The sequence below is a fragment of the Giraffa tippelskirchi genome, chromosome 13 (assembly GCF_054371585.1).
Source record: "Giraffa tippelskirchi isolate mGirTip1 chromosome 13, T2T-mGirTip1v1.2.pri, whole genome shotgun sequence".
In the NCBI taxonomy this organism is placed as follows: domain Eukaryota; kingdom Metazoa; phylum Chordata; class Mammalia; order Artiodactyla; family Giraffidae; genus Giraffa; species Giraffa tippelskirchi.
Genome location: NC_137287.1, coordinates 31,181,438 through 31,429,156, shown reverse-complemented (window position 1 = coordinate 31,429,156; position 247,719 = coordinate 31,181,438). Strand labels below are relative to the sequence as shown.

General features: G+C 48.0%; 2 protein-coding genes, 1 long non-coding RNA gene and 1 other non-coding gene across 4 annotated transcripts; 2 read left to right on the top strand and 2 right to left on the bottom strand.

Annotated features, from left to right (window-relative positions):
• The first annotated feature begins 32,930 nt into the window (after positions 1-32,930).
• RMI2 (RecQ mediated genome instability 2) lies at positions 32,931-38,256 on the top strand. Its single transcript, XM_081560395.1, has 2 exons — positions 32,931-33,250; positions 37,119-38,256. The coding sequence occupies exons 1-2, from the start codon at positions 32,953-32,955 to the stop codon at positions 37,265-37,267; spliced, it is 447 nt and encodes a 148-aa protein (XP_081416521.1). The 5' UTR covers positions 32,931-32,952; the 3' UTR covers positions 37,268-38,256.
• Positions 38,257-51,875: 13,619 nt separating this feature from the next.
• LOC145533301 (uncharacterized) lies at positions 51,876-69,513 on the top strand. The gene is made up of 2 exons (XR_014073986.1): positions 51,876-51,936; positions 69,079-69,513. It is a non-coding gene; the product is annotated as an uncharacterized LOC145533301 (long non-coding RNA).
• On the bottom strand, positions 68,865-237,765 carry APOLTP (apolipoprotein lipid transfer particle homolog). The gene is made up of 68 exons (XM_081560372.1): positions 237,699-237,765; positions 233,072-233,125; positions 231,593-231,753; positions 227,106-227,176; positions 224,799-224,964; positions 224,556-224,693; positions 223,826-224,006; positions 222,029-222,174; positions 215,353-215,453; positions 212,463-212,628; positions 210,197-210,382; positions 209,917-210,069; positions 207,575-207,719; positions 204,862-205,020; positions 203,946-204,070; positions 201,277-201,471; positions 193,415-193,570; positions 192,654-192,838; positions 191,562-191,744; positions 190,423-190,514; positions 188,325-188,488; positions 185,476-185,635; positions 185,152-185,231; positions 179,945-180,131; positions 178,890-179,045; positions 178,138-178,271; positions 176,789-176,947; positions 167,629-167,809; positions 162,311-162,522; positions 160,231-160,419; positions 159,667-159,806; positions 158,398-158,560; positions 158,210-158,296; positions 153,250-153,387; positions 153,035-153,154; positions 151,834-151,926; positions 147,104-147,321; positions 145,038-145,231; positions 130,453-130,761; positions 129,370-129,599; positions 128,173-128,230; positions 122,337-122,342; positions 118,383-118,396; positions 116,129-116,336; positions 112,960-113,126; positions 111,456-111,568; positions 110,322-110,403; positions 106,477-106,614; positions 105,688-105,862; positions 103,393-103,514; positions 102,710-102,850; positions 101,115-101,228; positions 100,881-101,009; positions 100,089-100,250; positions 98,266-98,430; positions 94,046-94,214; positions 93,453-93,637; positions 93,150-93,242; positions 92,787-92,991; positions 90,982-91,166; positions 90,803-90,900; positions 88,288-88,472; positions 84,505-84,710; positions 84,215-84,392; positions 83,194-83,303; positions 82,825-82,941; positions 82,539-82,680; positions 68,865-68,980 (listed from the first exon to the last, which is right to left on the bottom strand). Exons 1-68 carry the CDS (start codon positions 237,763-237,765, stop codon positions 68,967-68,969), a joined length of 9,825 nt encoding a protein of 3,274 aa, XP_081416498.1. The 3' UTR covers positions 68,865-68,966.
• TRNAR-GCG (transfer RNA arginine (anticodon GCG)) lies at positions 119,342-119,415 on the bottom strand. The gene has a single exon. It is a non-coding gene; the product is annotated as a tRNA-Arg (tRNA).
• Positions 237,766-247,719: the final 9,954 nt, after the last annotated feature.

Sequence of the window (247,719 nt, the reverse complement as noted above, 5' to 3'; positions counted from 1 at the left end):
GGTGCCCTGTGATGACCTAGAGAGGTCGGATTGGGGGTGAGGGGTGGGAGGGAGGCTCAAGAGGGAGGGGATATGTGCTTACTTACGGCTGGTTCACGGTGTTGTCCGGCAGAAACCAGCACAACATTGTAAAGCAATTATCCTCCAATGAAAAATAAAAAGTTAAATAAAAAAATAAAGTAATCCTTGGAAGATTACAAAAACTCAGCCATAAAAAAGAAACAAAATTTTGGCGTTGGCAGCAACACGGATGGACTTGGAGGGCATTATGCCAAGCGAAATGAGTCAGACAAAGACAAATACTATATGATACCATTTATATGTGAAATCTAAGAAACACAACAAACTAGTGAATAGGACCAAAAAAAAAGAAGCAGACTCACATATATAGAGAACAAGTTCATGGTTACCAGTGGGGAAAGGAAAAGGGGGAGGGGTAGGTAGGAATACAGGAGTAAGAGGTACAAAATATTAGTATAAAATAAGTTAAAAGCAAATATTGTACAACACAGAGTATATAGCCTGTGATCTGTAATAACTACAAATGGAGCATAGCCTTTAAAAATTATGAATTACTGTGTTGTACATCTGTAATTTATTTAATGTTATACATCAACTATACTTCAACTTTAAAAAAAAAAAAAAAAACCAGGGAATTCCCTGGCAGTCCAGCAGTTAGGACTCTGTGCTCTCACTGTTGAGGGTCCGTGTTTGATCCCTGGTTGGGGAACTAAAATCCCACAAGCATGCCCCACCCACCAAAAAGAAAGCCTAGAAGAAGGGAACCCGAACGAATTATGTCCAAATATGTTTGTCTGGGAAGAGTGGAATTTGTGCTCCACCGAACTATTACCTTTGTTTTTCCCTGAAGATTGGAGTAAAGAAAGAAGAGACAATGGACCCTTCAACAGAGCTGCCTTGTTCTAGGTGACAGGATCCCTCACTTGGGGTGGTAGTTTTGTGGTTTAAAAAACAAACCAAAAAAAGCCAATAAAGTGAGAGAGAGCTTTGAGAGTACTTTGAGAGCTATTTACAGCTGTCCCCAGGCCCTCTGAGTCTGTTAAAATGCAGGAGCCTGTAGGCGTCATCCAGTGAGGGTGTCAAGGAAGACTCCAGGAGGAACCCTCAGGGTTGGTGTCCTCAGCCCCTGTTTAAAGACAAGGAAGCCGATGCTGGCCCACACTGGCGCGCTCATCCCCAAAGCCCCTCTTGGAAGCCTCCATTTTACAGATGGATTGACTGAGGCTGAAGGGGATGAACTGACTTATCCAAGGTGACAGCCACTGGGAGAACTGAGGTCTGAGGTTCTTTTCCTCCCCGCTGGGGGAGCCTGGTGCAAGGGAAGGCGTGGCCGTCTTCTCGCCCCAGACCCTTCCCTCTCGTCCTGCAGCCTGGGGAGGCCTGGCCTGAAATGCAGATGGTGGCCCTTTGGCTCTCAGGATGATGGTGAGGCACAGCAGCCAGCCCTGCCCCTGCACCCGTGGCTGGCGGGAGGTCCTCCCCCGTTTTCCTGCCAGGATAGGGGCCAAGGGTTCGCCTGCTCTGGGTGGGCAGGATGCCAGGTAAACGCCAGCGCTCTGCTGCCTGGACAGGTCCTGCCAGTCTCCACTCCCAGGCTTCAGGTCCAAAGGACACCGCAGAGGGTTAGAGAAGGGAAGCCACTGATGGACTCAGGTGGAAATGGGACAGGCATGTATAGCCCTCTGAACCTCGGTTTCCTCATCTGGAAATGGCTGGTAAGATCAACCTTATCGGGGACTTCCCTGGTGGTCCAGTGGTTGAGAGTCTGCCTGCCAGTGTAAGGGACACAGGTTCAAGCCCTGGTCCAGGAACCAAGATCCTACGTGCTGTGGGAAAACTGCTTATCCCAAGCACCACAACTACTGAAGCCCACGCACCCTAGAGCCTGTGCTTCTCGACGAGAGAAGCCACCACAGTGAGAAGCCCACACACCACAACTAGAGAAAGCCCTTATGCAGCAGTGAAGCCTCAATGCAGCCAAAAAAACAAGATCAACTTTGAAGGGTTAGCAACCCCACCAGAGCAGGGCCTGGCACGGGTGTGGAAGGCAGTAGAAGGTGGTGGTTAGAGCCAGGGTTCTGGAGCAGGCCTCATTGTGTGCCTGCTCACTCATGTCCAACTCTTTCTGACCCTTCGGATTGTAGCTCGCCGGGCTTCTTGTCCATGGGATTTCCCAGGCAAGAATATGGGAGTGGGTTGCCATTTCCTCCTCCAGGGGATCTTCCCGACCTAGAGATCGATCCTAAGTCTCCTGCATTGGCAGGTGGATTCTCTACCACTGTGCCAACCTGGGAGCAGGACTACTTAGGTTCAAATCCCAGCTCTCCAGATGTACAAGCTGGGTTTAGAAAAGGCAGAGGAACCAGAGATCAAATTGCCAACACCCGGGTAACTTTACAACCCCAGATGGCACCTCCAGCAATGAAGAAGGTTACTTCCACCTCGGGTTTTTTTCCTTGCTCCTTGAAGCCATCGGCTTGTGAATGACATCCAGCCAGAATGACATCCATCCAAGCGAGAAACCAGTTAAGTCGCCATGGAAACAACTGTGCAAAGGTAGCCTGAGCCGGCGAGGGACGGAGTGGTTTTCTGGACTCTGTTTTTCTGATAAAGGAACCCTGAGGACTGATCAGCTCTTGCAGGTCTAAAACCATGGCTGGTGGACCAATAACATTCAAGAATGTGGTCATCGAGTTCTTTCCACACAAGTGGGAATTTCTTGGCCCTCTTCAGAAGAAATTGTGCCGTGATGTGGTGATGGAGAACTATAGTAACTTGGTCTCACTGGGACATTTCATTTCTAAGCCAGACATAATTGTGTTATTGGAGCAAGGAAAAGGTCCCTGGGTGGTTGTGAGGGAAGAAATAGGAAGCTGGAATACAGGAGCAGACAGCCAGGACTTCAAGATGGCATCAGCTGTACCACTGAAGGAGCAGGAACTCCTGGATGGCAGATTAAGGGAGCTTCCAGGCTGGATACTGATGTGAGATTTCACCTCTAAAGGCGTTGCTGGAGCATTTCGAAGAGGTTGCTGCCAGTATTACAACAGGTATTTCAACATGAAGAACGGGAGTGTCACTGAGCTTTCTATGGTGCTGACAGCTTATGTGTTTTTCAGCTGTTGCCGTTCTTACAGAGAACTTAAATAAGAGCAGTCCAGCGAGTGCCACTGAAGAGGGCACACTGCATCCTGACCATGACCTTTGCCGGGCCCCGCTGAATCCTTTCATATCCTAATGGAGAATTAACGCCCAATAAAAGATGACTGGTTTAAAAAAAAAAATTGCCAACATCCGTTGGATCATAGAAAAAGCAAGAGAGTTTCAAAAAAAAAAAATCCAATTCTGCTTCATTGACTACGCTAAAGCCTTTGATTGTGTGGATCACCACAAACTGTGAAAGATTCTTAAAGAGATGAGAATACCAGACCACCTTACTTGTCTCCTGAGAAACCTGCATGCACGTCAAGAAGTAATAGTTAGAACTGGAAATGGAACAACGGACTAGTTCCAAATTGGGAAAGGAGTATCTCAAGGTTGAATATTGTCACCCTGCTTATTTAACTTACATGCAGAGTACATTGTGTGAAATGCCGGGCTGGATGGAACACAAGCTAGAATCAAGATTGCTCGGAAAAATATCAACAACCTCAGAAATGCAGATGATACAACTCTAATGGCAGAAAACAGAAAGGAACTAAAGAGCATCTTGATGAAGGTGAAAGAGCAGAGTGAAAAAGCTGGCTTAAGACTGAACATTCAAAAAACTAAGACCATGGCATCCAGTCCCATCACCTCATGGCAAATAGTTGGGGAAATAACAGAAACAGTGACAGACTTTATTTTCTTGGGCTCCAAAATCACTGCAGATGATGACTGCAACCATGAAATTAAAAGACGCTTGCTCGGTGGAACAAAAGCTATGACAAACATAGATAGCATATTAAAAAGCAGAGACATCACTTTGCCGACAAAAGTCCGTCTAGTCAAAGCTATGGTTTTTCCAATAGTCATGTATGGATGTGAGAGTTGGACCATCAAGAAGGCTGAGCACCAAAGAATTAATGCTTTCAAATTGTGGTGCTGGATAAGACTCTTGAGAGTCCCTTGTACAGCAGGGAGATCAAACCAGTCAATCCTAAAGGAAATCAGTCCTGAATATTCATTGGAAGGACTGATGCCAAAGCTGAAACTCCAATACTTTGTCCACATGCAAAGACCCTGATGCCGGGAAAGATTGAGGGCTTGAGGAGAAGGGGGCGACAGAGGATGAGACGGTTGGATGGCATCACTGACTACGGAGACGGTGAAGGACAGGGAAGCCTGGTGTACTGCAGTCCATGGGGTTGCCGAGTTGGACACTACTGAGCGACTGAACAACAGCACAGTTCTGGAGACCAGAAATCTGAAACCAAGGCTCCACAGAGTTGGTTTTCTCTGGAGGCTCTGGGAGAGAATCCCCAGGCCCCTCTCCCCACTTCTGGAGGCCGCCAAAAAGCTTTGGCGTCCCTTGGGTTGTAGGTATGTCATTCCAAGCTCTACCTGCATTGTCACATGGGCTTCTTGTCTCTGGAGTTAGGGCCCACCCTCCTCCAGGATGAGCTCATCTTGAGAGCCTTATTATTATTATTATTATTTATTTATTTATTTGGCCATGCTTGGTCTTAGTTACAACACTCAGGATCTTTGATCTTGGTTGCAGTATGAGGGATCTCTAGTTTCGACATGTGGGGATCTAGTCCCCTGACCAGGGGTCAAACCTGGGCCCTTGAAAGGACTCCAAGGAAGCTGCCTGAAAACAACAAGGATCATAGTGAATCCGCCTGCAGTGCAGGAGACACAGGAGACTCAGGCTCGATCCCTGGGTTGGGAAGATCCCCTGGAGAAGGAAATGGCAACCCACTCCAGTATTCTTGCCTGGGAAATCACATGGGCAGAGGAGCCTGGCAGGCCACAGTCCGTGGGGTGGCAAGAGTCAGATAACGACTGAGCACACAGACAGATTCTGCTATTCAACCCACAATATCCATCTATAGCCCAGTGCCAGGCACATCGTGGGTGCGCAAAAATAAAAATGTTCCCATTTATTTACGTATATAAAATGTTCTGGCTCAGAGAAAGCATGTGGGTGCTCTGGTTTTGCCCGTTTAGAAGTTTTAGCAAACGCCAGCCTGTTTGACCAGAGCTACGACCCCTTCTCTCGTGACTGTGTTGAAAGCACTTTTAGTCTCATTTTGCACTTGGGAAACAGCCACTATTCCAGCTTCAGCTCTGCTCCTGCCTGCCTGCACACAGTGCCCCGGCCCTCAACCTCAACCTCCCGGCTCTTGAGATGTGTTTTGTAAAAGTGCTGGCTTTGTCCACTGCCATGTCCTCTTGCCTAGAAAATAGCCAGACACAGACATTGGTCCACTGAGTACCTGAGACCTCTCCCCCTGCCCGCCCCCCACAACCCCGCACCTCTCTGACCCTGGCCCCCACCCGCCTCCTCACCCATTATGTATGGCCCCTCTCAATTCCTGGAATTGCAATCCTGTTCCTGCCTCAGGGCTTTTGCCAGGCTGTTCCCTAGCCCTGGAATGCCCTTCTTATCATCAGATCTCAGCAAAATGTCCCAGGCCTGCCCTGCCCTCCCAGGCACAGGGGAGCCTTTCCCAACGTGCTCATGTTCTCTGCCCTCCACACACCTGGATGGTTCTGCCTCCTTATTTGTTTGCCACCTGCCACCCTGCACCAGATCACAGTCCCCTTGAGAGTAAGGACATGCCCCAGCTCACGACTGCAGCCCCAGCGATGACAGGCGAATCAGAGATGCTCAGAGTAGAGTGTGTTCGATGTACGGTTGCATTGTAACTGTGAACCAGAGGGCTTCAGAGGATGGAGAATGCCCCATAATTATAGGCAAAATGTGGTCACCATGAAAGCATTCCCCAGTAAGTCCATCAGGTTCTCTGTGGCGTGAGCACACCCCAAAGACTGAGAAGTGTCACTTGGTTTATAACACCAAAAAACACATCCCCTGCCCTCATGTTCACTCTGCTCTGCCTTCCTTTGCTCATTCCATTCTGCCGCTGCTGCTGCTGCTGTTTAGTTGGCAACACCATGGACTGTAGCCCACGAGGCTCCTCTGACCATGGGATTCTCCGGGCAGGAATACTTGAGTGGGTTGCCATGCTCTCCTCCAAGGATTGAACTAGCTTCTCTTGCATTGGCAGGCAGATTCTTTACCACTGCCCCACCTGGGAAGCCCCATTCCATTCTCAGTTCAGTTCAGTTCAGTCACTCAGTCGTGTCTGACTCTCTGTGACCCCACGGACTACAGCACACCAGGCCTCCCTGTCCATCACCAACTTCTGAAGTTTACCCAAACTCATGTCCATTGAGTCAGTGATGCCATCCAACCATCTCATCCTCTGTCGTCTCCTTCTCCTCCTGCCCTCAATCTCTCCCAGCATCAGGGTCTTTTCAAATGAGTCAGCTCTTCGTATCAGGTGGCCAAAGTATTGGAGCTTTAGCTTCAACATCAGTCCTTCCAATGAACACTCAGGACTGATCTCCTTTAGAATGGACTGGTTGGATCTCCTTGCAGTCCAAGGGACTCTCAAGAGTCTTCTCCAACACCCCAGTTCAACAGCATCAATTCTTTGGCACTCATTCCATTCTACTCATGGTTAAACAGAGACTGGGCTTTCTGTGTGGGTGAACACTAAATAACATGAAGGAATGCCTTGGTCACTGAATCATTTGGTTATGATACCAGGCATACAGTTGGTGCATCATTAACATTGACCAACAGATCCACTTCAGCAGTTCTGTCTTCAGGACCCTGGGCTGGTGATGCAATCCCCTCTCTGAGCCCTGACTTCCTAGTCTCTGAAATGGGGCTCGTTCAACCTACCCGGAATCCTTTTGTTATTTTTTTTTAACTTATTTTTTTTATTGAGGTAACATTGGCTTATAGCATATTTCATGTCTACAACATTATATTTCTACTTCTGTATACACTACAGTATGCTTACTATGAAGAATTTAGTTTCTCTCTCTCACAATTGACTCTCTATCCACCTTGCCCCCTTCCCTTCCTCTTTGGTAGCCATCAGTCTGTTCTTTGTATCTAATTGTCTGTTCTTGCTTAATTTGTTCATTTATTTTGTGTGTTTTTTACAGTTGTTTATTTTAATATTTATTTGTATCTATTCATTTGGCTCTGCTGGGTCTTAGTTGCAGCATGTGAGATCTAGTTCCCTGACCAGGGATTGAACCCAGGCCCCCTGCTTTGGGAGTGTGAAGTCTTAGCCACCGGACCACCAGGGAAGTCCCTGTTGTTTTTTTGTATTCTGCATATGAGTGAAATCATACAGTATTTGTCTTTCTCTGTCTGGCATTTCACTTAGTATAAGTGCCTCAAGGGGTCTTATTTGTGATCCACCTTGTCACACACAGCAAGGTTTTATCTTTCTTACAGTTTGGAATTTTGAAGGAGTGATAGCAGGGATTCTCATCCCAGGCAGCAGGTAGTCTGTCCTGTAAAAGTCACTCAGTCGTGTCCGACTCTTTGTGACCCCACGGACTATATAGTCCATGGAATTCTCCAGGCCAGAATACTGGAGTGGGTAGCCTTTCCCTTCTCCAGGGGATCTTCCCAACCCAGGGATCGAACCCAGGTCTCCCGCATTGCAGGCGGATTCTTTACCAGCTGAGCCACAAGGGAACCTGGTCCTGTCCCCAACCCTCTAACTTTAATTGAATCAGTCTGGGGTGGGGCGGCCACATTGGTATGTTTGAAAAGGTCCTTAGTATATGACAGAATCTCGTTTGGCGATAAAAGTGAAGTTCTGACCCATGCAACACCACGGAGCAACCTTGAAAACACGCCACATGAAGAGAGCCAGACACGCGAGACCTCATTCTGTATGATTCCATTTGTAGGAAACGTTTAAATACGAATCCGTAGAGGCAGAAAGTAGATTAGTGGCTGCCTAGGGCTGACGGGAGGGGCAGCAGGGAGGGATCATGAATGGGTACAGGGTGTCTTTTGGGGGCAATGAGAACATTCTGAAATTGACTGTGGTGATGGTTGTACAACTCCGTGAATGCCCTAGAAACCACTTGAAATGAGTGAAGCATAGGGTTAGCATAGGGTTTGTGGGTTGTATCTTAACAGAAGTGCTATTTTAAAATTTTCTAGAAGAGGAAAACATCTTTCTCACCCTGCCCAAGAACCACAGAGCTGGGACAGGTAAGCACAGAGGAGGACCCAGCGCCCACGGGCTGCCAGCAGCAGAGGAGGCTGAGGGCAAGGTGGGTGCTGTGTAGTTCCCCGCACAGACTGTGGCCTCTCCTGCAGATTTGTTAAAATGCAGCCCCCGCCCCCCGCATCCTATGCTGTAGAGAAATGGGGCTGGAATGTGGATTTTAGCACGCTTCCATGGGAGAGGACTAAACCCTCTGGTTTAAGAAAACTGTGTACATGAGAGGCCCAGCTACCCAAGCACCAGGACCCTCTGCCCAGAAACTGCATGCTGCCGAGATCTCAGGGGCTCCAGGACCCCTGGGCCCTGGGGACATAGGACACACCCGCGAGCATCTTGTACTCGTGTGCACTTTGGTGTGGTGGCCGCCAGACTGAGACAGAGAACCAGCTGCTCCCAAGAGCCCAGCACAGCCAATACCGCCCCTCCCCTGGGTCCCGGGGTCATCAGACTCTGTCGCCAGAGTCCCTCCCCTGTCCCCTGTCCCCCTGTCCCACGGACATGCAGTCCCGCAGTGTGTCCTCTTCTGTGTCTGAACCCTGAGTCCAGGTTCCTCCCTGTGTGGACGTGTGTGCTTACCTTCACTTATTCTCATCGCTGTATGGTATTCCGGTGTATGAACAGACCACAGTTTCTCTATCTGCCCTATGGTCCATGAGTTCTGCATTCCCAGTCTGATCTGAACACCCTTGTCTGTCTGTCTGTGAACACGCAGCTGGGTCTGTGTGAGTCTTGCAGCGACTCAGAGGTGGGCTTACGAGGTCATAGGCCGAGCTTGTGGCCAGCCTGAGTCAAAGCTGCCAAACAGCTGTCTGCGGTGTTGGAGCAACTTCATTCCTGCAGCAAGCAGCGGCTCCCCCTCTTCACGGGCTCTCTTTCTCGTGTTGCACCTTCTGGTGGGTGTGTCCTGAGTGGCTCCTTATTTGGGATCGGGGTCACTAGTGAAGCCCAGGCCATAGGCTGTGGGGTGGAAACGGGTACACATGAGACCTTTGGTGAAAGATCCCTGGTCTGATGGCCCTGATGACCAACTCATACCTATGGAACTCAGGGTGGGGCCCAGCACAGTGTGTTTTAATAAGCCACCCTACCCTGGGGGTGCTGCTGGGGCTCACCCACCTATGAGAGCCACAGCCCACAGCTTAATGATGAGGACATGGACTCCCCCTCAATAGCTGTGTCACTTTGATGCAGTTCATAGCCTGTCAGGCATCAGTTTCTTCATCTGTAAAATGGGCATAATAACCAGGCCTACCTCATAGTATGTTTTCAAGGATGAAATGAATTAACATCTACATGGTCATTGGAACTTGAAGTGAATGTTGCTGCCTAGCTAGCACTCAACAAATAGCTGTAAAAGTAAAAGATGGGGCTCAGCCTGGCCCAAGGGAGGTTGGCGCCAGCGGGGCCTTGCTCATCAGTACCTATGACTGTCAATGAAGTGAACACACAGGAAATCTTCTGCGGCCTTCCAGGCCCTGGTCCCAGGCGAAGCTCAAGTCTGAGAGTCTTGGAGACTTGTGAGTGGGGTGGGCGTGTGACAGAACTGTCCCCTGAGATCAGGGAAAGAGAGGCTCCAGACCCTTATCTCTGGAGAAGGCAACAGCCAGGTCCCTCTCGCCTAACAAGCTGCTCCCACCTTCTTCTGGTTCTGTTTTCAGTTTCCTGGAAAATACCTTCCCTCCCCTGGGCCCCTCCCCCAACCCCCACCCAGGATCTGGGCACCAGAGGCGCCAGGCATCTTGAGCCCTGTCCAAGGCTGGCAGATAAGAAATGCCCCTTGTATCTGCCAGGGCTGAAATCACACACACCCAGGGCTGGGCGGTTCCGCCTCTGGGTGGCATCGTACAGAAATGCTCATAGACGCTCGAAAGAAGTGCAAGCAGCCTTGGCACAGCCATGCTGTGGTCATAAGAGACTGGAGGCAACTGAGTGCCCGGCAGTCTGGTGGTGGCCAAGTGGATTACCACACAGCCACACCATAACCCGGGTTTTATATGCTGATAGGGAGACCAAGTGCAGGGCGATAAAAGCAAGAGGCAGGTCTGGATGTATCAGGCGCTCAGTCGTGTCCGACTCTGCCACCCCATGGACTGCAGCACGCCAGGCTGCTCTGTACTCCACTATCTCCCAGAGTTTGCTCAAACCCATGTCCATTGAGTCAGTGATGCCATCCAACCATCTCATCCTCTGTCATCCCCTTCTCCTCCTGCCCTCAATCTTTCCCAGCATCAGGGTCTTTTCCCATGAATCGGCTCTTTGCATCAGGTGGCCAAAATATTGGAGCTTCAGCTTCAGTCCTTCCAATGAATATCAGGATTGATTTCCTTTGGAATTGACTGGTTTGATCTTCTTGCTCTCCAAGAGACTCTCAAGAGTCTTATCCAGCACCACAATTCAAAAGCATCGATTCTTCAGCGTTCAGCCTTCTTTATGGTCCAACTCTCAGATCCATACACCAGTTCAGTTCAGTCACTCAGTTCTGTCCAACTCTTTGTGACCCCATGGACTGCAGCATGCCAGGCTTCCCTGTCCATCCCCAACTCCTGGAGCTTGCTCAAACTCATGTCCATTGAGTCAGTGATGCCACCCAACCATCTCATCCTCTGTTGTCCCCTTCTCCTCCTGCCCTCAATCTTTCCCAGCATCAGGGTCTTTGCCAAGGAGTCAGTTCTTCGCATCAGTTTGTCAAAGGATTGGCATTTCAGCTTCAACATCAGTCCTTCCAATGAACATTCAGGACTGATTTCCTTTAGGGTGGACTGGTTTGATCTCCTTGTTGTCCCAGGGACTCTGAAGAGTCTTTTCCAACACCACAGTTCAAAAGCATCAATTCTTCGGCGCTCAGCTTTCTTTATATTCCAACTCTCACATCGATACATGACTATTGGAAAAACTATAGCTTTGACTAGACAGACTTTTGTTGGCAAAGTAATGTAATGTCTCTGCTTTTTAATATGCTGTCTAGCTTGGTCATAGCTTTTCTTCTAAGGAGCAAGCGTCTTTTAATTTTATGGCTGTGGTCACCATCTACAGTGATTTTGGAGCCCCCTCAAAATAAGGTCTGTCACTGTTTCCATTGTTTCCCCATCTATCTGCCATGAAGTGATGGGACTGGATGCCATGGTCTTAGTTTTCTGAAGGTTGAGGGGGTTTTTTTTGAATGTTGAGTTTAAAGCCAAGTTTTTCACTTTCCTCTTTCTCTTTCATCAAGAGGCTCTTTAGTTCTTCACTTTCTGCCATAAGGGTGGTGTCATTTGCATATCTGAGGTTACTGATGTTTCTCCCATACATATCAATACATGTAGTCATGTACATAAGATCCATACATGACTACTGTAAAAATCATAGCTCTGAACACACACACACACACATGCACACATGCAGGAGACACAGGTTTGATCTCTGGGTTGGGAAGATCTCCTGGAGAAGGAAGTGGCAACCCACTCCAGTATTCTTGCCCGAAAAATCCCATGGACAGAGGAGCCTGGCGGGCTACAGTCCAAAGGGTCGCAAAGAGTTGGACACGACTGAGCAACTAAGCACACACACACACATATATTTGAGTATAAGCTCCCATTTGTACACATGAGGAAATACAGTACAGATTTCCATGTACTGGTCCATACAGAGCATCTTTGAAAAGGGCCACAAGAAATTGATCATGGGGACTGCCTCCGGGAGGACAGGGGGAGGCTGGGGATGGCGTGGGAGGGAAGCTGACTTTCTCCCCAACAGCCTTTGGCTGTTTGGAATTTTTCTTTACATCACGTGCATGCATTATTATTGTGATTGGCTTTCTCGGCTTGTTTTTGCTTTTTCCGGAAGGAAGAAAGATGTTTTCTTTGTTTAGCCCGCTGGAGGGACATCTGCTGTTGTTCCCTGTGTGAGAGACTCAGGATAAAATCAGGTGGGGCTCTGGATTCAGACAGAATGGGTTCAGATCTTGGCTGCACCGCTTGATTGCTGTCTCGGGAAAGTTGTCTAACCTCTCCAAGCCTTGGTTTTCTCCCCTGTAACATGGCTCATTATTGATATGATATACTCATAGTGATATGTGGGTATGTCCATTAGTTAAGATTCCCCTCTCCCAGTGCAGGTGGCGTGGGTTCAATCCCTGGTCAGGGAACTAAGATTTTGAATGCCCCGTGGTGTGCCCCACCCCTGAAAAAGTTCTTTTTATTTCCTTCTAACCAATTAATCCTAAAGGAAATCAACCCTGAATATTTGGTGGAAGGACTGATGCTGAAGCTGAAGTTCCAATACTTTAGCCACATGATGTGAAGAGCCAACTCATTGGAAAAGATCCTGATGCTGGGAAAGATCGAAGGCAGGTGGAAAAGGGGGCAAAAGAGATGAGATGGTTGGATAGCGTCACTGACTCAATGGACATGAGTTTGAGCAAACTCTGGGAGATATTGAGGGACAGAGGAGCCTGGCGTGCTGCCGTCCATGGGGTCGAAGAGTGACTGAACAACAACGGCAAAGCTTGTTCGCTTAAGTGAGGCTGTGCACAGACATGCCTGAGAAGGTGCCAGGTGGGCACAAGTCCCCAGTGTTACAAGGGTTCCCACTGCTGTGGGAGACGGTTGGGCAGAGATCTTTATGCCTATTTGCAGATGGGTAAGTTGAGGCACAAAGTAGCAGTGTCCAGGGCAAAAGGTCTGACTGGGGGCAACTGGCGCCCTGCACCCATCAGTCACCTGCTCTGTGACCCCTTTTCCTCCTTAGTGGTTCAGGGTGGGGGCAGTTAGAAAGGCTCCCTGGGCCGTTGTGAGATGCTGTGCCTAGTGAGAGCATGGGTTCAGGCCCTGCTGAGCCTGCTTCCGGGGGTGGGACATGATCCCCTGGGGTTTTGTTCAGTGGAAGCAGATTCTGACCCATGAGATGTTGCTGGGTGCTGCAGCTCTGCATCCCAAGAGCTCCCTGGAGAGGTTGGTGCTGCTGGCCTAAGGAGCACGCTTAGAGGACCCAGGGCTCGACTCTTGATCTGGGTCATGGCTTACGTGTGTGCACATAGGAGTAAAACTTCAAGCCGTACACTTTATGTAGGTTGTAGATTTTTTCATTTTGTTGTTTAGTTGCTAAGTTGTGTCCAATTCTGTGGCAGCCCGCCGGGCCCCTCTGTCCGTGGGCTTTCCCAGGCAAGAATACTGGAGTGGGTTGCCATGTCTTTCTCCAGGGGATGTTCCTGACCCAGGAATCGAACCCGTGTCTCCCGCACCACAGGCAGATTCTTTAACCCTGAGCCACCGTATACCTCGATGAAAAAGATCTCTCTCTTACACATACACTCACTCACACACATACACATGATTTTGGGTGCTGCCAGGACAGGGAATTAAACGGCGTTAAATAACATTCAGAAAAAAAAAAAAATCCAGCCCTAGAATGGTCTCAAGAGGAACTCAGAACAGTTAATGAAGCCCTGCCTGGCCCTGGCCACCCACAGTGCCCCTCTGCCCTCCAGCTTCCATACCCCCCAGGTACCTCACTCACCACCCCCTCCTATCCACCCTTCCCCCCAGGTGCTGTGGGGAGGGGAACGCCTCACACCAGCAGCCTTGCCTTTCTCAGGAAATGCGTGTGGTCCCTGGGCTGGGAGACAAAGCCACCCTCTTAGTAGCTTAGCCCCCAGGAGGAGGAAGGGGAGAATTTCCTTCAGAGAGTTTCCAAGAAGTGGGATTATGTATTGCTGCGAAGGCAAAGCACAGTTAAGCCGTCTGATAACTGCAGTGCCGCCTTCCGGAAGGGACCAGACACGCCCTCCTTAGCTAAGTGAGGCCCCGGAGGGGGGTGAGTCTGCAGGGTGGGGGGAGGGTCCCCCCTCCCTAGGGCCTTCTGCCCACCAGCCCTTGGCTGCCCTAGCTGTGTTCTGCCTCTCTGCCTCACTCTATTCTTTATTTTTTCACTGAGTTTCTGGTCTCCCAAGACCATAGATTTGAGTGGTACCAAGTGTGGTTCTGGAACCAACCAGTATGGGAGGTCAAAATGCCACACTGACCTGCTGTGTGACCCTGGAACACTTCTGTGCCTTGGTGTTCTTGCCTGTAAAAACTGACCTCATGGGGTCATGTGTGACGATGAAATGTGCAAATGAAGCTGGAGCCCTTAGGGGACTTCCCTGGTGGTCCAGTGGCTCAGACTCTGTGCTCCTATTGAAAGGGGCCCAGGTTCAATCCCTGGGCAGAGAGCTGGATCCCACATGCCACAACCAAGAGTTCGAATACTGCAACAAAGATCAAAGATCCCTCATGGAGCAACTGAGACCCAGCGCAGCCAAATAAATACGTAAAATGATCGATTATTTTTTAAAATAATTAAGCTGAATGTATTTTTTAAACAAATGTGAGCCCTTAAAACTCTCAACACACAGTAAGTGCTCAACAACCACCCACCTGGGGCCCGCATGGTCAGGTCATCTGCTCCTCTGAGGTTTGGCCACTCCCCCATCCCTCCTCTGGGCTGGGGAGCCAAACTCGCCCCAGCACCCCCTCCTAGTGGTCCCTGCTCCCTTTCTGTCTGCAGAGGCCAGCAGCTGGTTGACAAGGATTCACTGTTCCTGGAACATGCCTGGCTGAGTTTTGGAGCTTCCCTGCCTGTCCCTGGATCTCCGGGGACCACAGGCAGAGACCAGAAGACAATGGAATGGGTATTGCTTTTTTTGGAGCTTACTAGAATTCCGAGACTCCCAGATCGAGAATGTAAAAATCAGGGCTGGAACATGGGGAGGGCTCAGCCTGGTACTGACCCGGGCTTATCGGGTGTAGGGGTTTAAATAGTGGCCCCTCAAAAGATAGATCTGTGTCCTAAACCCCAGAACCTGTGAATGTGCCCTTATTTGAGGGAAAAAAAGCAGGGGGCTTCCCCGGTGGTCCAGTGGTTAAGAATCTGCCTTGCAATGCAGGGGACACAGGTTTGATCCCTGTTTGGAGAACTAAGATCCCACATGCCGAGGAGCAGCTAAGCCAGGGCCTCGAAACTAAGACTCATCACTAAATAAAAAAGAGAAAAAATAAATACATAAGAAAAAATTTTTTAATGTCTTCGCAGATATAATTAATTAAGGATCTGAAAATGAGACCATCCCTGGATGTAGGGTGGAGAAGGAAATGGCAACCCACTCCAGTATTCTTGCCTGGGAAATCTCATGGACAGAGGAGCCTGGCGGGCTACATGGGGTCGCAGGGAGCTGGACATGACTGAGCGACTTCAGTTTCAGTTCCTGGATGTAGGGTGGTCCCTAAATCCAGTGAATGGTGTCCTTATAAGAGAAAGGCAGAGGGAGATTTAATTCACACAGACATGGGGATGGGGGGAAAGCGTTGAGGGGGGCAGGGGCCATGTGAAGATAGGGGCAGAGACTGGAATCATGCAGCCACCTTGATTTCAGAGACTTCCGGTCTCCAGAACCGAAAGAGAATCCATTTCTATGGTTTTAAGCCATTAAGTCCATTTGTTAAAGTAGCCCTAGGAAACGGATATGCTGAGTGACCCTGGGCAAGTCCCCTCCCCTCTCTGGGCCCCTCTGTCCTCTTTTCAGCCCCCACGGTGCACCTGCCAGGTCCCCGGCTCACTGGCCTCTGACTCCAGCTGCCCAGGGACCCCTTGGGGACCTGTGGGGAGTGTGGTGGGCCGTGGAGCCTCCCTGGGACTGCGCTGGGCGGGCCCCAGTGGATTTGTTCCTAAGACCTGCCTGCCTGCAGACATACGAGGCTGGGGTCAGGAGATGTGGTCTCCGCTGCTGACCTTGGTGACTCGGACAAGACAGTGTCACCCCCAGGGCCTCAGTGTCCTCTTCTGTGACATGAGAGCCCTCTGGCCTCCTGGGGTTGCTGGGGCTTGATCACAAGGCTCCTCCTGTAAACACGGCTGGCCCGCCCTCATCTACCACCAGTGTTGTTCTCATTCCTTTAATGAGCTCTTACCGAGCACCCACTGCCTGCTTGGCTGGCCACGCGACCCCTCTCCAGAACGAGGGTTCTTGTTATGATTGCAATGATCTCAGCTTTAGTGATGAGGGAGACTGAGGTCCAAAAAGGGTAAACCCTTTGTGGAAGGCGCCAAGCTAGCAGAGACAGAGCCAGGAGGGCAGCCCTGGTCTCCTCCGCTTCTGAGCAGTGATGATGGCTAGAGGAGGGGGTGCTTCTTGGTGAGTGGGGCTGGTGACCCACTTGGATTGACCGCTTGGATCGGTGGTGGTTTGTAGGGAGAGGAGCCTGTGACCAACTGTGCATGTGCCTGTATGGGAGAGGTGCACACACACACATATATGTGCACACACATGTATGTCCCTCCCTGTGTGTGTGTGTGTGTCTATGTCTATGAGTTTTGCTTTCACATTCAGTGCTGCTCAGAGGCTCCGATTCCTGTAAACCTTCTGGTCTGGTTTCCAGCAGACACCGTGCATCAGTGGTGGTGGACACCGAGGCCTCAACTTGGTCTGATCTGTGGCTTCCTATGCTTGTTCCTCTGGCTGCAGCAGGCGGAGGGGATGTAAATGAGGGTAGGACATCTGTCCACACTGCCAGCTGCAGGCCTCGCCGGGTGTGGCATCTGTGTTCATGAAGCCAACTGTAAGAGCCCAAGGGAAGTCACACACACCCCGGGGTGGCGAGGGCATGGCTGCCTCAGGAAATGAGGGTGCATCTTAGGGACCCATTGTGGGGGTCACTCAGGCCCAATTGGCCAGAGAGAAAGACTAGTGAAGAAATACACCTGTCAGGACTTCCATGGTGATTCAGTGGCTAAGACTCCGTGTTCCCAATGCAGGGGGCCAAGTTCAATCCCTGATTGGGGAACTAGATTCCTCATGCCATACCTAAAGATCCTGCATGTCGCAACTAAGGCCTTATGAATCGAAAGGAAGAAAGAGAGAGGGAGGGAGGGAGGAAAAAGGAAGAAAGGAAGAAAGACCTAGGCATGGCCCTTGGTCTCAGTTTCCTCTCCTGCAAAAGGGCGGTAGTAAGTCTTCCGTGCAGGGGAGCATGCAATCACTCATGCATCCATCGGTGAGACCTTTGAGACTGAGCCATGAGTGGGACAGTTCTCATGGGCGCTTGGCTCTTCTGCACCCACACATGCTTCCCCTAGTGAGCATAAAGGGGATTAAAGAGCACCTACTTCCCTACTAAAAAGTGGTTACTTCCCTAAAACTCAGCATTTAGAAAACTAAGATCATGGCATCCAGTCCCATCACTTCATGGCAAATAGATGGGGAAGCAATGAAAACAGTGACAGACTTTATTTTGTGTTGCTCCAAAATCACTGCAGATGATGACTGCAGCCATGAAATTAAAAGATGCTTGCTCCTTGGAAGAAAAGCTATGACCAACCTAGACAGCATATTAAAAAGCAGAGACATTACGTTGCCGACAAAGGTCTGTTTAGTCAAAGCTATGGTTTTTCCAGTAGTCATGTGTGGATGTGAGAGTTGGACTATTAAGAAAGCTGAGCACCGAAGAATTGATGCTTTTGAACTGTGGTGTTGGAGAAGACTCTTGAGAGTCCCTTGAACTGCAAGGAGATCCAACCAGTCCATCCTAAAGGAAATCAGTCCTGAATATTCATTGGAAGGACTGATGTTGAAGCTGAAACTCCAATACTTTGGCCACCTGATGCAAAGAGCTGACTCATTTGAAAAGACCCTGATGCTGGAAAAGATTGAAGGTAGGAGGAGAAGGGGACGACAGAGGATGAGATGGTTGGATGGCATCACCGACTCAATGGACATGAGTTTGAGCAAGCTCCAGGAGTTGGGGATGGACAGGGAAGCCTGGCATGCTGCAGTCCATGGGGTCGCAGAGTCAGACACAACCCAGCGACTGAACTGATTGACTTCCCTATGACACTTCTGCTCCACCCAGAAATAACACTGACTACCCCTAGTTATGTTCCAGGGGCCAGATGAGTGCACAGTTCTGTTAATCCTGCCTCTACCCCCGTATGGTGGGTACTTGTATTTTCAACCCATTTTGCAGATGAAGAAATTGGATCCCTTAAGGAAATCGCTCAGGATCAGGCGCTAGGAGGTGGCCCCGCGGGAATGCCAGTCAAGTAGGGGCTGGCTTCAGAGCAGCTACTCAGGAGAGCCCTTCAGAGGCCTCCGAGGCGAGAATGGGGCATCCACTGGGCCCCAGGAGAAGGGAGGGCCCTCAGGCAGGAGGAAGGGCTGGAGGAAAGGAGAAAGCAAAGATGAGGCGGTGGGACTGAGTGCGAGCATGAGGGTCAAGGGAAGAGCGCCTTGGGGAGCAGCGTGAGGTTAGGATGAGGATGGAGAGACCAGAGGAAGTTGGAGCGCAGTGGTCCTCGAATCCGGCTCTGAGCATGATGGGCTTTTCCGGGGTGGGGGGTGGGGTGTGTGGGATGGGGTGGAGGGGAGGGGTGGCGCTGACTGGGTGAAGGGAGTCACTGGGGAAGGGCGGATAGTCAGTTCCTGGCTGGGTGACTTGTTCACTTCGCCCTTGTCTCAGTCAGCCAGTTGCTCAGTCTCCAAACCAGGGCATCATCCTCAACTCCTCTCTGCCACCACTTATCGGGCCATCAGGGGGTTGAGCTGAAACTAGCCACACCCACTGTCTCTTTGTACCTCCTGCTCAAACCTCAGCATCTCCTGTCACTGCAGCTGCAGCCTCCTGGCTGGTCTGCCCGAGCCTCTGCCCACTCCTTGCCTTCATCACCCTCCCGTGCTGGCCTCGCTGTTCCTCTCACTTCGGGTCATTCCCACCTCAGGGCCTTTACACCTGCCCTTCCCTCTGCCAGGAGTGCCCTTCCCTGAATCACTGGTTCTTTCTCATCTTTCTGGTCTCAGACAACTGCAGTTGTTGTTATTGTTCAGTCACTAAGTCGTGTCTAACTCTTTGTGACCTGATGGACTGCAGCACTCCAGGCTTCCCTGTCCATCGCTATCGCTCTGAGTTTGCTCAAACTCATATGCATTGAGTCAGTGATGCCGTCCAACCATCTCATCCTTTGTCGTCCCCTTCTCCTCCCACCTTCAGTCTTTACCAGCATCAGGGTCTTTTCTAATGAGTCAGGTCTTCGCATCAGGTGGCCAAAGGATTGGAGCTTCAGCATCAGTCCTTCCAATGAATATTCAGGGTTGATTTCCTTTAGGGTTGACTGGTTGGATCTCCTTGCAGTCCAAGGGACTCTCAAGAGTCTTCTCTAGCACCACAATTTGGAAGCATCAATTCTTCTGCACTCAGCCTTTTTTGTAGTCCAACTCTCACATCACTTCCAAATAAAGAGCCTCTCCATGGCCCCTGCATACACATCACCCAAAACAGCCTCTGTCTCCTCATCCTTAATGAAGCTCTAAAGTTCATGAAATCAGTTTTTGTTTACTCCTGCATCCCACTGCCTGGCATATTGCAGGGCATTTGGTGAATGCTTGTTGAATGGAGAAATGAGTAAAGAGATCAGACTCAGTCTGTCGCTCTGTAAAATGGGGGCAATTCAGACCCCTTGGCAGGGAGGTGTGGCTCAGAGGTAATGCTTACACACAGCTGGAGTTCTTCTCCCTCATCCAAGGGCTCCCTGAAAGGAAGGGCTGTCCTACAAGCTCCTGGACTGACACTGCCCAGCCCCTGTGCAGCCGGCCCTCTGCCCACAGGTCCCTGAGGATGGCCTGGGGCTTGGCCCCCAGGGCCCAGTGGCTCTGAGCCCAGTGTCTCCAAGCCCAGTGGCTCCAGCACCCTAATACAGCCTTTTTAAAAGAAACTTTGGGAGTTGACTCACACTTCCTTTGTCTCCAGCTGGGTTCACTCAAGAGTGCTGCTATTTTGCAAGGCTGAGGTTTGGGGCTGCCTCAGTGACCCTGTCAGGCGGGTCGTGCCCCTCCTCCCAAACCTCAGTCTCAAGACAGTTGAGAAACAACTCTTTCAGGCACTCGGGGCATTCCACTTTGGAGAAACCGCTTTTGAGGTTTAGGCGGGCAGTCATCACGTCCATCTCTCTGCCTCCCAGCCTAAGCCCTCCTGAAACCCACCAGAAAGAGACACCTGCTACCCTTGTGGGGAGGGGCATTTCAACATCTCACATACCCCAGTTTTCCTTTCTACTCCACGAAATAAAGCATTCCTTTTCCCTGCCTTGCTCAGAAGTTTTGAAGTGTGTGTGTGTTTTTTTTTTCTTTCTGTGCAAATGTGCATGGTGACACTCAGCCTCTATTTTCTAGAATAGTTCCACTTTCACAGAATTGTGATCCTTTTGGGAAAGGAATTCATTACAGTACAATATATTGGCCCAGGTTTCTTGTTTACAACCCTGGAAGACTTTTCATGTAAATCAGGTCACACCATTCAGAGGGGAAGGGATCCTGGCCTGGACTCTGTGTCCCTAGTTTCTGTTTGAAAAATATGTTCTCTGAAGTCACGCGTATACTGATCAGAGGTCGTCCTCTGCAAAGGAGACAAGGTCAGCTAGAGCTTCTAGGTAATAACCAGTCGCTTTTGGGGGTAATATTTAACTCATTTAATCACATCTGCCCATGGAAAGGACTCAAGCTTTGAAGGCAGACTGACTCAGGGTCAGCCTCCTACTGGCTGTGTGGCCTTGGGCAAGTTACTTAACCTCTCTGAGGCCTGGTTTCTTTGGGATAGATTTAGGTAATGGTTATCCCTGGACTTCCTGTCCATCACCAACTCCCGGAGTCTACCCAAACCCATGTCCATCGAGTCGGTGATGCCATCCAGCCATCTCATCCTCTGTCGTCCCCTTCTCCTCCTGCCCCCAATCCTTCCCAGCAACAGGGTCTTTTCCAATGAGTCAACTCTTCGCATGAGGTGGCCAAAGTATTGGAGTTTCAACTTCAACATCAGTCCGTCCAATGAACACCCAGGACTGATCTCCTTTAGGTTGGACTGGTTGGATCTCCTTGTAGTCCAAGGGACTCTCAAGAGTCTTCTCCAACACCACAGTTTAAAAGCACCAATTCTTCGGCGCTCAGCTTTCTTAATAGTCCAACTCTCACATCCATACATGACCACTGGAAAAACCATAGCCTTGACTAGACGGACCTTTGTTGGCAAAGTAATGTCTCTGCTTTTAAATACGCTATCTAGGTTGGTCATAACTTTCCTTCCAAGGAGTAAGGGTCTTTTAATTTCATGGCTGCAGTCACCATCTGCAGTGATTTTGGAGCCCAGAAAAATAAAGTCTGACACTGTTTCCACTGTTTCCCCATCTATCTGCCACGAAATGATGGGACCGGATGCCATGATCTTAGTTTTCTGATGTATTTAGTACTTTCACAATATTGTACAATCACCACTTTCATCTGTTCCAAAACATTTTCAGCAGCTCCAAAGGAGACACTCTACCCATTAGCAGCCACCCCACTGCCATCTCCTTAAGCATTCATTTGCATACTTCTGAACTTTCCTGAGTTTCCTACGCTTAGTCCCTTGGAGAAGAAATGGTGTTTCCCACTTGGGCCATGGCCAGTGACAGTAGGCAACCTGTTGTCAGTATCATGTAGTTACCTACCCTGGGGCTGCTCTGAGTGTGTGTGTGTGTGTGTGTGCATGAACAGCTCTGTGAATTTTTTTTTTCTTTTTTTTTTTTTTATAAATTTATTTATTTTAGTTGGGGGCTAATTACTTTACAATATTGTAATAGTTTTTGCCATACATTGACATGAATCAGCCATGGGTTTACATGTGTTCCCCTTCCTGGACCCCCCACCCACCTCCCTCCCCATCCCATCCTTCTGGATCATCCCATTGCCCCGGCCCTGAGCCCTTGTCACATGCATCGAACATGGAATGGTGTTCTGTTTCACATATGATAATATACATGTTTCAATGCTATTCTCCCAGAATGTCCCACCCTCACCTTCTCCCTCAGAGTCCATAAAATTGTTCCATGCATCTGTGTCTCTTATTCTGTCTCGCATATAGGGTTATCGTTACCAGCTCTGTGAATTTTTAAAAAATGTAATTGATTTATATTTTGACTTAGCAGGGTCTTCATCGCTGTGCACAGGCTTCTCTTGTTGCACAGCATGGGCTCTAGAGAGATTAGGCTCCGTAGTCATGGCACCTGCCCTGCAGCAGGTGGGATCTTCCCAGACCAGGGATCGAACGCGTGTCCCCTGCATTGGCAGGCAAACTCTCAACCACTGGACCACCAGGGATGTCCAGTGCTGGGAGTTTTAACACAGGTAGAGACTGTGTGGTATAACTACCACCACAACCAGCACACAAAATAATCCCAGTACCCCAAAAGTTCTCTCCTGATGCCCCTTTGTAGTCATCCCCTCCATCTCCCTCAGCCCCTGGCAACCATTCATCATTTGTTTTCTGTCCCTATAGTTTTAGCCTTTGGAGAATGTCATATAAATGAAATCTTATACAATATGTCAACTGTTTAAAAGCGAGCTCATATTTTTTTAAATTAATTAATATTGTTTATTTTTGGCTTTGCTGGGTCTTGGTTGCTGACCACAGGCTTGCTGCCCACAGTTGCAGTGAGCAGAGACTACTTTTCATTGTGGTGCTTGGGCTTCTCTTGTTGCAGAGCATAGGCTCTAGGCACATGGGCTCAGTAGCTGCAGCACATGGACCTAGTTGCCACATGGCATGTGGAATCTTTCCGGACCAGAGATAGAACCCAAGCCCCTGCAGAGGTCGGCAGATTCTTAACCGCTGGACTACCAGGGAAGCTCCAGTGTGTCAACATTTTTTTTTAGAGCGAGCTCATTTTTTAAATAATTAATTGATTAATTAATTTGTTTATTTTTGGCTGCACTGGATCTTTAGCGCTGTGTTCAGGCTTTCTCTAGTTGCGGTGAGTGGGGGCTACTCTACACTGTGGTGTGAGGGCTTCTCATTGTGGTGGCTTCTCTTGTTGCAGAGCCTGGGCTCTAGGGAGGGTGGACTCAGTAGTTGTGGTTCACGGGTCGAGTTGCCCCGTGGCATGTGGAATATTCCCGGATTAGGGATCAAACCCATGTCCCCTGCATTGGAAGGTGGATTCTTAACTACTGGACGGCTAGGGAAGCCCCAGTATGTCAACTTCAGTATGTCAACTTTTGAGTCTGACTTCCTTTGCCCAACGTAATGGATTTCAGATTTGTCCAGGTTGCTGTGTGTCTCAGTTGTCCATTCCTGGTTATGGCCGAGTAGTATTTCGTGGTGTCTGTGTACTGCACTTTGCTTCCCCATTCACCTGTTGAATGACATCTGGGTTGTCTTTAGCTTTGGGTGATAATGAATAGACTGTCATCAACATCTGTATTTTTGTGTGCACCCAAGTTTTCATTTCTCTGGTCTAGACACTCAAGAATGGAAACACTGGGTTGTAAGGTGAGTGTGCATGACTTTTCTCCATTTGACCTTGAATAAGTTAAACCGCACTGGGCCTCAGTTTCCTACATCTGTAAAATGGGTGTAATAACACTGCTGCCTCGTGAGGATGAAGCGAGATGACATATGTAAGGCATAAAGCAAATGTTCAATAACTGTTACCTCTAGCTCTTAAGGGGGAAGGGTCGTTCATGTTTTCACCTGCAGTGGGGGGGGTTACCAGCCAGGGTTGTCATGAGAGGCGAGGTGTGAGGATCTCCTTGCCTTGGACCAGAGGATTTCCTTTCTGAGGCCAGAGGTTGACGTCCTGGGGAGGTCATTATCAAGTTGGGCTGCCGATGACAGAGGTCCTGTCGGCAGGGGAGCTGTGAGTTAGGATGATCTAGCTCCTTAATTTCCCAGAAGGGGAAACTGAAGCTCAGAAACTGTTTAATGGATGTTGTTCAGGTGTTCAGATTTCACAGAGACCAACTCATCTCCCAGCCCCACTTTTGGCCAGTCCCATCTCTCACGCCTCAGCCAGGAGATCTGATTCTGCTTTAGCAACCTGGACTGGCCTATAGAGGTCCTTAGAGGGTGTGGGCTCATGTCGGAGGAGTAAGAAGTAGACCCGGGATGGTCAGCTCTTTGGAGTCAGTCAGCATGAGTGCGTGCTCAGTCATGTCAGTCGTGTCTGACTCTTTGCAACCTTATGGACCATAGTCCGCCATGCTCCTCTGTCTGTGGCATTCTCCAGGCAAGAATACTGACAGTGCTTTTTTTCATTCCCCTAATAACTCATGACATTGAGCATCTATCTATTCATGTGCTTACCAGCCATTTGTATACCTTCTTTGGAGAAAATTCTTTTCAAGTCCTTTGGCCATTTTTAAATCGAGTCGCCTTTTTGTTACTGAGTTGCAAATATTCTTTAATGTATTCTGGATACTGGACTTTCATCAGATTTATGATTTATAAATATTTCCTCCCATTCTGTAGATTGTTTTTTCTTTGTTTATACTGTCCTTTGTCGTGCCAACATTTTTCATTTTGATGAAGTCCAATTTGTTTTTTTTGCTTTTGTTGCTTGTGTTTTTGATGTCATTTCCAAGAATTCATTGCCATATACAAAATCATCTATATGTCTTTGATCCATGTTGTATGTGGTATGAGGTAGAGGGGAGTCCAATGGGCTCCCCAGGTGGCTGTAGTGTTAGAAAACCTGCCTGTTAATGCAGGAGACATAAAAGACGCAGGTTCAATCCCTGAGTTGGGAAGATTCTCTGAAAAAGGGCACATGGCAACCCACTCCATTGGGTATTCTTACCTGGAGAATCCCATGGACAGAGGAGCCTGGCAGGCTACAGTCCACAGGGTCGCAAAGAGTCAGACACAACTGAAGTGATTTAGACGCACACAGGGGTCCACAACTTTCATCTTTTGCATGTTGTTTCAGAATCATTCATCCAACAGACTGTTTTTTCCTCACTGACTGGTCTTGTCTACCCTTATCAAAAAACAACTAGCCCTTGACATATGAGTTTATGTCTGGACCCTCAGTTCCATTCCACTGATGTATTTGCCTCTCCTGTGTCAGTGCCACATGGGTTTGATTGCTTTCATTTCTTTTTTGTTTCCTCCTCTGTAAAGTGGAGGTGGAGTTAGGTCCCTGGCAGAGGTTTGTGGATGAAATGAGCTGATATAGATATAGCAGCTGGCACCATGCCTAGCTTCTACTGGTCATGGCAGGAGCAGTTGCTCTTATCATTAGCCTGGAAGTATGGATCTTACTTCTAAAATGTGGGTTATGAAGGACTTCCCTGATGATCCAGTGGTTAAGATTCCCCTTCCACTGCAGGATAGCTTCCCTGGTAGCTCAGTTGGTAAAGAATCTGCCTGCAATGCAGGAGACCCCGGTTGGATTCCTGGGTCGGGAAGATCCGCTGGAGAAGGGATAGGCTACCCACTCCAGTATTCTTGGACTTCCCTTGTGGCTCAGCTGGTAAAAAATCCACCTGCAATGCAGGAGACCTGGGTTCGATCCCTGGGTTGGGATGATCCCCTGGAGAAGGGAAAGGGTACCCACTCCAGTATTCTGGCCTAGAGAATTCCATGCACAGTCCATGGAGTGGCAAACAGTCAGACATGACTAAGCAACTTTCACTTCCACTGCAGGGGGCACAGATTCAATCCCTGGTCGCGAAACTAAGACCCACTTGCTGCACAGTGAGGCCAAAAAATAAAAACAAGAAGCAAAAAAAAAAAAAAAAACCACCAAATCAAAATGTGGGCAGTGCTTCAGGGCTCCTCCAAGAAGCTGCAAAAAGGCCAGCCACCTTGAGTGTGTAGTGGAGAACAGGCATCACCATTGGTGCAAGGGTCCCGGGACTGCTGGCCATCATGCATGAAGGCATGACACTCTGCTTCTTCCTCCTGATCTCTGAGCCCACCCCAGAGCTGGCTGCACTGTGGCTTCCATGGCTGGGGCCTGTAGCAAGAAGAACACCATGCTCTGGCGTGGAATCATGGAAAAGGCGCTCCAGAGACCAAGAAGCGACAGTCTGTCCAGTGGCCTTCTGGTGATATTCTGTGATGAAGGCATAGGAAACATGCTTGTCACTGGGAGGGGGCTGGATGTTGGCTGAGCTTCAGAGTCATTCTGGGGTCCTGTTCCCCAAGATTCTGACATAGGAAGGCTGTGGGGTGGCCCTGGAACCTAGAATTATCCCCCTTCTCTGTACTTTTGAAAGAATTGTCCAGTGGGTCCCATGCATCTGCCTCTGAGATTCTACAATGAAATTTATCTTATTGCAGCTCTGGTCTCCTGTCCTTCCCTCTCTCCATCCATCAATCTACCTTATCTTTTCTTTAATAAGTTTTTAAAAAAATTAATTAGTGTATAGTTTGGTTGCTCTGGGTCTTCGTTGCTGCTTTCCTCTAGTTGCAATAAGCAGAGGCTGCTCTTCATTTCTGTGCAAGGGCTTCTCATCGCTGTGGCTCCTCTTGTTGCGGAGCATGGGCTCTAGGAGCGTGGGCTTCAGTACTTGTGGCACACGGGCTTAGTTGCTCCATGGCAAGTAGGATCTTCCTGGACCAGGGATCGAACCCTTGTCCCCTGAATTGGCAGGCAGATTCTTAACCACTGGACCACCAAGGAAGCCCTCTACCTCTTTTTTTAGTTTAAATATTTACCTGTAGTTTATTTTGGTTTTTCTAAATAGACAATCACAGCTGGAAACAATAGGATTTTGTTTCAGGCCCAACCCTCAAGTCGTTACAACTTTTTGTTCTCACATATTGGCTAGAAATGTCGTTGTCGTTTAGTCACTAAGTTGTGTCCGACTCTTTGCGACCCGATGGACCATAGCCCGCCAGGCTCTTCTGTCCATGAGATTTCCCAGGAAAGAATATTGGAATGGGTAGCCATTTCCTTCTCCAGAGGATCTTCCCAACCCAGGGATCGAACCTGGGTCTCCTGCACTGCAGGCGAATTCTTTACTGTCTGAGCCACCAGGGAAGCCCCTTTTTGACAGAACCTGTGTTTAAGAAAATTTCCCTGAGGAATTAACCTTGGTGACGGCCCAGGATAGTGGGTAAGAGCCCACCTTCTCTGGGGTCCTGATTATGGAAAGATATGGGAGAGGGACCCTTTGTCCAGGTCCCTAGCCCTGGAATCCCTAGCCCTACATCTTACCAGCTGTGTGATTTTGGTCACATCACCTGTCCATACCTCAGTTTCCCCATCTATAAAATGGGCTTAAGAAAAGCACTTATAGACTTCTTTGGTGGTACAGTGGATAAGAATCCATCTACCAATGCTGGGGACACAGGTTCAATACCTGCTCCAGGAAGATCCCACATGCCTCGAGCCACAACTACTGAGCCCGAGCTCTAGAGCCTGCGAGCTGCAGCTACTGAAGCCTAAGTGCCTAGAACCCCTGGTCCACAACAAGAGAAGCCACACAATGAGAAACCTGGGCACCACAACTAGAGAGTAACCGCTGCTTGCCACGACTAAAGAAAGCCCATGCACAGCAACAAAGACCCAGCGCAACCAAAAGTAAATAAATAAAATAAATTTTTAAAAAAGAGCAGTTACATCTTAGGGTTGTTCTGAGGAATTACAGACTGCACATGAAACACATGGCATGGTGCTTAGTACATAGTAAGTGCTCGGCTAATGACAGCTTTTGCCATTTTGTAGATGTTCAGTTCAGTTGCTCAGTCATGTCCAACTCTTTGCGACCCCATGGACTGAAACACACCAGGCTTCCCTGTCCATCACCAACTCCCAGAGCTTGCTCAAACTCATGTCCATTGAGTCAGTGATGCCATCCAACCATCTCATCCTCTGTCACCCCCTTCTTCTCCTGCCTTCAATCTTTCCCAGCATCAGGGTCTTTTCCAATGAGTCAGTTCTTCGCATCACGTGGCTGAAGTATTGGAGCTTCAGTGTCGGTCCTTCCAATGAATATTTAGGGTTGATTTCCTTTCAAGTGGGGCGGTTTGATCTCCTTGTTACTGTATGGATGATCTTCCAGAGCAAACTCTTTTCCTTGGGCATTTAGGGTTTGGTTTGGTTCCTGGCAATCAGAAGCATTTTTTATTTGATCTGGTGAATGAGTGGGTTGAATATGAGGCCAAGGTACAAAAATTCCCCTTGTCTTACCTTTGTCCTCATGGCAGGAAACTCCCTTCCAGGAGTCTGTGATCTCATTGGGAAGCTGGGGCCTGGGAAGGCCCTCCACAAGGGTGGCTCCAGGCCCCAGGTTAGGGTGGCAGGTGGGGAGGGAGATAGCCCTCCACGGAGGGAGGGCTCACCCAGCATGTGTTGGCAGACCCCAGCTGTCTACTCATGACAATAATTCAAGACACCCATTTTGCAAGTCCTAGAACTGGTGAAACACTCGGCTCAGCTCTCTGGATATTTTGCAGGAGGTACCAAGGAACTTTCCATAAATGAATATGCAAGCTGCTCAGTGCCAGGACCAGAGTTCACCTTCTAGGGGCCTCACTTGCAGACTGGCTGCCCTTGGGCCAGGATGACCCACAGGCAGTGTTCAGGACCACAGAGTCTTTGTATGTTTGTCTGTCTGTTTTAGAGGTTTCCCAGGTGGTGCAGTGGTAAAAAAAAAAAAAAAATCCACCTGCCAATGCAGGAAATGCAAGAGACACAGGTTTGATCCCTGAGTCAGGAAGATCCCCTTGGGGTAGAAATGGGAACCCACTGCAGTATTCTTGCCTGGGAAATCCCATGGACAGAGGAGCGTGGTGGGCTACAGTCCATGGGATTGCAGAGTCAGACTCAAGCATTTATGGTTCAAGATAGAACATGGTGAGTCTGCAGATGAGGGCAGTGGCTCTCAGCAGGGGTGATTTCACCTTCCAGGGGACACTGGTGATACCCAAAGCCACTTTTCGTTGCCACCTTGAGGACAGTGCTACCAGCATCTAGAGGTGAAGGCCAAGGATGTGGCTCAACATCCCAGAAGGCACATCGGACAGCTCCCTCAACACTGGGTTACCCAGCCCCAAGTGTCACTGGGGCTGAGGCTGAAAAACCCTGGATTGGGGTGTCAGCTGCCTGGTCCACAAGGTAGGTGTTGACTTCAGTTGTGGGCTCAAGAAGGGCTCCCTAAAGAGAAGCGGTGCTGGTGGTGCCAGGCACGTGGTGACTGAGCCAGCTGGGAGAGACTGGGAGAAGGCGTGTCAGGCAGAGAGAAGCATGAGCAGAGAGATCCGGAGACATCTTTGGTGGCGAGGTGGGATGCAGGTGTGGTCCAAGGAGCATGAAGTTTGGGATCAGATGGACTTGGATTGAATTCTGGCTCTACTCCTTGCCATCTGTGTGGCCTTAGGCTTGTCATTGGCCTGAACCTCAGTTTCATCATCTGTTAAAATGGGGATGAGGAATGAGGTTATTATGTAAGTACAACCTCCTTTATTCCCACTCCTCTGTTTGCACTCTGTCTCAGCTGTTCTAAAATCCTAGCCGTTTGTTCAGTGCTTCCTTCTCTCTCTCCTTTCTGGGCCCTCCTGGTGCATTTCACTCTGCCTGGAATGCGCATATTCCAGGTGTAGGAATGACACCATCAGGAGGTTATAAACTGAGCACTGATATGTTCAGGCTTGTGTGTGTGTGTTTTGAATATTATTTATTTATTTGGTTGCTCCAGGTCTTAGTGGCAGCACCCAGAATCTGCGATCTTTGTTGCAGCACGCGGGATCTTTCATTGTGGTGTGTGAACTCTGAGTTGCAGCATTCAGGATCTATTTTCCTGACCAGGGATCAAACCTGGACCTTCTGCATTGGGAGCTTGGAGTCTTAGCCACTGAACCACTAGGAAGGTCCCCAGACTTGTGGGGTTGTTTTGTTTTTCAGCTTCAGCACAGGTATTTAATCTCAAAATCATGATCCAGGTCAGTTCTAAGGAAAAAAACACAGACCTCTCAGTCACACTACCTAGTTACTGGTTGTCAAGATAAGCAGTCACATGGTAAAGGAAACTGAATAATTTAAACTGAAGGAAGAGGAAAAGTCATAAAGCAGAGTAGGTCAACTCTATCCAAGGTTATAGCAGCCTCTACATGGGTGAGGGAATGCTGATGTTAGGTCGTGCTCAACATTGTAGGTTAGAGCTCTTTTATGGCCAAAGCAATGAAGCCCACACTCTGTTTTTAAGCCTAGAAGTTGATCTGATCTCAGAAAATCTCAAAGAAAGATGATCTGAAGGGCTAAGTTCCCAAGCAGAAGAAACCCTACCGAAGCAGGACATAGTGGGTGTGGCGAATGCAAGATGATCAAGATATTGTGATCCCTCCTGAAGCTTAAAAACCAAATGGGACCCAAATCAAAGTCTCAGGTACCAGTCATTTGGTTCAGGCTGTATTTTTGTCCCAATTTCTCCTTTTTTCCTTCCATGTCCCTCGCCCATTCTCAGGCGACCTGTTCCAACTCAGTTCCGGGTTGCCCCTTCCCTCTGTCCAAGTTCCCCCTTCCCTGTCCTCTTCATCCCTCGCACCTAAGATGCTTTTCCCTTCTGGGAGGAGCCTCCCTGGTGGCTCAGATGGTAAAGCGTCTGCCCGCAACGCGGGAGACCCGGGTTCAATCCCTGGGTCAGGAAGATCCCCTGGAGAAGGAAATGGCAACCCACTCCAGTACTCTTGCCTGGAAGATTCCGTGGACTGAGGAGCCTGGTAGGCTACAGTCCATGGGGTCACAAAGAGTCAGACACGACTGAACGACTTCACCTTCACCTTCTGGGAGGACTTGCTGCCACTGCACCCAGGACCACCTTCGCACCTACCTCGGAGCAGCCCCCAGGTGGGACCCACAGTGCGCCCACTCCACTTGGGCGGGAGCCTCCCAGACTTGTGTTTTGAAGGCCAAGAGAACAATGGGAAATTCCCATCTTTACTCCCTTCCCCGTCACTTTCCTGGCCTTCCTTGGGTAAGGCCAGTAGGGACCCATCAGGCTAGAAGAGGTGAGACTCTCTCTTGGTTAAAATCCCCACTTCCTTCCAAGTTAGGAACCTAGTTACTCTACAGCTTAGGGTTGAGGTATAGAGCCCAGGACCTTACAGAGGCTACTTCCAGGGAGGCTGTAGGCAAGCCACCTAGCTTCTGTGAACCTCAGTTTCTTCACCTTTGTAGTACAGTCTCCCTACAAAGCTCTAAGGACAGAGCCTTGTTCAGTATGTCTTGTTGTTGTTCATTCACTAAGTTGTGTCTGACTCTTTATGACCCCATGGATCCCAAGCAGCACGCCAGGCTTCCCTGTCCTTCACTATCTCCCCGAGTTTGGGCAGATTTATGTCCATTGAGTCAATGATGCCATCCAACCATTTCATCCTCTGTCACCCCCTTCTCCTCTTGCCCTCAATCTTTCCCAGCATCAGGGTCTTTTCTAATACATCTTAGCTGCTTTATAAAAATTGAGCTCTTGATGAATACTCTAAGCCTGGTATTGCACTAGGTCCCAAGAGGACAAAGTCTCCTGACCACTGGTCTTGACTTAAAGGATTGGTTGGTTTAGGATTTGACTGATTGAGGACATGCAAGTTTTAGGGAGCATTTGGGCTTCCCTTGCGCCTCAGCCAGGAAAGAATCTGCCTGCAGTGCAGGAGACCTGGGTTCAATCCCTGAGTTGGGAAGATCCTCTGGAGAAGGAAAGGCTACCCACTCCAGAATTCTGATCTGAAGAATTCCATGGACTGTTCATGGGGTTACAAAGAGTCAGACACAACTGAGCGACTTTCACTCCATTTCTAGAAATTTATCTGAAACATGAACAAAAATTTAGTTCTAAGTAGGTTCACTGTAAGGTTCACTGTAACGATTTATAAAGTGAAAAACTGGAAATAGCCTATGTCCTCCTCTAGGATATTGGTTATGTAGGTGATGAGACAAATAGAATCTTATACAGTCACTCAAGAGGAAGCAGAGGGATATTTGTTGATATGGAAAGATATTTATTATTAACTGAAAGCAATATACAAAACAATATTTGTGTGTATATATTTTGAAACCTGGATGCTAATACACCAACAGTAGGTGGATATCTCTGAATGATTTCTACAATTTTTTTCTTATCCTAGATTTCCTTTCCTGAATTTTCTATAATGAAGTCCTTTTGTGAAAAATATAGTAATATATCTTATTAAATTATTTTATAATGTTATTAAAGTATAATAAATAAACATAGTAATAAAAGAATGGGCAATTTTACTAGCTGTACGTGTCCCTCTCTCCAGCCTTATCTCTTCACTCAATTCTTGATAACTGACAAGAAACATAGCCTCATCATTACTACTGTTCATTTCAGTATTTGCTAGACTTCCCTGGTGGCTCAGACTGTAAAGTGTCTGCATACAATGTGGGAGACCCGGGGTCGGGAAGATCCTCTGGAGAAGGAAATGGCAACCCACTCCAGTACTCTTGCCTGGAAAATCCCATGGACGGAGGAGCCTGGTAGTCTACAATCCATGGGGTCGCAAAGAGTCGGACACGACTGAGAGATTAAACTTTCTAACTTTCTATTAGCCTCGGAGAACCGTACTGGGCAAGGCGATGTAAAGATGAATTCTTACATTCTTCAAATGATTTGCGTGCACACCAAATTTTGAGGTGCGTGGAGACAAGGAGTTCTTTACTTCCCTCCTTCATTTATTTTTTCTTTTAATTCATATCGTCCATTCATTCCTAACTTGGGCAGGGCGTTTATTTACTTCACGTACGCATGCGCACTCCTTTGCTGGGGGGGGCCGCCCGGCGTGGCGGCCCCGCCTCCCGGACCCGACCATTGGCCGGCCCCGCCAGCGCGCCCCTGATTGGTAGCCGCGGACCTGGCCTCCCGCTCATCAAGTTGGCGGGAACGCGAAGGCGGGGCAGAATGGCGGCGCCCACAGACTCGTTGCCCGGCAGCGGCCCCACGGCCGTGAGGCTGCCTCGGTCGCCGCCGCTCAAGATGCTGGCGGAGCAGCTGCGGCGCGACGCGGAGGGCGGCCCGGGCTCGTGGCGGTTGTCGCGGGCGGCGGCGGGCCGCGAGCCGCTGGAGCTGACGGCCGTGTGGATGCAGGGCACTGTGGTGGAGGCCGGCGGCGGCGAGGCGCGGCTGCGGGACCCAAGCGGGCCCTTCTCGGTTCGCGGCCTAGAGCGGGTGCCGCGCGGGCGGCCCTGCCTCGTCCCAGGTAACAGCCAGATTCGAACCCTCGGCTGGCTCTCGGTTTGTACCGCCCGAAGGCGGGGCCAGGCCGTCCCAGACCCAGGTGTTTTTGCAGTGCTGCCATGCTGGTCACCAGCCTCCATACCTTTCCTTCCTGCCCCGTCCCAGCCAGGCGCCAGCCAAGCCGTTCTGATGATAAGCATCACCCGCAGCCCATTTAAAAAATACAAGTTCCTAGGATTGCACCAGCCTTTCCAGTTGGAATCTCCGGGAGAGGGACCGCTTCCCTCGCCCCCCGCCCTAGCATCAGTTACAAAGCCTCCTCCACAGGGGTGATTCCCCTCCCTCCCTTCCACCCCCATCAAGTTTTGGAAAATACCCTATTGGGGAACTTCTGTTCATCCCTAATGACTGGACTAAAGGGTACCTTCCTTAGGGAAGTTCTCCCCGGTTCCCAGGAGTGGGGGGGCCCTGCTGTACCCCTGTCTCATGGGACTGTCAGGCTGTAGTCACTACTGTTTCCTTTTAAACTAGTGGTGTGCACATTTGAGTGTGCATCAGACTTACCCTGAGGGCTTGTTAAAACTGCTGGCACCATCCTCAGAGTTGGTCTGGGTGGGGCTGAGAACTTTCTAAGTAGCTCCCAGGTGCTGCTGGCCTGGGGGCCACACTTTGAGAACCACTGGGCCAGACTACCTGCAGGGTGAGGTCTGTGTCTTTCTGACAACTATTCTCAGCGTTAGGTTGAACTGGCTCGGGCCCTTTTCAGATGTTCTCCCTGGAGAATTGTTCTTAATCTTTCTGGACCACCTTTCAAAGAGACTAATAGTTACTGCCTGTTGTATGCATTCAGTACATTAAAAAAATGGCCTTAACACAGCTCCTAGGTCATATTGAGGGTTGTGACCATTGTTTTTTATGATGTGATGCTCCTGCACGCTTCTGGCCCCACCCCAGCCCCATCCTTCTGCCTCCCTTTCTGTCTGCCCTCCATTGCAGTGTTTCTCTAGACATGGTCTGCAAACCTCAGGGTGCCACCTCTTTTTGCTGGGCCTACAAGCTAAGAGTGATTTTTCCGTTTTCAAATGGTTGAGAAAAAACGAAAGATTTCATGACACATGAAAAGTATATGAAATTCAAATGTCCGGGTTCATAAATAAAGTCTTCACGGAACACAATCATTTAGATATTGTCTGGGGCTGTTCTGTCATGACAGCTACAGACTTGAATAGTTGCAATAGAGACCTTGTGACCTTCAAAGCCTGAAATATTTAGTATTCGACCCTTTACAGAAAATGTTTTCCAGCCGTTGGTATAGCATGTAGCCTGAGCTGTTTGGTGTCTTGGTCCCTAGGCAATGCTCTTTGAAGGCAAGCTGGGACTGTCTCCCATGGCTCCAGCCCTGGCATAAAGTTGGTACCAGTTGGTACCTGAGTGGGCTTCCCTGGTGGCTCAGACAATAAAGAATCTGCCTGCAATACAGGAGACCGGGGTTTGATCCCTGTTTTGGGAAAATCCCCTGGAGGAGGGCATGGGCTGCACAGGTACCTGAGTGGTCATTACACGTTGACGAACCCATCTGACTTACCCACTGGCCTGAATGCCTGCATGCCTGGGCCTTGCCATTTCTTCTTGCTAATTAATACCAAGGTTTGATTGACAAGTTGGTAACTACTTTCAGACAGGGAGCCTGAAGAGCAAGCAGGCCATTAAAACACAAAGTGATGTGTCATAGGCATGAGCTTGAGTGCAAGGTGCCGTGGGTGCTGAAGAGGGACAACTGATCCAAGCCTGTGAGGTCATGGAATGAAGGCCAGATGGAAGGGAGTGAGTGGGGAAGGGAGGGGCACAGTGGGGAAGGAGAGACAGTGGAGAGAGACTCATCGGGGGAAAGGGTGTGGGTAGAATGAACCAGACTAAGTAACCGGGTTGACTGATCGCAAAAGGCAAGAACAACCCAGTCCTTCGGGTTTATCTGTCTATTTGTTATACGCCTCGGTGAGTGCAGATTTCCTGGGTCTGGATTACCTCTCCTGTTGGGATCTCTGTAGGTTTGCTCTTCCTTTCCAGGGTCTTCAGTCATTTTCCAAGGGTTCCACCTCCCCCAGTATTTCAGGCCTATTCAGAGGGGTATGTCAAGTGTAGTTTTATAATGAGCCTCCATCACTGAGGAGCCCAGAGTCACTTGCTCAGGTCGAAAGTAGAGATGGGTTCAGGGAAACCTCAGTATGTAGTACCAGGGGCTGATGCCCAGAGGGTAAGGTATCAACTCTCCTGGCTTCTTTCCGTCAGAGCCCCAGGGCCCCGGGTGCAAACCCAGCCCTGATGTTGGAAGCAGTATGATTAAAGCGGCCTTGCAGGGGCACGCAGTGGAAGCTGGCCATGTGCCTGCTTTTCCTGCTGTGTTTGGGTTTTTTTTTTTTTTTACACAATTGAGTTTTGTGTGGTTAAGACTGGCCAAGTTTTGCTTTCAAGGAGAGCCACTTCCCCAAGGGAATGGGAAGAAGGTCGCGGTTAATATGTCATGAGATCATTGAGTGGCAGCCTGCCCTCTCGATGACTTGCTGCGTGTGCCCAGCTGACGGCCGGAGGCGGTGGAGATTGGTCCCAGGCAGCTGGAACGATAGGATGTTTTGGGGGGGTGCCGCCCCTGCTGAAACAGGAGGGAAGGGGGCAAGGCACAACTTTTGAAAGAATGACACAGCCCAAGGACACAACATGAACCAGTTAGAATCAGATGGGTCCAAGATGGCAGGCAAGTCAACTTCGACTAGACCTTGATCCTCAATAGCAAGCTAAAGGATACACCCAGAGGCACCATGACAGTTCCAAGGTCGACCATCAAAGAGCAAAAAGTAGGCCATGGCCTAACCCCTGGAAATCCCCGCCCCTTCCCCAAAATAGTTGGAATAATTCTCCCACTCATTAGCCTATGAAATTACCCAGCCCATAAAAGCTAGCCATGCCACATTTTGAGGCTGTTGCACTCGCCCTCTGCAATGGCCCACACTCTTGTCTGTGGAGTGTGTTTCTCTCTGAATCCATCCACTTCTTACCTATCCCTTTGTCTCTCACTGAGTTCTTTCTGCGATAAGACATCAAGAACCTGAACTTCATTAGGTCCTGAAACCAGTTCTGTGATCTCAGTTGGAAGACCATGGGTTTTGGCTAGGTTCATAGTCCCAATCTGAGGTAAACGGTTTCACTGCCCAGTTCTTGTGGCATCATGAAGGGAAACTGAGTTTTTGCTCTGAGGCTGTCAGAGTTGTTGTTCAGTTTCTCAGTCATGTCCCATTCTTTGCGACTCCATGGACTGCAGCATGCCAGGCTTCCCTGTCCTTCACCATCTCCCGGAGTTTGCTCAAACTCATGTCCATTGAGTTGGTGATGCCATCCAACCATCCTCTGTCAGGAGTAGTCTGTGCAGAAAGAGGACCAGTCTTGTGCACGGAGACCAGTCACAGGCTCTTCTATTGAGCAAGAACAGGGAGAAGGGAAAAGCTCAGGGTTTTCTGGCCCTGCCTTAGAGCAGACTGTCTAATTACAACTCATTCTCTGGTATAAGCATCTCTTTCATTTCTTGGGCAGGATAGCTTTATGCAGTGTGCTCTGATTTTAACATTTGAAAATCAGAAGCCAAAGAAGATACGGATGTCATTCTCCAGGTTAAATGTGGAATTTACTATCATTCTCCATGTTAAATGTGGAATTTACTATCCATATGAGTATTTTGATCACCTTGGCATTTTGGTATTTACTGTCTGCTTTTTTTTTTTTTGGTCTCCAGTTTGCCTCCCTGATAAAGTTAAACCCTCTCAAGGACTCCTGTCTGTGTTTTGTTTGTATTTTCTCTATCAGTGTGGACTTTTACCACCCAGCTTTTCTTCTTCCAGGAAAGTATGTGATGGTGATGGGAGTGGTTCAGGCCTGCAGCCCTGAGCCCTGCCTGCAGGCTGTGAAGATGACAGATCTTTCAGATAATCCCCTCCACGAAAGCTTGTGGGAGCTGGAAGTGGAAGATTTACACAGGCATATTCCTTAGATGATGTTGGAACTGGTGATAAAAAAAAACAACTGAAGTTCTGGAACAACTTGCATTCTCACCGTGTGGATTTCGTGGACATCACTCAATATATATTTCTCAAAGGTTTATCTGAAAGCTTTGCTCCAAGGAGTCCAGATGCAGGACCTCTAAATGTTGGGCCACTCCAGTGAACTCAGCCCCTGCTGCCCTTTGCTTTGACTGTTTGCTGATGAAAAGCAGATGTTTTGTTCTCTTTTTATTTTTTCGCTCTCTCTGTGTTAATTCTCTCTCCCCGAAGCACACAGAAACCTCATGCTGCATTTTCCAAGTTTTACAAGTGATGATGCTTTTTCCATTACCACCGCGGCCCTGTTTTATGAGGCTGAATTTGAACCTCAGTCACGGCCCGCGGAGATGAAAAGCGTGGTTATGGGCAGGAAAAGAGGCTGCGTAAAAAAGGAATGACCTCATGGCTTTGCGTCTCCTCCATCCACAGCTTCCATATCCAGCTTGCAAGTCAAATGGCATTTTCTGACTGCAGGCTCTGGGGCCTCTCAGAGAGACACAGCCCTCTTTCTGCCTCAGATGCCACTCAGCCCTAAATGTGAGGTCCCTTCTCTGCAGAGCTGGAAGTGGATGCCTGCCCATCTTCCTTCCCTTGGAGATGTTGAAACACCCTCAGAACTTCTTGTTGAAATGAAAATCAAGATGAAGAATGACTTGCAGGCATGAACTAAACTCCTGCCTCATAACTTTTGATGAGACGCCGCGAGGGGCAGCCTGCTGGTTAGATAAGAGTCTTCACAGTGTTCTCTGTAGGGAATGGAGTTTGGTTGTGATTGTATTGAATGTCGGGTGGCTGTTCTCTGCTTCTTACCCAACCTTCACTTTTCCTTAGACTATAAATATCAAGGGAGGGAGGGGGTCAGGTTTTGTTCCCCATTGCTGTAGACTTGCTGGAGTTGATTTCTACCACCAATAAATTGTTTCCTGTGTTGTATTCTTATTAATAGATTTTATTTTTTAGGCATCTTAGATTTCTAGGGGGAAAAAAACAGCAGAACCTATAGTGAGGTACTTTACATGTCCTCCATTTTTTCCTTTATTAACATCTTGCATTGGTGTGATACCTTTGTTAAAGTCAGCGAGGCAGCGTTGATATATTATTATTAACTCAAGTCCGTCATTGACATCAAGAGTCAGTCTTTGTGACATACAGTAGACATAATATCATGTATCTACTGTTACAGCATTGTAGGGAATAGCTTTGTTACCCTGAGAGTCCTCTGTGCTCCGACTGTTCATCCTTCCCTGCCCTGTAACCCCTGGCAACCACTGATTTTCCTGCTGTCTCCATAGTTCATAGTTGGCCTTTTCCAGAACGTCAGATAGTTGGAATTGCACAGTCTGTAGCCTTTTCAGAATGGCTTCTTTCAAGTTAGCAATATGCATTTAAGGTTCCTCCATGTAGTTTTGTAACTCAATAGCTCATTCCTTTTTACTCTGACTAATCCCCCATTGGATGGATGTACCATGGTTTGTTTATCCATTCACTTATTGAAGGACATCTGTTTGACTCCAATTTTTGGCAGTTATTAATAGGACTGTTGTAAACATTCATGTGCAGGTTTTGTATGGATATGTTTTCAACACACCAGGGTAAATGCCTGGGAGCCCAGTTAGTGTTTATATGGTCAGCCTATGTCTTAGCCTTGTAAGAAACTGCCAGACTGTCTCAGTCTGCTATAACAAAGCCCCATAGGCTGCGGGGTGGGGGCGGGGGGGTGCTCAAAAACATCAGAAATTTACTTTTTCCAGTTCTGGAGGCCAAAGTCAACGTGCTCGCAGATTCAAGGCCTCTTCCCTGTGTCCTCATGTGATGGCAGACGTTGAGGTTCTCCCAGGGGCCTTCTATAAGGGCACTGATCCCATCCCGTTCACTCCCCAAAGGCCCCATCTCCATAAACCATCACAATGGGGGCTAGGTTTCAACTTATGAATTTGGGGCGGGGTCCTTTGGAGGGGACAATGTATTCAGTCTGTAGCACTGTTTTCCAAAGCAGCTACAGCATTTTGCTTTCCCATCGGCAGTGTACGGAGTTCCTGTTCTACAGCCTCACCAGCATGTGGTATTGTCTATGTTTTGCATGTGCTATATACACACACACACACACATACATATATATACATAAACACACATATATATCTCTGTGTGTGTGTGTGTGTGGTGCTCATTGTGTCCAACTCTTTTGTGACCCCATGAACTGCAGCCTGCCAGGTTCCTCTGTCCATGGGATTTTCCAGGCAAGAATACTAGAGTGGGTTGCCATTTCCTTCTCCAGGTGATCTTCCCGAGCCAGGGATCAAACCCAGGGCTCCTGCATTGGCAAGCAGATTTTTTATCACTGAGCCACCTGGGAAGCCCGATACATATATATATTTACATAAGTATACATATATATGCATATGCATAAATATATATGTAACCACACACACACATATATATATTTGGCTGTGCGAGCTCTTCGTTGCAGACTGAGGACTTTCTCTAGTTGCAGTGTGCAGGCTCCTTAGTTGTTGCACATGGGCTTAGTTGCCCCACAGCATGCGGAATCTTAGTTCCCCAACCACGGATCAAACCCACGTCCCTGCACTGGAAGGCAGATTCTTAACCACTGGACTACCAGGGAAGTCCCTGGATATGCTATATTTTTTAAACTCGAGCATTTTCTCTTAAAGGTGGGGAAACTGGAAAATGCATATTGTTTTTCTTACCAGTCTGGGTTTTTTTGCCTGCCTGAAGCTTGTTTCGAGTCAGTTTATGTTCAGAGTTTGGTCAATGTTGCTGAGCTTCATCAGGACCTCTGCAGCCCTGTAGACCTGAATATGAGCCCTTCATCTGTCCCATCTACTGGGTGCTTTAGTTTCCTCATCTATAAAACGCAGATTATACTGAGCTCACAGCACTGGTGTGAGGAATAAGTGAGGAAGTGTGTAAATCACTTTTACATGTGCCCGGCACTCTGTAGGCCCCAAATGATTGTTGCTGGGAGGAGTAATAAGTTCATACTCATATCCTTCAGTTGCCTCTTTAAAAGATATATATATGTATGTATATATATATAAGAATCGTTTTAGGCCCACAGAAAAATTGCAAAGACAGTACAAAGAGTTCCCATTTACCTGCACCCAGTTTCCCTTATTATTAACATCTTAACACGAATATGACACATTAGTTACAATTAGTGAACCAACACTGAGATATTATTAACCAAATTCTACCCTTTATTCAGATTTCCTTAGTGTTTTTTTCCAGTGTCCTCTTTCTGTTCTTGGAGCCCGTCCAGGACACCGTATGACAGAGAGTCAGCATGTCTCCTTAGGCTCACCCTGGCTGGGGGAGAGAGTTGACCATTTGCTTTTGATTACACTGACATTGCATTCTGATGTTGTCCGCATCATCTCTGTCATAGGATTCTTGGGCCAACCATTTATTCCACAATTAGCCTGGAAGCCTGGATTTCCCGATAGTAACCCTGGAGCTGGTTGTACGGTAGCCTCCCTAAGCCCTTAAACCGAAGTCCGCCCTGCTGAGGTTCCTTTATCTGAAGCCGGCTCTTCTGCTTGAAGACCAACCCAGGCTGCCGAGAACCATATCCTGCCCTCTCCATCCTCACCTAACTTCTGGTAACAAATGCCTGAATGAAAAATCACTGATTGGGCCGATAGGGCCGCCTGGCAGTGAACTACCTCAGGAGCGTGGGAGGTGGGGAAACGAGGGTGCCCGTGTCTTTCCGACAAGTCCCCACAGACGCCGATGGCTCCCCAGGGGCTCGGAGCTGGCCCTGTGCCCTCCCGGTGTCTTAGCTGTTAGCTGAGCTCTTGCGGTCTGCCTGCCGGAATATTAAGAACTCTCACTGTTTCGCCTCGCGTTCCCTCCTTGACATCCCCAGATGAAAACGCATCTCAGGCGGGGGTTTTAGTTTTCTGATGCCAAATCAAAGTTGGTTTATCAGCAAGCTCCCCTCACCAGACAAGGGCAGGCTGTGTGCTCCGGCTGCAAAGCTTCCCTTTTGAAATTGGCTCTTTTCTAAGAACTGAAAATAAGCACCCTGGGCCATGACTTCACTTTTCTTGGAACTGCTTTACATTAGAAGAAAAAAAGAAGAGAGAGAGAGAAGAAGAAAAAAAAACCCAACTCATTTAGCTGGTTTTGGATCACTGAGTTCCCTAAATCTTTCTGTTGCATATTCTTGTAAAGCTGTAGTTTTACCACAAAATTCTTATGCATCAGGTGAAGCAGGAAGAAGGAAAGACCACATGAAAAAAGTCAAGCATTTTGTCTCCTGGCCTGTTGTGTGTGATTTAATGGTGAGGAGGGAAAGAATCCGGAGGACACACCGTGGACAGAATCGCCTCCCAACTTCAGGGATCCAGCCGTGACTGCGAGGCCCCAAGAAATGTTGGTCACCAAATGGACTAGGACCCAGAGTCACTAAGCCTCGGGCCACAGGCCAGGCTCACTCAGCAGCTGCCCCCCTGTGTCACATCGAGAGGGAAACACGCATCTTCAGCCATAGTGACCTACATTTAGCAGACATCTTGGAGCCAGTGCAAAGGACCACTTTTGGGTGTCCCTGCCTGCTGAGAGAGAGGGGGGCTTAGCCACACCTGGGCAGTCCCGGTCCTGCCCTCACATGTCTGACTTTGGGCTTGGAGACCAGTCTGTAGAGTGGATGAGACTCAAGAAGATCATGGGAACCCGAATAGAACCCCCTTCCCTGCACAGATCTACAGACAGGTACATAAATTGCTCCCAAAGGTCTGTTAGTATCTCTGTCCCCATCGAAGGGGTCTCCGGTGATGTGACTGTCTTACATATCCGTCTGTCCATGCACAACACACACGGGCAGTCAGTGTGTGTTCCATGAAAGGCTGGGTTTTCAGGTAGGAAGACGGAGGAAACAGACATGCAAAGGCACAGTGTTCCTGAATTAACACTCAGCCCTCAAGAGCTCTCCACATGCAAGGAGCCCCTCGCAAGACTGCCTCTTGAATCAAGCCTCTCTCAGATAGTTTATAATCAGCCCGAGGGCACCCACCAGAACGTTGGAGAGCCTTCTGAAGTACAAATAGGGAAGACTTGGTGAAAACATGAAAGGCTGGAGGAAAAGGAGAGAGACAGCTGAGTCAAAGTAAGATTCATGTGGTTTGGGCAGAATCTGAAATGATAGTCCGGCGAGAACCATTAAACATCTCCTGATAAAGAATGCAAATTTAAGCAAGGATTAGGAGCCAGGGAGCTTTCCCCTCCCCTATTGTTATTTCATTTCACCGTGTCAGTGGCTCGGGGAGGGGCTTCCTCCCGCCACCTCCTCTGGGAAAACTGCTGCCAAGGAGATGGAGCTCTCTGCCCAAGGACATGTGGCCAGCAGGCTGTGGCCGAGACGGCCAGTTGGGTGTCCGTGTCTCTCTGTGGGGGAGGGGACCAGGACCTCCATTCTGAGAAAATCAGACCCTCTGGGACCGCTGGGTCTTTACACTTGGGTGCTGGCGCCCCCTGCTGGTCTGTCCCCGGCAGAACTGCCCTGTTCCATCAGAAACGGGCTGCCAGCCAGCGACCAGGATGGAAAGCTACGGAAGGAAGCAAAGGAACGAACGGGGCCATGAGAAGCTTCGCGGCTTTCCACCTCGGGGAGTTTCGCCCACTAGGGCCAAGCCCTAATAGCGGCGGGAGATGGGGGCGGCGTCGGGTTTGGCAACCAGATGGGTTCCCGCAGTCCTGCTTCTGAATCTCAGCCCTGCTCTTTATTTACTGGGTGACCTTAAGTGAGTCGTTTCACCTCTCTGAGCCTTGTTTCTGTCATCTGTAGAAAAGGAGTGTTTGGGGTCAGAGAGGTGAAGCCACTTGTCTACGTGGCCGTTAGAGAATCCAGGTGCTCAAAAAAATTTTCGCCTCACTGGTCTGTCACCAAGCGCTTCCTGAGAAGGTCCAGGCTCCAGGGACGTGAAAAGTCATGTGGTTGTCTCTCCCTCCCCCTCATTGCTCCTTCTTACCGCCCAAGAAATTTCCCGGCTCTTAAGGACTCCCGTGACTAGATTAGGCTCACTAGGTAATCTCTCTCCGTTTCTAATCACATCTACAAAGTCTCCTTTGCCGTGTAAGGTAACATATTTACAGGTTCCAGGGACTAGGATGTGGACACCTCTGGTGCAAGGCCTTCAGTCCATCCAGAGCTCTCTGCCCCTGAGAGATGCAGGTCCCTCCCAAATGCAAAATATGCTCACCTGGTTCCAAGGCCCCTGAAGTTCTCATCCCATTTACGTGCGTGCGGGATAAGTCATTTCAGTAATGTCTGACTCTTTGCGACCCTATGGACTGTAGTCCATCAGACTCCTCTGTCCATGGGATTCTCCATGGAAGAATACTGGAATGGGTTGCCATGCCCTCCTCCAGGGGATCTTCCCGACCCAGGGATCGAACTTTCATCTCTTGTGTCTCCTACATTGGCAGGCAGGTTCTTTACCACTGGCACCACCTGGGAAGCCCCATCCCTTATATGGCACAACCCAGTCTTACATCTCAGCTAAATGTCATTATCTAAATCATCTGGGTCTGGTTCGTGGGGCGGGTCTGGGTGGAATTCATCCTGAGAGCAATTCCTCTCGGTCTGTGAGCCCATAGATCCCAACAAACAAGTTAATCTTCCCCAAATACAATGGGTGCAACCCAGAAGGGAGGCAGTCTAGCTCTGGGCCTGATCCCAGGGACCAGAGATGTGATATGCAAGAAAGATACAGGAGAAGAAAGAAGGTAACAATGAGGCTCTAGCACCCGGAAGTAAAATACTAAGCTTCCCACCCACAAGAAGGTAAGAGGAAAAGGAGTTCCTTGGAAGGGTCTGTGAGCACCTGGTTCTGTGTCCACTGAGGAAAATGCAGAGCCAGAACTTTGCATCAGACAGGTAGTGCCCTGCCCTGGGGTCTTCAGGGCTTACTCTCCCAGAGAGCTGCCCAGCCTGGGCCTCGTGCATGGCAGCCTCAGGAGACTGTCTGAAATGGCTGATGATCAGCCCCAGGGGACTGCTTTTAACTTCCTCTCTGCCCGCATCATCATGGTTCATTTATTTACTTAATCGAAGTATAGTTGCTTTACATGTTCTGTTAATTTCTGCTATACAGCAAAGTGACTCAGTTATACACAAATATAATCTTTTCCATCAGGTTTATCACAGGATATTGAATCTAGCTCTGTGTATACAGCAGGACCTGGTTGGTGATTCATTCTACATCTTATAGTTTGCCTCTGCTTATCCCCAACTCCCAATCCATCCATCCCCTACTCTCCTCTTGGCAACCACAAGTCTCTTATCTATGTCTTATCTGTCTGTTTCGAAGATAGGTTCATATTTTAGATTCCACATGTAAGTGATGTCATCTGATATTTTTCTTTCTCTTCCTGACTTCACTTAGCATGATCATCTCTAGGTTTACCCATGTTGCTGCAAATGGCATTATTTCATTCTTTCTTATGGCTGAGTTATATATATATATGATATCTTTTTCCATTCATCTGTCAATGGACTTTTAGTTTGCTTCCATTATCTTGGCTATTATAAATAGTGCTGCTGTGAATATTGGTCTACTCACATCTTTAATTTGAATCCACGTGGTCATGGCTCGGGAAAATAGAAGCTTTAGAAAACTCTCCAGGTGAGTCTTGTAACCAACCAGGTGCAGCAGCTGCAGATCTCCAGCTTCCAGGCCTGGAGGTACCTGGCAGAAGTCAGAGCTACCCCGGCACTGGTTGACCACTGGGCCCTTTGCCTCCTTGGATGGGTATCCTGACGTCCAGAGAAATTGGGCCTTGGCCAGAGGAAGGCCAAGTGAAGAACTCCGAAGCTCACAGGACCAGAGCCAAGGGGGCCACTCACCCTCCTGCTTCCCTGAGGAGGAGGAAAAACAGAAGATGAAAAAAACCAACAGGGAGAAACCGGGCTGGACCACCTCCAGGTGTTCTTGGATGTCCTGGGCTGCCACTAACGGAATCTTAGGGTACTGATATCCGGTTTCCTTTTTAAAAAAATTTTTTTTTTTTATTTTTGGCTGTGCTGGGTCTTCATTGCAGCACAATGCAGGCTCTTCTCTAGTTGCAGCGAGCAGGGGCTTCTCATTGCAGTGGCTTCTCTTGTTGCAGAGCACAGGCTCTAGCATACAGTTCAGTAGTTGCCACAAGCGGTCTCTGGAGCATCCATCGTTTTTTTTGAAGTGAGCTTATTTAAAGGAAAATGTTAAGTGAACAGTAGTGGGAGTGGTATGTGAAGGACCTGTGTTTGGACAGCCTGCATACTTTGACTCAATCTGTCTGCTGTGGTAGCCACTAGCCCCCAGTAGCTGTGGAACACTTGACATGTCCTGGGTACCACGGATAGGGCTGCCAAATTTAATAAATAAAAGTTCAGGAGGCCTCCCACTCCTCAAGCATGGGCGGTGCGTGGTGACTCCACTCCAGAAAGGACACCATGGAAAAGGGGGAGGGTATAGAAGGTTGGAGAAACCTGACAAACACATCTCAACCAGGGACCTGGTCAAGCTCAACATCAGCTGTGGTAAGTCACGTTGAAAGCATGTGCTCTTTGGGACTTCCCATACAGTCCAGTGGTTAGGATTCTGTGCTTCCACTGCAGGGGGCATGGGTTCGATCGCTGGTTGGGGAACTAAGATTCCCACACACTGCGAGATGCACCCCCCCGCCACAAAAAACCCCCAAAGCACATGCCCTTGCTTTGTGTTGAGCTCTGCACTTAACGTCTGTGACCATCCTCCCCTAAACCTATAACCCGTAGTATAACTCATGAGAAAAACATCAGACATATCCCAATTGAGGGACATTCTACAAAGCGTTTTTCAAAACTGTTCAGGTCATCAAAAAAACAAGCTTGAGAAATCGTCATGGCCAGGACAAGCAACACCACGTGTGGCTATTTAAATCCAGGGAGAGCCTAAGGAGGCGTGATGACTCAGCATAACAGGGGTCATGGGATTGTGGAACAATAAAAAAAGACGCTTGGGAAAAACTAAGGAGGTCTGAACAGACTATGCACTTTAGTTAATAATAACATTAACAGTGGTGCACTAATTGCAATAAATGTAGCATATAAATGTAAGAGGTGGTAAGGAAGGGAACTGGCTGTGAAGTATGTGGGAACTCTGCCCTGTTGTCATGATTTTGCTGTAGATCTAAAACTTCTGACATAATTTAAAAAAAGAATAGGCTGCCCAATTAAATTTGAATGAGAAACAGAAACTTCTTTCAGTGTAAGTATATTCCATGCAGTATTTGGGGCTCAGTTATACTAAAAAATGATGTATTTGACATTCAAATTTAACTGGGCAGCCTGTATTTTTATCCGGCAAGCCAACTCACCCGACTGAATTTTTAATTCTACTCAATTTTTCATGCATTTGAATTTAAACAGCCGTCTGTGGCTAATGGCTACAGTCGGTCTTGGGCGGCACAGGTGTAGGCTGTCTGTCTTGCTCTGAGGTCAGCAGTTAAAGCAGGTGAGGCCCCCGAGAGGCTCAAGACTTGCACAGCATCTTCTAGTTTCAAGGGCAGCCCTCTTCTCACCCCACTTACCTGGTTCTGGCTGAGAAGAACGGTGCTCTAAGGGCCCGTGGAAGCTGGAAGGGGCAGCTCAGAGGCCCTGAAAGGCACTGAGGACATGGAGTCTTTGGCAGCTATGGCAGCTGGGACTGGTGCTCAGACCACGGGGCAAGGACTGTAGTGGCTCCTAAGAAACTCAGCAGCTTGTCTGACTCGTCAAGGTTGGTTTTCTGCCCAAGGCTGCATTGGCTGAAGTCAGGATGTTGGCTGGCTAAGGTCCTTTTTTTTTTTTTTTTTAATATTTATTTATTTATTTGGCTCGGAGAAGGCAATGGCACCCCACTCCAGTACTCTTGCCTGGAAAATCCCATGGACAGAGGAGCCTGGTAGGCTACAGTCCATGGGGTCGCTAAGAGTCGGACACGACTGAGCGACTTCACTTTCCCTTTTCCCTTTCATGCACTGGAGAAGGAAATGGCAATCCACTCTAGTATTCTTGCCTGGAGAATCCCAGGGACGGCGGAGCCTGATGGGCTGCCGTCTATGGGGTCGCACAGAGTCAGACACGACTGAAGCGACTTAGCAGCAGCAGCAGCAGCATTTATTTGGCTATGCTGAGTACCAAGTCAGCCCATCCATCTCATGGTCAATTGATTTGAGACTTTCATTACCTCTCCAGATTCCCTTCACAGCCACACCTAGATTAGCATTGGATTGGATGACTGGGAGAAGATGTGTGCACACCAAGGGTGGGATTCTTGGGATTGGGCATCTTTAGAATTCTGTCCATCACAAGGACCCTCCAGGTGTGACAGCTTAAAGGCTAAAGCAGGTTCTAAATACAGACAACATGGTTTTTTGGCAGGAAGGGGGACCCCCTTCCAGGGCCTGAGAGTGGGTTCTTCTCTAACCCTTGGGAATGAATTGTCTGAGGAGACACATGTGCTGGCAAAGCAAGAGACTTTATTGGGGAGGGGCGCCCCAGGAGGAGAGCAGGAGGGTCAGGGAACCCAGGAGAACTGCTCTGCCACATTGCTCGCAGTCTTTTGTTTTATGGTAATTGGGTTTCCAGGTTGTCTCTGGCCAATCACTCTGACTCAAGGTCCTTCCTGGTGGCACGTGCTTCACACAGCCGAGGATTCTGGGAGGTTGGCAGGACATATGGACTTGCATCTCCTCTCTCCTTGTGACCTTTCTCGAATTCTTCTGGCTGGTGGTAGCTTGTTAGTTCTGCATTCCTTACCAGGACCTCCTGTCTAAGATAGCTCACGCCCGTGGTCACTAGGGGGCCTGGCCAGGGCAGGCAGTTTCAGTCAGTGGTTCCCCCATATGGTTTCAGAGCCCAGCTCCACCACCGCTCAAGGTGTGTGTGGCCTGGGACCCTCAACCTCTCCTAGCCTCTGTTTCCTCACCTGCAAAACGGGAGTCAGACTGACCTTGTCAGCTCATATCTGATGGATATGCCCATATCTGACACTGACACTCTGGCCCTGATCACACACATTTCCCGCTGTTCTCACTTCCTGCTCTCAGAGCTGCCCTGCCCATTGCGAGACCCACTTTGTAGGCGTGAGAATGGCGTTTCCCCTGCTTTCCCCACATTCCCTGCCTTTCCAACAAGGCCCTTTAAGGAGAATGAGGTCATGGCTTGGGATCTTGGTCTCCTCTCCTTGGCAGGCTAGACCAGACTTGGCAGGGGGTGAGAAATGTCAGCCGGGGAAATCTTCAAAAACGTATGTGTGTAGTAAAATGTATATCCAAATCTAAAACAAAGGTAATTGCACACACTGGAGAGTGTTACTTGCCCGAGGTGGGGAACGCTTGTAGGTAGAGGTTAATTTCCATCTCTTCCCTCCTTGCCCAGCTCACGGAAGATGGGACTTTGCGCCTTGGTATTCTGGTGTAGGCATTTTGCCATGAGCATCCTGTCTATTTCATGGTTATGGGCCTTGAGTACCAAATCAGCTTAAAAATCTTGTGAACATACTAATGAGAAAGAAAGAAGAAGGTAGATATCTTGGATAATGTGGAAGCGAGTGGCCGGTTTTGCAAATGTGCCAACATGGGTGGTTTATAACTAATTGGAAAAACATGCCTCTTCTCTGTTGCCATAATCCTTTCTGTAGTGCTCAGGCTGTAAGTGTTCCCAGAAGGTTTAAGCATGGAGTAATTGGCTCCCAGGGTGGTCATCATGGTGACAAAGGAGGCAAAGGGCTCATGCTAGCGTCTGAGGGTCCTGCAGCTATTGCCAGCTTGGTCTAGGGGACAAGAGAGCCAGTGGGTGAGCAGCGTTCCAGGCAGGCTCCAAGAGACAGGTGTCAGGCATAGCAGAGAGTAGTGGTTCATTCTGGCTTTAAAGTTAGCCTTTGGGTTTCCCCAGTGGCTTGGTCGGTAAAGGGTCTGCCTGTAATGCGGAAGACCCCCTGGAGAAGGACATGGCAACTCACTCCAGTCTTCTTGCCTGGAGAATCCCATGGACAGAGGAGCCTGGTGGGCTACAGTCCATGGGGTCACAAAGAGTCGGACACGACTGAGTGACTAACACTTTGGAAATTCTGGAGGCAGAGTTTGGGACCCAAACAGGAAAAGGAAACTGCCAACTGTTAAGTCATCTCTGAGCTGAGAAGCCCCTGAGCCTTTTTGATTGTAAGTGCAGAGCTTGGCTTTTTAGAGATGCAGAAGGCGATGGTCCCACGGTCACTTCCCCGTTGGGTTTCTGTGTAAGAGAAGGTTCCCAGGGACTGATGCTCTGGCTCTGCCCTGGCTCCACCGGTGTCCTTGAGAGGGGAGCCTCTGTCAGCAGAGTGACCTACAACCCAGATGGGCACCACGGCCCCTCTGGTCCAAGCGCTGCAGAAACAAACGACTGGCCTCGGGTCAGAGAGACCCAGTGTGTCCCTGTCCTGGCTTTGCCGACCTCTCTCAGTGCCTGGGCCTCGTCTTGCAGAGCCGCTATGGTGTTGCTTATAAGATGGGAGAATGACACCCTCCCCTCCCTGGGGGGGTGTTTCAGGATGAAATGTAGCAGGTGGAGCCCCCCGCCCCAACCGCCCCAGCGTGTCCCCAGGAGAGGGCCGTGGACCAAAAGGTCACGCTGCTATTAGAGTTATAAAGGTTTGTGGTTTCCTCTTTCTGTCTTCACTTCCTTCCCGAAACCCCAGAAGAGGCTTCGCGGGAAGGGAAGGGCCTTTCAGATCCCGGCGCACAGCAGGGAATGGCCGGAGCCCAGGGTGGTGACTGGGCTGGGTTGTGGGGTTGAGCCACCAGGGCTACTGAGGCATAGCTGGCCAGCTGCCGGGCACTGCCGGTCACCCTGCGAACACCGCCTCTGTACACCCCGGGGGGTGCCCCATCACTGTGAAGGGGGTTGGTCAGGTCTTGTTCTGTTCAGGACAGACCCCTCCGAGTAACACAGTAAGGGCAGACTGGGTCCTGTGTGCCCAGGAAGTTTTAACACAGAACACGTACCACAGGTCCTGGTCCTTTGGCACTGGCCCCTCTTGTTTTACTTTATTTTTTGGATGCACCACGCGGCCTTGCAAAATCCTAGTTCCCAGACCAGGGAGGGAACCCATGCCCTCTGCAGTGGGAGCACAGTCATAACCCCTGGACAAACAGGGAAGTCCCTTGTTTTTCCCCGCCTCTTGTTACTGTTAATGCCACAGTTATGTGAAACAGATCTGCTCTTGCAGAAGTGGGCTGTCAATCTCAAAATAGTCTTGGGGGGGTCGTTACCCAGCTGTTTAAGGCTCCAGTAGGAGGGGGCTCCGAGTCAGTTGAATCTAGAGGCAGGGATGGGTCTCCTTGCTGGGAGGGGCTCCATGGCTGGCCAGCTCCTTGTTTTATGTTAACTCTGACCTGTGCCAGTCACCCAAGCATCTGCATTAAAGGACTCTCTAGCAGGACCTGCTTCATAAAGTGGGGGTCCCAATATAAAATGAAAACGCAGGGCCCCTCATTCAAAAATTAAGATTCAAGACGGCGACACAGAGCACGCAGGAAAGTGTAGGTGGTGGGCGTCTGAGCACAGGGCCCTGGCTGTGTGCTTTGCTTACTCATGAAGCTGGCCCTAGTCTGGAGAGAGCAAGCACAAGGCAGGCAGCTGGTCCACAGCACATGAATGAATTTGGTCACTCGGCACTAGGGGGCTTCCCAGGTGGTGCTAGTGGTAAGGAACCCACCTACCAATGCAAGAGACATAAGAGACACAGGTTCAATCCCTGTATCGGGAAGATCCCCTGGAGGAGGGCACGGCAACCCACTCCAATATTCCTGCCTGGAGAATCCCGTGGCCAGAGGTGTCTGGTGGGCTACAAAAGAGTCAGACATGACTTAGTGACGGAACACGAGCACACACACCCTTTGGGAGCGTGACCACAGCTCCTCTGTCAGTTGGGGAAACCTGGTGAGATGAGCAGAGCTGAGAGGTGGGCTGTGTGTGCCACGCGGTGACAAAGAGGGGCCAGGGCTCCAGACAGCATCTTTTCTCTAGAAAGGAAGGTCCCTGGTCTGATCATCTGCCATGGGGTTCAAAGTAAAATCAGAGAGCGATGCGTTACAGTTGTTGCTTCCCAAGTCAACGTTTTCCAAAAGCATTTTTTCCTCCTAATTTGTCCTGTCCGTGATTTTGGATTGTGTGTTTTGGTTTTTTGGTGTTTCTTCGTTGTTGTTTTTTTTTTTTATTTTATTTTACTGCTATCAGACGCCAAATTGATGAACTTTGAAGGCAAATCCATCACTGTCAGAACTCACAATGGGCAAGGAAGGATAAACTAAAACATTTCTTCTCGTTTCCTTGGCCTTCAGCCCTCAGCCCTGGGCATTCCTGCTGATGCTTTGCCCATTTGTGAAAACCCCAACTTTTCTGTTTTAAGTGAGATTTCATGATAAACTTAGATTGTCCGGAAAAGAACAGTCCAACTGGAGAGAATTTGTGTCTGAAGAGAATGGGTCAGAGGTTGCTAAGGAAACGATTGTTTGCAAAGGTTGGCTTATATAAATTATTGGCGGAAAAAAGAAAAGCGCCGTTTTATTTTTTCTCCCAGATGATAAACAGGAAGGAAGGCTGTTACTTGGTTAAGTGAGTCATGGAGTGTGGGAGGCTCAGATCCCAGGGGGGCTATGGGACGCCTCTCCTTTTACTTGGGGCCCATTTCTGATTTACCTGCCAGGCTCCAAAGCTCCAAATTAAAAGGCAGACACAGGCCTTTTACTGGGTGGAAACAGACACAAAATTCTCAGGGTGGATGGATGAGGAGACGAAGGAAGTGTGCAGAAACTGAAAGAGATTTCTTTTCCTTGTCTTTCTTTTTTTTTTTTTTGAAAATCCCTTGTTTTATTATGAAACCAAAATATAATTTTCAGTGCTTCCCTTCTCCTACTAGTCTTTCTACAAGAATTGAGATATAATTCACAGACTATGAAGTTTAAAGTGTACAATCCAGTGGCGTTTGGTGTATTCACAAGGTGGTACAACCATCACCACTGATTCAGAACACTTTCATCACCTCTGAAAGAAACTCCATACCCATCACCCCCCACCCACCTCCCGCCAATCCCGCCATCCTTCTCATGTCCTGACAACCACGAGTCTCCTTTCTATCCCTTTCAGTTGATCTATTCTGGACATTTCATGTATGTAGAATTATATAACATGTGGCACTTTGCGTCTGGCTTCTATTGCCCTAAAACAATAAAACAGCCAATTATTTTTACCAGGAAGATCGGTTTATTTGGGAATAGCAAAGAATGGCAATTCAGGACATGCCATCTATGACAAACTACAGGCAAATATATGGAACAAAAGAGAGGTAGGTTCTTTGAAAGAGGAGAAAGGAGAGTTGAGAGAAGGTGTTATAAACAGAGAGTCCATTGCAGGAAACTACAAGTTTGAAGTATAGTGGCTTTTCATTGGCTGAATTGTGACAGTCTCTCATTGGCTGGGCAGTTGCTAGGTGAGGAGAAATTCTTCCTTCCTCCAGCTAGGGTAGCAAATAGTACCATGGAGATGCAAGGTACATCTCCTCCTTGTGTCTCGAATTGACATTGTCGTGGGACAGAAGAACTCCCCTTCTGGCCTCCTGACTCCATTTTAAATGAAGTTTCTGTTTTAATTTTTACGCTTCTTTCACTTAGCATAATGTTTTCATAGCCCATCAATGTTATAGCATGTTTCAGTGTTTCATCCCTTTTTATTGATTGAATTATATTCCATTGCGTGGAGAAGACCGTATTTTGTTTCTCTAATCTTCAGTCAATGGGCAGTTTGTTGTTTCCAGACTGGGGGAAAAGGGACTCCTAAAACCTAATGAAACTGCAAGAATCTCAGAATTGGGCCTGGCTCCTAGGAAATAGAAACATTTACCTGGAAGTTGAGGAAAAGATAGTATAGTATTTGGTATTCCTCATTTTTTTGAAAAGGCCTAGTTCTTAGTTTTTAATTATTCCATCCAAAAGTACTGAAAATGTTACTCACTCAGTCGTGCCTGAGTCTTTTCGACCCCATGGACTGTATCCCGCCAGGCTCCTCTGTTCATGGAATTCTCCAGGCAAGAATATTGGAATGGGTTGCCGTTCCCTTCTCCAGGGGATCTTCCCAACCCAGGGATCTAACCGGGGTCTCCTACATTGCAGGCAGAGTCTTTATCATCTGAGCCCCCAGGGAAGCCCCCAAAGTAGTGAAGGGTAACAGAATATGCCACCCCGAAATAATGTTTCTTTGACATAAGATTATTTTGAGATAATGGCAAATACATGAGAAGCTTTAAAAACAGAGCAGAAGTTACTCGTTTGTAAGGGGAATTTGCATTTTTAAAGGAAATCTCTATTTGTAAAGATGTTTCCCTCTCTTCCCCTTGTTAATTATGCCGGTAACCTCCCCACAACTGATTTCATCACATCTTTCTTTTGTCTTTAGTTGAGAATAGTATTTAAGCTCTTGACTCAAGCCTCTTTGAGTGTTAACTCATTCCCCTCCTGAATATCTCCCAAGTTTACATGAGGTGGATATGTTAATAAATGTCTATTCATTTTTCTGTTGTTAATCTGTCTTTTAAAAAAAATATTTATTTATTTGGCTGCATTGGATCTTAGTTGCAGCACTTGGGCTTAGTTGCCCTAAGGCATGTGGGATCTTAGTTCCTGAACCTGGGATCAAACGGGCATCTACATTGCAAGACAGATTCTTAACCACTGGACCACCAAGGAAATGCCTCTGCCTTTTATTACAGAGGTCTCAGCCGAGAACTCAGAAGGATGGGGGTGGGGAATTATAGTTTTCTCCCCTTCAGTTCCTGATGACTCAGATGGGACCCTCTGGGATGCTCTACTTGCCCTGGAGCCTGAAGATGGGATCCTGAGTAAACTGGCAGAAGCCAGTGGAGGATAAAAATTCTTACCAGAGTCCACTCTCCCAGATCTCTCTGTAGTACCCAGTTGAGAGAAGAGGGTAAAAAATTCTCATCCTTTCCTTTCCCAGTTCAGATGAGTGGGAGAAAAACATTTGTAAAAATTGGTTCTTTGGATTGTTTCTCATTCTATTCTGCAGATTTGGGTTTCCACATAGGATCATTTTTCTTTAGGTGTGAACAACTTTTTTTTTTTTAGCTTTTAAAAAATTTATTTATTTATTTGGCTGTACCAGGTCTCAGTTGCAGCACGAGGGATCTTCATTGTGCCATGCGAACTTCTTAGTTGCGGTATGTGACCTAGTTCCCTGACCAGGGATCTAACCTGGACCCCTGCATTGGGAACATGGAGTCTTAACCACTGAACCACGAGGGAAGTCCCTGAACAACTTCTTTTAATATCTCTTGCACCAAGGATGTGATGGTGACAAATTCTCTCATCTTTCCATGGAATTTTCTTTATTTTGCCTTCATTTTGACAGATGTTGGATATAAAATAGTCAATTGATAGTGTCATTCCATTTTCTTTTGGCTTTTACTGTTCCTAATGAATTCATCTGTCACTATTGCTGTTATTCCCATGAATGTAATTTATCATCCTTTAGCTGCTTTTGAGATTTTCTCTTTTTCTTTAATTTCCATTAGTTTCATGTGCCTAGGTGTGGTCTCCTTTGTATTAATCCTGTTTGGGGTTTGCTAAACTTCTTGAATCTGTTTTGAGATCTTTAGTCAACTTTAATAAATTACGGTCTGTTGCCTCTTACTGTTTGAGCTACCCGAGAAGCACCAAAATATTGGAGTGAGTAGCCATTTCCTTCTCTAGGGGATCTTCCAGACCCAGTGATTGAACCTGGGTCTCCTGCATTGCAGGCAAATTCATTACCGTCTGAGCCAACAGGGAAGCCTGGTGGTTGGCATCACTGACTTAATGGACATGAGTTTGAGCAAGCTCCAGGAGATGGTGAAAGACGGGGAAGCCTGGCATGCTGCAGTCCATGGGGTGGCAAAGGGTCAGACACGACTGAGTGACTGAACAACACCACTCTCTCTTAAGATATTCTTCTGCCCTATTTTCTCTCTCTCTGCTCCTTTTAGGGCTCCAATTACATTTCTTAGAATCCATTCTTTCTTTCTTTCTCTTTTCTCTTGTGATTTTTATTTTTAATTCTTGTTTATTTCTGTGCTTTCATTTGGATAATTACTACTGACCAGTCTTTAGTCACTGATTTTTTCTTGGGTTGTGTCCAGTCTGCTATTAAATCCATTCAGTGGATTTTTCATTTCCAATATTTTTATCTTTCAGTTCTAAAACTTTTATTTGGTTCTTTGAATTTCCATTTTCTCTTTTTTAATTTTCACCCATTGTCTTGTTTTATCTTTAGATTCTTTAACATATTTTAAAGTCTTGTTTTACCTCTAGATTCTTAAACACACTTTAAAATCCTAGCTGCTAAGTCGCTGCAGTCGTGTCCGACTCTGTGCGACCCTAGAGAGGGCAGCCCTCCAGGCTCCCCCGTCCCTGGGATTCTCCAGGCAAGAACACTGGAGTAGGTTGCCATTTCCTTCTCCAATGCATGAAAGTGAAAAGTGAAAGTGAAGTCGCTCAGTCTTGCCGACTCTTAGTGACCCCATGGACCGCAGCCCACCAGGCTCCTCCATCCATGGGACCCTCCAGGCAAGAGTACTGGAGTGGGGTGCCATTGCCTTCTCTGAAAATCCTAGCACACCTGTGTATATCTGCTAAGTCCAACATCTGGGTCATGCATGGATCTACTTTTATTAACAGTGTGCTCCTGTTTCACAGAGCTAGTAATTTGAATTGTATGCTGAGCTTTGTGGATAACATGTAAAAATTCCAGATATATTATTTCTCTAAAGAATATTGAGTTTTATTCTTACAGACAGTTAAATCACTGGCTGGCTGATCACCTTTGGTCCTATCAAGGCTTGATTTTCAGCTTTGTTAGAATGGGTTTTCCATTACACCTCATAGTCTCATTGTGTGCCAGCACAGTTTAGGATTTGGCCAAGGATCTAAGGATCCTCCTTGCAGATTTCTGTGTGACTCCTTCCCTTCCTGTGTCTTGTCGTACAAGTCCAAAATACCCTAGCATCCTTGAACTCTGATCTCCCTTTCCTCCAGTTAGCAAGACTGCTGCTTTCTATGTTATCTATACATCCTCACTCAACAGTTTGAAAAGTGCTCCTTTCCAAAGAAAGCTGTGGTGAGATTCCATCTCAAGAACTTCCCTTCTCTCAAAGATTGCAGCTCTGTGCTGCACTGCCCAGTTCCTACAAGCAATTGTTTTGTATATTCTGCTTAGTTTTAGAGTTGTCTATAACAGGGGGAGGGCTTCCCAGGAGGCTGAGTGGGTAAAGAATCTTCCTACAATACAGGAGATGGAAGAGACATGGGTTCAATATCTGGGTTGGGACGATCCCCTGGAGGAGGGCATGGCAACCCACTCCAGTATTCTCGCCTGGAGAATCCCAGAGACAGAGGAGCCTGGAGGGCTACAGTCCATGGGGTCACAGAGTCAGACACAGCTGAGCACACACGCACATGACAGGGGAGGATAACCCTTTGGGGCTGGCCCTGCAGACTTTTAAACTTTTTTATTAGATTGTGTATAAATGGGATTTCTGGGTTTTGCGTCATGCTTAAAAAGGACTTTCCTAACAAGAGATGGTTTAAAATTTTTCTTCTAGTACTTTTACTATTTAACTTTTTATGTTTAAATCTTCTATTCAGATTTCATTTTGGTGGAAGGAATAACATAGAGGGTTCTAACAACTTTCTCCCCATATGCTATCCAGTTGTTCTAATACAAATAACTACAGAGTGCCCACCCCACGTCTGGCTTTGAAGTCTTTAGTTGTATAATAAATTCGTGAATGTATTATGTGTATTTGGTGTTTTCTTCTGTGCCATTGATTTGTTATACATATGTATAAATATACATCCATGTATATTTGGTATGAAATTATTTTAATTATTGCAGTATAATCTGATTTAATATCTATTAGGGTTAATTTTTCTTCATTGTTCTTTTCAGAAAATTTCTGGTTATTGTTTAAAATTTCATCAGCTTTAGAATCAGCTTGTCTAGTTTTAAAAATATGCACAAACACATACACAGACATGTACTTATATCCCTGTCGGATATTTTTATTGAGATCATGTTATTCTATGTTAAATTTATGAAGTTAATTTTTTCTTCAATTCTTCTTTTTTTGGAGAAGTTACTTTTTAATGGCTTTTTTATTTTTTAAATTTGTTTGTTTATTTTTGGCTGTGCTGAATCTTTGCTGCTGCACACAGGCTTTCTCTAGTTGTAGTGAGTGGGGGCTACTCTTTATGTGCCAGGGCTTCTCACTGCAGTGGCTTCTCTTTGTTGCAGAGCACAGCCTCTAGGCTCTCGGCTTGGTAGTTGCTGCCCATGGGTTCAGTAGTTGTGGTACACAGGCTTCGTTGCTCTGCAGCATGTAGAATCTTCCCTGACCAGGGACTGAACCCATGTCCCTTTCATCGGCAGGCAGATTCTTATCCACTGTACCAACCAGGGAAGTCTTAATGGCTTTATTTTTTTATACAATAAAAATCACTCATTTTAAGTGTACATTACAATGACGTCTAGTGAATTTAGAGTTGTGCCGCCATCTTTATGTATTTGAGAAACTTCCCATCACCCAGGAAGATTTCTCTGTGCCCATCTGCAGCCACTTCCTGTTCCTCCCTCCAGGTCCAGGCAGCAGCCAACCGGCGTTCTCTTCCTGTCTAGTCTCCTTTTCTGGACATTTCATAAGAATGGAATCATACAATATGTGGTCTTTTGCATCTGTCTTTCCCTGAGCATAATGTTTTTGAGATTCATCTCTGTTCCTTTTAAGTGCATTGGCTCAGATGGTAAAGAATCTGCCTGCAATGCAGGAGACCTGGGTTCGATCCCTGGGTCGGGAAGATTCCTTGGAGAAGGAAATGGCAACCCACTCCAGTATTTTTGCCTGGAGAACCCCTGGATGAAGGAGCCTGGTGGGCTACAGTCCATGGGGTCACAAAGAGTTGGACATGACTGAGCAACTAAGCACACCCCATAGTGTGGACGTACCACAGTTTGTTCATTCATTGAACAGCTGACGGGGCTTTGTGCACTGTCTTTGTCTAAGTGTATGTTTTCATTTCTCTGGGGTAAGTAAGATACCTAGGAGTGGAACTGTTGAGCCATATGGTAAATATATTTTTAACTTTTCAAGACATTGTTAGTTTCCTAGGGTGGCCACACCATCTTACATTCCCTCTAGCATGTGTGGGGGCTCCAATCCCACCATTCCCTAACACTTGGTATTGATGGTTACATTTCTTTAGTGTTGAACCTTTCTAAACTGAAACATATGCAGCACAGCTTTCTTGGCATTTGAAGTGTTTTACCTCCCACCCAGCTTTTATAGAGTTCTTCACATAGGTTGTACACATCTTTGTGCACTTATTGCTTGGGAGATTTATTGGGGGGTTATTCTTGTAAGTGGAATATTTTCTTCTAACTTTTCCATGTGCTTGCTGTTTATGCATAGGAAGGAAGGCTAGGTGTTTTGGTAGGTTACTTCTGTGTCTGACCCCCTAGAGAAATCTCTCACTGCCTGCCACCTTTTCTGGTTGCCTCCCTTGAATTTTTCCAGAGTCAACATAATTATTTGACCTCTTCTTTTCTTCTTAAATGGCTTCTTTTTTTCTCTTGCCTACTTTCATCAGCTGGAAACCTCATACAAAGCAGTGGTGCAGGGCATTCTTTTGTTCCAGAGTCTCATGGAGACTTCTGTTGCTTCCAGTCATTACAGATGAGTCTGATTTGGGGGCTCGGTGCATGTGTGTGTGTGTCTGTGTGTATAATTTTATCATGCTAGTGATACCTTAATTAAATACCTCAGATTAGAAGTATATCTTTTCTAATTTGATAAAAGATTTTGTTAGTAAATGATAAATGCTGTCAAATGCCTTTTAACATCTATTCTTTAATATATTAATGTAAAGTGAATTAAAACATGTCCTAATATCAAACCTTCCTTGTTATATCATACAGGTCTCACTTGCTTCTGGTGACTTTTTCCCTTTCAATGCTCCTGTGGATTTTATTTGCTAATATTTTATTTTGGAGTTTTGCATTAATTTTTTTTTTTTTTACATAAATGAGGTTGGCCTGTGGTTTTCCTTTGTTGTGCTATAGTGGTTGGTTTTTGGCCTCTACAGATTCCTGATAAAGAATTTGGAAGTATTTCTTCTTCTTCTAGGCACTGGAGGAGTTTACAGAGCATGGAAGTTAGCATTTAAACTGGCTGATTTCACCTGGGAAACCATCCCTGCCTGAGGTCAGGGTCCCTTCTCCCCACTCCCACCATGGGGGCTTGGGGGGTGCTGGTATCTTTTCTAACAACTTTCTCAGTTTCTTCTGGTCTAGTTAGATATTTTCTCCTTTGATGCTTGTTGGTACCTTGGGCTTCCCAGGTGGTACCAGTGGTAAATAACCCACCTGCTAATGCAGGAGACACAAGAGATGAGGGTTCGACCCCTGGGTCAGGAAGATACCCTAGAGAAGGAAATGGTACCCTCCTCCAGTATTCTTGTCTGGAAAATTTCATAGACAGGGGAGCCTGACAGACTACTGTCCATGGGGTTGCAAAGAGCTGAACATGACTGAACATGCACACACTCCTTTTTTTTTCCCTAGATAACATCCATCCCCTCTTGAGTTTTCAGATTTGTTTACATAGTCAGCCTTGACAGTCCCCTTTTTCATCTTGATCAACTCAACCCCTCTCCCCTCCAGTCCCCCTGGACTGACTTAAGGTTGTCATTTTTCTGTTCGTTTATCAATTTGTGAGAACTTTGACAATTGGAGAATGCATACATGCTTTCAGGGAGAAATAAACTAAGACACACATCACATCCCAGACACCCTGAGTCAGCGGGAACTCACTGGAAAGCATCCTTATTGGACAGCCAGGGATCTTGCTCCTCTCTGGGCAGCTGAATTCCAAGTTTACAGGCCAGAGTGCTTCAGCATGATCTCATTTCCACCCACTCCTTCCCCATCTTTAAAATAATTGTGAAGTGAGATTAGGTAATAAAAGCTGACTCAGTTTTTCCTAAGATGTGGGTTGAGTGGGTCAGCTCTCCTCCTCACTTTGACAAGGGTCAACATAAACTGCTTTTTCTCTTCACTTCTGTTGTAAAACTCAGACTCACCCTTAAACAATGTCCATCCTTTAATGTGGTCATAATCCCAACAGACAGCAAGAAGGGGACTGATGGCGGTGAAGGGGAGCAAACATGCCGCCCCAAAATATGCAACTTAAGTATAATGGTTGTTTTGAGCTGAAGGCAGTTGTGTTAGTTTTGGGTGTGCAGCAAAGTGATTTAGTTTTACACGTACATATATCTGTTCTTTTTCAGATTCTTTTCCCTTCTAGATTATTACAGAGTGTTGAGTAGAGTTCCCTGTGATATACAATAGGTCTTGTTGATTACCTATTTTATATATAGTGGTGAATATATGGGCTTCCCAGGTGGCTCAGAGGTAAAGAATCCACCTGTCAATGCAGGAGATGCTGGTTTGATCCCTCAGTCAGGAAGATCCCCTGGAGGAGGAAATGGTAACCTACTCCAGCATTCTTGCCTGGAGAATCACATGGATGGAGGAGCCTTGCAGGTTACAGGGTCGCAAAGAGTCAGATATGCCTGAGCACGCATGTGTGCACACACATATACGCACACACAGTGAATATATGTTAATCCCAGCCTCCTAATTTATCCCTGCCCCACCAACTTTACCTTTTGGTAACCAAATGTTTGTTTTCCAAATATGTGAGTCTGTTTTGTAAATAAGTTCATTTGTATCCTTTTTAGATTCCACATATAAATGATATCATATGGTATTTGTGTTTCTCTTTCTGACTTCACTTAGTATGATCATCTCTAGGTCCATCCATGTTGCTGCAAATGGCATTATTTTATTCTTTTTCATGCCTGAGTAATATTTAGTAATATACCACATCTTTATCCATTCATCTGTTGATGGACATTTAGGTTGCTTCCATATCTTGGCTGTTGTAAATAAGTGCTGGACTGAACATTGGTGTCTATGTATCTTGGTTTTCTCTAGATATATGCCCAGGAGTGGGATTGCAGGATCATATGATAGCTCTAGTTTTAGTTTTTTGAGGAACCTCTATACTGTTCTTCATAGTGGCTGTACCAATTTACATTCCCACCAACAGTGTAGGAGGATTCCCTTTTCTCCATATCCTCTCCAGTATTTATTTTTGGTAGATTTTTTGATGATGGTCATCCTGACCAGTCCCTGAGGTGGCACTTCATTGTAGTTTTGATTTGCATTTCTCTAATAATTAGCAGTGTTGAACATCTTTTCATGTGCTTTTCGGTATTTCTTGCTGTCTGTATGTCTTCTTTCGAGCAATGTCTATTTGGATCTTCTGCCTATGTTTTCGATTGGGTTTTTTTTTTTTTTTTTTTTTATATTGAGCTGCATGAGCTGTTTGTATATTTTGGAGATTTAACCCCTTGCTGGTCACTTCATTTGCAAATATTTTCTCCCATTCTGTAAGTTGTCTTTTTGTTTTGTTTATGGTTTCCTTTGCTGTGCTAAAGCTTTTAAGTTTAATCAAGTCACATTTGTTTATTTGTGGTTTTTCATTACTCTAGGAGGTCAGTCAAAAAAGATCTGTGATATGTGTCAAGGAGTGTTCTGCCTATGTTTTCCTCTAAGAGTTTTATAATGTCCAGCTTTACATCTAGATCTTTAATCCATTTTGAGTTTATCTTTGTGTATGATGCTAGGGAGTGTTCTAATTTCATTCTATTACATGTAGCTGTCCAGTTTTCCCAGAACCACTTATTGAAGAGACTGTTTTCTCTCCATTGTATATTCTTACCTCCTTTGTTATAGATTAGGTGACCATAGGAGCATGGGCTTGTCTCTGGGCTTCTATCCTGTTCCATTCATCTATATTTCTGTTTTTGTGCCAGTACCATACTGTTTTGATTACTGTAGCTTTGTAATATAGTCTGAAGTGAGAGAGCCTGATTTTTCCAGCTCTGTTTGTTGTTGTTGTCATTTGTTTTTGGCTGTGGCACACAGGACCTTAGTTCCCAAACCAGGGATTAAACCCATGCCCCCTGCAGTGGAAGTATGGAGTCTTAACCACTAGACCACAGGAAAGTCCCTGTTTTTCTTTCTCAAGATTGCTTGGGCTATTCAGGGTCTTTTGTGTTTCCACACAAATTGTAAAAATTTTTTGTTCTAATTCTGTGATAAATTCTGTTGGTAATTTGATGGTGATTGCATTCAATCTGTAGATTGCTTTGGGTAGTATAATCATTTTTACAATATTGATTATTCCAATCCAAGAATATGGTATATCTCTTTGTGTTGTCTGTGACTTTTTTCATGAGTATCTTTACTGTGTGTCGAGTACAGGTCTTTTGCTTCCTTAGGTAGGTTTATTCCTAGGTATTTTATTCTTTCTGTTGCTGTGATAAATGAGATTGTTTCCCAAATTCCTGATCTTTTGTATTGTAAGTGTATAGAAATGCAAGAGATTTCTGCGTGTTAACTTTATACCTTGCAACTTTACCAAATTCATTGAGCTCTAGTAGTTTTCTGGTAGCATCTTTAGGACTTTCTGTGTATAGTATCATGTCATCTGCAGACAGTGACAGTTTTACCTCTTTTCCTATTTGGATTCCTTTTGTTTCTTTTTTCTTCTCTGATTGGTGTGGCTAGGACTTCCAAAACTATGTTGAATAAAAGTGGTGAGAATGAACATCCTTTATCTTGTTCCTGATCTTAGAGGAGATGCTTTCAGTTTTTCACTATTGAGTATGATATTAGCTGTGAGTTTGTCATATATGGCCTTTATTATGTTGAGATAGGTTCCCTTTATGCCCACTTTCTGGAGAGTTTTTTTTAAATCATAAGTGGGTGTTGAATTTTGTCAAAACCATCTATTGAGATGATTATATTTGTTAATGTGATGAATCACACAGATTTATTTGCAGATATTGAAAAATCCTTGCATGTCAATCCCAAAATTCTTAACCATCCCTTCCCCCATCCTTTCTCCTGGTAACCATAAATTCATTCTCTATGTCTGTGAGTCTGTTTCTGTTTTATAAATAAGTTCATTGGTATGGTTTCTTTGTAGAGTCTGCATATAAGGGAACTCTGCTCAGTATTATGTGGCAGCCTGAATGGGGGGGAGCTTGGGGGAGAATGGATACATGTATATGTATGGCTGAGTCCCTCTCCTATCCACTTGAAACTATCACAACAGTAGCAATTATCTGTACTCCGGTATAAAATAAAAAAAGAAAAATCCTTGCATTCCTGGATAAATCCCACTTGATCATGGTGTATGATCCTTTTAATGTGTTGTTGGATTCAGTTTGCTGTATTTTGTTGAGGATTTTTGCAACTATGTTCATCAGTGATGTTGGCATGTAATTTTCTGTGTGATATCTTTGTTTGGTTTTGGTATCAGAACCTTGTAGAATGAGTTTGGGAGTGTTCCTTCATCTGCAGTTTTTGGAAAGAATTTCAGAAGGATGTGTGTATCAGAAGGATAGGCTCTTCTCTAAATGTTTGATAGGATTTGCCTGTGAAGCCATCTGGTCCTAGACTTTTGTTTGTTGGGAATTTTTAAATCACAGTTTCAGTGCTTGTGATTGTGTGTTAGTCGCTCAGTCGTGTCTGACTCTTTGCGACCCCATGGACTGTAGCCCACCAGGCTTCCTTGGTCCATGGGATTCTCCAGGCAAGAATACTGGAGTGAGTTACCATTCCCTTCTCCAGAGGATCTTCCCAACCCAGGGATCAAACCTAGGTCTCCTGCACTACAGGCAGATTCTTTACTGTCTGAGCCACCAGCGATCCTTTTGCTTGTGATTGGTCTGTTCATATTTTCTATTTATTCCTGGTTCATTTTGGAAGATTGTATACACCTTCCTAAGAATTTGTCTCATTTCCTCTAAGTTGTCCTTTTTATTTTTCTCTCATGATCTGTTGTATTTCTGTGGTGTCTGTTGTAACTTCTCCTTTTTCGTTTCTAATTTTATTGATTTGAGCTCTGTCCTTTTTTTTCTTGATGAATCTAGCTAAAGGTTTATCAATTTTGTTTATCTTTTCAAAGAACCAGCATTTAGTTTCATTGATCTTTTCTGTTGCTTTCTTCATTTCTATTTATTTCTGCTCTGATCTTTATGATTTCTTTTGTTCTGTTAACTTTGAGTTTTGTTTGCTCTTCTTTCTCTAGTTGCTTTTGGTGTAAGGATAGGTTGTTTATTTGGGATTTTTCTAGTTTTCTGAGGTAAGATTATACTGTTATAAACTTCCCTCTTAGAACTGCTTTTGCTATGTCCCACAGATTTTGAATCATCATATATTCATTTGTCTCTAAGTATTTTTTGATCTCTTTGATATCTTTAGTGGTCCATTGGTAGTTTCATAGCATATTGTTTAGCCTCCATGTGTTTGTGTTTTGTGTTTTTTTTACAGTTTTTTCTTGTAGTTGGTTTCTAATCTTGTTAAGGGGAGACCACTTTTAAAATCTGTTTATTTGTTGATGGACACTTGGGTTGCTTTCTATCTTCTTCCTTCCTTCCTTTTTAACTTTTGAAACTCTCAGGGACAAAAAGTATCATCATAATTATAAAGATAATTTTAAAAGAAAAATAATCAAATTAACTTTTAAAAAAATAACCAGCTGTGTGTCATGCCCTTCCTATATGGAGTTCCCATTTTCATCTATTCCTTACCAGCTTTTGTCCATATGCAGTCATTATTATTACAGATTTTTATGCACTCTTCCACTTTACTTGGAAGCTAATTCTTTTTTATGTTAAGACATTGCCTCATGCTGAACTTTTTGACAAATGAGTTCAAGATAGTGTTTGCAATACACTACAAGTTAAAAAAAATAATTTCCCTCTTGGCTGTCTTTTTAATTTTTATTATCTTGAGTGATAAAATTATTTTGAAATCTTTTGGAATCATTTGTCTCCTTTTACTCCCTCGATCTGGATAAAGGCCCAGGAGTGCGCTTATTAGGTCAAAGGAAAGAATGGTTTTAAGACTTTCAAAACCTGCTACTGAGGTTGTTCGTAACTGAAACCACCTTTTACAGAACTGGAGGGGAGGGGTTTTGCTGACAGCCTCACCAGTTCTGGGTGTTATTATTTATGTATCTATTTTAAAATGTAATAAATTAGGTTATGGTTATTATTCTCATTCACATTTGATTCCCAGTATCATTAAATGTTCTGCCTAGTGTTTACTCATCAGTTGTATTTTTCTACTTTTGAATTGCCTTCTCTGACCCTTTACCAGATTATCTCATGGAGTGTCAATTTCAAAGGAATTTACCTGGACCTGCTTCTATTTGCTGTAGGTGTGCACATTTATAGGTATTTAAAAAAAAATTTTTTTTTTTAAATTTATTTTTGTCTGTGCTAGGTTTTTGTTGCCACACGGGCTTTTTGTTTTTTCTCTAGTTGTGGTGCACGGGCTTCTCATTGCCGTGGCTTCTCTTGTTGTGGAGTGCAGGCTCTAGTGTGCGTGGGCTTCAGTAGTTGTGGCTTCCAGGCTTTACAGCACAGGCTCCAGAGTTGTGTCTCATGGGCTATTTATAGGTAATTTTTAATGGAATCCTTCCCTGTTTTTCTAAATGCCACACATGTGCATGCACACCCACACACACTACAAATTGCCAAGTGTTGATGTTGAGTCAGCCTGGAGAAGGAGGAACTGTGTTCTGTCCTGGGGCCCCCAGTGTCCCCAGCCCACTGCTAGGCTCCTGGTCAGTGTGTGAGGGACAGAGGAGGGGAGGCAGGCTGGCAAGTCTTTCTGCAGTTTCCCTTCTGGGCTGGAAATCCTTGAGCCATTGCACAGATTTAGAAACCTACAGGTGGTTGCCGAGTGTGGACACAGCCATGTCCGGCCTCCTCAGGCCCCTGCATTCCAGAGGTTTGCCTTCCATCGCCCCCTTCCCTCCTCCTCCAGGGCCGAGTTCCAAGGCCCAACACAGCACTTTGGTGGGTGCATTTCTGCTCAGGCATGAGACGGCTTTTGGGTCATTTTGATGCCTATTTTTTTTCTTGTATTTATAATAATTTTTAAAAATATTTTTTATTTGGCTGCACCGGGTCTTAGTTGGGGCACACAGGATCTTCAGTCTTCACTGTGGCATGTGAGATCTTTAGCATGCATGCGGACTCGTGGTTGTGGCATGTGGGACCTAGTCCCCTGACCAGGGGGATTGAACGCAGGTCCCTGCACTGGGAGTGTGGAGTCTTAGCCACTGGACCACTGGGGAAGTCCCTGTTTTGATGCCTATTAGGAAAAAATGAACAAGCATTCTACATTATGGCTTGGGATACAGCTGTAGTTCATTCGACTCTTTCGTAAAGATCAGACTACAGGCACATCTCAGTGATGTCTGGGTTCAGTTCCAGACCACTGACATAAAGTGAGTCACAGGAACATTTTGGTTTTCCACTGCTTATAACAGTTAGGTTTATACTGTAGTCTATTGAGTGTGCAATACCATTGTTTCTAAAAAACAAAACAAAACAAATCCAGTGTGCATATCTTAATTATTGCTAAAAATAAAAATGCTAGTTGAGTAGTAACATCACAGATCACCATAACACATGTAATGATAATGAAAAAGACTGAAATATTGTGAGAATTACCACAATGTGACACAGAGACACCAAGTGAGTGATGCTCTGAGGAAAATGGCACTGACAGATTTCCTCAACACAGGGCTGCCACAAACTTTCCATTTAAAAATAGAAACAACCCTCCCAAACCCCCAAAACGCAGTATCTGCAAAGTGCAATGAAATGAGGTAAGCCTATAGACAGTACAAGGCCACCGTGAAGTGGAAGGCAGATGGTTGTGGTTGGGCAGGCTTGGGGGCAGACAGGCCCAGATCAACGCCAGCCTAGCCGTCTGCTAGTTGTGTGTCCTTGGGTGTGTCCCCTGGGCTCTCTGAGCCTGCTGCCGTTGTCGCTTCTGGTATTGGGGGATCGTCCACACCTCACTGGGTTATTATAAAGGCAAAGAGAAGAGCAAACATGTTTTGAAGAGCAGAGCTTGGACTCTGGAGTCTTCTGGTTGTAATAACCATGGCAACACAGCACTCCCTCCAGAGTGTGGGAATGAGCAGGACCAGATCCCTCATTTGCATTCACTGCTGGAAAGTCTAAAACCCCCTCAACTTCCTCTTTCTCAACTTCACTGAGCACCTGCTGTGTGCCAAGGATTACATGTGAGAAGGCCAACAACAGCTGAGACTGGCATGTGGCTTTCTGGTAGTCCCGAGCCTTATGGCTGATAGCTCACCCACGGCTCTTGGACTCTTGATTCAGTGTAGAGAGAGTCCTGGGGGCCCCCTACTGGTGAGCGGGTTTCACAGCCACCCACGCTTCCCCCCTCCACCCCATCCCTCCAGTGGAACAGCTGACCCTACCAATCTAATACATGTGTGCTTGGATTCCGCCAGCTTTATTTTTTCAAGGGAAACGCCTTCTCCCAAAGAAAGTGAACAACTCTACAGGCTGTACCCTTGGGGGCTGAATGCCCAGAGCACAGGTCCGTGGAAATCGGTCCCCTGGAACATTCAGCCTTAGAATCAGGATCTATGCCAAGAGGGAAGCACCCAACCAGGCTTTGATTAAGGGATTTGGGACCATCTGTTCCCCTCAAGGAATCTCATGCCTCAGGGGAAGCCAATCCCAAGCTAGGAAGACCCGGGGCAGCCTGACTCATACAGCAGAGGCTTCAGAAATAGCAGCCGGGCGAGTGAAGAAATATCGCAGGCAAGAACAGTTCTGAAGTGGCGTTCCCTCTCCAGAGCAGGATCCAGCAGGCCAGGCTGTCTCCTGGATCACAGGGCAGGTGTTGAGGGAGATGGAGAATTATCCAGACCAGTGTGGGCTCCATCGCCCCCAGAGGTATTTCAAAATCACTAACAGCCCTTCTTTCCTGGATCCATCTCAATCCTGATCTTCTCTGACTTCCTGGTATTTCGTGCTCATCATCCTAACCCAGACAAGAATCTTGACTTTGCTGGATGAGATGAGATTGTAGCTGGATGAGATGGGATTGTGGCAGAAGGAGAGGGAGTCTGAGATCTTTGGCAAGCCTGGTGCTGGCTCAGGCAGAATCTCAAACTGCAGAGAAAAGAAAGAAGTATAAGGCTTTGTGGACCCAGAGGACAGGGAACTCCCTGTTTCCTGGAATCAAGCTGGGGGCTCTTGTTACAGCCCCTGGCACACTGCAGGCCCAGGAGGGTCAGGCCTCAAGTGGCCCCCATTAAAAGGGTATCTCCCCCTTTTAATGGGGAGATGGTTCCCAGCCTGGGGGAGGACTGGACCCCAGCACCTGATGCTTTGGGAGTACAGATGATGTACCCAAAGTTGGTGGGTAAGGGGGTAAAAGAATCTGCCTGCAATGCAAGAGATGCAGGTTCGATCCCTGAGTCAGGAAGATCTCCTGGAGAAGGGGACCCACTTCAGTATTCTTGCCTGAAGAATCCCATGGACAGGAGAGCCTAGTGGGCTACAGTTCAGGGGGTCGCAGAGAGTCAGACACAACGAAGCTATCTAGTCGATTGGTGAAGGGGGAGTTCAGTAGCTGAATCCTGATGGAGAGAGGGTATTCAGGTCATGGAAGCAGCAGGGAGATTCAGATGTTTCTGGAACACTCAGTGACCTCTGGATGACTTTTCTGCACTTTCAGGAGGAGCCAGCTTTACCCCATGGATCTCCAGTTCACTCTGAAGCAGGAACCTCTTCAATTTAGGGGTCACAGACCCAGGCAGGTCCTCTGCACCTCTCTGAGCAACCCGCCATCAGCAGGTGAGTTTTTAAAAAGTTTTTAAAAATATTTATTAATTTTGACTGTGCCAGGTCTTAGTTGCCACACGCTGGATCTGTGATCTTGGTTGCAGCATGGGGGATCTTTAGTTGCAGCATGCAGGATCTAGTTCCCTGGCCAGGGATTGAATCTGGGCCCCTCCTGTATTGGGAATGCGGAGTCTTAGCCACTGGACCACCGGGGAAGTTCTAGCAGGTGAGTTTTAATCTCTGTTACTTTCTTTTTCTGGTCTCTGTGTGATGGGGTCATCAATACAAAATAAAAGCAGAGACAAAGAGTGTCTGTCTCCTCGCCAACCTGCTTCTGATGTTTGTCCATCAGCTATGATGTTAAAGGCTGGGTACCAAACACCTCAAGTTACCAGGATAAGGAAGGTCCCTCCCAGCCCTCATTTGCTAAGAGAATATTTAAAAACAAAGTGTGAGCATTAGAGAAGCTTACTGAACGCCTGTTCTGTCGTCTGTTGTATTCTATCTTTGGTTCTTTTTCAGATATGATATTATACTTTTAATAGTTTCTAGTTCCCTGCCAGAACATACAGCCTGCGTTGGAAAAACCCTCTTCTGAATTCCTGTGTGTTTGTGTCTATTGTCTTGTCTGTACTGGTTCTTGCTCTAAGAATTTTGTCTCCTTAAGTGTATTTATTTTTTCTTAATAATTACAGCAGTTATAAGTAGTGTTTAGAGTTGTATCACCATGCCTAGCATATGAAGTAGGTGCTCAGTAAAAGTTTCTCATTCAAAAGTTCTTAGCTGTGGCAAAATATGCGTAACAAAAAAGTTGACCATCTTAACAGGTCCGTAGTGTTAAGTTATTTTCACTTTGTTGTGTAATCAACCCCCATCTCAGGAACCCTTTTCATCTTGCAAAATTGAAACTCTGTCCCCATTAAACAACTCCCATTATCCCCTTAGACCAGCTCATGGCAACCACCATCCTATATTCTACCTCTATGAATTTGACAACTTCAGGTGCTTCATAAAAGGGGGATCATAGATATTAGTCTATTTGTGACTGGCCTATTTCACTTAGCATAATGTCCTCAAAGTTCAGCCAAGTTGTGTCATGTGTCATAATTCCCTTCCTTTTTAAGGCTGAATAATATTCCATTGTACATATACACACATTTTGCTTATCCATTCAGTTGTTCACGGACACTCGGGTTCTTGTAACTCACGGCTGTTGTGAAGAATGATGCTCTGATGGTTGTACAAATCTCTCTTTGAGACCCTGCTTTCAGTTCTTTTGCAGCATTATACCTAGAAGTGGAATGACTGGATCATATGGTAATTATTTTTTAATTTTTGGGGGGAACTGCCATGCTGTTTTCCATATTGGTTGCAGCATTTTACATTGCCACCAACAGTGCACAATGGTTCCGATTTCTTCACATCCTTGCTAACGCTATTCTCTAAGTTTTTGACAGCAACCACCCTAATGGGTGTGCATTTGTATCTCATTGTGATTTTGATTCACATTTCCCTAATGATGAGTGATACTGAGCAGCATCTTCTCATGTACTTATCGGTCATTTGTATATGCTGTTTGGAGAAATGTCTATTCAAGTCCTTTGACCAATTTTTAATCAGGTTTCGTTGTTGAGTTGTAGACATTCTTTGTATATTTGGAATATTAACTCCCTATCAGATAATGATTTGCAAGTATTTCCTCCCATTCCACAAGTTGCCTTTATAGTCTGTTGATTGTGTCATTTCACACAGAGAAGTTGTTAATTTTGGTGATGTCCAGTTGGTCTATTTATTCTTGTTTGAAAGATTTATTTGTTTATATTTTTGGCTGTGTTGGGTCTTCGTTGCAGCATGGGAGCTTTCTCTAGTTGTGGTGAGGACTTCTCACTGCAGTGGCTTCTCTTGTTGCAGCACGGGCACACAGGCTTAATTGCACACGCCATGTGGGATCTTCTTGGAGCAGGGATTGAACCCATGTCCTCTGCAGAGGCAGGCAGATTCTTAACCACTGGACCCCCAGGGGAGTCCCCCCTATGTTTCCTTGTAAGAGTTTTATAGTTTTAGTTCTAATATTTATGTATTTAATCTGCTTTTATATAACATTAGAGATGATCATGTGTTTTTCTTCCCCCGTCATTCTATTAATATGGTGCATTGCATTGATTTTCTGTGTTGAATCATCCTTGCATTTCAGGAGTAAACCCACCTGGTTATGATGTATAATCCTTGTAATATGCTCTTGAATTCTGTTTGCCAGTACAGTTGTCCCTCAGTATCCAATTGGTTCCAGGACCTCCAATGGATACCAAAATCTGTGGATGCTCAAGTCCCCTATATAAAATGATGTAATATTTGCATACAGCCCATGTACATCCTCCTGTACAGTTTAAATAATCTCGAGGTTACTTAGAATACCTAAGTACAATGTAAATGCTATGTAAATAGTTGCTATCATGCAAAAACTTCAAGATTTGCTTTTTGGAACTTTTCCAGATTTTTTTTTTTTTCAAATATTGTCAATCTATGGTTGATTGAATCTGTGGGTGTGGAACTCATAGGTATGGAGGGCCAACCGTACTTTTTTTTTTTTTTTTTGAGGATTTTTGCATCAGTATTCATCAGGGATATTGTTCTGTAGTTTTCTTGAAGTGTCCTTGTCTAGCTTTGGTAACAAGATAATTCTGGCCTCATAAAATGGATTTGAAGATGTTCCCTCTGCTTCAACTTTTTGTACGAGTTTGAGGAAGCTTGATTTCAATTCCCTAGATCCTTGCTAGAATTCACTAATGAGGCCATCTGGTCCTGGGCTTTTCCTTTGTTGGGAGGTTTTTGATTACTGATTCAATTTGCCTGTCTAGTTACAGATTTCTTCAAGATTCAGTTTTGGCAGGTAATATGTTTCTAGGAATTTATCCATTTCATCTTGATTGTCCAACTCGTCACATAAGTGTTCATAGTACTCTCTCATAATCCATTTTGGTCCCATAAAAATCAGTTGTAATGTTCCTGATTTCACTTCAGATTTTTACTTACTTGGGTCTTCTCTCTTTTTAAATTAGTCAATCTAGCTAAAGATTTGTCAATTTTGTTGATCTTTTTTTCAAGAAAAAAACAACTTTTGGTTTCATTGACTTTCATTTTTCTACTTTCTGCTTCATTTATCTCTGAACTAATCTTAATGATTTCCTTTCTTCTGCAAGCTTTGAGTCTGATTTCTTCTTTTCACGAATCCTTAAGTTAGGCTGTTGATTTGAGCTCCTTTTTTAATGTAAGGATTTACAGCTGTACGTTTCCTTCTCAGCACTGCTTTCCCTCAATTCCATAGTTTTCATTTGTCTCAAGGTATTTTCTGATTTACCCTGTGATTACCACTGGGTGTTTGAGTGTGTTGTTTAATTTTGTACAATTTATGATTTGTCCAGGTTTTCCTTCTGCTATTTCTGGTTTCTTTGTGACTGAAAAAGAGTTTGTATGACTTGAAATTTTAGAGGTTTATTAAGATTTGTTCTATTGCCTAACCTGGAGAATGTTCAATATATACTTGAGAACAATGCTGCTATTGGATGAAGTGTTCCATATATATATATATGTCAGGTCTGGGTGATCTGCAGTGTTATTCAAATTCTGTTTCCTTATTAATCTTCTCTTTGGTGGTTCTCTCCATTATTGAAGTGTACTCTCTTTCAGTTACTATTTGTATGCAATACCTTTTTTCCCATCCTTTCACTTTCAACCTATATGTGTCCTTAGATCTAAAGTGAGTCTCTTGAAGACAGCTCAAATTATTCCATTTTTCAGCTCCTGAACTTGTTTCTTTATTATAATTTCTACTTCTTTGTTGATAGTCTCATTTTTCTCATATTATTTTCCTGATTTCACTTAGTTGTCTGCCATCTTTTTCCCCTTCAGCTGATTGAGCTTATTGAAGAAGTTGTTTTGAAACCTATCAGTAAGTAATAGGCCTACGTTTCTTGAGAGTTTCTGGAGATTTACTCTGTTTCTCTGAACGGACCTTGTCTCCCTGTTTCTTTGTATGTCTTGTCATCTTTTGTTGGAATGGGGCATTTGAAAAGACACCCACCTCTCCCATTCTTTGTAGACTGCCCCTGTTCAGGGGAAGACCTTCACTAATCAGCCTGGTATGAAAGTTCAGAGTTCTTTCAAATACTTTATAGTGGTGTATCTTCCCTGGGCCTGTGTGTGTATGTTTTAACTCCACATTCCCAGCAGACTAGCCGTCTCACCCCCACTTCTCAGGGATTTAGATACAGTGTTGTATCCATCTATCCATAATCTTGCCCCCAGTCACCTGCAGGCCTGCAGACTCTTGGCAGCTGTCTCTGGCAGCAGAGTGGTATCTGCTTTCAGCAACCACCCACGTGATATCCAAACCACACCAGCATTCTTATCACCACTGAGTCAGAGATAGAAACCTGTGCCCCTGGCAGGTCCCAGACAAGTCAGCACATTGCAAGCAAGTTCCATTCCTTTCCCTCCACCCCAAAGCAGAAGCCAGGAACTGACTGCCTTCTCTGAGAGTGTACTGGGGAAGGCAAGCAAAAAAAAAAAAAAAAAAAAAAAGCCATGAAATTTCCTACTGTTTGGAGTGAGACTTTTTCTCAGTCAGGCACTCACTTGGTTGTTGCTGCTGCTTAACTGGTTTCTAGGGTTCTCACAAAGCTACTTTGGTCCACTTATTGTTCTATACTCAGTGTTTCCATGGAGGAATAAGGATTTGTAGAGTTCTAGCCTGTTGCCTTACTGATGTCACTCTCCTGTCTCCCCCCCTGGATTTGATCAAGATATTTCCAAAACACCATTTTTTTCTGTCTTGTCCAACATTATTAGATATCCTACCAGAAGGATTGTCCTGAATAGTCCAAATTGCTTACTTTAGTACACTGTTCTTAAATACCATCCTTGGGTTCCAGAGATTACTTCCAGTTGGTCATGATGTTCTCTTAGCTTATGTCTCAACACATTTTTGAATTTCACTCACTAACATATTAGTAACATCTACATTCAAGTTTGCAGTTGGGATTCTAACTTTCCTCTCTTGCTCTTGAGTTGTCATCCTCCATCAGATAATACTAATTTCATTAAAATGAGTTGGGAAGAGGAAGGTTTCTTTTTTATATTCTGAAACAGTTGTGGTACATTATTATAACTAGCCTATAAAACGATCTGGGCCTGGTGTTTTATATTTAATTTCAAAATCTTTTCATTTTAAAATAATCACAGATTGTGAGGAAGTTCAAAGATAGTATCAGCTTTCCAGGTGGTGCTAGTGGTAAAGAACTTGCCTGCCAATGCTGTAGATGCAGATTTGATCCCTGGGTCAGGAAGCTCCCCTGGAGGAGGGCATGGCAGCCCTCTCTAGTATTCTTGCCTGGAGAATCCTATGGACAGAGGAGCCTGGCGGGCTACAGTCCATGGGGTCACAAAGAGTTGGACACGACTGAAGCAACTTAGCACACACCACAAAGATAGTACAGAGATGTCCTGTGTATCTTTTATCTCACTCCCCCCAATGTTTAAATCTTCCCTAATTATAGTACAATAACAAGACACTGACATTGTGTATAGTTCTGTGACATTTTGTCATAGGTGTGGATTCGTGTAACCACCACCATCAAAATACAGAACTGTTACACCACCACAAACATCTCCCTTTTTCTACCCTATCATAGTCACACTCACTCCTCCTCCCAGTAGCTGCTAATTTGTTCATCTTTATAATTTGTAGTTTTGAGAATGTTATAGAATCATACAGCACATGATCCTTGAATTTGTCTTTTTTCACTCATGCTTTGGAGATCTGTCCAAGTTGTTGCCTATATCAACAGTTTGTTCCCTTCTGTTGCTGAGTGGTATTCCAGAGTACGGATGTACAGAATTTCTTTAACCATGTACCAACTGTAGGCTATTTTGGTGGTTTCAAGTTGCTCAAGATTCTCCAAGCCAGGCTTCAACAGTATGTGAACTGTGAACTTCCAGATGTTCAAGCTGGATTTAGAAAAGGCAGAGGAACCAAAGATGAAACATCCACTGGATCATTGAAAACGCAAGAGAATACCAGAAAAACATCTGCTTCATTACGCCAAAGCTTTTGACTGTGTAGCTCACAACAAACTGTGGGAAATTCTTCAAGAGATGAAGATACTAGACCACCTTACCTGCCTCCTAAGAAATCTGTATGCAGGTCAAGAAGCAACAGTTAAAGCTGGATATGGAACAACAGACTGGTTCCAAATTGGGAAAAGAGTACATCAAGGCTGTATATTGTCACCCTGCTTATTTAACTTAAATGCAGAGAGTACATCATGCGAAATGCTGGGCTGGATCAAGTACAAGCTGGAATCAAGATTGCCGGGTGAAATATCAATAACCTCAGGTATGCAGATGACACCACTCTTATGGCAGAAAGCAAAGAAGAATTAAAGAGCGTCTTGATGAAAGTGGAAGAGAAGAGTGAAAAAGCTGGCTTGAAACTCAACATTCAAAGAACGAAGATCATGGCATCTGGTCCCATTCAGTTCAGTCACTCATTCGTGTCCGACTCTTTGTGACCCCATGAATCGCAGCACGCCAGGCCTCCCTGTCCATCACCAATTCCCAGAGTTCACCCAAACTCATGTCCATCGAGTTGGTGATGCCATCCAGCCATCTCATCCTCTGTCGTCCCCTTCTCCTCCTGCCCCCAATCCTTCCCAGCAACAGGGTCTTTTCCAATGAGTCAACTCTTCGCATGAGGTGGCCAAAGTATCGGAGTTTCAGCTTCAACATCAGTCCTTCCAATGAACACCCAGAACTTATCCCCTTTAGGATGGACTGGTTGGGTCTCCTTGCAGTCCAAGGGACTCTCAAGAGTCTTCTCCAACAGCACAGTTCAAAAGCATCAATTCTTCAGCGCTCAGCTTTCTTCACCGTCCAACTCTCACATCCATACATGACTACTGGAAAAACCATAGCCTTGACTAGATGGACCTTTGTTGGCAAAGTAGCAAAGTACTGTCTCTGCTTTTTAAAATGCTATCTAGGTTGGTCATAACTTTCCTTCCAAGGAGTAAGTGTCTTTTAATTTCATGGCTGCAATCACCATCTGCAGTGATTTTGGAGCCCCCCAAAATAAAGTCTGACACTGTTTCCACTGTTCCCGCATCTATTTCCCATAAAGTGATGGGACCAGATGCCATGACCTTAGTTTTCTGAACGTTGAGCTTTAAGCCAACTTTTTCACTCTCCTCTTTCACTTTCATCAAGAGGCTTTTCAGTTCCTCTTCACTTTCTGCCATAAGGGTGGTGTCATCTGCATATCTAAGGTTATTGATATTTCTCCCGGCAATCTTGATTCCAGCTTGTACTTGATCCAGCCTGGCATTTCGCATGATGTACTCTGCATATAAGTTAAATAAGCAGGGTGACAATATACAGCCTTGATGTACTCTTTTCCCAATTTGGAACCAGTCTGTTGTTCCATGTCCAGTTCTAACTGTTGCTTCCTGACCTGCATACAGATTTCTCAAGAGACAGGTTAGATGGTCTGGTATTCCCATCTTTTTCAGAATTTTCCACAGTTTGTTGTGATCCACACAGTCAAAGGCTTTGGCATAGTCAATAAAGCAGAAATAGATGTTTTTCTGGAACTCTCTTGCTTTTTCGATGATCCAGCGGATGTTGGCAATTTGATCTCTGGTTCCTCTGCCTTTTCTAAAACCAGCTTGAATATCTGGAAGTTCACAGTTCACGTATTGCTGAAGCCTGGCTTGGAGAATTTTGAGCATTACTTTACTTGCGTGTGAGATGAGTGCAATTGTGCGGTAGTTTGAGCATTCTTTGGCATTGCCTTTCTTTGGGATTGGAATGAAAACTGACCTTTTGGATTTGAATTAGCTCAACTGGAATTCCATCACCTCCACTAGCTTTGTTCGTAGTGATGCTTTCTAAGGCCCACTTGACTTCACATTCCAGGATGTCTGGCTCTAGGTGAGTGATCACACCATCATGATTATCTGGGTCGTGAAGATCTTTTTTGTACAGTTCTTCTGTGTATTCTTGTCACCTCTTCTTAATAGCTTCTGCTTCTGTTAGGTCCATACCATTTCTGTCCTTTATCGAGCCCATCTTTACATGAAATGTTCCCTTGTATCTCTAATTTTCTTGAAGAGATCTCTAGTCTTTCCCATTCTGTTGTTTTCCTCTATTTCTTTGCATTGATCGCTGAGGAAGGCTTTCTTCTCTCTCCTTGCTATTCTTTGGAACTCTGCATTCAGATGGGAATATCTTTCCTTTTCTCCTTTGCTTTTCACTTCTCTTCTTTTCCCAGCTATTTGTAAGGCCTCCTCAGACAGCCATTTTGCTTTTTTGCATTTCTTTTCCATGGGGATTGTCTTGATCCCTGTCTCCTGTACAATGTCACGAACCTCTGTCCATAGTTCACCAGGCGTTGTCTATCAGATCTAGTCCCTTAAATCTATTTGTCACTTCCACTGTATATTCATAAGGGATTTGATCTAGGTCATACCTGAATGGTCTAGTGGTTTTCCCTACTTTCTTCAATTTAAGTCTGAATTTGGCAATAAGGAGTTCATGATCTGAGCCACAGTCAGCTCCCGGTCTTGTTTTTGCTGACTGTATAGAGGTTCTCCATCTTTGGCTGCAAAGAATATAATCAATCTGATTTCAGTGTTGGCCATCTGTTGATGTCCATGTGTAGAGTCTTCTCTTGTGTTGTTGGAAGAGGGTGTTTGCTATGACCAGTGCGTTCTCTTGGCAAAACTCTATTAGCCTTTGCCCTGCTTCATTCTGTACTCCAAGGCCAAATTTGCTTGTTACACCAGGTGTTTCCTGACTTCCTACTTTTGCATTCCAGTCCCCTATAATGAAAAGGACATCTTTTTTGGGTGTTAGTTCTAAAAGGTCTTGTAGGTCTTCATAGAACCGTTCAACTTCAGCTTCTTCAGAGTTACTGGTTGGGGCATAGGCTTGATATTGAATGGCTTGCCTTGGAAACGAACAGAGATCATTCTATCATTTTTGAGATTGCATCTAAGTACTGCAGTTCGGACTCTTCTGTTGACCATGATGGCTACTCCATTTCTTCTAAGGGATTCCTGCCCACAGTAGTAGATATAATGGTCATCTGAGTTAAATTCACCCATTCCAGTCCATCTTAGTTCGCTGATTCCTAGAATGTCAACGTTCACTCTTGCCATCTCCTGTCTGACCACTTCTGATCTGGTCCCATTCCTTCATGGCAAATAAATGGGGAAACAATGGTAACAGTGACAGACTTTATTTGGGGGGGACTCCAAAATCACTGCAGATGGTGACTGCAGCTATGAAACTGAAAGACATCTGCTCCTTGGAAGAAAAGCTATGACCAACCTAGACAGCATATTAAAAAGCAGAGACATTACTTTGCCAACAAAGGTTTGTCTAGTCAAAGCTATGGTTTTTCCAGTAGTCATGTATGGATGTGAGAGTTGGACTACAAAGAAAGCTGAGCACTGAAGAATTGATGCTTTTCAACTGTGGTGTTGGATAAAACTCTTGCGAGTCCCTTGGACAGCAAGGAGATCCAACCAGTCAGTCCTAAAGGAGAACAGTCGTGAATATTCATTGGAAGGACTGATGCTGAAGCTGAGACTCCAATCCTTTGGCCACCTGATGTGAAGAACTGACTCATTGGAAAAGACCACAATGCTGGGAAAGATTGAAGGAGGAGAAGGGGATGACAGGGGATGAGATGGTTGGATGGCATCACCGACTTGGTAGACATGAGTTTGAGTAAGCTCCGGGAGTTAGTGATAGACAGGGAAGCCTGGTGTGCTACAGTTCATGAGGTTGCAAAGAGTTGGACACGACTGAGCGACTGAACTAAATAATAGTGCTATGAATAATCATACACAGGGTTTTGTGTGAACAGTTGTTTTCATTTCTCTGGGATAATATCCAGGAGTGCATTTTCTGGATCACATAATAAGTGTATATTTAGCTTTTTTTCCAGAGTGACTGTACCATTTTACCTGCCCACCAGCAATATATGAGAACAAGTTTCTCCACATTCTTGGCAGTATTTGGTACTGTCACTGTTTTTCATTTTAACTGTTGTAATAGGTGTGTAAAGTGTTATCTCATTTTCCTACTGGCTGGTACTGTTGAATATCGTTTCAGATGCTTATTTGCCGTCGTGGGTGAAATGTTTCCATGTGTCTTGTCCATTTTCTATGTAGATTGTTTTCTGACTTAAATTTTTTTTTAGTTTTTTTTTTTTTTTTTTAAGAAAAGAAACACAGTTATCAAAGGGGAAAGCAGGGGAGGGATAAATTAGAGGAGTTTGGGATCAGTAGATACACACTACTGTATATAAATATAGCAGATAACAAGGTCCTGCTGTATAGCACAGGGAACTAAATTCAATATTGTGTCATAAACTATAATGGAAAAGAACCTAAAAAGAGTAAAATATATATATACACACACACATATATAAACTGAACCACTTTGCTGTACACCTGAAACCAACACAACATTGTAAATCAACTATATTTCAACAGAAACTTTTTAATGGGAGGATAATTGCTTTACAGTGCTGGGTTGGTTTCTGCCATACAACGTAAATCAGCCATAAGTATACATATGTCCCCTCCCTCTTGAGCCTCCCTCCATGCCCCCATCCCACCCCTCCAGGTCATCACAGAACACTGAGCTGAGCTCCCTGTGTTACACGGCAGCTTCCCCCTAGCTAGCTATTTACATATGGTAGTGTATATACATCAATGCTACTCTCAGTTTGTCCTTTCTCTGCTGTGTCCACAAGTCTGTTCTCTATGTCTGTCTCTATTCCTGTCCTACACACAGGTTCATCAGTCCCTTTTTCCTAGATCCCATATGTATGCATTAATATCTGATATTGTTTTTCTGACTTACTTCACTCTGCATAACAGGCTCTATGTTCATCCACTGTTAAATTTTGAGAGTTGTTTATGTATTCTAGATATGGGTCCTTTGTCAGGTATGTGGTTTGCAAGTATTTTCTCCCAGGACTTTGTTCTTCCATTCTTTTGATGGGAAACAGCAAACAATTTTGATGAAGTCCAATTTATTGATTTTTTTTCTCTCTTATGAATCAGGCTTTTGGTGTCATGTCTAACAACTCTTCACTAAACTGTACCTGTTGTCTTTCAGAGGTACATTTCAGCCTACAGATTCAGTAAAGTTAACAGCTGAGAGGTGCTTTTAGATTTAATATTCCTACTCCAATCAGTTTGGGCAGATTGCATTTTTCTGAGAAATACTTTGTTTTGAAATTTATCCACAAAGTTGAGTCACTTTTTGAAACCTGTAGTTTTGACTCCTTGTTCCTAGTACTATTTATTTGTGCGTCTCTTTTTTTCTCTCGAACCATTCTGTTGTTCATTTCTTCCTAATTCATTAATTTCCTTCTGCTTTCCTTGGTTTATACCAGGGATCAGCCAACATTTTCTGTAAAAAGCCAGATAGTAAATATTTCAGGCTTGGTGGCTGGAGAGTCTTGGTCACAAATACTGTGCATCACAGCACGAAAGCAGCCACAAGCAGCACGTCAATGAACGTGCACGGCCATGTCCCTTAGCACTAATGGACAACCCATGAACGACATTCTCAGGCAGTTCAGTGCTGAAAGTGTTCCATCTTCAATATCACCTGAACTTGGCATAGAATATAAGTTGACAATTATTTTCTCTTAATGCTGTAAAGACTCATTCCACCATCTTCTGTCATTGCTGGTAAGAGAATGGTTATTTGTTCCTTGAAAAATCATCTCTTTTCCATTCGTGTTGGTGGCTTTGAGGACCTCTGCTTGAGTTTTCCACAGTTCCATTCTGACGTGTCATGGTAGAGGTTTATTTATACTGTGTGGGACACCCTGTGCTTTTTTGTGGGAGGCGGGCGCACCACACAGCATGTGGGACCTTGGTCCCCCGCCCGGGGATCAGATCCACGTGCCCTGCATTGGAAGCTCGGAGTCTTAACCACTGGACCGCCGGGGGCGTCTCACTGTGCTTCTTGGATCTGAGAACTTTCTCATTCTACAATTCTCACTTCATCTTCCTCCTCTCATATTTTCCAGTTAATTTTCTCTTTTGCTATTAACAACTTACTGACCAGAGACGAATTAATATGTTTTTTGTTACCTAAATGTTATAGAATATTGACACCTATCAATATTCACTTACATGACAAATTGCCGGCCCCAGGCGTTGGTTTCTGGAAAAGTCGCCTGGCCCAATAATGCGTGGTTTTAAATTTATGTGACTATTATTTTTTCATTTCTAGGAATCAGTTCTGGAATTGTGCTTATCTTTAGTAATCTTTAATTCTAGCATCCACAAGTCTTGGAGAAAGTCTTTCTCCTTGACCAAACTCTACTCAGGCTACTTTAGAACTCTTCTCAGCCAGGTCCTGACTTTGGGCTTCCGTGCTCATGTCTTCATTGTCCCGTTTTAGCAGGTCAGTCCCTTTATCAGGATCCTCCCAAGCTGATCACCTTGACCTCTGCAACTGGGTCATGTCTGATCTCCCTAGCCTGCCTTCAGCAACAATTCTGTTAGGTCAGCTTAGCCAGAAATCTCCCCGATCCCTGACCTTTCCTTTTAGTAATCTTCCATCCACTGACCCCCCTCTCCCTGCTGCTCTTGGACTCTAAATTCCCACTTCTCCTTGTTGTGTTAAGAGATGAGTCCAATCTTTCTGCCCCTACTGCAGTGGTCCCTACACCTACAGACCCCCAATAAAGCCTGCCTAACTGTTCTTTTACGAGTGTCATGAACACTTGCTCCATTACCAGGGATCCGCTGCCATTGTTGCAGTCGCTGACTTCCGTGTCTGGGTGGTGGGACATGAGCCGTGGGAACTGCACACAACTTTGGTTGCAGGTGTGCCCAAGGGTTCCCAGACCTTGTAGGGCGTGTACATTCACATCCTCTAAGGGCAGGCCTGTGGTTCTAATTTTCAGCAGCTGCCTGACCTCCCCAAGCTCTCGTCTCCTGCACCAGAGGTCACCGGGCTCGCTAGACTGGAGTGAAGTGTGGGGGAGTTTGGGGCATCTTTTTCTCTTTCTTAGTAACTTTCTTAATAACTCCTGGGACTTCCCTGCTCAGGGAGCCACAACAAAGACCTAGCCCAGCCAAATAAAAGTTAATTTTTTTTAAAAAAATGTACTCCTTTGCACATAGCTTGGCTTTGCCTCTTAGCTCACTGTACAACAGCTGAGTGTGTGTCCTCTGGGCTTAAGTGAAGAGAAAGGAATGGGTTTTCCCTCCGGGATGGAAGCAGGGGATCAGAGTGCTTGTTGGCACGGCCACTCACCGCACTGTGGAGGTGGGTCCACGGGCACGAAGCCCCTGGCACACAGGTGGACATAGGCGGCGGCCAGGGTGCAAGCAGGCTGGTGCTCTTGGGGGCCACAGGTGTCCCGGGCACACAGGCTGAGGAAGGGTGTTGGGTCCACCTGAAATCCGGCACCCAGAGTCAGTGTCCCTGCCCACCGCACCCTGGGGAGTAGCGCAGAGGAGGGGTGTAGGCTAGTTTGGGGCACGGGCCTCCTCCGTCCTGCGGTCCACCCGCTGCGTGGCCTCCAAGGCCGCACACTCACCACTCCAAAGCAGCTTGCCAGGCTGGAGTGGGGGTCGTGGAAGAAGGCCTGGCAGGTGGGGCTCTGTTCCGGGCACGCCAGCCGAGTCTTCTCCACGGCTCTGCAGTCACCAGCCACCTGGAGGCATGAACCCAAGACTCAGGCCTCCTGCCTGGACCTCTGTCTCCTGGGCGGCTCCACTGAGTGCCCCAGCCGCAGGAGGGGACCATCACCCCCTCGGCCTAGGATGTAGAACCTCTGCAGCCCCGGAGACGAGAACCCCACGCTGCTCAGGTGCACGGCCAATCCACACGGACGGTTCCCTCTCCACCCCCAGCAACCTAGTGATGACGCCCAGGCCTGTGGAAGGGCGGGCTGGGAGCGGCTCACCTGCCAGGCCGGGGCCAACTCCTCCAGGCTGCTGGCCACCGTGCCGTCCGGCAGCATCAGCTCATTGTGGGCCTCATTGTCATTGGTGCCCAGAAGGCCGGCGGACAGGCCTGTGGGGCAGAGAAGGCAGGACGGGCCATGAGAGCCCACTGGCCAGGGTCGGGGGCGTGGCCAGACCCTGCATCCTCCAAGGCTGACCTTCCGAAACACCAGCCCTGGCGCTGAACCTCCTCTCCAGAGGGAGAGGAGCACAAGGACTGTGAGGGAAGCATTTGTTCTCCTCCCGGGCCCTTCCCTGTCTACTAGCCCTCTCCCGAGTCCACCATCCTCATCCCGAGCTGGGAGGCAAGCTCCTCATAGGTGTTCCTGGGACGGCCCAACCAGGTCAAGGGGAGGGGGCAGAACGTGGGGTCAGAACCCTGGGCTCAAAACCTGGCGCCGCTGCTCATGGCTGGGGACATGGGGGTGAGTAAATTAACATGGGTTATCTGTCCCAGGGGACAGCGGTGGGAGGATCAAAGGAGAAGGAGCTGACCATGCATTATAGCTTCTAGAACAGGGCAGTGGTCAACCAGCCAGCTATGTCCAGAGTTCTACACCCCTCAGTTTGATCCCTGGGTCAAGAAGATACCCCCTGGAGGACGGCATGGCAACCCACTCCAGTATTCTTGCCTGGAGAATGGCATGGACAGAGGAGCCTGGCAGGCTACACTCCATAGGGTCGCAGAGCCGGACACAACTGAAGCGACCTAGCACGCATGCACGCACGCACTCCCTGAGGTAGGGGCTGTCCCAGCACTGAACGTGATCCAAGCTGGCAGAGATGGGCTTTGAACCTCTTCCAGTTCTGGGCTGTTCTGATATCCGCTCAGGTTGTGAACCCAAGGACCAGCAGAGGCCCAAGAGCACCCCTGGGCCTCCCACCCTCATCCTCCCAAGGACACAGAGTAACTGCCCGCTGGGATCTGTCAGTCTCAGCCCCAGAATCTGACTGCACCGACTCGGAGGCTGCCAGACCCACCATGCTGCCAGACGCTCAGAGTCAGGCTGCAGAGGCCGGCGGGGATGTCACAGGTGATGGAGATGCCATCCTCAGTGGTCAGTTCAATCCTGGGGTCGTCCCTCCTGGTCTTGGCGGAAGGCAGGTCCCTGTCCAGACAGCTCTCCCCGGGCAGGGAGTTGCTGTACAGCCTGTAGGTCTGTGGGCCAGACAGGGGCTAGGAGAGGCTCCACAGGGCACACGTGTGTGGACACGGCAGGAGGCAGAAAAAGTGTCCGGGCAACCTTCCCACCCCGCTCGTGTAGGCTCACCTTCAGGCTGGGGTAGAGGACAAGGATGGTGTGGTTCAGCTCCACGGTCAGCGATGTGAGCCCCGAGCCCGCCTGGTTTAGCGTCAGCGAGAACGTGTCATGGGCAAAGTCCTGGGCCAGCAGCAGGCTGCCACAGCGGTCACCAATGCCCCATACCCGGCCGTCAAAGGTCACCATGTACTTGGCCCCGGCCACCACGGCGTGGTCTGGGGAGAAGAAGCCAGAGGCAGGGTGAGTGGGGTCCTCTGCGCTGGCTACAGTGGGGGGCCCTGAGCCCACAGGGCAGCCTAAGGTGTTCAGGGCCTGCTTCTTGGCTGGTGTCCTCAGGGGCAGCCCACCTGGGGAGCCGGGTCTGTCTCCAGGAACCCCAGCTTCTAGACAACTTGAGCTCTAGGGATGCCCGGAGGTGAACGGTCTACAGCCAAGGCGGCAACAAGAAGGAACCGAGGGGTGATGCATGTTTCAACACTGAGGACCCTTGGAAACTCCGAGTGAGAAGCCTGGGCACGTGTTACATGATTCCATTCATACAAAGTTTGTAACAGGCAAATCCACAAAGACAGAAAGTGGACTGGGGTGTAGTTGAGGGATGGGGACAGAGAGCTAAGGGATGCAGGGTGCCTTTTGGGGTGAGGAAGATTCTGTAGTTGACCGTGTTGATGGATGCACATCGGCCACTGAATCGGACACTTTAAATGGACGACCTGTAGCCTCCCAAGGTGACAGAAAAACACAGAAACAAATGGGACCTAATCAAACCTACAAGCTTTTACACAGACAAGGAAATCATAAACGAAATGAAAAGACAACCTAAAGAATGGGAGAAAATGTTTGCAAACAATGTGACTGACCAGGGCGTAATTTCCAAAATATAAAACAGTTCGTACAGCTCAATATAAAAAAAAAACCCCAAACCTAGTAGAAAAATGTGCAGAAGACCTAAATAAACATGTCTCTAAAGAAGAAATAGCCAACAGGCACATGAAAATATGCTCAACATCATTAATAATTCAAGAAATGCAAATCAAAACTACAATGAAATACCATCTCACACCGGTCAGAATGGCTATCATGAAAAACTACCAATAAATGCTGGAGAGGATATGGAGAAAAGGGAGCCCTCTTACACTATTGGTGGGGATGTAAGTTGATGCAGCCACTATGGGAAACAGTATGGAGGTTCCTCAGAAAAGTAAAAATAGAATTACCATATGATCCAGCAACCCCACTCCTGGGCATATATCCAGACAAACTCTAATCCAAAAAGATACAGGCACCCCTATGTTCATAGCAGCACTGTTCACAGGAGCCAAGACATGAAGACAACCTAAAAGTCCATCAACAGATGAATGGATAAAGAAGATGGGGTACATGTACGCAATGGAATATTAGCCATTAAAAAGAATGAAATAATGCCATTTGCAGCATTATTTGCAGCCATTTGCAGCATGGATGGACCTAGAGATTGCCATACTGAGTGAAGTCAGATAGAGAAAGACAAATATATCTTATACATAGAACCTTTAAAAAAAAAAGTGATACAAATGAACTTATTTGCAAAACAGAAACAGACTCACAGACTTAGAGAATGAACTTAGGGATACCAGAGGGGATGGGTAGGGGGAGGGATAGTTAAGAGAGTTTGGGATTGACATGTACTGGGTTGGCCAAAAGGATCATTTGAGTTTTTCTGTAAGGTGTTACAGAAAACTTTTTGGCCAACCCAATACATACTACTATATTTAAAATAGATAACCTACAACAAGGACCTACTATATAGCATGGGGAACTCTGCTCAATATTATGTAACAACCTAAATGGGAAAAGAATTTGAAAACAAGTAAGATATATGTATGGGCTTCCCGGATGGCTCCACAGTAAAGAATCCACCTGCCAATGCAGGAGATGCAGGTTTGATCCCTGAGTCAGGAGGATCTCCTGGAAAAGGAAAGGGCAACCCACTCCAGTATTCTTGCTTGGGAAACCCCATGTACAGAGGAGCCTGGCAGGCTGCGTCCACGGGGTTGCAAAAGAGTCCGACATGACTTTGAGACTAAACAACAAGATACATATATGTGTATAACTGAATCACTTTGCTGTCCACCTGAAACAAACACAACATTGTCAATCAGCTACACTCCAATATAAAATAAAAAGTTAAGGACAAATGCCATATAATGTCACTAGCATGTGGAATCTCTAAAATATGACACAAATGAACCTATCTACAAAACCGACTCATGGACATACAGAACAGATATGCTGTTGCCAAGGGGGAAGGGAAGGGGTTGGGAGAAGGATTGAGTGGGAGGTTGGGATTAGTAGATGCAAACTATTATATGTAGAATAGATCAACACTGTATGTATGTATAGCATAGGGAGCTATATTCAATATGTATATATGTATAGCATAGGGAACTATATTCAATATCAATAACCATAAATGAAAAGGAATATTTTTAAAAAGCATATGTAGGTGTATAACTGAGTCACTTTGCTGTACAGCAGAAATTAACACAATATTGTAAATCAATGACATCCATACTTCAGAAAACAACAAAAGGATTTACACCAGGTTCCATACCTTTACCTCCAAACTGAACTAACCTCATCATTTTATTTAAAAAGATGAATACAAATGGCATTTTTCCACTTGTCTCTTATTTCTTGTCACCCTTGACGGAAGGTTAGAATTTGTTGGAATTGTACCCACAGTTCAAAAAAGACCTGAGTAGCAGGTGGATTGTAACCTCACTGAAGCTACGGCAAAGAGACACGTTTACTATTTGAAAAAAAAGTACAAAGGCTCCATCCCACAGGAGGGAGGTGCCACTTGGGCCAGCCCTGCCCTCTTCACAGTGAGCAGAAGGTGGCCCGAGACAGGGCAGTTCTGACCTCCCGGGCCAGCAGAGGAGCAGAGGCTTGGGTAGGGAGCAGATAAGAGAAGCCCCGTCTATTCAACACACACCTGGGCCAGCCCATGATGGCCTCACGAGGAGGGTCCATCCATCAGGTGTCAGAGCCGAAGGTCACAGGCCGACCCCAGGTCACACGCGGGGAACCCAGGGACCAGGCTGTTTCCGTTGCCCTGCTGCCTGCCAGACAAGTACCCCTGACTCCAGCGGCTCCCACCTGCCCGCATTCCCACCTGTTCTCACCTGTGTGATCACAAGACCCCCAGGCTATACACCACTCCTGCCAAGCCCTGCCCACTGACTTGAGACCCTCCCAGGTGCCAAAGGCACACGTCCGTTACCTCCCAAGTGAGCCACGTTGCCTTTCTGGGGGTCAGGGAGGTGGGACGGCTCGCCAGCGCACACTCGGAAGAGAGAACGCAAACTCCCAGGCGGTCCCAGCCCCCGGAGCTGTGTCTGTTCCGGGCCCTGCCTCTGGCTCTAAGTCTTGCCTGACAGTCTGGACTCAATTAGTGGCCTTCCGGCTGCAACTGGAGATCTGTTTTATGCTTTTCCTGCAGAGTCCACCCCCAGAGGGAGCTGGCCTGGTCCTCAGCCACTCACCATGCCTCCATGCTGGGCTTCAGGCTCAGGCTGTGACTTTCTGGACAAGTGCCTTGGATTTGCAGCCCAGCCCTAGTCCTGTGTGACCCTGGGAAGCCCAGTAACCTCGGCACTCAGCCTGGGAGCAGACGGGCCCAGCACCGTGATGCTAGGGAGTCCCTATACTAGCAGGGGATGGTCCCACTGTCCATCCGTTCCTGCCAGGTCACGCCGCTGCATCCCAAAGGGCAGAGGGCCTCCCACAGAGGAGGAGCGCAGGGCTTACATCCAGAGGGGGCCCCCAGCAGGCCGCGTTTCAGCCGGTGGTACTCGGCCAGCACGCTGGTCCCGTAGAGCGCTCGGAGCGGCCGCAGCAGCTTCTCCTCCACCAGGTGGCCGGTCACGCGGGCCACATCCAGGGGCTCGTCCCCTGCCGGCAGCATCGGCAGTGTCACCACCACTGAGCGGTCCCTGGAGGGAGCACAGAGGAGCTGGGAGACCCTGGCACGAGGGCCTCCTGACCCTGGCCCAGGATCAGAAAGTCAGCTGCCTCGGTGGGGTGTCCAGAGGGTGACTCAAACTCAACAGGCCAGAAAGGAGCCCCACACCGCCCACTCCCAGCACAGCAGGCTGAACAACAGCCCCAAAGATGCCCAAGCCACTGAAAGGCTACATCACCTTAGGTGGCCAAAGGGACTTTGTAGGTGTGACCACACTAAAGATTCTGAGACGGGTTAAACAGGTGGCCAGTGGAATCACAGTGGACCTTGTAAGAGGCAGGAGGATCAGACAAAAGATATAAGGACAAAGGTCAGAGGGGAGAAGATACTACACTGCTGGCTTTAAAGATGGAGGAGGGGCCACAAGCCAAGGCAAGGTGGCCAGTAGAAGCTGGAAAAGGGAAGAACCTAAAATTCATTTTAAAATTCTGACCCCCGGAACCACACGATAATACATCTGTGTTGCATTAAGCCACTGAACTTGTGGTAATTTGTTATAGCAGCCATAGGCAACTAAAAAAGCTCTAAACTGATCCCTGTACCCCAGTCACCCCCCTTACTCCACAGATGAACCCTCCACCCTTTCAGTCATCAAAGCCAAAACCCTTGGAGTCATCCCCAGCTCTTCTCTTTCACCACCTACATCCAATCTGTCAGCCAATCCTACAGGCTCGTTCAGTCTGACTGCCTCACACTCCTCCATGGCTGCCACTGCCCGGTGCAGCCACCCTCCCATCTTGCCTGGACCATTCTAAACTGGGCTCCCCACTTCTATCCCCAGCTTCCTGCCCCCAGTCTTTATTCTCTACATGGGGGCCAGAGGGATCTTATTAAATGAAACGTAGAGCATGTCCTTCCTCAGCTCAAAACCTCCTGTGTATTCCAGAACCCCGTTATCTCCCTAACTCCTCCACCCTCCACTCCAGCTCACCCCTGGCTTCCTTCATATTCCTCCAGCAGCAGGTGCATTTGCACCCCCAGGCCTTTGCACCGACTTTACCCTCCTCCTGGAACTCTCTTCCCATGACTACACCCAGCTTGCTTCCTCACTCTTCAAGCCCTTGCTCAAATGCTGCCTTCTCACTGAAGCCAACCATGGCCTCACTCTTTAAAATGCCCCCGTCGGCGTCTTCCCTTGCAGTCCAGTGGTTAAGACTCTGCACTTCCACTGCAGGGGGCGTGGGTTCAATCACTGGTTCGGGAACTCAGATGCTGCATGCTGTGCCACATGGCCAAATTAATTAATTCATTAAAAGATTAATGTTTAAAAAAATACAATGCCCCCATGTCCTTTTTCTTTTTCCCTGTGGCATTTAGATAACATACTAGCTCAGGGGCTTCCCAGGTGGCACTAATGGTAAAGAATCTGACTGCCTATGCAGGAGACATAAGAGACATGCATTCAATCCCTGGGTCAGGAAGATCCCCGCGAAAAGGGAATGGCAACCCACTCCAGTATCCTTGTCTGGAAAATTCCATGGACCGAGGAGCCTGGTGGGCCACGTCCATGGGATCACAAAGAGTCGTATGTGACTGAGGCGACTTGGCACACATACTACCTCAAAGGTGGGTAGACCATGCTATGCTATGCTATGCTAAGTCGCTTCAGTCGTGTCCGACTCTGTGCGACCCCATAGATGGCAGCCCACCAGGCTCCGCCGTCCCTGGGATTCTCCAGGCAAGAATACTGGAGTGGGTTGCCATTTCTTTCTCCAGTGCATGAAAGGGAAAAGTGAAAGTGAAGTCGCTCAGTCGTGTCCGACTCTTAGCGACCCCATGGACTGTAGCCTACCAGGCTCCTCCATCCATGGGATTTTCCAGGCAAGAGTACTGGAGTGGGGTGCCATTGCCTTCTCCGGGTAGACTATGGACTGTGGCCAAATCCAGCCTGTGTTCTGTTTTTGGACAGCCTACAAGCTAAGAATGGCTTTGACATGTTCAAAGAATTCTTAACAGAAACAAAAGACCAAGGCTACGTGAAGGGCCACCTAGCTACCAAACCTGTACGCATCACTCTCAGGCCATTTACAGGAAGGCTTGCCACCCCCGAGGGGCAGATAACCTGGTCACTGTCTCCCCAGGCAGGCAGGGGAGGGCCAGAACCTGTCCCACTCACCACTGTGTCTGCAGCATCTAAAACCCCACCTGCTCAGAGAGAGAGCTTGTAAAATATCTGCAGAATGAAGAACAGACCTCAGTTTCCTGATCTGTAAAATGGGGATGAAGATGCCTCTGGCAGGGGAGCGGATGAGGTGGAGGGTGTGCCTGGCGTGGGGCAGGGCCTGGGAGGGGGCGAGTCACCTGGCTGAGAAGCTGTACAGGTCCAGCAGGGGTCTGCAGAGCCGCCTGAGTGCCCGTGAGAGCGCGGCGTCGGCCCAAGACAGCATCTGGTGGGCGGCCTGGATGGGGTGGGGGCCACAAGAGCCGTCAGGGCCATCCCCGCCTGCAAGCCCACCTCCTGCCCCTGCGCCCTGCCTCACCAGCTCCAGGGCGCCCCCTGTGGCCTCCAGCGCTGCCCCGAGGGGCCCGGACCCCCAGGTGCCCGGCGTCCCGGACACCCAGGCCTGCAGCTGCCGCAGGGCCTGCTCCGCCCGCTCCTGCCACACCTCATCCAGGGGCCGCACCATCACGTCCAGGTAGGCGTCCTTCAGTGTGGCCAGGGGCCCTGCAAAGGCAGCCACCACCCACCGTGAGACCTCCGGGGCCTGGGGGCTGGTGCAATGCTGCTGGCTGCCTCCCAGGCCCATGCAGGGAAACCAGCCAGCCTCTCCCAGACGACCTGGGCCCCCTGGAAGGAAATAGAGGCTGCAACCAGGAATGAGGGGGTGGCACTAGAGACTGCGGAAGTCAACCCGGCAGGACTGAGACTGCCCGTCTGCAAGGCCCGTTCACCAGGGCAGCTCCCGGCTGGATTCTGGGGGAGTCCTACAATTCCCAGACCTGATGAGAGGGCCTCCCTGGGCCTGGGGTACACAGACAAAATGCTGAACACCCCCTTTCCTTCTGCGAGTCTGGAACGTCGGTCTGTGCCAGGCGGGGGCTCCCACCTGACCACCCTGCAATGAGAAGCCTGGGTGCGGGGCCTCTAACGAGCTCCCTTGGGCAGTTGATGTCTGACACGTGTTGTCACAATCTGAAGCTGGGGGCGCTGAGGGTGTCCTGTGCGCCCCCACTGGGGGACGAGTCTGGGAGCTCATGGGGGGTCTCCCTGGAGCCTCCTCTACACCTGTACCTCCATGGCCTGGCTCTGTATCTTGGCCCTATGGCTGTGGTTGCAACTTTAAGCTGAGAGCCGAGTCCCAGTGAGTCATTGAGGCCAGGGTGGCCCTAGGGTTCTGACTAGACACGCAAGCAGGGGTGAGAGGACGCTTAACGGCCAATCTGGCCCGAGCACTAGCCAGTCTTGGGATGGCCACTCTGGTGCTGGGCAGGGTCCTGGGGCTCCCCCACTGGGCCAGCTGTCAGCCCCGGTGCTCCTGGACCCTGGGAGGGGCTGGAGGGTCCTGGTGTCACCAGGAGGGCGTTAGGGACAACAGCCTTCACAACCGGCGTGGCTTCCCTGTTGCTCATCACAGAACCAGAAACAGGCCCTGGAATCTACAGCAGTGGGCTTCGCAGAAATAAAGCTGTATGCCCAAAAGAATTCAGGAAGAGGCTGAAGAAACTTGGGCAGAGGTCCCAGAAAAAATAAGGCGATGAGCATGAGGGATATGAGCTCGGAGATCTACAAGAACGGACACGGCTGGCTTCCCTGGTGGCTCAGTGGTTAAGAACCCGCCTGCCAATGAAGGAGACATGGGTTCAATCCTCAGTCCGGGAAGATCCCACGTGCCAAGGAGCAACTAAGCCCGTGCACCACAACTACTGAGCCCGGGAGCCACAACTACTGAGTCCATTTGCCGCAAGCACTGAAGACCCCTCACCCTAGAGCCCGTGCTCTGCCACGAGAAACCTGTGCACTGCAACTAGAGAGTAGCCCCCACACTTGCTGCAACTAGAGAAAAGCCTACCAAGCAACAGACCTAGCACAGCCAAAAACAGCAATAAATCGATAGAATTATTCTTTAAAAAATGGACACTGCTCCCCAAGTCTGAAAGGTATAGGTCCGTGAGAAATAAGGCAGAGGGCTCTCAAGGAAGTTGGGGTGCAGGCCCGCTGGTAATCCAGTGGCCTTCCTGCTTGAACCATTGCCCTGGGCCAAGCGTGAGGGGCCTGGGTCGGGAGCCCTGGGGTCAGGCGTGGATCGGGGGCACAGTCACGCCTCCCCCCATCCCCTGCACTCACGTTCTAGCTCCTTCTGCAGCTGCTCCAGCCCCGCCCGCAGCCTCTCCAGGGATAGCGGCACGTGGAGGGTGAGCGCCCGCCCGGCCGGGCTCAGGCCCCACAGCGTGGCCACCGCCTGGCCGCTGTCCCGCACGGCCCCCAGCCCCACCTGGCACAGCTGCAGAAGCGGGCCGGCCATGCCGTCCAGGGCACCCGCTGGCTGCACCTGGGTGGGGGGAACGGAGGCTAGATCAGTGCGAGGGTCTGGGGCCACCTGCACCCCTCGTGTCCTCAGAGGGGGCCCCGGACAGAGCAGAGCAGCGACCCCGCCCAGCCCCACGCTCCCTCCCTTCGCCAGTGACACCCCACATGCACTCTACCCACCAGGCGCTGGAACCGCCTCACGTAGGCATCCAAGCTGTGGATCCTCTCCTCCAGCCCAGCTTGCACCTGCGACCCGAGAGCAGCCACCCTGGACTGCGGACACAGAGGGACAGGTTGGCTCCCCAGGAATGCAGCGGGCAGAAAGCTCCCAATGCCAACAGCAGGGCTGCGGACCCACCTGCCACTGGTTTCCTTGGCTCCACTGGACTCAGGGAACATGGGCCTGTGGCCTCCGGGTGGGGCTAGGGTGGGGCTAGGGTGGGGGTGGCAGGAATGGCAACCCTCCCCCCCCAGCCATCTCACCTCCACGTGGCCCAGCAGGGTCCCCTGGCAGCCGCGTGCGGCCAAGCGGAGGCTCTGGTTGGCAGCCTGCAGGGTCAGGCGAACCAGAGGCTGGACGGGCTGCCCTTGGTCCCGGAGCAGGGCCTCCACCTCTGCCGCCCGCCTGTGGACACAGGCCCGCAGCAGCACGCCCTCCTCTTGGCTCCCTGGGGCCAGGAATGGACCTGCCATTGAGCCTAGGACTCATCCATCTGCCTCCCAGCTGCCCACTCCTCTGGCACTCCACAGCTGTCTATAGCTCCCCACTGCCCACCGGCAGAGTCTCAAAGGCCCTGGAACTTGAGGGCCTCAAACCGAGCTGCCTACACCAACCTTTGGATCCCCCAAAGCCTGGTTTCTTCCCCATCCCCACACCCACCTCTGATCCAGCCTCTGCTGACATCACAGTCAATCCAGGTGGCCATGGAGAGCTCCTCTCCTCCTGGCTAGGGTGGGGGAGGCTCACAAAGCCCTACCAGGGTTGCTGTTGACTTTTGAGCTCACAGCACCCCAATCTCTGACTTCTCCTGGGCCAAGCTGAGCCCCACTGAGCCACACCCAGCGCCTCCACTCACCTTCCTCGTGGGCCACCGAGGCCTGGAGGCAGTTCGGGACCCGAGACACTGACAGCCTCACTTTCTCATCCCCGTCGGCCACGTTTCCCTCCAGCTGGACTAGGCTTCGAGAAGCCGAGGTGGAGACGCGGCCCAGCAGGCCAAGCCACTGAGCTTTGGGGCCACGGAGCTGGGGGGTTGGGGGGCAGAGGCCTGAGTGGGACCTGGCCCCGGCCCCTGGCCCCCGCCCTCTGCTGGCCCCAGACCTGAGGAGAGGTGGCTGCGAAGGCTAAGGTTGAACCTTCTGGGGGAAAGGCAATGCCCACCTCACCCCATACCTTCAGGAGCAAGCGCTGGGTCTCCCTCACCCGACGACCCTGCCACAGGCCTCAGCTCACGCTCATGCTCACTCACTCACTCAGTCGTGTCTGACTCTTTGCAACCCCATGAACTGTACCCCGCCAGGCTCCTCTGTCCATGGAATTCTCCAGGCAAGAAGACTGGAGTGGGTTGCCATGCCCTTCTCCAGGGGATCTTCCCAACCCAGGGATCGAACCCGGGTATCCCACATTGCAGGTGGATTCTTTACTGTCTGATCCATGAGGGAAGCACAGGGCTCAGAATCCCTACCAACTGCATAAGTGCTTATTAAAATCCACATCCAGGGACCTAACTGCGCATGGACATGGCATCCAAGTGGCTTAAGAATTCCTGATGCTCAGGCCTCACCCCAGAGATTCTGACCTAACTGACTGGGGGAGGGGCTGGGCACTGGCATTTCAACATCCCCAGCACCTGGGTGTCCTCCCCCTCCCGGAGAGCTTCTCCGTATCTGCAGGAGAACCACTACAAATGTCTCCGCAAGGTCAAGGCGACATCGTGGGTGGCACCTGGCATTAGGCCAGGCCACTGGGCAGCTCCTCCCGGCCCCTGTAGCCACCAGCCTAGAGAGGAGGGGGCACAAGACAGGTGGTTGTTCAGTCACCAAGTTGTGTCCCACTCTTGGCAACCCCATGGACGGCCAGTGGAACAACTGGCTGGAACAACACATGACACAGCGATACAATAACACAGAATGTGCGTGCTCAGTCGTGTCTGACTCCTTTGTGACGCCATGGACTGTAGCCCTCCAGGCTCCTCCATCCAGGGGATTGCCCAGGCAAGAATACTGGAGTGAGTTGCCTTTTCCTTCTCCAGGGGATCTTTCTGACCCAGGGTGGGGCAGAGTCAGGAAAACCCTCAGAGGCCTAAAGGGAAGGAACCCTGAGGGAGACGCTGCAGAGGGAGGGGAGGCAACAGGCTGACTGAGATGCAGTTGTGGGGGGGGGCCCTCAGGCCTGAACTCAGCTGCTCTGTATTCTGGTCCAAATACTGCATCTCCCAAGCTGTGCAGCCCTCAGTCAGTGTGTTACCCTCTCTGGGCCTCAGTTTCAAAATCTGTAAGATCAGATGTAGAACAATGGTTCTCAAAATTTATCAGGAATCAGAGAGAGAGAGAGAGAGAGAGAGAGAGAGAGAGAGTGTGTGTGTGTGTGTGTGTGTCTGTGCGCGCGCACGCAGGAGGTGTGTTATGGGTTGAATTGTGTTCCTCAAAAAGATCTGGTGGAATTCTAACCCCTGGTACTTGTGAACGTGGTATCATTTGCATGTCTGTTCTTTGCAGATGAAGTAAATTTGTGATGAAGTCATATAAGGACACCTAAATCCAATGACTGGTGTCCTTATAAGAAGGCCAGGTGGGGACTTCCCTGGTGGTCCAGTGGCTAAGACTCCATGCTCTCAGTGCAGGGGGCCTGGGTTCAATTCCTGGTCAGGGAACTAGATCTCACATACCACAACTAAGACCTGGTACAGCCAAATAAATAAATAAATAAAATATTAAAAAAAAATACTGGAGTGGATTGCCATTTCCTTCTCCAGGGGGCCCGGGTTCAGTCCCTGGTCAGGGAACTAAATCCCACATGCTGCAACTAAGACCCAGCACAGCTAAATAAATAAAAATAAATATTAAAAAAAGAGAAGGCCATGTGCAGAGACAGAGACAGAGGCAGAGATTGGGATAATGAAGCAACTCCTGGATTGCTGGCAGCCCCTAGCAGCTGTAAGAGACAAGGAAGGATTCTTTCCTGGAGCTTCTAGAGGGAGCATAGCCCCACTGACACCTTGATTGTAGCCTTCTCATCTCCAGAACTGTGAAAGAAGAAATCTCTGTCGTGTTAAGGCACTCAGTTGGTGGGTAATTTGTTAGCCCTAGGAATCCAATTCAGGGTGCTCACAAAACAGGCTGTTTCCTGAGTTTCCTTCCAGAAGACTTCTGAGTGGGTGGGATGGGTGGCGCCCAGGAATTCCTAGGAGATTTCACAGTGCTCGGAAAGTGAGCCTGGTGGCGGGGCGGAGGAGGCATCTGCAGACCACACCTGAGGTGTTCCTCGCAGATGGCCTCCTGCATCTGAGCTCTGTCCTAGTCACTGAGTGGCTGGGGCCCCAGCAGCCGGGGTAAGTGCCTGCCCCCCTGAATTTTGTCCCTCTTCTCCATCAGGTTGATGTGAACACTAAACCAGCCTGGGAAAGCCCTCCCCACACCACAGATCCCAGAATGGAGGAGAGAGGGCGGGGGCAAGGGAGAAGCGGTCAAAAACAGCCACCCACAGGCTCGGGATGGAAGCAGAGGGACCAGCTGCTCCCTGACCACCCACTGCGGGGAGACGTGAACCTTGGGGCCCTGGGATTACACATGCGGGGGTGGCTGGCGGCCTGGCTGGCCAACGGAGAAATGAGAGCCAGCCTTGGCAAGCCTCAGAAAGGAAAACGCTTTTGAAATCATCACAGCTCCTGGGCTCAGAAACAGGGGCTGGGTGAGCTCCAGACACAGAAATGCCTCATCCAGCTCTGGACACTGGCAGGAAATGCCCATCTCATGAGCATTTCCTGTGTGTATGTGCCATGCGAACTCTTTCTTTTTCTTCCCAACACTTCTGCCGAGGAGGTGGGATTTGTTCCCATTTGACAGAAGGGAATACTGAGGCTTGTAAAGGGAAAGTCACAAGGTCAAGGTCACGGAGACACAGAGATAGGCATACGGTAGCACTGATGGGGCACCTACTCTATACTCATGCTGTGTGGGTGTAGAGGAGGGGTGCCCGGAACCCCACTGACCACCTTGTGAAATATATCTGACCCCCACTTACAGGTAAGGAAATGGGGCTTGGAGAGGTCCCTTTCCAATATACCATTTGGCCAGATGAGAGCAGAGCAGGTATTGAACCCTTTCTACCTCCCTGGGCTGCCAGGAAAGGGAGAGGTAAGAGAAGACTGGGCCAATAATATCCAATAATAATAGCCCCTGGGGTTTCCCAGGTGGTGCAGTGGTAAAGAATCCACCTGCCAATGCGAGAGACCCAGGTTCAATCCCTGGGTCAGGAAGATCCCCTGGAGTAGGAAATGGCAACCCACTCTAGTATTCTTGTCTGGAAAATTCCATGGACAGAGGAGCCTGGTGAGCTACAGTCCATGAGGCCACAAAGAGTCAGACACGACTGAGTGACTGAACACACACACACAATAAAAGAAGCTAACACTTGACACTGTTCTAAGCAATATACACGTTAACATATTTAATCCCTACAATATTAATCCCATGGGAGGTAGGGGAGGTGCATTGATTATCCCCCACTTTACAGGTGAGGGTGAGAAGGCTTCCCTGGTGGCTCAGATGGTAAAGTATCTGTGTGCAATGCAGGAGACCTGGGTTCAATCCCTGGGTTGGGAAGATCTGGAGAAGGAAATGGCAGCCCACTCCAGTACTCTTGCTGGAAAATCCCATGGATGGAGGAGCCTGGTACGCTACAGTCCATGGGGTCACAAAGAATCGGACACGACTGAGCGACTTCACTTTCACTTTACAGGTGAGGAAACTGAGGCACAGAGAGGGGAGGTAAATTGCTAGCTAGGGAGAGGTCGGGCTGGGATTCAAACCCAGGCAGTCCAGCCATTGCCTCTTGGTTACAGGAAGGGCTGGTGTTGGGGCAGCAGAGGAGCTGTTTTGTCTTGGTGGCGGGGTGGGGGATGGGCAGGCTCAGGGGGTCCCACTACAAGTAAGCTCAGGCCCCTGCTGTGTGCCTGTCTGCAGTTCCAATACTGGCCACTAGATGGCAGGGCTGCCCAGTCAGTGGTGGTCCACTGGCTGGACAGGGACAGATGGCCATCAGGGTATCTTCCTCTGGGGCGGGCAGCCACCTTACCTCCAGCTCCCCAGAGAAGTCATGCGTCCGGGGCCTGCTGTGGTTGCGGAGTGTCAGGCTGAGGTGCAGGCCGTGATCTGGGTCTGGGGCGAGGCCCAGCTGGCATCTGGAGTGTAGCAGGAGCTCACCGCTGCCCAGGGTGTGCTCCCCAGAGACCGAGAGGGCCTGGAACGAGAAGGTAGGGGTGTCGGTGGTCAGGGAGGCGCAGGGGCACAGCTTCCTCTAGCTAGGCCCTGGTCCAGGCGACAGTCCCTCACGCCAGGACAGTCACAGTAGCCTATCCCAGCCTCCACTCCGGCCCCAACCAACAGCCCCTCCTCCATTTTACCTTTTAAAACAAATGCAAATCAGACACTGTCCCCCTGCTTAAAGCCTCGGTCTTCCCATTGCACTTGGAGGAGAAGCCGGTCTCCTTGGCAGGTCCTGTGGGTCTGCATTATCTTCCTAACCTCACCTCCTTGCTCTCTCTATAAAGCCACGCTGTGTTCCTCAAACATCTATAAGCATGCTCCGGCCACAGGGCCTTTGCACTGCCTGTTCTCACTGCACTCTGCATTCACCCCCTCTCCCTGCTTCGTTCTTTCATAGCATTCCCAACACCTGTCTTTTTTATCTTCTTCTACCCACTGGACTCTGAGCTTCGGGAGGGCAGGCACCTCGTCTGTCCCTTTCACCATCCTTGTCCCTGCACCTAGAACAGAGACTGGCATAAGTAAGACCCACAAATGCTCTCTGAATGGATGGACAGATTGGGGGCTGGCAAACTTCGGCTCATGGGTCAAATCTGGCTCACTGCCTGTTCTTGTAAATACGTTTTTGTTGTGACTGGCCATACCCCTTCGTTTACATGTCCTCCATGGTGGCCTTCATGGCAGAATGGCAGACTTGAATGGCTGCAACAGAGCCCATATGGTCTGAAAGACCCAAAATATTTACTGTGACTTCCCTGGCGGCCCAGTGGTTAAGAATCTGCCTGCCAACACAGAGGACACAGGTTCAGTCCCTGGTCCGGGAAGATCTCACTTGCCATGGAGAGACTAAACTTGGGTGCCACAACTACTGAAGTCCCGGTGCCTAGAGCCCATGCTCTGCTACAGGAGAAGCCACCGCAGTAAGAAGCCCAGCACTGCACCCAGAGAGTGGTCCCTGCTCGCTGCAACTAGAGGAAGAAGCCCTCACCAGCAACTAAGACACAACACAAAAATAAATACATAAATTTTTTCTTAAATAAAATACTTACTATCTGGCCCTTTGGAGGAAAAGTTTGTGACCCGCCGGGATTGTTAGAGAGATGAGAGGGTGTGGGGAATGGGAAAGGAGAAGGATGGCTGGATGGATGGAAGGGAGGGAGGCTGAAAGATGGAGAGGCTGGGAGGCAGGGAGGATGAAGGAATGGATGGATGAATGGGAGGATGGGTTGGAGGGTGGGTAGATGGATGGATGGATGGATTGATGGGTAAAAGGTGGGTGAGGAAGGCAGGAAAGACCAATCAACTAGCTAACAAACCCAGGGGAACATTATTGAGATAGGGGTCCCAACCCCTCCCCCTAACAATAATGAAAACAGCAGCTTGGTTTATATGTCGAGGACTTTCCCGGTACCACATCTTAAATCTCCCCATCACCCCACATGCTGGAACCAACCACGTCTCAAATGAAACCCCAGATGCTGAGAGAGGAGAGAGCCCTGCCCGGGGCTGCCTGCAGGCCCGTACAGAGCGTGACGACAGCACCCGGCTCCCTCACTCACACCCCTGCCCTGGGTGGCACCCTCCTCTCTCTTCACCGCCGGGTCCCTGGGCCCTCCCTGGGGACAGACTCACTCTGGGCAGGTGGCAGAGCCCCAGCTGCAGGGAGTGGCGCAGCCAGCGGGCATAGTCAGTCTCCACGTCTCCCCGGAAGCTCTGCGTGGGGCAGGGGGCCCCGAGGACACGCTCTAGCATGGCCTCTGCGTGGATCTTGTCCGGGAGGGACGGCTGGCGCCTCTGGAAGGAAGAAGGCATCTTGGGATGGGGGCTCATCCCAGAAGGGAGAAGAAAGACCCTCACGAGAGGAGAGGAGGTGCCAGGAACCCCATCAGAGCCCCGGGCAGCCCCACAGCGGGTGTTTACACTCCAGGCAGGACCTCTGTTGGGAGACTGAGGGGTTGTGGGCCTAAGGAAACCCAGAAGGGACAAGGGGACTTCCAGGCCAGCTGCTCTCATCTCTCCATGGCTCAGCCCCTGCCCCAGGCTCTGCAGAGCAGCACTCACTCCATCAGGAGCCCCCGGCAGACAGTGACGCTGGCAAGACCTTGACTCTGACACCTCTGGGAACCTGAGCTCCCCACCTCCCCCCACCCCTCCCCACTGGGCTCACCCACTCCTCAGTCTGCTCCCTGAGTGCCCGCCTCATGCTGGGCACCTTGCTTTTCTGACCTCCCAGAGCTTTCATGACATTACAGTCAGGGAAGGATACTCGTACCCATTTCACAGATGAGAAAACCGGGGTTCACAGCGGAGAAATGAATCGCCTGGGGCCCCCCAGCACAACGAGCACGTACACTCAGGACCCTGCGGCCCCAGAGTCAGGCACTTTCTGCAGCCGGTGGAGCCACCCTGCTCCCCAGGCCTCACCTCGTAGGTCAGGTTCTGCTGCACCCGGCGACGATCCCAGGACAGATCCAGCCACTCGCTGAACACAGCTGGGGTCTGCGTTAAGGCCCCACAGGCCCTGAGGGCACCCAGGCCCCAGGTGTCCTGGAGCTGACAGGGAAGAGGATGGCGGATGTGACTGGGGCGCAGGGGGGCAGCACAGGGCCCGGGGTTTGGGGGAGCCCTGTGCCGGGTCGGGAGGGCAGGCAGTCATACCTGCCCCGGGGAGGCGGCCACGCAACCATCCCAGGAGGTGCTTTGTGCCGAGGACCTGTTGGCCCAGGTGAGCTGCAAGGCCAGCGGCTGCCCTTCGTTCCAGGCAAGCTGTACCTGCGTGGAGACGCAGCCAGTGGCAGGTGGACGGGAGAGGTGGGACAGAGGAGAGGCTGATGTCCCCCCATCTGTGTGTCGGGGTGGGGAGGTAGGAGGGAGGGGGAGGTGCAGAGCCTGGATGGGGTGGGGAAGGTGGAGAGGCCAGTGGCCCCCACCCACCCCTCTAGGGGATGGAGGAGGCAGGCAGGAGTAGAGACACTGCCTTCTCTTCCGGCTCATGCCTGTAAGAGCACAGAGCCACGCCCAGACTGGAGACCAGAAGTGTTTACTGGGTGGAAAAATCCCCATTCTCAACACCCAGACTCATCATTTCCCAGGACAGTGAAATCTGAGCCCCTCACTGGGGCCTGTGGGTTGAAGCCCTAATCCCCAATGTGACAGCATCAGGAGGTGTTGGGAGGCGATTAGGGTTAGATGGCGTGGGGTGGGGGGTCATGATGGGGTCCTCTGTAAGAAGGTCCCCACAGAGCTCTCTCCCCGATGTGTGAGGACACAGAGAGAAGGCTCCAGACCAAGAAGAGGGCTCTTACCAGAACCTGACTGTGCTGGCCCCTTGATCTTGGACTTCTAGACTCTAGTCTGTGGTTTAAGCCACCCAACCTGTGATATTTTGCTATGGCAGCCCCGAGCTAAGACAGGTGGTCTGCCCTCTCACCTGACCTCATCTCCCCCCCCCTCACCCCACACCCCATCATTTCCTCCGTGCTGGTCTTAACTGCCTCTGGCTCCTTCTGAAGCTCCCAACCTGTTCCCACCTCAGGGCCTTTGCACTTGCTGCTCTTCCAGCTCATCCAGGCTCCTCTTCATCCGTGTGTCCTCAGCTGACAAGCCACTTCCTCCATGAAGCCCTCTCTGACCACCCCATCTAAAGTTCCCTCCCCCATGGACTCCAATGATTCTCTCTCTTAGTACCCTTACTTTCTTTATAGGGCTTATCACAACTGTTAATTTTTTATTCATTCATTCTCTTGAGTTTTGGTCTTTTTGCCTGGCACACACTGGCCTACTGTCTCCCATTTCACAGAAGAAAAAAAAAAAAAGGTGAGGCTTAGCGAGGTACTGAAGACTGCCCAAAGCCTCCCAGTCAGATGCAGAGTCCAAGCCACCCTGCGTGAACCCCTGCAATGACCGATTAAACAAACCAGCACATCAGTGATGAACCAGACATGCTTGTGAATTGCTCCTCCCACTAAAATGTGAGCTTTATCAACGCAGGGACTATGCCTGCACCTCAACACTACCTGGCACACAGTAGGTGCTTAGTACAGTGCCGATGAAGGAATGAATGCATGAAGGCCCCCCTGGGGCTCCAAGCTTCAGGACACTGTGATTCCAGAGATGTCCTTATCTCTGATGAACACACAAGATCCTCCTCCCCCCGCACGTGGTCCCAGATGTCCCACCCGTGGGCTCAGCCATGCGGCTCACACACCCCCAAGAGCCGTCTACCCAGGGCCCCTTGGCTGCTCCCCGCTCACCTGCCGGCTCTGCCTGCCGCCCCTGCTCTCAGCAAGGCCACTGGCCTCGGCCCGCCGCCAGGAGAGGCTGAAGGGGTGAGCCAGGGCCAGACGGGCGGCCAGCTTGCCCTTCCCCGACCGCAGAGAGGAGAACAGCACAACCTGGGGAGGGGACAGGCTGAGAGGGAGGCCCCCCCAGAGAGGCTCTTCCCACCTCCTATTGCAGGTCACCTTCTTCATCAAGGTCAAGGGAGTGAGGGCTGCTGGCCCCCCACTGGGGGAGGCTCTCTGGGAGCTTCAGCCCATTTTTCAGAGGAGTAAGTTGAGGCTTGGAGAGCAGCAGATGGGGGCATATGACGGAGAGGGGACTGGGGGTGACACACACGGTGGCTGGAGGCATTTCATGGGTTCGAATCCCAGCCCTGCCTTTCAGTAGCTTCATTCCTCTCTGAGCTTCAATTTCATCTATGAAACGGGGCTGGGGTGCCTGGCACGCAGGAGGCCGTCGCTATGCGTCGGCCACTGGTCTTCCTGTTATCATCCAGGTGGTGTTGGGACCCAGGCTCCCTCCTCCCACCCAGTGCTCTTCCCGTGGTCCTTTGGGGACCGGGGCTCAGCCCAGTTGGCCCCATTAACGCTCCTCAGGCAGGGCAGGGCCCCGAGTGTCCCGCTCTTCCCGGGTCCCCTTCCAGCCCGACGCCTACCTGGTCCTTGCCATCCCAGCCCACGACCAGGTCATCCTGGTGACGGCGTGTCGAATGCTCGGAGGTCAGGCGGAGGTGGCAGTGCCGTGGCAGGGGGAGGGGCAGCGGGTGGGTGAGCTCCACTGGGCAGGGAGGGGCATGCAGGGGGGGTGGTGCATCAGCTTGAGGCCAAGAGGGGGCAGGGGGCCACTTTGGGGCCACACACGCATGTAAGCTGCACAAAATTCAGAAGCTGTCCCCTCACTTGGTCCCCATGCCACTCAACAGTCCATCAGCGTCCCCATGAGAGCCCCATTCCAGGACTTCTGCAAGGAGGCCCTGTATCTCCTCCATCAAGAGGTGGAATTTGTTTCCCTGGCCCTGGAACCTGGGCTGGCCTCGTGACTGGCTTGTAGAATTTGGTGAAGTTGACACTGCAGAACCCCAGCTTCGGCCTTAAGTCCTCAGCTCCCTCTGGCTCTCTGGGAGCCCTGCCCAGCCATCATGAGAATAAACCCAAGCTGGCCTGCCAGACGCTGACGCCACACAGAGGAGAGCCTGGATGTTTCAGCAGAGACTGTCCTGAACCAGGTGACAGCCAACCAGCCCCCGAACAAGTAAGAAAGTGCAGCCAAAATCAGCAGCACCACCTATCCAACTTAGGGCCTGACCCTGATGCGTGAGTAAGACCAGAAAGCTGCCCACAGGCTCATTAGCAGTGATAAATTCTTATTACTGTAAGTCACTTAGTTTGGGGTCATTTGTTACACAGCAGTAGCTGACAGATACACCTTCCGATATCACTCTCAGGTCCCTCACACACATGGTTACCCCAGCCACTTTGAATGTTCCACACCCACCTGGTCACACTCAGCTGCCCCGTGCTCTCGTTCCATCCTGGGGTATGACACAGCCCATCCCTGAGGCTTCATGGCCTACTTGCCCTCAATTTTCTTCCTTCATCTCTGAAGCCTGAGTCCAGCTGCCCTGACTTCCAACACCACCTGACCCCATCTCATGAGGCCACCAACTGCTCCTGCCTTCCTAGACCCCCCAGAGCAGGAGTCCACCTGAGACTCCACTGCAGACAAAGACCACCTTTGAGCCCTCTGGAAGGGAGCTGTCCCTATATGGACCCTGCAGGAGCTGTGCCCAGAGACAGTGGCTCTAAGCTGGTTCTCAAGGCATCACCTGGTCACCAATCCAGGGAGCACTGACCACACGCAGAGCCACAACCCCTCATTCCCTCTGCCCCTGACCTGCTGGTTTCTGTGCCCTGTAACCGCACAGCAGGGTCCACAGGCGGCTCAGTCCATCCGTGGGCCCCCTGAGTGTGCACACACTCACACGTGCACACATGGGCACACACAACATACACTGCCTTGGTGTGCTGAGGATCCTCTCATTGCCTCTGCCTTGCAGGGCACACATGTGGCAACCCTGACCCTGAGGAACCCCACTGGGCCACCCAGCAAGCCGTGCCCGCCCCGGGCCAGGGTCTGCACTGTGTCTCCCACTTGGCAGGCCAGCAGGTCAGTTTCTGCTCTGTGTTCGTGGACTCCTCAAACACAAACTGACAGCCCGTGTGTCTGCATGGCCCCTTGGGGATGGGGCTGCTTCCTGGAGGGCCTCAGGGGGTCTCGGGTGCCCTCGCTGGGGCCACACTCACCTCCCCTGCCAACCTGCATTCTGTCAGCCTCAGCTTGCAACCCCTTGGGGATGCTGGGGGTTGCCACATCTTCCACACCCTAACCTGGCCCTCCTGTCTTATCACACTCAGGATAAACTCCAGCTCCTTGTCAGGGGCTGGGACCCTGTGTGTCCTGGCTCCCCTAACCTCTCCCACCTCATCTCCTCCCCTCTGCTCCTCCCTTCAGCCCACTCCAGCCACACTGACCTTGCTGCTATTGCTCCAGCCAGAAAGCCTGTTCCCACCCCAGGGCCTTTGCACCTGCTGTTCCTCCTCTTCTGCCCACAATGATCTCCCCAGAGCTTCACCTTCTCGTCACTCGGGGCTCAGCTTGAAAGTCACCTCCTGAGACAAGCCTTCCCAGACCACCCACCTGGAGGAGCTCCACCCCTGCCCCCAAACCAAACCCTGCTTGTTTTCATAGGCGTTCTCACTCTTGGAGACACTCTGATGTTATCTTGTTCAGTATGTGTCCCTGCTCACAGTCCACCTCCCTGAGATCTGGGACCTGGGCCATCTTGCTTCCCAATGGACCCCCAGTGCTTGGAACAGTGCCTGGGATAAGCAAGCACTCAGTGACGATGCTCTGAGTGAATCGGTGAATGCGTGGCCCCTGGGAGACTCACCCTGTAGACCAAGGGTCCCGGCAGGCTTGAGGAAGGGCACAGAGAGGCTCCCATTGAGGCTCCCCTTGAGGGCCATGCCCTGCCCATCCCACAGCACCATGTGGTGCAGGACTTGGGTGCCACGGGTTCGCTCGTATGAGGTCTGAAGGACCAGCTCCCCAGGAAGGGCGTGGAACTGGAAGAAAAAAAAAAGATGGAGCTGGGTCACTGGGGGAGTTCAGCCCATGTTCCTGCTGAGTGTGTAAGAAAGGAGAGAAGCTTTCAGAAGAGGAAAGACAAGAAATGAAGCTCTAACAGTTTACTGGGCTGGTAGATAATGTAACGGAGTGGAGCAAGGGGGCGGAAGGGGTATGACAAACGACCCTGTAAAGAGGACAGCTGCCTCTCAGCTCCACTTCCAAGCTGTGTGGCCTTAGGCCAGTTTCCCAACCTCTCTGAACCTCAGTTTCTGCATCTATAAACTGGGGTAAGAATAATAGTGCTGACTTCAGTAAGACAAGGGGAGTGATGTGCTCAGCCCAGGGCTAATCAATATCCCCAGCTGCTGGAACAGTGTCTGGCCTGGCACCTAGTAGATGCTCAGTAAATAACATGAAAGGGAGGGAGAAAGGGAAGAAGGGACATTGAGACCAGCTGAGAATCCATTCCAGCAAATTTTGCCCACATCACAGCCCTGCCTGCAGTAGATCCTCCCAGGGAACAGGACAATTCCTCTTTTCTCAAAGGGCTGCCCCAGGAACATCCCCCCATCCCCCTGCCGCCAAGCCTGCCCTGGCCTCCTCCACGCACCTGGGGGAAGGTCTGCTCCAGCTTGATGATGTTGGTAAGGCTGTTCTTAGCAGCTGTGAGACCGGCGCCCATGTGGAAATGATGCTCCTCCACCATCAACACAAATGTGCCCTCAGCTCCACCCTCAGAGTATCGTAGCTGGGTCAGAAGAAAAGCAAGGCAGATTTCCTCACCCAAGTCTCTGACAGAACATTCAGGAAGGTGCTGAAAGTAGGCTCTGCCTCCCAAAGCCCCCAGACTTAAAGACCCACAGCTCCCTGGATGAGATGCATTGTGATGATGTGAGGTCCAGGGAAGATCCCCTGGAGGAGGGCATGGCAACCTACTCCAGTATTCTTGCCTGGAGAATCCCCATGGACAGAGGAGCCTGGTGGGCTGCAGTCCCTGGGGTCACAAAGAGTCAGACATGACTGAAGCAACTTAGCATGCACAAGGGTCCTAAGCTCAGGTTAGACCACCAGGTGTGGCCAGGACAACAATCTCCGCATGCCCTTCATGCTCTAACACTGACTTGCAGATGGCTACCAGCCTGCAGCAGGCAGGCAGGCATTCTAATTATCATTGTAAACAGACCGGGACTCAGTTCTGGCCCTCCAAGCATGGGGTGAATGACCTCTAGCTAGTTCCATAACCCCCTAGGACTTCACTCTCTAACCAGATACACTGGGATGATGAAACCTACTTTATTAATGTGTTGATATGAAAACTATATGAAATCATGTGCTAATTTCCAGGCTGGCTGAAGAGCAGAATCACTGAGGGCACATGCTAAAAATATAGACTCTGGGCCCCCACCCGAGACCTGTAAAAACAGTGCCTCTAGAAACTGGGTCAAGAATTGGTATTTTTAAGAGCTCTCCAGAAACATCATTAATTTAGCAACTCCCCTGTCAAAAACGTCCAACTTGAATCACACCTTACACATGCAATCTGACGAATCCAAACAGAGGATTTTTGCAAAACGATTGCTTAGACACTGCAACATTGTTCACACGGAAGTTATCTTTCTTTTTAAATTTAACTATAGTTGATTACAATATTGCGTTAGTTTCAGGTATACGGCTTCAGATTCTTTTCCATTATAGGTTATTATAAGACACTGATTACAGTTCTCTGTGTTATACAGTAAATCCTCGTTCAACACAGGAGTTCTTCAAGGTGGTTAATGATATGAAATGTTTAGGGGAACATTTACTTTGAAACGCATCTTACTTTGAAACGCATCAAAAATTACCAAGGGTGGAGAGCTGTGTGATAAAGTAGAGGGAAATATGAATGAAAAAATCTAGGTGACAGGTATGTGGGTGTTCGCTAGGAAGCTGTTTGACTCTTTCAATGTCTGAAAAATATAATAATAAAATGTTAGAGGAAAAAAAACGTAGGTGGTGGGAAGAGAATCTCTAGATCAGGTGTCAGTCTTTGGGCCAAATTCGGCCCACTGCCTGCTTTGTAAATAAAGTTTTATTGGAACACAGCCAAGCCTATTTATTTACATCTTGTCTATGGCTGCTGTTTTGTTATAATGGCAAAATTGAGTGGTGGCAACAGAGAGGGTATTGGGTACAAAGGCTAAAGTATTTATTATCTGGTCCTTTACAGTAAAAGCTTGCAGACTTCTGTCCTAGATATTAAGAAACCAAAGAGACATGACAACTGAATGCCCTGGGTGATCTTGAACTGCATCCCAGATTTAAAACAAACAAAACAGCTCAGAAGGACCTTATTGCAAAAGAAGAATTACTGCATAACTGGGAAATTTTATGATGAGCTGTATGCTCAATAATGATATTATGTCACATGTTAAATTTCCTGAATTTGGTAATTCTACTGTGTTATACAAGAAAATACCCTTGTTATAGGAAACACCAGCTGCAGTATTTAGGAGTAATGAAATGCCTCCAAAAACAGCTCAATATTACTCACAGTACAAACATATGTGTGTGAATATATAAAAGTATATAACATATATAAGTATAAATAGAAAGATGTGGCAAGATATTAACACTTGGTGATATAAGATAAATACCAGGGATGTATGTACAGTGAGATGACTACCATTAACCCTGCTGGATGATATATTTGAGAGTTGTTAGGAATGGTACAAGTGAGCCTATTCACAAAACAAAGTCACAGATGCAAAAAACAAACTTACAGTTTCCAAGAGAAAGGAGGGATAAATTGGGAGGTTGGGACTGACATATATGCACTGCTACTGCTAAGTCACCTCAGTCGTGTCCGACTCTGTGCGACCCCATAGATGGCAGCCCACCAGGCTCCCCCGTCCCTGGGATTCTCCAGGCAAGAACACTGGAGTGGGTTGCCATTTCCTTCTCCAATGCATGAAAGTAAAAAGTGAAAGTGAAGTCGCTCAGTCGTGTCTGACTCTTAGCGACCCCATGGATTGCAGCCTACCAGGCTCCTCCATCCATGGGATTTTCCAGGCAAGAGTACTGGAGTGGGGTGCCATTCCCTTCTCCAATGTATGCACTACCAGAGATAAAATAGAGAACTAATAAGAACCTACTGTATAGCACAAGGAAGTCTACTCAATACTGTGTAGTGACTTTATATGGGAATAAAATCTAAAAAAGAGTGAATATATGTGTATGTATAACTGATTCACTTTGATGTACAACAGAAACTAACACAACATGTAAACCAACTATATTCCAATAAAATTAATTTTAAAAAAGAGAGCGAAGAGATCCTAACAGTTGTCATCACAAGATTTTTTTTCCCTTTTCTTTTTCTGTATCTCTCTGAGATAACAGATTTAACTAACTCATTACAGTCATTTCACAGTACATGTAAGTCAGATTAATGTGCTGTATGCACTAACAGGGCTGTATGTCAATTACATCTCAGTAAAATGGGGAAAAAACCAATTGGTAAATGATCACTGCCCCATAGTACCTTTTCTACAGGTTGGAAATTATTCAAAACAAAGATTGGGGGAAAACTAAGAGGTTCCCTGCATAATGGTGAGTGAAGTCTGCAGAGCTCTGAGATTGTGTGTGACAGGCTGGTACACAGACTGGCACACAGTAGGCGCTCTATAAACAAAGTCAGCCTGGGCCAAGGCCGGTGGGGGGGGTGCTTTTTACAAAGCTGGGTGGCTGGTAGGATAAGGAAGCGACCAGCTGGTGTGTGTACTCACTCATTCACTCATCTTGTCATTCATTCATTCATTCCCTCACTGTCTCTCACTAAGCACCTACTATGTGCTGGACCCTAGGCCAGGTACTGGGCACACCTTCCAGGATCTCCTGCTTCGGGGAGGAGGAGCATACAGAAACAATGCCAGCACCAAGGGAAGGGGAATCGCGGTTCTCACTGGCCCTCCTGTCCACCCCCAGCACCCCCAGACGCTACACACAGAGCAGATGCCTGAGTGAGCAATATCCCGGGGTTCCAGGTGAACACAGGACTTATGGACACAGGGCAGGAGGCCATGCAGAGGCCGTGGGAAAGGCAGACGGGGCACCTGGGAGGTGAGGCTGGCTCAGCTCAAAGCCCGCGTCATCTGATCCAGCACCTGGGAGAATGCCAGGCTGAGGGGAGGCGGCGCCAGGCACAGGGTGGGCAAGACTCCCCCAGCTCCTGGGGGCCTCGTGGGCCCCGCTGGGGCGCGCAGGGCCGGCCCAGGAATGTAAACCCGGGCCTGTTTGGGAAACCTGGAGCCAGGGGTTTCCGAGGGCGGCCCAGCGGGGCCTGCTGCAGGCTGGGGGACACATGTGATGTGTTAACACTCCGCAGCGGCGGGGTCGGCCTGGGCGGCCCCCACCCGCCTCGGGCAGGGCATCTGGAACCAGTTAGGGGCTCAGGGGTGGCCGGGACACGGTTACCTTGGCTGAGGCGGAGGCTCTGCTGGGGCAGCGGCCGAGGAGGATGGGGAGGCGATGCCGGCAGGAGAGCCGCAGCTCTTTGCTGGAAGCAAAGAAGGTGTAAGAGGCCTGGTGTGAGGGCACCCGGTGCAGGCCGGGTTGGGACCAAGCCAACCACCCCAGCAGAGGGCTGGAGACCCAGAAACAAGGCAGCAACCCAGTGAAAGTGCTATTAACATGCCCGGAGGCCTGATGGCGTGGGGTGTAATGGTCAGGGCTGCAGCAACCAGCGTTTGCATTCCAGCTTGGCCTCCACCTGGTCCTGGTACAGTGGGCAAGTGCCTCCGTTTCCCCTCCAGCACCGGGGCTGGGAGGCACTCAGTGGCAGGTCTTCTGTGGGCCCAGCCATGGGCTCCCTCGCTTTGGACAGTGAGCTTTAAACCCGGGCCCCTCCTGCAGCCCTGGGCACAGAGCACCCCTCCCCCTCGCCTCCTCAGGCCAGGCACTCACAGCTCCCCACTGCTGCCTGTCTCAGGGGCTACCCTGTCCGGGGACGCCTCTCCACCAGGTGCGCCAACCTCAGCACGGCTGACACCGTGGACCACATCACTCATCGTTGTGTGCATTATAGGAGGTCTGGCAGTAGCTGTGGCCCGCCCCGCGAGGAGCTGGAAGACCCCCCTGCCAGGCTGTAACAACCAGACATTTCCCCAGACATCGCCCAAAGCCCCCGGGTGAGAACCGCTGGTATATATCGTTAACAGTGGCTTCCTCATCGCCCTCCATCACCTGGAGCCTGGTGACCCACCTGACTTCATCTGAGTGTTAAGACCCCTGACCCCAGAACCAGGCACCCCAGAAGGTTCCCAGACTGAAGAGCCATACTAGTTATTACTATTCAAGGCCCGGGATGCATTTAGCTTGGGAGAATAAGAACTCCTCATTCGTGTCCTGAGCCCCAGAGGTCAAAGATGTTTTATCAGCTGTGTGACCTCGGGCAAGCCACTTGGCCTCTCTGAGCCTCCCTTGCCACCTCTGTGCAGTGGGGCTGTGGGGAGGGTTTGAAGCAGTGCTGCGGGTCAGATGCTCAGCTGAGGCCTCTCCCTCACCCATTCCTCTCCCCTCGGGGCCCCCAGAGTGTGGCAAAGCCCTCACCTGAGTGCTTGGTTGTGGCCATGGACATTGAGGACCAGGCTGGTTTGAGAATCACATGTCAGCTGCAGGGAAGAATGCACCTCTTCCTTTTCCCAGAGCTCCCGGAACATGAGCTGAAGAGGGAACAGGACGGGGTGGCGGAGGGTAGGCTGGGAGGGGAGGGCCGGACAACCCTCACATCCCTGTCTGCCCACCAGCCTGGCAGGGCAGATGCCCATCAGACTTGGCCCCATCTGCCAACCCTTGGATGGTGAGGACCCCTGGGCAGGCCTGGGCTGGCTCCCTCGCTGCAGCCCAGGTTGCCAGTCATGGGTCCCCTATGTCCACCTGTACCCCAGACATTGGCAAAGAGCCAGCATCCTACAGACCTCCCCACCACCCAGGCTGAGGGCAGGGAAAGGGGATTCAGATGAAGTGCTGCTCAGCTGTGGGTCATGGTGACACAGACCCGCTGCAGGAAGAATGACATCCTGGGCCCCTGAACTCTGGGAACTGCCCCTCCTCCCACAGCAGAGGGGAGTGAGAGGCAGGGGGATTGCCGGATAGCCCAAAACAGAAAGTTGGAAAAGAGACTTGGATGTTCGTGCTCCGTGGCTCGTGAGGGACTGGGAGGGCCCCACTAAGCAAGTTGAGTTCACACCAAGTGACACTGTCCCGCTGCATGGGGACACAGCACATTTTCTGTCTTAGAGGGTGTGGGGGTGCATCTCAGGGAAGGACCCGGTACCAAGTCTGAGTCCCTATTTTGATGCCTACTTGCTACATGATCTTGGGCAGGTCACCGAGAGACCGACCTGTGACCCAAGGATGCTGATGACTACAGAGGCATCATCAGCACCACCAGAGCAGCAAAGGCTTCTGAAGCATCCGCTCCAGCCACACACCATCCCAGGGGCATTACTAGTATTGACTTACTCCATCCTCACAACCCTCACATTAACAGTACAAGTATTATCCCCATTTCACAGATGAGGCGACTGAGGGCACACAGAGGCTAAGGAATCTGCTCAAGGACAGACAGCCAGCAAATGACAGAGCTGGGACTGGGCTCCAGAGATGGCATGTATAACAATTGTGCTGCTCTGCCTCTTACTGGGGTGTTAGGAGATGAGTCAGTCCATATAGGACCCTCAGAACAGTGCCAAGCATGCAGTAGGCGCTGTACAAATGCAAGCTGGGTTTTGATTCTGATTAAAAGTGTAAGTTGGGCTTTGATTCTGATTAAAAGGTGGAAGGGTGGAAAGGACACAGGACCAGGAGCTGGAACACAGGTGCAGGGGCCTGTCCACACCAGCCCCACGGCGGGGAGCACAGAGGCCGCTGGTTATAATTATTATCATTATTAATGAAGCCTTTGCAAACTGTAAAGTGCTGGACAGACACAAGGCAAGACTATTCCCATCAACTGTGCACACAGTGGTCCTCTGCCCCTGGGAATAGGATGGGAGTTGACAGAATTAGCAGGGGAGTTTGCCCCTGCCCGGGCTGGCCACCCATGCCTCACCTGGCTGGCAAAGGGCACCCCCAGCCTCCAGAGAAGAGGTGCCGTGTGGCTGACATTCACCACCAGCTCCAGGGGGCCATTCACTGGCCGGGCCACCAGGGCTGCCGCGTCCATGCTGATCCCACCGTCCCCACCTTGGAGGACCACATGGGCCTGTGTCTGGGTCTCTAGAGACAGAGAATGGCAAAGGCTGCTGGGAACTGGGGTTCATTTCCCTTTCCAGTTTAGGTTCGCACGCTGTGGATACCACTGAGACTGACCTGGGTGAGCCTCTCACTTCTGAGTCCCTGTGACAGCATCTGTCATGAGGCTCCCCCCAATCGTGGCCTGGCCAGCTCCTCTCATTGCAGTCACTGCTGCTATGACACCTCCTCCGAGCAGCCTCTGCTGATTGCCCCTCTAAAGTACCTCCCAGCCCGTCCTGCTTCCTCCCTCGTCAGAAGGTCAGCTCCATGAGAGCAGGACCTTTAGTCTATTTCCTTCCCTGCTGCGACCCCAGCACTTACTACCACCTCAGACACATCACAAGTGCCCAGAACCTGAGGGAGTGAATAACCAATGATGCTTTTCTCCAGAGTTAATACAATATCAAATCAATATCAAATGATATTGACCTGCAGCTTGCCTGGCCCAGGGAGAATGGTCTGCACCCTCCCCCAGCATGTGCGGGCATCTCTTCCAGTCCTCTGCCTCCGAGCTAGGCCACAACTCAGCTCAGGAGACAGAAGAAACCCCTCCATGAAAAGAGATTCTGGGATCTCACTCAGTCCCATCACCTGGGAGGCCCTCCTTGAGAGACAAGGAAAAGCTGGCAACTCTGAGCCTCAATTTCCTCAGCTACAGAGTGGGCATAGGCTACCCACCTCAAGAGACATCACCAAGGTTAACTAAGATAACACATCCGCTGGGCACACAGTAGGTCTCGTGAAGGGTCTGCCTCCTTCCTTCATTATGCAGTGTTCAACCACGTGCACCTACTAGGTGTGGGGTGTGAGTGGGGAGGGAACACACGTCCAAGGGGACTCAGTCCCTTGAGCCCGGGGAGGTTCCTGATTGTGGGGACACCAAGAATGTTGACACCAGGCAGAACATGCCCCCTGAGAGACTGGCACAGCAGTGGGGGAGGTGAGAGGTCGCCGTGACTGAAGGCTAGCACACAGGCCTCCTGGCCCCGGGAACTGGGGCCATGTGGAATCATTCCTGGGACAACTGTCCCATCACTGACCCACCACATCCCTGACAAACCCTTCCTCAGAGCAGTCTGTGAGGTCAGCTCACACTAAGACAGTCCCCTGTCTGATTCAGGTGCCTGCTCACCCTGCAAGAGGCTGAGAACCAAGGATGGAAGAACTGGAGGCCAGAAGAGGACCATCCAGGAGACTTGGAGCCACCCAGGGATCCTGATCTCTGCCATCTACACGGGGTGGGGGTGGGGGTCAGAGGGTGGCTCTGGAGTCATGCTGCCTGGATTCATCATGAGCCAGCTGTGTGGCATGGGATGAGTGACTCAACCTCTCTGAGCTTCTGTTCCTCCTCTGCAGAATGGAGATGGTGTTACTCACCACTCCCTCATACCCGTTCATTCAACAGATGATTAACTGAGCACTTACTATCTGCCACTCGGCAAACAGACAAAGAGTGAAGTGTGGGGTGGATGGAAGGTGGGAAGTGAGAAATAAGAATATTTGAGAAGTGAGTTACACAGCTTGTTAGAATGACAAAGTCTGGGAGAGCGGTGGGGAGAGCCGGAGGGAGGTGGGGGTGCAAATAAATAGGGAGAGAGGCAAGGCCTCAAGAGGAGATGATATTTGAGAAGTAGGTGGTGAGGGACTGTCTCTTTGTTTCTCCCACAAGGAGTCATGTGAGGAAGAGCGTACCAGGCAGACGAAATAGCCTGTGCAAAGGTCCTGAGGCAGGAGTAAGCCTCATGTGTTGGAAGAATATCAAGGAGTGGAATGAGCAGGGGTCAGGAGAGAGGTCAGAGGGTCTGGGTCCTGAGGACTCAGAGGCCCCACTAGGGGCTTCAAGCTTCCCTTGGTGTGAACGGGGTTGTCGAGCAGACTCACTGAGTTCCTGAGAGCTTGCCTCAGTGTTATATATGCAGTAATCACTCAATCAACGCAGGCTCTTCGGACTTCCCTGGTGGCCCAGAGGCTAAGACTCCACAGTCCCAATGCGGGGAGCCTGGGTTCAATCCCTGGTCAGGGAACTAGATCCCACATGCTGTAACTAAGAGCTCGCATGCTGCAACTAAAGATCCCACATGCCACAGTTAAGACCCAGCGCAGCCAAATAAATAAATAAAAATAAAAGTCCTCATTAAAAAAAAAAAAAAAACAATAACAAAAACACTGACTTTTATTACTGTTACCTTCCCTTCCTCCTCCAATATGGGTTAAACTATTTCCCCTTAAAACTTATGCTTAAAAAAACAAAAAACAAAAAAACAAAAACTTATGCTTAAAGTCCTAACTCCCAGGACCTGTGGATGCGCCCTTATTTGGAAATAGGATCGGTGGCTTAGTTGGTAAAGAATCTACCTGCAATGCAGGAGACCCGGGTTCAGTCCCTGGGTCAGGAAGATCCCCTGGAGAAGAAAGTGGCAACCCATTCTAGTCATCTTGCCTGGAGAATCCCATGGACAGAGAAGCCTGGCGGGATACAGTCCATGGAGTCGCAAGAGTCAGACACAACTTAACGACTAAACCACAAAGCAAGCCAACGTGAGGTGCTGGGTTGGGATGGGCCCTAATCCAATGGCTAGCATCCTTACAGAAAGAAGAAAAGAGGCAGAGACTTGAGGGCAGAGACCAGGGTTATGCAGACCCAAGTGCAAGAATGCCTGGGGCTACCGAGAGCTGGCAGAGGCAAGTAAGGGTTGAATCCTAAAGACTCTGGAGGGAGCATGGCCCTGACCACACCTGATTTCTGACTTCCAGCCTTTAGAAGTTGGAAGAATAAATTTCTGTTGTTTTAAGCCACTCGGCTTATGGTACGCTGCCTTGGCAGTCCTGGGAAGTGAATACACACTCCTTTAAGAGTCAGGTTCCAAGGCCAAGGGCATCCTGGTTAGTCCTGGAACTCAGGGTCACTCTGGGCCTGAGGCTGGCAGGCAGGTGTCTGTGTAGGGGGGCTGACTCCCGACCCGGGCAGGGTCCGGCCACCTTACTCTGCATCTGCAGCTCGGCGCCCAGGAGGGCCTCTCCCGGGAACCCCGCCTGCCGCAGGGCCCAGCTGTTGTGCTCGCTCCAACCAGAGACCTCCAGGCGCCCATCGCGGTGATGGCAGCTCACAGAGTAGTTCAGAGACGTGGACCCTGCCGAGACGCATCCTGAATTCTCAAAGCCAGCGCCACTGCTGTCAACATCCGCAGAGACCTGGAACAACACCCAGGAGACGCCAGACCACCCTGAGCAGAGAAAGCCAGCCTGGTCCGGCTAGGACCCGCGCCCCCAAACCCTGGGGTGGGAAGAACCGGGGCCCCGAGAGAGCAGGATGGAGGAACAACTGGGTTACACTTGGCAAACTACACACGTGCTGTTTGGCACTAGAGGGCAGGGAGGTGCCTGCTGAGGAGTGATTGCTCATGGGTAACAGGGTTCCCACCTGGGGGGATGAAAATGCTCCGAATTAGAGAGTAGCTACACAAATTTATCAGTGTACTAAATACCTAAATTGTACAGTTTAAAATAGCTCAGGGGACTTCCCTCAAAGTCCAATAGTTAAGAATTCGCCTTCCAATGCAAAGGGTGAGGGTTCGATCCCTGGCCGGGGAACTAAGATCTCCATGGCCAAAAAAAACCAAAACATAAGACAAAAGCAATATTGGAAGAAATCCAATAAAGACTTTTAAAAATGGTCCATGTAAAAATATCTTTAAACAAAATAAAACAGTTCAAATGGTAAAGATGTATTTCACCACAATAAAAGTTAATACATTTTTTTAAAAAAACTTTTTTTTTCCAAAAAGTTAAAAATATACAACTTGAAAGACTTTAGACAGGGCATAAGCTCTCTAGGTCCCCTTACGGCTCACCTGATACACTGGCGTTCTCCATGGGGCCCCAAAGTCTTTGAGTTTGCAAGACCATGCGCCCGTGAGTTAATCACTGAAGCCACAACAGGCCATTAGCCATCGCGGGCAGAACACAGTGTGTGGCAGCAGGCGGCGAGGCAGATTCCTGCTTGAAGTCACCCGCTCTATAAAGCGGGAGGTGTCACTCCATCGCTCAACCATGCTGACTGAAACACCTACCACTCGCTGGGCCCTGTTAAACCTTAGGAGGCTGCCACACGTGAGACAGACAGAAATGTCTCAACTTTTATATTACTTCGTGGAACCTAAACACCAGCCGTGGGAGACAGACCGGGACAACACCGAAGGCATCACGTGTCAGATGATAGGAAGTCGATGGAAAAGAGAAAGCTGGGGAGAGGCTAGGAAGGGCATGGCACGGTAAAGATGCAGCTACAGAGGTCTCTGGTCCCAGCTCCTGCTAACAGTTGGTCTTTGACCCCAGTTCAGAGCCTGGCACAGAGCCCATACAGCTTTGTAGACTGAGTGATGGGGGTGACAGCAGAATATGACACGGAGCTCACAGATCCCTTGGAATTTCCTGGGTGATAGGAGAGGCTTTTGCTCTAACGAGGTGATGCTTTAGGGGGTTCCTGGATGAGGGTTTTGTCAATCAAGGCTGATTTCAAGGGTTTGACTACACGGTGGGGAGGATGGACTAGGCATTGTTTGCCAAGATGGAGAGAAACAGGGAGGGACCGGTCTGGGGGGCTGGCCTGTCTGGTTTTGGAACAGCTAAAGTCGGAGTTGCCTGCCAGGCATCTGAGTGGAGATACAGTGGGCAGGTGGGCCTACAGATCTGGGGTTCAGAGGAGGGGGAGATGGGGGACATGGCAGTGCAGATATGGCATTGATATAAGAGACTGGATAAGACCATGAAGTGAATGTGTGTGGACAACAAGGAAAAAGAGGCCTGAGGACAAGCTTTGGTCTGCTGGGAGTGGAAGAGGGGGCTCTAGAGGAGGAGAATGTATAACAATCCTGGGGGCACGGCTGGGTGAAGGAAGTGAATACTGAAAGTGAAAAGAGAAGGGAAAGTCGCTCAGTTGTGTCTGACTCTTTGCGACCCCATGCACTGTAGCCCCCCAGGCTCCTCTGTCCATGGGATTCTCCAGGCAAGAATACTGGTGTGGGTAGTGGTTCCTTTCTCCAGGGGATCTTCCCAACCCAGGGATCGAACCAAGGTCTCCTGCATTGCAGGCGGATTCTTTACCAGCTGAGCCACCAGTTTCCAGATGAAAAAGACTGAGGCTCAGAGGGAGGTCTGAAGCTTGTTCTACCATCCCCTTGTCTCAGAGCTACTTCCAAAAAGGTTTGTTGAATGAATGATTTCCATTATCACTGCCACTCGCCAAGGCTGACCTGAAGGGCCATCCTGTCCTCCACCCACAGCGTCCGCAGTGCGGGCATGTTGTGCTGGAGTCTGCAGTCCAGGGCGACATGCTCTGGCCACCGAGTGAAGGTCAGCTCCTCGGACACCTGTCAGGGTGGAAGACGTGGGACCAGGGCACTCAGGCTGGGCTGTCCCCACGGCTCCCAGCCCCACCAAGCCCCCCTCACCCCGGCAGAGTCCCCCACCTCTTTGTCATCCACTCCGACCCGCAGGGTGTGTCTGTAGCTGGGCCCGAGCCTCTCGTTGGTCAGGTACAGCAGGATCTGGGCTGGAAGGGCCAAGGGGTTGGGCTGAGGCAGGTTGTGTGTAAGCAGCAAGTTCACCTCCTGCTGGGTCTATAACAGAGCAAGAAAAACTAAGACTCACGTGAGAGATCACCAAGAGATATTTGCACACCCATGTTCATAGCAGCACTCTTCACAATAGCCAAAGAGTGGAAGCAACCCAAGTGTCCACTGATGGATAAATGGACTAACAAAACATGGGCCATTCATACAATGCAATATTATTCAGCCTTAAAAAGGAAGGAAATTGAATAGAGCTGGGGGGCGGTGCGGGAAATGAGGAGTTGTATTGTGGGTAGTTTCAGTTTTGCAAGATGAAGAGAGTTCTGGACATGGATGGTGGTGACGGCTGTACAACCACATGAATGTATTTGATGCCACTGAACTGTGCACTTGAAAGTGGTTAAGATGGTAAATTTTGTCATGTGTATTATACCACAATGAAAATATTTTTAAAATAAAACAAAAATGTACCTAATTTAATTAATTAAAGAAAGAAATAAAGGGAAGTTGCTCAGTCGTGTCCAACTCTTTGCAACCCCATGGGCTGTAGCCTACCAGGCTCCTCCTTCCATGGAATTTGGCAAGCAAGAGTACCGGAGTGGGTTGCCATTTCCTTCTCCAGGGGATCTTCCCGACCCAGGGATCGAACCTGGGTCTCCTGCATCGCAGGCAGACGCTTTACCATCTGAGCCACCAGAGAAGCCCATTAATTAGTTAAGTATACAATAAAAAACTAGACACTGCCCAAATGCTAATGGATAAGATGAATAGATGAATTGTGATACCAGCACACCATGGAATACTATACAGTAGTGAAAAAGGATACAGACCATGTGAATCCCACAAACATCATGCTGAACAAAAGGAGGCAGATGCAAAAGGGAGAAGGCTGTGTGCTTCATGAACATGACATTAAAAGAGTCTGATGAGTGATGGTTCCTTGGGAGCTAAGATGGGGAAGGGGCAGCTGAGGGACTTCTCAGAAGTCTCATTCCTCTACTCATGGACCCTGAAGCTCTCATCTGCCAGGGTCCTCTCTGGAGCTCAGCTGGTATCCAAATGCTTCTCTCATCAGGAGCACATGGCCCTGGCATCCCAGGCCATCCTGGTCTGCACCCCACCTGTCCGCACCCTCACCTTGGTAGTACCGAGGACAAGCAGCCCCCGTAGTGTGCTGGCATCCACGGTGGCCAGCACCTGAGCGTCCACAGCCGTGGAGTTCACTACAATGTAGCCGGAGCCGTCAACTCGGCCTGGGACCCCCAGGGCCTGGAAGGGTTGAAAGAGATGGAAGTAGGGCTTCTTAACTAGGGTGGGGTCTCAAGTGGGCATCAGGGGTCCCATGATCTCCCTTGAACTGAAAACAAAATGGGGTGAGGATGTGCCCACATGAGTCTCTACAGGAGAGAGTTTGTGACTTGGGTCAGATTTCAGGAGTGCCAGAGGGCCCCACCTCAGTAGCCCTGCACTGTCCAACGAGCTTCCTCCGGCCCCCTTCCCGACCCCCCAAACCACAAAGATCACATCTTTATGCCCAAGAGAACCTCATCCCATGAAACCAACTGGTTAAGAGCCTTCCAACACTGGCAGCTATGAAATGTGTACTTCCCCTCTTCTCCTCCCCCAGCCCCTCCACCTCCCCAGGCGCACAGAACCCAGACACCTGCTCCTGAGAGGAGATGGCAGCCTGTCCAGGAAGCAGGCTGCAAGGCCGGCCCCCATGGGCATCTCCCTAGGCTCCACCCACCAGCGCATCGCCAAGCACAGGGCAGGTCCGTCTAACCGTCACAGTGGAGGAGGTCACTGCACCCCATCCACGATGATGACTCTGAAGCCCAGAGAGGAACAGGGATGTGCTCAAGGCCACCAGGGACAGGGGGCAGAACCACCATTCAGAGTCTGGGCTTCCTGGCCTCACAGGTGGCCTTCCAGTGCCCAGGTCAGCTGCCCAACTCTACCTGCCTGACACAGTGTTTGACCCTATTAACCCTCTCCTCCCCAGCCTCGAGACCCTCTTCTCCCTTGGGGTTCCTCCTCCTCCTGGCTTGTTCTTCTTGGTACCCTTGGTTGTTTCCTTCTCATCTTCCCCATCTTTGCAACCTGAGTGCTTGGTCTCCATCCACCCCACAGCCATCTCAGCCAGTCTGTGATTTTTCGAGTTTTTTCTTTTTGATGTGGACCATTTAAAAAATCTTTATTGAATTTGTTACAATATTGCTTCTGTTTTATGTTTTGGTTTTTGGGTCCTGAGGCATGTGGGATCTTCACTCCCTGACCAGGGATTGAACCTGCACCCTCTGCATTGGAAGGCAAAGTCTTAACCACTGGACCGCCAGGGAAGCCCTCAGTCTGTGGCTTTAAATGGGACCACCTAGAGGTGGAGACCTCCAGTTCAGACCACAGCTGACCTCCTGATTGCCCCCGCCATCTCCACTTGGGTGTTTAAGAGCCCTGTCAGATTTAACAACTCCAAAACGGGCCTGTGAGTCACCAACACCCCCTCCCCAACCCTCCTCCACCCACGTCCTTCCTACCACCAGGAACAGCAGCAGCCCCAGTCCTCTGCTCACACAGTCGCCATCTGGCTCCCTTTTTTCTCACACCCACATCTGAATTCTATCCAATCCTATCTCTCCACCTCCGTGATGGACCCTGAATCCGAGGGTGCTCCCACCCCCTGGGCTTTTTATAAAACAGAAGTCAGCAAACGACAGCCCACCAGCCACATCCAGCCCACTGCCTGTTGTAAATAAAGCTTTATTGGAACACAGTCTTGCCCATTCACCGCAGACTGTCTATGGCACATTGCACTACAATAGTACCACTGAGTAGTTACAACAGCAGCTGAATGGCCTGCAAAGTCTAAGATATTTGCTATCTGGACTTTTATAGAGACGGTTTGCTGATCCCGGTCCTAGAGAATGCCCTTCCCTCTCCAGCTCTGCCTCAGGGCCTTTGCACTGGCCATACCCAGAAAACCCTGTCCCCTTGGGACTTCTCTGGTGGTCCAGTTAGTAAGACTTCACACCCTAAATGCGAGGGTCCTAGGTATGATCCCTGGTCAGGGAACTAGATCCCACATCCCGCAAATAAGAGTTCGCATGCCACAACTAACGATCCCACATGCCTCAACTAAGACCCGGTGTGCAACCAAATAATTAAATAGAAATAAATATTTTTTTAAAAAAGAGAAAACCTTCTCCCCAGGTACCCACAATCCTACTCTCTCCTCTCCTTCAGATCTGTGCTTAAATGTCATCCTGTTTGGGGGACCAACCTTGACCTGACATACAAAATTGCAGTATCTGCCCTGTTTTTCATGACCCCCTTTCCCACTTTCTCTCTCTTGTTAGCCCTCACCCCTGTGTAATACACTCCACAGTTCGGTGATTTATCCTGAGAGTTGCCTGTCTGCCCCAGGGAGGCACTCATCTCTGCCGTGTTTACAGCTGTATGTCCAGGGCCTAGAGGAGGTTCTCCATTCCTCCAGGGTTCACCCTATCTCTCTCATTTTGGCAGTGGTTAAAAAGGAGGGTTCCCCCCGGAGATCCTGGTGCTCACCCCTCCTGCTCACCCCTAGCATACGTACCTGCAGGGCCTCGCAGGAGCTCTCGGCCACCACCCGCCACTGCAGCTGGTGGTCCAGCTGCAGCTCACCACTGCCCTGAAGCTTGCAGGCCCCCGTGTGCAGCTCTAGGCGTAGCCGGTACCCGGCCTCCCACCCACACTGGACGGTCAGCAAGGTCTCCGGGGGAAGGGCGTGCTGTACAGGCAGTGTGGGCCTCAGTTTCGCTCGGAGTGTAGCCTCAGATGGAAGCAGGGTCACCACCAAGGTCAAGGAAACAGTCTGGCTGGCCGCTGCAAGGACCTCTGATGCTTCTGCTTCCCCACCCAAGGCCTGCAGGGAGTCGCTGAGCTGTGTCCCTGCTGGGAGGCCCAGGCCCTGCTGGACCACAGAGAGAGGGGTCAGAGGGTGGTCCCACACCAATGAGTGGCCTGATTCTCCATCTTCAACCCTCTTCCCCCTACCCCTCCCCCATTACAGTAACAACAAAACCGCAGCTTCAACCACAACACACAACAGTTGTCCATCAGAGAACACTCAGTACACACACAGTCTTGTGCTGAGTGCTTCATCAGAATATTCTCTTTTCACCCTATTCCAATGATTCTGAGATTGGTAGTTACTAGTCCCCATTTTACAGATGGGAACACTGAGGCTCAACAAGGCAAAGTCATTGCCCCACATAGCTAATAAGCAGAAGAGCTAAGGTTTGAACCTGATCTGTCTTCAGTCTGTGCTTCACCTCTATGCTGTCCACTAGGACAGTCACTAAACACATGGGGCTGGTTCCATCTAAATTAAAATGAAGTCCAAGTAAGAATTCAGTTTCTCTGTAGCATGAGTAAAATCATCTTAAGCCCTCAGTAGCTCCCTGTGGCTAGTGGTTACTGTCCTGGATAGCAAAGAACATTTCCGTCATCACAGAAAGTCCTAGTGGGTAGGCCTGCTCCATTCCATGATGCTCTGCTCTCTTATGGACCAATCCTGTGTTGGCCTGATTAACACTGACAGAACGTCTGCCAGTGCCCAGCCCTATGCTCAGGGATGCTGAGTAGACCAGACCCTGTCCCTGCGCCCAGGAGGCTCCATCAGGAGACACAGGGCAGGGGCCTATCCCACTCTGACAAGGGCACCAGCGCTGTCCGCTGACCTAGACTCCAGCTTCCCCCTTTCCTGAGTCATGAGGTCCCTTTCCCCCAAACATCACAGGAGAATTCTCAGACTATTTCTCAGCTCAGATAAAACCCAGCCTGTGGTTTTTAACTGGTTATGAAACCAAGATGCAACTCTTCCCAACTGCCAGCTGAGAAGAGTTCCTCTCACTCCCTTCCTGCTCTTAAAATTTTGCTAAAATGACAGACTCTCATAAATTCTGAGTCTGTGGTCCTCAAGTTTCATGGCACTGTGTGCCTCTAATCCCACTCAGCCTCGATTTTCTCATCTGTCAAATGGGAACAGGGGATGAGAGATAAGAGAAGTCAAGTGTCCAACAGGGCTTTGGGGAAATAGTAGCTGGTCTTAAGAAGTCCCTGGAGGGGGTGTCAGCCAGGCTCAGGCCTCATGCTGATGGGAAGCTACTCTCCAGGCACCTTGCTGGTCTGCTATACATACCTCCAGCAGCGGGCAGCCCGGCTCGGTGGCCAGTGTCCATGTACTCTGGTTCTCAGTGTGCTGCTCCAGGGCACCCTGCAGCCGGCACGGCCCCATCTGGAGGGACAGCGAGCTGTGGGGGGCAGGGCCGGGCTGGACGGTCAGGCTGATGGCACTCCAGGGTGGCAGGCTCAGTCGGCCCAGGAGGGGCAGGGAGTGGGTCAGGTGCCCCAGGACCAAGGTCTGGGGCCTGCAGGTACAGGCCAGCTGCAGGTGGGCATCTCCACGGTCACTATGGAAGTCCGTGGTCAGGTCGAACTCGCAGGGGCCCCAGCTCAGGCTGCCCTCGGAGCGCAGGGCCCGCGGGATTCCTGTCGCCTGGAATATGGACAAAGTGGTCGGATTTCTGGTGAGTGCCAAAAGCCAGGTGGCGCTAGTGGTAAAGAACCCGCCTGCCAATGCAGGAGACATAAGAGACACAGGTTCGATGTCTGGGTTGGGAAGACCCCCTGGAGGAGGGCATGGAACCCCACCGCAGTATCCTTGCCTGGAGAACCCCATGGATAGAGGAGCCTCGTGGGCTACTGCCCATGGGGTCGCAAAGAGTCGGACATGACTGAAGTGACTCAGTACACACACACACCAGAAGTCAAGGTGGGGGAGCTGGAGACGCGTCTGGGTGGGAAGAGGGCAGCAGTGGCCCCATGGCCTAAAGTCTATCAGCACCTCCTTCTGCAAGGTGAGCAATACCAAGGGTACCCCATCGAGAGATGTGGGCTCAAATTCCCGTTCTACCACTAACTCAGTCTCTCCAAAACCACAGACTCAGTTTACCCATCTCTAAAATGGGAGTTGATCATAAGTTGTTGGGAGATGGACATAAGTTAATCCTTGTGAATCCACAGCCAGGCACCCAGAAAGCTGACTATTGGAATGAGATCACGAACATCAATGTTCACTTGCTGGAGGGCAGAGACCTTAAGCAACTTGCTCCGCTGGGGCCTAAGACAAAGCCCACATGGGGGCACAGACCCAAGATGGGAATGAAAGGGTCCCCCCACGTCTCTGGGCCCCAGTGCATCATGGGGGACGAGGGGGTACAAGCAGCCCTTTCCCCCAGGGGGTGAGGATTCAAGGGGCCTCAGAGGGTACTCAGCACTCATGTTATTACTCTGTACTAGTCTCATTCTTACTCCTGGACCCTTAATCCCAGGGATGCAGGAAGTGACATATAAGAACAGAACCAACTTGAACCACGGAAAGGATGCGAACCAGTGTCTCAGGAGAGCCCTTTGCGAAAGGGGAGAAAAATTGAATTCCAGTCCCATTTTTGGCTCAATGCTGTATAGTCAACGAGTCCCCCAGTTTAAGGGACAACAGCAAAAGAAAAAACCCAAAGTTTCTCATGCTGTGTGCAGAGCTGGGCATACAGTAGGTGGTTAATAATGTATAAAGGCAGGTGGGAACCCACACTGACAGGTGGGGCGGGGGGCTTACCTCCAGCAGAGAGCAGTGATTCACCAGGGCCAGGGTCCAGTTGCGTGTGGCGCTGGCCTCTGATCTGAAGTCCCCACGGGCGGTCACGGTGCACAGGCCCAGGGCCACCTCCAGCTGGGCCCGGGGGGGTTCATCTCCCCCCACGGACACTCGGATATGGTTGTTGGGGGGGACTCCCAGTGTCTGAAGTGGAGGCCACGCGTGCTGGAGGCTGGTGTCCAGGTGAGTACGGTGGCCACAGGCTGAGTGGACATGGGCTCGGGCAAAGGTGTCCCCAGATGATACCTGAGCCACCAGGCTGGCCCCAACGGTGTGGACCAGGAAAGAGCCATTCAACGTCAGCACAGCTAGATTCTGTAGCCAAGAAAGGCCAAGTGAGGGGGTCCCTACAGCACCCCATGAACTGTGTCCACTGTCCGTTTGTCCACAGGTGGTCAAGAAAGCCCTCATCCTCCGGGGGCATCCACCACCTCTCTTCTCTTTGAAGAGCTGAAAACATCCTCCCAAAGAGTCAAGAAATCTGACCATTCAGAGCAATTTGGGGCCTCTCATGCCTACCTCCACTGGGGCTTCCCTGGTGGCTCAGATAGTAAAAAAATCTGCCTGCAAGGCAGGAGGCCTGGGTTCGATCCCTGGCTTGGAAAGATCCCCTGGAGAAGGGCATGGCAACCCACTCCAGTATTCTTGCCTGGAGAATCCCATGGACAGAAGAGACTGGCAGGCTACAGCCTATGGGGTCGCAAAGAGTCGGACACGACAGAGAGACAAACAAGAACAAAAAATGCCCCCTCCCCTGAGGTCTCTGTTTTCGTCTCTCTTTTCCACAATAGAGAGTGGGCCTCTCAACCTCTCTGGTCCGGACATGTCCTTCTTAACGCCCCAAATGGAAGTCACTTGCACCTCTAAGTGGTACATTCTCAGGACCTGGGGTTCTGGGGGGAGTCTGCACCCCCAAGACAGAATCGGGAGCTGCCCTCAGCCCCTTCCTGTCACCCAGCACTCATCTGTCTGCCTGGGGTGGGGACAGCGTCACCAGTGATGGGGTGAACACACATATCAGCTCCACCGCAGCTAAACAGAGACCGCAGAGGAGCCACAGAGCTCAGGGTGGCCTCCCATGGGGCCCAGGGCATGGTTCTCCTGCTTGGATGTCACTGGCCTGCTCCAAGACTGAGGAATGCCCCCTTTCTAGCCCTTTCCTGGAATTCCAGGCCACGACTGTCAGAGGAAAGTTCTATCTATTCACAGCTCCTGTCCTAACACTCCTGCACAGCTAGTCCTTGCAGCAATCACCCCTCCCCTCCTGCCGCCAGCTCTGAGTCTTTCTCACACATGTAGCTCCTCACTCCACATACCCCCTAGTCTTAAGTTTCCTCTGGGGGGAGGCAGCCCATCTGCCCCTTAAGACCCCTTCAATCTTGATCCTCAATTCCCTTGGTTAACCCTCCTGCCATCTAGGCTACTGTGTGACCCTAGAAAGGTGACTTCACCTCCCTAAGTCTCAGTTTCCACATCTGGAAAATGAGATTATGATTCCCTGGTAGCTAAAACCAGGGCAAAAGAGAGGGTGCCCAACTGAGACGGCACTTAACGTGCATTGGTCCACTTCTTGCTTGACAGCGTAAGGTAGGGACGTACTGTATACTGCCACCTGCAGTATACAGATGACAAGGCTGAAGCCCGAGAGGTTAAGACCTGGCTAGAAGTCACACAGCAGGTGAGTGGCAGGTCTGGGCAGGAAGCTGTGGTAGTTTGATTTTTCTGGTCCTTGTGTCTCCCTGTGCTGGGTGAAGCCACTACCGCTACCCTAGCTGGAGGCATGAGAGCATCACACCTTTTGTGCTCACAGAGGTGACGCTGGCAGCAATCGTCCTCCCCAAGGAGGTTCCCTCTACCTGGACAGTCAGGTGGTGAGCCCATGGCACTGGCTTCCAGGACCCTCAGGCAGTGCCCCAGGTGGGACACCCCGCGGCACCCATTCAACACCTCCAGATTCGTGTCTCCCCAGTCCCCGAGCAGGTCAGTTCCTTGGGCTAGCTCCTCCAGGGGAACCAGCATGCAGCCAGGCCAGGTGAGTGTGCCCCTCCCCCAGGGCCATCCCCAGGGCTATGTTCACTGGCTGGTCCCCCCACAGCCAGCTGGGCTGAAAGCTCCGCTGAGCCAGGCCTAGCACCAGCTGTCTGCTCAGCTGCCCACAAGGCAGCTCTGACCAGGTCTGGTTCACCCACAGCTCTTGGTCCAGGAGACACTGGGCTCCGCTGGAGATAAGGGAGTCCAAGCCCCACACGTGGGCCTCCCCACCACGCTTTGCCTTTGAAGGAGATAACTTGCTGTTCACCTGGGCCCTGGCCCGGGAGAGCTCAGAGCTTCATGGGCTGGGCTGAGTCCCAGCCTGGGCAGCACGTGCGCCTGTAAGGCACACACTCTGTCTCCCCTGAAAGGCCCAGATATGCCTGTCACCAGCCCAGACCAGGCCCCCACCCCCACCCCCAGGGCAGGGGCTAGCTTGAAACACTTGGATTCTGAGTCCTTGTCACTGTATTTACAGAAGGAACCACCCATCCACTGTCAGGCTGGGCTGGGCGCCCAGATGTATGTCCCTGGGGATGCGAAGGGCTTGTTGGAGGGGACTGGGCATGTCAGCCTGGCAGTGGCCACCGGCCTTCCCTAAGCCATCCAGCAGGAAGGCCTTCGTGCTCAGACCATCCCTGCCCCTCCCCACCCTTCCCCGGAGGCAGACCACCATATACCTCCGATGCCCTGATGGTGACAGAGACCCTGGTACCTCAAGAAGCCACCCAGTGACGTCCCCCCCAGCAAAGCCCTGACAGCTGGGCAGGCATAACGTCTCCTCTGCAGTTGACCTAGGATGACCAGCAGGGTGGGCAGGGGGCATGTGTAGGCATGAGGTGTTTTTCCCAACCTTGACCCTGGACAGAATGTTAAGATCCAATTGACCCCATCTCCCCTAGTGAAGGCCTCCCTGGGAATATAACCCTGAAAGAGAGGTTTGTGCAAACCGAAGTGCTAACCCACAGCATCATCACAATCGGAAGTAACCAGAGCTCACGTCCTCACAGGGCCTGTGTGCCAGGTTCTCACTGGTTCCTCATCAGATCCTCAAGGTAACTATGGGAGGCAGGCATTATTTTGCAGATTTTGCAGTCCCATTTTGCAGATGAGAACACTGAGGCAGAGAGTAAGCAACTGGCCTGAAGTCACACAATCGGTAAGCGATGAAGCAGCTTGGCTTCAGGTCACACACCTTGCTCACTCACCCTGCCTCCCGCACACTCTGGATGGTTTAGCCACATCAGTGATGGGCACAAAGGTGGTTTCCTGTGTTTCATTCTTGAGACCAATGTACAAGACGGCGGGCCAGTGTTCCAGGTTTCCCCAGGGGAACATGAACTGATGGGTGAGAGTCTCAGCAGTTTTAATTTTACCAGATAAACCCCGAGTGCCTCCACTCCACTGCCACTTAAGGGGGCAGGGGAGGGAGCAATGCCAGGACGAGAAGACAAGTGGGCAGAAGAAAGAAGAGAAGGCAGGGTAGGGAGGAAGAAAGGAAGGGAACATGGATGAATGGGAGGGGAGGGTGGGAGGAAAGGAGAAAGGATGGATGAGAAGAAGGGAGGATGGGAAATTCGGTGAGAGCCTGGGAGGGAAGGTGGGCGGGGCAAGCTGGTAGAAACTGGGTAGGTTACTAGAGAAGTTACAGAGGCAGTGGGCCTCTCCGGTGGCCCTGGCTTGGGTCCCACCCACCTGCGGACCTAAGGGTCACTTACCTGGAGCCTCACGAGGCTGGGGTGCAGCCCCAGGGTCAGCTCCTGGCGGTCACCTGCTCCCCTCCTCTCCAGGGCTCCACCAAGTTCCTCGCCGTCCACGCTCACCACCAACCCCGCTTCCAGACTGGGTCCCGAGCTCTGGGCAGAAGCACAGCTGTGGGTGTCCCTTGGACCCACTGCCCCCACGAGGCCCCGGGCCCAGCCCTCTCACCCACCTGCAAGTGTCCACGGCTGTCCACAGAGAAGGGGAGGCCCCAGCGCCCAAGGCTGGGCATCGTGTGGTGGAGGCTGGCGCGGAGCTGGCTGCCCGGTGCGCTGGTGGCCACACCCTCCAGGCCAAAGGCTGCATCCAGCTGACCCCCAGAACTTTGCAGCATCAGGCGCACTGAGAAGTTGGAAGCCACGTGGGTGTGTGACAGGAGTATCCCTGCCTCAGAGGAGAGCCCTGGGGGCGAGAGGAACCACGGAGATGGCATGCCTCATGGGAGCCAGAACAGGGTCTCTGACAGCCCACCTTCTCTCTCGAGGGTCCCCTGAGCCCTGAGGTGAACTCGCCTCCCAGCTCCTTCCTAAGACCACAATGGCCACACCTAGCAAGTAATAGGCCCCATGTCCCCTTTGGATTCCTCGCTCCCTAAAGGTAGGGATGGGCTCTTAGGAAGCAGGGGTCTGATCCTGTGCTCTCACCTTGCTGCACCTTCCGGCACCCCCAGGCCTATGGAACTGTCCCCAAGAAGCTAGAGCTGGGGGTGTCTGAGCTATTTCCTAACTGTGGTGCCAAGAACATCCTGGAAAACCAGGTTTCCAAGCCCAGAAGCTGGATTTGGGGTGGGGAGTCCTGGGAGGAGGGGCTATCTGCCCTCCAGTTTGGAGGTGTGTCTGTGGTGGTGGTGGTAGTTTAGTTGCTAAGACGTGTCTGACTCTTTGAGACCCCTTGGACTGTAGCCCACCAGGCTCCTCTGTCCATGAGATTTCCCAGGCAAGAATACTGGAGTGGGTTGCCATTTCCTTCTCCAGGGGATCTTCCTGACCCAAGGATCGAACCCATGTCTCCTGCTTGGCAGACGGATTCGTTACCACTAAGCCACCTGGGGAGCTGGGGTGTGTCTGTACCGGGTTGCAACTGGTGTTCTGGCTGAATAAGGGCCCAGGGAAGATGCAGGCACTGGGAGAAGGTGGCGGGGGGAGGAAATAGAGCTGGAAGGTGGATCTAGGGGCTGGGGGCTCTAACTCCCTTGGTTGCAGGCCCTGGGAGTCTTTAGGGAAGGAAGCCACTGGGCTCTCTCAACCCCTCCTACCTGCCTCACTCAAAGCGCTGATGTTGTGACTCAGGCTGCCAGAGAGCTGGCCATGCCCAGGGCCCCAGGTGCAGACCCCACCCAGAGCCAGGCTGGTCGCGTCAGCACAGAGGCTGGCCTGGCCCCTGAGGCTCCCCCTCTGGGCCTGTAGCCGCCCCCTCAGCCGGAGCTCTCCTGGCAAGGCCTGGCTGCTGTTCTGGGCAAGGATGCAGGTCACACTGTGCATGCTGGTGCTGTTCCCTGCCCTCTCATGCTTGTCCCGCAAGAGGAATCCCAGCACGGCTGAGTCGGCAGTGACCTTGACAGTACCTGCAAAGGATGGGAAAGAGCCCGAAAAAAGAAGGGGGTCAGCCCCAGGGCACTGGGCTGCTTTGGGAAGGAAGGAATAGAACCCAGGGGCAGGAAGTTCTTAGATTCATGATGTAATGTTAACTCATGTCAGAGAGAGCATATCTGAGAACAGGACCAAGTGAAATCAGCTTCCCCTGCCCCCAGGATGCTCCGAGGACCAAACAACCTAATTCACAAATAAAACAGCTTTGGCAAAAAAGCAGTAAGCCTGATAAGGCATGTCTGTTAACACCAGTGCTGAATCCTGCTCAAGAGAGTCAGAGATTAACATGATGGAATGACCCCATTTTACAGGCAACAAAACTGAGACCTGGAAATTTTGGAATTTTAAGGAGAAAAAAAATTGCTCAGAGGTCTCTTCCACCCACCTGGAGAAAAAGATTCCATACCCTTGACCCAGCCCATACATAAGTCATACATTAGGGATATTCTTGCTCTTATCAAAACCATTTAGGTTTCCTGACCCCCACCAGTCTCCACTAGGGCCTTAATGTGGTCCAAGTGCCCAAGTTCCCTCTTGTCATTCAAGGTTTGACTCTGGGATCACCACCTCCAGGAAGCCTTCCTTGTCCCTTCTGCACCCACAGGCCTGGTTAAACACCCTTGTTCTATGCTTCCAGACACTGAGCTCATACTCAACTCTGTTACAGAGTACTTTCCATACAGACAGAACTTTCTCACAGAATCTTGCAATCATCTTTTTTACACATTCTTTACATTGTGGGGCCCTGTGTCTCCATGTCCTCTAAGATGTTAGCCTGTGTCCTTATCTGGAAAACATGGATAATCAAGAGTAAAACTTCACTTGATTACTGTGAAGAAAAATGAAATAATGTCAATGGAATAATATAGAATTCAAGAATAAACTCACCACAAATGCTCAATTGATTTTTGACAAAAGTGCAAAGTGGAAAAAGAACAGTCCTTTCAAAAAAATGTGCTGAATTGATTGGAAATCCACGTGTAAAAAGCTACCATGAACCTTGCTCAAACCTATACACAAATTAATTAAAAACTGGCCACAGAAGAAAAGGAACCCTCCAACACTGTTAGTAAGAATGTAAACTGGTACAGTCACTAATAGAGAACAGCATGCAGGTCCTTAAAAAAAATTAAGATAGAACTACCATATGATCCAGCAATTCCACTCCTGAGCATATATCTGGAAAAGATGAAAACTCTAATTTAAGAGATAAATGTACCCCCATGTTTATAGCAGCACTATTTATAATAGCCAAGACCTAAGGATCCATTAACAGATGAATGGATAAAGAAGATGTGATACACACACACACACACGATAGAATATTACTCAGCCATAAAAAGAAAATATTGTCATTTGCATAAACATAGATGGACCTGGAAATTATCATACTAAGTGAAGTAAGGCAGACACAGAAGACGCAATTAGAGAAAAGTCCAACAGCAACAGCACAGCCAATAAATAAATAAAATTACTTTTTTTGAACATAGATTAGCCATAGATATTTTCAAAATACATATCTGATAAAGGGCTTGTATAAATGATTCCCACCTTCAATAAGAACCCAAGCAACTCAATTTTTAAATGAGCAAAATGTTTGTTTGTTTTTGGGCATGCCACCACGAGGCATGTGGGATTTAGCTCCCTAACCCGGGATTGAATCTGCACCCACTGCTCTGGAAGCTCAGAGCCTTAACCTCTGGACCACCTGGGAACTCCCTGAAGCAGGCAAAATAGACACTCCACCAAAGATGGTTTACAAGTGGCAAATAAGCCTATCAAAAGATGTTCAACAAAATTAGTCATTTGTGTGCTTAGTTGCTCAGTTATGTCTGACTCTGAGACCTTATGGACTGTAGCCCCGCAGGCTCCTCTGTTCATGGGGATTCTCCAGGCAAGAATATTGGAGCGGGTTGCCATGCCCTCCTCCAGGGAACCTTCCTAACCCAGGAATCGAACCAGGGTCTCCTGCATCGCAGGCAGGTTCTTTACCAGCTGAGCTACCAGGGAAAAGGGAAATCCAAATTAAAACCAAAATGAGATACAATTACAAATCAATTAGAATGATAAAAACGAAACTCAAAGCCGAAAACTGACAATACAAATTGCTAGCAGAGACACAAAGCAACTAGGATCCTCACACACTGCTGGTGGGAGTAGAAAATAGTACAGCAACTCTAGAAATAGTCTGGCAGTTTCCTATAAATATATACTTGCCATACAACACAACAATCCCATTCCTAGGTATTTACCAAAGAGAAATGAAATCACATGTTCCCACAAAAACCAGTAGACACATGATGGTTGAAGTTTTATTCATAATTGGATAACTGGGGGCTTCCCTGGTGGCTCAGCTGGAGAAGGAAATGGCAACCCACTCCAGTATTCTTGCCTGGAGAATCCTGTGGACAGAGAAGCCTGGTGGGCTGCTGTCCATAGCGTCGCACAGAGTCGGACACGACTGAAGCAACTTAGCATACATGCATGTACTGGAGAAGGAAATGGCAGCCCACTCCAGTATTCTTGCCTGGAGAATCCTGTGGACGGAGGAGCCTGGTGGGCTGCCATCTATGGGGTCGCACAGAGTCGGACACAACTGAAGCAACTTAGCAGCAGCAGCAGCTGGTGGCTCAGCTGGTAAAGAATCCACCTGCAATGCAGGAGACCCTGGTTCGATTCCTGGGTCTAGAAGATCTGCTGGAGAAGGGGTAGGCTCCCCACTCTGGTATTCTTGGGCTTTCCTTGTGGCTCAGCTGGTAAAGAGTCTGTCTACAAAGTGTGAAACCTGGGTTTGATCCCTGGGTTGGGAAGATTCCCTGGAGAAGGGAACGGCTACCCACTCTAGTATTCTGGCCTGGAGAATTCTATGGACTATAGAGTCCATGGGGTCACAAAAAGTCGGACACAACTGAGCGATTTTCACTTTCATTCATAATTGAAAAATACCGGAAACAACCCAAACACCTTTCAGCTGTGAATGGATAAACTGCAGCACTGGGACTTCCTTGGTAGTCCAGCGGTTAGGAATTCTATGCAGGTTCGCTCCCTGGTTGGAGAACTAAGATCCCACAGGCCATGGGACAACTAAGCCCATGTGCCCAGCTACTGAGCCTGTGTGCTGCAACCAGAGATACCATATGCTGCATCTAAGACCCAATGCGGTCAAATAAATAAGTAAAATGTTTTTAAAAGTGCAGCATATTCACACAATGGAATACTACTCACCAATAAAAAGAGGGGAAAGCTACTGATACATACAACTTGGCTGAATATCAACCACATGATGTAGGGCAAAACATGTCATACTCAAAGACTCCGTATGATACGATTCCATTCATGTGACATCTTGGAATAGCCCAAACTACAGGGACAGACAACTGGGTGGTTGCCAGGGACAGGGGGTGGGACAAAGGTTAGTGCCAGTGAGCAGCAGGAAGGAACTTTTGGGGGAGATGGAACTGTTCTGCATCTAGACTACGTTGGTGGGTACACAACCAGTTTATCAGAACTGAAAGGATTCTTCCCTGTATGTAAATTGTGCCCCAAGAAATTATACCTCGATAATTGCCTTCTCTGGAAAGCAGAAATAGAGACACAGATGGAGAGAACAATGTATGGACACCAAGGGGGGAAATGAGAGGGTGGGATGAACTAGGAGACTGGGGTTGGCATATATACATGACCATGTATAGAACAGAAAACTAATGAGAACCTACTGTACCTACTCAATGCTCAGTCGTCACCTAAATGGAAAGGAAATCCAAAAAAAGGGTATATATGTATAGGTATAGCTGATTCACTTTGCTCTACAGCAGCAAATAACACAACGTTGTAAAGTTTTGTTTTTTTTTTTAAAGAAAGCAATATGTGTTAAGATCAGCATGCGAGTCTGTTATCAGCTGCAAATGACAAACTTCAGAAAGATGAAGGGGAGACCACCAGTGTAAATCAAAGTAAACTTGAGAACAGTACTCTGCTGTAACTTTCCTTATTTGATTATGTTTAAATTTTTTCAAAGCTATGTCATACAGTCTTAGGCAGGTATTTTATTATGCAATTTGCTTTTTTTTTTAAAAAAAGTCATTAGTGAATTTGTTATAATATTGCTTCTGTATTATGCTTTGCTTTTTTGGCCATGATGCAAATGGGATCTTAGTTCTCCAACCAGACATTGAACCTGCACCCGCCTGCATTGGAAGGCAAAGTCTTCACCACTAGACTGCCAAGGAAGTCCCTGCAATTTGGTTTTGCCACAATGTAACCAATTAGGAATTAGGAGGGTTGGTGTTAATATTACTCCAAGATGAGAGAATGATTCTATTTCCCCAAGGTTGGTAGAAAAGCAGTCTTTAGTTTCTAAAAAACTGGGCCCTGGACAGATGTTCGGCCAGGGCACTATGGTCCAGGATAGTTGGGCGAAAAATCCCTTTTTGTGAAATCCTGACTTTTGGAACCTTGCAGTTTCACATAATCAAAAAATAAGTACACAAAATTGATAGACTGGAAACTTGAAAATGGAATATAAACAGAAACCAGTGAACCAATTGTATTTCCAATGATTAACAGCATCACATAGGATGGGTGGGAGATTAACCCCAACTAATGTTGAAACACCATGTTTGTATTTATTTTTTTGTGTTCTGTTGCGTCCAACTCTTTGCGGCCCACCAGGCTCCTCTGTCCATGGAAATTTCCAGCTAGGAATACTGGAGCGGGTTGCCATTTCCTACTACAGGAGATCTTCCTGACCCAGGGATCGAACCCGTGTTGAGTGCATCTCCTGCACTGGCGGGCAGATATTTTACCACTAGCATCACCTGAGAAGCCCCGTTTGGATTTATACCCTCAGCCTAAGACAAGAAGAACTCTAAACAAATACTGAATTCTAGTTAAAAGATTTTGTTTTCTCAAAGATATAGGTTAGTAATTCTGACTACTTTCTATATATTCTAGGGCTGAACAAATACATTGTGGATAAGTAAAGCCAGGTTTCTTGCTGTTGAAGAGAGGAATAAGAAATATGAAAGGGGGGAAGGAAAAGAATGAACTTTTTGATGAGGGACTGAAATTAAGAGCATGAGTATGAACTAGTAATTGTAAACTTATATACCTGTAGACAGAAAAGGTATGTGTGTATGCATGGACACATACACCTATTTTCTTGGTCTGTTCATTGAGAAGGCCTAGAAAGACTGATAAACACATCTAGATCCCAGCTCTTAGTTTTTAAATACTGCTGCTGCTGCTAAGTCGCTTCAGTCGTGTCCGACTCTGTGCGACCCCATAGATGGCAGCCCACCAGGCTCCGCCATCCCTGGGATTCTCCAGGCAAGAATACTGGAGTGGGTTGCCATTGCCTTCTCCATTGCCTTCTTTTAAATACTATTTTCGCACAAAAGGACCCAGGAATCCTTGGAGAAATGGCTTGTTCCATATCAGGGAAAGTATAACGTGAGACTGAGACATCTTTTTGGCCATAAAGGAAGAAGTAGTCAATGTATGATAGGGATATATCAAAAAGACACAGGAGATTTATTTCCATTAATGGTGGGATGGCGGGAACACCTAAATGGAGTAACCCTCTCAAGGTAACAATTGCATGATCTGGACAAAATATATGAAACAGTTATCTGAAGGGACTAGAGAGTGCCCACAAACAGGCAGACAATGGAGGGGAGTTAACACTTGGAGGGAAGGATCAGGGCTAGTTGAGCTGCATGTTTTTACTCTTCTTGGTGCTATGAAGGGTGAGCAAAACTCAGACAGAAACCCATGGTCTTATCAATGATAGAACCAGAGAGCAGAGTTCAGGGTGATGATAGCAAATGGAAAGTGAAGTGGAAAATTCCAGAGAGAGCCACAGGGGAGAATCCCAAATTCTACCTATGAAGTCTGTCCAAAGCTAATCCTTGAACAAGGGTGGGACAGACTCTAAGCAGACCAGTTAAGATAAAAGAGCTGAAAATTATTTCCACTGCAGCTCACCAGAGGAAAGACAGAGGTTAGATTTTGAGACTAGCCAAATTAACTGCATGCTAAATGTTTTTTTAAAATAATAATACTCTTCAGAGAAATATAAAATAATCAGTCTTAACATCATTCAAAATGTCCAGAATACAATCTCAAATTACTCTGTACAAAGAAACAGGAAAATGTAAATCATATTTAAGAGAAAGGGCAATCAATCATCAAGGGAGATCAACCTCAAGATGACCTAGACACTGGAATTAGCAGACAAGGATTTTAAAACGGCTCTTACAACCATATTCAAAAATATAAGGAAAATATTCTTGTATTGAATGAAAAACAGAAATAAAAATAACCTAGTGGTGATTCTAGAACTAAAAACTATTAAATCTGTGATTGAAAAAAATTATTGGATGATCTAAAATTTTTTTATTGGGTGGTGTTTGGAGAAGAAAGAGCTAGTGAACTTGAAGATAGATTGATAGGTATCTAAAGCAAAGAAAAAAGGACTAAAAAGATCAACAGAGCCTCAGAGATCTGTGGAACAATATAGAAACTTCTGAAACATGTGCAATTGGAAATCACAGGAGAAGAGGACAATGAAAATTGGTCAGAAAGAAATCTTTGAAGAAGCAATATGAAAGTTTTCCAAATGTGTTAAGAAATATACACTTAAAAAAATATCCTTCAAGAATTCAGGCAAAATAGGACATTTTCAAATAAATAAAAATATAGGAGCTTTATTGCCGGTAAGCCGGCCTTCCAAGAAATGCTAAAGGTGATTCTTTATACTGAAGAGAAATGATACCAGAAACTCTAAGTAGAATGTGAAAGAATATACAGAGGCATGGTTTAAAGAGGAAGAGATAAGTTAAAACTGAGTTCTAAAAATTCTTAAAAATCATCAGAAAGAAGGCAAAAGAAAAGAACAACAGAGGAAGAAAAAGTATATGATAAAGTAGAAAACAAAACAGCAAAATAGACATAAATCTAATCGTATCAATAATTATGATAAACATAAGTCAACTAAATACTATAATTAAGAAGCAGAGACTGCGACTAGATATAAAAAGCAAAATCCAACTGTATGTGGGCTATAAGAAATGTACCTTAAAAATTAAGGAAGTAAATACGTGGGAAGAAAAAGGGAGGAAATATATAGTCCAAATGCTAATAAAAAGCAAAAGTGGCAACATCAATATCAGACAAAATAGACTTCAAGACAAAGAATTGTGTGAGAGACAGCAGTTCATTTCATAAGGATAAACCTGGTCACTCATTAAGAATAATAATCATATATGCTTATACACCTAATACCAGTGTGCAACGCATACACATGAAGCAAAAACCACATGAAGAAACTAGAGAAATCCATATAGTTGGCAAGTTTACCACCTTTCTCTGCTTGATACAATAACCAAGCAAAAAAATCAGTAAAAGTATATATCAGAACAATACAGCCAAGCATCTTGACTTAACTAACATTTATAGAACATTACACCCAACAACACTACAGAATACAAATTCTTGCATAAGGTGTGTTCACAAGATAGATATAGACTGGCCTATAAAACAAGTCAAAGCGAATATTAAAGGACTGATCCTACAGAAGAAATCCTCTGGCCATAATGAAATTAAATATTAAAAGCTATCAAGAAAAATCTCAAGTATTTGGAAATTAAGCAACATACTTCAAATACATGGCTGAAAGAAGCAATCATAAGGGAAATCTGAAAATATTTTAAAATAAATGATAAGAAAAATACACAACATCAAATTTTGTGGGATGCAGCTAAAGGAATAGGTATGGTTTTATATGCTTATACTAGAAAAGGAAAGAGGTCTAAAAATCAATAGCTTGAGGATCTGCTATAAATAAAACATAAAAAGCATATCAAAGTAAACCCAAAATTAAGTGTAAGAAAGGAAATAATAGAGATAATGTCTGAAGTCAATGGAATTGAAAAGAGACAACAAGAAAAAAAAATAACAGAACATGTAAAAAAATAACATTTGGTTCTTTGAACAGATTTTTAAAAATTGACAAAATCCTAGTTAGACTAATAAGGAAGAGAGAGAAGAAACATAATAACAACTGTCAAGAACAAAAGCAAAGGTATCATTATAGACACTGTATACCTTAAAAGGATTATAATACATACAATAAACAACTACCAATATAGCTGACATCTTAGTTGAGATGGACAAATTCCTTGAAAAACAGAACTTATACAAAATGGTAAGGATGAAATAGAAAATATGAATAGATTTATAAATCTATTCATTTTCTAAAAAAATTAAAAAAAATTCCACAAAGAAAATTCCAGATGGCTTCTCTGGTAGAGTCCATCAGACAATTACAGGAGTATTCACACCCATCTTGTACAAGCTCTTTCAGAAAATAGAAGGGAATAAAGTACTTCTCAACTTGTTTTATGAAGTTAGCATACAAAGGGAAAAAATGGGTAACAGTGAAGAAACTTAGCAGACACCACTTTAACCAAGTGATCAAGTCTGATGTCACCAAGAGTATAGGGACAAGCTGACACCAGGTGGCACTCTGCCAACAAGGCTTTTGAAAGTAGCCATGGAAGGAAGCGTCCCACAAAGCCCACATGAGGGATCTTCTACAAACCGACTGCCCTGAACCCTTTGAAATGTGATCATGAAAGAGAAGGAAATACAGAAGAACTGGTCCCGAATAAGAGACCAAAGAAACAATACAACTAAATGTAATGCATAATTCAGGATTTTCTTTTACTATAAGGGACATGATTGGGACATCCAGTGAAATCTCAATAAAGTCCGTAGCTAACAGCAATATATAAATGCTAATTTTCTGAGTTAAGAACTGTGTTGTAGAATGTAGGAGAATATCTTTATTTTTTTGGAAATAAACACAACTATTTAGGGGTGAAGAACTATTATGTCTGCAGCTTATTAAAACACAGTTCAAGAATTTAAAAATTTTAGGGACTTCCTTGGCAGTCCAGTGGTTAAAAACTCCATGCTTCCTCTGCAGGGGGTAAGGGTTTGATCCCTGGTCGGGGAACTAAGATCCCACATGATGTGCAATGTGGCCAAAAATAAAAAATTTTATATGTAAATAATAATGTTCTATACACACATATACACAGAGGGAAACAGAAAAAGAATAAATATGATAAAGCAATTGTGATAATGTCGATAATTGGTGAAGCCAGGTAAAGAGCCTCTGGGATTCTTTGTAATCACTTTTCTGTGAGTCTGAAATCATGTCAAAAAAACAGTATAGAGATTCCTCAAACAGTTAAGAATTGAACTACCATGTAATCCAGCAAATTCACTTCTGGGTATTTATCTGAAGAAAATGAAAGCATTAATCAGAACAGATATATGCACCCCTACCTTCATTGCTAAATGAAATCATTCATTTCATTTCTAAATGAAATTTAGAATATATCCTTCATTACTAAAGGAAATCAGTCCTGAATTTGTATTGGAAGGACTGATGCTGAAGCTGAAACTCCAATACTTTGGCCACCTGATGCAAAGAACTGACTCCTTGGAAAAGACCCTGTTGCTGGGAAAGATTGAAGGCAGGAGGAGAGGGGACAACAGAGGATGAGGTGATTGGGTGGCATCACTGACTTGATGGATATGAGTTTGAGCAAGCTCCGGGAGTTGGTGATGGACAGGGAAGCCTGGCGTGCTGCAGTTCATGGGGTCACAAAGAGTCAGACACAACTGAGTGACTGAACTGAACTGAACCTTCATTGCGGCATTATTTACAATAGCCAAGACATGGAGGCAACCTAAGTGTCCATTGATAGATGAATGGATAAAGAAGCAGTATGTATACATACAATGGGATACTACTCAATCATAAAAAGAATGAAATCTTGCCATTTTCAGCAACATAAGGGTATTATGAAGGACAAATACTATATGATTTCACTTATATATAGAATCTTAAATAAATGAACAAACATAAAACCGAAACGGAGTCAAAGATGCAGAGAACAAGCAGGTGGTTGCCAGAGGGGAGGTGGGCAGGGGCGGGGGAGGAGACAGAAGTAGGTAAGGGAGACTAAGAACTACAAATCTCCAGTTGCAAAATAAATGAGTCATGGGTATAAAATGTACAGAATGGGAAACACAGTCAATAACTATGTGTTATCTTTGTATGGTAACACATCATAACTAGACTCATCCTGGTGATCAGTTTGAAACATACAGAAGTACCCAGTCACTACATTATGTAACAGGAACTAACCGTGTTGAAGGTCAATTACATTTCAAAAACAAACTCATAAAAAATGAGATTATTCAATAAGTGGTACTGGGAAAATTGGACAGCTACATGTAAAAGAATGAAAGTAGAACATTCTCTAACACCACATATAAAAATAAACTCAACATGGATTAAAGACCTAAATGTAAGACCAGAAACCTTAAAACTCCTAAAGGAAAACATAGGCAGAACACTCTGGTATAAATCGTAGCAATATTTTTTTGAGTCTGTCTCCTAAAGCAAAGGAAATAAAAGCAAAAATAAACAAATGGACTCTAATTAAACTTGAAAGCTTTTGCACAGCAAATGAAACCATTAGCAAAACAAAAAGACAACCTACTGAATGGGAGATAATGTTTGTAAATGATGCAACCAATAAAAGGTTAATATCCAAAACACATAAACAGCTCACATAATTCAACATCAAGAAAAGACCACACAATCTGAGTAAAAAATGGACAGAAGACCTGAATAGACATTTTTCCCAAAGAGGACATGCAGGTGGCCAATAGGCACATGAAAAGATGCTTGACATCATTAACCATCAGAAAAATGCAAATTAAAACCACAATGGATATCATCTCACATCTGTCAGAATGGCTATCATCAAAAAAAAAAAAAAATAACACATGGGCAAGCATGTGGAGAAAAAGGAACCCTCGTGTACTGCTGATGGAAATGTAAATTGGTGCAGCCGCTATGCAAAACAGTATGAAAATCAAAAATTAAAAATAGAGCAACCATATGACCCAGCAATTCCACTCCTGGGTATCTATCCAAAAAAAAAGAAAATATTAATTCAAAAAGATATATGTATCCTAATGCTTATAGCAGTGTTATATACAATGGCCAAGATATGGAAGCAATTCATCCATCAACAGACAAATGCATTAAGAAGATGTAATACACACAGACACAGACACAGACACACACACACACACGAATACTACTCAGCCATAAAAAGGAATGAAATTTTGCCATTTCCAACAATATAGATGGACTTGGAGGGTATTACGCTAAGTGAAATAAGTCAGCCAGAGAAAGACAAACACTGTATATCACCTATACGTGGAATCTAAAAAACAGAACAAACTAGCGAATATAATAGAAAAGCAACAGACTTACAGATATAGAGAACAAACTGGTGGTTACCAGGGGGGAGAGGGAAGTGGGATGGAGGATTAAGAGGTAAAAACCATTATGTACAAAGTAAAAAAGCTACAAGGATATATCATACAACATGGGGAATATAGTCAATATTTTATAATAACTTCAAATGGAGTGATAACCCTTAAATTGTGAATCACTATGTTGTTCAACATGTAATTATACAATATACATCAACTATGCTTCAGTTAAAAAAAAAGGTCCCATTTATGGTTATCAGAGGTGGGGGATGGGGTATTGGATGAAGGCAATCAAAATGTACATGCTTCTTGGAGGGAATATAAGTTGGTGCAGCCACTGTGCAATTTTGAGCCAGGATGGAGGTTCTTCAAAAAACTAAAAATAGAATTACCATATGATCCAGCAATCCCACTCTTGGGCATATATCCAGACAAAATTATAATTCAAAAAGATACATGCACCCTCTATGTTCACAGCAGCACTGTTCATAATAGCCAAGACATGGAAACAACCTAAATGTCCACTGACAGATGAATGGATAAAGAAGATGGTGCATACAATGGAATACTATTCAGCCATAAAAAGAATAAAATCATGTCATTTGCAGCAACAGAGATGCAACCAGAGATTGCCATACTAAGTGAAGTAAATCAGAAAGAGAGAGACAAATACCAAATTATACCACTTATATGTTGTATCTAAAAGATGACACAAATGAACCTATGAAACAGGCATGACTTAGCAACTGAACAACAACCATGACAAAACAGAAACAGAATCATGGACACAGAGAATAAGAACAGATATGTGGTTGTCAAGGGGGAGGGAGTTGGAAGAGGGATGGAGTGGGAGGTTGGGGTTAGCAGAGATAAGTGTTTATATAAAGGATGGATAAATAACAAGGTCCTGCTGATATATCATATAACATCATATTATGTTATATGATTAGTATTAACAATATGTCGCTATGTTATATATTCACTATCCTATGATAAACCATAAAGGGAAAGGACATAAGAAAAAGAACATATATTTAACTGAATCACTTTGCTGGACAGTAGTAATTAACAACATTGTAAATCAACTATACTTCAATAAAACATTTTTTAAAAGGTACAAACTTCCAGTTATAAGATAAATAGGTACTAGGAATATAATATGCATGCTCAGTCATTGAGTCCTGTCTGACTCTTTGAGACCCCATGGACTGCAGTCTGCCAGGCTCACTGTCCATGGGATTTCCCAGGCAAGAATACTGGAATGGGTTGCCATTTCCTCCCACAGAAGAATGTAATATACAGCATGATAAATATAATTAACATTGCTCTATGTCATATATGAAAATTAAGACTATAAATCCTAAGAGTTCTCACATAAGAAATTTTCTGTTTCTTTAATTGTGTGTCTAAATGAAATGATGGATGTTTACTAAACCTACTGTGATAATCATTTCCTAATGTACGTAAGTCAAATCACAATGCTGTACACAAACTAATATTGTGCTACATGACAATTATATTTCAATAAAACTGGAAGAAAAACAAATTGGTAGAGGGACTTCCCTGGCGGTCCAGGGTTAAGAAACTGCCTTCCAACGCAGGGGATGTGGGTTTGATCCCTGGTTGGTGAACTATTTATTGGAAGGGCTGATGCTGAAGCTGAAGCTCCAACACTTTGGCCACCTGATGCAAAGAACTGACTCATTGGAAAAGACCCTGATGCTGGGAAAGATTGAGGGCAGGAGGAGAAGGGGGTGACAGATGACGAGATGGTTGGATGGCATCACCAATTCAATGGACATGAGTTTGAGCAAGCTCCAGGAGATAGTGAAGGACAGGGAAGCCTGGCCGCAGTCCATGGGATCACAAAGAGTTGGACATGACTGAGCAAATGAACTGAACTGAACTGGTGGATTAAGATCCCACATGCTGAGGGGCAACTAAGCCCGTGTCCTACAACTAGAGAGCCCATATGGCATAAATGAAGAGCCAAATTGTCACACCAGAGACCTAGCACAGGCAAAAAAATAAAAGTGTTAGAAGGGAACATTGTACTCAGCCCTCCCTCCTGGATATTTCCAATATCCATTAGCACGTTAAGGCTCTGACAAGTCCTGCACAAGGAAGTCTGTTTAATTTGGCTTTCAATTTTAAAAATATGTTGCATAACAATAATAAAAAAAAGTTAAGATGTACAAATAAATTACGGGATATTCATACAATGGACTACAATGGAGAAATGACATTAGCTACTTGTGACAACATGGATTAATCTCAAAACACAACAAAGCCAGTTATTTGTACTCCACCCTCCAAAAAGAAAATTACTCGGTCCCATGTGTCTCATCCAGTTACTCCCTCTGTTTAGTATTTAGACAGCAGAAGATTTATTTTGAAAGTGTTACTCGCTCAGTCGTGTCCAACTTTTTGGTGACTCCATGGACTACAGTCTGCTAGTACATCTGTCCGTGGAGTTCTCCAGGCAAGAATACTGGAGTGGGTTGCCATTCCCTTCTCCAGTGGATCTTCCCAACCTAGGGATCAAACTCAGGTCTCTTGCACTGCAGGCAAATTCTTTATCCTCTGAGCCACCAGGGAAGCCCTAAGAATACTGGAGTGGGTTGCCATTGCCTCCTCCAGGGGATCTTCCTGACCCAGGGTTCGAACCTGCGTTTCTGGAGTCTCCTGCACTGGCAGGTGGATTCTTTACCAGCTCGGCCACCAGGGAAGTCCAAGGTACTAATTGCTGACCAAAGAGCATCACGAGTGTGTGAGATGCTAGAACAGAGCATCTGTGGACTTGAATATGTGTAGGACTTCATCTACAAGGAGGATTCACAGAGAGTGCTTGCCCACGATCCCACAGTGCTCCCTGGGCTCTCACCCTCTCTGAGCACCTCCTTCTGCTTCAGCACCCCCACGAGGGTCAGAAGTCGGGGCAGGGCTGCCCAGGCAGCCACTGTGTGCTGGGCTTGGCTCCGCAGGGTCAGGACTCGACCTCCCCTCTGCTCCTTGGAGGCCTTGAGGAAGAGCTGCACTGTGTTCTGGTCCAGCAGGGCTTTGGAAAACAGCCAGATCCTAGGAAGGAAAGTGATGGGGGTGTGGAAAACGTTAGCAGCTATCTCTGCAGCAAATGGTGTTTTTCCCCTTCAAATAAGCCAGTCTGGCCATATGAAGTGCGTGCCTGAACCCCACACTTCAGACGCATCACGGGACTGCCTCACTGGGCCCTTAGCCCACAGGGCTGCAGTGTAACAGAGGGCTCAGATCACAGGCTTTGAGGTCAGTCAAATGTGAGATTGAATCCCAGCGCTGCTGCCCACTCACTGTATGGCCTTGCACAAGGACATAACCTCCCTGAACCTCAGTGTCTTCTGTAAAGTGGAAGAAAATGTGCAACTACTGATGCTGAACTGATATTGCTAATGAGTTATCAGTCTATGTTATTATGGTGAGGGACAAGGGGCAAAACATTCCCAGGAAGCCTGCTGTTAAACTTCCTGGAGAATCTGGGCCAGCGACATGGTGCCAATTGTCCGCATGTTTTTTTTTGTTTGTTTGGATTTTTTTCTTTTCTTGGCTCAAGTCACATAAGGCTTCCCAGGTGGCACTAGTGGTAAAGAATCTGACTGCCAATGCAGGAGTTGCAGGAGATACAGGTTCGATCCCTGAATAGGGAAGAACCCCTGGAGGAGGGCAAGGCAATGCACTCCAGTATTCTTGCCTGGAGAATCCCATGGACAGAGGAGCCTGGCGGGCTATAATCCATGGGGTCGCAAAGAGTCGGACATGACTAAAGTGACTTAGCATGCACGAGGCATGTTAAGACCTTAGTTTCCTGACTAGGGATCGAACCCACGCCCCCTACATTGGAAGTGCAGAGTCTTAACCACTGGACCACCAGGGAAGTCCCACATGTTATGTTCTTTATATGACACCACGGGAGATGCTCTCCAAGGGAGTATCAAGACCAGGGACAAAATCAGCCATGCTTTCCTTGGTGCACACTCACACAGGTGTGAGAGTGTGTGTGTGTGTTTCCCTAAGGAAAGGCACTATTTACAAATAATGCCATTGTTTGATTTCTCATTTTGCACTGGCTGCTAGGAAGCTCAGAGCCAAATCATCAGCCCCACTCTAGAAAATGGCATGCATTTCATTTACTGATGCCACTTTGATCATCTTCCCATTTTTTCTTCCTTTCACCCTAATTTCCTCATGTATTTTTTTTTTGAAACCCAGAATAAGAACTGGCAAGCTATGGACCAAAACCAGCCCACCTGTATATTAAATAAAGTTTTATAGGAACTTGGCCACTTGCATTGATTTACATGTTGTCTACGATGCTTTTGTGCTACAATAGCAGAGTACCTGCCACAGAGACCATGTGGCCCGGAGATCCAAAAATATTTACCATCCTGTCCTTTCCTGAAAGTTTGCCAATTGTTGACCTAGAACAATATACATTTTCATAATCTACCTCAAACCCTTTGTAGACTGGGAATAAGGCTTCCCAGGTGGCTAGGTAGTAAAGAACCTGCCTGCCAATGCAGGAGACACGGGTTCAATCTCTGGTCCAGGAAGATCCCCTGGAGGAGGAAATGGCAACCCACTCTAGTATTCTTGCCTGGGAAATCCCACGGACAGAGGAGCTTGGTGGGCTATAGTTCACTGGGTCATAAAAGAATCAGACATAACTTAGCAACTTAACAACAATTGTGAATGCTGTTATAACTAAAAAAGAAAGGAAAATAGATCAAAGTGGAAAATTGAATGCCTCCTCCCTTCTACCCCCTCAAGCCTTAAAATCAAGAATGGCACGGATGGTCCCATCCCATTCAGCTAGGGTCCCAGAGGGCACTTCTGGGTGATGATTTCCCATCTCCCAGGACTTCAGCCCTTCAACCTCAGAGGCCCCCTCCCTCCTTGAAGCTGCCTGGGGATGGTCACCTGGCTGGGGCGACCTTGCTGGAGAGCTGCAGCTGAACAGCCCTGGGGGCTCTGAGGACCTCCTGGTGTAGGAGGATGCTCATACCCCAGCCCCGGGTGTTCCTCCGGCTGTCCTGGCTCGCACTGGCCTCCAGCAGAACCAGCTCCTCGCCAGACACGTGCACAGACAGGGAGCCATTGAGGCTGCGCTCTCTGTAGCACCCGGCAGCTGCCTGCACCTGCAGGGAAAGAGGACAGAGTTCAGAAGCAGGGGTGTTGGGGGTTCTTCCCTGATGGTCCAGTAGTTAAGACTCCACCTTGCAATGCAGGGGACATGGGTTCAATCCCTGATTGGGGAACTAAGATCCTACAAGCCACAGAGCAACTTAGCATGCGAGCCACAACTACTGAGCCCTTGTGGCTCAAGTAGAGGATCCACGTGACACAATGAAAGATCTCCCATGACACAAGGAAGACACCGCATGTTATAGCTAAGACCCAACACAGCCACATGACAAATACATACATACTTTTATAAAACAGTAAAAGTGAAAGTGTTAGTCACTCAGTCGTGTCCGACTCTTTGTGACCCTATGGACTGTAGTCTGCCAGCTTCCACTGTCCATGGGATTCTCCAAGCAAGAATATTGGCTGCTGCTGCTGCTGCTGCTAAGTCGCTTCAGTCGTGTCCGACTCTGTGAGACCCCATAGACAGCAGCCCACCAGACTCCCCCGTCCCTGGGATTCTCCAGGCAAGAACACTGGAGTGGGTTGCCATTTCCTTCTCCAATGCATGAAAGTGAAAAGTGAAAGTGAAGTCGCTCAGTGGTGTCCGACTCTTCGCGACCCCATGGACTGCAGCCTACCAGGCTCCTCCGTCCATGGGATTTTCCAGGCAAGAGTACTGGAGTGGGGTGCCATCGCCTTCTCCAAAGAATACTGGAGTGGGTAGCTATTCCCTTCTCCAGAAGATCTTAACTCAGGGATTGAACCTGGCTCTGCCTGCATTGCAGGCAGATGCTTTACCATCTGAGCCACCAGGGGAACCCCTCCTTTTTATTTTTATAAAATATCCTATAATAAAAAGCAGAGGAGAGACAGGAAGGGTCTGTGGTAGCTGGGTATGCAGGAAGGCCTCTTCTTCCAGGAAGCCTTCCCAAGTCACACCATCACTGAGCATCACCAAACACAGTGAACAGCAAACACTCAGGAAGAGAAATAAGACAGAGGGAAGAACAGGGGGAAGCCTTCCCTGATCCCAGCTCCTTGCCCAGGAACAGAGGATCACCTTGTCCTTCCCACTACCTATGAGATGGGATTTCTGTCTTACAAATGGAGAAACTGAGGCTCAGAGACTCACATATTCAACCTGGGCCTGCCTAGCTCTAAAACTCATGCTTGTGCCTGAAAGAGGGCTGCTGGGGGGAGCAGAAGACCCCTGGGCAACTCAGTTACAGAAAAGTATGCTCCACAGTGCCCCTTGGGGCCCAGAGAACACCTAGAAGCTCTGGAGGTCAAAGGGGAGAGTGCCTGGTGCATAAGGAGGGGCCACACTTGGGGTGAGTTCCCTGGTGGCTCAGAGGGTAAAGCGTCTGCCTGCAAGGCAGGAGATCTGGGTTCGATCCCTGGGTTGGGAAGATCCCCTAGAGAAGGAAATTGCAACCCACTCCAGTATTCTTGCCTGGAAAATCCCATGGACAGAAGAGCCTGGTGCAGGCTATAGTCCATGGGGTCGCAAAGAGTTGAACATGACTGAGCGACTTCACTTTCACACCTGGTGTGAGGTTGGAGCAAAGGCCTGGCCAGGCCCCCCAGGGTGATGGGGGGAGGAGCAGGGTGTGAGCAGCGAGGCCCACTTTTCCACCAGCTCTGTAGGATATGAAGCCCACTTCCTGATCTGGGCCTCGGTTCCCCCACTACAGGGTAGAAATTGGCCCGGCCCAGTCTGCACATTACAATCACATGGGGAGCTTTTACAAGTATGCCTGGCCCCTTGCTACTTGAATGGATAGCCAGTAGTGTATCCCATGCAATGCAACAGTATTCAGTGATAAAACGAAATGAGCTATTAAGCCATGAAAAGACACAACGGAATTGTAACAGCACATTCTAAATGAAACAAGCCAATCTTTCAGTTCAAGGCTACAAACTGAATGATTCCAACTGTATGATGTTCAGGGGGTGGGGGGGACCTAAAACTAAAAATACAGAAAATGGTCACTGGTGGCCAGAGGGTAAGAGAGAGGGAAGGAGGAACAGAGGGATCGCAAAGGATCTTTAGGACAGTGAAACTACTGTGTATGATACAGTAAAAGCTGATTTATGACATTATGCACTTGGCAAAACCCACAGAATGTATGGCACAAAGAAAGAACCTTAAAGTAAATGATGGACTTTAGTTCATAATGAATTAATATTGGTCCCTCCATTTTAACAAATGTACCACACTAATGCAAGATGTTTGGCTTGTTTTTTAAACATTCTCCTTTTATCTATTTATTTTTTATTTTGGCCAAGCCGTGCAGCATGCAGGATCTCAGTCCCGGACCAGGGATTGAACCGGCATCCCACAGCAGTGGAAGCACAATCTACCACTGGACCACCAGGGAAATCCCACAAGATGTTAGTAAGTGGGAAAACCGTGTATTGTGGAGAACAGGGGTCTACGAGAACTCTCCACACTTTCTGTTCAATTTTCCTATAAACCTAAAACTGACCTAAAAAATGAGATTTATTAATTTTTTAAAAGAATGCCTAGGATGCCCTAACCAATCAACTCAGCATCTCCAGGCTGCAGTCCAGGAATGTTCTATTAATAAAACTGCCCCCACCTGCTTCTAATGTGCAGCTGAGGCTGGTAACTTCCAGGGTACACCGTGTCTTCTCTGATTGACTCTGTGGGCCTGAGAGGTCTTGTGGAGCATGCATTCTCAACAGGGGCAATATCGCTCTAAATGCATAATTGGTTCTTGTGGGGGAGTGGTTAAAAAAAAATAAGTTCTTATACAAGGCACAGATATGCATCTGCACGTAACAGAAATACAGGACATGTGTGGACTTAAATTTTCATAGAGGGGACGATTAGGGAAAAAGTGTCTAACAAGCCTCCTTGGTCGGGGATCCAGTAATGAAAATTAGGTTGAGAAACATCAGTGAAGAGATACCTGATATTTTGGGGGGGATGGGTTTGAGAAGGCTGGGTTCCTGTCCCCCAGGCTCAGCCCTCATTCAAACACAGAAATAAAGGGAGCAAAGGCTCCTGCTGTTTTAAAAAGTAATAATATACTCAATACTCTTAATGGCCTATATGGGAAAAGAACATTAAAAAAAGAGTGGAGATATATATATATATGAAGTGAAAGTCACTCATTCATGTCCAACTCTTTGCGACCCCATGGACTATACAGTCCATGGAATTCTCCAGGCCAGAATACTGGAGTGGGTAGCTATTCCCTTCTCCAGGGGATCTTCCCAACCCATATGTATAACTAAATCACTTCACTGTACATCTAAAACTAACACAACATTGTAAATCAACTATACTCTAATTTTTTTAAAAAGTAATAATAAATCTTGAATCCATTAAGTGACCCAGCACCCAGGGTTCCAACAGGACCCCTCCCCCCTCTTCATGAGTGCTGAGGACACACTGTGCTCCACATCCAGACTGCCTGGGTGCCTATGCAAGACCCTCCATTTATGGGCTCCATGACCTTGTACAGGTCACATCTCATCCCTGTGCCTCAGAGTCTCATCTGCAAAATGCCGAAACAGCAGCACCATGAGGCATCCGAGAGATGATCCACATCAAGGGCTGAGACCAGAGCCTGGTGCACGACAAACATTCAAGGGACATCAGCTCCCATTATAACTGACTTCAGTGATGGCACATTTTCCAATCTGACAGGTACCATGATTTTATACATCTCGAACGCGAAAAGGCTGCTGATGAGACAATGAACCAGTATGGGTCTGAAGACCCATCCTGATTTCAGAGATACCAACACATGAGAAAACACGCTTCTGAGAGTGATCAGCTTCCATTCTTCAGAGCCCTTCTCGGGCTCCCCTCGAGTTGTCAAAACCCACAGGCACAGGACGAAGGCCTCAGCAGGCATTTAAAAATTGCTATCGAATTCTGGTCCTCATCCCAGTGGGGGTTACCCATCTACACCTCCATCTCCCCAGCCGGCAGCCTAATTCCGGTGCACACGGCATACTCTCAAAGCAACCAAGGTGGGGGGCTTTCTACGGAGCCGGCCTGGGGGGAGCAGAGCACAGCTCTCCCACCTGGACTCCTTTCCCTGCCTCCTCCTTTCCCTGCAGAATGAAACCCTACAGCGTTTCTACCCCACACTGGGCAAAATACTCTGGGATCTAAAAAGCCATTCTGAAGGCTCATACAGCTTCTTCCATATCCAACTACAGGACAGGGTTTCGAGGACAATTCTGCCTCTCTCCATTTTCAAGGGTGAAATGTGATCCTTTCACCCTCCAGGGGGCTGAAAACCCTTCTTGTCTGGACAATCACTTCCAAATGACGGATTTGGAAATCTCCTTCCCATCTGTTCTTGATTCTGGAGGGGCTGTCTGGCTAAGCTTAGCATCGTGGTGTGGCCCTCCCCCTGCTCCCCCCTCTCCACCGCCCCTCCAGCCTCCCTTCCTTCCGCCCTAGCTCCCAGCAAGCTGGCTGCTCGAAGGCAATGCTTGGCAGGTAACTGAGGTCATCCCGAAGGGACCACCATCTGTACCTGCAAGTCTGGAGGAAATGCGGGTCCATGGGGACGTCTGAGCTGGAAGGAAACCACCAAGTGGGAATCAGATCCATTCAGCTGGACCGAGACCTGTTGGGAGGGGGAAGTGGAGAAGGGGTGAGGGGGTCAGAGGGAGCAAAGGAGTGAGCTGCAGAACCCAAGAAGGTGGCTGGCTGGATACCGAGGAGGGACAGGTCATCCCAGAGTTGTCCCAAACCCAGGCCCCATAGCAGATGCCTGAAGCCACCATCCTGGAAGGATGGTTCTCAGCCTAAATCTTACGGAGACTGCCTTACTTGGAAGCCTGAGAAGTGAGGCCCCAGACACGGGGCTGAGAGGACAGCTCTCAGACCGCAGACTCCATCCTCCCCCTGCCACGGTGTCTGCTCATGCCTCCCGTGTTCACGGCTGCCATTTATTTGACCCTGACTATGAACCAGGCACTGGGAAGCTGGTTTTACAATCATCATCTTATTCAATCATCACCCCTGCTCTCATAGGCTGGTATTACTATCCTTCTTCACAGGAGGAAAAACTGATGCTCAGTGAGATTGAATAATATACCCAAGGTCACCCAGCAAGTTGACAGTGGAGCTGGGATTCGAACTTGAAAGCTCTTTGGAGATAGGAACAGAAAACACAGTCATCTGTGCAGTCCCAATACATCGCACAGAGCCTGGCATGCAGCAGAGACACTATCTATATATGGTGAATTAATGAACATACCCACAGTGGCTGCTATATATGCACCAAAATGCACTTCCTTTCCCTTTAGGACACATGGCTAAAACTACATTTCCCAGCCTCCCTTGCAGCTGGGTGGGGGTCAAGTGATGAGTTCCCATCAGTGGAATTACTTATGCACCTGACCAACAAAAACGTCCTGCAAAATTCTCACCCTCTTTCTCCTCATCTAGCCAGCTGGGGCAGAGCCACAGAGTGGTGGGAGCCTGGGTCCCTGAGTGACTGTGTGGAGTAGACCCACACTGAACTGTGACATGACTGCAGAATAAACTTTCACAGTAAAGCAAACTTTTATCACAGTGGTGCACCCTGATTCATCATATGCACGCTGCTGAAATAAAGCCTGTGTTATCAGCTTGCCAGGGCCACCCTGCCACCTCCCATACAGGACACCCACATGCTAACATTAAATCCCCTCCTCCCCCAGCTAAGAGGCAGAACTCAGTCTTCTGACCTGGGATGTGATGTTGCGGTTAATGGTAGCTCGTGCATCCACACCACAGTCAAATGCTCCCTCGTGACTCTGTCTGAAGACAATGTCCCCGTCCACATTCAGGGCTTGGGGAAACTTCAGCTAGGAAAGAATAGACAGTACCTTTTACTCTCACCAATAGTCAAGCTCTGCCTGGAGGTCACCAACCAGCATTTGCCCAGCCCAGGGATGGGTACCTGGAAGAAGTGAACCACATCCAGGGCCAGGTTATGCCAGATTTCACCGTGCCGAGATCTGTTGTGGTGCAGAGCCTTCAAGTGCAGCAAGACTTTCTGGTTGACTTTCAGAGTGGCCTCGACACCTCTGTTCTTAGCCTGTACAAGAACCAATGTCCCTGAGAGAGGGGACTCCCCATTTCTGAGTGCCTGCAGAGGCCACCCTTGGAACCCAGCAATCAAAGTGGTGCCAAGATTGATGGATGAAAGCACAGTCTACACTGCGCCACTCAGAGGAAAGAAAGGGGGGCAGGTGCACAGGGAGGTCTTTGATGTGTGGTAAACTCCAGCACGCACAGGTAGGGTTCACGGGGTAGGCTTGAGGGCCTGTGTCTCATTCACAAGGAATGACTGTTCTAGTCACTGCTGCATTTGTAACACTCAGCATGGCACCCGGTGCACAGCAGGTGCTCAACAAATACCTAGACGAATGCAGAGTCACTAGCTGTAGTTATAGCCTGAAATCCCAAGGGCAATGCCATGTTAAATGGAAGAATGTTTAATTCACAGTGTGGCAGGCAGAAAAATACCCACCTTCCCCAAAATGTCCATGTCCTCAACCCTGAACTCTGGGAATCTGTTACCTTATAGGGCAAAAGAAATTTTACAATTAAGGATCTTGAGATGGGCAGATTATCCTGGATTATCCAATGAGCTAATCACAAGGCTTTTTTGGTTTGTGTTGGGCTTTTTTTTTTTTCGGTCAAACAGCATGTAAGATCTTAGTTCCCTGACCAGGTATTAAACTTGCGCCCCCTGAAGTGAAAACATGGAGACTTAACCACTGGACTGCCCGGGAAGCCTCAAGGATTCATATAAGAGGGAGGCAAGAAGGTCACAGTCAGAGAGAGGAAGATGCTACTCTGCTGCTGCTGCTGAGTCGCTTCAGTCGTGTCCGACTCTGTGTGACCCCATAGACGGCAGCCCACCCGGCTCCCCTGTCCCTGGGATTCTCCAGGCAAGAACACTGGAGTGGGTTACCATTTCCTTCTCCAACGCATGAAAGTGAAAAGTGAAAGGTGAAGTCTCTCAGTCATGTCCGACTCTTCGCGACCCCATGGACTGCAGCCTACCAGGCTCCTCCATCCATGGGATTTTCCAGGCAAGAGTTCTGGAGTGGGGTGCCATTGCCTTCTCTGAGATGCTACTCTGCTAGCTTTGAAAACAGAGAAAGGAACCATGAATCAAGACACATGGGGGGTTTTTAGAAGCCAGAAAAAGCGAAAAAAAAAAAAAAATGGATTCTCCCCTGGAGCTTCTAGAAAGAATGCAATCCTGGAAACACCTTGATTTCAGCCAAGTGGAACCCATTTTTTATTTCAGATCTCAAGAAACATAAGATAAACTTGGAGATCAGTCCTGGGTATTCATTGGAAGGACTGATGTTGAAGCTGAAACTCCAATACTTTGGCCACCTCATGTGAAGAGCTTACTCATCGGAAAAGACCCTGATGCTGGGAAGGATTAGGGGCAGGAGAAGGGGACGACAGAGGATGAGATGGCTGGATGGCATCACCGACTCGATGGACGTGAGTTTGGGTAAACTGCAGGAGTTGGTGATGGACAGGGAGGCCTGGCGTGCTGTGATTCATAGGGTTGCATAGAGTTGGACAACGACTGAGAGACTGAACTGAAGCCACTAAGTTTGTGGCAATTTATTATAGCAGCAACAGGAAATACATACACAGAGTTAATCATTTATTCACTCAACAACCATTTTGCTTCTGCCACATGCTAAGTACAAGCAGCAGGTTGCCATCTTTTCCCACCTGTGCTGACTGAGAAGTTAAAAAATGTCTTGCCATTAGAATCTTATCATTGGTGAACGTCTCTAAAAGAATACACAGCTTTATTTCAGAGCCACGATGGAGGAGGAATAAACAAACGTCCATGAGAAGCAAAAATGTGTGTCATTAAACAAAAATAGGGTTTTAAAACCCTGGAGGAAATGGCAACCCACTCCAATATTCTTGCGTGGAAAATCCCATGGACAGAGGAGCATAGTGGGGTACGGTTCATGGGGCCGCAAAGAGTTGGACACGATCGAGCACACAGGGCTTTAGAAAGAACAGTCAAATTAAACTAGATTAAAGGATCCCCATCTCCATGGTTCTAGCCTGGTGGTGTCAAGTGGGGTTTTAGGCCCAGTGGGTCAGATCTTCCAATTTTTTATAATTAGAAGCAGAGATCTGGGTTTTATTCCAAATCTTCTGATTTAAATGTTGACACTTTTTTTCTTTAATTTAAATGCTAAGCAGGCCAAACAAAACACATCTGCAGTCTGGATTTGGCCCATTTGCCATTTTGCAATCTCCGGTTTAAAAAACAGGACACACCACCGGGAAACATTTGCGCAGGTGTTCTGGGTCGTCCTCCCGCCCATGGTTTCCCCTCAGGACCTCCAAGGACTTCAACTCCCAAACCTGGGGGCTGCTCACAGCCCAGTTTGACAGGCAGGGAAGTGAGGCCCCAGAAACACAGGTCTCTCTCCATGTATAGCAGCTGGCCCAGCTTCAGCCCCAGACCTAAGGATATCCCTAAGGGAGAAACCACCACTGTCTTCCTTCTCCAGGGCCCAGCACACAGCAGGTGCTCAATACATGCTTGCTGGAGAATGGGGTCATCTCCTGGAGCATCTTTTCCTAGAGGGGTCAGGAAGGAGACTTGGATGAGGGCCCATAGCCATGTTGTAAGTACTCAAGATTGCACCCAAGTATAATCTTGGAAGGACTGATGCTGCAGCTGAAACTCCAATACTGTGGCCACCTGATGCAAAAAGCTGACTCACTAAAAAAGATCCTAATGCTGGGAAAGACTGAAGGCAAAAGGAGCAGGGGACGACAGAGGATGAGATGGTTGGATGGCATCACTGACTCAACAGACATGAGTTTGAGCAAACTCCAGGAGACAGTGAAGGACAGAGGAGCCTGGAGTGCTGCACTCCATGGCGTCACAAAGAGTCAGACATGACTTAGCAACTACACAACAACAAGCACTGGAGAAAGATCACTGTACTCCATTTGGATCCTCACAACAACTGCATAAGAGATGAGGATTGCTGTCTCCACTGCACAGAAGAGGAAATTGAGATCCAGAGACACAAGATGATTTGCTAAGGGCACAGAGGCAAAAATGAGTTTCACTCCTAGAAGACAAATGCTAAGACCTTCTAAGTCAGGGGTTAAAAACTACAGACCGAAAAAAAAAAAAAACTGGCCAGCCTGTTTTTGCAAATCAAGTTGTTCAGGCTGCTATAACAGAAATATCACAGACTGCATGGCTCAAACACCAGAAATTTTACATCTCATAGTTCTGGAGGCTGGAAGTCCAAAACCAAGGTGCCAGCACAGATGGGTTCTGGTGAGAAACCTCTTGGTTTGTAGATGGCTATCTTCTCATTGTGTCCTCAGGTAGTGGAGAGAAAGCTCAGCTCTGATCCTCTTTTTGGAAGGACATGAATCTTATCATTAAGATTAATCACTTCGTGCCAAATAGATGGGGAAAAAATGGAAACAGTGACAGACTTTATTTTCTTGGGCTCCAAAATCACTGTGCACAGTGACTACAGCCATAAAATTAAAAGATGCTAGATCCTCGGAAGAAAAGCTGTATGACAAACCTAGACAGTGTATTAAAAAGCAGAGACATCACTTTGCCGACAAAGGTCTGTTTAGTTAAAGGCATGGTTTTTCCAGTAGTCACGTACGGATGTGAGAGTCAGACCATAAAGAAGGCTGAGAACAGAAGAATTGATGCTTTCGAACTGTGGTGCTGGAGAAGACTCTTGAGAATCTCTTGGACTGCAAGTAGATCAAACCAGTCCATCTTAGAAATCAACCCTGAATATTCACTGGAAGGACTGATGCTGAAGCTCCAATACTTTGGCTACCTGATGCAAAGAGCCGACTCATTGGAAAAACTCTGATGCTGGGAAAGATGGAAGGTAGGAGGAGAAGCTGGGGGACAGAGGATGAGACAGCTGGATGGCATCACCAACTCAATGGACATGAGATTGAGCAAACTCTGGGAGATAGTGAAGGACAGGGCAACTTGGTGAGCAGCAGTCCATGGGATTGCAGAGTTGGATATGACTGAGCGCTGAGCAACTGAACAACAATCTTATCATAAGGGCTCCACCCTCATGACCTAATCAACCCAAAGCCTGCACTTCCAAATATCATCACATTAGAGCTTCAACATATGAATCTGGGGTGGGGGGTGGATATACAAACATTCAGCCCACAGCCAAAAGTTTTATCAGAACACAGTTGTGCTCATTCATTTGTGTGTTTCCTACAATGTTTGTGAGCTACAAAGGCAGAGATGTGTAGTTGCAACGCTGGCTGTATGACCTGCAAAGGCTACAACAGTTACCACCTGGTCCTTCAGAGAAAAATTTGATCAACCCCTGTTCTAAATTAGGTATATAATGCAATTTTTTTCTTTTTTTTTTAAATTTTGGTCACACCACGCAGCATGTGAACTTCCCCAACCAGGGATTGAACCCGTGTCCCCTGCGCTGGAAGCAGTCTTAACCACTGGACCGCCAGGGGAGCCCTAGAATGGACTTTTGACAGCACCGGGCCAACAGCTATTCACTAAGCACTGCCTGTGCGCCAGCCAGGCCTTGCAGCTCTCAGGATGAAAAAGCAGACATGTCCCAGTCACAGTCTCGGACTAGCACAGGATCCAGGCTGGGGTCTTTCTCCCAAGAGAAGAGGTGAGGGTTTTTAAGTAAGGGGGTGACAATGACCATGCTGGCGTGTTGCAGAACTCCCTCGGGCCGTCAAGTAGATTGAATTAGGCAGACAGCGGAACAGAAAACTCAGGCCGGAGAATGTTTGGTTCGTCCAGTTGAGAGAAGATGGCAACCTGAACCGGGGATCACTGGGGTGAAAAGAGCTCTGGGATCCTCACTTACCAGGTGCCGATTCCACGAAACCACGCACCCGTCCAGGCTCTTGGGGATGGCCCTGCCGTCGTACGGGTGGGTCAGGCCCGCGCAGACCTGGGAGGGACAACCACACACATACACACATGTGTGCACACACACAGATGGGTCAGAGGCAGATGGAAGCCCCTCCCTGTTGAACCCCGGAGCCCACTCACATAGGGGTGCCCGGCCTGGTAGCCCATGACCACGGTCTGCAGGGTCTCCTCTTGGGCATCCAGGACCACCCTGGTCTCCAGGGAGTAACGCCGGTGCCGCCTGTCGGCCGTGAAGGTCTCCTGCAGGAGGATGCGCTGCGGGAGGAGCACGGTCCAGGGGTGCCTGGTGTGGAGAGGGGGAACAGGCCAAAGCCATTAAAGCGGCTGGCGGGGTCAGACGAAGGACACCTGTGCCCCAGGGGCCTGTCACTGTCTTGCAGAGTTAAGACTTTGTTAGAGGGGGACTTGCCTGGTGGTCCAGTGGTTAAGAATCCACTTTCCAATGCATGGGATGTGGGTTTGATCCCTGGTCAGGGAACTAAGATCCCACACGCCACGTAGCAACTAAGCCCTCACATTCCAACTACTGAGCCCGCGTGCCACAACTAGAGAGAAGCTTGAACGATGCAACTAGAGAAGCCTGCACACTGCAACAAAGAGCCTGTGTGCCTCAGCTAAGACCTGATACAGCCAAATAAATGTTTTTTTAAAAAAAGACTTTGTCTATGTGCATGCATGCGAAGTCCCTTCAGTCGTGTCTGCCTCTTTGCAACTTTATGGACCATGGCCCAACAGGCTCCTCTGTCCATGGGATTCTCCAGGCAAGAATACTGGAGTGGGCTGCCATTTCATTCTCCAGGGGATCTTCCAGACCCAGGGATGGAACCTGGGTCTCCTGCATCTCCTACACTTCAGGCAGATTCTTTACCATCTGAGCCACCAGGGAAGTCCTTGCACATAGTAGTTGCTCAATAAATATAAATGAGATTAAAAAATGGATGAGACCTTGGCAAATGCAGTGGATGTTAGTTTTGGGTTACTGCTGCTGTTCTGACAGTAGATGCCTAAGGGCCCCCAGCTGGTCAGCACACAGCCTGGACTTCAGGCTGGGTCTGCTGACTTCAACCCCATGCTGTTCACCCCCCAACAAAGAACAGGCTTTTTAACCATCTGTGCCTCCAGGAACTGAAATGGTTCCCCCAGAGCAGCTTTCAGCCTGGGGTGATGAGACTATTTTCTATGCCCACCTTGGCACACTAATGAAAGGGGGTGAGGGACATGAGGGCTTTAAGGGAGGGGGCTCATCTCTGAGCTCTGGGTTCTGTCTGGGCCCCTCCAGGCAGCACGGCACACCCCACTCCCTGGTGACCCTCCACGCTGGAGAATAGGAGACCCTGGGCCAGCACCACACCTCAGGGGAAGCAGCTTGGGGGAAGGGGCCACACATACCAAAGGAAGAAGGTTCCCTGCTTCTGGTACAAGCTCCTGTCTCGAACCAGCTCCTCCAGTACACCCTCCAGCTGCAGGCCCTCAGGATGGCCCCTGGCACCAGTCCCCAGAGCTGTCAGCGATACATGACTCTTCCATGGCTGCAATGAGGACCAGGCTGATGCAGAGGGATGCCCAGAGGGTCCAAGCTGCGAAACATCCTGCCCTGGGGATCTCCAGGGGCAGCCCCCACTGCCCACTCATCACCCCAGGAATGACCACCAAGAAGGGCTGATCAAATGGGCTGCAGCCTCCATACCATCAGACCTCAAGGTTGCACAGGCACACCGCTATGGTGAGACCTCTCCAGGCACCCAGCAGAAATGAAGCACTTGAACGTCCAGTAGCAAGTGGCCGCCCTTTGCTCTGGGGTCAGCGCTAGTATGGCTGGGGTCCATTTTATAGATAAAGAAACTGAGGCTCAGGGAGGCTTACAGGCCAAACTAGTAGCCTTCCCCATCCCAGGTGAGGGATTCAGGGTCTCTCAATGGCAGAGCCTCCAGCACAGGCCACCTGGACCCTTACCTGCTCCATGTGCCTATAGGCTGCTGTTAGGTTCAGCTCCCGCTGGGGGCCCTTCAACCAGCAGTGCAGGATCTTACGGTCTCGGCTGTTCTCAGCATGAATCTCACTCTGCACTGCTGCGCTCCAGGCTGATTCTACTTCACTTCGGCTGCTAAAGAGGCTCTGTGCCAAAGCTGTCACCGTGGAAACCTGCAATGAGGATGAAGAGGCTGACCAAAGCCTTTGCACACCCTATTTCCTCCTCTTGGGATTCCCTTTCTCCCAGTCCCACTTGGTGAACTCCTACTCATCCTTCAAAACCCCTCCAATGCCATCTCTGAAGGGCACACAAGAGAACAGAGGGGTAGCTTTCTCTCCCTGCATCACTGTCATGGTTTTCAGAGCCATGGGAGGAACTAGTTGTTATTTTGGCTTATACCAGGGCTGGGGGAAGTAGAACTCTTTAGCCTTGTGCTGGACTGTTTACCCAGCCCACTGCCCTTGGCACAAGCCCCTCTAGGAACACCAAGCCCCTCTAGGAAAAACAAGGCTCTGCCTTGTGCCCTGCTGGCCTCTGTCCCTTGTTCATACAGCTCCCTCAGGGGACTCATGAGGAGAAGTAATGGGGCAAAGATGGAGTTTGGGAATTACCAAACCTCCTGCCAAAATATTAGAACTACCCAAGACCCTACCCCATACTTCACTGACCTCAGGTCACCCCCAGAACCTACGGGCCCCATTTCAGCAAATGGCACCTACTTCTACACAACTTTGTTGTTGCTGTTCAGTCGCTCAGTTGTGTCTGACTCTTTGTGACCCCACGGACTGCAGCATGCCAGGCTTCTCTGTCCTACACAATCTCCCAGAGTTTGCTCAAACTCATGTCCATTGAGTCAGTGATGCCACCCAACCATCTCATCCTCTGGTGTCCCTTCTCCTCCTGCCTTCAATCCTTCCCAGCATCAGGGTCTTTTCTGATGAGCTGGCTCTTTGAATCAGGTGGCCAAAGTACTGGAGCTTCAGCTTCAGCATCAGTCCTTACAATGAATATTCAGGGTTTTCCTTTAGGATGGACTGGTTTGATCTCCTTGCTGTCCAAAAGACTCTCAAAGAGTCTTCTCCAGAACCACAGTTTGAAAGCATCAACTCGGCACTCAGCCTTCTTCATGGTCCAACTCTCACATCCGTACATGACTACTCAAAAAATTATAGCCACACAACTACTTGAGCCAAAAACTTGGGGTCATTTATTTCTTCCTCACTTCCCCAAACCAATCCATAAGCAAGTCAGTCAGCTACACCTTCAAGTAAGTTCTGCAACCTGAACACCTGCCACCAACTCGGCTGTCTTCTCCCAGGCCAGGCCACCATCATGCCCCTGAGCTGGGTCACCTGCAGAAGTGGGCTGGCCGACCCCTCTTTGCATCCTGTCCTGGCTTTATCTGTCACATGGCTGCCCTCTTGAGGTCCCTAACCTTGCCAGGAGTCACCTGCTCCTTCTGAGTCCACCCTGTTGCCACCTGGCTCCTGCCTCAAGGGGACTGTGCTGTCCCCAGACATGCCCACTGAGCTGCCTCCTCCTGAGCCCAAGTCAGGCCTGGACCACCCCTACCCCATGTCCATTCATCATCCCAACACAGGGAGAGGCTTGATGCACCAGGTTCCCACGTGTGATACCACGGAAGTCCTTCTCTGGTTGCTTTTCTTCCAAACTCTGCTATGTTGCCTCACTCGGCAGGTGGTATAAAACTGACCTCCATCCTCAAAGTTTTCATTCTGCGTTTTAGCAAAAGCCTCATGTCTATTTGTTTCCAAGGTACCAGCTCAACCTACTTTCATATTTTACTGTATCAGCTGCTAAGCAAGGACATGAGACACTGAGGTTTACTTTGGGGTCCACTCTCCCAAATTCACTTGGCAACTAACTCTGAAGAGTGTCAATACTGAGTGAGCCAGACTTCATGCATCTGGGACCCGGTATGGAAAACCCCCGAACCTCAGTTTTAACCCTTTGCTCAGAAGATTTAAACCACAAGAAATCGGGCTTCCTGGCCGCTGGTAAGGGGGGGGGTGGGCAGGGGGCGTGGCTGAGCATGCGCACCCGGAGGTAGGTGGTAGCTGGGGTGTAGACGTGGATCTTGCCCTGCCTCTGGAGGCCCTGGCCCCTGCAGGCCACGTTTATCACCAAATTCTTGAGGGTCCAGGCCTTGCCCAGAGTCAGCTCCAACACAGCCTGAAACATGGCTCGATTAGGCCAGTACAGCCTGTGAGCCGTGGAGACCATCAGCCATGGACTGTCCAGGTTCAAGGCTCCTGCAACAGGCAGAGAACAAGAAACTAGTTATCCCCAGGGCAAGAAGGGGGCTTTTGGCAGGCAGCGAGACCCCTGTAGAGTCATCATGGCCACTGCAGAGCATATCTCAAAACTGGCATATCTTAAAAATGGGGATACAACATAAGGGAACTTTCCAGAATGACTGTAATGCTGTGAATTTTTACAGAAGCCTGGGTTTCACAGGTCTGTGCACCTGTCAAAACTCATCAAATGGTACCCGGGAGATGTGAGCATTTCACCTTAATGAATGATACCATACTGAAATGTCTAGGGGTGAGATGGACCATGGTTTACAACTTAATTTGACCTGTACCAACAAATAAGACAGATGGCTAAGTGGACAGACAGGTGACAAGATAGGTGGAGTAAAACATTAGTAGTAGAATCCACACTGAGAACATGTAGGTGTTCACTGCGGCACTCTTTGTACTTTTCTGTATGTTTGAAATGTTTTCAGGAAGACCTGCTAGACAGAAGAAACGCTAGGAAAGTTGCAGAGGGGGCACTGCAGTGAGGTCATCAAGAGCATGGCCTTTACTCTTCTAAGCTATGTGACCTCTTTGAGCCTGTGCGCCTAGCATCTGTAAAATGGGTACAACAGTTCCAATCACTGTGTCTTGGGACCGAGGAAGCATTCACTTGGAAAAGTAAACATCAATCATCACCATCATCAAAAAGTTGACATTCTACATAGCATATTGCCCTTCCACGAGGAACTAAAACCAGTCACTGGACCCCTCTCATATTTTGTAATAAATCTCCCACTCGCTCAAGGGCTAATTCAGTAAATATTGCTCCAGACTCTCAGAACTTGGCAGTGAACAGGAGGCATAGTGGCTGCCTTGATGGAACTTGCAGTCTGGGGGCAGTGGTGGGGGAGAAATCTTGAACAAATAAACATAATGAGACCTGTGCTGTGCTGTGCTTAGCTGCTCAGTCGTGTCTGACTCTTTGCAACCCCATGGAGTATAGCCCGCCACGCTCCTCTGTCCATGGGGATTCTCCAGGCAAGAATACTGGAGTGAGTTGCCATGCCCTCCTCCAGGGGATCTTCCCAACCTGGGGATCAAACCCAGATCTCTCTCATTGCAGGCATTCTTTACTGTCTGAGCCACCAGGGAAGACCTACCTAGGTAGAAAATGCTGAGTGCTAGGAAGGAAAAGAAAGAGGGAGTTGGACCAAGGTCAGGAGGGTCAGTGAAGACTCCCATAAACAGGACCATTGAGCTCAACCCTGAATGAGAGGCAGTGGAGTCTGTCAAAGGGAGGGAGCACTCCCCCACCTCCTAGTGGAGATAGGAGATTCACTATGTGGGGAAACTGAGGCTGAGAGGCCAGGATTCAGGGGGATCCAGCACAGCAAGGGTTGAGAGCAAGCTGCCAAGTTGAAAACAGGGACATACGAAGTAGAGTATAGTCAGGTGCCCTGACCTGAGGTACCAGTTCCACAGGCGATGGGGAGATTGCTCCATAGATGAACAGAGTGACTGAAAGAAAAAAGTTCCACAGATATGGGGCCCAGGGTCCTCAAGGAGAGCCAGAACCCCACCCGATAGGGAAGTCTATCAGTCAACAAGAGCACCCCAACTCATACATACATACATATATACAATATGAAATACTACTCAGCAGTGAAAAAGAATGAAATAATTCCATTTGCAGCTACATGAATGCAACTATTATCATCCTAAATGAAGCAAGTGAGAAAGAGAAAGACAAATACCATGTAATATTACTTAGATGTGGAATCTAAAATATGACACAAATGAACTGATCTGTGAAAAAGACTCATAGACATAGAGAACAGGCTTGTAGTTGACAAGGAGGAGGGAGAGTAGGGGAGGGATGGATTGGGAGTTTGGGATTAACAGATGGAAACTATTATATATAGAATGGATAAACAACAAGATCCTACTGTATAGCACAGGGAATAATATTCAACATCCTATGATAAGCCATAATGGAAAAGAATAGAAAAAATGTGTGTATATATAAAATATGTATATATATATATATAACAGAATCACTTTGCTGTACAGCAGAAATTAGTAGAACACTGAAACTCAACTATACTTCAACAAAATAATTTTTTTTTAAAGAGCACACACACTGTCCCTCTCCCATAGAGCCTCCTTCCAAACAAGTTCCAAGTTACTCTTAAACAAAAGCACGTACCCTACTCTTTCCTGGCATGTGGGGAAAAGGAACTTCAGAAACAAAGAGAAAAAAGAAATTCAGGGAGAACAGATCAAAGCCCCCCAATTCTATAACTTACATTCACAGAGAAGAGAAGATAATGCATTCATGAAGAACTTGCAGGAACACAGAAGAGCTCTTGGGAATACAAGCTAAACAAAACTAAAAATGTCAGTAGGAGGGCTGGTGGGTGAAGTTGGGGAAATCAGCCCTCAAAACAGAACAAAAAGACAAAGAGATGGAACAAAGGAGAGAAGAGAGAACATTAGAGGTTTAGTTTCTGAGGACCAACATCTATCTGACCAACAGGAATTTCAGAACACAGAAAGAAAGAAATTACCAAAGAAACTGTACAAGAAAACTACCAAGACCCAAATGGTAGGTCTCCACATTGCAAGGTTATATGCCAAGAGCTTAGTACAGTGAATGAAGAGCGATCCAAACCAAGGCTCATCATCATAAGATTTAAAGATCTGAGGAATAAGGGATTCCCTCATAGCTCAGTTTGTAAACAATCCACCTGCAATGCAGGAAACCCTGGTTCGAGTCCTGGGTCAGGAAGATCCGCTGGAGAAGGGAAAGGCTACCCATTCAGTATTCTGGCCTGGAGAATTCCATGGACTGTACAGTCCATGGGGTGGCAAAGAGTCGGACACGACTGAGCGACTTTCACTTTCAGGGATAAAGAGAAGCTCCTAAAAGCTTCCAGAGAGAGAAGAAAGGGTCACAGACAAAGGATGATGGATCAGAAATAGCACCAGACCTCTCAACTGATTCACATAGACAGTGCAGTGATGTCTTTGCAATCTCAAAGGGAAGTCATTTCCAACCTAGAGTTCTCTATTCAGCCAAATCAAATGAAGACAGTTTAAACATTCAGGGTTTCAAAATGTTTACATCCTGTTACAGGTTGAATTGTGTCTCTTGAATAGATATGTAGTCCTCACCCCTGGTACCTCCAAATGTGACCTTATTTGGGAATGGGATCATTGCAGATAAAATTAGTTAAGATGAGATCATACCAGAGTCCCAGGTGACTCAGTAGCGCTGGGAAGATCCCCTGAAAGAGGAAATGGCACGCCACTGCAGTATCCTTGCCTGAAAAAGTCCACGGTCGGAGGAGCCTGGTGGGCTCCAGTCCACAGGGTCACAAAGAGTTGGACACACGGAGCACACACAGACACTTAATGGAGTAGAGGAGGCCCCGAGTCTGATATGACTGGCATCTTTACATAAAGAGAGAAGTTTGAACACACACACAGCACCATGTAACAACAGAGGCAGAGGCTGTCGTTGTTGTTTAGTCGCTAAGTCATGTCCGACTCTTTGCGACCCCATGGACTGTAGCCCACCAGGCTCCTCTGTCCATGGGGTTTTTCAAGCAAGAATCCTGCAGTGGGTTGTCATTTCCTTCTCCAGGGAACCTTCCCAACCCACAGATTGAACTAGTGTCTCCTGCAGGTAGAGATTAGAGCAATGTAACTACTAACCAAAGAACGTCAAGCATTAATAGCCACCACCAGAAGCTAGGAAGAGGCAGGAAGGATTCTACCCAGGGTCACAGAGAGAACATGGTCCTACTGATGCCTCACCTTCAGAATTCCAGTCTTGGAGACTGTAAGAGAATAAATTTGTTGTTTTAAGCCACCCAGCTTGTGGTTATTTGTTAAAGCAGCCCTAGCTAACGAATACACTTTCCACATATCCTCTCTCAAGAAGCTACTGGAGGATGTGCTCCATCGGAATGAAAGAGTAAAGCAGGAAAGAACATGAGTGCAAGAAGCAGGGGCTGTGGCCCAGAGAAGTGGAAGGCACTCCCTGAATGATGGTGAGGGGATGCCCCAGGACACAGCTGGTCTACCCTGGAGCAGCAGTGGCTCCAGGAAGAGTGTCGACCAGAAAACTATGAGAACTGATCGAAGTTGACAAGTAATCTGAAGTGTGTGACCCTCTGGAGAAGAGTTTTGCACTGCTGCTAAAAATTCTAAGAATAGTCATAGGAGAAAAATAGAAAAATAATCAAACAGGGGGAAAAGGCTATTATAGCTCCAGGAAAAACAAAAAGTTAGAATTCTAGTATACCACGTGTCTCAGCTGTGAAGGACACAATTATATCAACACTGAATATTAACAAACTATAACTGTTTGGGGGAAGAGAGGGAAATACATATTTTAAAATGGATGGTGCAAGTTAAATTCTCATCCTCTATAATAAGAAATACATGGAGAATAAAAATGCCTAAGAGAGAAAAAGCAAGAAGTAAGCGTGATTAAAAGATGGAGGGTCTGATAAAAAATAGTAAAAAGAATTTATAGTGCTTGCCATTTCAAGCAAAATTTGGGATAGGAAGACATGAAGCAGAAAATTACTGTGTTTGTTATAACTTTAACTTTTAAAGCTTAAAAAAGTTTTTCAAGTACATACATGAATACAGAGACTGTGATGAGATTCCCATGTAACATTCACCCACCTTCAATAATTTCCATGTCATAGCCTAATTCACTTTCAAATTATGTATTTCTTCAACAAAAAATAAAAATTAATTCAAAGACAAACTATGGTACATCCATCTTTTTAAATGGGAGAAAGTGTTCCAAGGAGAAGAAATAGCAAGTGCAAAGGCCCTGAGGTATGTCTGGGGAACAGAAAAGAGGCCAGTAGGGTTGCAGGATGATGGGCAATGGGGAAAGTAGGGTGAGATAAGGTTGGAGAAGTAGGCAAGGCCCCGTAATGTAGAGCTCTGTTGGTAAGGGTAAGAAATCAGGATGTGTTTGTGTGTTTCCTGCAACACATTAAAGGCCTGAGTCTTGAGATAGGCAGGCAGACAAAAGGGAAGGGGGTTGCAGACGGTGGGCATGACCAAGGACACTCCATAGATGTCACTCACCTTCCCACTTCCACAGGGCGGCCCTGGATGTGTCCTTCCACTGCAAGCCCGCCACAAAGAGCAGCCGCCCATTGTACTGCATCTTCAGGTGTGTGCTGGTCTCCACGTGGGGATGGCGGAGGCTCAGGTGGTGCAACTGCATTCGGTAATCCACCTGCCTCTCCAGCACCTGCAGCACAAACTGGAGACCCACACCCACGATGCTAATCAGATCTGGTGCTAACTACGATGCTGCTTCCAACCTAGAACATTCCACCGGCTCTCCACTGCAGCCTGAGCTCTCTGGCTGCCAGGAACTGTCCCAGCCCACCCCTAAAAGAAACCCTGCACCCATTAGCAGTCATTCCCCATTGCCTGCCTCCCATACATTCCAGAAACCTACTTTCTGCTTCTATTAATTTACCTCTTCTGGACATTTCTTACAAATAGAATCATATAGTATGTGGCTTTCGGTGTCAGGCTTCCTTAACATGGCATGATGCTTTCAAGGTTCATTCACGTTGTAGCATGTGTCAGAATTTCATTTTTTTCTTTTTAAATTCTATTTATTTTTAATTGGAGGGTAATTACTTTACAATGTTGTGTTGGTTTGTCATACATCAACATGAATCAGCCATAGATACACTATGTCCCCTTCTCCCCTGAACCTTCTTCCCACCTCCAAATCCATCCCACCCCAGAACTTCATTCTTATTACTGAATAATATTCTATTGTATGGATAAATGTATTTTATTTATCAACTTATTCATTGATGAACATTTGGGTTGTTTCTACTTTGAGGTTATTATGAATAAAGCTGCTATAAATGTTCATGTACAAGTTTTGTGCGGACATAAATTTTCAATTCTCCTGAATACCTAGAAGTAGAATTATTGGGTCATACGGTAACTCCGTGTTTACTATTTTAAAGAAACATAAAACTTTTTCCTAAACAATCACATCATTTTATGATGCCACCAATATGAGTCCTAATTTCCCTGCATCCTCACCAACACTCGTTAGTTTCTTTCTTTTTTCATTTCAGCTCTTCTAGTGGTAGGCTTCCCAGGTGACACTAGTGGTAAAAGAATCTAGCTGCCAATGCAGAAAACTCAAGAGACGTGGGTTCAATCCGTGGGTTGAGAAGATCCTCTGGAGTAGGAAACAGCAACCCACTCCAGTATTCTTGCCCGGAAAATTCCATGGACAGAGGAGCTACACCCCGTGGGGCTAAAAAGAGTCAGACACAACTGAGCAATTGAGTACTGCCAGCTAGTGGTAGCATCTCACTGTGGTTTTGATTTAAATTTCTCTAATGACTAATTAGCTTAAGCAACTTTTCACATATCTATTGGCCACTTGTGTACCTTCTTTGGAGAAATATCTATTCAAATCCTTTGTCATTTTCATGTTGAGTTGTAAGTGTTCTTTATATATTCTGGATACAAATCCTCTATCAGATATATGATTTGCAGATGTTTTCTTCCATTCTGTGGGCTGTTACTTCACTTTCGTGATGGTGTCCTTTGAAGACGAATTTGGGGTTTTTTTTCTGTTGTTGTTTTTAAAATTTTTATTTACTTATTTTTGACTGCACTGGGTCTTCGTTGTAGCCTGTGGGCCTCTCTAGTTGTGGCATGCGGGCTTAGTTGCCCTGTGGCAAATGGGATCTTATTTCCCTGATCAGGGACTGAACCCCCATCCCCTACATTGAAAGGCGGATTCTTAACCACTGGACCTTCAAGGAAGTGCCAGGTTTTTAAGTTTGATGAAATCCAGTGTATTTTTGTTGTTATACTGTCAGTGTCTCAGAAATCCAAGGTAATAAAGATTTCCTCTTATGTTTTCTTCAAAGAGTTTCATATTTCTTGTATTTAGGTCTATAACCTATTTGAGTTAGTTTTTATATATGAGATGAAGTAAGTGTCCAACTTCATATCCTTAAACATGAATATTCAGTTGTCCCACACCATTTGTTGAAAAGACTGTTCTTTCCCCTCTATAATTACCCTGGCACCCTTGTCCAAAATCAACTAACTGTAAGTACAAGAGCTTATTTTTGAATTCCAGGTTCTATTCTGTTGGTCTGTATGTCTATCCTTATGCCACTACCACAATACTCTTAATACTGTAGCTTTGTAGTAAGTTTTGAAGTTGGGAAGAGTGAATCCTCCAAGTTTGTTCTTTTTAAAGACTGTCTTACCCTGGGTCCCTTGAAATTCCATGTGAATTTTAGGATCAGCTATCAAAAAGATAGTGTAGATTTTGATAGGGATAGATAGAGATTGTTGAGTCTGCAGATCAATTTAGGAAGTCTTGTCAATTTCACATTAAATATTCCAATTCAAGTACATGAGATACCCTCCCATTTATTTGGGTTTTCTTTAGTTTCTTTCAACAATGTTTTGTAGTTTTGAGAGTATTCATTTTATATTCTTTTGTTAAACTTATTCCTAAGTATTATTCTTTTTATGCTAGTGTAAATGAAATTATTTTCTTAATTTCTTTTTCAGGTTTTTCATTGCTAGTGTAGAGAAATACAACTAATTTTTGTATATTAACCCTGTATCCTACAACTTTGATGAACTCATTTATGAACTCTAATAGATTTTTTTTTTTGGTGAGTTCATTCAGTTCAGTCACTCAGTTGTGTCTCACTCTGTGCGACCCCATGGACTGCAGCACACCAGGCTTCCCTGTCCATCACTAACTCCCAGAGATTACTCAAACTCATGCCCATCGAGTCAGTGATGTCATCCAACCACTTCATCCTCTATCACTGCCTTCTCCTCCCGCCTTCAATCTTTCCCAGCATCAGGGTCTTTTCAAATGAGTCAGCTCTTTGCATCAGGTGGCCAAAGTATTAGAGTTTCAGCTTTAGCATCAGTACTTCCAATGAATATTCAGGACTGATCTCCTTTAGGATGGACTGGTTCGATTTCCTTGCAAGGGACTCTCAAGAGTCTACTCCACCACCACAGTTCAAAAGCATCAGTTCTTCGGGGCTCAGCTTTCTTTGTAGTCCATCTCTCACATCCACACATGACTACTGGAAAAACCATAGCTTTGACTAGACGGACCTTTGTTAGCAAAGTAATGTCTCTGCTTTTTAATATGCTGTCTAGAAGTCCGTCTAGTCAAGGCTATGGTTTTTCCAGTGGTCATGTATGGATGTGAGAGTTGGACGGTGAAGAAAGCTGAGCACCGAAGAATTGATGCTTTTGAACTGTGGTGTTGGAGAAGACTCTTGAGAGTCCCTTGGACTGCAAGGAGATCCAATCAATCCATCCTAAAAGAGATCAATCCTGGGTGTTCATTGGAAGGTCTGATGTTGAAGCTGAAACTCCAATACTTTGGCCACCTCATGAGAAGGGTTGACTCATTGGAAAAGACCCTAATGCTGGGTAGGATTGGGGGCAGGAGGAGAAGGGGATGACAGAGGATGAGATGGTTGGATGGCATCACTGACTCGATGGGCATGGGTTTGGGTAGACTCCGGGAGTTGGTGATGGACAGGGAGGCCTGGTGTGCTGCAATTCATGGGGTCACAAAGAGTTGGACACGACTGAGCGACTGAACTGAACTGAGGTTGATCATAGCTTTCTTTCCAAGGAGCAAGTGTCTTTTAATTTCATGGCTTCAGTCACCATCTGCAGTGATTTTGGAGCCCCCAAAAATAAAGTGTCACTGTTTTCATTGTTTCCCCATCTATTTGCCATGAAGTGAGGGGACTGGATGCCATGATCTTAGTTTTCTGAATGTTGAGCTTTAAGCCAACTTTTTCACTCTCCTCTTTCACTTTCATCAAGAGGCTCTTTAGTTCTTCTTTGCTTTCTGCCATAAGGGTGGTGTCATCTGCATATCTGATATTATTGATATTTCTCCCCAAAATCTTGATGCAGCTTGTGCTTCATCCAGCCCAGCATTTCACATGATGTACTCTGCATATAAGTTAAATAAGCAGGGTGACAATATGCAGCCTTGACGTATTCCTTTCCCGATTTGGAACCAGTCTGTTGTTCCATGTCTAGTTCTAACTGTTGCTTCTTGACCTGCATACAGATCTCTCAGGAGGCAAGTCAGGTGGTCTGGTATTCCCATCTCTTTCAGAATTTTCCACAGTTTGCTGTGATCCACACAGTCAAAGGCTTTGGCATAGTCAATAAAGCAGAAGTAGATGTTTTTCTGGAACTTGCTTGTTTTTTCTGTGATCCAATGGATGTGGGAAATTTGATCTCTGGTTCCTCTGCCTTTTCTAAATCCAGCTTGAACATCTAGAAGTTCATGGTTCACATACTGTTGAAGCCTGGCTTGGAGAATTTTGAGAATTACTTTACTAGCGTGTGAGATGAATGTAATTGTGCGGTAGTTTAAACATTCTTTGGCATTGTCTTTCTTTGGGATTGGAATGAAAACTGACCTTTTCCAGTCCTGTGGCCACTGCTGAGTTTTCCAAATTTGCTGGCATATTGAGTGCAGCACTTTCACAGCATCATCTTTCAGGATTTGAAATAGCTCAACTGGAATTCCATCACCTCCACTAGCTTTGTTGGTAGTGGTGCTTCCTAAGGACCACTTGACTTAGCATTCCAGGATGTCTGGCTCCAAGTGAGTGATCACACCATCGTGGTTATCTGGGTCATGAAGATCTTTTTTGTATAGTTCTTCTGTGTAGTCTTGCCACCTCTTTTTAATAGCTTCTGCTTCTGTTAGGTCCATACCATTTCTGTCCTTTATTGTGCCCATCTTTGCATGAAATGTTCCCTTGGTATCTCTAACTTTCTTGAAGAAATCTCTAGTATTTCCCATTCTACTGTTTTCCTCTATTTCTTTGCATTGATCACTGAGGAAGTTGAGCTCATTAGGGTCTTCTATTAATATATACAAGATTGGGCTTCCCAGGTGGCGCTAGTGATAAAGAATACGCCTGCCAATGCAAGAGACACAAGAGACATGGGTTTGATCCCTGGGTTGGGAAGATCCCCTGGAGAAGGAAATGGCAACCCACTCCAGTATTCTTGCCTGGAAAATTTCATGGACAGAGGAGCCTGGGGGGCTACAGTCCATGGGGTTTCAGAGTCAGACACAACTGAGTGACTGAGTACAACACATATACAAGATCATGTCATCTGTAAATAGAAATAATTTTACTTATTTTCCAATCTAAATGCCTTTTCTTTACTCCTTTTTTCTTTTTTATTTATTTTTGGCTGAAATGGACTAGCTAGAACCTCCAGTGCAATGTTAAATAGAAGTGGTGAAAAGCAGACATCTTATCTTTTCCCTGATCTTAGGGGGAAAGCATTTAGCCTCTCACCATTAAGTATGATGTTAGCTGTGGGTTTTTCACAAATGGCCTTTTTCAGGTTGAGGAAGTGCTCTTCCACTGCTAGACTGCTGGGGTGTTGTGCCAGATACTTTTCTGCATCTTTTGAAATGATCATGTGGCTTTTGTCCTTCATTCTATTAATATATTACATTGATGGATATTCAAATGTTAAACCAATCTTGCATTTCTGGGATAAATCTTACTTGGTCATATTGTGTGATCCTTTTTATAGATTGCTTATTGGAGTTTTGGTAGTATTTTCTTGAGGATTTTGCATCTGTATTTATAAGAGATAACGGTCTCTAGTTTTTCTTATGATGTTTTTGTCTTGTTTGGGCATCACAATAATACTGGTTGCAAAGAATGAACTGGGAAGTGTTTTCTCTTGACTGATCATTTAGTCAATTATTTTATAGTAAATTAGTTCTGGCACAATCTGGTCCAGTCAAGAGGTGAAAAGCCTGAGGCAGACTGGACTTTGAATCCCAGTTCTGCCGTAAAGTAGCTGAGAGACCTCATACAAGTCTGTTTACACCATTTCTCTTCTATAAAGTGAGAACAGATAATACTTGCCGCACAAGGATTAAATGAGATAGTACAAAGCACCCGACACATGGTCTGGTGATACTTTATGACTCATCACTGACCACTCTGCCTTTGCCTCTTCTACTCACTGTCACCTTCTTAAAGATAAAGATTATCTCACTGATTCTTGTCTCCCCAGAACCTAACATGGCATCTGCCACACTTTCAAAGGCTTGCAGAAGTGCTGCCACAAACCTCTTAATCACTTCAATAAAATCCTGAGGCCAGATGTTTTCCAGAAATAAGAAACTTTCCAATTTAGAATATTAATATGATGTATAAACTGCAATTATATATAGAACTACCAACCAAAATCCAAGTATACAAATTTTTTCCAAATGTCAAACAATATGAAAAATCAGTTCACAGAAAAGGTAATGCAATGGTAGAATAAATACACAAAACAGTGTCTCTCAGTCTCAAGTCATCAGGAAATGCAAATTCAAACAACGCGATACCATTTCCACCTATATCAGCAATATTTTTCAAGTACAAAAGTACTGGGGAGACTATGGAAATTGCTCCTGTTGGACATGGCTGGGAGGCAGGTGATGGGTGCAGACATTTTGGAGGGCAAATTGACATAAAGCCAGCAAATGAAAAATGCACAAATTTCCAGAAATTCGACATTATGACATCTGCCCCAGAGACCCCCTGACACATGTGCCCAGGGAGGCAAGCCCAAAGATGTTCAGGAATACACTCTTAGAAACCATCAAGAGGGAAATGGCCTAATAAAATGCAGGACAGAAGCATATGCAACATGATGCAGATATTTAAAAAAAGATAGAGTAGACTTCTATAAGACAGCAAGGGATGTTCTCTAAGATCCATTGCTAAAGGAAGCACAGCATGACATCCCAAACAAAACCAAGTGCATATGACAGGTCCACAGAGCAAATATATAGAAAAAGGTCTCCTTTCCAGTGATGCAGAACATAATTACAGCTTTCTCCAGGCAGCCGAGGAGGGGACCAGGAACAGGGATGATAACTGTGAAAGGGAATTTTAGCCTTATTTTAAATGTTGTATTTTTTCACAAGAATTTTTTCATGGAGTATTGGTATCATTTAAAATCAGCTTAATACTTAGGAATGAAGTTAAGCAGGGAGGCACTGAAAACTACAAAACTGCTGAAAGAAATTAGAAAAGACAAATAAATGGAAAGGCATCCTCTGTTTGTAGACTGGAAGACTTAATATTGCTAAGATTCAATACTACCCAAACAATCTATAGACTTAATGCAATCCTTATCAAAATCTCAATGGTATTTTTTTGATAGAAATAGAAAAGTCCATCTTAAAATCCATATTGAATCTCAAGGGAAATCCAAATAGCCAAACAATTTTGAAAAAGAAGAACACAATGGGAGGTCTCACGAAGCTACAGTAATCAAAACAGTATTTTGTGACCTGAAAGACAGACATACAGCACAATAGACTACAATAGATTGCCCAGAAATAAGCTCACACATTTATGGTTGGGGGAAAAGACAAGCTTTTCAACAAATGGTGTTGGAAAAACAGGGGTATTCGATGCAAAAGAGAGAAGTTGGACCCTTATCTTAGCCCTATACAGAGTTTAACTCAAAATGGATCAAAGATCTAACTATAAAACTCTTAGAAGAAAACACGTGATTGAAAAACTTCATGAGACTGGATTTGGCCATTGATTTATTGAACATGACACTTAAAACACAGGCAACAAAAGCAAAAATAAACATGCTGAACTACATAAAAATTAAACCCTTTTGTGCAACAAAGATTGCTATTCATAGAGTGAAAAGGCAACCCATGGAATGAGAGAAAATATTTGCAAACCATATATCTGATAAAGGTTTAATATCTAGGATACATTAAGAACTATAGCAACAACAACAAAATAAAAAAAACGACCTGATTCAAAAGGACTAAAGGATTTGAAAAGACATTTCTCTAAAGATGATAATTAAACAGCTAATAAGCACATGAAAAGATGCTCAACATCATCAATAACTAGGGAAATGCAAAGCTAAACTATGAGATCCTCATACCCATTAGGATGACTACTATTTAAAAAAAAACAAAACCCAGAAAGAAGTGTTGGTGAGGATGTAGAGGAACTGGAACCCTTGTACATGGATGGTAGGGTGGTAAAATGGTGCAACTGCTATGGAAATCAGTATGACGGTTTCTCAAAATATTAAAAATAGGATTATTGCATGATTGAGCAATTCTACTTTAGGGTATATACCCCCAAAGACTGGAAAGTGGGGACTCAAACAGGTATTTGAAGCCAAGTGTCCACTGATGAATGAATGGATCAGCAAAATGGGGTCCATCCATACAAAGGAATTTCATTCAGACTTATAAACCTTGAGGACATTATGCTTAGTGAAACAGGCCAGTCACGAAAAGGCAGATACTATAGGATCCCCCTTACACGAAGTACCTAGAGTGGTGAAATTCAGAGAGACAGGAAATAGAATGGTGGTTGCCAGGGGCTAGGGGAGAGAGGAATGGAGAGTTACTGTTTAATGGGTCCAGAGGTTCAGTTCTACAAGATGAAAAAGATGGACCATGGTAACGGCCACACAACAACATGAATGAGCTTAACACCGCTGAATTGTACACCTAAAAATGGTGAAAAAGGTCAGTTTCATGTTGTGTGTGTGTGTGTGTTAGTCTCTCAATTGTTTCCAACTCTTTGAAACCCCATGGACTGTAGCCCCGCCAGGCGCCTCCATCCATGGAATTCTCCAGGCAAGAATACTGGAGTGGGTTGCCATTTTCTTCTTCAGGGCATCATCCTGACCCAGGAATCGAACCAGGGTCTCCTGCATTGCAGGCAGATTCTTTACTGTCTGAGCCATCAGGAAAGCCTTCATGTGATGCGTATCTGACCACAATTAAACATTTTACAAAAACAATTGATAAAAGAAACTCAGAGAGATAACATGTGCCTTGTAAGAGCATGTACCTGTTCAGAGGCTAAGCTCTCAAGCTACTTCTGATTTACCAAAAAGAGCGCACCTTCCAGGAAACCCTGCAAGTCAACCGTTTCCAAAATGCATTTTTACAGCTGGAAATCTGCATTTCCCAAGCCCCCTTGCAAAATGCCTCATGGCACACCAGCAAATGTTTAACTTCCCCAGGGACATGGGGGCCGGAGATGCCAAAGGGAAGATCTCTGGGCCAGAGTTTTAGCTCCTGCGTCCTTGTAACTGAGAACCTGCTGCCACGTGCATGCTGAGCTCCAGGGATCGGCCCTGCAGGGGAGGGACTCACCTCCAGGAAGTGATTGCTCAGGGCTGGGCCCGAGTCATTCTGGAAGGTCTGGAGGATGCGGAGGCGCCTCCTGTTGCGGCTGTCATCCCAGAGCTTCCCGTAGCTCGCCTCCAGCTCCCAGTGCAGCTGGCCCGAGCTCTCCTCGTGCCGCAGCTGGACCTGAGGGCACACCCCACCAGGGAGACCCCCGAGGAAGGCTTGTGGACCCAGTCCTGAGCCTCCTCGCTGCCACCTATCCCGAGATGCAAGGCTTGCTTATTTGGGGAGCGAATTCTGTACTAGGTATGGGGTTTTTTTTTGCACTGATTTTGATTTTGTAAAATTTTGCATTCGAATATGATTCACTTTCATGACTATATTTCTGGCAACCTCTATCCCAAGGTGAGAAACGAGAATGCCCCAACCCAGGCCTTATCCATGTCCTGATAAGGAATAGAAAGAGCCAGCTCACCATGGGAAGATGACTCCTGATCTTCATATGAGCCCAAGACATCCCCCTCCCCGACTCTCCCACAGCAGCCTCTGGTTCCCTGGACTGAATCTACAAGGATCAGGGTTCCCCACCTAGGGGCTCCTGGCATCCTTCTGCTTCCTCCTACCTCTGAACCACAGGTTGAAACAACACAGGCTCATCCATTCATTCAATTATTGAACACATTTTCCCCCAGGTACCAGGTAAGTGCTGGGCACTAGATAGCCAGGAAGGAAGGAGCCAGAAACCCCGCCTTCAAGGAAGCAGTAGTTCAAAGGAAGGAGCAAACTGGAAACAAAGTAAATTAACCGAGAAACAGCCACTTCTCCCTTTTGCTCCCCCCTCATCACTCTGGTGAATTGCCAGTTCCTTAAGCCCTCCATTTGCCCTTCAGCCCCAGGATCTTTGCACTTACTGTTCCCTCTGGCTATAGCACACTTTCATGGGAACAGAACTATCTCATTTTTTACTTTTCAGCTTAAAATACATTTCCACCAAAGAAGTCTTCCCTGCTGCCCCATCCAAATTAGACTGCCCTGTGTTCAATCAGTCTCTGCCATGCTTATCACCCATGGCATTTATAATTCACTCGATTTGGTCCATATCTCTTGCTCTCTGCCCTCCACCCAGCAATGGGATGACGGAGACCAGGGGCTGCCCTGAGCATAGCTCTCCCCCAGGGCTGGGCATAGAGCAGGTGTTCAATCAACACCAGCTGAACAGAGGGGAGATGAAACTCAAGTTCCAATCCGTGATCCATCCCCCTACATGACCTTGAGCAACTGACCTCTCTGAGGATGGGTTCAGGGTGCTCACCCTCCACTTTCCTGACCCTGGGGGCTCTCTCCAGACCCCCTCAACTGGCTCAGGCACCCACCTTGTGACTGAATGCTGGGATCTGCGTGCAGTGGAGCTTGTGGTTCAGCTCCAGCTTGTAGATGGCCTCCGAGCCACTCTCTGCCCATAGCTTCTGGCTGGTGCTGCACTCCTGAACCAGCTGCTTCGCTTGACCTGTGTAGGGCAACCCAGAGACCCCTGCCCTTCCTCTGCCAGGCAGCCCTCATCCTCATTCCAAGCAGAGGAGCGTCCAGCACAGCCCCGCTTCAGTCAGCCCTCTGGAGCTGCCTCAACTAATGTCACTCATTGGAATCTGCCAATTGGGAGGTTTTAAGAGACAGATTTATGCCCAACCCCAACACACACAGGGCTTCCCAGGTGGCTCAGACAGTAAAGAATCTGCCTGCAATGTGGGAGACCTGGGCTCAATCCTTGGGTTGGGAAGATCCCCTGGAGAAGGGCATGGCAATCCACTCCAATATTCTTGCCTGGAGAATCTCCATGGAAAGAGGAGCCTGGTGGGCTACAGTTTATGGGGTCACAAAGAGTCGGACATGACTGAGCGACTGAGCACAGTGTACCAACACACATACACAGAGCTTTTCTTGTTTTAACGAGCAGGTACTCAGCTCCATTCAAAGCCAACAGAATGACTCTTTAGCTAAGGAGCTATGCGATGAGGCCAAAACACCCAAGGTGACATTGGCACCTTAGCCCTTGGAGCCACCGCCCCAGGAAAGGGTGCAAGTCCAGCCACTCCCCACCTCGCCCCCTGCCAGCACACGGGCATACCCCGGAGGCCGTACTTGATCCTCAGGTAGCTGGTCCAGAGGTGGCCCCGCCGCTGCAGCTGGCCCAGGACATGCAGCCCCACGAGCCCTGGAACAAAGAGCTCACCATCCAGGGACACCACCTGCAGCCCGTCCTTCACCTTCTTCTCCAGCAGTGCTGTGGGGAGAGCGGGTGGGGAGAGGGCAGGTACAGTGTGGTCATGGCCCGTGCCCCAGGGACTGACCCCCCACCCCAGGGTGCCAGGAGAGGAAAGGAAGGGGGAACCACCCAGGGAGTCCAAGTAGAGTCAATGCCTGAGTCAATGCTTGGTCCTCTACCACGGGCCACTGGCATCAGGGCCGCTGACAGCATTTTCACTGTCCAGCTGGCAACCCCAAAAGTCACTTTTGTGGGTCCAGACCAAAAGGTTTTAAATAAAGTAGAATAAGACAAAACAGAATCAAATGGAAGAGAAATGACAGTGCGTCGAGGGTCATCAGGTAAATTTCACCTTCTGAAGCTTGTTTCTGCTACACATTCAGCCCGATCACAGGTATAGCCATGCTGGTTAAGAATATCACAAATGCACAGGCCAGCTGGTCATTGGGGCCAGCCACTCACATCACTCCCTTGGAATTTCCCAGAACACCCCATGAGGAGCACCACCGGGAGGGCTCCACACCAGCTGCAGCACCAGGGTGGGCGCCTGGTCAGGTGGGTGGGTATCCAGGCCAGATTGTGTATTCATGATCCAAACAGAGCCCCATGCAATTTGGGTCAAAAATGCAAAACGTGTTTTTACACATCCTGTAACACGTAACGTGGGTCGGAACCCAGACAGTCCAAAAGGTGCTGATTTATGGTTCATGAGACTGGTTGAGCACATTGGAAGGGCATCTGGGGGACTGAGGCAGAGGCTGTGAGCAGATATAAGGTCTGGATTTTCCTTAAGTGGAATGTGAATATTGGGAGTTGGGGTGATGGGGACTACAAGTGGGGTACTCAGCCCTCCCCTCCTCTCCCGAAGCATGGCCGCTAAGGAAAGGTGGCAGGAAGGTCCACCTCCCTCCTCCTACCTGACACGTGGGCCTCATCACCCAGCAGGTTGCTCAGTGACACAGAGAAGGCCAACCGGTTGCCCGCCTGCCAGCTGAGGTTTCCAGCAAGGACCACAGGGCTGCCTGACGTCACCAGTTTCACCTCCAGCTGGGCCTCAAACCGCTGGGGCTCGCTGCCCACTGCTGGCCACAGGTTGCTCCGGCCCTGGAAAGGTCCCAGCGTTACTTGGGGGGACGGGCTTGGCTAACAGGACCCACCCTGACCGCAAGAACTGGGACTGGACAGAGGGCAGAAGATGGAGCCAGGCTAATGGGCTTCTAGGCTGATCCTTCTCAAATTTCTTAAAAAACTGCTCACAATAGGTAAGTGAAAATGAAAGTGTCAGTCACTCAGTCATGCCCGACTCTTTGAGACCCCATAAACTGTAGCCCACCAGGCTCCTCTGTCCATGGAATTCTCCAGGCAAGAATACTAGAGTAGGTTGCCATTTCCTCCCCCAGGGGATCTTCCTGACCCAGGGATCAAACCCAGGTCTCCCACATTACAGGCAGATTCTTTACCTTCTGAGCCACCAGGGAACGGGTAATCCCTATTCAAATTCAGACAACGTATGAATGACTCTTCCTCCCTGCCCCTCTTTCAATCTGGCCAGCTCTGGACTCTTGGCCAGCTCTCCCTGCAGAATATTCTGGAATCTAATCACTTCGGCCACCTCCACCACTGCCCTGGCTTGAGCCTGCTCACCATGCCTGTGTTGCTGTGACAACCTTCTCCCCTCTCTCCTGACTCCTGCCCTGGTGACCAGGGCGAGCACTTCTATGCATGGGAGATGATGGCACACCTATCTTCCTCAGGGTAAAAGCCAAAGTCCTTGCAAAGGTGAACAAGGTCCAGTGGTCAAGAATCCACCTCCCAATGCAGGGGACGCGGGTTCGATCCTGGTTGGGGAACTAAGATCCCACGTGTTGCAGGGCCACTAAGCACATGAGCCACAACTCGAGAGCCCACATGCTACAACTAAGACCAGATGCAGCTGAATAAACAAACACATAAATAAATATTTTTAAAAAAACAACAACAATAAGCCAGACTATCTCTGGAAGTCAGCCACGCACCCCTGGCCAGATGAAAGCAAATGGCACAAGGGAGGACCCCGGCAGGTAAGACACATAGATGACCCCAAACATACTTTATGTCTCCACGATTGACGTTTGTCCAGAGAACGCATAGCAGCTGCAGCTGTCATCTTTGATGGCTGTGCCAACTGTAGACCCATCCTACAGACCTCTCTGCTGGCTGCCAGCTGATCTGATTATCCAAAAGATGAAACAATGGCCTCACTGTTCCCTGACTGCCCACTGCTTTACGTTGTTGTTCAGTCACTCAGTCGTGTCCCACTCTTTGCGACCCCATGGACTGCAGCACGCCAGGCTTCCCTATGCTTCACTATCTCCTGGAGTTTGCTCAAACTCATGTCCATTGAGTCGATGATGCCATCCAACCATCTCATCCTCTGTTGTCCCCTACTCCTCCTGCCCTCAATCCTTCCCAGCATAAGGGTCTTTTCTGTCTTGTAAATCCTATTTTTGCCGTGGTTCCTTGACAACAGTCACAAATCAGTGTCTTCTGATTACTCTTTGGGAAAGCCTTACATGATCTGTCCTCTCACTTTTCTGTCCCTTCTCCTATGCTGGTCCAACCACACTGGGCCTCAGGCTGTGCTTCTAACATCCTGTGCACATTCCTGCCCCAGGACCTTTGTACATGCTGTGCCCTTTACCTGCGATACCCTTCCCCCAGTGACCCACATAAGCTCTTTTCGGCGCATTCTTTATGTCTTTGCTAAAGGTTACCTCCTCAGTCAGGCTTACCCTGTAAGCCTATTTAAAACTGAAGCCAAGGGATTTTCCTGGCAATCCAGTGGCTAAGACCCCGTGCTCCCAATGCTGGGGGCCCAGGTTCTATCCCTCGTCAGGGAACAAGATCCTACATGCCACAACTAAGAGTCAGTGCAGCCAAATGATTAAATAAAAAACTGAAGCCAACTTTCAGACCCTTTTTCTCACATAATCCAGACCCCTGTATCTAGCTCATCAATTCCCAAAACTTACAGCACTTACATCCACCTATCATCACAATTTGCTTATGTATTTTATGATTTCTCCCATTCTCTTCCAAAAGGAGAGAATTCTGCATGTGTATCTCTTCCATTGAGCTGTCTTCCTGGCACATTGTAGGTACTTAATAAGCAGCTACTGAATAAATGAATAAAGGCAATGAAAAATATAAGTTTCATTCCCCTTCCTGGTCTGGCAGTCTCCCTCAAAGGCAACCACCGTGCCTGCATCTGTGCATCTTCCAGAGACAGCATGGGCCTACAGATATGAGTCTGTCTGTGTGTACACACATGTATGTACACACATGTATACATGCGTACTTAATCACACACACACACACGCTGCCTCTTGTTCTGCACAAAAATAGACACAGGCTCTCCACTCTGCTCCGCTTCTCTCACTTCATGGTGTGTCTTGCTAATGCTTCTCTCTGGTCTGTATCAGAAGCTGCTCAGCAGTTAGCTGTAGCTTTCGCAAAGTGCAGCCTGTGAATAGTATGATTATAGAATTTCTTATCCAAACCAGGACACTTATCAGTTAAAGAGACCACTAATCAGGGACTTCCCTGATGATCCAGTGGCTAAGATTCCACGCTTCCAATGCCGGGGGTCCTGGGTTGGGGAACTAGTTTCCCATATGCTGCAACTGAAGATCCCGCAAGCCGCAGGAAAGATCGGAGATCCCGAGTGCACCAACTAAGACTCAGTGCAGCAAAATAAATGTATTTTTGAAAAAAGAGAGAGATAACCAGTAATCACAGCTGAGCTAGATCAATAGTAACCTGGGACTTAGGGATGCTCTATCATTGCATGCACAGGGGAGAGGGCACTGAAATCTAACTCTCTCCTCTATGCCATCCTTAAAGCCCATAAACTCTCAGTCGAGTTGAGCCCAGCATTTCTGTTTTGTATTCCTGAGTTCATCTGCCTTAGCATCCTCATTTCCTGTGGGCTTACCAAGAGGACTAAAAGAGAGACCCAGGGTCAAAGCCATATGTGTCCCCTGCCCATCCTAGAAAAGGCTTTGGAAAATTCTGAAGCTCCAGCTGTTACCACTATCATGATGAGTCTGAGGCAGCTAGAGCTGGAGTTTCTCTAAAGGCCAATGCTTCCAGGATGCAGACAGCCCTCTGGAGAGCAGCGGGCAGGCCTGCAGGGAGGGGCAGGCAATTAGCACTGGTGTGCTTAGCAAAGCGGGATTGATTTGAGGGCTCCTGGGAGCTCTGAAATGACACGTAGTCTCAGCCAGCAGGCAGCTGAGTTCTAAGAGGAAGATGCTCTCCCCTGACACTTGGTCTTCGCACCCGGACAGGAAGCAGATTTGGGAGCTGAGAGTGTGTTCATGCAGCAAAAATTCCAACCCTGGCTCTAATTTTCAACTCGGACCTCTCTGAGAATCCACTGGAGACAGATACAGAACAACCAGACTCATGGCCAAAGGGGCCCAGAGGTCCCGCTTGGCAGGAGCGAGTCTCCAGCTGCTCTTTTTATCCTTTTTTGAGTCACAGACCTGCTTGAGCATCGGCTGGAAGGTCTAAACCCTCTTCCCAGAAGGGGGACAGACACAAAACTTCTGCACAATTGCAGGGGCTTCAGAGGATCCACTGAGTCCCATCTAGGTCCTCCAGGTTGAAAACCTTAAAAAGTACCTATAAGGCTTCCTTGGTGGCTCAGTGGTAAAGAATCCACCTACCAATGCAAGGGACACAGGTTTGATTTCCGGTCCAGGAAGAACCCACATGTGGTGAAGCACCTCAGTAGCATGCCACAACTACCAAGCCTGTGCTCCAGGGCCCGGGAGCCACAACAAGAGAAGCCCCCGCAATGAGAAGTCCGCGCACTGCAAATAGAGAGTAGTTCCCGCTCCCCGCAACTAGAGAAAAGATCATACAGCTACAAAGGGTCAGCAGAGTCAAAAATAAATAGACGTTTTTAAAAAACTGAAAGGTTTTTCAAATCTATAATATTATGAGTTGAACTGTGCTTCCCTCCAAAGCTAACCCCTAGGACATGTGAATGTGACCATATTTGTAAACAGTATCTTTGCAGAGAAAGGCAGGATGAGGTCATTTGTATGGACCTTAATCCAGCCTGACTGGGAAACTTACAAGAGAGTTTCGGGCACAGATACCTACAGAGGGCAGACAAGGAGGAGACAAGGGGGAAGACAGCCACTTACAAGCCAAGGAATCCCCAAGGCTACTAGAAACCAGGAGAGAAGCATGGATTAGAGCCTTAGCAGGAACCAACTCTGCCAGCACCTTGATTTTGAACTTCCAGCCTCCAGTACTCTGAGAGAATTTCCATTGTTTAAGCCCCCTAAAATTCAGGGTACTTTGATAGAGCAGCCCTGGAAAACTCACGCAGATTTCTCGGTGTGTGCCTTGACATTTCTTCTGGAAATCTGGGGAGTAGCACTCTTTGACTTACTATTTTATACCTTTGTCTACTCTGAATTTTTTAAAGCACGCTCCTGTGTTACTATTATTATCAATTTTTGACACTGATGGTGGTAAGACCTGAACCCCTTTTTCTTTTTCATACTAGATGGTACTAGTAGGAGGATAGAGAAGAACAGCTAAAGCACCAAAGGAGGAACTTCCCTGTTGGTCCAGTGGTTAAGAATCTGCCTACCAATGCAGGGGATTTGGGTTCGATCCCTGGTCAGGAAACTAGATTCCACATGCCTCAGGGCAACTGAACCCACACACCTCAACTGAAAGGTCTTGCATGCCACAGTGAAGATCCCATGTGATGCAACTAAGACCCAACAAATCAATAAATATTTTTTAAAAATCTACCTTCCAATGCAGGGGACATGGGTTGGATCCCTGGTCAGGGAACTAAGATCCCACATGCCACAGGGCAACTAAGCCCACGCCCTACAACTACTGAGTCCACACGTTGCAGCAAAAGATCTCATATGCTGCAGCAAAGATCTCTCATGCCACAACTAAGACTCAATGCAATCAAACAAATTAATTAATAAATTGGAAAAAAAAAACCACCAAAGGAGGTGGTGATGAGTAAGCAGAGATTGGGACCAGAAGTGTCCTGGGAGGTGGCAGATGTCGGTCGACACCAGGGGTTTGAGGATGGGGTACAAACCTTGATGTAGTAGACATCCCTTTCATCCAGGATCAACTCCAGGTGACCCATGCGGGCCCTCTGGACAGTCTCGATCTTTCCTGGGAGACAAAAATGAGAGTTTAGAGACCAGGGTTCAACATCCTGGATCCACCTCCGGGGTTGGCTGGGGATGTCCTCCTGGCTTCCTAGTCTCTGAGCCCCGGGTCCTCGTCCATTCAACAGGGCTCTATGTAGTGCCGATCTCAGAAGGTGGCTGAGGAGTCCGCAGTGAGCGGGCTGTATCTGACCCGTGGATCCAGCCCGTGGCTGAGGGCAGAGTGACGGGGGGACCACTGTCTTTACCATCCAGCTCGATTCTTTTCTTGGGATGGAGAAGCTTGAGACGGAACTTCCCCTGAGGCCAGCTGTAGCTGACGTCCACCCCGACGTCCCTGGGCACTTCCGATCCAGGCGTGCCCATGAAGATGTGAGCTGAGGCTTCTTGAGGGAGCCAGCAGTCCTTCTGCAAACACAGCACAGTCCTCAAGACTGAGAACCCATCCAGGTCCCACCCCACCCCGCACCTGAAAAAAAACCCAAGTTCCGGGCTTCCCCCGTGGCTCAGTGGTAAAGAATCCACCTGCCAACGTAGAAGACACAGGTTCCATCCCTGGTCCAGGAAGATCCCACCAGCTGCGGAGCAACTAAGCCCATGCGCCACAACTACTGAGCCTGTGCCCTGGAGCCTGGGAACTGCAACTCCTGAGGCTACATTCTGAAACTACTGAAGCCCAGACACTCTAGAGCCCATGATCTGAAACAAGAGAAGCCACTGCAGTGAGAAGCCCAAGCTCTGTAACTGGAGAATAGCTCCCACTAGCTGCAACTAGAGAAAAGCAATGAAGACCCCAAAATAAATAAATGTATGTTTCCAAAAAAAAACCCCAAACCTGAGTTCTTATGGTCATTCTTGTCCTCGAAAGACAAGAACCCTAAAACCAGGAGTCTGAGGATGTACATCCTTGAGGAGAGTCCTACAGGACAACTCAGGACCACAGGAACAGGCTGTCAGTTTGTTTGGCAAACTAGGGGAGAAGCTGCAACACACACCTGCCCGGCCGCCTTGGGCCCCTTCACCAGCTCAGCACACTCATCTCCCAGCTTCTGTGTGCTTTGCTCTTTAAAAAAAAAAACAACACTTTTTATTTTGTATTGGGGTATAACTGATTAATAATGTTGTGATAGTATCAGGTGGAGAATGAAGGGACTCAGCCATACATATACAAGTATCCATTCTCCCCCAAACTCCCCTCCCATCCAGGCTGCCACATAACATTGAGCAGAGTTCCCTGTGCTATATGGTAGATCCTCATTGGGTGTCCATTTTAAATATAGCTGTTTATACATGTCCTTCCCTAACTGCCTAACTATCCCTTGCCCCCATTCTTCCCGCTAGCAACCCTAAGCTTGTTCTCAGTCTGTGAGTGTATTTCTGTTTTGTAAGTTAAATTCATTTGTATAACTTCTTTTTGGATTCCACATATAAGGGATGTCCCATGATATTTCTCCTTCTCTGACTTACTTCACTAAGTATGACACTCTCTAGGTCCACCCATGTTGCTGCAAATGGCATTACTTCATTCTTTTAAATGGCTGAGTAATATTCCATTATATATATGTACCACATCTTTATCCATTCCTCTGTTGATGGACATTTAGGTTGTTTCCATGTCTTGGCTATTGTAAATAGTGATGCAATGAACATTGGGGTCCGTGCACTTTGCTCCTAATGCTGGCCACCTGTGACCTCCAGAACACTCCCTCCAGCAAAGGAGGGAAAAACATCTTGCTCCTTAGCCCCTAGGGAACCAAACTCTGCAACATAAGTCCTGCTCCAGGGCTGACCAGGGATCAGGCTGACGCTGCCACCTCACCTGCCATCACCCCTGCTTAGCTTCTTTCCTGTCCCCACCCTCTTTTCTCCAGCCTTTTACTGGGTCCTTCTGGAGTCTTTTCTTCATCCATCACTTTTACCCAAATCCTCAGCTCTGGTGTGCTCCTGGGAAAACGCAGCTTAAGGCATGAGCCCTCTTTAATATCCTGCACCATCGTGCATTCACTCAGAACCAATTAACGTTCACTGCTGTGTGCGAGGCACCATTGCAGGCACAGGGAGTGCGGCCAAGTGTTATACACAAAGTCCTGCCCTCCTGGCATCTACACTCACAGGATCTCCAGGCACAGAAGTTAAGTGAGACAGCAGCTGGTGGCCGTGAGTACTCTGCTGACAAACTCAGAGTCAGGAGTCATTGTTCTGGACTGGGTGGTCAGGGAGGGAAGTTGTTGCTGAGGAAGGGGCATTTGATGAGACCAGAAGAAAGCAAGGCAAGGAGTCAAGTGGATGTCTAGGAAAGAGTGTTCCAGGCAGAGGAAATCGCCAGTGCAAAGGCCCTGGGGCAGCAATGTGCTTGGCCTTTAATTAAGAGGAGGTCAGTGTGTCTGGAGAGCGGTGAACCTGGTCAAAAAGTGGGGTGATGGGGAGGAGAGGCCGGCACGGCTGGATCATTGAAAGCCTGTTGGTCAGGGCGCTCAGCTCCTACTCAGAGGGAAAGGAGCCACTGCAGAGTCCTGGGCAGAGGATGGACACAATCCTTTAGGGATTTTGGAAGGTCTGTCTGGCTGCTGGTGGAAAACACATGGGAAGGAGACAAGAGTGGGAACTGGGAGGTCAGATAGGAGGCTGTTGAGTGTCTGTTCTGTGCCAGGTGCTGGGGACCCAGGAGTGAGAAAGGCACTGGATCTGTTCCCAGGAACTGAGTGACTAGTGGGGAAGACAGATCTTAATTAACCGGCTTCAGTAATGAACACAAATGTGACTGAATGAGAATGAACACGTTCCCCTTAGAGCACGTAACAAACGAATATGGCCACTTTAGGGTAATCAGGGCAGGCTTCACTGAGGAGGTGACCTCTTGAATGGAGCTATGAAGGTTGATTCAGAGTTAACAAGTCAACAAGCCAGAGACAGAGGAGCAGCATGTGCAAGGGTCCTGAAGCAGGAGGGGAACTACAGCAGGACAAGCCCAGCTCCATAGCTCCAGGGAAGAGGTCTCCTGTCTTTATGAGTGATGCTCAAGGCTGATCCCTGAGTGGAAGACTTAGGGAGCCCCTGAATCCGGTTGAGAAAGAAGAAGCTGTTCCCTAGGGCCTACCTGGGGGTGGAGGGTGTAGGCAGCTTCCAGCAGATACTGTTGGAGCCCCCGGTCCTGCTTCTTCAGCGTCACGGCTGCAAACACAGGCACCGAGAGCAGGTAGGGCTGGTTGGGTGCCGGCCAGCGCACCTCAGTGCAGGGCTGCCAGCCCCAGGTGCGGGCTGCTGTGAGAAAGGGAGCAGGCAACACCAGTCAGGAGAGAGCTGAGGGCTCCGGGCCGGGCCACGGACGCTCCCATCAGCAAAGAAAGAGCATCTCCACATTCTTTGGAGAAGCAGTATCATTTCGTCATTAATCATAGGAGGTGGTGCTGTGTAGACCAGGGTTTCTCAGCTTTGGCACTCTCAACCCATGGCCTGGATAATTCTTCGTTGTGGGGGACTGCCCTGGGCTCGACCCACTAGACGCCTTTAGCACCTCCCACACCAGTAATAACAACCAGCGATGTCTCCAAACATTGCCAACTGTCCCCTGGTGGGGAGTGGGGAGGGTCAAATCACCCTTGGTTCAGGACCCCTCGTGTAGACTATCAGAATATCCGGCAGTACTATGTACGACACAGGCTCTGGAGCAAGAAGGCCTGGATCCACATTCCCGTTCTGCCAATGCCCCGCTGTGTGACTCTGAGCAAGTTACCTAACATCTCTGTGCTTTGGTGTTTCTCATCTGTCCATTGGGGCTGAAAATAGATCCAGCCCCACGGGTAGCTGGGAGGATTTACAGCTCAGTGAGAGTTCAGGACACTGTTTAGCCTAAAAGAGTAACTTAAATAGGCCCCTCCTCCACTCTACCCCCCAAATGATTGCAAGATCTGCGACCGTTTGATCTACCTCCTTCTCTTCCTTCTCAGTTTTGTTGCCTTTCACCTGATGTTATCATCAAAGAGTTTTCTTGTGCTATTAAAATATGAAATTCAGGACTACCCTGGTAGTCCAGTGGTTAAGAACCCACCTGCCAATGTGGTGGACATAGGTTTGATCCCTGGATCGGGAAGATCCCACATGCCATGGGGCAACTAAGCGTGAATGCCACAACTACTGACCCCATGTGCTGCAACTACTGAGCCTTTGCTCTGGGGCCCTCACTCTGCAACAAGAGAAGCCACCACAGTGAGAAGTCCATGCACCCCAAGAAACAGTAGCCCCCACTCGCCGCAACTGAAGAGAGCCTGCGTGTAGCAGTGAAGACCCAGCGCAGCCAAAAGTACATACATATATACATATGCAAAAAAGGAAATGCAAAAAAATATCTACTAAAAAAATGCCCTTCTTTACAGACTTCAAAAGTTACGGGATATCTTGGTATTTTACTAAACCAGGAGTTGGCAAATCTTTTCAGTAAATGGCCAGATGGTAAATACTTGAGGTTTTGCTGGTCACACAACCGTGACCGCAGTCTGCTGCCACTCAGCTCTGCAGTTGTTGAAGAAAAGCCACAGACAATGGGAGTGGCTCTGCACCAGTAAAACTTCATTTCTGGGCACTGAAATATGAATTTCACAAATTTCTTACATGTTCTGAAATAGTCTTCTTTTGATTATTTTTTCAGCATTTGGAAATGTAAAAGTCTCTTCTTAGTTCAAAGGCCATTATAATAAGTCATTCTCCTACTGTTGGATATTTGAGTTGCTGCCTTTTTTTTTTTTTTTTGCTCTGTAAATAATGATGCAACAAACATCTCTGTGCATTTGGCACTTTTAAAGCGATTTTGGCTTATTTTCATAACGTATAGGGAGGGCTTCCCACGTGGTGCTAGGGGTAAGGAACCCACCTGCCAATGCAGGAGATACAAGAGACGTGGGTTCAGTCCCTGGGTTGGGAAGATCGCCTGGAAGAGGAAATGGCAACCCACTCCAGTATTCTTGCCTGGAAAATTCCATGGACAGAGGAGCCTGGCAGGCTACAGTCCATGGGGTCACAAAGAGTTGGACACGACTGAGTAACTGAACACACAGTCTAGAAACAGCATCAGTGAGTTAACGGGCATAAGTACTTTCAGGGCAGAAGAGTAACTCTGGAATTTAGAGCTGTTATCTTACCCCTCAGCCCCCAAGACACCCATCTTGGGACAATGACACGGAGGGCCTGCTGGCACCCACCTTCCTTACTGGTACAGGACTGGGCCTCGGAAGGGCTGGGAACGTGACTGAGGCTCCTCACATCATCCCTAGTGATGAGATACAGCTGCGAGCTGGATGGGAAGGGAGGGAAGTGCCAGATGAGTCATTGCCATTCATCCATAAAATCACCAGAGCGAGGTGCTGGGGCAGGTCCCACCAGGAACCAGACAGGCCTTTGGGGCACCTGCAGGTTGGCGAGGGAGTCCATCCATGAACACAGAGGGTGACAAGCACTATGAAAACCCTAAAATATGGGACGGTGTGGGCATAGCATCCATCTTGGGGACACAGCAAGGCACTGGTTAGTTGGGGGGTTTGGAGGGGACACTCTGCAGAGGTAATATATGGTCAGAGAACCAAAGGATGAGAAGGAGCTGGCATCCTGGAGGGAATGGCAGGTGCAAAGGGCCTGGGGTGAGAATAAAGGGAGCTCTTTAGGAACCACCAACAAAAGGGTGGTGCGAGGGGATTAGAATGTCAGGGAGGGAGTGAGGGGGGGAAGTAGTGGCAGGAGACTGGTGAGGGAGTGGGCAGGGCCTCCATCAGGGAGGGCAAGCATGTTAGCTGGGTTATCCTGGAAGCAAGCAAGGGATTTTAAATAGGGGAGGGGGAGCATGATAGGATTTAATTGACAAGTAAAAGGAGATCCCACTGGCTGCTGCCCCGAGAGGGTCAGGGGGGCAACAGTGCCTCCAGCACGGGAAGGAAGGAGGTGGAGGTGCGGGCAGTCTGGCTTCTCCTATTTCCTCTGAATTCACCGTTCTCTAAGTATCACCTCTCCAGGAGGCTGGGGACAAGCAGACCCCAGGAGGGACCCCCGGAAAGATCTGAGCACTGTGGGAGTCCCCACCTCTCAGTCTCCCTCAGGCCCTGTCACAGACACACCCACCCTACCCTGACATACACACACACACGATACACCCCACTCACTGACATGGGCAAACTGTCTCACAAACACGCCCACAGACACGCCATCACATACACAGACTCACAGGCACACCCGTAGGCACACACACAGACACAGGCATGCACACTCTCACAGACACACACACCCACACCAGTGCCCACCCTGGCTCACACACAGACACATTCATAGGCCCTGGAGTGCGGGAACCCACCTGAAGCGGAACAGCTCCACAACCTCCTCTGGTGTGTTCAGATGCACCCTGAGGTCTTGGCCCTTCCTCGCCTGGATCCCACCATCCAGGCTGGCAGTGCCACGGACGCCAGTCACCCACCTCAGCCCGGCCTGCCCCAGGGCACCCACTGTGCCCATCTGCACCGAGATCCGGAGCAGCGCGCTAAGGAAGAAGCACACGGCTGCAGCCTATAGCCCCAGGCAACAGCAAAACCAGTGCCAACCCACACACCAACCCCCAACCCCCCACCAGTTTTGCTCCACGGTCCTGAGTCAGAGCGGTCCCTCCGCCGTGGCCATCACTGACCACACACTCCACGTGGGCCAAGCACTCTATACCTTGCCATCAAACCCTCACCATCATTAGTCCCATTTAACAGATAGACAAACCGAGGCTCACAGAGGTGACACCACCTGCATGGGTTCCACAGTTGGGACATGGAACAGCCAGTCTGGAGCCCCGGTTGTCAGAGCCCAAGGCTAAGATCTCTATGCCCAACAGCAGGCAGTACAGGACACCCACAATTCCCACATTGGACCCAGAAACCAAAGGCAGGTCAGCTTAGTGACTGGGAGATTCACCCAGCAGGCCTGGGACAAGTGAGCATTGTTCTGCTCAAAATCCTTGATGCCTTGTGGCCCTGGGTCAGCTGTGCACTCATTGTGAGTCTCAATTTCCTTAACCCTTAATGGAAATAAGAAAAGTGTCTGCCTTGTGTGTGGCCATGTGGGTTCCTATACCTTAAATGCTCCTCCCTCTCCCCCCCACCCCCTCCCCCAAGAGGCAGAGGGGGCAGAGGGAAGAGTGGGGCTGTGACATGAGCTGTGAATCCCAGCTGCTGTGCTACCTTGGGCATGGGGGCTGTACCTTGCTGAGCCTCAGTCTTCTCATCTGTAAAGTGGGCACAACTGCCCAGGATCTCCTTAGTCTCTTGGTACAGAAAACACTCCAGTAGCTGGTATAAAGGTAGTCAGCAGAGCAGGGCTCCCCCGCAGCCATGCTGATATCCCAGTTCTCTGCAGAGGGAGGCCCTGATCCACTTATCTCCCCCAGATCTGAGGAGCCAGTTACCTGGGCTTGACATAACCATTCACAGAGAAATCTGAGCGCTGCTGGAAGTCGGCTGTCCCTCGGACCCGGATGCAAATGGCAGCCGAGACGTTGAGGGTCAACCGGGCTGGGAGGCCAGACATGGTGGGAAAGGTGAGCTCCTCCATCGCCAGGTTCAGCCTCCGGTTCACCTGCACCTCCTGGCCCTGCAGTCAGAGAACCATAACAGTGCACGTGACCCCCTCCCTCAAACCCTCACAACCCTCAGACAGAACCTGATCATCGTCTCCAGTTTCCAGATGAGAGAACAGAGCCCCCAAACAGATAAAATAACCCAGCTGAACCCATGTAGCTAGAAAAGGCAGAACTGGGGTTTGAACCAAGACAGGTTACTTTAAGTCATAGTCAGCGGTCAGGCATCCAGGCCCATCCAAGGTGTGGGCCCTGCTTGCACACCTGGTACAGAGCACTTAGTAAGTGCCAGGCACACTCCACTTTGTTGCCTTTTTACTGCACTGAGTCATTTGATTCAACAGCTCTATGAAGTAGATATTATTATTACTATTCTATCATGCCCATTTCACAGATAAAGAAACTGAGGCCATGGTAAATTCAACAATACGCCCAAGGCGTTAAGCGGTGCAGCCAGTTTTTGACCTTGGGCAGTCTGGTTCCAAATTTCACGCTCTTGAGTTTGAAAGTACTTTAGTACTCCCCCAAAGCATCAAAGGAAACATCATCAGGTCAGAGGGGAGGGATGGGCCAAGCCCAGCCGGAGGTACCTTCAGGAGTTTGATAGCAAGCTCGGCCAGGTTCAGGGACTGGCGCGTCACGTGGCTCCCCATTGCCCCACAGTTCACAAAGCTCAACTCATGCCCAAACACCTTCATGCTCAGCTGACACTTCAGCGCCCGCTGCTCCCCGCGCCTCCGGGCCACCTGTGACCAGGAACAGGTCTGGCTTAGCCGGGCAAGGCACCCGGACCTTGGGAGGGGGAAGGGGCAGCTGGAGAGAAAGGTCAAGGGCTTGTGGGGTTCAGAACAGAGCTTGCAAAACTCATGGTCCACAGGCAGAACCTACAGATATATTTTCTTAGACCTGCACAGTCTACCCAACACCCAGTGCAATGTGTGTGTGTGTTTTAGTAAATAATAGGGGCTTTTAAAAATCCAGGCTGAACATGATCCAGCAATATAGCCAGACAAAATTGTAATTCAAAAACATTGATGCATCCCAGTGTTCACTGCAGCACTATTCACAATAGCCAAGACATGGAAGCACCCTACCTGTCCATCAACAGAGTAATAGATAAAGATGCAGTACATATATACAATGGAATACTACTCAGCCATTAAAAAGAATGAAATAATGCCCTTTGCAGCAACATGGATGAACCTAGAGATTGTTATACTGAGTGAAGTAGGTCAGACAGAGAAAGACAAATATCATATGATATCACTTACACATGGAATCCAGAAAAATGATACTAAAGTGAACTTATTTACAAAGCAGAAATAGAGTCACAGATATACAAGACAAACTTATGGTTACCAGAGGGGAAAGGCTGGTGGGAGACTGAGATTGACACGTACACACTACTACATATAAAATAGATAATTAGTAAATAACTACTCTATATAGCACAGGAAACTCTACTCAATACTCGGTTAAAAACCTATATGTGAAAAGAATCTAAAAGAGAGTAGATATACATATATGGGGGCTTTCCTGGTGGCCCAGCTGATAAAGAATCCACCTGCAGTGTGGGAGACCTGGGTTCAATCCCTGTGTTGGGAAGATCCCCTGGGGGAGGGCATGGCAACCCACTCCAGTATTCTTGCCTGGGGAATCTACATGGACAGAGGTGCCTGGAAGGTTATAGTACATGGGGTGGCACAGAGTTGGACATGACTGAGCGACTAAGCACAGCATGTACATATATGGATAACTGAGACACTTTGCTGTAAACCTGAAACTAACATAACAATACAATATTGTAAATCAACTATGAAAGTGAAAGTCACTCGTGTCCGACTCTCTTTGCAACCCCATGGACTATACAGTCCATAGAATTCTCCAGGCCAGAATACTGGAGTGGGTAGCCTTTCCCTTCTCCAGGGGATCTTCCCAACCCAGAGATTGAACCCAGGTCTCCCGCATTGCAGGCAGATTCTTTACCAGCTGAGCCACAACTATACTCCAATAAAAATTTTTAGAAAAAGTTGCAAAGCTAGTACAGAGAGCTCCCATGTACCTCACCCTGCTTCCTCCACTGTTAGCATCTTACATGACCAGGCTGCACAGTGAAAACGAAGAAACCAACACCAGCATGTTATTAATTAAACTCCAGACTTTATTCGGATTTCACCCGTTTTTCCATTCCGTCCTCTTTCTGTTCCAGGATTCAATCCAGTACCACATGGTGTTTAGTATCATGTCTCTTCAGTCTCCTCTGGTCTGTGACAGTTTCTTGGTCTTTAGTTTTCATGCAGTATGTATCTCTTTTTTAATTTATTTCTACTATTTAAAAACTAGGAGATTTTATATAAAATCCAGATACCCAGCTTCTCAAAAAAAGAGAAATACTGGCCTGTCTCCCACTGCCTCCCAGTCTCCCCCTCCCCAAAAGGGCAACAGTCGTTCAGAACTGAGCGGTGGCTGCCAATGAGCCGAGGCCTGAGCTGCAAGCCTGTCTACCACAGTCCCCACCACGGCCTGCTGTATCTCCAACACTCAGGTCAAGGACTACTATCACTCATCACTGCCCTTGTGCAAAATATATCTTGCAAAGTGAATATGTATCAAAAGCGAGAAAATAGGACTTCCCTGGTGGCACAGTGGTTAGGAATCCGCCTGCCAAGGCAGGGAACACAAGTTCAATCACTGGTCCAGGAACATTTCACATGCCATGAGGCAACTAAGCTGATGCGCCACAACTACCGAGCCCATATGCTGCAACTACTGAAGCCCATGCACCTAGAACCTGTGCTCTGCAACAAGAGAAGCCACTGCAATGAGAAGGCCGAGCACCACAACGAAGAGTAGCCCTCACTTGCCACAACTAGAGAAAGCCCACACACAGTATCGAAGACCCAGAGCAGCCAAAAATTAATTGACTGATTAAAAACAAGAAACCTAAAAAAAAAAGCCTTAAAAAAGTGAGAAAATAAAAGACCAATTGTGTTATTCAAGCTGAAACTCCAATACTTTGGCCACCTCATGCGAAGAGTTGACTCATTGGAAAAGACCCTAATGCTGGGTAGGATTGGGGGCAGGAGAAGGGGACGACAGAGGATGAGATGGTTGGATGGCATCACCGACTCGATGGACATGGGTTTGCAGCCCTCATTCAAGTTGCTTACTGGCTCCAGATTTAGTCCAAGAGGCTTTTAACAGCAGGGACCATGCCCTGATTATCTTTGTGGTCCTGGGCTGTGCGGGGGTCACGGGTGACGGTTAGTAAATGAGTGAACATGTGAGGAAATGCCTGAGCCACTACCTTGATCACCCCCAGATGAACATGGAAATGGCATTTATAAGAACAAAAAGGTACTAAAAACCTCAGTATTCATTGGTGGGGAAAAGGTTATGTAAAGTAAGGTCCCCACCCACAGAAAGGGTATTAAAGTGTTTGCAGACAGTAAGTTTTCAGTAAGAAAAATATTCAAGTACTAGTATCAAGTGGGAAACCAGCAGAAGCACACATACACACACCCCCTGCCCAGCAAGTCCACTACTAGGTACGCATGGAACAGATGTATGCACATACACTCCCCAAAGAGACATGTACAAGAATGCACTACCTATAATAAGCCAGAAACTGGCTTTAAAAATGGATAAGGAAATTGTCAACAGTAAATGGATAGCTCATCAAAAGTAACTGGATAAAGAAACTGTGGTATGTTCACACCATGGAATGCTATACAGCAAGGAAAAGGAACAAGCTGTAAGTACACACAGCAACACAGATTGATCACACAAACATACTTCAAGCAAAAGAAGTCAGACACAAAAAAGAGGATGTGGACAGCATTATTCACAATTCTCATAAGATGGGAACAACCCAAAAGTCCATCAGTGGGTAAAGGGACAGACAAAATGTGGTTTATCCATACAATGAATATTATCCAGCCTTAAGAAGGAATGAAGCACAAAATCAGACACATACATCAATGGAACACAATAGAGAGTCTAGAAATAAACTCACACACCTAAGATCAATTAATCTATGACAAAGGACACAAGAATATACATTGGAGAAAAGACAGTCTCTTTAGCAAGTGGCGCTGCGAAAGCTGTACAGCTGCTTGTAAATTAATGAAGTTAGAACACACTCTCACATCATACACAAGAATAAACTCAAAATGGCTTAAAGACTTAAACATAAGACATGACACCATAAAACTAGAATATGGGCAAAACATTCTCTGACATAAATCATAGCAATGTTTTCTTAGGTCAGTCTCCCAAGGCAAAAGAAATAAAAGGGAAAATAAACAGGACCTAACCAAACTTAGAAGCTTTTGCACAGCAAAAGAAACCATAAACAAAAAAAGAGAGCCTCCAGACTGAGAGAAAATATTTGCAGATGATGCAACTGACAAAAGATTAATTTCCAAAATACATAAATAGTTCACACAGCTAAGTATCAAAAACAACCTAGTCATAAAATGGGCAGAAGACCTAAAGAGACATTTCTCCAAAGAATACATACAGATGGCCAACTGGTGCATGAAAAGATGCTCAATATCTCTAATTATTAGAGAAATGCAAATCAAAACCACTTCACATCATCCATCTTAATGTTTATAGCAGCAACAGCCAAGATATGGAAGCAATCTAAGTGTCTATTGAGAGATAAATGGATAAATGAGATGTGAGATACACACACACACACACACACACACACACACACACACACACACACACACAATGGAATACTACTCAGCCATAAAAAAGAATGAAATAATGTCATCTGCAGCAATGTGGATGGATCTAGAGATTATCATACAAAGTCAGACAAACATCATATGATATTACTTATATGTAGAATCTAAAAAAATGATATAAATAAACTTATTTACAAAACAGAAAGAGACCCACAGACATAGAGAACAAACTTATGGTTACCAAAGGGCAAAAGGGGTGTGGAGGGATAAATTAGGAGTTTGGGATTAACATATACACAATACTATATATAAAATAGATAAACAACAGGACTTACTGTATGAAAGTGAAAGTGATAGTCACTCAGTAGTGTCTGACTCTTTGCGACCCCATGGACTATAGCCCACCAGGCTCCTCCATCCATGGAATTCTCCAGGCAATAATGCTGGAGTGGGCTACCATTTCCTTCTCCAGGGGATCTTCCTGAAACAGGGATCAAACCCAGGTCTCCTGCACTGCTGGCAGATTCTTTACCATCTGAGCCATGAGGGAAGCTCCTAAATTTTGTATTTTTTTGGTTGCACCATGAAGCATGTGGAATCTTAGTTTCCTAACCAGGGATTGAACCCTTGTCCCCTGCAGTGGAAACACGGAGTCTTAACCACTGTACCACTGCAGGGAAGTTCATGAAGTTCATTCAGGGAAGTTACTGTATAGCACAGAGAAATATACTCAGTATCTTGTAATAATCTATAATGGAAAAGAATCTGAAAAAGTGCATATGTATACACATACACATAAACACATATAACTGAATCACTTTGCTGTACACCAGAAACTATCACATTATAAATCAACTATACTTCAATTAAGAAAGGAATTATTTGTGTGATAGAAAAAAAGAATGACATACTGATATATGCTATGACACAAATAGACCTCAAAAACATGCTCGGTGAAAGAAACCAGACACAAAAGGCCACATATTGTATGATTCTGTTTATAAGAAATGTCCAGAACAGACAAATCCATTGAGACAGAAAGCACATTCATGGTTGGCAGGGCTGGGATATGAGGGTACAGCATGTGACCACTAATGGAGGTGGGGGTCTCCTTGGGGTGATGAAAACGTTTTGGAACTAGACAGATGTGGTGATTGCACAACGCTGTGAATGTATCACGTGTCACTGAATTGTATACTTTTAAATGGCTAACTTTATGTTACCTGAACTTCACCTCATTTTTTTTCCCAAAAGAGTACATGTAAATGATTCCATTTACATAAAGTTCACAAAAGGAACTGGATGTGACTTCGACTATCAACCAGATTGAAGTAAGAGGGACTGGATTTATCCCCCCCGTGTGGAGCAACTCGAAGCTCAGATGAAACAGATTAAACAAAAGTTTCCAAGACATTAGACACCATCAGGTAATGTGAGATGATGAACCCAAGAGACAGGAAATAGCAAGGTGAGCCTCAGCTCACCGCCTGGAGGGAGTTCGGGCTGAGGGGCTGGGAGGGGAACAGAGTGGGGGCAGGGCAGATTCCTGGAGTTAAGGATCTGGGAGCCTGGAGAGACCAAGGTGACTGGACATTGCAAGGCAGAGTACAAGAGAGGAAAGAGTTGCACAGAGAACTCTGGATGTCTCCAGAAGGTTCCAAGAATCTCTGTAAGACTGCATTAGGCAAAGATTTCCTAGATGTTAACATCCAAAACACTACACATAAAAGAAATGGATAAACCTGACTCTATCCAAATCAAGAATGTCTGCTCTTTAAAAGACACTGTTGGGACATCCCTAGGGGCTCCAGTGGTTAAGAATCTGCCTTCCAACTCAGGGGACATGGGTTTGATCCCTGGTCGAGAAACTAAGATACCACATACTGTGGGGTAACTAAGCACACACATCACAACCAATAGAAGCCCACTACTTCCACTACCAAGCCCATGCGCTCTACAGCCTGGTTGCCACAACTAGAGAAGCCTGCACACCACAATGAAGACCCAGCATGGACAAAAAAAAGAGAGACTGTTAAGAGAATGGAAAGACCATGCCACACACTGGGACAAAATATTTGCAAGTCACATGGCTAATAAAAGCCTTGTGTTCTAAATAGATCAAGAATGTTTGAAACTTGGTCTTAAGAAACCAACTAAATTTTTTTTAAAAAAAGACAAAATATTTGAACATACACTTCACCAAAGATGCATGGATGACAAATAAGCACATGAAAAGATGCTCAACATTAGCAGCATTAGGGAATAAAGCCACGAGATACTACCACACACTATTAGAATGGCAAAAACTAAAAAGTATAATCCTACCAAGTGTTGGTGAGGATGTGGAGGAATTTAGACCCCTCATACACTGCTGGTGGGGATGCAAAATAGTACAACCACTTTGCAAAACAATTTAGCTAGCTCTTAAAAAATTAAACATATGATCCAGCCATCCCATCCCTCGATATTTACCCAAAACATCAAAATATATGTTTATATGAAGATTTGTAATGGCAACCCACTCCAGTATCTTGCCTGGAAAATCCCATGGATAGAGGAGCCTGGTGGGCTACAGTCCATGGGGTCACAAGAGCAGGACATGACTTAGCAACTAAACCACCACCACATACATAAATGTGCATAGCAGCCCTACTTGTGATAGCCCAAAACCCGGAAATAATGCAAATGTTCATCAACAGGTGAATACTTAAACAGGCCGTGGTACATCACTACAATGGAACACTTGCTTGACCATAGGAAGAAATAAACTATTCGCACACCCTGCATGATGGATGAATCTCAAAATAATTACACTGAATAGAGGAAGTCAGGCCAGAAAGGAGCACATGCTTTAAAAACAAAAGTATATGCTGCATGATCCCATTTATGCAACACTCCAGAAAATGCAAACTTATCTATTTTGACAGAAAGAGCATATCACAATAGGAGGGCAGGGGAGGAGCAGGAATAAGAGATTAAGGAGCACTAAGAAACCTTTGGGGGTGATGGATATGTTGATCTAGTTGATGATGGTTTCATGGTGTATTGCTATTGTTTTTCAGTCGCTAAGTCATGTCTAACTCTTTGCAACCCCGTGGACTGTAGGATCCCCGTGCCCACCAGGATCCTCTGTGGGATTTCCCAGGCAAGAATACTAGAGTGGGTCACAATTCCCTTCTCCAGGCATCTTCCCGACCCAGGGATGGACCTCTTGTCCCCTGCATTGGCAGGCAGATTCTTTACCACTGAACCATCAGTGAAGCCCCTTCACAGTGTTTATATATGTCAAAACTTGTCAAACAGTATGTGTCAAAACTTTAAACACATACCATTTATTGTAGGGCAATTACATCTCAACAAAGCTGATTTTTAAAGTTATTCAGTGCTATTAGGAGTCAGAACAGTGGTTGCTTACCTCTGGTTATGGGCAGGTAAACCAGAATAGGGAGGCAGAAGGGTGCCTCTGGGGAGCTTATGAGGGTCTGGGTGCTGGTTACAAGGATGTTTCACTGATGGAAACACACTTACAAGGTGGGCACTTTTCTATGTATGTGATATATCAAATGGTTTTTCAAAGGAAGGCAGGCTAGCAGCTCCCTGCTAAGATCTGGACCAGCAATGTGCTTCTGTAAGGGGGGTGAGGGGTGGGAGGGCAGGGTCAGAGTTCACGGACACCTGGGTCCCCCATCTGAAAGCCCAAGCTGGCACCTGACGGGGGGAGGGTGAAATGAGGTGGGCACAGGTGCTTCCCTTACCTTCTGCTGCAAGACTTTCATCTTTGTGGACCTTTCTCCTGGACAGGCGGGGTCAGCTGGCTGCGGTGTAGGTCCTGGCTCTGCCTCTGGGGGCTCCTCCGCCTGGGCTTGTCTCTCCCCTTCCTGCCCCGAGAATGACTTCGGACCAAACAGCCTGCGTGCCATTTCCTCGGCATTTTCCAGCCGGAGCCCCAGCTGGGAAGGAAAGTCAGGGGCTCAGGGAACATTAACTTCTTCACAATAGTAACCAAGAGCTGCGGGGTTGGGAGCTTGAACAGAGGGGCCCAGGCTCCTTAGGGTCCATCCAGGCCCAAATGTCAAGAGATACAATCTCAGCTCCACATCTGCTTGGCAAATGCCACACAGCAAGAATTCCTACCAATTCTTTGAGGCCTGGTTCAAATGTCACCACCTCTGGGAAGCCTCTCCTGAATTCTTCCATCACCAGCTCCATACATTCCACCCCCCATCCCCAACCAAATTTATTACCCCTTCCTCTGAGTGTCAAGCACAATACTCCAAGGTCACACTCAGACTAATTTGTGTGTCTCCCTGCAAGATCTTGAGCTCCATGAGAGCAGGGACTTGCGTTTCATTCACTAAGCGCACTCAATGCCTGATGAGATGGTTAATTCTGTGTCTATGTGACTGGACCATAGGGTGCCCAGATATTTGGTCCAGTGTTATTACACATGTTTCTGTGAGAGCGTTTTTGGATGAGTTTAACATTTAGATCAGTGGACTGAGTCAAGCAGATGGCCCTCCATAATATGGGTGAGCCTCATCTAATCAGTCGAAGGCCTGATGAAACAAAGGGCTACTGTTCTTCCAAATAAGAGGGCGTTCCTCCTGCCTGACTGTCTTCAGACTGGGACATCAGCTTTTTCTGCCTTCGGACAGGAACTACACCATCAGTTCCCCTTGGTCTCCAGCTTTGCTGACTGTAGATCTGGGACTTGTCAGCCTCTATAACTCTATTGGTTCTACTTTTCTGGAGGACCCTGACTAACAGATGACCTGACTGATTCTCAAAATCTGATGGATGAATAAATGAGTCCTTCCTTCATTCCATCTACCTATCCTTCCACCCATCTGTTCACTCAATTCTTACATCCTTTCCTCCGACCTCTCATCTAGATGTCTATGAGATCATTTGCAGAGAAATTACCAGAGGTTCAGCCCTTGGCAGATCTAAGCTCAGGTGACCAGCAGGTAAAGTTTGGATAAGTCCCCTGTTCTCCATAAATTAGAAAGAGCTGGAATAGGGCACAGAGCACCCTCCCTCAGACAAGCTCCAGGGACCTGGGGGGAAGAGATGGAAGGACCCCAAGGTATTACATTACTTCAAAGTTTGCTGGGCACATGACCTCAGAGATCATCCCTCTTCCATTGCTGCCCCTTACAAATCATTTTCCACATTCAAATTGCATGTCACTCCCCAACTTGAAACCCTTCCTCAACATGGCCCTGCTCCCTCCCTGAGCTCCCATCTTAATATTTTCCTCCTGTTCTCTAGCCTATTTTTGTTCCTTAAACACACCAACCCCTCTCTCATCTCAGAAACTTTGCACACACTGCTCCCTTTCCCCCTGGAAGGTTCTTACCTCAGTTTTTCACACAGCTGCTGCCGCTCATCCTTCAGATCTCTAAACTCACTACTTAAAGTTGCCATTGTTTTATGAACATGTCTACTCATTTCTTATCTGTCTACCTCTCTGGGCTGTGAGCACCAAGAAGGCAGGAATTATCTCTCTCTTGATAATCATCATTTCCTCCGAGCCCAGCACACAGCACAGTGCCTGGCACGTGTTAGGTAGAAGATGGATACTGTGCAGTTGATGACAGGTTCATAGATGGATGGATGGATGAACATGGATGGATAGATGGATAGAAGCATGGATAGATCAGTGGAAGAACAGATGAAGAGAAGGGTGGGTGGGGAGACTGACAGATAGATAGATGTATGGATGGGTAGAAGGGTAGATGAATAAATAGTGGATGAGAGAGTAGACGAAGAGACAGTTGGGGTATGTAAATGAATAGATGGAAGAGGATAGAAGAATGGATGGAAGGATGGATGGATACAGATGTATAAACATATGGAAGAGTATGTGGACAGATGAGTGAGTGTGTAGGTCTTAATAAATAGGTGGCTAGATGGGTAGATGACTGAGAGAATAAATAAATGATTGGGTAAGAGTGTAGATGGAAAGATGGGTGGGAAAGTACACAGATGGATAGGTGGATGAGAAGGATGGATAAATGACTGTATGGATGGGGTGATGGATAGGCAATGGATAGGTGGATGGATAGCTAAGTGGGTGCATAGATAGAAAGGTGGGTGGATGGGTGTATGACTGGGAAGATAAATGAGTAGGTGAGAGGGTAGATGGAGAGAGATGGCAGGTACATAGATGGATGAGAGGGAGGGAAAAGGGACGGGGTGGGTGGTAGATGTATAGATTTATGTATGGGTCAGTGGGCTGGATGAATAGATGGGTGAACGGGCAGATAAATGGGTGGGCGGAGGTTGGGAGCTGGGAGTATAAAAAGTGGGAGTAGATCAATAGATACAAGAGGTGATGGATGAAAAGATGGGTGGATGGGATGATTTCTGGCCCCAAGCCCAGGAGACGCCCTGAAGAGACTGAAACAAGGCCTCCTCTTACCTCCAGGAGGTTGAAGGCATGACCAAGAGCGTGGATGGTCAGGTTGGCTGTGGCAGAACGGGGGAGGAAGGAGGCTGGAGAGAAGAGAAGGGTCCCCTCCAGGTTGGCTCCCAGGCTGCCTGATGCTGGGAGAGAGAGAAAGGATCAGTGCACACCACGCCACTCACAGGGCAGGAGCTGACAACCAAGGGGCTGGAGACAGGGCTAGACACACGCTGCATCCTCTCAGCCAGGACAGGAAGCTCAGAAGCCTTACCAAGGGCAGAGGGAAAGTCAGGACAGAGGGTCACGAATGTACCCACATCTGCTGATAGACAGCCGGGGAGCCAGAGCACCCCATCCTGCCCCCAGCTTTCCAAGTAGCTGAGGGGGGTTGGATACCTAACCTAGAATGGGGTCTCTTTTTGAGTCTGTTTAATTACTAGGAACCAGCTATCTCTCGTTGATGCTAATCTCCCTTTTTAACCTGGGGAAAAGCAGTTCTCAAACTCACAGCCCCCAGCAGGCAAGAACCCATGAGAATTCAACAACAGTGTTTCATGGTCACTGCATTTCTTTTTAGGACAATCCTATTTTTAGAATTAAACTAATCTGCTAATAGTAGCAATAAGAGGTTTTCCTTTAGCATAACAGTAGGTTTAAAAGACCCAGTTTAGAGAAAAGATGGAAGTACTATTTCATTGAATGCTATGATGCGGCTCATATTTAGCTATTTTTTACCTCTTCCGACAAAAATGGCAGGTTGCTATGGGGATACAGGGAAAAAAAAATCAAGCAGATGGCATATGAGTATCTGGACATTTAGGAAACAGACACGGCCTTGGCCTTATCCACACGTCCTCCAGAGTCAGAACTTCCGGGTCCCTAAGCCTTTGTGGTCCCCGAGGAGGATGGCGCTGGCCAGAGATGCCCATACCTGAGCGGAAGGTGACGTCAGAGTAGGACGAGTGTTTCCACATCTCTGGATGGAACTCCCGGCTGACAATATCTTCAGGGATGGCCTCCCGGAGGCTCTGTTTCAAGGGGTCGGCCGTCTCCAACAGCTGCAGGAGGTGACTCCACACAAAGGAGCCCACTGGAGCCCGGTTGCAGCCAGCGGGGAGAGGAAGGGAGGGCGATGAGGAGGGCCCACAGCTGACACAGTACAGAGAAAAGAGCCCCGGCCTCCTGCTCCATGTCCTGATATTTCTACCCACCAGGGCCTTCTTAGGAGCCTAGCTACTGAGAACTGCGTCCTCTTTGTAGATAAACGGCAAACAGAACTGCCTTAATGGAACTTGGAAATCTAGGCTGCACAAGGCATTCTGATGTGCTTTCCTGAAGGAAAAGGGACCCCACTGGAGCCCAGTGGGGTGAAAGTGTGGGGAAAGCCCTGCTTTGAAAGTCAGACCTGAGTCTGAATCCCAGTTCCACCACTCATGAGCTGTGTGACACCTTGGGCTGGTCACTCCACTTCTCTGAGCCTCAGTTTCCTCATTGGTAAAATGAACTATAATGACCCATCTCCCAGGGCTGTTTGCACAGATCAGTCAAGGACAGAATCTGGACCTAAAGGACGGAGTATCTTTTAGGGTTGGGAAAGGGTAAACATGCAATCCATGATGGGGACCCTCTGAGGCTCTCTGGAGGGTTAAAAATGAAATGAGAGCACCGAGGGGAAGGAGTCCAACAGAGGATATTATTCTAATTGGGAACACCAACCCCCTTGCTCATCCCAGGCTCTCAGAATGCCCAGCAGGGAGCTTCTAGAACAATCCACCATGAAACAGAGCTGAGAATGTTTTTGTTCCCATCAGGCAACACACAAGCCTGATACCCCAGGGTCTCTATTAAGGCTTCCCCTTGGCTGACTCCCTCTGAGGGGCTTGGTCCAGTGGTCTATTAATGTAGAACAGCCCCACACATCCCATCCCACCCTAGAAACTGCCAACAACAAACTGCGGCTTCTAGTAGCACCATTTCTTTCCCTTTGGGGGCTGGGGAGATGTCATTTCTTTAGCAGGTAGTTTAGCAGCATCACATCAGACTTTTAAACGTGTGTGCACACTTTTATGTTGGCTGAGTGTGTGTATGCTAAGTCATTTTCATCATGTCCAACTCTTTAAGACCCTATGAACTATAGCTTCCCAGGCTCCTCTGTCCATGTGGATTCTCCAGGCAAGAATATTGGAGTGGGTTGCATTTCCTCCTCCACGGGATCTTCCCAACCCAGGGATCAAACCCATATCTCTTAACGTCTCCTGCATTGGCAGGTGGGCTCTTTACCACTAGAGCCACTTGGGAAGCCTTTTATATTGGCTACTTCTGGGAAATTATCCTCCAGCTAGATTAGCAAAAGGGTCTGAAGGTGGATGGACAGAGAGATTTATTTTGGTTGCTGTTTCTCATGGCAAAAGACCAGAAAAAAAAAAAAATCTAAATGCCCATCACTGGGGACTGGTAAAGTGGACTATGGTTTAAGCTCCTAGTGGAGCATCCACAGCTACAGCTAAGAGTCCAAGTGCCCCGATGTGGAAAGAGCTCCTGGACACATGGAAGGCAGAGGCAAGGGGCACAACAGTGTGTACAACATGATCCTGAGTTGCTGCTGTTGTTACGGTGATAACACATCCATGTTCATACACACACTACATGTTCTGATGGGACACACAAGAGAATGGTCATAGTCAGTGCCTTCAGGAAACAGGACTTAGGGATCAGGAGGCAAGGAAGGCGGCCTTTAACTTTCCATTTATATCTTGCTGTCTGCTTTGAAATTTTGGCTGCATAATCATAGCAGAGAATGAGATGGTTGCATGGCATCATTGACTGGACATGAGTTTGAGCAAACACTGGGAGATATTAAAGGACAGAGAAGCCTGGCACGCTGCCGTCCACGGGGTCGCAAAGAGTGGGACGTGACTGAATGACTGAACAACAACAGTAGCAGCAGCAGTAGTGATAATAACATTGAAAGTTAACAGCTATGCATACAGCGCTTACAATGTTCTAAATGCCTTCTTGTATTAATTCATTTTATGCTTCCTTTATGAGGAAGGTACTGTTATCCCCATTTCACAGATGGAGAGATGGAGGCTCACAAAGGTTTGGTCATTTGCCCAAAGGCACACAAGTAGAAAGTGGCTGAGCGGGGACTTGAACCCAGTCAGGAAGTCCCCAGGCTCTCAAACTCACTGTGAATTATGTCAAATCACTTTGCACTAGGAAAAAACTTTTTGAAAATTAGCTGAGCCTGTTTTTTGAAGTTCTACCTGTTTAAAAGGAACTCTCTGACCCCACAAGGGGTCCGATATTCACAGACACTGTCCCTGGTCTGCCTTGAGTCTCTCTTCCTCTCCTCCAGGTCCTGTGCCATGACCTAGCCAGAGCTAGAAAGGAGCTCAGTGACTTTCACCCATTGTACAGATGAGGAAACTGAGGACCAGAGAGAAGCAACTTCTCCTGGGTTGTTCAATTGCCACAGGGGTGAGGGGAGCACGTGAGGCCACTTGTCCAGACGGCATGGCAAAAAAAGGGGAACAGAAAGGGACGGGAAGACACCTGAGGGATGGAGGCAGAGTGCTCTGGAACCCCTGCACCCGTCAGGTGGCACCCAGGCCAGCCCCCATCACCCACCTGCAGCTGCTTACCCTGGGTGGACTGTTCTCCTGCCTGGGTACGCTGCACCTGGGCAAACACCTCCTCACCCGGGCACCTCATCAGGGCCAGGTAAGCATTGATGCGGATCTCAGCATCCTCCTCGGTGTCTTGGTACAGGCTGGAGAGCACGGATCGCTGCCTCGGGCAAAGGGAAAGCCATCACTCAGAGTCCACCGACCTCCACCCAGGAACACCATGTCCCCTAGTCTGCCCTGGCTCCAGCAGGGGTGCCCGGTGCCTTACCCAACTCTCCCAAAGTCTCCACTGCTCCCCGATACTCTCATCTATGGCCCGATTGTGGGATATGGGATTTTGCCCAGTCACTGCTAATACCTAACTTCCCAGAGCTCCAGCCCAGAGCCTGATCAACTTCCACAAGTAACACTGGCTTCCCAGGTGGTGCCAGTGGTAAAGAATCAACCTGCCAATGCAGGAGATGACACATAGGTTCGATCCCTGGGTCAGGAAGATGCCCTGGACAAAGAAATGGCAACTCACTCTAGTATTCTTGTCTGAGAAATCCCATGGACAGAGGAGCCTAGTGGGCTACAGTCCATGGGGTCACAGAGTCGGACATGACTTAGCGACTGAGCACGCATGCAAACAGTGGGTAAACAAGTGGGTGTGGCTACATTCCAAGAAAACATCTATGAAACATCTATGAAAATGCCATAGCAACAGACTCACAGGAGGTGTTCCCTCTAAAGATATTCCCCATGCCCCCCTTCCTAAGCAAGCCACTTCCCCTACCTCATGATTCTCTCCCTTAGCATCTGCTGGTTTCCTTCACAGCAGAGCCATCCACCCATCCACTCATGCAGCAATATTAACTGAGCACCTATTACGTGCCTGGAAAGGTGCAAGGTGACAACTGTAAGCAAGACAAACCCAGCTCTGTCCATCTGAAGCTTACATTCTAGTGCAGACAAACAGATAGTAAACCAGGTGAATATATAATACGTTGCTGCATACTAAGCCACTTCAGTAGTGTCTGACTCTTTGCAATCCTATGGGCTGTATCCCTCCAGGCTCCTCTGTCCATGGGATTCTCCAGGCAAGAATACTAGAGCAGGTTGCCTTGCCCACTTCCAGGAGATCTTCCTGATTCAGAGATTGAACTCATGTTTCTTGCATCTCCTGCATTGGCAGATGGATTCTTTACCATTAGTGCCACCTGGAAAGCCCATAACTGTTAAAAAGGGAAAAATAAAATAGGGAAGCCGGAGGCCTGGGGGAGCTTGAAAAGGTCAGTTGCAGGTGAAACAGCCAAGGAAGATCCCCCACAGTAAAGTGATTTCTAAGTAAAAACCTTCTGTAGATAAAGGAGTAAAGCCTAGGGAAATACAGAGGAAAGCCATTTCAGGAAAGGAGAAGAGCATGTGTAAATGGCCTGAGGCAGAAGTGAGCCCTGGAGGCTTGATGATCAACAGGGAGACCAGCATGGCTGGGCAGGAGTAGTGGGGGTGAGGGAAGCAGGAAATGAAGCCAAGAGGTGTTCGTGGGTCAGTGGTCAATCACAGGAAGGACTTTGACTCTAAATGAGATAGAAGCCACTAGTCCAAGGGTCAGCAAACTTCCTGTAAAGGGCTGCTGCTGAGTCGCTTCAGTCGTGTCCGACTCTGTGCGACCCCATAGACGGCAGCCCACCAGGCTCCCCCATCCCTGGGATTCTCCAGGCAAGAACACTGGAGTGGGTTTCCCTTTCCTTCTCCAATGCATGAAAGTGAAAAGTGAAAGTGAAGTCGCTCAGTCGAGTCCGACTCTTAGCGACCCATGGACTGCAGCCTATCAGGCTCCTCCATCCATGGGATTTTCCAGGCAAGAGTACTGGAGTGGGGTGCCATTGCCTTCTCCCCCTGTAAAGGGAAAGATCGTCAATTTTTTTTCCCCTTTGCAGACCATACATTCTCTCTTGCAACTACTCAACTCCACAATTGTAGCAAGAAAGCAGCCCAGACCACACGACAACGAATAGGCAGAGCTGTGTTCCAACAACACTTTACCTACAAGAACAGGCAATAAGCTAGATGTCGACCATGGACCTTGCTGACCCCTGAACCAGTGGGTTTGCAGCACAGATGGCTTATGTGTGGTTTGTTTGTAAACACACACTTACTTGGGTATTCAATGAATATATGCCCCCTACCCCAGATACAGGCTCTATGAGAATAGAGACCTGGACACCTGTTCATGTCAGTGACCGGCACATAGTAGGTGCTTAGTAAATGCGATGAATGAATGAGAATGAGCAAGTGAAGACGTGAATTAACAGTGCTTCAAGACCCACTCCTGCCCAATGCCAACTCCAGTGAAATAACTCCCAGGAGCTCACGTCCGCAGAGCAGGGAACCCTCCAAAAGGCCTGGATGGCCCCCAGCCGGATCTCAGGGGGGCAGCTCCCCAGGGAGGCACAAGTGCTCAACTTGGGGGTGAGAGCCGTGGCCGCTTGGCCAGCATTGCCAATAGCCTTCAGCACGAACAGGAGCTGAAACAAGATGACGGTGGGGCCTTGAGGCTGGTGGGGGCGCCCAGCCCACCTGCCCAGCCTGCAGCTCGCCTGCTTGACAGGGACCCCCTCAAGGGGCCGTGCCCAGGATGTGGGCTGTCCTCACCTGATCAGCGTCTGAGGGCTCCCGGAAGGTGCAGTTTGCACCCACGGCGTCTCCCAGGATCCTCACGAGGGAGCTGACACCAGGCAGCTGCTCACAGGGTCCGTCCAGAGACACACACAGGTTGTGCACCAGAGCTGAGATGCCCAGGAAGGCGCTGGAGCTGGCCCCTGGGGTCTGCAGCAGAGGCTGGGGACAGAAACCAGCCCCCACCCCAGCCAAGAGGCCTGGTAAGGGGTCTTTCACAGGCCTCCCCATGGGACGTTTCCTAAAAATACAGATGCACCCCCGCCCCCAGACTCCTGAGGGTGTGAATAAATTGCCCGTGGTAGGACCTGCAGGGAGCATTTCTTAAAATACCCCAGGGGGCTTCCCTGGTGGCTCAGGGGTAAAGAATTTGCCTGCCAATGCAGGAGACACAGGTTTGATCCAGGAAGATTCCATGTGCCACGGGGCAACTAAGCCCAAGCGCCACCATGACTGAGCCTGTGCTCTAGAGCCTGGGAACTGCAATTACTGAAGTCCGTGTACCCTAGAGCCAGCGCTCCACTGCAAGAGCAGCCACTGCAAGGAGAAGATCACGCAGCACAACTAGAGAGTAGCCCCAGCTCGCCGCACCTAGAGAAAAGTCCTCGCAGCAACAAAGACCCAGCACAGCCAAAATTAAAAAAATCAATAAAAGTATTTTTTTGTAATGCCCCAGAAGACCTTTTCTGTGCATCCAGGATGGACAACAGTATCTCAGGCTAACAGGGGACAGGGGACATTTGGGGAGTCTGGAGACAGCATAAGTTGCCATAACTGGGGGGCAGTGCGTGCTTGTGATGGGATGAGAGAACAAATACAGTCCAGAGAGGCACGGGCTCTGGTATAGCAGGATGAGAACCAGCAGGAGACAGGCGAGGGAAGAGCCTGGACTCTAACAGCCCAGGGACCCATCTGCTCTGTTCCTTGTGTGTCCCTGGCAAGAGGTCATGGCCGTGACACCAGTGTGTACATAACACTTAGCCCACATCATAACGACTATCAGTCCGCACCATCCCAAGGCAGAGAAAGCGCCTTGCCTGAGGTGGTGCTGGTAAGGGACTAGGCTGGGTTCTAAAGCAGGGTGGGAGGTGGAATCGAGCACCAGAGTCTGCGCTTTAGCCCCCCACGCCCCACACTTCTGCACTTATGCTGAGCAAACAAAGGGGAGAGTGAAAGGAAAGAAGGGGAAGCCCAACCCCGCCCAGCACTGGCTGAGCCCCCACGGGCCCTGCAGGGCACTGATGTCTGTGTGGCCAGCGTGTCACCTGTTAGGCTGTGAGCAGTACCCCCTGGGCCCAGGCCTGGCCCGGCTCTGACTCAGCACTCAGTTCTCTGTTGAACAGAGCCAACTACACAGCCTGCATGGACTGGGCCCACTGTAAACGCTGGCATCAGGGGCTGGGGGACAGGGGTGCGTGCTCCCTACACTCCACCTGGACGGTTAGTCAAGAGTCTGACCAGCATGAGGGACTGAGAGATCCTGCTGGAGAACACCCCATCAGCCAGCCCAGGGGTCTCCCATACACTCCCCACTGGTGACCTCTGAATTCTGGCCCACTGCCAATCTGGGTGGGCAGAGTGAGGAGTGACAAGTGAGCCCGCCCACCGGTGGGTGAGGACACGCCCCCCAAATGAGTGAGGACACGCCCCCAGGCAAATGAGGACACACCCTATAGTCCAAGAAAAAGGCACAGCAGCTGCATCACCTAGGCCAGCTGCCCAGCCTCCTTGGGCCTCAGTTTCCTCATCTGTAAAATGGGAGGGATAAGAGCACCTACTTCATAGAGGCATCATGGGGGTTAAATAGGACCTCCTTGTGTTGTTAAAAACTGCTAGCCTAGTTTCACATGCTTTCCTAATCCTGATACTCATTAAATACGCTTGATTACAAGAACAATAGCAGCTCTAAACTGCTGGGTCTCCCCAAGAGGCATCCAGAGAAGTGCTTTACATTCAGCATCTCATTTCTCACCACAAGCTCAAGAGGCAAGTACTGTTCGAGTTCTATCTTACAGATCAGAAAACCGGCTCAGATAGGTCAAGTCACTTGCCCAGGATCACGCAGCTGGCAGGGACATTGTTGAGACTCAAACCCAGGCTCCTCTGATCTGCCTCCACTGGCCCCACCAGGCAGAGGCACAAAGCCTGGAGGACAGCAGGTCCCCCGTCCCTTCCTGCTGCGTCCAATCAGCAGCGGAGCAGGGAAGGGACCACATGGGTGGGGGCAGGGCACAAGGCTCACCAGCAGCGCGTGGACCATAGCATCTGTGGGCTCCGGGATGAAGGCCAGCGACCAGAGCCACGCCTCTGTCTCATCTGCCTCCACCTCCCCAGACACGATGAGCTCTGCCATGAGGCCCACGCAGGCCTCGGTGCCACAGGAGGGCAGGGCATCCACCAGCGGCTGCCTGACATGGAGAGAGGCCCAGGGAACATCACGATGGCAGCCTACATGCCCAGGCGCCCTCCAGGACTCCTATCTCACGTAGCCTCCGGTCATCTGGGAGCAATCAGAGGCTCAGAGACGTAAGGCAGGGATGTGTCCATGCTCACACACCCAGAAAGAGGATGAGACAGACCCAGGCAGCCTGGCCGGGATCCTATGCTCTTAGGGCCCCGGAGACACCAGCAGCCCCATCTGAAAGTTAGTCAGTCAGTCGTATCTGACCCTTTGCAGCCCCACGGACTGTAGCCCACCGGGCTCCTCTGTCCATGGCATTCTCCAGGCAAGAACACTGGAGTGGGTTGCCATTCACCTCCTCCAGGGGCTCTTCGCAACCTGAGGGTTGAACTGGAATCTCCTGCATTGCAGGTAGATTCTTTACCATCTGACCTGCCAAGGAAGCCCAGTCTAAACCCTGGCAATTCTGCCCACTCTGGAGACACAGCAGTTTGGGGCGATGTGAGTCTCTGCCCACTGCTCTCCCAAAACCAACCACACTCCCCTTGGTAGGATAAGAATCCCTTGCGTAGAACAGGAGTCAACAACTGGCAGGTGGCCCCGCATTAAACAGAAGCCCCTCATTAAACCTCTAATGCTCTAAGCCCAACATCACAATCTCTCCTTTTTCTTTTTTTGAAATTACAGAAAGGTTGGGATGTTCAGGAAAGGTTTTGAACCTTTCTTTGCACAGTGATGAGTCTAAATGGGGAGATGATGGCTTAACGGGGGTGGGTGCCTCAATTATAATAGGAACAGGAGGCCCCCAGGGCTGGGGTCACACAGGCAGCAGGGCACACAGGGTGGGGTGGATTGGACCCTCCACCTTATCAACCCTGATGAGTAACATCCATGGCCACAGAGGGCCAGGCATCCCACCCACCCTCGACTTGCACACACCATCTGCTCATAAACAGTCTCTGGCCTCAATTTATTCATCTATAAAATGGGAATGCTGATGACTGGGCCAGCTCCAAGATGACCATGAGGCCTCAGGAACCCAAGCCTCTTCATCTGGAGATATCCCACCTGCCCTTCCCATCTCTTGCCCTTGTATTTCCTCTCTTCCCCTTATAGATTTGGCCCTAGGAAAACCAAGCTCTGTGCAGAAATGGAGGAGGAGGTGAGGGCAAGAGAAATCTCTCAAGTGTATCAGTCCTCTTGGAAACTTCTAGATTTGGGGATGGTCTCCCCACCTCCCTGACTCCCAACATCTAGGTAGACAGGCGAGACACAGGGACTTATGGGAATATCCCGAGTGACAAGTAGGGTGAGTCACCAGGGGAACAGGGAGCTCCACATGGAGACTCAGAGGCCCCTCCCTACACCAAAGACAGCTAAAATGTGCCCAAGTCAAATACCACTTATATTTAAGACCCTAAGAATTTGATGGATAAGCACAGACCACCTGGGTTCAAATCTAAACTCTGCTGTGTGACTCTGGGCAAGTTTCCTAACCGCTCTGTGCCTTGGTTTCCTTCTACAACTATTACATAGGAATAAAACCACCTACTTCATGGGGTCATTGTGAGGATTAAACGAGTGAATACAGATAAAAGGCTTGGAAGGTATCTGTGCGTTATTAGCTATTAAGTTTGGTAGTCGTTCCAATAGATATGTGATAATGTTGATTCATGGGTTTCCCTGGTGGCTCAGACTGTGAAGAATCTGCCTGCAATGCAGGAGACCTGAGTTTGATCCCTGGGTTTGGAAGATCCCCTGGAGAAGGGAATGGCTACCCACTCCAGTATTTTTGCCTGGAGAATCCCCATGGACAGAGGAGCCTGGTGGGCTACAGTCCATGGGGTCAGAGAGAGTCAGACATGACTGAGCGACTAACACACTGGTGGCACAGTGGTAAGAATCCGCCTGTAATGCAGGAGATGCAGGTTCAATCCCTGGGTTGGGAAGACCTCCTGGACAAAGAAATGGCAACCCACTCCAGCATTCTTGCCTGGGAAATCCCACGGACAAAGAAGCCTGGTGGGCTACGATGGGGTCGCAAAGAATCGGACGCAACTTAGCAACTAAACAACCATGTTGATACGGTGGGTGGCGGGGGCTTTCTTTCTTATTTCTGAGTCAATGAAATTTTTTTCAGGTCTCAAGATCTGAGAGCCTTTGAAAAGCTCACAGACCTGAAATCTGGATCTCGATGGCTGAGCTTGGGAAAGGAGCTGCAAGTTTCCCCCCTCGACCCCCTACATCCCTCTGCCCGGGAGGTAGGACCTCAGAAGTTCCCCTCCACCCTTGGCGTCTCTCTACACCCCTTGCTGACCCCATACCAGCAGGGTGTGGGGGTGGATCCCAGCCCTGCCCAGCATCCCCCACTCCCAGCAGAAGGGAACCCAAGGCGCATTGGAATGCTAATTCCAGCTCCCTGCCAGAGGGACCCTGTGTGGGGAGGGAACAATGCCTGTCTTTATCCCGCCAGGCCCTGAAACCTCCAGGTTCCCCAGCCTCCAGTCTCCAGCCCCCGTGGGAACCTCCAAGCTCCCCACTTAATCGTCTTCTTGGCAGACATCCCCAGACTGAAGGACAAGTCAGGATGAGATAACATATCACAGGGATGAACTGAAATGTCACCATCCATCTCTCGACGGGGACCTAGGACAGCAGCAAGATTATCCAGCCCCACCAGGACCCTCGGCCAACTCCTGGCCCAGCCCCCAATTCAGGGAGAGGCCCTTACCAGTTGTCTCGGCATTTAAAAGAAAGTCCCCAGAGTTTCATGAGCTCATCCGCAGAGAGGCCTCGGAGCTCGGACACCAGCGTCAGGAACAGTTCTGTGGCCTGGAAATCAGAAGGGGCAGCATGAGAGACTAGAACCCCAGTGGTCACCTCATCCATCCCCCCATCTCCAAAAGTGCTTAGTCGCTCAGTTGTGTCCGACTCTTTGCCACCCCATGGACTATAGCCCCCAGGTTCCTCTGTCCATGGGATTTTCCAGGCAAGAATACTGGAGTGACTGCCATTTCCTTCTCCAGGGGATCTTCCCGACACAGGGATTGAACCTGTGTCTCCTGCATTGCTGGCAGATTCTTTACCAGTTGAGCCATCGACATGGCTGCAAAGAAGGTGGGAACTCCAATATCTCCCAGTAGCTTCACAGACCCAAAGAGATAAGGCTGCTCATCTGGGCTTCTTTCCACTGAATCCCAAGCTCCTGGCATACAGCCTGGCCCATTTTTATTCTTTAGTTTAACAAGCATTTATTGGGCACCTACTATGTCCCAGGCATACTTTAGGGCCAGGGACATGGGGGTGAAAAGGAGAGATGGCATCTGTATTCATGGGCTTTATGCTCTAATAAAAGCCCAGTGACTGAGTAGGAAAGAATCCACCTGCAATGCAGGAGACTTGCAGGAGACAGGGTTTCGATCTCTGCGTCAGGAAGATCCCCTGGAGAAGGATATAACGACGCACTCCAGTATTCCTGCCTGGGCAATCCCATGGACAGAGGTGCCTGACGGGATACAGTCAATGGGGTCGCAAAAGAGTCAGACACAACTGAGCGACTAAACAACATGTTACAATGATCGTAATTATTATAACAAGTCCTACCATATTTCACATATACAGATAGCTTACATATGCAGATAGCTTACAGATAGCTGGGAAGAGAAGAGAAGCGAAAAGCAAAGGAGAAAAGGAAAGATATTCCCATCTGAATGCAGAGTTCCAAAGAATAGCAAGGAGAGATAAGAAAGCCTTCCTCAGTGATCAATGCAAAGAAATAGAGGAAAACAACAGATTGGGAAAGACTAGAAATCTCTTCAAGAAAACTAGAGATACCAAAGGAACATTTCATGCAAAGATAGGCTCAATAAAGGACAGAAATGGTATGGACCTAACAGAAGCAGAAGCTATTAAGAAGAGGTGGCCAGAATACACAGAAGAACTGTACAAAAAAGATCTTCATGACCCAGACAGTCACGATGGTGTGATCACTCACCTACAGCCAGACATCCTGGAATGTGAAGTCAAGTGGGCCTTAGAAAGCATCACTATGAACAAAGCTAGTGGAGGAGATGGAATTCCAGCTATGGAATTTGAGCTATTTCAAATCCTGAAAGATGATGCTGTGAAAGTGCTGCACTCGATATGCCAGCAAATTTGGAAAACTCAGCAGTGGCCACAGGACTGGAAAAGGTCAGTTTTCGTTCCAATCCCAAAGAAAGGCAATGCCAAAGAATGCTCAAACTACCGCACAATTGCACTCATCTCACATGCTAGTCAAGTAATGCTCAAAATTCTCCAAGCCAGGCTTCAGCATTCCAGATGTTCAAGCTGGTTTTAGAAAAGGCAGAGGGTAGCCCCCAACTAAAATAAATAAATTTATTAAAAAAAAAAAAAGAAAGAAAAGGCAGAGGAACCAGAGATCAAATTGCCAATATCCGCTGGATCATCGAAAAAGCAAGAGAGTTCCAGAAAAACATCTATTTCTGCTTTATTGACTATGCCAAAGCCTTTGACTGTGTGGATCACAATAAACTGTGGAGAATTCTGAAAGAGATGGGAATACCAGACCATCTGACCTGTCTCTTGAGAAACCTGTATGCAGGTCAGGAAGCAACAGTTAGAACTGGACATGGAACAACAGACTGGTTCCAAATAGGAAAAGGAGTACGTCAAGGCTGTATATTGTCACCCTGATTATTTAACTTATATGCAGAGTACATCATGAGAAATGCTGGGCTGGAAGAAACACAAGCTGGAATCAAGATTGCTGGGAGAAATATCAATAACCTCAGATATGCGGATGACACCACCCTTATGGCAGAAAGTGAAGAAGAACTAAAGAGCCTCTTGATGAAGGTGAAAGAGGAGAGTGAAAAAGTTGGCTTCAAGCTCAGCGTTCAGAAAACTAAGATCATGGCATCTGGTCCCATCACTTCACGGGAAATAGATGGGGAAACAGTGGAAACAGTGTCAGACTTTATTTTTGGGGGCTCCAAAATCACTGCTGATGGTGATTGCAGCCATGAAATTAAAAGACGCTTACTCCTTGGAAGGAAGGTTATGACCAACCTAGATAGCATATTGAAAAGCAGAGACATTACTTTGCCAACAAAAGTCCGTCTAGTCAAGGCTATGGTTTTTCCAGTGGTCATGTATGGATGTGAGAGTTGGATGGTGAAGAAAGCTGAGCACCGCAGAATTGATGCTTTTGAACTGTGGTGTTGGAGAAGACTCTTGAGAGTCCCTTGGACTGCAAGGAGATCCAATCAATCCATCCTAAAAGAGATCAATCCTGGGTGTTCATTGGAAGGACTGATATTGAAGCTGAAACGTCAATACTTTGGCCACCTCATGCGAAGAGCTGACTCATTGGAAAAGACCCTGATGCTGGGTAGGATTGGGGGCAGGAGGAGAAGGGGACGACAGAGGATGAGATGGTTGGATGGCATCACCGACTCGACGGACATGAGTTTGGGTAGACTCCGGGAGTTGGTGATGGACAGGGAGGCCTGGCGTGCTGTGATTCATGGGGTCACAAAGAGTCGAACACGACTGAGCGACTGAACTGAACTGAACCATATTTCACAAAGTTTCTGATATTTCCAACTAAAAAACTATGTGAACGTTTTTCAGAATTATGAACAGTGACAGCTAATTGGCAGGGGTTTGCAGCTTTGCCCCTTGTCTACAGGTCTGACCAGCACAAGTCACCAGGTCTCCAAACACTCGAGGAAATAAAGGGCTCTATTCAGAGCCCACACTTCTCGCGTTTCAGGAGATAGTGGCTTCGGGACGCTGGCCCCACATCCTGCCTTCCCTCCTCAGTGCCCCCTCAGCCTCAGATTTGTTGCCTCAGCCCAAACCCCAAGCCACAGCAAGAGTGATGAGGTTCCTGGCTTCCTGCTGGGTTTGGTCAAGGCCAAGAGGGAACCCTGACCCCACCCGGCCAGGAGTCCATGGCTGCAGGGACGGGCTTGCGTCACTCAGGCCTCCTCTGCTCCGAGCGGCTGGGACTGAGTCCTGTGCACACAGCTTGACTTCAGCTGGATGCAAATGGGAAACAGGCCTCACGGGCCAGCCCTCCCATCAGAGTGTCTGCCCCCAGGGTCTGGGCAACATCCAGACTGTGTGACATGTGTGACGTGTGTGTGTGCACGTGCACGCATGTGCATGCGCTAAGTCACTTCAGTCATGTCTGACTCTTTGCAACTCTATGGACTGTAGCCCGCCAGGCTTCTCTGTCCATGGGATTCTCCAGGCAAGAATGCTGGAGTGGGTTGCCGTGCCCTTCTCAACAACATCAATGCACAACAGTAATAACAACAATGGTTGCCTTGTGTGGAGCCTCCACTGTGGGCCAGGCACTGTTCCAGGCACTTTATAGACACCAATTCATTTGACCTTGATTGACTCTACGAGGGGCCATCACTCTCCTCACTTAACAGAGCACACAAGTCAAGTGCCAGTGGCCACAGGGCTACTAAGTGGCAGAGCTGAGACTTGAACCCACCCTCTTAACCAGCATCCTATACTCAAGGCCCTGGAGAGGGGAGATAAAAAGCCCTGATTGACAGTTTCCGTGGTATAAATACTCCCACTGTGGCCCATTACCAGCAGCCCAGGTGCCATCACTGAATACAGATGTGGGAATCACTGCACAGAAGCAAGCCATTGTGCCATATTTCTATCCTACAGTGGATGCCAATAACCACCAGGGCAAAGATAAAAACGTAGTAAAATAACTAGCGGGTGATGATTTTGAGTACTCATCACCTTTGTTTTGCATATGATTCATTTTCACTGTAAATTGGTATAACAATCTTTTGTTTAATTGGAGTATTGTTGCTTCCCTGGTGGTTCAGAGGGTAAAGAATCCACCTGCAATGCAGGAGACCTGGGTTCAATCCCTGGGTTGGGAAGATTCCCCTGGAGGAGGGCATGGCAATCCCCTCCAGGATTCTTGCCTGGAGAATCCCCATGGACGGAGGAGCCTGGTGGGCTACAGTTTATGAGGGTCGCAAAGAGTCAGACACGACTGAGCGACTAAGCACACATAGTTGCCTTACACTGCTGTGTCAGTTTTTCAGTTTCTACTGCAAAGTGAATCAGCCTTTCATGTACATATATCCCCTCTTTTTTTAGATTTCCCTCCCATTTCAGTTAACAGGTGGCGCCAGTGGTAAAGAACCTGCCTACCAATGCAGGAGACGTAAGAGACATGGGTTCGGTCCCCGGGTGGGGAGGATCCCCTGGAGGAGGGCATGGCAACCCGCTCCAGTATTCTTGCCTGGAGAATCCTATGGATAGAGGAGCCTGGCGGGCTATAGTCTGTGGGGTCACAAAGAGTCAGACACAACTGAAGCGAGTTAGCTCCAGCACCTGTCTAGGTCACCACAGAGCTATACAGTGCTATACAGTAGGTTCTCATTAGAGTATAACTTCATCTTTGGTAATGTCTGCTTAACAACCAACCTGCAGGATTTCTAGAGGCTAACCATCAGCTCTGGCAAGTCAGTACAAGCCAGCCTGGCACGCCACCATCCACACCGGGCTGCACACAGTCGGTGTTGAATCAATGTCTGTGATGTCGGTGCTCAGAATAGAGCTGGTCAGGAGCTGTGCCCTCCTCAGGCGTCCTCCCCAGCAGCCTGGGGGTGCGGGGGGCACTGGCCCGCCCAGCTTCTCTCCCCATCCTCTCCTTCACTCCACCAGGCTCTTGGCCACCCCAGGCCGCTGCCCCCCCCACATCGAAACCCCGGGGCCTCTCTGCAGAGGGTCAGGCTGGGGAATTTGCTCTCTATTGAGTCCCAAGTCCTGGTTTTGTTTCCAAACTGAAAAACCCATCTTGTCTCCTGCCCACCAACAATGGGGTGGGGCGAAGGCATTCCCAGCCGAAGCCCATGCGGCCATCCCCCTGGTAACCGATGGGCCCTCTCCTGGGAAGAGGGATGCGAAGCACTGCGTGATGTGCACTGAGGCATCCCCAAAAAGCTATTTTCAGGAACAAAGTCCTTAGCAATTCACCCCAGCCCAGGGGACCTCCCTGGTGGGAACAATTTGCTTCCTTGTTAGCGCTGTAAAGACAGGACAGCCGCCCCACGCCCTCTGGGGCCAGCACTGCCAGTCTGCAGGAGGGGAGACAGGCCCATGACATGCCTGGCCCTGAGCTGCCTCTGCTGGGGAAATGCCTGGCCAGGGGTGGTGCTCTGGAGGCCAGATGGAAGGAGGCAGGTTGGAACACAGGAGGCAGAGCAGTGGTTCTCAGTGGGAGTGAGCGTGCTCCCCAGGGAACTCAGGTAACACGTGGAGACACAGGATTATCGTGACAGGGATGGAGGAGATGCTGACACTGGTGGGTAGAGGTCAAGGAGGCGGCTAAACATCCGACAGTGCACAGGGTGCCCCAAGGGGTCAGGAGTGCCAGAGTGAGAATCCCTGCCACGGGGGCCAGGGTGCCTGGGCGAACAGCCAGCTCTGTCACCCACTGGCCAGAGGCTTGGAGCACCACCTCATGGGGCTGAGGACCCTTTCCTTTGGGCTGCTCTCTGACTCTTCTCTGACCCCCACAAAGCCCCCCAGGTCAGGGATTCCAGAGAGCAATGAGCTGGGGCCTTGGCTCCCGGTCCCCAAAACAGTGAAGAACCCGCTGCAAGTGTGTCTCTGCTACGTACACGCAAAATGTACAGTGTGTGTGTACATCTGTGAGTCTTTGATATATACATATAGTCTATATTTACTGACTACATGTTCAATGTATTTTATACAAATTCAATATATTCCATTTTTTTGGCTGCCAAGCAGCTTGTGGAATCTTAGTTCCCCAAACAGGGATCGAATTCAGGTCCTCAGCAATGAAAGTGCAATGAAACCACTGGACTGCCAGGGAAGTCTCAATATATTCTTGTGTGTGTGTTTCTTGTTGTTTAGTCACTATGTCAGTCTGATTCTTTTGCAAGCCCATGGACTATAACCCACCAGGCTCTTCTGTCCATGGGATTATCCGGCAAGAATACTGGAGGGGGTTGCCATTTCTTCCTCCAGATTGTGCATGTATGGGGTGTGTCTGTGTGTCCTGAGAGATCTCTAGGACAGGCCAGGTCCAGAAGGTTAGTCTGGGGGCCCAAAAGGACCACATACCCACAGACAGACCAACGAGAAGAAGGCCTCCTCTAGGCTCCTATCCAATCAGCACTAGGTCAAGTTTTGCACACACCAGCTAGATTTCTTCCTTTTGCTTTCACAACCAGGCAGAGTTGTGCAGTGCATAACCTGCCCAACAGTACACAGCATCTCTAATATTGAATATTCTACCAAGTAGACCTTAAAGGATCTGGTAGGAAGAGGAGGGTGTCCAAGGGCCCCAGGCCCCAGGCAGACCCTGGCCTGGGGCTGGAGAAGCCACTTACCTCAAAGCTTGTGGCCCGAGCCAGGCACAGCTTCCTCACTGATGCAGCCCCTGTGGCCACCGTAACTTGGGACGAGGTCTCCTCCCATTCGTACAACAAGCTGCTCGGGGTTAAGTCTCCACCATCTGAATCTGGGGTGGGAAGTTCTTAGCAGGGATGACCACATGGGGAGAAATGTCAGTGAGTGGAAGGACCCCTGGGAGCCACTCCCACACCCTGCCAAGGCTTCCTGCAGTATGTTTCTGGCAACAGGGCAGGGGAACACTCACAAGAAAATCATGCCAGCGTTACCGCTGACAGCAAAAGTGGGAAACAGTCCATGCACCCATCAGTAAGGGATGGGCCAAATAAGGTGACCCCAAAACCCTCTGAGGATTGCCAGAGGAAACATGGAAAACTCCTCCTGGAATGGAAGATTATTCAGCAAGAGAAAGAAATGAAACTGTGACACATGCTACAACACGGATGAACCTTGGGAGGGTAGGTTCATCTCATAGGATAGACCTATGGGAAGTGAAAGAAGCCAGTTATAAAAGGTCACATCCTATCTCATATTTATACAAACTGTCCAGAATGGAAAAATCTAGAGGTAGAAAGTAGATTAATGGTTGCCAGGAATGGGGGGAACAGGAGGTGATGGCCAATGGGTGCAAAGTTTCTTCTGGGGTGACGAAAATGTCATAAAGTTGATTCTGATGATGGATGGACAACTCTGACTCTCTTAGAAGCCACTGAATTATTCACTGTAAATGCATGAACTACACAGTATGTGAATTAATCTCAATTACACCTGTTTAAAGAAAAAAAAAAGGATGAAAAGCTCATTCAACTCAACGGGCAACCACCAGGCAGGTCCTGAAACTAGATGCCCCAGTCATGGCCAGTATCATGCTTGAGGGAAGCCTCGGGGGGCAGGTCAGCCTAGGATCTAAGCCTGTGCTCCATGGAACCAAACAGAATGCTGGGAAGACCCAGGGCTTCAGTCCCCATCTGCTGGGTTCTCCCTGCGGTGGTGCAGGCAGCGAGTCTGTTCTCTGAGACAAACCTGATTATCCACCAGGGCTGTGGAAAAGACCTCAAAGTCCAAGTTCCAGCTCTGCCTCTCATTAGCTCTGTGACTTCAGACAAGTCATTTTTACCTCTTGGACACAGTTTCCTTCAGTGAAAAAAATATAACTAAAAACAACAGTAACTTCCTAATGGGGTCATGATGAGAATTAAATTAAATAATCCACATAAAGCACTCAGCACAGATACTGGCCCACAATAAATCCTTCCAAACTGTCAGCAGGAAGAATTAACCATCCTTGTTTCCTGATTCAGGGAGACAGCCCTTTTTTTCACAGTGGAAAAAATATATATCTCTTTCCCTCAGATGCATGCCTTGCGTTGTTTCTTTCTGTACAAAATCCTAGAAGGGAAACATGCTCCAGGGGATGCTCTATGTTGGCAGGAACTTTCCAGAAAATCAGGAAATCTGAGTCAGCTCCCCCCAAAATGGTCAGGTCGAAGAGTCATCAGGTGTAAGGTGGAGTCTCCCACAAAAGTTGGGAACCCGAAGATTCCATCTCCACTGAGAATGACCCAGAGAGGAGGCCAAGACCAAGCCTGAGCCATGGGAGCCAACAGAAACTTCTAGAAAAAGAGGCCAACTCTGACAATGGCCAGTTTCAGAAGGTGTTCAAGGGCGTCCAGACAGGGACAGAGCAGTGGAGCCTCTGCTTGCTGGAGCCCCTCTGGTCAGAGGAGACTGGGAGGCTCACCTAAGGGTCCCCCCCAACCCCTACCCCCATTCACCTGTGACAGCCGGGTCCCGGGGTACCTCCTGCAGCAAGGAAAGGGAGGAAAGGGTCCACATCAGCGCAGCACTTGCCTCCTTGGCAAGGGGCCCCACGGTGTCCAGCTGTGTGCAGGAGGCCTCCCGCAGCACACCAGCCTGCAAACTCTGGACGCAGGTCAGGCGGGAGGCCAGGCCGGACTGCTGGACCATGTGGGGAAGAGGCAGAGGCTCAGGCCAGGCCTTGGTAGTGAGGGAACCCCCCAGAATCCCCAAATCGGCAGCAAGAGCCAAGACTGGGGGGAGCCCACTGGGGACTACCTTGGAGCTTCAGGATCCCCCTCCCCATAGACAGAGGTGGGAGACCAAGAGAAGCAAGAAAGAGGGGGGGGGGCCACCGGGGGAGGAAGGATAAAGCCTCAGTTGGAAAAAGAACGCCACTGCCTGCAGTCCTGCAGGTGCTTCTAGATGCTGAGACTCTATTAATCTTTATTAATCATGTTAACAGCGACCGCCTCCTATCCTTATATAGATGCCCACTGTTTACACAACACTTTCATCTGCAGGGACCCATGGAGGAGAGAGGAGGAGAGGGAAAGGGAAGCCGAGGGAGAGTCAGGGGGTGGGGAGAGAGGAGGATGAGAGATGAGGAAGTGGGGGAGGGGAAGGACAGAGCCTGGGAGGGAGGAGAAGAGAACAGGGAGTGGGGCCAAGAAGGGAGGACGGGGTGGGGGCGAGCCCCGCTCTCACCTCCTCCGTGGCGGGCAGGGCCTGCGAGCGCAGGGAGGCGCGCACCCTGCGCAGGGAGCACCGCCCCAGGTACTTGGTCTTGTGCAGCCTGCTCCCGAGTTGCTGGTACGTGGTGGGACACCGGCCCAGGATGTCCACCTGGGCGAGCGGGACCCAGTCAGTGCCCTGCTCCCCGTCACTCCATCACCCACCAACCCCCATCCCCACCCCCGCCCCCCACCACCGCCAAGGCTCGGAACTCACCTCCTCCACAGTCTGGGGGTCGCGGGCATCCGGATGACCCTGCAGGAGGCTCAGCACCGCCCGCTTCACGTTCAGCGCCCAGCGCGGCTCACCGCGGCGGGGACACAGGCGGACCACGCGCCCCGCTTGCAGGACGAAGTGCAGCGGCGCGCGGCCCAGGACAGCGCTGCGAGGGAGTGGGCGTCACGGGGGCCCATCTAGGGCCCCAGGCCACCTCTTCTCTGCTTCTGCAACCTTGCCCCTCCAGTGTGGGCCCCTCCCATAGGCCAGTCCCGTGGGAAGCATCCAGCTACCCCCCCCCCGCCCCCCGCTCAAGTGGCCTGGCCTCCTAACTCAGCTCCACTCTCCAGCACGATCTCAACTAAACCACACAAGACAGCCAAGTCTATGCTTGAAGCTACTCCCAGCCTTGTTGCCACCTCAATAAAATGGGTGAACCCAGCCTGAAAAAAGAAAAAGAAAAAGAAAAAGAAAAAGCTGAGCTTCCCAGAGAGTCCTGCATTGCAAAACTTCTCATTTTCCCAGCGCGCTCACGTTATAGGAGGGAACCTGAGGCTTGGAGCGGTAAGGTGACTTGTTCAGGGGCACAGCTGGGATTCGAACCCAGGCAGGATGGTTCCAGAGTCACAGGTCTCAGACACCCTGAGCTGGAAGTTGTGGAGCCCTGCACCAAGGTCACAGGATAAAAATCTCTGAAACTGACCAACCCCCATAGCAACTGTTGCCATGAGCCTCCAGATCTAACCCTGACCCCCCCCATTAGCTAAAATACCCACGCTATAGCATCCTAATCAATCACATAATGCCACCCTTCCAGTAGGAATTTTCTGTCTTCAGGCCCTAAAAAAGCACTGCTAGCCTGCAAAAGGGTTCGGCTCTCCCTTGAGCCTGCCTGCTGTTCCATCAGAGTCTCCCACTGTACTAAACTTTATTCTCCTCATTCTGCCTGGTGTCTGAAAATTCTTTTCCAACCCGCACACAGACCATGGCAGAAGTGACTTAGGCTCCAGCGCTACTGAAAAGAGGAAACAAGGCCCAGAGAGGGAGAGCGACTGGAGAGGGTCACGCAGCAAGTCTGGGAGGAGCTGGGTCCAGAAATCAGCCCAGAGCTCTTCCCGTCGCCCCTCACCTGACACAGACCAGGAGCCTGTGTCTGGTACGGCCTGGTGAGGGAGAGGATAGGGCAGGTTGGGGGCGAGGGCTAGAGGAGTACTCCCTTTGTGGGGGGTGTTGAAGAGAGAGGTTCCCTATGATGAACAGGAAATTGGCAAAGCCCCAAACCCAACCGGCAAGCCAGCAAGCAGAACCTTGGGGGATACAAGTGTCTCTACTGAACTTCCCCGGGGAGGTCACTGCCCCCTCTCCAGCTCCACGTAGAGTCTGCCCCCGCCCCAAGCATGGCAGCCCCCAGGGTCTCAGGCCTCAAGCTAGACAAATGCTAATGGCGCCCGCCCCTTCTGGAATAAATAGCATCAGTTTGGTCTATCCTGGAGCTGACAGCCCTGCACACTGACTTAGCATTTCTGATGAGACTCCCCAGGGACAATAGCCCTGGCTGCCCCCTCGGAGAGGAACCCCCTAAGCTTTTCAGTGGGGATCCATTTGCCCCTGGCAGCTCCCCCATCCCTGCACAAAGGCTTTATTATTTTTTTTTAACAAATGAATTTGCAATCAAAAAGGAAGAGGAATCTGCGGAGATGGCCTTGTCTTCAGACTGGCGGCTGGACTGAGCTTTGTGGCCAGGAAGCCACTGTCAGGAGGCCCTGGGAAACACGCTGAGGGAGAATTCCAGGCTTGACTGGGTCACCAAGGGGAGCTTGGCTTGGGAAGGGAGAAAGAAGCTATGGGTCTCCAGGAAAACCCCCCATCTCAGCAGACGGGAGGAGGAGAAGGGCAGGCCTCAATGGGTGCCCAGTGTCTTCCAGAATGTTCTTAAGGATGAAGCCCAGAGGGTGCTGGGCAGACATAAAATCTGGACATGCTGGGAGTGACAGCCAGGAAAATATGGGGCGAGAGTTCCTTCCTCCAGATAAGGGAAGGCCATCTGAAGCTCTTTGGAGCCACTCAAGGCTCCCACATCACAACAACCCCCAGTGGTCCTCATCAACGGTCTGGGTGTTTACAAGGTCAAAACAAAGGTGGAATCCTCTTTGAACTTCAATCCAAAATGGCCTCTTTCGGCTGTAAGGGGGTTACCCTAATTGGATTTTTTCAATACAATCTGGTGCACCCAGTGCCAGTGGCCAATGGAAAAGGGAGCAGGGCTCACATATCCAGCCCCATGGGGAGCAAGGCCCAGCGTCTTACCTCAAACTCTCTGACTCCTTCAGAACTTCCACCTTGGACCCCAGGATGGATGTCAGCTGGAAATGCTGGAGCTGAAGCAGGATGCACTCAGCTGGTGACCTCTCCTGGGATATTCCAGGACCACACCAGCACCCCCTCCCCCACCTAAAGCAGTTCTGGGCCCCCTCGTGATTCATGCTGGTGAGGGAGGGGTAGGCAGGGAGATCTGCCCCTTGAGCAGAAGGTTCTAATGTCAGGTGGTAGATGTTGAATATCTCCAGGGTAAATAATTTAAACAGTTAGGCCCCTCTGCTCCCCACTCACTGTACAGAGAGTTCTCATTAGCTACTTCCCCATTGCAGGCAGATTCTTTACCAGCTGAGCCACCAGGGAAGCCCAAGAACACTGGAGTGGGTAGCCTATCCCTTTCTCCAGGGAATGTTCCCGACCCAGGGCTCGAACTTGTGTGTCCTGCATTGCATGCAGATTCTTTACCAGCTGAGCTACCGGGAAAGCCCCATTAGTTTCTCATTTTTCCCCAAAAGGCCCTGGAGGTTTGAGTGAGAGATTCATATGGCTACATAGTATAAACAAAAATAAGCTAGGATTGCAAACCAAACAAAAAATGCTTTGTCATCATGAATAAAAGACTTGGATGTCCCCAAATCACCATGGTTTCACACATGTGTGTATTTATTGCTAAAGAAGATGGACTCCCTAAAGATGAAAAATAAAATCACCCCTAAAACCTGCATCCCAGGCTTCCCTGGTGGCTCAGTGCTAAAAAAATCTGCCTGCCAATGCAGGAGACATGGGTTTGATCCCTAGGTCAGGAAGATTCCACATGCCACGGAGCAACTAAGCCAGTCCACCACAACCATGGAGCCTGTGCTCTAGAGCCTGGGAGCAGCAACTACTGAAGCCAGAGCACCCTAGAGCCCGTGCTTTGCAACAAGAAAAGCCACCGCACTGAGAAGCCTGCACATCGCAACTAGAGAGTAGCCCTCACTTGTCACAACTAAAGAAAAGCCCAGGCAGCAACAAAGATCTAGAACAGCCAGAAACAGATTTTTTTTAAAAACCCTGCATCCCTAAGCTGACTGATTTCACTTTTTATTATTATTATTTTTAGAGCAGTTTTAGGTTCATAGCAATATTGAGAGGAAGGTACAGAAATTTCCCATGTACTCCCTGACCCCATATATGCCCAGCCTTCCGCATTATCAACATCCCCCACCAGAGTGGGACAGTAGCTACAACTGATGATCCTGTACTAATGCATAACTATCACCCAAAGTCCCTAATAAAAATAAGGGTTCCTTGGTGCCGTACATTCTATGGGTTTGGACAAATGTAGGATGACATGCATCTGTCGTTACAGTGTCACTTAGTTTCATTGCCCCGTGATTTCACTTTTTCAGAGTAACTAATCCTGGGCTTCCCTGGTGGTCCAGGGACTGTGAATCCACCTTGCAACGCAGGGGACGCCGGTTCGATCCCTGGTCTGGGAAGATCGCACGTGTTGTGGAGCAACTAAGCCCATGTGCCACAACTACTGAGCCCAGAGCCCATGCTCTAGACTCCGAGAGCGGCAACTACTGAAGCCCACGTGGCTTAGAGCCCGTGCTCGGAAACGAGAGAAGCCGTGGCAATGAGAAACCAAGCACCACAGCTGGAGAACGCCCACTCACAACAACCAAGACCCAGCATGGCCAATAAACAAACTATACATAGGTAATTTAAGGAGCACAATCATTTAAGGGGTATAGTGCTTCTGATGAAAACATTCTAGGGGTGGAGGGTGGTGAAAATGTTACACAACAGGAGTGTACATATCACTACTGAATTGTACACTTGAAATGGTTAAAATGGTAAATTTTATATTACGTATATTTTACCATGGTAATAAAAAATAAAAAGAAACCGGGGACACAAGAGAACATCCTGTATGATTTCATTAAAGAGAGGTTTAAAGACAGACAAAACTAATCCATGGTGCTGGAACTCAGGGGAGCCTTTGGGAGAAGGGACTGGAAGAGAGAAAGAGGGAGGTTATGGGGGTTTCTTGATCTGGGGGTGGCTACACAGGAGTGTTCAATCTGTAAAATTCATGGTCCTGAATACTTACTTTCACCCTTTTCCCACAAAAATATACTTATTGGATTGTCTCCTGAGTTGGGTTTCCCTGATAGCTCAGTTGGTAAAGAATCCGCCTGCAATGCAGGAGACCCCTGTTCAATTCCTGGGTTGGGAAGATCTCCTGGAGAAGGAAAAGGCTACCCACTCCAGTATTCTTGGGCTTTCTTGTGGCTCAGCTGGTAAAGAATCTGCCTGCAATGAGGGAGACCTGGGTTCGATCCCTGGGTTAGCTACACAGGAGTGTTCAATCTGTAAAATTCATTGTCCTGAATACTCACTTTCACCCTTTTCCACAAAAAATATACTTATTGGATTGCCTCATGAGTGGCTGTAAATTTTCCATTTATGGCACAGTTTTTTTTTTTTTTTTTTTTTTGGTCACACTGCGTGGCTTTTGGGATCTTAGTTCCCCAACAAGGGATCAAACATGTGCCCCCCCTGAAGTGGAAGCATGGCATTCTAAATACTGGACTGCCAGGGAATTCACTATGCCACGAGTCTTTGAAATGAGCCAGTTCTTTCTACCCTTGCCAACATTCAACAGTATCCATTTTTTTTAATGCTAAAAACAAAGCAAACAAACAAAATTGCAGCAGTACACAATTTGCCTTGTGAAGACCGACCCTATAGAAAAAACAACCCCTACAGTTTTGATGGACATTAAAGGACAGCAAAGTGGCAATTCTGACCAAAACCAACATTTTGGATAGTTTAAGAAGTCAGAGGCAGCTCAAAGCCACCTCACAAAAGACTCCATCCTGTGGTCTACATGAAAACATAACAAAGCAGTTTTGAGAAACTCTCATCAGCAAGCACTCCAGTCAGTTCAAAAACACCTTACAAATGGGACGTTAAGACTTCAGTGGAAACTACACAGCCATTTATGCAGGGTGGGAAGGTTTGTCCAGGAAACACATAAGAGTCATCAGAAAGAGACCAGAGAATAGTCAGGCATTTCCACTTGCAAGAACACGGCAGAACTTCCGGAAAATCTTGATGAAAAAGAAACCTACTACCACCAAGAGAACCTAGCTCATACTTCCACTTTGACCTAACCCAGTACCACCACTGTCCAGTAAAGGCAGACCTCGTTCTACAGTGCTTCACTCAATTATGCTTCCCAGATTCTGTTTTTCTTTTTTTTTTTTTTTTACAAATTGAATGTTTGTGGCAACCTTGAATTGAGCAAGTCTATCAAAACAGTTTTTCCAAGAGCATTTGCTCATTTCATGTCTGTTACCTTTTAGTGGTTTTAACAATATTTCAAACTTTTTCATTATTATATTTGGTAGCATAGTCTATGAGCAGTGATCTTTAATGTTACTGCTATGACTCACTGAAGGCTCAGATGATAATTAGCTTTTTTCAGCAATAAAGTATTTTTAATTATGTACTTTTTATAGACATGGTGCTATTGCACACTTAACTACAATTTAGTGTAAACATAACTTTAATACGCACTGGGAAACCAAAAAATTAGTGTGACTCGCTTTATTTCAGTGACCTGGAATCAAACTTGCAATATCTCTGTGGTGTGCCTGTACAGAGATGTCCAGGGCAGACCTGGAGTCCCCAACTGGGTCTGGGCTGTCCATCTTAGTCTGCTCCTTTGCCTACAAAGCCTTGATTTGGTTTGATTTTGCTCACCCCTGGGACCTACAGTTTCCCAACTGTGACCCTCCATTTATGGTTTTTCCAGTAGTCATGTATGGTTGTGAGAGTTGGACTATAAAGAAAGTTGAGCGCCGAAGAATTGATGCTTTTGCACTCTGGTGTTGGAGAAGACTCTTGAGAGTCCCTTGGACTGCAAGGAGGTCAAACCAGTCAATCCTAAAGGAAATCAGTCCTGAATATTCATTGGAAGGACTGATGCTGAAGCTGGAGCTCCAACACTTTGGCCACCTGATGCAAAGAACCAACTCATTAGAAAAGAACCTGATGCTGGGAAAGATTGAAGGCAGGAGGAGAAGGGGACGACAGAGGATGAGATGGTTGGATGGCATCACCGACTCAATGGACATGAGTTTGAGTAAGCTCCGGGAGTTGGTGATGGACAGGGAAGCCTGGCATGCTGCAGTCCATGGGTTGCAAAGAGTTGGACACAACTTAGCAACTGAACTGAACTGATTCTCCCAAGGACATAGCTTGATCCCATCCTGTGGCTATACCTGCTCCAAGGAATACCCTTCATTCCTTTAATCCCCACTCCTCCCCACACCGGATCTACCCTGGCACCCTCTACAACCAAAATGACGCCACATTCCCATATTACTCTAGAGCCCTTCCTTGAATTTGATTTCAGGGGCTATGGCTTCCCCATGGCCCTCCCCCATGTCAATGTTATCCTCTGGTTACTCAGTGGTACTCACCCGTAAGGCCATTTGGCAAGGGCCAAGCACATCGAGGGAGACCAAGCCTTGAAGACCAAGGCCACTTCCCTCCACCTGGGCCCCCTGCAAGCTGGTGCTGGTGTTAGTGGAAAAGTGATAGATGTATCTGGTGCCCACGGGGAGGTGAGGATCAGCTGACCCTGGAGGGCAGAGAGAGGGCACACGGTGTCATCTTGACAATCTGACACCTTCTGAGACTCAGCTCCACCTGGACTACTTAGGCATCCTACCTGGCACCTTCCCCTCTCATCTGACCTGTGATCTGCCTGCTCCCAGCTCAGGGAGGCTGCAGACCCCAAGAGAGTGAAGAAGAAAATGAAGATAATAACAAGGAGTGCTTAATAAACGTTACCTAGTGTTTCACGTGCTAGGCCTTCTTCTAAGAGCTTTATACACTCCAGAATTTCTCAGCCTCCATGGTATCAATATTTTGATACCAAATAATTCTGTTGTGGGGGCTGTTCTGTGCATTATAGGATGCTCAACAGCACCTCCAGATGCCAGTGGCACACCTCAGTTGGGACAAGCAAAAATGTCCCCAGACTTTACAAAATGTCCCTGGTAGATACAGTCATCCTGGTTGAGAACCACTGATCTATTTTACATTAGCTTTTGGAAGCCTCATAACAACTTTGAAGTGGGTACTCTTATTGTCTCCAACTTACAGAGTTGGAAACCAAGGCTCAGAGAGGTTAACTAACTTACCCAAGGTTGCAGAGCTGGGATGCAAACCTTGGCTGTCTGATGCTTCCTCACCTACTGCCTTTGTGGACATCAGCAGGGACAGGGGGGTGGGTTGGGGAGAGTTCCCTGATCTTTACAGAACACAGAGCTGCAGAACTGGCTAGTCTAGAGGCATTGGAGATAGCGGGGAGGTTGGGGAGGTACTCTGGGGTAGATCAGATCTAGAGAGCAGAGTCTGTGATTCCCAAACCTTCTATTTAGACCACAGACCAATTGCAAAACACTATTAAAGTATTAATTATGACAGCTCATCCTTCTCCTGAGCTTTGAAATTGAATGAACACATTCATGTTCATTTCTTTGTGCTCAAAATATAACCATATCTCACATTCCGAAAATGCTTCCTTCTAAGCAATTTGCCCCCAGTTTCTCTCATCTACTCCACCCCAAGATGCAAACAGAATCACTTGGCTGAAGATTTTACTCCACCTGGGGACCACAGGGTATGAAGGAAAGCCCCAGGGCTTTAGAGCTGGGATGGTTTAAGGACATTTTAACCTGAGTGTGCAATTTACTTCTCTAAATGCTGGCGACTGGGTGACCTTTGCAGAACTGGTCTTGCTCTTCCCCACTGGTCTCCCTGGGAATGTGGCTGAGGCCCTCAGGAGTTGTCCCTAATTAGACCTGGCCATGATCAGCTTTGCCTCCCCACACCCCTGCCCCGCCCTGTCTTGAGTTCACCGGAAGTGTGATAAGGTCTCCAGAGAGACTCACCTGTGCAGGAAGTCATGCAGGAGGCTGCCTGCCCCACCAGCGAGTCTGGCATTTCTGAAATCACAAATCAGATGGAACCAGGGCAAGGCCAGGAAGAGGCATGTGACAGCCCCCTCCCATGGGCCACTAACCTGCTCTGGAAAGAGGACATTAAAGGGTCCAGGGGCCAGGGGAACAAAAAGAGATAATTCCCTCTCTCCTCTCTCTCGCAGAGCTGGGAGTAACCTCCATGCACCCTCCATCCACCCCACTCTTCCCCATCTTGGGTACTAATACCACTGTCCTCCTATTGCTTGAGCTGGTAACCTGGAAGTTGTCTGTGCTTCCCCCTTTTCCCTTATCATCACCCCAAGTCCCATGTGTCAGCAAGTGCTGCCAATTCCATCAGGTCTCCATTCCCCCTTCCCTCCATCAATTCATCCCTCCTTCCTTCCATCCACCTATCTGTCGATCCCTCCCTCCCTCCAGCCATCTGTCTGTCTCTCCCTCCCTCTATCCACACATCCATCCCTCCTTTCATTCATCTATCCATCTGTCTCTCTCTCTGTCCATCTTTCTATCCACCTATCCATCCCTCCCTCCCTTACTCCATCCTTCTCTCTCTCCATTCATAAGTCTCCACCCCCACAGCCATCGCTTCAGGCAAAGCCTCATCTTCTCTCACCTAGACCACTGCAGTAGCCTTCCAACTGCTCCCTGTGTCCACAGTTCATTCCCAACAGTTACAGTCATGTTTTAAAACCCTTAATCTAATTGCATCACTCCCTGCTTAAGAGCTCCTAAGTCTCCCCCCAACCACCCCAACCCACACACATTCATAATAAAATCCTTCCCAAGCAAGCTGACCTCTGTCTGCCCCTTTGGCCATATCTCACCCCACTCGACCTCCAGCCATGCTGGTCCTTCTCCAGCTCAAGGCCTTTACATATACTGTTCCCTCTGGTGTCAACACTCTTCCTCCAGTTCTCACATCCTATGCTCCTCAGACCCCAGCATAAGCAGGTCTCCCTGTCCAGAGTAAATCCCCCCTTGTCAGTCCCTATCTTAGCATCCTATTCCCTTCACAATGCTTATAAAAATGTTAATGATTTCACTATCTTGGTCATCTTCATCAAAATTGTATCCCCCAGTGCCTGGTTCCCAGTAGATACTGGAATGAATAAATGAATGACTACAACTAGCACACAGCACTTATCATGTACCAAGTGTTGTTCCAAACAAATTATATATTCAGCGCCTTCAATCCTGACAGTTCTCTGTCGTGAGTGCGATTATTACTCCCATTTCACAGAAGCCCAGAGACTGAGACACAGTTAGTAGTGGAGGCAGGGTTTGGAGCCAGGCATACTGAGTCCATAGCCTTAACCACTACATTGTCACGAAGGAATAAGTGAGTGAATAAAGGAATGGGTGAACCAACAAAGGCAAAACCAACAGACTTCGGCAGTGAAGGATGGTATCTGGCTTGGCTTCTTGGTCGATCTCATAATACCTCATTCACCAACCATCTAAGCTACAGAACAATGAGGGTACAAGCAGAATGGCCAGGGACCTCCTCAAGCTGCCGAGGACACTCCGCAGGGGACCCTCAGACCTCTTCCCTGGAAGGGTCAGCATCTCTCCATCTGCCCGTCTCAACCCTCACCTGAAGACTCCCCCATTTCCACCTACTATCACTCCTCATTTGTCCTTCCTTCCAGCCACATGCCTGGCATTTCCTGGACATCATCCATATCCTTTCAGAACAGCCTTAGCCAGGGGTTCATCTGCAGCCATTTTCATAGAATGACTTTCCAATAAGGCCATTTCTATTCTCAAAACCACCCCACTGTGCCTCAACTGGTAATCATGACATGTGCCAGCCTGTTTTTAATCCCTTAAAAAAAATATACTTTCCCAAAATGGGGGGAAAGTGCATTTTATGCCATTCCATTTAAACCTTTGCAATAATAGAAAACTGTAGGGTATTTGGCAGAGTTTTGGCTTCCCCTGAATGTTTTGGCTCATCCAACAAAATACTCTTTGCATTAAAGTAGAATATCAATGGATAAAACCACATTTCAAAGACATTTAACTCAATCAATTTCCCTGCCAACTTGCCTTCAACTCTTTGATCACTTGAACCCTGGGCTCCAAGTTAAACATGTTCATGCATAATCATTAAACTCCCAGTTGTGCTCAGATCCAGCATTCAGCTTCTTTGTTCCACTGATAACCTCTGTATCGGCTTTTTCTGCCCAGCTACGCCAAAAGCAGTGATGCCTGCAAACCTAGGTCTATCACGAACTCCCAGGAATAAGGGGTGTTTGGAGAGCTTTCTGCTTGAACCAAGTCTGTTTCCTTCCATTTTTCAAGCACTTAAAAAGACATATCTAAAGCTTTAAAAAAAAGTTTCTGAAGAACAAAGACCATTCAATTATCCTAATAAACGTATCAACCAAGAAGGAGGAAATGTTGAAAACTGGGGAGTGATAAATCTTTCCATCACTTCTAGGGAGAGATCGGAAATGGACTGAAATTGATGTCACCTCTACCGCCCAGGAATGAAATCGAGCCTCATTTCAGCTTCCTCAGAGGTCAAGTCTGATTCCCATTCATTTATTTACCCAGCCAGCACAGACTCACTAAGCACCAACTGTGTGAGAGGCAAATAGGTGAAAATACAGCTGTGACGGGACCTGCACTGTCTGGGAGGTATCTGCCAGCCACAGTGGACATCTGATATGTAGCTGGTGCTATGAAGAAGCCTTTAATTTTAATAAAATTTAAAACCTATGCTCAAGTCAGTTATTGGAAAACTTTTAAATAAATTTTTTAAAATGTTTTAATTGGAGGATAATTACTTTCCAACGTTGTGTTGGCTTCTGCCATACACCAGTGTGAATCAGCCATAGGTATACACATGCCCCATCTCTCTTGAACCTCCCTCCCACTCCCCATGGAAAACTTTAAAAGATGTCTGAAATGACTTAGTATATGAAAGAATTGGGGGTGGGGATTGGAGCTAATTTTTATTAAATGATGGGATCGTCATTCTCCACAAAGTACATTATATAAAACAAAGTGATATAGTACTATGATATAAGCCTAGTGTTTTCAAGAATTCCTAGCATGTTTAGCCCCACTCTTATCACATTCTACAGACTACACCATAAATAGTCTTGCCTCATGTCCAAATTTACCTTGTTTGATATAATCTGAGGATCCATGCCTTGACTTTAATCCCTACTCCTGTCTTACCCAGAATGGTTGAGATAACTGTTTCATATCTCCCATCTTTACTGTCTCAAATAAGTACTTCTCCACTCAATACTAAAACCTCATCACACCCCACTCCCAAAGTCAAAAGCATAATGACTTCATTCATCTCTTTCAACTCAAAATTTTAAGAAATCTAAAAAGAGATCAAGCATTTGCAATGAACATTTAATATTCAAATGTTCTAAGTATAAAGGACTCACTGGATTTCAAAGAATAGAAAATATAACTCGTTAATAATTTCTATATTGATTACACTTTCTAATGATATTTTAGATATATTGGGTCAAGTACAATAACTTTGGCCACCTGATGCGAAGAGCCAACTCATTGGAAAAGACCCTGATGCTGGGGATGATTGAAGGCAAAAGGAGAAGGGGGCGGTAGAGGATGAGATAGTTAGATAGCATCACCGACTCTATGGACATGAATTTGAGCAAATTCCTGGAGATATGAAGGACAGGGAAGCCTGGCGTGCTATAGTCCATTGGGTCGAAGAGTCAGGCATGACTTAGCAACTGAACAACAATTACAATATATTATTACATTAATTTCAGGACTTCCCTGGTGATCCTAGTGACTAGGAATCCACCTGCCAATGCAAGGGACACCTGTTGGATCCCTGGTCCATGAAGATTCCACATGTTGTAGGACAACTAAACCCATGCACCACAACTACTGAGCCAGTGCTCTGCAACAAGGGACGCCTCTGCTAGGAGAATGGACACATGTATATGTATGGCTGAGTCCCTTTGCTGTCCACCTGAAACTACTTCCACAACATTGTTAGTCAGTTAAACCCAGTACAAAATTACAAGTTTAAAAAAAAAAAAAAAAAAGCCCCCACTCACAACTAGAGAAAGCCCATGCACAGCAATGAAGACCAGGGCAACCAAAATAAATAAATTTTTTTTTAATTTTTAAATTAATTTTACCTTCTAACACTTCTTAAATGTGGCTACTTGAACATTTAAAATTACATATTGGCTTGCACTGTATTATTAGTGGATAGCGTTGTCCTATACCTTCCTGCAATAAACAGACAACAAATTAAAGTTCATTTCGCATCGTTACCCTGCAGACTGCTAAGCATCCTTGCACACAGGCTCGGGGAGCCTAGAAGTCAGCATTTCCTCGCTCAGGATTTCAAATCTGGACTCTGTATTCCAGAGGATGTTGGTGGAAGATGGGAGTGAGAGAGGGACCCACTTGTAACCTCTCCTTCCTTCTCCCCCATGAAAGGTAAAACCAAGGATGTGCAGAGGAAGGACAGGTAAACAGGCATCTGGCTATAAAAACACCATCCCAAGTAGATCTGGGCTGCCGCCCCTTCACCCCAGACAGAATAGGGTTGAGCAGCTTTACTTACTCCCTGCAGTCGCTGGCGCCAGCACCCAGAACAGGACCAGACCAAGGAAGTCCAGGGGCGCTGGCATTGCCGCTGGCCAGAGGGAGCCCCACGCCACAAGCCTCTCTCTGCAGGGCAACTCCGACGAACAGCCCAGAAAGGAGCCTTGTCTCCCAAAGGAGAGGGTTCAGCTTCAATCCACTCTCCCAGCAAGCAGAGGATGGGAAGGGGAGGAGGGGGCTTCCAGGGCAAAGACCCAGCCAATCAGAAGCCTCTAAAAAAGTTCTTGGCTCCAGGAGGGAGGAGGAAGGGAGGGGGGCTTCTGATCAGTGAAGGGGAAAAAAAAATCCCTTTTCTGTCTAGGAAAAAAAAAGAGGAAAGGTTTGCCTCTTCAAGTCTTATAAATAGAGCTCTTGAGGCAGAAGGCAGAGTAGCATGGTTGGCCCTTTTTTGTGTGTGTGGTCTAATGGATAGAACATAACATTTATCATTTTAGCCATTTGAAAGTGGTAATTTGGTGGCATTGAGTATATTCGTGACATTATGCAACCATCACCACCATATTGAGTTCTGAGGTCTGATTTTGGGTTTCTCATTCCCAGTACTTAGTTAGGGTGGGCAAAGTAAACAGAAGGGCCAGCCTAGCCTCAGAGACTGCTCTCAGCAGCTGAGGGGTCTTATTTCCATGCTTCAGGCCCAAGGCCTCCCTCCTGCATATGCGAGGACCACCGGCAGAGAATTAGGGCAAGTCTTCTGGGAAACCTGAGGGTCCACTCACATGTACTCCCAGGCTCCCTTCCATCTACCCGCACTCCCTGGTTTTTAGGCTGCAGGCAGCCAAGCTCCTCAGCTACCACCTCTTTCAGCCCCTGCAGGTCTCATGGACGAGCCCCTCCTCTTATGAACCTGCTTCCACAATAAGCGTGCTTTCCCTTTCTTTTTTTTTCTTTTTTGGCTGCAACTCATGACATGCGACATGCAGGGAACTTCCCTAACCAGGGTTCAAACACGCGCCCCCTGCAGTGGAAGCACAGAGTCTTAACCACTGGACCACCAGGGAAGCCCCAAGTGCGCTTTTTTACAAACACCTTTGATGGGTGGCAGAATGGTAAAGAATCGGTCTGCCAAAGTAGGAGACGCAGGTTCGATCTCTGGGTCGGGAAGATCCCCTGGAGAAGGAAATGGCTACCCACTCCAGTATTCTTGCCTGGAGAATCCCATGGACAGAGGAGCCTGGAGGGCTACAGTCCATGGGGTCGCAGAGAGTTGGACACGACTGAGCACACATGCATTGAGATATGTCATACAATTATCCCATTTAAAGTACACAATTCAATAGTTTCTGGTAATACCCACAGGCTTCTGCAACCAATTTTAGAACATTTTCATCACCGTAAAAGATAACCCCACCCACCATAAGCAGTCATTCTTCATTTCTGTCACCCCAGTCCCTGGTCACCAGTGATCTGCTTTCTGTCTCTGTGGATTTGCCTCTTTGGGACATTTCCTAGAAATGGAATCATTCAACTCGTGGCATGTTGTGTCTGGCTTCTTTCACTGAGCACCACATTTTCAGGGTTCAGCCATGTACTAGCCTGTGTCAGTATTTCATTCCTTTTTATAGCCGAATATTGTTCCATAGAATGGGTAAAGCACATTTGTTTGTTCACTCATCTCTTAACAGTTAAGTGTAACTTTCTTAAATGGAGACCAACTTGACTGACACATTATATTCTATCAGTTCAGTTGCTCAGTCGTGTCCAACTCTTTGCAACCCAATGAATCGCAGCACGCCAGGCCTCCCTGTCCATCACCAACTCGTGGAGTCCACCCAAACCCATGTCCATCGAGTCGGTGATGCCATCCAGCCATCTCATCCTCTGTCATCCCCTTCTCCTCCTGCCCCCAATCCTTCCCAGCATTAGGGTCTTTTCTAATGAGTCAGCTCTTCGCATGAGGTGGCCAAAGTATTGGATTATGTTCTCTGGAAATAACCAATCATGCTTTTAGACTTGGGCCATTTTCTTTTTAAAATTTTATTTATTATTTATGGCTGTGCTGGATCTTTGTTGCTGTGGGGGCTTTTCTCTAGCTGCAGTGAGTGGGAGTTACTTGCTAGTAGTAGTGTGTGGGCTTCTCCTGTTGCAGAACGCAGGCTCTAGGCACACAAGCTTCAGTAGTTGCCACTTGCGGGCGCAGAACGCAGACTCAATAGCTGTGTGCACGGGTTTAGTTGCTGTGAGGAATGTGGGATCTTCCTGGACCAAGGATTGAACCTGTGTCCCCTGCATTGGCAGGCGGATTCTGTACCACTGAGCCACCAGGAAAGCCCGAGTCATTTTCTTTTATATTTTGAAACCAGTAATCACCTTCCCCTCCTCCAGCTCAAGCATTTGTACTGCCTGAGCACAGAAACTCCAAACACACAGGGCTGAAGACTGAAATGGCCACTCAGCTTACAGATGCCTGGGGGCCCACGATGCATTATGGGCAGGGGATGCTACTAAATACTGTGAGAAAAAGCAGAAAATGATATCCAACTGGGCTGGCCTGGAGAAGGTAAAATTCTTGAAGAGAAATGACATGCACATGCAAAAAACATGAAATGTACTAAGGAGAGTCCTGGTCAGGGAATCACCGGGAACAGCTTATGGAGGTGAGATTTCCCAGGACTTCGAAGACTAGATAGTAATGTTGTTAGAAAACTGTATACTTGCAACTGGGAGAGAAATAAGTCCTGGAACCTAATACATAGTACAGTGTTTACAGACAACAAAATGATATTGTAAACACTGAACTTGCTAAGAGTCTAGATCTGAATTTTCCCCAACACTATAAGAAATACATCATATATGATGCAAGAGAGGTGTTAGCTAAGGCTACAATGGCAACAGTATAGCAGTATAAATGTATCAAACTAATGGGTCACATGCCTTAAACTCACCCAATGTCAACTGTCAAACATATCTCAATTTTTTAAAAAACTGCTCAGGTACAAGGCAAAGCACTCATTGACTATCAACTCATTCAGTCAAACCTTTCCATTGCCCACCCCCACCAACAACCACCTGCTAGGTTGAAATAGCAGCATCCCATTGTACAGACAAAAAGAAGAGACACAGAGAGGTTAAGTTACTTGCCCAAAGTCACACAGCTTCTGAAAATTTTAACCCAGGGTTGCTCCAAAGTCCCAAATTTTTTAACTTGGGCAGCTTTGCTCAGTGGGTGTCACTTTCTCCATCTTCTCCTCCAGGAGACTCTGGTCTCTGCCCACACGTCTAGATTCCTTCCCCTTTCTCAGTCATGAATCTGAAAGAAAACCGTACAGGGACTTCCCTGGTGGTCCAGTGGCTAAGACTACATGCTACCAATACAGGGGCGTCTAGGTTCCATCCTTGGTCAGGGAACTAGACCCCACATGCCTCAACAAGAGTTTGCGTGTTTGCTGCAACTGAAGATCCTGAGTGCGGCAACTAAGACCTGGTGCAGCCAAATAAATACAGATTACTTTTTTAAAAAGCAAAGTAAAAAAAAAAAAAACTGTACAACTTTCCATATGATGTTTCTCAATGAACATAACAGGACAGCATCACAGTATAGGCCTGGAAAAACGAGAACCACTGGTGTGTGGGGGCGGCTCTTCCCCTTCCTCTCCCCAGGACATTCTGATGACCATCTGGGTTTGCCATCACCCCGTCTACTGGAATTGACGAGGGTAGGGCTCCCAGCATCTCTGGTCTTGCTTCCCCGTGTCCGTCATTACTGGACAAAAACCTGACGCACTGGTTGGATGGAGCACCAGGATTCAAGGATTTAATTCACAATCAGTCTCTCCTAGACAAGACTTCTTACCTCCTCATCCTCCCAGAGATAACTAAGCTGCTTCCTCCTTGAAAGAATTTGCAGGATTGGGGTGGCAAAGAACTGGAGGAGAGCTTCTAGTACTGAAATAAGGCAGAGGATAAAATCAGGCCCATCACTCCCAAGTCAGAGCTACCAAAATAAGAAGCCTCCTTTTTAAACCACTGTGGATGGTGACTGCAGCCATGAAATTAAAAGACACTTGCACCTTGGAAGAAAATTAATGACAAACCTAGACAGCGTATTAAAAAGCAGAGACATTACTTTGCCTACAAAGGTCCGTCTAGTCAAAGCTGTGGTTTTTCCAACAGTCATGTATGGATGTGAGAATTGGACCATAAAGAAAGCTGAGTACCGAAGAACTGATGCTTTTGAACTGTAGCTTTGGAGAAGACCCTTGAGAGTGCCTTGGACACAAGGAGATCAAACCAGTCAATCCTAAAGGAAAGCAACTCTGAATATTCATTGGAAGGATTGATGCTGAAGCTGAAGCTCCAATACTTTGGCCACCTGATGTGAAGAACTGACTCATTGGAAAAGACCCTGATGCTGGGAAAAATTGAAGGCGGGAGGAGAAGGGGACGACAGAGGATGAGATGGTTGGATGGCAACACCAACTCAATGGACATGAGTTTGAGCCAACTCCAGGAGTTGGTGATGGACAGGGAGGCCTGGCATGCTGCAGTCCATGGTGTCACAAAGAGTCGGGCAAGACTGAGCCACTGAACAACAGCGACAGCATGATTTTATAGAGCTGTGACAGGAGATGTCGCACTGTAGAGAAGAACTGACCGGTAGGGGACGCAGTGAGCTCTTCTTACGTGGGTAAAGACTTTTATAGGCGATTTCCCTTTTATGAACACTTCAGCCATGTTTCTCAAGACCTTATTTTTCAGAGCAGTTTTTGGTTCATGGCAAAATCGACAGGAAGGCATAGAGATTTCCCAAATACCCCCTGCCCTCATGCATGCGTAGCCTTCCCCATTGTCAATATCCCCCATCAGAAAAGTACATTTGTTACCACTGATGAACCTTTGATGACAGATCATTATCACCTAAAGTCCGTTGTTTACCTTAGGGTTCCCTGGGTGCTGAAAATTCTATGGGTTTGGACATATGTATGATGATATATATCTACCATTATAGTACCACATCACTGCCCTAAAAATCTGCAATCTGCCTGTTCATCCCTCTTTCCCCGAGTCCCAGGTAACCACTGATGTTTTTACTGTCTCCATAGTTTTGCCTTCTCCAAAATGCCATGTAGTTGGAATCACACAGTACATAGCCTATTCGTATTGGCTTCTTTCATGTAGCAATATGCATTTAAGTTCCCTCCATGTCTTTTTCATGGCTTGATAGCTCATTTCTCTTTAGAGGTGAATCATATTTCATTGTCTAGATGTACCACAGTTTATTTCACCTACTGAAGGACACCTTGGTTGCTCCTGAATGTTAACAATTACGCTAAAGCCGCTATAAAACATCCATGTAGAGATTTCTGTGTGGATATGTTTTCAGTTCACTTGGGTAAATAGTAATATGATCCAGTAAATTGCTGGATCATATGGTGAGACTATAATTAATTTTGTAAGAAATCACTGAACTGTTTTCCAAAGTAGCTGTACTGAGAGTTTGCTGGTTGTCTAATGGTTATGATTCTGGGCTTTTACTGTCTTGGCTTGAGTTCAATTCCTGGCTGGGGAACTAAGATTCCACATGCTACACAGCACATCCTAAACAAATAAATATATAATGGTATTCATCATTGTTTTAACTTTCATTTCCCTGATGACATATGATGCAAAGTATCTTTTCATGTGCTTATTTGCCATCTGTACACCTTCTTTAGTGAGGTGTCTGTTAAGGTCTTTGTCCCATACTTTGTTTCTTATTGTTGTTTCAAGGGTTCTTTGGATATGTTAGGGTAATAGTCCTTGATCAGATGTGTTTTTTGCAAATATTTTCTCCCAGCCTGTAACTGATCTTTTCGTTCTCTTGACAGTGTCTTTTGCAAGGCAGACATTTTATATTTTACTTAGTTCCAGCTTGTCAATTTTTTTTTTCCATAGATCAGGTCTTTGGTGTTATATCTAAAAAGTCATCATCAAATCCCAGGTCATCTAGATTTTTTTCTAAGAGTTTTATCGTTGTGACTTACGTTTACATCTGTGATCCATCCTGAGTTAATTTTTGTGAAAGGTGTGAGGTCTGTGTCTAGTTTCCTTTTTTTTTTGCAAGTGTTTCAGCACCAGTTATTAAAAAGACTATTCTTGCTCCATTTTATTGCCTTGCACCTTTGCCAAAAATTAGTTGACTATATTTATGAGGGCCTGTTTCTGGGTTCTGCTGATCTATCTAATACCAATATCACACTTGAATTCTGTAGCTTTATTGTAAGTCTTGAAATCAAGTAGTGTCAGTCTTCCCACTTTTTCTCCTCCAATATTGTGTTAACTACTCTGGGTCTTTTGCAACTGCATGTTTTCTGGCAGGCTACAGTCCATGAGGTCACAAAGAGTCAGACACGTTTGAGTATACACAGTATAAATGGTATCGATTTTAATTTCAAATTCCACAGGTTCATTGCTAGTAGATAGGAAAGTAGTTGGCTGCTGTATATTAAACTTTTTAATCTTTTGTCCAGGCTGCATGGCACATGGGATCTTAGTTCCCCAAACAGGGATTGAACCCACACACCCCACACTGCCAGTATAGAGTCCTCACCACTGGACAGCCAAAGTCCCTATTGTATATTAATCTTGCATCCTGCAATCTTACTATAGTTGCTTAATAGTTTCAGATTTTTTTTTTTTTTTGGTTGGTACTTTCAGATTTTCTATATAGGTGATCATGTCATCTGTGAAGAAAGACAGTTTTATTTCTTCCTTGTATATCCTTCACTTATATTTTTGCATTACCTAGTATTGTCAATAAGACATTGAAAAGGAGTAGTGAAAAGAGATGTCCTTGTCTTGAACCTAATATCAGGGGGAAAGCTTGGATTGCTGGATTTGATTTGCTAATATTTTGCTGATTTTTTTTTTTTGCATCTAGATTCATAAAAGATATTGTTTTGTAGTTTTCTTTTCTTTTAGCATCTTTGATTTCCATAGGGTAATGCTGGCCTCCTAGAATTCATTAGAAATTATTCCCTCTGCTTCTATCTTCTAAAAGAGAATGTGGAAAATTGGTGTAATTTCTTCCTTAAATGTTTGGTAGAATTCATCAGTGAACCCACTTGGTCTGATAATTTCTGTGTTGGAAGGTTATGAATTCTTGACTCAATTTCTGTAAAAGACATGTGTGTTTAGAATGTTTATTCTCTCATATGTGGGCTTTGGCAGACCGTGTCTTTCAAGGAATTGGTCCATTTCATCTAGTTTATTAGATTTGTAGGCATAGAGTTGTTTATGTTCCTTGACTATCTTTTTAATGTCCACGGGATCTGTAAAGATGTCTTATCCCCCATTTATGCTGTTAGCAATTTGTGTCCTTTCTCTTTTTTCTCAGTTAACCTGGCTAGAGGCTTGTCAATTTGACTTTTCTTTTCTAGGAACTAGATCTTGGTTTTGTTGATTTTCTCTGTTTTCCTGTCCCAACTTCATTGGTTTCTGCTCTAATTTTTATCCCTTCTTTTCTTCTGCTTTCTCCAACTTGATCTTCTTTCTCTAGTTTCCTCAGGAAGAAGTTTATTGACCTTGGATACTTCTCCTTTTCTCATATATGCATTCAGTGTTATAAATCCCCCTGTAAGCACTTCTTTCATTGAATCCCACACATTTTGATAAACTGCATTTTCATCTAGCTCAAAATACTTAAAACTTTCTCTTGAGACTCCTTTTTTGGCTCATGTGTTATTTAGAAGTGTGTGTTTCAATCTCCAGGTATTTGAGGATTTTTCTAGTGTTTTTTTTTATATTGATTTAGAATTTGATTCCATTTTGATCTGAGACCAGGCACTGTGTGACTTCTGTTTTCTGTCTTATCTTTTATCTTTGAAGTAGACTGCTCCACATTGACTACTAATGTAATTGGAAACACCTGGGTTGGTGAGGAGGGTTAGCCCATCTTTTTACTTTTTCATTTAGCTGTGTGATCTTAGAAAAGTCACCTGACCTCTCTGGACTCATTTATTCATTGGCAAAATGAAGGGGTTGTAAATTACTGTTCAAGTGTCCTCTGGCTCCATATTATGTTCAAGTGGAAAAGAGAGAGACCAGAAAGGAACCAAGTACACATGGGAATTACCATATGATGAAAACAGCATTACAAATAGAGACATAACTTAATGGACAGAGTATATGAGCATCCTATTCACAGAAAACAATGCAGAAATAAATTTTTGTCAAACTAAAGACACTTAACCTCAGCCATAAAAGAAATACAAAATAAAGCTACTAGGTAAGTTTCTCCAAAAGTCAAACATACCCCTGCTGTTTGACCTACCCACTTTGTTCTGAGATCATTAACCAACAGTAAAGAAAGCCTAGGTCCACGCAAAGACCTGTACACAAATATTCATAATAGCTTTGCTTATAAAGCTCAAAACTGGAAACAACCCAAATGTCCACCAACAAGTGAATAAACACAGTATAGTAAATCCATACAATGAAACACTATTCAATCATAAAGAGAAACAAACTATTGGTATATACAAGGACATCAGTTCAGTTCAATCGCTCAGTCGTGTCCGACTCTTTGTGACCCCATGAATCGCAGCACGCCAGGCCTCCCTGTCCATCACCAACTCCCGGAGTCTACCCAAACCCATGTCCATCGAGTCAGTGATGCCATCCAACCATCTCATCCTCTGTCGCCCCCTTCTCCTCCTGCCCCCAATCCTACCCAGCATTAGGGTCTTTTCCAATGAGTCAACTCTTTGCACGAGGTGGCCAAAGCATTAGAGTTTCAGCTTCAACATCAGTCCTTCCAATGAACACCCAGGATTGATCTCCTTTAGGATGGATTGATTGGATCTCCTTGCAGTCCAAGGGACTCTCAAGAGTCTTCTCCAACACCACAGTTCAAAAGCATCAATTCTTCGGCGCTCAGCTTTCTTCACCGTCCAACTCTCACATCCACACATGACCACTGGAAAAAACCATTGCCTTGACTAGACGGACCTTTGTTGGCAAAGTAATGTCTCTGCTTTTAAATATGCTATCTAAGTTGGCCATAACTTTCCTTCCAAGGAGTAAGCATCTTTTAATTTCATGGCTGCAATGACCATCAGCAGTGATTTTGGAGCCCCCCAAAATAAAGTCTGACACTGTTTCCACTGTTTCCCCATCTATTTCCCATGAAGTGATGGGACCAGATGCCATGATCTTAGTTTTCCGAATGTTGAGCTTGAAGCCAACTTTTTCACTCTCCTCTTTCACTTTCATCAAGAGGCTCTTTAGTTCTTCTTCACTTTCTGCCATAAGGGTGGTGTCATCTGCATATCTGAGGTTATTGATATTTCTCCTGGCAATCTTGATTCCAGCTTTTGTTTCTTCCAGCCCAGCATTTCTCATGATGTACTCTGCATACAAGGACATAGATGAACCTAAAAATAATTATTCTGAAAGATGCTGGAGTGGGGAGTACTGTGTCTCCATTTACATGAAATACTAGAAACTGAAAATTTGGAAAGCAAATCACTGGTTGCATGGAACGAGGAATTTGTATCACAAAGAATGAGGAAATTTGTGGATAATGAGTGTTTTCCCAATATTGCTTGTGATCATGGTTCTACTGGCATAAACATGTCAAAATGTATCACATTGTATTCTTCACATATGTGTGGTTTGCTGTATGTCAATTATACCTCAATAAAACTTTCTAGTCTACCAGGTGATATCCTGTTCCTCTGCCAGGTAGACCAAGATAAAGCACTGTGACAAATGGTCTTCTGGCTACACTGTAGGGAAGCAAGCGTCCCATGCACTGCAGCAGGGCAGAAATGAGCACAAGGTTTGAGGAGGAAATTTAGCAGCTGCTAAAATTTAATTGAGAGCCCCTTGGACAGCAAGGAGATCAAACTACGCAATCCTAAAGGAAATCAACCCTGAATATTCATCGGAAGGACTGATGCTGAAGCTGCAATTGGCCACCTGATGTGAAGAGTCAACTCATTGGAAAAGACCCTGATGCTGAGAAAGATTGAGGGCAGGAGGAGAAGGGGCAACAGAGGATG

Excerpts from the sequence above, each read along its gene's own strand:
- RMI2 (XM_081560395.1), top strand. The coding sequence starts at position 32,953 with ATGGCGGCGCCCACAGACTCGTTGCCCGGCAGCGGCCCCACGGCCGTG. Across the intron at positions 33,251-37,118 it reads GCGGCCCTGCCTCGTCCCAG|GAAAGTATGTGATGGTGATG; the intron begins GTAACAGCCAGA and ends TTCTTCTTCCAG.
- APOLTP (XM_081560372.1), bottom strand. The coding sequence starts at position 237,765 with ATGCCAGCGCCCCTGGACTTCCTTGGTCTGGTCCTGTTCTGGGTGCTG. Across the intron at positions 204,071-204,861 it reads TGACGTCACCTTCCGCTCAG|CATCAGGCAGCCTGGGAGCC; the intron begins GTATGGGCATCT and ends TCTCTCTCCCAG. Across the intron at positions 128,231-129,369 it reads ACAGCCGTGGACACTTGCAG|GTCAACTGCAGAGGAGACGT; the intron begins GTGGGTGAGAGG and ends TGGTCATCCTAG.